Consider the following 244404-nt stretch of genomic DNA (forward strand, 5'->3'; position numbering starts at 1 on the left):
GATTTTTATGATATCCAAACTCTAGCCTGTTGTTAATTCATTATTTCCTGCTTGTTAATTACGAGACACCGACCGTAATTTGATCCTTATGAGAATCGTGGGATGGGGGTGGAAAGATTTGTAAGGATTTTGTTTGGGGTAGAGTTTTGTAAGGGTTGTGTTCGTGGTGGAGTTTTGTAAGGATTGTGTTTGGGGTAGAGTTTTGTAAGGGTTGTGTTCGTGGTGGAGTTTTGTAAGGATTGTGTTTGGGGTGAAGTTTTATAAGGATTGTGTATTTGGGGTGGAGTTTTGTAAGGATTGTGTTTGGGGTGCAGTTTTGTAAATTTTGTAAAGGTTGTATTGTATTGGGGAGGGGATTGTGCTTTATAAAGGATTTTTGTGTTTGAGGTGGAGTTTTATGAAAGTTGTGTTGGGCTTTGTGTTTTAGGGTGGAGTTTTGTAAAGGTTGTGTTGTATTGGGGGAGGGGATTGTGCTTCATAAAGGATTTTTGTGTTTTAGGGTGGAGTTTTGTAAAGGTTGTACAGGGTGGGGTAGAGTTTAATAAAGTTTATGTTGGTTGGGGGTTGAACTTTGTTGGACTGGGATGAAATTTTGAGTTTTGTATTTGGGGGCGGAGATTTGTAAGGGTTTTGTTGTCAGGTGGAGTTATGAAACTTGTGTTTGATGGGGGATGAATTTTGTAAGGGTTGTGTTTGGAGTTGAATTTTAAAAGAGGTTGGGTGTGGGGATTGTGTTTTTATAAGTATTTTGTTCTGCTTGGGGGTGGAATTTTGTAAGAGTTTTGTCATGTATGGGGGTGGAGATTTGTAAGAGTTATGTGGGGAGGGTGGAGTTTGAGAAAGGTTGATGGGGGATGAGCTTTGTAAGGGTTGTGTTGTATTTGAGGAAGGGGCGGAGTGTGCGTGGGGATGGTACGTTGGGGGAAAAACAAAGTTGTAGCCACCAGCCCATTGGACAACAGGCTGGCGGGGGGCTGATCTTGAACTGAGCCAATGAGAGATCCAAGATGTACAAGAGGGAAGAGGAAGAACTCATTCAGAAACTTACACGCCTGGCCAGTGACTCAACGCGTTGAAGAGGAAGAGCCGCAGAACAGGCGGTATGCCTTTTTGTTCCTCTTTTAACACAAACTGATCTCCAAAGATTGGGAATTTATTTTAGCTGTAGTTCAATATTCCTATTTAAAACGGCTATTGAAACTGATAATTTGCCATTCAATAAGTATATCGTTGAATTATAAACGACTATTTAACTTGGTTCCTGCATTTGATTTAAAACGGTGGTGATTCTTCACTTAAATGGATGTCTTTGAGGGATGTCTTATTATGAACCGTTGGAGTATCAAGAGTTACAAGTTTCATTCATGCTCACACTAGTTGTAAATATTTCAAATCGCTGTTTAGATTTCAGATTTCTTCGACAGTGACAGTGTTGTAACAGCTCTTTCCAAATCACCAGACCCACAGAATTCAGTCAGAACAGACCAGCAAAAATCCAATATGAGATAAATAAATCTCAGTTGCCTAGTGTTTCGGGATCACGCTAACAGGAGCAAGGGGACCGCGGTTTGGTGACTTGGAAATGAAAGTGTACATTGTCATCATTAACCGTGCTCCAGCATATAACATGTTACTAATTTCCTTGTTTGAACCCAGTTTGAGTAATCGCTTTCATCAAATTGGCTGAGTGCTGTAAATGACCTCCAGGCAGCCTCAGGTTTTACTGGAGTTGATTGTTTACCGGTAGTATTGACACCATTAGTGCTTTTTTTTGACCATTATCTCGACAGAGCCATCAATTGCTGCTTGCTGAAAATAATGAAAGCCTTTTTATGGTGAATAAATACCCACACGATGAGCGAAAGGCATTAAAAATGTATGTCTGGTGCACTCCAAGCAAGAATTAAGAACTGAGCAGAAACCTCTGATATTTAGAACCATTATTAATTCAAATATTATTGATATTCTGTGCATATAGAATGTGATGTATGCTATAAATTTGCAATTTAAGGTGAGATTGCTTTGATGTGGGATGGGAGAAACAAAATGGTTAAAGAAGTGTAGAGTTACCAATGAGATATGAGTTGTTACTTAAATGCATTACAGAGTAGGGTATGAGCTAATGGTCCATGGGGAAAATTGATAGATGTTGAGGATAGCGTGTTTTCCTGTTAGTTATAATGCAATTAAAATAACACAGACTTGCCTTTGTACAGCACTTTCAAAATAATAAATCATCTCCAAGCACTTTACATATGAGTAAATACAATAAGTAGTAGTAGAAATTAAGATGGAAGCAAAAATACTGCGGGTGATGAATCTGAAACAAAAACAGAAAATGCTGGAAATCTCAGCAGGTCTGACAGCATCTGTGGAGAGAAAATAGGGCCAATGTTTCAAGTCAGGATGACCCTTCGTCAGAGTAGAAATGGGGAGTTGACAAAGAGCCTGCTCATAAAGCTAGGTTTTTAGGAGGCTTTTGAAAGGAAGGGAGGGTGGCAGCAATGCAAAGAGGATCAAGGAATAAATTGCAGAGGGCAGGATCTGTGTGTTTGGAAGATCCATCACAAAATGAGAAGCAGGAGGGTGTGGGGTGGGTAACAAGAGGCTGACATGCGTTGCAGAAGTAGAGTGAGAAAGTTGTAAATAAGGACAGTTACTTTTTAAAGGTAAGTGTGGGTTTTTACAACAACCGATAATAGTTTCATCAATGCAGGTGAAGGTAGTCAAGAAGGCATACGACATGCTTGCCTTCATCGGCTGGGGCACTGAGTTTAAAAATTGGCTAGTCATGTTGCAGCTTTATAGAACCTTAGTTAGGCCGCACTTGGAATATAGTGTTCAATTCTGGTCACCACACTATCAGAAGGATGTGGAGGCTTTGGCGAGGGTACAGAAAAGATTTACCAGGATGTTGCCTGGTATGGAGGGCATTAGCTATGAGGAGAGGTTGGAGAAACTTGGTTTGTTCTCACTGGAGCGACGGAGGTTGAGGGGCGACCTGATAGAAGTCTACAAGATTGAGAGGCATAGACGGAGTGGATAGTCAGAAGCTTTTTACCAGGGTGGAAGAGTGAATTATTAGAGGGCATAGGTTGAAGATGCGAGGGGCAAGGTTTAAAGGAGATGTACGAGGCAGATTTTTTACAGAGTAGTGGGTGCCTGGAACTCGTTGCCGGGGGAGGTAGTGGAAGTGGATACGGTAGTGACTTTTAATGGGCGTCTTGACAAGTACATGAATAGGATGGGAATGGAGGGATATAGTCCCCGGAAGGTTAGGAGGTTTTAGTTAAGTCGGGCAGCATGGCCGGTGCAGGCTTGGAGAGCCGAAGGGCCTGTTCCTGTGCTGTAATTTTCTTTGTTCTATCACCGTAGCATAAGAACTAGGAGTAGGAGTAGGCCATCTGGCCCCTCGAGCCTGCTCCGACATTCAATAAGATCATGGCTGATCTTTTTGTGGACTCGGCTCCACTGACCCGCCCGCTCACCATAACCCTTAATTCCTTTACTGTTCAAAAATTTATCTATCCTTGCCTTAAAAACATTCAATGAGGTAGCCTCAATTGCTTCACTGGGCAGGAAATTCCACAGATTCACAATCCTTTGTGTGAAGAAGTTCCTCCTCAACTCAGTCCTAAATCTGCTTCCCCTTATTTTGAGGCTATGCCCCCTAGTTCTAGTTTCACTCGCCAGTGGAAACAACTTCCCTGCTTCTATCTTATCTATTCCCTTCATAATCTTATATGTTTCTATAAGATCTCCCCATATTCTTCTGAATTCCAATGAGTATAGCCCCAGTCTACTCAGTCTCTCCTCATAAGCCAACCCTCTCAACACCGGAATCAACCTAGTGAATTTCCTCTGCACCCCCTCCAGTGCCAGTATATCCTTTCTCAAGTAAGGAGACCAAAACTGTACACAGTACTCCAGGTGTGGCCTCACCAGCACCTTGTGCAGCTGCAGCATAATCTTGCTGTTTTTAAACTCCATCCCTTTTAGCAATGAAGGACAAAATTCCATTTGCTTTCTTAATTACCTGCTGCACCTGCAAACCAACTCCTTGAGATTCCTGCACAAAGACATCCAGGTCCCTCTGCACAGCAGCATGCTGCAATTTTTTACCATTTAAATAATAGTCCATTTTGCTGTTATTCCTACCAAAATGGATGACCTCACATTTACCAACATTGTACTCCATCTGCCAGACCCTCACCCACTCACTTAGATTTTCTATATCCCTTTGCAGACTTTCAGCGTCCTCTGCACACTTTGCTCTTCCACCCATCTTAGTGTCATCTGCGAATTTTGACACACTACACTTGGTCCCCAAATCCAAATCATCTATGTAAATCATGAACAATTGCGGTCCCAACACTGATCCCTGAGGCACACCACTAGTCACTGATCGCCAACCAGAAAAACACCCATTTACTCCCCCTCTTTGCTTTCTGTTTGTTAACCAATCCTCTATCCATGCCAGTACATTACCTGTAACACTGTGCACCTTTATCTTATGTAGCAGTCTTTAGTGCGGCACCTTGTCAAATGCCTTCTGGAAATCCAGATACACTACATCCACAGGTTCCCCATTGTCCACTGCACATGTAATGTTCTCAAAGAATGCCACCAAATTAGTCAAACATGACCTGCCCTTCATGAACCCATGCTGCGTCTTACCAATGGGACAATTTATATCCAGATGTCTCGCTATTTCTTCTTTGATAGATTCAAGCATTTTCCCTACAGAAGTTAAGCTAACCGGCCTATAGTTACCTGCCTTTTGTCTACCTCCTTTTTTAAACAGTGGCGTCACATTTGCTGTTTTCCAATCTGCGGGAACCACCCCAGAGTCCAGCGAATTTTGATAAATTACCACCAGTGCATTTGCTATTTCTCCCGCCATCTCTTTTAGTACCCTGGGATGCATTCCATCAGGATCAGGAGACTTGTCTACCTTTAGCCCTATTAACAACTTGTTACTGAGAACAGCTTTACCTTCCAGATTTATTAATTGAATTTAAATTCCACCAGTAGCTGTAATGGGATTTGAACCCATGTCCCCAAAACCTGGTTGTCTTGGGTTAATATCCTAGTGAAGTTACCTCTGTTGCTATCATCCCATGATTTTGGACTCAGTGCATTGGGCGAAACAGAGCTGACGGAAAATAAAAAGGACAAGGGTGAGGGGTAAATTTAATTTGTTCAGTTTTATGTATAATAAACAAACATGGTTGCAGTTTTCCTAAAATATGGGAAGTTTAAGTCTAATTTTGGGAATATTTAAATGAAAAAGCATAGTTTAATAAAGACATGATAGAGGTGTTCAAACTTCTAAGAGGTTTCGATAGAGTAGAGGGAGGGAGAAACTTTTTTTTTGGCAAAAGGATCTAGAATTAAAGGACACAGATTTAAGTTTGGCAAAAGAACCAAAGGCATTATGAGAAAAAACAGTTTGTGCAAGAAGTGGTTATGATCTTGAATGTGCTGCCTGGAAGGATGGCGGAAGTAAATTCAAATTTCAAAAGTGAGTTAGATCAGTGCTAAAAAAATTGCAAGGGTGGGAAAAATGGTGGGGAAGTGGGACTAATTTGTTTGCTGTTGCCAAGAGCTGGCATAGACTTGACGGCGGAATGGCCTCCTCCCTACTGCAACCAATCTCTGATACTGGAACAAAAGTGATTGGAATCTACAGAACAAGTTAAAATAGAGGGCTGAGGTTCTGAAGCTTGGGAAACATGAGAAGAGAAAGCCACTGCATTGCATTACATCTTCTGTAATGTAATAGTTTAATGTTAGATTTTAGACTTCATTACTTCCATTAAAGCAAGTTGTTAGATGTGTGGTGTGTGTGGTCACATACCTTGTTTGTCCTTTTATGAAATAATTTTGCTTAATTTAAATTTAACCTGAGTCTGTTGGTGTGATCATTTTTCAGTTTCTCACCGGAGAAAGATCTTATGGAGTCAGTGACTGAAATTATATTAACTGGAAGATTGGCTGGCTTGTATTACTGGGCTATTTGGAAAGTTACCACTAGCAGTTACCGTTTGCCTATGAGAACCTAAGATAGGAGTGCTGAATGCTCTAGAATAGTAAGGGTAGGAAGAATCAAAAATGTAACATGGGATTTGAAGCTTGGTTCTGGGCCTTGGTCAAGCTTGAGACGGGTGGAGTCAATAGCAGAGGTATGCATTTTTGGTGCAAAGTAAGATGGCTTTGGTTTTTCCTGTATTTGGCTGTAGAAGTTTCACTTAATGTCAGACAGTCAAATGGTTGTGGAAGGTGATTTGGGGGGGTGGGGGGGGGGGGGTTTAAAAGTTGAAAATCATTAACATGCATGTGACATTAATCCCATGTTAGCATATAATATCTTAAAAGGGCAGCATCTGAATGAAGAGGGGGTAAGGATAGAACTTTTATCGTTTGTGGTTTGGAATAGTATGCAAATAGTTAAAACCTAGAAATTAATGGTGCCAATATTAGCAGATGAATCCAAACAGTGTTGGAATGATGTTTCCTTATTCACTGTAATGTAGGTGTTAATACCTTCATTTTAAATTATTTATTGTCTCTTCTGAACGGCTATAACCGTGTTAAGAATGTGGCTCCAAGCATGGCCAACGTTGACTTTTCGGCTTCAGTGTTTTAAACAAACCAAAATCCTTGTAAGTTAAATTTACTTTCTGCTCCAGGCATCTTTGGTGCTATCGAACACTTGGACTCGCTGCAGGAGTGCTCACAGTAACTGCATTCAGTTACTAAACTGCTCAGACTTGCACACTACACACTTTGTGTTATTAATGCTCTTTTATGGGTTGAATTGTTCCTTTGTCCTGATGAAAAGCTAGCGTAATGATGTACTGGGAATTATTTTATAATATCTGAAACTGTCGATAGATTTGCTTATCAGTGGTGCCTTGGTTAGATAAATGTGCCAAGTAAACCTAAACCTGAGGACATGATCAAATGAAGCAGTGCGTTGCATCCACAGGAACTGCAGCAGCTGCCAGAGTACAATTCTATTGGTGCTACACCATGCATGGAACTGTGCTCGTCACGTTGCCTCACGCAGGATTTCCAAATCCTGTTTTGATGACTGTTAACCTCAACAACGATCAGGTCATGAATCACAACTCATTTTCCTGAGCTGGTTTGAAGAAGTAAAGATACATGCAAAGCTAAATTGACTGCCACAGAGGTGTTATCACTTTTTCAGCTAAAAATGCTTTTGTTCACAATGCATTTATAGATTGTTCAAAGTTGTATTATTAGTCCCATGTCTCAGATTGCGCAGCATATATTCCATTTGGCGTGCAGTACTGTGGATTCAGTAATGCGGAGAGGAGTCTCCTTACTTGAAAAAGGATATACTGGCACTGGAGGGGGTGCAGAGGAGATTCACCAGGTTGATTCCGGAGTTGAGAGGATTGGCTTATGAGGAGAGACTGAGTAGACTGGGGCTATACTCATTGGAATTCGGAAGAATGAGGGGAGATCTTATAAAAACACATAAGATTATGAAGGGAATAGATAAGATAGAAGCAGGGAAGTTGTTTCCACTGGCGTGTGAAACTGGAACTAGGGGGCATAGCCTCAAAATAAAGGGAAGCAGATTTGGGACTGAGTTGAGGAGGAACTTCTTCACACACACTGTTGTGAATCTGTGGAATTCCCTGCCCGGTGAAGCAGTTGAGGCTACCTCATTGAATGTTTTTAAGGCAAGGATAGATAAATTTTTGAACAGTGAAGGAATTGAGGGTTATGGTGAGCGGGTGGGTAAGTGGAGCTGAGTCCACAAAAAGATCAGCCATGATCTTATTGAATGGCGGGGCAGGCTCGAGGGGCCAGATGGCCAACTCCTGCTCCTAGTTATGAGTATAACTCCTGTTCTGAATGGTGACTTGAATTATTCTAAATCATTTGGTTATTCTGCTGCAAATGGCGAGCAAGATTAGAAGAAATTGTGACTAGTTTACCACCCTAGACAACCTGGATCATAAACCCTGCATATTTCTTTGTCACAGGTAATAAAAAAGAGCTCTTCAAAATGAATCAATTGGTAACAAACTTTCTGTCATGACTGGTACACCTTTACTGCAAATCATCATTTTAAAACCCCTAACCCACCCCAATCCCCCCATCTCTCCCACCCTCGCTGTGAGGAGCTCACAGAAACCTTTGTCCAAACATTACCTGATTTTCCACTAAGATTGAAATCATCCTATTAGCTGCCTCTGCCACTTCCCTTCCTTCCCCTAGATCACCAGGCTCAAATTTCCCTAAAGCTCTCCCCATCCTAATCTTGAACTTGCATCATTCTCTAGTAGCTTTGTTATGTCCCCTTGTGCAATCTCCAAGCTCAGGTTGCCCGCGAGTCATGCCTCCTATTCCCTTGATCCCTTGCCACTAAGCTACTGATCTTCCCGCTTCCTTTTCTGATTCCCACAACTGATATCAATGATTCTCTCTCTTCAGGTACCATCCCTCAGGCCTTCAAATCTTTTGTCATCACCCCTCTCCTCAAAATCAGCCCTTGACCCCACTGTCCTTGTACACCACTGATGGATCTGCAATCTCTCTTTCCTCTCTAAGTTCTAGAACATGTTGTCACCTCCTAATTCTGTGCCCATTCTTTTTGAAGGGATTCAAAACACTGAGTTCCAATCAGATTTTCATCCTTGCCAGAGTACCAAAATGGCTCTTACCAGAGTCACAAATAGCATCCTATGTGACTGACGAAGGTAAACTATTGCTCCTGTCCTTCGTGACATGTCTGCAGTCTTTGACATAATTGACCACATCATTCTCCTCCGATACTTCACCATTCTCGTCCAGCTGAATGGGACTGCTCTCACCTAGTTTGCATTCTTAATTATTGAGTATGTGACCCGAATTGGCTCTCTTCCCACTCCGATAGGATAACTGTGGCTCCCTCTCCCATTTCTCATTGGCATGTTATCCCTAGGTCAGATCATCCGAAAGCAGCATGTTTGTTTTTACACGCATGTTGAAGACACCTAGCTCCACTTCACCACCACCACTCATGACTCCAGCATCGTTGCTAAATTATCAGACTGCTTGTCCTATGAGCAGAAATTTCTTCCCATTAAATATTAAGACAAACTGTTGTCTTCAGTTCCCACAACAAACTCTCTTTCCTGTTCATCTCTCTCCTTGGCAAGTGCCTGAGGCTGAAACAGACTGCTCGCAATCTTGGTGTCATACTTGACCCTGAGATGAGGATTTGACCACACATCTTTGGCATCACTAAGGCTGTCTAACACCACCTCCACAACATCACTGAGTCAGACCCCTGCCTCAGCTCAACTGTTGCTGAAATTCTCATCTATGCCTTTATTATCTTTAGACTTGACTGTTCTAACACATACCTTGCCGGCCTCCCAAATTCAACCCTCTGTAAATTTGAGGGTCATCTAAAGCTCTGCTGCCCTTGTTCTTTCTGCTACCAAGTTCACCCATCGCTCTGTGCTTACTGATCCACAATGCTTCCTGGTTAAGCAGCGTCTCAATTTTTCAAATCCCTCCGTGGCTTTGCCCCTCCCTATGTCTGTAATCTGCACTAGCTTCTAATTCTCTGAGGTATGTGTTCCTCTTGAGCGTCCCTGATTTTTAATTGCTTTACCATGGATCTCTGTGCCTTTAATTGCCTGGCCCTAGCTTTAGAATCCCTCCCTAAATTACTCTGCCTTGCTTTTCATCTTTAAGACCCTTCCTACAAATGACCTCTTTGACCAAGCTTTTGGCTGTCTGCCTGACTATTGCCTAACTTGGCTCGGTATCAAATTTTGATTCAGAATACTCTGTGAAGCAGCTTGGGATGATTTATTACATTTAAAGTATTATATCAATAAAGTTGTAAAATATCCAGGCGTGGTATTGAGCAAAGCGAGTGTGTTTACTGAAAAAGTCCTTTTGCAGCAACATTCACAAACTCTGCCACTGCAGCTCCAATTGGAAATAGCAAAGTGAGCTTGTCAGCTAGCTAATTCATTCACGTTCCTGTCTGTTCTTTCCCAAACTCCTTGGCCTGGGCCTCGGCTCCCCCTCTGCGACTGGATCCTGAGCTTCCTAACTCTCAGACCACAATCAGTAAGGATAAGCAACAACACCTCCTCCACCATCATCCTTAATACCGGTGCCCCACAAGGCTGTATACTCATATACCTATGATTGTGTGGCCAAATTCCCCTCCAACTCGATTTTCAAGTTTGCTGATGTCACCACCGTAGTGGGTCAGATCTCAAACAATGACGAGACAGAGTCCAGGAATGAGATAGAGAATCTGGTGAACTGGTGCGGTGACAACAATAATCTCTCGCTCAATGTCAACAAAATGAAGGTAGCGTAAAGGAGAACATACCCCGATCTACATCAATGGGGACAAAGTAGAAAGGATCGAGACAGATCACCATCAACCTGTCCTGGTTTTCTCCTCTTCTTCTCTCTCTCTCTCTCTCTCTTCCCCCCCCCCCGCCTCCATGCCAACACTATAGGTAAGAAAGCCCACCAATGCCTCTACTTTCTCAGAAGGCTAAGGAAATTTGGCATGTCAGCTACTACTCTCCAACTTTTACAGGTGCACCATAAAAAGCATTCTTTCTGGTTGTATCACAGCTTGGTATGGCTCCTGCTTTGCCCAAGACCACAAGAAACTACAAAAGATTGTGAATGTAGCCCAGTCCATCACGCAAACCAGTCTCCTATCCATTGACACTCTATACTTTCCGCTGCCTTGGCCAGTATAATTAAGGACCCCACATACCCCGGACATTCTCTCTTCCATCTTCTTCCTTCGGGAAAAAGATAGAAAGGTCTGAGATCATGTACCAACTGACTCAAGAACAGCTTCTTCCCTGCTGCTGTCAGACTTTTGAATGGACTTGCCTTGCATTAAGTTGATCTTTCTGTACACTTTGGCTATGACTGTAACACCTCATTCTGCACTCTCTCGTTTCCTTCTCTATGAACGGTATGCTTTGTCTGTATAGTACGCAAGAAACAATACTTTTCACTGTATACTAATACATGTGACGATAATAAATCAAATCAAAGAGCAAGGAAGATAGAGGTAGAAATACAAAGACAATAAGGGTGAGCATGTTGGACTTCTAGAGCGAGACAAAAAGGCAAACTACAAAATGAAATGTGAGAGGGTGCAGAAAATAAGTTTCTGAGAAGTTGCAGGAAGAGAAACATGCTGCTTTTTGTCAAAACTGGTGTAGAAGAGCAATGTGCCAGGAGATCCATTAGTGCTAATGTTCCAGTCAGAAAGTAAGCCAACACAATAATGAAAATGTGGCTGTTGATGAATCTGATTTTATGCAACTTCATTATTTGGGTGGGGCATTGATGGAGGAACAGAGCAGAATCAAAATAATGTAGGATTTTCTCAGTGTAAAGTCTGTGATGTCACAAGGGACTGGGGATTGTGATGGTGGGGGTGGGGAGTTCACTCAGTTCAACAACTCGCACAGATGTCCAAATGCAAAATGTTTATTTAAAATGTCTTCAGATACTCAGCCAAACAGAAAAGAAAGGAAAAATAACCATCTAGCTCCTCTTTGAGCCTAACTTTACACACAATGTACCCCTATTTAAACTTGGACGGCGAATCCAAGTGTATGGGAAAAGTACCGCCCTTCTAACACACAGCCCTGAGTGATTCCATAAGTTTGATTAACGTCACCTATTAAAATTTTATTATATACCTTATTATATTATGCTTAATATGTATTGATCTGGGTTTTTGTAGAAGTGGAATTAATCCTCCAATGTAATATCAGTAATATCTACAAAAATGCTACCATTGAAAATAGTAGACAATGAATATGGAAGCACTGAGTGGGAGGCAATGGCCTAGTGGTATTATCGCTAGACTGTTAATCCAGAAACTCTGCTAATGTTCTGGGGACCTGTCTTTGAATCCCAGCACAGCAGATGGTGGAATTTGAATTCAAATAAAAATAAATAAATCTGGAATAAAGAATTTACTGATGACCATGAAACCATTGTCGATTGTTGTAAAAACCCATCTGTTTCACCGACCTCCTTTTAGGAAAGGAAATCTGCTGTCCTTGCCTGGTCTGGCCTACATGTGACTCCAGAGCCACAGCAATGTGATTGACTCTCGGCTGCCCTTGGGCAAATATGGATGAGCAATAAGTGCTGGTCAGCCAGCGACACCCATATCCTACAAATTAAAAAATGAGTATGTCCTGTAGCAGAAGATGAATTGCGCTGATTTGAGAATTAAAATGTTGTTTTGGATAAATATTATGTATGATCTGCTATACAATGCTTTTCCCTCCAGTGTTTTAAAAAATATTGTAAAGCTGGGCTTACTGATGTGGATGTCTTCAGAAGGTGCAGAGTGATGTTAAATACTGTTAGATTCATGGCTTACTGGAAATTGATACCACTCTTGTAGTTACAATACAAATTGCATTATTTTAATGGGCTAATGTTATTCCTGAGAACTGTAACACGCTTTGCAATTGCTTTTTATTGCATTTCCTTTCCAATTGTTCATTATGTTGCTGTTTTGTGTCTGAATTGCAGATCCATTTGCAAGCATCATCCAAGAACATATAGTCCATAGCTCTTTGTAGAGATGGCGTATATGATTGTCGAGGAACGAACAGATTCAATCCTTCACCTGAAGAGATCTCCAGGTGTTCGGTCCTGGTCCGTGTTGGTTGGTGAGTCCATAATAATTATAGCACCTTGAATTCGTTGGTAACATATTCATTTCTGGTTCCTAAAAGTGCAGGTTCACATCCCGCAACAAGATGTCAGTGAAGTACTAAGTCAATTCTGCCTTGTTGTGCTGTCTTTTGACTAATGCATTTAAATCAGAGTTTGATTTAACTCTTCTAGTGGTTCTGGTGAATGTTATGGATTCCATGGGATTACTCAAAGAAGAGGAGGGAGTTTTCTGGATGTCTTGATCAACGTTCCATCCTTGACTATCTGCAGCGATTCAAGAAGGTGGCTCACTGCTACCTTCTCAAGGGCAACTAGGGATGGGCAATAAATGCTGGTTAGCCAGTGATGCCTATGTCCCACGAATGAATTAAAAATTAACTTTTCAAAAAAAAAAATTAACTCTTCATTTGTCTTAATATTGGTACACTGCAAGCACCACATTTTCTTATGCACGTTATAATTATGTGGAATGTTTTTGAGATAGTTTGATCTAAAGCATTTAACAATTATATTTAACGTTGCTCTGTATGGAGGAAAAGATGATGGGTAATTTTAAATGTAAATTGCTGAAGGACATCACTACCAAAGCTTTAGAAGTTCACAACAAAGAGTTAACAGTGAAATTATTTTTTCTCTTCTGTAGGAATTGGTTCTATTGGTCTAGCTGCTGCTTACTACAGTGCAGGTAAGAAAAGTTAAAGTATAATGGTTTAATATCCTTCTGATTCTTGGATCTCCTTTACTAATTTAAAAAAAAGAATATGTATTTTCAACTATTCACAGAGATGATGGTAGTATTGTCACTGGACTAGTCATCCTGAGATCCAGGGTAATGCCATGGAGACCCATGTTTGAATCTCTCCATGGCGGATGGTGAAATTTGAATTCAATAAAAAAAGAAATCTGGAACTAAGAGTCTAATGATGACCACAAAACCATTGATTGTCATAAAAAAAAAACTCTCATCTGGTTCACGAATGTCTTTAGGGAAGACAATCTGCCGTCCTTACCTGGTCTGGCCTACATGTGACTCCAGATCCACAGCAATGTGGTTGACTTTTAAATGGCCTAGCAAGCCACTCAGTTCAATGGCAGTTGGGAATTGGCAACAAATGCTGGCCTAGCCAGCAACGCCCACATCCCATGAAAGAATAAAGGGGAGAAAAAAAAGCAATCATAAACCTGGTTTAGGTCAATGTGCAGAAGTGACGGATGGAATTCAGAGTATTGAGTGTGAAGCCATGAGATTAAGTGAAACAAGCAAGAATTCAGAAATATAAATGATTGAAGAATATGAAGCGGGGAGAGATGTGAAACTTTTGGTAGCTTGGTAAAATCACTCATTTGGTATTTGCAAGTGGTGAAGGAACTAAACAAAATGTTGGGACGAGTAATTCCAAGGAGATAATATTGAAGGTTTTTCGAGATTTAGTGGTCTAAACCCACTTGAATTTCCTTCAACTAAATTAAATGGAGGAACATCAGGAAGGTTCTTTTGCATGCACTTGGGCTCACCTGCTTTTCTGATATTCATTGTACCCCGGTGTCTGGTGTGCCCGAGTACAGGTTTAGATACTCAAATTAATCATAAAAGTGATAAACTACATGCATATGAGATAAATCAGTTGGTCTCTGCTGGAGAAATGCAGAATTTGAACTTTAGTCTCTCCCTCTAGCTTGAGAATTATGAGGCATGGTAGGGTATGATTGTCCAGCTATGAATGGGTGAAAAATCTAGTCCATTAACTTTACAATCAGTTACCATTTGGCAGCACAGTTTGAAGATTACAGTTGTCAAAATTAACTATGTACAAACTTGTTTGATGTGAAATTAAGTTTTTTTTCAATGCTAAGATTGTTAGAGATTTATAAAAATTCATCCTGCTTTACAACTTAAATTGGAATTACAAGGGATAAATTTTCATCCTCACTGGGGGCACAATTCAGCAAAACGAATTACGAGCAAGTTGCAGAACACACCTGATTTTCATTTTCATAGAATCCCTGCAGTGCAGGTGGCCATTTGATCCATTGAGTCTGCACCAACGCTCTGGAAAAAGCATCTCATCCAGGCCCTCCCCTCCGCCCTTTCCCCATAACCCTGTGCATTCACCATGGCTAACCCACCTAACCGAGGCATTGAAATGAATGTGCTCAAGATGGCAATTTTCTCCATTTGTGTTGTGGAACAAATCGGCTAAGCTCAGTAATGGTACAAAGAAAGATGCAGCAGTAAATGAGGTAACAGCTGTACCATGCACTGCAGCTTTAATTTGTACATAAACTTTAGCTTTAGTATAAATATCTAAGTGCAAATGATCACTCGACGACAATTGATTTATTGATGGTTACAGCAGCACAGGAAGTTTTGAGTTTCTGATCTTGGTTAGACTTTTTGAATGAAGTTATAAACTAGAAGTTGTACAATTTCTATAGCGGGAAAGTAGGAAACAGAAATAGACGGACTCTCCAAATGGTTACAGAATGGTATAAATTTAACCCTGGGAGCAGGACCTCTGCTAAGAATGTTGGCCTACATCGTTTAGTTTTCATTTATTGGGGGCACAAGTAGGCTTATGTTAACACTGCAATGAAGTTACTGTGAAAATTCCCATGTCGCCACAATAAGGTGCCTGTTCGGGTACACTGAGGGAGAATTTGGCATGGCTAATGCACCTAACTAGCATGCCTTTCGGACTGTGGGAGGAAACCCACGGGGAGAACATGCAGACACCACACAGACAGTGACCCAAACCAGGAATCGAACCCGGGTCTCTGGTGCTGTGAGGCAGCAGTGCTAACCACTGTGCCACGCATCAGAGAGAGAGTTACTGAGTAAAACACAGAAGAGTGTCTGATTTTGTGGTTTTAAAAAAAAGATATATTAGCCTGCATACCAAACTGTGAAATTATACCAGATGATAGGGTGTTGTGACTGTACATTTGACTGAAGTGTTTTCATTATGTACAGGGCAGATATGAGAGACTGAATAAAATGTATCTGTATTTGTTTGCAGACAGTTGGGCATGGAAGTTATTCTACGTAGTGGGCTGCTTATTTGTGGCTGTACAAAACTTGGAAGACTGGGAGGTAGGATGGTATTTAAAACTTGCCTTCAGTAGTAGGGGTATTACAGCGACGTGAATCCATAGTTGTAAATAATTTATTCAGATACTTGTGAATTATATATAATGTGACCAGGTATCTAGTGTTCATTTTGAAACTTAAAGAAATGCTACACCAAAGGAGTCTAAAATGGTGCCAAACTCGCTTCTTAACTTCTGCAATATTTCTCTTACTTGTTCCTGCCCTCCCACGTTGCGGGTTTCACCAACAGCTGTTCCCCTGGCAGTCACTCCACTGCTGAGTTCAAATGAATCGAGCTGTTCCAGATGACATTTTCTGAATGCTGACTGGAAAGTCTTAACTATTAGGTCTCCATAACCAGGGTCTGATTGTGAAGTGACTATTATTACTGGATTAATAATCCAGAACCTGGGTTACAAATCTAGAGAGTGAGAGTTTGAATTAAAAGTTCAAGTTTATTTATTAGTGTCACAAGTAGTCTTACATTAACACTGCAATGAAGTAACTGAAAATCCCCTAGCCGCCACACTCTGGCGCCTGTTTGGGTACACTGAGGGAGAATTTAGCATGGCCAATACACCGAACCAGCACAGTCTTTCGGACTGTGGGAGGAAACCGGAGCACCCGGAGGAAACCCATGGGGAGAATGTGCAGACTCCGCACAGACAGTGACCCAAGCCAGGAATCGAACCTGGGTCCCTGGCGCTGAGGCAGCAGTGCTAACCACTGTGCCACACAGCTTGAGAAACTGGATTCAACTTAAATGCTTTGGATCGTTGTTTTTAAAAAATAATTTCAAGTGATTCACTAAGTTCCTTCAGGGAAGGAAAACCTGTCTTTATCCATTCTGGCCTATAATTTGTAATTTCAGTTTCCAACCAATAAAATGGTTTGTGAGCTGAGCTCAGAAGTCACCTATCTTCCCTGTACCCAGGGAAGGACAATCAATGCTGGCCTTGTCAGCAATCACCACATCCTGGGAATGAATCAAAGTGTCAAGATTATCTGCTACTGGAGAGATATAATCTTGGTCATGTTCTTTGTCAGATCTAATCCCTACCTCCAGAAGCTTGTATGCTTTGCAATTTTAACCTCTTATTACCCAGATTTAACAAGATAAATGTTCCTATGAAGTGGCTCAAAATAAGAAATCTCAATGTGTTTTCAAATCTTTGCGAACCTGCCTCCTCGTGTAATGTTTGCCGCTGACAACTCCCAACCTACATTTTTGAGGTTCTGTTTGTCAAGTTAATATTTAGCAATGAATTGGTAAAAGCTACCTGAATATTGGCAATGGACAAAAATTTAAATGGAAAAGCGCTGATGCTTTAGAAATTCTGGAACACCGGGAAACCAATATTACATCAAATAATCCACAAGGATTAAATGTTTGCATGATGTCGAACACTGATCCATTGGTAGGAAGTAAGATTGTAATGTGAAATTTTTTGTCTTTCGATTCATTTAATAGTTTCTTTTTATCTGCCTTTCAGGAAGTCATTTTTGACCAGACTAAAGGTGTTGCAGTTCTTAAAAATTTTAATCTTTATACGAGGATATTGACCATGTGGAGAAATAGTCAAGATCACGGTAAGGTGAAAATTTATTTTTCCAAACATTAACCTTAAACTTTAGAGCCATGGTGACAAATTGAGTGTGATGGTAGAAACCTTACAACAAAGTATGTTGAGGTGGGGTGAATAACTATTCATTTTGTCCTGAACATGAATTCAGCGTTAATTCCTCCTCCTCTGCTAATTGTTAATTCCTTCTCAGTGCCACCTCGCATGGCTTGCTTTTGATCAACCAATTAATGTTTTCAACCTCGTCTCTAGGTTCAGGTTAGATATAACAAGACAAAGATTTGGCCTTTAATGGCAGGGCTAGCTTCTCAAGGTGCACCTTTTACACTAAAGTAATAATCTGACTACAACATGAAAGTGGGTGGCACAGTGGTTAGCACTGCTGTCTCGCAGCATCAGGGACCCGGGTTCAATTCCAGCCTTGGTCACTGTCCGCATGGAGTTTGCACGTTCTCCCTGTGTCTGCGTGAGATTGCTCCAGTTTCCTTCCACAGTCCAAAGGTGTATGGGTTTGGTTGATTGGTCATGCTAAATTGACCCTAGTGTCAAGGGGATTAGCAGGGTCAATATGTGGGGTTACGGGATAGAGCCTGGGTGGGATTGTGGTAGGTGCAGACTTGATGGGCCGAATGGCATCCTTCTGCACTGTAGGGATTCTATGTTAAAGCAGTTGCTTGGTAGTACAGAACTTGGATATTGCTGAAAAGAGAGACATGTTGCCGAAGTTTTTTGTCTTGCACTCAACAGAACAAATGCAAGAATACCCAAAATTCTAACCATTCATACTACAGTAAAGTGTGGTTAGCAAGTCAACTGATTGTTCTCGGCATTGCCGTGGTGAAAGACAATCAAAGGGTTCACCAAGGTAATTGAGGAGAGGCGCAAGGCTTGAACATGTTCCTTTTGTTTGCAGAGATTGGTTCCTTTTGTGTGGCGTATCAATCATTTGTGAATGAGTCACGTTGCGAGTTTGACTGATTTATTTTAAATTGGTTGTTAGTGTAGCCAATGGAACACCCAGGATTATTCAGGTAGTGCTGTCCAATTGCAGAATCGCATCAGTGTAGATGTTTTATTTTGGGTTTGGCAAGCCTGGTTTGATGAGTGCAGTCTGCATTATTATGGACAATTGAAGGAACATGCTGTTAAATAATTCAGCCAATCGCTCGGCCTATGTATCTGACATCGCATTAGCACTGAAATTGACACTTTGTGAAATGGGCAGAACACCTTTTGGACTGATGGCAGCATTCCATTAATAGAAAATACTACTTGCATAGTTGCAGCATGAAACTGCTTCCTTAACCTGTTGTTCAAATTTTGAGAAACTTTGTCTTTCCAGAGTAATTTGAGATATACTGGGTACTTTGCACGTCCAAAAGTGGCTGCTTTTTGGCCCATTTTGTGAGGTGGTGTAAAGAGTGATCTGAACCGGATAGCCATTAGGATAACTTTGTGCTCTATTTCTCTGTCACTACCACTGTGCAGACTCACAACGCCAAACACAGATCGTGGTACTTTCTAGTTTTGTAATGTGTGATATTAATTTGTACAATTTCATGCAATATTTTATTAGCTCAATTTCAGTGACTGACCGTGTTCTGTTTCTAGTGGTGGCACAGCTTCAGCATATCCGTGCTGTTACAGTAGAGGAGGAGAGGGTCCGCTATTTGGGGAAAGGTTACCTGGTCGTACTGCGGTTTGCAACTGGCTTTTCACACCCGCTGACCCAAAGCGCAGTGCTAAGTAATCGGAGGTAAGTAACTCGACTCTTTGGCCAATTTGTGCTTTACCAAAAAATTGATGATGTGTATTAACCCAATTTACGCTTACTTTGTGGAGCTGCAGAATCAACTATTTTGTTGTTTAAGCAATTGTTTATATCAGTATTATAATTATACACGAGAATAAATCTGTCCTTTTTAATTTGGATAAGTTCATGTTGCTTAATTGTATTTTTGTGTTTTGAACCCCATTATCTCCAGCAGTACAATTGTTGAACATTTATGCTGCACATGGTCCACAGAGGCAAATATATCTCTCATTTTATGAACCCTGTCAACTGGAGACTTTACCCTATTTACAATGAAATTCTGGTTTGGTTGCATACATGGGCATATTGTTCCCCATTATAAAATTCAAGTCACCAGTGTAGAAATGTAACCTTGTATCTTTTGAAAGGATGTCGCTGTAAAGTGTGAAAAAGAAATTAACAATGATGATTGCCTGACAAACTTGGGAGCAAGCCACAAACTCCCCTTTCTCTTTGGTAAAATATAAAACCAAGAGGCAAAGATGACACTTTGTAAAGATAATTTTAAAAGAGGAAAATGAACTTTGAGTGGTCCAGTAACGGGAAGAAGAACACACACTTTTTTAACAAAAGCGCGTACAATGAATTATTTTGAAGTGTAGTTTCTACGTAAGTGAAAGTAAACTGGAGATAATAAAGAATTTTCCACACCACCAGATAAATATGAATTCAAGTCTGAGGGATGCCCATCATGGGTCTGTCTGCAACATTTCTGATATCCAGCTGATACATAATGATGTGATTTTTTTTGGGAGTGATGGGGGGGAAAAGGAGGAAAATGGGCCAGTTCATGTGCATTGCTGATCAGTGTACTTTTTGATACTAGGACACAGATCATGCAGTCTTTGGATTGTTGGAGACATGATCAAAGATGTATGCTAGAACCCCGGAAGTCCTGATGCACTGACTTGGTGGGGAATTGCATTGGAATTTTTGGACTGTTCCGACTTAGTTACCTAAATAGTTACCCAGGAAATGTTAGACTGAATAATCGGTCTAAATTGCCCCTTAGTTTCAGGGGGACTAGCTAGGGTAAATGCATGGGGTTGTGGGATAGGGCCGAGGTGGGATTGTGGTCGATGCAGACTTGATGGGCCGAATGACCTCCTTCTGCACTGTAGGATTCTACAGTGCAGAAAGAGGCCATTCAGTCCATTAAGTCTGCACCTATTTTACCTAGGCCCACCCTATTGCTGTAATTCTATGCATTTGGCCTGCAATCCTCCTAACTTCACATCTTTGGACACTAAGGAGCAATTTAGTATGGCATATCTTTGGACTGTGGGAGGAAACCGGAGCACCCGGAAGAAACCCACGCGGACCTGAGGAGAAGGTACAAATTCGCCCAAAGCTGAAATTGAACCTGGGTCTCTGGCTCTGTGCTAACCACTCTGCTGCCTCGTCTATATCCTGGATGAATATGGAACTGACCCCCCTCCCCCCGCCCCCCACACCATTCACACTGGCTCCCCCATGACACACCTATCCACCTGCCTGGCCCAACTCCTTCATTCACTGACATAGAGAAAGCTTGGAGCCTTTGAATACTTATCAGAATATGGCAGCTGGTGCCCTGAAGAGGGGGAGCTTGGCTTCTGCGCAGATTCCCTTTGCTGCTGCTCTCTGTGGATTCCTGTGCTGAGTGAGGGAGCGCGGATGGATCCTCCATTGGAAATGTGGAGAGAAAAATCTCACCCCAGTAAGTGGGTAGCTCTCCGTCTGACCAGCATCAGCAACAAGGGTCGGCGCTGACTGTAAGATTTGGGCCGAGACCTGCATTTCTAACTTTGTCTTGTGTTTTTCTTTCCTTTGCGCAGTGACGTTGATGCCGTAGCAAATCTTATAACTAACTTTCTAAAGCTGAACGAACCGTCTCTTGATGACAAGCTGGGATTGTCTGCAGACAGCAGTGATGGCACCAGCAGTGAAAATGAAAAAAACTGAGGATTATTAACCAGAATCATTTCACTATCATTAAGGACGCAGCCCCAATAAATCCATGGCTTTTTAACATCTGAACAGTTCTGGAAAACTAGTTGTGAAGCTGCACACTGCATGGTGAACATTTTTGCTGGAGAAATAACACAACTATAACTTGCACATTCCAGTGTTACTAACGTGAACACCTTGCTTTGACAGAATGCAACTTTTATTGTATATTTGATCAATATTATAAGCTGTAAGGAATAATAGCTAGTTACTTAGGAAATACTGAACGGAGAACCTTGTTTTGGTTGTGACTTTGCTCTTACAACTGCATACTTTGTTTATAGTCCATTTCATAGAATCCTACAATGCAGAAGGAGGTCATTCGGCCCATCAAGTCTGCACCGACCACAATCCCACCCAGACCCTATCCCACAACCCCATGCATTTACCCTAGCTAGTCACCCTGACACTAAGGGGCAATTTAGCATAGCCAATCCACCTAGCCCGCACATCTTTCAGACTGTGGGAGGAAACCGGAGCACCTGGAGGAAACCCACGCAGCCATGGGGAGATCGTGCAAACTCCACACAGACAGTGACCCAAGCCAAGAATCGAACCCAGGTCCCTGGTGCTGTGAGGCAGCAGTGCTAACCACTGTGCCACCCCATTTCAATTCACTTTGTTTTCTCTTTGGGGGTTTCTTGTAAAAATAATATTCATACAATTGTTTTCCTGTAAGGCGAATAATACAGTGGAATAGTAGAAATGATCTGTGTATTTAAGTACAAGTAAGGAAGAGGAATAGTTAGTGGTTGGATGCTGAGACCGTTTGCAGTATTTCTGAATGAGGATGGTTGACTAAATACATTTTGTGCACCAGTTGCCTTATGGGTTTACTTTCTAGTAGAGCGAGAAGACTATTTGAAAGCAGTTCAATGCTGAACATCCTGTAAAGAATGTTAATGTTGCAAAGGGGATAGAAATGTGATGCTGGTAGATTGAGATTCTAGGGATTGGCCTGCTGAAGAGGCTGGGCATTTTGTGAGGTGTAACTCCCCGTCTCCCCAAAGCCTGTCCACCAACTACAAAGCACAAGTCAGAAGTGTAATGGAATACTTGCATGGATGAGTGCATCTCCACCAACACAAGAAGCTTGGCACTATCTAGGATAAGGCAGCTTGCTTGATTGCCACCCCATCCACAAGATTAAACAAGCATTCCCTCCCCTGATGCAGTGGCAGTAGTGTGCAGCACCTACAAGGTGCAGCGCAACAACTCATCAAGCTTCCACTGGACTGTCCAAATCTGCAATCTCTTGAAGGACGAGGGCAGCAGATATGTGGGAACACCACCACCTGCAGGTTCCCCTCCAAACCCCACACCATCCTAAATTGGAACGTTATCACCACTCCTTCACAGTCACTGGATCCAAAAACCGGAATTTCCTTCCTAACAGCACTTTGGATGTATCTCCGTGGACTGCAGCAGATGAAAAAGGTGGCTCATTACCACACTCAAGGGCAATCTGTGATGGGCAACAAATGCTGACTTTGCCAGTGACACCCACATTCTGTGTATGTTTTTTTTAACAGGTGTACTGTAAATTATTACCACTTCCTCTTAAGAAGTGGGGAGAATAAAACTCTGGCTTGTTGGATGTTTTGTTTCGTCAGTAATGGCCTAATCTATCCCTTTGGCAGAGATGTGAAAAATATTTATGATCTTTAAATAGGTAGTTACAGATTCGCATTTGACACATACTGGTTATGTTCATGCAGGAATTTGGCAGTTAGGAGACTGGGTCACTAGTTTTGATGTTATAAAAGCCTTGAGTCAATAGGATTGAGGAACGGAGCAGCTGATTCCTAAACTCAAGCGTTCACATGCTGGTAGTAACTGAATCTGGGTAGTCAGGGCTGCTGGAAGATTGAACTGCAAATCTGAGTTGATTGTGAGACTCTGCTCAAACCCCAGCATTTCAATCAAATGTGAAATGTGATTGTCCCGTTTAATTCAAAATGCTTCATACTCTGTCAATGTCAGAATGCCACCAAAGAGGTTGCTTCATTCAAATGTTCCTACTGTTATTTGGACTAAGTAATTTGTATAGCTGCCCATTTTAAAAATAATACTAAAACTGCCTTTACAAAAATTAATATTTTAGAGCCAATGCAAAGAAGTTGTTTTTAATTTATAAAAAGCATTATCCATTTGAGGTACACTCCTTGCAAAAAAAAAAAGTATTTAAACTGTTAAGCAGGTTGCATCTTTCTTTAATTGTTGCTCGACTGCTTGTTGGATCTAGCTTTGGTGTGTAGGATATATAAACATAGGCCATTCAGCAATTTGAGCCTGCTCCGCCATTCATTATAAACATGGGTGATCATCCCAACTTAGTAGCCTGGACCCACTCCGCCCCTTATCCTTTGATCCCCTTTGCCTCAAGTGCTATATTTAACTCCTTATTGAAAACATGTTTTGGCCTCAAATGCTTCCTGTGGTAGCAAATTCCATAGGTTTACCATTCCTTGGATGAAGAAATTTCTGCTCATCTCAGTCCCAAAAGGTTTACCCTGTATCCGTAGACTGTGATTCCTAGTTCTGGACACTCCCACCATCTGGAACATCCTTCCTTCCTGTATCTACTATCCAGTCTTGTTTGAATTTTATAGGTTTCTATGAGATCATCTCCTCTTTTCCCCCCCAAAAAATGTTCTTCTAAACATTAGGAAATATAATCCTAACCAACTCAATCTTTCCTCATGCATCAACCCTGTCATTCCAGGAATTAATCTGCACTCTCTCTGTAACAAGAACATCCTTCCTCAGAGATGAGGTGACCAAAACTGCGCACACTATTCTTGGTGTGGCCTCACCTAGGTCCGGTATAATTGCAAGACATCCCTGTTCCTGTTCTTAAATCCTCTCTCTATGAAGGCCAACATACCATTTGCCTTCTTTACCGCCTGCGGCACTTGCATGCTTACCTTCAGCGAGGACACTCGGGTCTTGTTGCATGTTCTGTTCTCTTTTAATTTATAGTCATTCAGATAATCTGTCTTCCTATTTTTGCTACCAAAGTGGATAACCTCACATTTATCCACATTCTACAGCACTTTCCCACTCACTCAGCTTGTCCAAATCATATTGGAGCACCTCTGCATCCTCCTCGTAACTCACCCTCCCACCCAGCTTTTGTGTTATCTATCTGAGTTTGTTTATTTGGTTTGACCTAAAAAGAGGGCAAATTTGGAGATATTACATTTGGTTCCCTCATCTAAATCATTTATATTGTGAATTGCTGGGGTCTTAGCACCAATCCCTGCAGCACCCCGCTAGTCACTGCCTGCATTTGGAAAATGACCCATTTATTCCTACTTTGTTTTCTGTCTGCCAACCAGTTTTCTATCCATCACAATATACTACCCCCAATCCTGGGTTTTAAATTTACACGCTAATCTCTTATGTGGGACTTTGTCGAAAGGCCAAATAAACCGCATCCACTGGCTCCCTCTCATCTAGTTACATCTTTAAAGTGTTCCAGTAGATTTGTCGAGCATGATTTCCCTTTCGTAAATCCATGCTGACTCTGTCTGCTGCTACCACTGTTTACCAAGTGCTTTGCTAAAAAATAGCACTGATTTCAGTATATAATGGGCTGGATTCTCTGCCCTTGCCTGCAGTTGGGAATCTCTGGTCCCAGTGCAGTGAACAGAGTTTTGGCTGAGTGTCAAGTTATCCGTTCTTGCTGACCGTAGCAGCAGGGTGTGAATGGCCAGAGAATTCTGGCCAATATGTACTGAAATCAGTGTGTGGGGCACTAATTTTCATTTTATGGAAGCTGCTTGTTCTGTTAATGGCCAACATTATGTCCCCAACCCAACCCACTGTTTATCTCATCCATCTCCACACACAATTCCCAGTCCTTCTCCCATCCTTTCTCCTCTCTGCTTCCTTTTGTTGGGACCAGTTAAGCGCTTCCCACAATTGACTCAATATTATATTTCATCTTGACTCCCTATTTGCGATGACATGAAAGATTGTTCATTTTAAAGCAATAATCCAACATAATTAGGTTATCTATATGTACAATAAGTCTCAACACCAAGTTAAAGTCCAACAGGTTTATTTGGAATCACGAGCTTTCTGAGCGCTACTCCACTCCATCTGAGGAAGGAGCAGCGCTCCGAAAGCTCATGATTCCAAATAAACCTGTTGGACTTTAACCTGGAGCTGAGACTTATTACTGCGCCCATCCCAGTCCAATGTCGGCATCTCCACATATCTATATGTAGGTTATGTTACTGGTTAGCATAGTGCAGAATAGTGGCTGCACAGTTTAATCTGTACCTTTTACTCTGCATCCATCAATCACTATTCATCTTCAGAATCAGGCTTGTTCTCCGGCATATAATTCAAATGACAAGCCAATTACAATTGTCATTTAAAGCAAATTATGTTTAATGACACAATTTTTCAAGCCTAGATGAGATTCCAGTTTTAGAAACAGTGTGCATGAAATCAATGAGAATTTAGAATCCTGGAATTGCCTATTCAACATCAACAATCATAAGGACTGCAGTGGTTTGAGATGGTTCCACCAGGAGCACTACCTTCCCAGGGCAACAACAGCAGCCTCTGCATCATCACCCATATACAGCCAACAATTAAAAAATACATTGTGGCGGAATACAGGATGGAGACATAGGTACACACTTGTGGCACCTCATGCCAGGTTCCAAAACTGCTCTGTATGACTTTGCAGAGGAGTCCAGGTGTCTTATTCTAGGAAAAACATTTCTTATGCACCTCCCACCAGCCATTTTCACAATGAAAAATGCCTTGTCAGAACATCTACGTGTGCATTTGGCAACAAAATGGGACCTGGGTTCGGTTCCTGGCTTGGGTCACTGTCCGTGTGGAGTGTGCATGTTCTCCTTGTGTCTGCGTGGGTTTCCCTCCGGGTGCTCCGGTTTCCCCCCTCAGTCCGAAAGATGTGCTGGTTAGGTGCATCGGCTATGCTACATTTTCCCTCAGTGTACCTGAACAGGCGCCAGGGTGTGGCGACTAGGGGATTTTCACAGTAACTGCATTGCAGTGTTAAGATAAGCTGACTTGTGACACTAATAAATAAACCCCCAAAAAATGTAACATACAGAAATGACCTGATGAAAGATGGGACAATACTGGAAGCATACATCAGGATAATAAATTAGGTTTTTGATTTAGTATAAGAATAAATGATGATCTGTGAATGTTAAGTGTATATTTAGTATCCCCGGCTATCACCATTTTGCTTCTGCCAGCCTTTTAGGCAAATGCCTTTGAGGCATATCCACTCTATACTGCTATAACTTTATAATCCCAGAAAATTCCTTTGATCTTTTATCTGTCATTTTCACACAAAATACAAACTTTTCAGATATCCCAATATTTGAATTACTGTACTTGTGCAAAATAATTTGTACTGTTGAAAATGGTCACCCTTCAGATGACAAGAATGATTTGCGGTGATGAAATAGAATTTCATTGTTGAGGCAGGCGATGGAAATGTAAGGAAACTATTTAGTCCAATAAACTGCATTCGACCAATTTATTCGTTCACATTTGGTTTTCACCATTAACGTTTTGTTTTGAATATCCGGAGGAAACCAACACAGACAGTGACCCAAGCTGGGAATTGAACCTGGGTCCCTGGTGCCGTAAGATAGCAGTGCTAACCACTGTACCTCCACCATTTGTTATGGAAGGGTGGAGCATGCTTGAAAAGCCAAATGGACCACTACTGCTTTTTTTAAATGTTCTTTGAGACAACCAATTTGCTCCAAGCACACAACAGTCTGTGATGCTGGGAGCAGCTGCTGCTGTATCAGAATCAAATTGTGGAGCGGCAGTGATCATAGTATTAACCATTATAGAGTCATAGAGTTTTACAGCATGGAAACAGGCCTTTCGGCCCAACTTGTCCATGCCACCCTTTTTTTAAAAACCCCTAAGCTAGTCCCAATTGCCCGCATTTGGCCCATATCCCTCTATACCCATCTTACCCATGTAACTGTCTAAACGCTTTTTAAAAGATAAAATTGTACCCGCCTCTACTACTACTTCTGGCAGCTTATTCCAGACACCACCCTGAGTGTGAAAACATCGTCCCTCTGGACACTTGTATCTCTCCCCTCTCACCTTATGCAGGAACCCCCACTACAGGAGATGAAATAGCTAGAGTAAACTGAACACAGAGGGCGGGATTCTCCAATCTCGTCCGTGGTGGGACCCGTGGCGAGGAAAATCTAGCATCCAGCCAAAACTACAGTTACTGTTAGTGGCACCAGCCACTTCCGAGGACGGAAGATTTTGACCAGTGTATCTGGATGGATTGGGCTTGATGAACTAAATGCCTCGCCCTCAATTCATGCTAAATCTCTCTCTCTCTCTCATTAATTACCATGTAGCTGGATTTACCTTGAATGAAGCTATCATAAATTAGCAAGGTCATGTTTTCAAATTAAACACTTCAACATTAGGTTCTTAAAAAGCACTTCATTTAATTGTGTTTTTATTTGAAGTCCCCTGATGCCAAAGCTTCATCCATATCTTGTACAAAGTGTTGCAACCTTGTCAAGGTTGGGTTGACGTGTTCTTCTCTCCACTCTTCCACAGTATCTGGATCGTAGATTTTTTCCAGTGCTGTACTCAGCTCAAATACAGCGGCCTCCCAGTTTGCATGGACACTGAAAGAGGGTCATTAGCCATTATTACTCAATCATAGTAATCGTCTTAATATCAGATAGTCAATTGATTTTAGATCCAGTCTAAATAGTCAACATTCGAGCTTTTTGGTGCATATGGATGATACAAATATAGTGCCAACGTACCTTCTGACCTCTCCTTCAAAATGTCGAAGCATAATTGGGTGAACAAACTTCCTTTTTCTGTGGTAGTTACTGAACCATCCTTTTATGTACCTAATTAGGAAGAAGTGAGAAGATTGAATGGTATTTTGTACGTTTTATTAAGTTTCACCGCAGTATTACATTTTCTAAAACAAAAGAACTTGCAATTTTACACCATGTTCACATCGTGAAGTGGTTTCAGAGTGTTTCATAGACAATGAGATATTTTTGATGTGTTGTCATCATTGTTAAGTGGACCGCAGTGGTAGCTGCATTGTGCAAAGCGGTTTCCACAAACAGAAATGAGCTAAATGACTGGATAATCTGTTAAATGTTATCAGGAGACCTGATCCGGTCCACTATGTCTTCAGGTAGTTCAGGAGATTTTACATTTATCTAAACAGGCACAGGGGGCCTCAGCTCAGTGTCTGATCCAAAAGACAATGTAGCACGCCTTCAGTTCTGCTCAGATGCACTCGCACTGATAGAGGTCCCATTGAAGCACATCCAAAGAACAAAGAAAATTACAGCACAGGAACAGGCCCTTCGGCCCTCCAAGCCTGCACCGACCATGCTATCCGACTGAACTAAAACCCTCTACCCTTCCAGCAATCATATCCCTCTATTCCCATCCTATTCATGTGTTTGTCCAGACGCCCCTTAAAACTCACTATCGTATCTGCTTCCACTACCTCCCCCAGCATCCACCACCCTCTGTGTAAAAAACTTGCCTCGTACATCTCCTTTAAACCTTGCCCCTCACACCTTAAACCTATGCCCCCTAGTAATTGACTCTTCCACCGAGAAAAAGCTTCTGACTATCCACTCCGTCCATGCCTCTCAGAATCTTGTAGACTTCTATCAGGTAGCTCCTCAACCTCCGTTGTTCCAGTGAGAACAAACCAAGTTTCTCCAACCTCTCCTCATAGCTAATGCCCTCCATACCAGGCAACATTCTGGTAAATCTTTTCTGTACCCTCTTCAAAGCCTCCACATCCTTCTGGTAGTATGGCGACCAGAATTGAACACTATATTCCAAATGCGGCCTAACTAAGGTTCTACAAAACTGCAACATGACTTGCCAATTTTTAAACTCAATGCCCCGGCCGATGTAGGCAAGCATGCCGTATGCCTTCTTGACTACCTTCTCCATTTGCACTGCCACTTTCAGTGACCTGTGTACTTGTACAGCCAGATCCCTCTGCCTATCAATACTCTAAAGGGTTCTGCCATTTACTGTATTTTTCCTATCTGTATTAGACCTTCCAAAATGCATTACCTCACATTTGTCTGGATTACACTCCATCTGCCATCTCCACCCAAGCCTCCAACCGATCTCTATCCCGCTGTACCCTCTGATGGTTCTCATCGCTATCCGCAAATCCACCAACATTTGTGTCGTCTGCAATCTTACTAATCAATCCAGTTACATTTTCCTCCAAATCATTTATATAGATTATAAACAGCAATGGTCCCAGCACTGATCCCTGAGGAATGCCACTTGTCACAGCCCTCCATTCAGAAACACACCCTTCCACTGCTGCCCTCTGTCTTCTATGACCAAGTAAGAAGTCTTACAACACCAGGTTAAAGTCCAACAGGTTTATTTGGTAGCAAAAGCCACTAGCTTTCGGAACAGGCTGTTCCTTCATAAGGTGGGTGGGAGATCTATGACCAAGTCAGTTCTGTATCCACCTTGCCAGCTCACCTCTGATCCCATGTGACTTCACCTTTTGCACCAGTCTGCCATGAGGGACCTTGTCAAGGCCTTACTGAAGTCCATGTAGACAATGTCCACAGCCCTACCCTCATCAATCATCTTTGTCACTTCCTTGAACAACTTGATCAAGTTAGTGAGACATGATTTCCCCTTCACAAAAGCATGTTGTCTCTCGCTAATACGTCCACTTATTTCCAAGTGGGAGTAAATCCTGTCTCACAGAATCCTCTCCGATAATTTCCCTACCACTGACGTAAGGCTCACCGGCCTGTAATTACCTGGATTATTCTTACTACCCTTCCTAAACATTGACTATTCTCCAATCCTCTGGGATTTCCCCTGTATGTGGAGATGCCGGCGTTGGACTGAGGTAAACACAGTAAGAAGTTTAACAACACCAGGTTAAAGTCCAACAGGTTTATTTGGTAGCAAAAGCCACAAGCTTTCGGAGCCTTAAACTCCTTCTTCAGGTGAGTGGGAATTCTGTTCACAAACAGGGCATATAAAGACACAAACTCAATTTACAGAATAATGGTTGGAATGCAAATACTTACAGCTAATCAAGTCTTAAAGGTACAAACAATGTGAGTGGAGAGAACATTACGACAGGTTAAAGACATGTGTATTGTCTCCAGACAGGACAGCCTGAGACTCTGCAAGTCCAGGCAAGCTGTGGGGATTACAATATCCCGGTTGAGGCTGTCCTCATGTGTGCGGAACTTGGCTATCTCTGCGCCGTTGTGTGTCGTGAAGGCCGCCTTGGAGAACGCTTACCCGAATATCAGAGGCCGAATGCCCGTGACCGCTGAAGTGCTCCCCAACAGGAAGAGAACAGTCTTGCCTGGTGATTGTCGAGCGGTGTTCATTCATCCGTTGTCGCAGCGTCTGCATGGTTTCCCCAATGTACCATGCCTCGGGACATCCTTTCCTGCAGCGTACCAGGTAGAAAATGTTGGCCAACGTTGTCTACCTGATACGCTGCAGGAAAGGATGTCCCGAGGCATGGTACATTGGGGAAACCATGCAGACGCTGCGACAACGGATGAATGAACACCGCTCGACAATCACCAGGCAAGACTGTTCTCTTCCTGTTGGGGAGCACTTCAGCGGTCACGGTGATTCGGCCTCTGATATTTGGGTAAGCGTTCTCCAAGGCGGCCTTCACGACACACGACGGCGCAGAGTCGCTGAGCAGAAACTGATAGCCAAGTTCCGCACACATGAGGAAGGCCTCAACCGGGATATTGGGTTCATGTCACACTATCTGTAATCCCCACAGCTTGCCTGGACTTGCAGAGTCTCACTGGTTGTCCTGTCTGGAGACAATACACATCTCTTTAACCTGTCTTAATGCTCTCTCCACTCACATTGTTTGTACCTTTAAGATTTGATTAGCTGTAAGTATACGCATTCCAACCATTATTCTGTAAATTGAGTTTGTGTCTTTATATGCCCTGTTTGTGAACAGAATTCCCACTCACCTGAAGAAGGAGCTTAAGGCTCCGAAAGCTTGTGGCTTTTGCTACCAAATAAACCTGTTGGACTTTAACCTGGTGTTGTTAAACTTCTTACTGTGATCTCCCCTGTAGCCAGTGAGGATACAAATATTTCTCTCAAGGCCCCAACAGTTTCCACCCTTGCCTCTCTCAGTGTTTTGGGATATATCCCATCAGGCCCTGGGGACTTGTCTACCTTAATGTTTCTCAAGAACCCCAATACCTCCACCTTTTTGATCTCAAACTATCTACACACCCTTTCCCAGATTCATCATCCACCAACTCCTCTTTGGTGAATATTGACGCAAAGTATTAATTTAATACCTCGCTCATTTCCTCTGGCTCCATGCATAGATTCCCTCCCCTGTCCTTGAGTGGGCCAACCCTCTCCCTGGCTACCCTCTTGCTCTTTAAAAGCCTTGGGATTTTCCTTAATCCTGCTGGCTATTGGTAATATCTGGGTATTATTTCCATGTTCACTGGTGTCACAATTTTTCAAATTGTTACCAACTGATATCAAGATAAAATGGCTGAAATTGTCCAATGATGAATATGTGCCTTTAACTGTGTACACTACTTGAAACGTCTGCCTTATAGCTCAGCGATAATGTTTGGTATGGTTAATGCCTGGCAATTGGTGATTAATGAAAGCAATAAACTTAACGTTATGCAAAAATATAGGCCACGCTGAAGTCATTATTAAAGTTACATTATTAAATAGAATCATAGAATCCCTACAGTGCAGAAGGCGGCCGATCAGCCCATCGAGCTTGCATCAACAACAATCCCCCCCAGGCCCTATCCCTGCAACCCCATGTATTTTACCCTGCTAATCCCTCCGACACGAAGGGGCAATTCGCCATGGCCAATCCACCTAACCTGCACATCTTTGGATTGAGAGGGGAAACCAGAGCACCCGGAGGAAACCCACGCAGACATGGGGAGAATGTGCAAACTCCACATACACAGCCACCCGAGGCAGGAATTGAACCTTGGTCCCTGGTGCTGTGAGACAGCAGTGCTAACCATTGTAGCCCTGCAATTCATATTTAGGGTATAATAACCATAACATCAAATTTTCAAAAGGCAAATTGTGAAATGAAGTGGAAAGAACTGCAGAAATAAAAGAACAGGCTTTCTCACTGTAGTTAACTTAATACTCTTCAGTAGATTAATTTCTGTGTTAAAATAATGCCAACTGGAAAATATGACTATAAAAGACTACCATGTACGCAGAGATGGCATTGCATTGTTGAGCAAAGTAACAGGAGCTTTAAATAGGTTCATGCTTTCATAGAACCAGTAGAAAGGGGAATTTCACGTTATGTATTAACATGTTTATTTTAGTGTCACAAATATGTTGCACCTTTTTGCTGTCACACGTCACTTGGAGGAGCACAAACTGTCATCACAAATACATAGGCCGGATTTTGCACTTGCCAGACGTGGATGGGTACACGTAATTAAATGTTGTGGTTCCGCTGTATTTCATATGGCTTATCCAGACTGAATGCTCAGCAGTTGGGTCATCGTTCAGACTCCAGCCTCCACTACTGTACGGTCAGTCACAGAAGACCTTGGGAAACATTTTGCAAGCAGGATCTGTGATAATTGCTCTTGGAGCGAAGCTACACCTAAACTGTGGGAACAGCTTTCAATATTTCTTTTCTTTAAAAAATGGCAGATTCTTAAGGCAGCTTGATGGCTACGTTTTCCCGATACCTGCCGCCACAAGTCTGATGCAATGCACCAGGAGAGGTTTCAGACCCCATCTTTCGTAAGCACACAATCCCTGGGCCAGGAACCTGGTTTGGGTCAGGGACAAAGATGTGTGGGTTAGGTGGATTGGTCATGCTAAATTGCCCCATAGTGTCAGGGGGACTAGTTTGGGTAAATATTTGGAGTTATGGGGATAGGGTCTGGGTGGGATTGTGGTCGGTGCAGACTCGATGGGCCGAATAACCTCCTTCAGCACTGCAGGGATTCTATGATTCAATGACAGTGGATAGAAGTTCCACCTCCTCAAATAGGCCTGAAAACCCAAGCCTTAAAGTGTGCAGGGAAATAGAATTCAAATAGAGTCCAAAGATGTGCAGGTCGGGTGGATCGGCCATGCTAAATTGCCCCTTAGTGTGCCTAGATGTGTAGGTTAGGGGGATTAGTATGGTAAATATATAGGGTTACGGATCTGGGTGAGATACTGTATCGGAGAGAGTCGGTGCCGGTTCGATGGGCCGAATGGCCTGTTTCTGCACTGTAGGGATTCTATGATTGAACACTTTGCACTTTTTCTGTCAATGTGTTATCTGCCAACATGTATGAAATTTAATAAAACAATCAAAAAGGTACAGCTCTTACATGTTTTCTTCGAGAAGTTTATCAGCAGACTCCTGAAAGGTGATTATCTGAGTTACACGGTTGAATATATCACTGCCTGGAAAATTGCCAGCATCTTCACTGCTGAAAAAGAAATACATTACCTTCCACTTAATTTAACCTTTTAACTGTCATCTCATTTTTTCCAAGTCCTAATTCTTTCCAATAAACCTGTCCTCATTTTATGATTTTATTTAACATTACATTTTATTGACATGATGTAGCAAGATAATTACCAAAGATTTTGACAGTTTAATGGTCAGTTATTGCAAGGCGGTCAGTTATAAAAATGCTGAAAGAAATCGATCAACCTCATTGGAGTGAAAGCTATTATTGCATCTTTGTTCATTGGTAAACTGCAGCATTAAATGTCCTTTATATTTTAGGCTGAATTTCATGCAGTGCAAATGGTCCCTGCAGCCCCTGGCTAAAAGGTCAGTGGGGGGGGGGGGGGGGGGGAGGGGGAGCGTGGGGTAGACCACCCAGCAGAAGAACAGCTGTTCTGCAGATGTTTAATGGCTGACTGGCCATTAGTAGATTTGAGGTGGCACATCCACCCGTCAGGGACAGGACGCCCCATCTCAGAGAGCTGTCAGTCCATCAGAGGCTGTTAGCTCTCCAGTAGTGGCAGGGTCAGTGTTCCTGGTGGCATGCTGGTACTGTTTCAATGCTGGAGGAGCACTGTGCTTGTTTGCAAATTCCTGAGGGTTATTGGGGGTTAAGGCGGGTATATGAACGGCCATGGGGGCGCGCGGGGGGGGGGGCAGCCAGGGAATGGTACACCTTGTGGGAGGGGCCTCTGATGATCCCAGGGAACCCGTTAAGGAGGAACCCTCAACTCTTGCCCACTCTAACCCGGGAAATCAGCTAGGCTGGCCACCTGGTATGGGCCACTCTAGTTGCTGGTTCAATCCTAGCGGGCGACGCAGTGGCATAATGGTTAGCACTGCTGCCTCACACCAGGTTTGATTCCCAGCTTGGGTCACTATCTGTGCAGAGTCTGCACGTTCTCCCCGTGTCTGCATGGGTTTCCTCCCACAGTGCATCCAAATATCTTTAGCTGTGTGATAGTTCTGAACCGGAGTTTTGCTGAAAAAAAAGAGACATGCCATCAAAGCTTTTTGCCTTGCACTCATCAACACGGCTCATAAGAAATTATCAACAGTAATGGGAAAACAACAATTTATACTGCATAAGAGAGTGCTGATTGGTGGAAGCATTGCCGTGGGAATGCAGCATGGGACAGTTAACTGCCCAGACCTGTTCAAATTAAAACCGGGCAGTTCAACTCTGGTCAAGGCAATTCCCTGAGGAATGAACCAGGGAATCTCTGTTCTCTCTAAGCTTTAGCTTAATGAAAAAGGTGCAACGTGTGGGCATGTTCCTTCTGTTTGCAAAGTACAGAAGCTATTGCGTGAATTTTCTTACATGTCGTTCCTGTAACAGATGCCTGAACACAAACAAATCCAAACAGACCAGAGCAACAATAAACTCTTGCGGATTTAATTGGAAACACAAAGTGGAAGAAATTCAGATAGATCTTCAATGAATCATAGTTTCCTCTAACAATTTAATTTTTCAAATTTTTTTGTGCATTTGAAATGCAAGAAGGCAGATAATATCCCAATGAAATCTGTTAACCAGTTACCTTGGAAAGTTAATCTTGAATGCTTTAAATCCAAGACAGTTTTTCACAAAGTTCTCTTCCTTTTCAGAAAACATACCTAATTGGAAACATGCAAAATATCATTTATTAAAAGCTGGAGTAACAACAATTCTTGTCCTAAAACTTTGAAATTTGAGTCTGCCTTTATTCCATAAATATTGGATTCTCTTAAAGCTCATTTTAGTCGAACAATTAGGGTATATCAAAAAACTTCCATATGTATCCACTCAAAAGCAAGAGCAGAGAATTTTTAATTTTGTCCATAATTGGTTCTAGTTCTGCACGGACTTCATTTTGGGCTCAAGCTCATAAGTGCATTTATATATTATATTCCTCCCACACTTGATGAACTTTAAACTTTAAAGTGGTACACAAAAATCAAACAACCCTGCTTTTGGATAGGAGAGAATGTGATATATGGGGTGATCTCACCAAAAATATTCTAAGTGCCAAACGAGTGTGGAAACGGGAGAGTTTCAGATCCATTTTCCTGGCGTGAGAAAAAAAATAAAATCTTATGACATTTAGAAAAAAAAGAGGTGAGGTATGATTCTCACTTGTAGGGGGAGTGGACAGAGTCTATTCATGCCGGGATGCCGGCTGCTGACTACTAAAGGGTACTACTGCGCATGCACCCTGATCTCCCATTGCACGACTTACAAGAGAACATAGTGCATTGGGAGGTTGTCACTCCCCCGCACATCGCCCCCCCCCAATATCGGGGCCCCCCCTCAGCTAATCACCACCCTCGTTCACCACCCACCCAACGAGCTGGTAAGATCACCCCCATGAATGCTATGACAAATGCTATTTGTTTGGATATTAAAATGGTTGATCATCAACTGTGTGGATGCTGACAGTCAGGGGCTTTCAGTCCTTGCACTTTTCCCCCCAATTAGCCTATATTCAAACTCTGTAGCAGCACTCACAGACTGGAGCAATGCAGTTTATTTTTCGTTCATCTAATTATACTCCAAATATTGTCAGTTAATTGTTACTTTAAAACTAAAGGCAAAAGTTTAGGGGCATCTTCCCACAGTGTGGATAAAGTCCAAATAAATGGTTAGAAATCATGGGATAAGCTTAGCATCACTCATTGTAAGCAGCCTGAATTTTAAATTCCATCAGGGCTGGAAAATAGCTTCTGCAACATTCCCCTGCGCACAGACATTCATCTATGTTCACTGGCAAATTGCAACCATCATTTATAATTTCTAGCACTTTACTGAAAAGTCCTTTGTTCTTCTTTAAACTTTAAAGAAGTTTAGTAATGGGAGCATTAAAACACATGTCAGTAGCTTTGGATTTGTGTCTGCACATGTTAGTTATCTGCTTTAGTTTGAATTCTCAAGCAGAGTCGAAGCAAACTTAAAAAAAGCACTTCTAAAATAGCGGATTTAATTGGGATATATGTATGTTTATCATGCTAGGAAGAGAAAACCTGGACTCTGGTAAGAAGAGAGGTTGTTTAAAATGGAAGTTATTCATTAAAAAGGAGTAAAAATCATTTAACATTGGTAGTTGATTGCCATTTATTGTATAAGTGGGCAATACTAATTGAGTAAATAGCCAAAGGGATCTTAATAGGAAGGAAAAGTTGTGGAACTTAAATCGTTGCTCAGATATAATTTAATACATTCTCTTCCTTGTGATAAATTCTTCCCACCCTCACTGCTGCTATACATATCCACCTAAAACTTGAGAAGGTGAGGAAGTCCTACCAGTGCTAAGTTATAAATGCCTAGTTTATGGTGATGACTTCTGTATGAATTATTTCCACTTGCAAAGTGGCCACGATAGAGGAAATGGCATTTGCGATTAGTAAGACTGGCGTTGCTTATAACTCTATATTTAAATGTGTATTGAATGCCAAGAACATGCAGTAGACAGGATCCACAGCCCATGCCCAGAACACAGAGAATGTAGCCCAAAGATTTTGAGGTTTATTTATTAGTGTCACAAATAAGCTTACATTAACACTGTAATGAAGTTACAGTGAAAATCCCCTCGTCACCGCACTTCGGCGGTGCCTGTTCGGGTACACTGAGGGAGAATGCAGAATGGCTAATGCATCTAACCAGCACATCTTTCAGACTGTGGGAAGAAACCGGAGCACCCGGAGGAAACCCACGCAGACGCGGGGAGAACGTGCAGACTCTGCACAGACAGTGACCCAAGGCCGGAATTGAACTCGGGTCCCTGACGCCGTGAGGCAGCATTGCTAACCACTGTGCTACCCGTGAACAGTGCTTTACAAGAATGGTACGCACCCAAGTAGTTAATTCTAAACCAAGAACAAGGGATTAAATCAGATAGAATAGAGAACATAGAACATTACAGCGCAGTACAGGCCCTTCGGCCCTCGATGTTGCGCCGACCAGTGAAACCAATCTAAAGCCCCTCTAATCTACACGATTCCAATATCATCCATATGTTTATCCAATAACCATTTGAATGTTCTTAATGTTGACGAGTCCACTACTGCTGCAGGCAGGGCATTCCAGGCCCTTACTACTCTCTGAGTAAAGAACCTACCTCTAACATCTGTCCTATATCTCTCACCCCTCAATTTAAAGCTATGTCCCCTCGTGTTAGCCATCACCATCCGAGGAAAAAGACTCTCACTATCCACCCTATCTAATCCTCTGATCATCTTGTATGCCTCTATTAAGTCACCTCTTAACCTCCTTCTCTCCAACAAAAACAACCCCAAGTCCCTCAGCCTTTCCTCATACGATCTTCCCACCATACCAGGCAACATCCTTGTAAATCTCTTCTGCACCCTTTCCAACACTTCCACATCTTTCCGATAATGCAGCGACCAGAACTGTACGCAATACTCCAAGTGTGGCCGCACCAGAGTTCTGTACAGTTGCAGCATGACCTCATGGCTCCGAAACTCAATCCCTCTCCCAATAAAAGCTAACACACCAACAAATGGAGCACATCTCATTCCTAATGACCCATATTTGAAAATTTACCCTTGGTAAGCAACTCACGTCCAAGACAACTGCAAATCAGATACCAAAGTCATCACAATGTCATTGCGCAGAAAGCCAATGAAGTCCAAAACATCTTTAAGCACTTCAAATATAATATACCTTACCATTTTTCAGAGTTTGCAAACAGACTGCCAAGGATGGAATCCCCACAGGAAGAAGTTCACACAAAACGGAGAAATGATCATATCTTGCAAAACAAAACAACAAATAAAATGTTGACATAATTACTACCTAGATTATTGGTCTTCAATTTGTATGCACAGCTAGGGCTGAATGTAATCGCTCCATCCATCAGTTGGAGAGTTGGTGGCAGCACAGCTGTGGCCATACCTGGGGACCCCGAGGAGGTTAAATCCCAGTCAGCCACTTGTCTGCCGTTGAGGCTTTCATGATAAGGATCCCACCTCTGGCAGCTCTTCAGACCCTGCAAAGGTCACTGGGAATAGTGGCCACTGCTGGGACTGACCCAGGAAGGAGAACAAGGACGGATGCCCCCATTGTGTCCCCTAACATAATTTGGAAAGTTATAATCAATTTAAATGATGTATTTATTGGTCAACAGTACACTAATTTCATTAGCACCACATCCACAAACATCCACTCCCTCCACCACCGACGCTCAGTAGCAGCAGTGTATATTATCTACAAGTTGCATTGCAGAAATTCACCAAAGTTCCTTAGACAGCACCTTCCAAACCCACGACCACTTCCATCTAGAAGAACAAGGGCAGCAGATACATGGGAACACCACCACCTGCAAGTTCCCCTCCAAGTCACTCATTATTCTGACCTGGAAATATATCGCCGTTCCTTCACAGTCGCTTGGTCAAAATCTTGGAATTCCCTCCCTAACGGCATTGTGAGTCAACCCACAGCACGTGGACTGCAGCGATTCAAGAAGGCAGCTCAGCACCACCTTCTCAAGAGCAACTTGGGATGGGCAATAAATGCTGGCCAGCCAGCGACGTCCTTGTCCCATGAATGAATAAAAAAAAAACAGCTAATGAACCAATAAAAGAAAAGATGCAGAAAGACTGTGGTGTAAACATGGCAGTAACAGCGTATTTCTGAATGTTTCCCCTTCCTCACGTACCTTTGCCAACCAGTGAGTGCTATCCCGTGTAACTGGACGGAGTCCCTTGGCAGAGCTTCCGCTACCTTCAGCCACTGCAGGTGATTAGCTAAGTGATAGCTAATGGGTGTTAGAGACTGAGCCACCCCCGTGGCTCCTTTGAAAGCACTTGCAAACCAAAGATGGGAGAATCCAGTGCGCTGGTACTTTTGTATTAGAAGCACTAAATGAATAGAATCAGATTGACACATCATTTAGCATATATGGAAAAAATACTTTTCAAAATCTTTGTGTATCAATGTTACTGCTCAGCAATAGAGGCGAGGCTGTTCTCAGCCTATTGACAGGTAGTGTGAAAGACATCAATTTCAGATGCTGCTGAGCGACTGTCATTTTTAATTACAAATTAATTGTCATTAATAGGCATGCCGCCCGAAACCACGGGCAGGATTCTCCGATCTCGTTTACCCCATCTCCGCTGCCAGTGAGAACGGAGAATTTAGCGCTCAGCCAAAACTCCATTCACTGCAGCGGCACCAGAGAATCCCAGCCGTGGGCGAGGGCGGAGGTTTCCGTTTTTAAAGTCAATAACCGTGCACTGTTAAAATACATAAAATGTTAAAATATATGAAGCAACATGAAATCATTTTAGAAGCACACAATGAAAAAGTGTGTGAGAGGAGTAACACCAGAAAATATTTGAAATACTCAGCAGGTCCTGCAATATGGAGGATGTTCCCGATGGTGGGGGAGTTCAGAACCAGGGCTCAAAGTCTGAGGATACAGGGTAGGCCATTTAGGACGGAGGTAAAGAGACATTTCTTCACCCAAAGAGTGGTGAACTTGTGGAATTAGGGCGGCACGGTAGCACAGTGGTTAGCACTGCTGCTTCACAGCTCCAGGGTCCCGGGTTCGCTTCCCGGCTCGGGTCACTGTCTGTGTGGAGTTTGCACATTCTCCTCGTGTCTGCGTGGGTTTCCTCCGGGTGCTCCGGTTTCCTCCCACAGTCCAAAGATGTGCGGGTTAGGTTGATTGGCCAGGTTAAAAATTGCCCCTTAGAGTTCTGAGATGCGTAGGTTAGAGGGATTAGCGGGTAAATATGCGGGTGTAGGGCCTGGGTGGGATTGTGGTCGGTGCAGACTCGATGGGCCGAATGGCCTCCTTCTGCACTGTAGGGTTTCTATGGTTTCTATGGAATTCATTATCACAGGAAGTAGTTGATGCCAAAACATTGAATGTATTCAAGAGGTGGCTAGATATAGCACTTGGGCGAATGGGATCAAAAGTGGTGGGGAAAAAGCAGGATTAGGCTATTGAGTTGGACAATCAGCCATGATCATGATGAATGGTGGAGCAGGCTCGAAGGGCCAAATGGCCTCCTCCTGCTCCTATCTTCTATGTTTCTACATCTATAGAGAAAAAAAACAATTTCAGGCGCATTACCTTTCTTTGGAAGAGGGAAAGGCTAAAGATGGAACAGGTTTTAGGCAAGTACAGAGGTGGAGTTGGGAGCGAGTGAAGGAGGAACATTCTGTAATGGAAAGTAAGACAGATAAATGGGATTAAAAGGGACTATATCATTAACTCTGTTTTTCTCTCCAAAGATGCTGCTAAATATTTTTGGCATTTTCTGCTTTAATTCCAGCATCTGCTATACTTTGCTTATGAAAAGAGTGATTGCAGGAATATGCTGTAGAAATGGTTTGTAATCCTGGTGCAAAAACCCTGTGCAATATCTTTGTGAAGGCCTTTTTTCGAATGAATAATAAAATATATTCAAAAACACAAATAAATCTAACTATCCTAAATGAGTTCTGTTTTGATAAATTGTCATGACACACATTCTTACAAGAAATAATATTAAAAGAATGTCCTGTCTTACCTGATGCCTGACTTTGTCCAATTATAAATACAATTTACCAAGCTTATCTTTACCAAATTTTATATTCCCATTTTGATTGGCAGAATAGCTAATAATTCACTCATTACTCTCACCAATTTTTACTGATGCACCATAGAAAGCATCTTTTCCAGATGCATCACAACTTGGTATGGCTCCTGCTCTGAAAGACTGTAAGAAATTACAAAGGGTTGTGAATGTAGCCCAGTCCATCACACAAACCAGCCTCCTATCCATTGACTCTATCTACACTTATCGCTGCTTCAAAAAAGCAGTCAGCATAATCATGCACCCCGGACATTCTCTCTTCCACCTTCTTCCATTAGGAAAAAGATACAAAAGTCTGAGATCATGTACCAACCAACTCAAGAACAGCTTCTTCCCTGTTGCCATTACACTTTTGAATGGACCTACCTTATATTAAGCTGATCTTTCTCTACATCCTAGCTGTGATTGTAACACTACATTCTGCACCTTCTCCCCTATGTACTGTATGAACGGTATGCTTTGTTTGTATAGTGCGCAAGAAACAATGGGTGGGATTTTACAGTCTCGTTTGTCCCGAAACCGTAGAATCCTGCTCGAGGTCAATGGACCTTCCCATGCTCCGCCCCTCGCCTGTTCCGATTCCCGTGGCGGGCAGGGCGGTAAAATTCCAGCCAATATTTGTCACTGTATCCCAATACATGTGACAATAATAAATCAAATCAAATTCGCTTGAACTTAGAATTCAAATGTACAAATTTCCAAATTTTGAACTACTTCTGCCAAAATAAACATAACAATCTGCAAAAATGCAGAGTGCATGCCGCTCTGTTTAGTTGCTCGACACAAAAGGCCGAGAAATATTTGGTTAATTTTAAAATTGCTCTTACTACTTTATGGAGATTGAAAATAAAGCAAATGAACTTACTCATGTTATGCGTGTCAAGATTGGAATTATAATCCCAGATCATTGGTTGAACAAACTGACTCAACATGGATTCTAAAGGGAAATAAAAGGAAAAATGCTTCAATAAGATTTGCATCAGAAGACAAATGTAAAATAGTTTCCTAAAATGAAGTTCAAGTAAAAACAGATTTTCCTGCTTGTTTAAGAGGTTCGGATTAAACATGTCTCAGAACATAGAATTCCTACAGTGCAGAAGGAGGCCATTTGGCCCATTGAGTCCGCACCGACTCTCTGACAGAGCATCTTACCTAGGCCTATGCACCCCCCCCCTCGCCCTATCCCTGCAGCCCCACGCATTTACCATGGCTAATCCATCTAACCTACACATCTTGGAGACACTAATGGGCAATTTAGCATGGCAAATCTACCAAGTCTGCACATGTTTGGACTGTCGGAGGAAACCCACGCAGACACAGGCAGAACGTGCAAACTCCACACAGACACCCAAGGCTAGAATCAAACCTGGGTCCATGGCGCTGTGAGACATCGGTGCTAACCACTGTGCCATCGTGCCACATACAAGTAGAAATTTCATAAAATGTTGTTTACAAATTCTGAATTAACCCAATTTAAACAGCAGAATACGATTTTGACACTTTGATGATTCTGGCACACTAAATTTCTAAAGGAGGCCGGTTAGCTCAATAACAAGATGGTAGCGTGTGATTCAGAATGATGAGGTAGACCTGCGATCTGCTTCTTCGCCCTGCCCCAAGAGGGGATGGCAAAGGCAAACTTCCACACACAAACAGCTCAGGATGAAGCTTCGACAGACAATGAGCCATTGATCTGCCTTTGGGCAGTGTACAACTGACATGACATCTGGTAAAATGACATGAGATAGAGTACTTTGAGTACAATCAGAAAATTGTGCCCAAAGTTTATTTATTCATGTCACAAGTAGGCTTAATTAACACTGTAATGAAGTTACTGTGAAAATCCCCTACTCTTCACACTCCGTATCCTGTTCGGGTACACTGAGGGAGAATTTAGCATGACCAATGCACCTAACCAGCACGTCTTTCGGAATGTGGGAGGAAACCGGAGCAACCGGAGGAAACCCACGCAGACATGGGGAGGACGTGCAAACTCCACACAGACAGTAACCCAAGATTGGAATCAAACCCAAGTCATTGGCGCTGTGAGGCAGCTGTGCTAACCACTGAGCTGTGCAGGTTAGGCCTCAACTTCTGCCAAAAGTAATTTGCATAAGCACAACTGTAAAATGTCCCAAGAATCATCACAACTAAATGCAATTATTTATTTTGTTTCTTTCCATTTACAAAGCAACCCTTGATGTATTTAAGTATGGAATTGTGGGGTCATTTTATTATTGCAGTTGAAAATTGGTTTATCAGCAAAAAAATAAGCACTTTTAATAAGAGTAAGCAGTCCTACACGAGTGCAGTAACCTAAAATCACTGGAAAAAGCCACGTGGAACCCATTTAAAGGTTTAAATGGTGTACACTAGCCGTAAGACCATAAGATACAGGAGCAGAATTAGGCTATTGGCCCATCGAGTCTGCTCTGCCATTCAATCATGGCTGACATGATTCTCATCCCCATTCTCCTGCCTTCTCCTTGTAACTCTTGATCCCCTTATTGATGATCAAGAACTTATCTATCTCTGCCTTAAAGACACTCAATGACCTGGCCTCCACAGCCCTCTGTGACAATGAGTTCCACAGATTCACCACCCTCCGGCTGAAGAAATTCCTCCTCATCTCAATTTTAAAGGAGCATCCCGACACTCTGAGGTTGTGTCGAGTTCTAGTCTCTCCCACTAGTGGAAACACCCTCTCCACATCCGCTTTATCCAGGCCTCTCAGTATTCTGTAAGTTTCAATTAGATCCCCCCTCATCCTTCTAAACTCCATCGAGTATAGACCCAGACTCCTCAACCGCTCCTCATGTGACCAACCCTTCATAGCCAGTTTCTTCATAAATGAAATATTGTTTGATATGAAAAATTTGTGCCTACTTATTATTTATTGGTACTATTTGAATCTGTTTAATCAAAAGGATATAAAATTGGGATAGGTGAAATAATTTAGAAACTTGCAAAGCATGTATGTTCAGGAAAGGAAAGTTTTAACAAGTCGGGAGGTGGTGACTACACCCCAAAACTGGCTGGAAAACTATTGGGATACCCTGGGCCCAACTTTACCATCGTGTTGCGCCCGTTTTCAGGTGTGAAAACTTGATAAAGTCAGGCGTGAGGCGAGTAGTCATTTGCATGCGTTTAAATTGACTTAATGGGCTGCACACCCAACCTTACCGGCACTGCCCCCTTTACCACCGCGTTCGCCCATCCAGAATCGGCGTGAATCAGCCATGCTCTACAAAAGTCCGATTCAGGCGCTGCAGCTAGTGAGGAGGCAAGTGCTGAGAGTTGGGTGGCGGGTGGATGAGGGGATAAGGGGGTCAGTAATGTTGTGGGGGTGGGGCAATGTCCGTGGGGGCCAGGGGGAGGCATTTTCTGGCCCGGGAGCGATGAGGCAAGGGAACCACATTCTATCATTTTTTTTCTCTGCGCATGCGCATTTGGAGGCGCCGATCGGAGCTGCAGGATTTTGGGTGCATTTAGCCCCATCCACAGGTTTGTGCAGCGCGATTCGGACTCGCTGATATTTTTGCAGGCAGAGTGTGTATGGGGGCGCCTGAGAATGGGTCTAAAAGTCGGATCTGAAACAAGTTTCAAGTCCGCCCAGCACTTAGAATCAAAATGGTAAATATCAGCATCCCCTGAGGTGTGAAAGGTGCTGTCAGAGTACAAATCTATTTTTGCAGTAGAAACCTGCGCAAACATTGGTTTTGAATAAAAATAGACATTTCCCTGAAATTAAAAATACAGGAATGCAATTTCAGTTTGACTCTAAGCAGCTCAAACAAAGATTATCTAAGCACTGGGTTGGCTCCAAGTGCGTGTGTGTGAATTCTGATGGTATAAAAATATAAATCAGGCAGAGAACCAAATAGAAATAGCTCACAAAATATCCCAGATTGAAGATGCGAAAGTGATCCGGGCAAAAAATAGATATCACAGAAATACAGCACAACCTGTCAGTTAAAAGGCAATGGAAATCCTTCCAAAATAAAGAACGAGGAATGCTGTGGATCAGAGGCACTGTTTGGGTGGCACAGTGGTACAGTGGTCAGCACTACTGCCCCACAGCGCCAGGGACCTGAGTTCAATTCTGGCCTCAGTCACTGTCTGTGTGGAGTTTTCACATTCTCCCCTTCTCTGCGTGGGTTTCCTCCGGGTGCTCCGGTTTCCCCCCACAGTCCAAAGATGTGCGGGTTAAGTGGATTGGCCATGCTAAATTGGGGGATTAGCAGGGTAAATATGTGGGGTTGTGGGAATAGGGCCTGGGTGGGATTGTTGTTGGTACAGACTCGCAGGGCCAAATGGCTTCCTTCTGCACTGTAGGAATTCTATCAGACAAAGGTCAGCAGATACCCCAGGATATGAGAAAGTATTTCGCGACTGAAGATGCTCGCCGGAACTCTACCACATCGCCCGCCACAGAATTGGAGCGGGCGAGGGTCCGACAACGGAAATCTCCGTTGACCTCAGGCGGGAATTTCTGGTCTCACTTGAGTGAGGCCGTAAAATCCCACCCTACAATGTTAGGTTATGAAGACATTCACATGTATTTACATCCGTGTTATATTATAGTAGCAACGCATAGAACACCTCTGCAACACTTTTCATAGATTCATAGAAACCCTACAGTGCAGAAGGAGGCCATTCGGCCCATCGAGTCTGCACTGACCACAATCCCACCCAGGCCCTACCCCCACATATTTACCCGCTAATCCCTCTAACCTACGCATCTCAGGACTCTAAGGGGCAATTTTTAACCTGGCCAATCAACCTAACCCGCACATCTTTGGACTGTGGGAGGAAACCGGGGCACCCGGAGGAAACCCACGCAGACACGAGGAGAATGTGCAAACTCCACACAGACAGTGACCCGAGCCAGGAATCGAACCCGGGACCCTGGAGCTGTGAAGCAGCAGTGCTAACCACTGTGCTACCGTGCCGCCCCTTACTCAGACAAACTTACTCAGACAAAAGTTATGGCGTCAGAAATGATTGCTTGAAAGGTGTCAATTGCGACACACTGGTATCTGAGTCAGAAGTTTGTGGTTTTGAGTTTCCAGGGACTTGAACACAAAAGTCTGGCTGGCGCTGCAGTGGAATATTGAGAGGGTGCTGCACAGTCAGAGGTGCCATCATTTGGATGAAACATTAAAACTGAGGCTCCACCTGCCCCTTCAGGTGGATGATGTTATTCTGGAGAAGAGCAGGGCAGTTATGCCTGGTGTTCTGGCCAATATTAATCCCAGTAAGAAGTTTAACAACACCAGGTTAAAGTCCAACAGGTTTATTTGGTAGCAAAAGCCACACAAGCTTTCGAGGCTCTAAGCCCCTTCTTCAGGTGAGTGGGAATTCTGTTCACAAACAGAACTTATAAAGACACAGACTCAATTTACATGAATAATGGTTGGAATGCGAATACTTACAACTAATCCAGTCTTTAAGAAACAAAACAATGGGAGTGGAGAGAGCATCAAGACAGGCTAAAAAGATGTGTATTGTCTCCAGACAAGACAGCCAGTGAAACTCTGCAGGTCCACGCAACTGTGGGAGTTACAAATAGTGTGACATAAACCCAATATCCCGGTTGAGGCCGTCCTTGTGTGTGCGGAACTTGGCTATCAGTTTCTGCTCAGCGACTCTGCGCTGTCGTGTGTCGCGAAGGCCGCCTTGGAGAACGCTTACCCGAATATCAGAGGCCGAATGCCCGTGACCGCTGAAGTGCTCCCCAACAGGAAGAGAACAGTCTTGCCTGGTGATTGTTGAGCGGTGTTCATTCATCCGTTGTCGCAGCGTCTGCATAGTTTCCCCAATGTACCATGCCTCGGGACATCCTTTCTTGCAGCGTATCAGGTAGACAACGTTGGCCGAGTTGCAAGAGTATGTACCGTGTACCTGGTGGATGGTGTTCTCACGTGAGATGATGGCATCTGTGTCGATGATCCGGCACGTCTTGCAGAGGTTGCTGTGGCAGGGTTGTGTGGTGTCTTGGTCACTGTTCTCCTGAAGGCTGGGTAGTTTGCTGCGGACAATGGTCTGTTTGAGGTTGTGCGGTTGTTTGAAGGCAAGAAGTGGGGGTGTGGGGATGGCCTTGGCGAGATGTTCGTCTTCATCAATGACATGTTGAAGGCTCCGGAGGAGATGCCGTAGCTTCTCCGCTCCGGGGAAGTACTGGACAACGAAGGGTACTCTGTCCACTGTGTCCCGTGTTTGTCTTCTGAGGAGGTTGGTGCGGTTTTTCGCTGTGGCGCGTTGGAACTGTTGATCAATGAGTCTAGCGCCATATCCTGTTCTTATGAGGGCATCTTTCAGCGTCTGGAGGTGTCTGTTGCGATCCTCCTCATCCGAGCAGATCCTGTGTATTCGGAGGGCTTGTCCGTAGGGGATGGCTTCTTTAACGTGTTTAGGGTGGAAGCTGGAGAAGTGGAGCATCGTGAGGTTATCCGTGGGCTTGCGGTACAGTGAGGTGCTGAGGTGACCGTCCTTAATGGAGATGCGTGTGTCCAAGAATGCAACCGATTCCGGAGAGTAGTCTATGGTGAGCCTGATGGTGGGATGGAACTTGTTGATGTCATCATAGAGTTGTTTCAGTGATTGTTCACCATGAGTCCAAAGGAAGAAAATGTCATCGATGTATCTAGTGTATAGCATCGGTTGAAGGTCCCGTGCGGTGAAGAAGTCTTCTTCGAACCTGTGCATGAAGATGTTGGCATATTGAGGTGCAAATTTGGTCCCCATGGCTGTTCCGTGTGTCTGGATGAAGAACTGGTTGTTGAAGGTGAAGATATTGTGGTCCAGGATGAAGCGGATGAGATGTAAAATTGCATCTGGAAACTGGCAGTTGTTGGCGCTGAGCACTGAGGCTGTTGCAGCAATGCCATCGTCATGGGGGATGCTGGTGTAGAGTGCTGAGACATCCATTGTGACGAGGAGCGCTCCTGGTTCAACTGCTCCATGTGTGCCGAGTTTCTGTAGGAAGTCCGTCGTGTCGCGACAAACGCTGGGGGTTCTTTGTACAATGGGTTTCAGGATGCCCTCGACATAGCCGGAGAGGTTCTCGCACAGGGTCCCATTGCCCGATACGATGGGACGGCCGGGTGTGTTTGCCTTGTGTCCCATCGTATCGGGCAATGGGACCCTGTGCGAGAACCTCTCCGGCTATGTCGAGGGCATCCTGAAACCCATTGTACAAAGAACCCCCAGCTTTTGTCGCGACACGACGGACTTCCTACAGAAACTCGGCACACATGGAGCAGTTGAACCAGGAGCGCTCCTCGTCACAATGGATGTCTCAGCACTCTACACCAGCATCCCCCATGACGATGGCATTGCTGCAACGGCCTCAGTGCTCAGCGCCAACAACTGCCAGTTTCCAGATGCAATTTTACATCTCATCCGCTTCATCCTGGACCACAATATCTTCACCTTCAACAACCAGTTCTTCATCCAGACACACGGAACAGCCATGGGGACCAAATTTGCACCTCAATATGCCAACATCTTCATGCACAGGTTCGAAGAAGACTTCTTCACTGCACGGGACCTTCAACCGATGCTATACACTAGATACATCGATGACATTTTCTTCCTTTGGACTCATGGTGAACAATCACTGAAACAACTCTATGATGACATCAACAAGTTCCATCCCACCATCAGGCTCACCATAGACTACTCTCCGGAATCGGTTGCATTCTTGGACACGCGCATCTCCATTAAGGACGGTCACCTCAGCACCTCACTGTACCGCAAGCCCACGGATAACCTCACGATGCTCCACTTCTCCAGCTTCCACCCTAAACACGTTAAAGAAGCCATCCCCTACGGACAAGCCCTCCGAATACACAGGATCTGCTCGGATGAGGAGGATCGCAACAGACACCTCCAGACGCTGAAAGATGCCCTCATAAGAACAGGATATGGCGCTAGACTCATTGATCAACAGTTCCAACGCGCCACAGCGAAAAACCGCACCGACCTCCTCAGAAGACAAACACGGGACACAGTGGACAGAGTACCCTTCGTTGTCCAGTACTTCCCCGGAGCGGAGAAGCTACGGCATCTCCTCCGGAGCCTTCAACATGTCATTGATGAAGACGAACATCTCGCCAAGGCCATCCCCACACCCCCACTTCTTGCCTTCAAACAACCGCACAACCTCAAACAGACCATTGTCCGCAGCAAACTACCCAGCCTTCAGGAGAACAGTGACCAAGACACCACACAACCCTGCCACAGCAACCTCTGCAAGACGTGCCGGATCATCGACACAGATGCCATCATCTCACGTGAGAACACCATCCACCAGGTACACGGTACATACTCTTGCAACTCGGCCAACGTTGTCTACCTGATACGCTGCAAGAAAGGATGTCCCGAGGCATGGTACATTGGGGAAACTATGCAGACGCTGCGACAACGGATGAATGAACACCGCTCAACAATCACCAGGCAAGACTGTTCTCTTCCTGTTGGGGAGCACTTCAGCGGTCACGGGCATTCGGCCTCTGATATTCGGGTAAGCGTTCTCCAAGGCGGCCTTCGCGACACACGACAGCGCAGAGTCGCTGAGCAGAAACTGATAGCCAAGTTCCGCACACACAAGGACGGCCTCAACCGGGATATTGGGTTTATGTCACACTATTTGTAACTCCCACAGTTGCGTGGACCTGCAGAGTTTCACTGGCTGTCTTGTCTGGAGACAATACACATCTTTTTAGCCTGTCTTGATGCTCTCTCCACTCCCATTGTTTTGTTTCTTAAAGACTGGATTAGTTGTAAGTATTCGCATTCCAACCATTATTCATGTAAATTGAGTCTGTGTCTTTATAAGTTCTGTTTGTGAACAGAATTCCCACTCACCTGAAGAAGGGGCTTAGAGCCTCGAAAGCTTGTGTGGCTTTTGCTACCAAATAAACCTGTTGGACTTTAACCTGGTGTTGTTAAACTTCTTACTGTGTTTACCCCAGTCCAACGCCGGCATCTCCACATCAATATTAATCCCTCAGCTAACATCACAAACACATCTTGGTGTTCGTGGGAGTTTGTTGTGCACAATTTCACTGCCACACTTACAACAATGATTACACTTCAAAAATAAATAATTGGCTGTGAAGTGATTTGGGACATCCTGGGGTTGAGAAAGATACTATAGAAAGGCAAAGTCTTTCTCCTTTAAAGTTTTGAATGCGTGCAAAGCTGCAGCAAACATGCTCAAATGGTAATGACGGCGTATGGTTTGCACCTTGACAGTCAACTCAGTATTAAACGTCACCTGGGAGTTCGATTTAGCTCAGTTGGCTGGACAGCTGGTTAACGATGCAAAGTGACATCAACAGCGTGGGTTCAATTCCCATACCGGCTAAAGTTATTCACTGAATATCATAGAATCCGTACAGTGCAGAAAGAGGCCATTCAGCCCATCAAGACTGCACCAACAGCAATCCAATCCAGGCTCTATCCCCCTGGTCCCCCTGACACTAAGAGGCAATTTAGCATGGCCAATCAACCTAACCCGTACATCTTTGAAGTGTAGGAGAAACCCGGAGGAAACCCACGCAGACACAAGGAAAACGTGCAAACGCCACACAAGCAGTCAGCCGAGGCCAGAATTGAACCACGGTCCTAGCGCTGTGAGGCAGCAGCCCTGCCTTCTCAACCTTGCCCCTCGCCTGAGGTGTGGTGACCCTCAGGTTAAATCACCACCAGTCAGCTCTTCCCCTCAAAGAGGAGAAAAAGCAGATGGTCATCTGAGACTATGGCGACTTTAAACATCACTGGTATATCTCAGGAGGCCCACTCTGCATGGCACCTGCTGCAGGTGAAGACAGTGGGCTGAGAGGGTGTAGAATTGGCTGGCTCCTATTTTGTCTGGGCCCTCCTCTCAACCAGCTGTCTCTTCCAATGCCCCCTCACACAATCAGTCACTAAAGGTCCTGTCCTGAATCATTGTCTCCAGTTATCTGGGTCAATGTCTTCATATCTCACTTGCAATAGAGCTGGTGGTGTAAGTGCTAATGTCACTGGACGAGTAATGTTCTGGAGGCCTGGGTTCAAATCCCAACATGGCAGGTAGTGGAATTTGCACTCAATAGAAATCTGGATTAAAAGTCTAATGATGAACCATGAAATCATTGTCAAAAAAATCCACCTGGTTCATTAATGTTCTTTGGGTTGGGAAATCTACTGGCCTACATGTGGCTCTGGATCCACTGCAAAGTGGTTGACTCTTAACTGTTCTCTGAAATGGCCTAGCAAGCCACTCCATTGCATCAAACTGCTAAGAAGTCTCAGAGGAAGAAAACTGGGCGGACAACTGGGCATCAACCGGAAATAATAATGGCAACCTGTCGTCCCTGCAAGGTCCCATTACTAATATCTGGGGGTTTGCGCCAAAGTTGGGATAGCTGACTTACAGCAACAGTCTGATACTCATGGAATCATACCTTACAATGTCCCAGGTATGGCCTGTCCCACCAGCAGAGGTGGCAGTGGCACAATGGTGTAGAGTTGTGAACATCAAATCTGGACCCCATGAAGTCTCATGACGTCAAGTCAAACATGGGCAGGAAACCTCCTGCTGATTACCATGTACCCCCCCCCCCCCCAAACCACACGCTTCCACTGATGCATCAGTGCTCCTCCATGTTGAACATGCCAGGCCTAGCACCAGGCATACCGGGTGCCAACCTGGTGAGGCTGCAGCACAGAACAACTTGCATGCCAAACAGCATAAGCAGCAAGTGACAGACAGAACTAAACGATTACACAGCCAATGGATCAGATCTAAACTCTGCAGTCCTGCCACATCCAGCCATGAATGGTGGTGGTTGTCAATTAAATAGCTCACTGGAGAAGCAGGTTCCACAAATATCCCCATCCTCAATGATGGGGCAGCCCATCACATCAGCGCAAAAGATAAGGCTGAAGCATTTGCACAATTTTCGGTACTTTTTGCATCTCCTCAGATACTAAGTGCAGCAAGGCCTGGACAATATCCAGGCTTGGGCTGACAAGTGGCAAGCAACATTTGCACCACAGAAGTGCCAGGCAATGACCAACAAGACTGAATCTAACCATTGGCCCTTGACATTCAATGGGAATATCATTGCTGAAACCCCCACTATTAACATTCTGGGGGTTACAATTGACCAGAAACTGGACCAGCTATATAAATACTGTGGTTACGACAGCAGGTCAAGAGGCTAGGAAACCTGCAGTGAGTAACTTACCTCCTAACTCCCCAAAGCCTATCCACCATCTACAAGGCACAAGTCAGGAGTGTGAAAGTAAGTTTTCCCCTTGCCTGGATGAGTGCAACTCCAAAAGCGTTCAAGAAGCTTGACACGATCCAGGACAAGACAGCCCACTTGATTGGCACCCCAAACACAAACATTCACTTCCTCCACCGTCGACATACAATAGCAGCAATATGCTCCATCTACATCTACAAGATGCACTGCAGGATCTCACGAAGGCTTCTTCCAAACCCACAACCACTACCATCTAGAAGGACAATAACAGCAGATGCATGATAACATCACTCCCTGGAAGTTCCTGTCCAAATCCCTCACCACCTTGACTTGGAACAATATTGCATTTCCTTTACTGTTGCTGGGTCAAAATCCTGAAACTCCTTCCCTAACACCCCTGTGGATGTATCTACATCACAAGGACTGCAGTGGTTCAAGAAGGCAGTTCACCAATACGTACTCAAGGGCAACTAGGGATGGGTAATAGATGCTGGCCCACCCAGCAGAGCCCACATCCCTTGAATGAATGAAACAAAAGGTAGATACATTCAGCTGGTTTTGATCCAGTGGCCAGTCTACCAGATAGAAGGTACTTGGTTATAAGGCCATCATCCATTCAATTGAATACGGTTGAGCCATTACTGACATCATTGCTTAGTAATGAGTGTATGTTGACAGAATTAGCATGATCCAGTTGGTGACCTTGATGTACCAAGTGATGTTGAGAATATATCTGAGACAGTAAAGGGGGAAACTGTTCACCTTTTTCTTGTGTAGCATACATTTGTCCAGGTCTCACTGCTGTCGAGCAGTGCACTCAGGGCACAGGTTTGGTAAGCTGTCAGTTTGGTGTTCTTGCTCAAGTTGCTTGACAATCTCTTCCTCAGCTTGGATATGACACCTGCCATGTGCTTGTTGACTTCAGCATCAAATGACAGATTGCTGGTGATGGCAGAGCTATCAACAACTTCCAGAGATAAAGTTTATTTATTAGTGTCACGAGTAGGCTTACATTAACACTGCAATGAAGTTACTGTGAAAATCCCCCAGTCACCACACTCCAGCGCCTGTTCGGGTACACTGAGGGAGAATTTAGAATGGCCAATGCACCTAACCAGCATGTCTTTCGGACTGTGGGAGGAAACCGGAGCACCCGGAGGAAACCCACGCAGACACGGAGAGAATGTACAAACTCCACACAGACAGTGACCCAAGCCGGGAATCGAACCAATTCCCCGGCGCTGTGAGGCAGCAGTGCTAACCACTGTGCCACCACATTATCAGTGCTGATGACAGTATGGCAAAGTTCTGGACTATGGCATTGGTCTTCCCCATGTTGGTCAAACCAGACTCTTTGCCGTCTATTTGCCATTGGACGTGTCCCTCAGTATGGAATGCGAGTGCAGCACTGTGATGCACCTGGTGCAGTTTTGTTCTGGGTCTCAGCCAGACAAGCCTGAACAACTTTCTGTTGGTTCTGGTATGTAAGTACACACCCTCTGGAGAGCTACGACAGCAGCAAAGAGAAGAATCTGGAAAATGGCATCGATGCCAGAGCTGATTGACCTCACTGCGCATCTTAAAGGGTTCTGGCATTTCCTTGTTCCGGTTTGGCTACACCACATGCACAGAGTGCTGGAAAGCAGCCAGCTGAAAAACTGAACTGAGAGCCAAGTGCTTATTTTGCTTTCATAATTTTAGTTCAAATGGAGTCACTGACAAGATAATAATGCAAAGAACAATATAGCACCAGAACAGGCCCTTCGGCCCACCCAGCCTGCACTGATTCCTAATCCTTATTTAGACTCACTACTTATTGCCCATATGTGGTTTCTATCTCTCTGTTTGCCTCCCATTCATGTGTATATCAAGATACACCTTGAATGTTGCTAACGTGCCTGCTTCCATCGCCACCACTGGCAGTGTGTTCCAGGCACCCATCACCCTCTGTGTGAAAAACCTTCCCCGCATGGTCTCTCCTAAACTTTCCCTCTCTCGCCCTGAACCTGTGCCCTCTTGTAGTTGACCTTTTCACCCTGGGAAAAGGCCTCTGACTATCCACTCAATCTATGCCTCTCACAATGTTGTGGATCTCTATCAGGTCGCCCCTCAGCCTCCACCTTTCTAGTGAAAACAATCCAAATTTATCCAACCTTTCCGCATGCCTAAAACCCTCCAGACCAGGCAACATCCTGGTAAACCTTTACTGCACCCTCTCCAAAGCATCCATATCTTTCTGATGATGTGGCGACCAGAACTGCACGCAATATTCCAAATACGTCCGAACTAAAGTTTTGTACCTTGAAGTTTCTCTTCACTGATGTTCCGAAGCATGTCATCCCAAAGGATTGGTTTCACATCTGGGTGGGTAGTGAGGACGTAACTTGCAACAGCTTTCACATGAGACAGGAACAGACTATCTGCATTTGTTTGGCTTGTCTCAAACAACTTCTTGGATTCTTCACCTTCACCGAGGTAATACACCTAAATATATAGAAGAACAAATTTCATTTTCCAAAAGAAAAGTAGTTAACGTGAAACGTTATAAGATTAAGCAAACGGCTCCCAAGGACAAACAATATTTTTTGTGAAGTGTGAATCAAAGCTTCCACATAATTTTTGCAGTACCTCATCTGATCCAATGTGCAGCCATTTCAGGTCTTTGTGCATTGCCGTGATCTGGTCAATCATGGATTTTACTAATTCCATGGACTCCTTTTTATGAGGATTGAGGCTGTTAGGGAAGTATTTCACTTCACGGAGATGAGAAAAGGTTTTATGTTTAAGCACAAACTGTAGGAACAAGGTTCAAAAATAAAGCATCAGTCAGGGCAACTTATCAAAGGGAACCACACATTCTGGATCTGCTCTGCAGAAATCTCTCACTGGTTTCTCAGTATTGAATGAGATATGCATCCCAGAGGAATGACAGAGGAATAACCCCATGCTAATACATAATGGCCAATCAGGATTTAGTATATGGGGTATAATAATCCCATACTAATAGGAATCACTACTGTACTATATTTAAAACACTAACAAATGTGAGAAAATTGTGCAGAGTTTTAGATCCTGTTATCTAAACTCTATGGTAGTCATGATGTGGAGATGCCGGCGTTGGACTGGGGTAAACACAGTAAGAAGTTTAACAACACCAGGTTAAAGTCCAACAGGTTTATTTGGTAGCAAAAGCCACACAAGCTTTCGGAGCTGCAAGCCCCTTCTTCAGGTGAGTGGGAATTCTGTTCACAAACAGAGCATATAAAGACACAAACTCAATTTACATGAATAATGGTTGGAATGCGAATACTTACAACTAATCAAGTCTTTAAGAAACACCACACCTCTCTCCACTCATGTTGTTTTGTTTCTTAAAGACTTGATTAGTTGTAAGTATTCGCATTCCAACCATTATTCATGTAAATTGAGTTTGTGTCTTTATATGCTCTGTTTGTGAACAGAATTCCCACTCACCTGAAGAAGGGGCTTGCAGCTCTGAAAGCTTGTGTGGCTTTTGCTACCAAATAAACCTGTTGGACTTTAACCTGGTGTTGTTAAACTTCTATCTAAACTCTAAGCAAACGGACTCAAGTCAATACTGCAGTTTCTAATGAGTTCTGTTTCAAGACACCAGGGGCTGAATCTTCTGAGGAGCAGCAATCACTGGCGGACTGCCACCCCACTCCTGTTTCTCCACACTAAGATGAATCTCCGCATTTCTTCAGAAATACAGGGCGTACCTGTCTAGGAGACCTCCTTCACGCTGCAAGATGATCGAGGGAAGCCAAGTTACACTCCCTTTTTCTGGCACTAGCTGCTGTAGTTTGGTAAGTCTTCTTTTGTGAACACACTGAGCAGCTTTGGGATGTTTGTATAGCTTTTCAGCATGTTTGGACATGAGTGTGAATGAGGTAAGAGGCTAGTGTGGGTAGTGTGGCAGGGTGCCAGCTGGGTAAAGGTGGCATAGTGGGTAGGGTGATGAGGTCGGGTCAGGTCAGGGGTAGGGAAGTCAGAAGGTTTGGAGTAGAGTCGGAGGGTTGGTTTAGGTTGGAGGGTCGAGGGTGAGTCAGAGGGTCAGGAGGAAGAGGACAGGCAAGGGGTCAGTGAAAAGTTGTGGGTGGGTGTTAGGGGGGAGTTGGTTCAGGGAGGATGGTTTTTTTCATAGAATCCCTACAGTGCAGAAGGTGACCATTCGGCCCATCGAGTCTGCACCAATCACAATCCCACCCAGGCCCTACCCCCGTAACCCCACATATTTATCCTGGTAATCCCCCTGACACTAGGGTCAATTTAGCACGGCCAATCCGCCTAACCCACACATCTTTGGACTGTGGGAGGAAATAGGAGCACCCGGAGGAAACCCACGCAGACACAGGGAGAACGTGCAAACTCCAGACAGACCCCCGAGGCTGGAATTCACAGGGAGAACATGCAAACTCCAGACGGTGACCCGAGGCTGGAATTGAACCCGGATCCCTGGCACTATGAGGCAGCAGTGCTAACCACTGTGCCACCGTGCTGCCCACCTGTCTAATTTCCTGTCTAACGTTTCATGGTTAGCTGTGCAGGTAAGTAAATCAGAACCCTCCAAAGTGTCCAACTCTAACTCAACAGTTGGAGACTTTCTTGGAGAGTTCCAAATGCAGAGAAGTTGCCCACCGGAAGTTGAAACTTCCCAGGCAATTCCTGTGGAGTCCTTGCATTGGGATTTCAAAGAGGTCCCATAGTTCATCCTCCAGGGTACATCCGATCTCTGACCATCCAGAGAATGGGATATCCGGGTCCACTAGTTACAGTAAAGTTCATCAATCTTTATTATAGATTTCATGATATTTAGCCCAACGTGGTCTTTCAGCTTTATTTTGTTTCTAAACTCACCTCCATGTGGCCAATGGTCTGCACCAATGGAATTATTTCAAAATTAAGCATTCTGGCAAGGTTTATAAGTTCTCTGATGTCTGCCGCACTGCAATGCAAAACGTACATCATTAGTAGGTATTAGCATAAACTGCACTTTTCCATATACCCCCAATTCCTGGCTACGACACAGGTGAACTTTGTCAGATGTCAAGTTAAATGTCACGGGATAGCTTGGCATTCTGTCTCCCGGGAGGGGAAAGGAGTTAAGGTAACCATCAACGTTTGACACGCAGTCAAGGCGTTCTGACTTGTCTCTGTTTTTGCTGAAATCATTGATGCCCATGCTGCCCTCTTAAGCCACTTCTTCTCAATTTGCAAGCCTGAGCACATCTAAAGCTTGTCCAAGCACATGGTTCATCACTCACAGGGCACAAGATGGTGGAGAACAAAGCCAATAGCGACTGTTCATGTTGACATCTTCAGCAATATGTAATTTTAAACTATCGACAGTTTAAAGTCCAATAAAATCCAAGTGCAGTCAGTACTCCTGATTCTTTACACATACAGCTATTTCATGCAAACAGACACAGCAGCTTGGAGTATTTGTTCCCCTGAAGTCAGATGTCACTACCATTTAACCTGCAGAACCAATGATTCACACAGACTGGATTAGATAACTAATCAATTTCTTCTAAACGGATTTTTAAAAAAAAGCCAGTTAATAAAGAACCAAAAATATTGAGTGTACACCAGATCTTAAGGTGGATTTGGGCTCAGCTTGGAATATAGGACTAAAAACATACTAGCCCACTTTGGAATTGAACCCGTGTCCCTGGCGCTGTGAGGCAGCAGTGCTAACCACTGTGCCACCGTGCCACCCACTATGTTCAGCAAGTGCTGTCCAATTACAGAATCACATCCAGCAGCAGATGTTGTGTTTTGGGTTTTGCAAACTCCACAAAGACAGTCACCCAAAGCTGGAATTGAACCCGGGTCCCTGGCGCTGAGAAAAATAAACAAGGACATTATTTTCAATATTCTCCATACCATTTTAATGATAAAATAATGATGTTTTACCAAAGGACTTCATGGTTAAGAAAAAAAATCAAAGTAACTGATGGTAAATCATACATTAGCCCATTTATGGTTGAGTATGGTCTGTACTCTGCCTATTATGAACAATTAGAGGAACATGCCGTTTGGTTCGATCAGCCACGCACTGGGACGGACAGCCTACATAGCTGGTGTCACACTAGCGCTGAAATGTATGCATGATTTTGTTCAATTGAGTAGTAGGCAGAATATCATCCAAGCTAGCTGTTTCACCCTACTACTCTGAAGTGGTATTTTCCACTAACAGGATGTTACAGAGAGACTCAAAGAGAATCAGTCAAGCTCAGTGGCTGATTTACACTTGCTCGGAGCCATATACATTCGTACAGAGGGACCAGCTTTCTGCCAACAAAAGGAATATGCCCAAGCCTGGCTCCATTTTTGAATTTCCCGAGAGCTCTCGGAGCCCATAGTTCCCTGTTGCTTTCTCCATGGCAATGCCTCAGCCAGAGTTGACTTGCCAACCTTTTCTCCTGCAGTACAAATTGTTGTGATTGTTTCGGATTTGGAATTCTTGTGTTTGTCCGGAGTTTTAGAACTATATTTGCTGCTGCTTTCCACAATTAGGGCACAGGGATCACAGTGCACAAGTAATTAAATGAATATTTACGAAATGGGATTCCACAGGCTTCACTGTTAATGCTGTAAATAAAAATCTACAATATTGCTCATCGCCAATGAAACTAAAAGTGACAAAACTGGGAGCAAATTTTAAATGAGTGAGATGATCGTCCAAGCGCGGGATAACAAGCAGCAATGCAGTGAGGCAAGACATTGTGAAATAATTCCAATTCCATAGCAACATGACCAACGAAAGAGTTGAGAAAAGTGCTCTCACGTTATTGACTGTAACTACAAATAATAATTAATTGGAATGATGACAACTAAGCAGATTATCGTCTAGCTTTAGGATGATGAAATAGGGCTTCTGCACTAAAATAACATGACATTTTATAGAATCCCTACAGTGCAGAAGGCCATTCGGCCCATCGAGTCTGCATTGACAACAATCCCACCCAGGCTATGTCACCATATTTACCTTGCTAATCCTCCTTGCACTAAGGCCAAAACCCTACAACCTTGCCCTCCCTGATTCCGGGACGATTCCCAGAATGGAAATCTCCTTTGGCCTCGGGTGGGATTTTGCGACCTCGCCCGAGCAAGGCTGTAAAGTCCCTGGCGCTGAGAGGCAGCAGTGCTAACCACTGTGCCGATACTTCCAGATTTAAAAGAAAAATAAACAAGGGCATTATTTTCAATATTCTCCATGACATTTTAATGGTAAAATAATGATGTTTTACCAAAGGGTTTCATGGTTAAGAAAAAAAAAATCAAAGTAACTTATGGTGAATCATACATTAGTCCATTTATAAAACCTTTTACCTGTAAGCATTTGGAGACCTCAACACTTGCAGATTTCCCTCGTACGGAAACATGTCTTCGTATTCCAGTATAATCCCATTTGCGCCAAGGTGTGAAAGCAGAGGAAAGATCTACAGGAGAAAAATCTGCAATGGAGCCGTTTCAAATCAAACATCGGGAAGTCATGGAGTGATTCTATGCACAGAAGGATCAAGCCTCTTAACCCCTGTGCTTGTGGTGTTCCTTTAAAGGTGGGTCATATCAGGCTATAGTTTTATTGAACAAAGCCTTCCAGTAACTGAAGCTGAGCTTTATTAAGGTGAGAAAGGGAAATTGGGACAAGCAACAGACTTTCTGGAATTTCAATCGCAAATATATATGTTATTTTAAATCAGAAATTGAAAATCTATAACGAGCTATAAAGTTCACAGATTATTGCAGTATTATTCTAGAACCAAATGTGTGCACAAATTAATTTAGTCTCTGTTTTATCCACCGTGGTTAAGACTTAAATTGCAACGATTGGAATTTAACAGTACAAGATATACAAAAATAGATGTAACTCTGGTCTTCGCTGATAACTTACATATCTTGATATTTCCTGACTAAGGTTAAGAGTTAACAGTTTGTAAGGCAATTAGAGCTCACAAAAGCTATTAGGCTTTTGAATAGTGAGTCATATTCATAGAATAGAATCATAGAATCTCTACAGTGCAGAAGGAGGCCATTCAGCCCATCAAGCCTGCACCGACAGCAATCCCACCCAGGCCTTATCCCTGTAACCCCATATTTTTATCTTGCTAATCCCCCTGACACTAATGAATGATTTATCATGGCCAATCCACCTAACTCGCACATTTTTAGACTGGGAGGAAACCCACGCAGACATGGGGAGAACATGCAAACTCCACACAGACAGTGACCCAGGCTGGGAATTGAACCCAGGTCCCTGGTGCTGTGAAGCAGCAGTGCTAACCACTGTGTTACTGCGCCGTCCAAATTAGCACAAGAATTCTGCTCCTGCAACACAAAGGAAGTTAGTGGAACGTGTTTGTTTGTTTGTAACTTCTAACATATTTACTATTGGTTAACATATAACTAACTGTTTCCTTTATCATTACTTATTCCTAAATTATAGCAGTGACTGCACTTTGAATGTACTTCAGTGACTGTAATTTCATTGCAGTGTGAATAGAAGCCTACTTGTGACTAATAAATAAACTTCAACTTTACTTTTAAAGTGCTTTGGGTGTTATGTGTTTGTGTACGGTGCTATATAAATGCAAGTCTTTATTTTCTTCTACATATGTTGACTTACAACCATGTAAATGACATAGGAAAATGATTACAGCGTGCTCTAACAATTTTCAAGTTGGCTAAGTTAATCACTAGAATCATAGAATTGTACAAGAATGAAGGATGTTTACAAGTCCAGTATGTCCATGTCAACTCTATAAAGAGCTATTCAATTCGTCCCATTTCTCTGCCCTTTTGCTTGGCTTTTTAAAACACCAACTTGTATTTTTAAAGCTAAGATAGATTCTATTCCTACCACTTTCCAAGAGCTTTTCGCTTCCAAATGTCTTTCTGCATGAAACCAATTTCCAAAACTCTCCCATCATTATTTTCATATCTTAAACTTCTGCCCTGAGTTACTGAGTCACTAGCCAGTGGAAATAGTTTCCCCTGATCTACGATAACAAAACTTCATAAATTTAAACACTTCTTTCAAATTTTCTCTTCCTGACCTTTGTCCAAATGAACAGAGACCCATTTCCGCTCATCTATCCTCATGTGAAGGGTAGGTTGTGCCTCACAAATCTTATTGAGTTCTTTGAGAAGGTGACCAAAGAGGTGGATGCGGGTAAAGCGGTTGATGTGGTGTATATGGATTTCAGCAAAGCGTTTGATAAGGTTCCCCATGGTAAGCTTTTGCAGAAAATACGGACACATGGGATTGAGGGTGATTTCGTGGTTTGGATCAGAAATTGTCTAGCTGTAAGTAAACAAAGGGTGGTGGTTGATGGGAAATATTCATCCTGGAGTTCAGTTACTGGTGGTGTGTCGCAGGGATCTGTTTTGGGGCCACTGCTGTTTGTCATTTTTATTAATGACTTGGATGAGGGCGTGGAAGGATGGATTAGTAAATTTACGGATGACACTAAAGTCGGTGGAGTTGTAGACAGTGCGGAGGGAAGTGGCAGGTTACAGAGGGACATAGATAGGCTGCAGAGCTGGGCTGAGAGGTGGCAAATGGAGTTTAATGCGGAAAAATGTGAGGTGATTCACTTTGGAAGGAGTAACAGGAATACAGAGTACTGGGCTAATGGTAAGATACTTGGTAGTGTGAATGAACAGAGGGATCTGGGTGTCCATTTGCATAGATCCCTGAAAGTTGGCACCCAGGTTGATAGGGTTGTTAAGAAGGCGTACAGAGTGTTAGCTTTTATTGGCAGAGGGATTGAGTTTTGGAGCCAGGAGGTCATGCTGCAACTGTACAAAACTCTGGTGCGGCCGCATTTGGAGTATTGCGTACAGTTCTGGTCGCCGTATTATAGGGAAGATGTGGGAGTATTGGAAAGGGTGCAGAGGAGATTTACCAGGATGTTGCCTGGTATGGTGGGAAGATCGTATGAGGAAAGGCTGAGGGGCTTGAGGTTGTTTTCGTTAGAGAGAAGAAGGTTAAGAGGTGACTTAATAGAGGCATACAAGATGATCAGAGGATTAGTTAGGGTGGATAGTGAGAGCCTTTTTCCTCGGATGGTGTTGGCTAGCACGAGGGGACATAGCTTTAAATTGAGGGGTGAGAGATATAGGACAGATGTTAGAGGTAGGTTCTTTACTCAGAGAGTAGTAAGGGCGTGGAATGCCCTGCCTGCAGCAGTAGTGGACTCGTCAACATTAAGAGCATTCAAATGGTTATTGGATAAACATATGGATGATATTGGAATAGTGTAGATTAGAGGGGCTTTAGATTGGTTCTACTGGTCGGCACAACATCGAGGGCCGAAGGGCCTGTACTGCGCTGTAATGTTCTATGATCTATAACTAAAGCTTCTCAGTCTAGTTGCTCATCTCTTCTGCATTGTCTCTAATGACCATGACATACTCCTAAGCACACCCAAAGTTGGATAATATATTCTAATTGCAGACTAACCAGTGATATATTAACATCCTTTTGTACTGCAAGCATCGTTATTTATAGTAAGAAATCTCACAACACCAGGTTAAAGTCCATGAGGTTTATTTGGAATCACAAGCTTTTGGAGCGCTGCTTACCTGATGAAGGAGCAGTGCTCCGAAAGCTCGTGATTCCAAATAAACCTTTGGACTTTAACCTGGCGTTGTGAGACTTCTTACTGTGCCCACCCCGTCCAATGCCGGTATCTCCACCTCATTGTTATTTATAGTTAAGGTTTCTGGGTAATTGTTGTTTTAAAAAATATAGAGGCCTGAAAATTCAAAGTCAATATTTTGTTACTGAAACTATCGTGGTGGTTAGAGTGACATTTATTTTGCTGGAAAGTATAATCACTGAGAAGAAATATAAAGATTCCATTATTGTGATGAATAAATCACCTGTGTTAAATAGGAGATCTTGGGTGGGGCACCTTTCAAATCCAGATGCACCAATTTCAAACCCATCTGTGGGGGTTTAAGTATGTTAGTATCTGCTTCCATTGGCTTGTCTCCATGATCATCAGCCATTCTTCAAACACACCAAGTCCAGGGCTGTGTGACACCTAGGGAGGGAGGGGCAAGAAAATATTGACAGTGTAAAGTTAAATTAATTTACCACAATCACGCGACATTTTTTACATCCACCCAAATTGTAAAATATCCCAATATGCCTTGAGCCCCCAATGTAGCAAAACCCTTCAACAACTTTGCTCATTGTCGTTACTACCAAGAAATATGCATCTATACAACATTGCACAATCACAGCAAATTATCTTTTTGTTACTGTGATAGTAACACCCTCATTTGTTGCACTCAGAATTAAGGTGCCTTTGAACGGTGCGATGCTGATCGGATGCAGCACACAATCAGTCCCGACAAAGGTTCTTCATCCAAAACACTGGGGCCTATTTTCAACTGATGCCCACATCGGCAGCGCATTCCTGGCACCCGCCTCAATCTGGCAATATGAAGCACCAACCAATTTGGGAATTTTGGCCCTTATTACCGTAGGGAGAAATGTCAGAAACAATTTGTGCCCGTCATTGGTGGCTCACCCACAGAGGTGCCAGGAAATTGAGCAGCTCCTACGCTGGGTTGAGGCAGACGTCGTGTGAAGGTGGCAGCAGGTGGCAAAGATTTTGTGCAGTCAGGAACTTCACTCATGCTGGTACCACAAAAATCTACGAGAAAAGATTTAACACAGTGTATAAAAACATGACTTGCGGCTGTCCCTTTAAGGTCGGCTAGTTAGGTCTCTCAATGCGCCTTTGAGGTCAGCTAGTTAGGTCTATCAATGCCCCTTTAAGGTCAGCGAGTTAGGTCTCTCAATGCCCTTTTAAGGTTGGCTAGTTGGCTCTCTCAATGCCAGACGGCAGTGGTTGGAAGGAGGTGGGACACCACACTACCATTGCCATCTGTAATTTTTTTCCGTCTTCAGGATCACCACGTCTGTAGCTCAGAATTCAGTATGGATGCTGGCAGAATATGGTTGTTAGTCTGTGATGACAACACAACCAGGGCAGAAGATGAAGCAGAAATTGCCTTTACAATCATACAGCACAGAAGAGGCCCTTAGGCCCATCAAATCTGTACCAACACGTGAGAAACACCTGAAACTCCCAGCTAATCCCGTTTACTAGCATTTGGCCTATAGCCTTGGTTCCTCCTACTCCATCAGGAGTCACTGGCCTACCATTTGCAGGCCTCTCTCTCAAAGTTCCCTGAGCCAGTCAAGAGGTGGGTGACTTTATTGCCCGCCCCAGCAGGGTAAAGAGGGCTGGCAGCATTGAGAAATCACCGCTCTCTCCTGGCTGGCAGAAATAGCAGTGCCAGCATTCCTTGCTGCTTTTGTTTTTGATCTGAGCAGGGGCACCAATAAACAGAGAGCAGGATTTGGGATTGGCAAGACTCAAGGAGCAGCAGCTTTGCAAAGGAGAGGGAGGGAGGGAGGGAAGGAGAGGGAGGGAGGGAGGGAGAGGGAGAGGGCTGCACTGACTGGATGCAAATGCAGCTGAGGTTTGCCTTGCCTTGAGTTCCCGTTAAGCTGCTCGATTGCTTGCGCCTGCAGTCAGTGTGGGCAGTCTGAGCACTCAGGTCCAGGACTGGGAACCGAAGCGCAATGTCGGCCCTGAAGAGAGCAAGCTCCAGGAAGGCGGAAGAGAGCAGCAGCGGCCCCGACAAGAGTCAGATCCGCCCGAGGTAGGAGGCAGCCCGGGCAATGCAGCAGGGAGAGAGGCTCAGGGACAAGAGGCTTGAGAGAGGCAGTGTAGCCAAGAGAGAGGCGACCCGCTGGCTGGCTCCCTGCTACACAGCAGCGCTGCAAATTGCTACACCCGCAGCTCAGCGCAGCGCAGCATGTGGGACACAGCACTGCCAACACAGGATAGACAGTGACTGAGACACACACACTGATCACACTGCACACCCAGCTGCAGAGATGGGGCATGAGAGTGAGAAAATGAAAATTCGAATTCATATAGCGCCTTTCATGACCACAAATGTCCAAAAGGGGCTTTTTTTTAACAGCCAATGGAATCCTTCTGATGGCCTCTATTGTAATAGAAAATGCAGTTTTGAATTTGCACACACACAAACATAGATAGAAGCAGGAGGAGGCCATTTGGCCCTTCGAGCCTGCCCCGCCATTCATCACGATCGTGGCTGATCGTCCAACTCACTAGCCTAATCCTGCTTTTTCCCCATCAACTTTGATCTCATTCGCCTCAAGTGCTATATCCAGCCGCCTCTTGAATACATTGTGTTTTGGCATCAACTACTTCCTGTGGTAATGAATTCCGCAGGCTCACCACTCTTTGGGTGAAGAAATGTCTCCTCATCTCCGTCCTAAATGGTCTACCCTGAATCCTCTGACTGTGACCCCTGGTTCTGGACTCCCCCACCATTGGGAATTTCCTCCCTGCATCTATCCTGTGTAGTGCTGTTAGAATTTTATAAGTCTTTATGAGATCCCCCCTCATTCGTCTGAACTCCAGCGAAAACAATCCTAACCTAGTCAATCCTCCTACATCAGTCCCGCCGTCCCCAGAATCAGCCTGGTAAACCTTCGCTGCACTCCCTCGGGAGCAAGAACATTCTTCGTCAAAAAAGGAGAACAAAACTGCATACAATACTCTAGTATGGCCTCACCAAGGCCCTGTATAATTGCAACAACACATCCCTGCTCCTGTACACGAAACCTCTCGCAATGAAGGCCAACATGCCATTTACCTTTTTACCCTCTGCTGCATCTGCATGCTTACCTTCAGTGACTGGTGCACAAGGACACCCGGGTCCTGCTGCACACTCCCCTCTCCTAATTTACCTTGTTTTTGCTTCCAAAGTGACTCACCTCACATTTATCCAAATTATACTGCATCTGCCATTGATTTGCCCACTCACCCGACCTGTCCAGATCATTCTGAAGGATCTCTGCATCCTCGTCACAGTTCACCCTCCCACCCAACTTGGTATCATCTGCAAACTTTGAGATGTTACATTTTGTTCCCTCATCCAAATCATCAATATATATTGTGAATAGCTGGGGGCCGCAGCACCGATTTTCCCCAGCTATTCACAATATATATTAATGATTTGGACCCCACTGGTTACTGCCTGCGAATTTGAAAAGCACACATAAATTCCTACTCTTTGTTTCCTCTCTGCCAACTAGTTTCCAATCCATCTCAATATGCTTCCCCCAATCCCATGCGCTTTAATCTTGCATCTCTTATGTGGGACTTTGTCAAACGCCAAATATACCACATTGACTGGCTCCCCTTGTCAACTCTACACACAAAAGGCTCCCACAAACAGCAATGTGATAATGATCAGATGACATGTTTTATGATGTGAATTGGGAGATGAATATTAACCAGGATACTGAGGATTACTCCTCTCTGCCTTTGATGTAGAAATTTGCCTTGGAGCCTCTGTTTAATATTTCAACCAAAAGGAAGCTCCTCTGACAGCGCAGCAAACCCTTGGTTGTTTTGTGATTAAGTCCTGGAGTAACAATTAAATATATTGCCTTCTAACTCTGAGATACGAAGAACAATACAGCACAGGAACAGGCCCTTCGGCCCTCCAAGCCTGCACCGATCATGTGTTCCTAACTAGACCATCCGTTTGTATCCCTCTATTCCCATAGATAGGAGTGCTACTAATCGAGAGACAGCTGAAATGGGCATTGCATCTGTGGTGGTGTACAAGGGGGTTATGCTCACCGGCCAGCAAGGCAGAGAGAGGGGTGGCACGAGTGGCAGAGACATTGCAACAAATTTTAGTCTGAGAGATGTGCGTTAAACACAGCATATACATTGCAAAACTCATAAATGATTAGCTTATGTGGAAACAAATGAAATTGGCAACTTGGTCCTCCATCAGAGGATACATACATTTCCAATATTTTGCAGATAACCGCAGGTTGAGTGGTGTAGTTAACACAGAGGAAGACTGCAATAAGATGCAAGCAGATATTAATAAACTTTCAGAACAGCTGTGTAAGTGACAAATGAATTCCTTTGAGATGATGCACGTCTGTCAGAAGAATATGGGGGGCACACACTCTGAGAAATAAGAGTTTAAATGAGATAGAGGGGAACAGTGACCTGGGGTACAGGGACACAAATAATTAAAAGTAGCGATGCAGGTTGACAAGTTCAGCAGAATGTGAAGAAGCTCCAGGAAATATGGAACAGGATGGGACTCTTTTCTCCAGAAAGAAAAGGCTTAACGGGTGGCCTGATGGAAGTCTTTCAGATCAAAGGGTTGATAGGGTAGATGTAGATACTGGCCTAGATTTTACAGTTGTAATCACAGCAAAACTGTCAGCATTCTTCCTTATTACCCTGTGAAACTGACAGCAATTTCTGATATCATAGGATCATAGAAACCCTACAGCACAGAAAGAGGCAACTTGGCCCATCGAGTCTGCACCGACCACAATCCCACCCAGGCCCTATCCCCATATCCCTACATATTTACCCACTAATCTGCGCACCTAAGGGCAATTTTAGCATGGCCAATCAACCTAACCCGCATATCTTTGGACTGTGGGAGGAAACCGGAGCACCCGGAGGAAACCCACGCAGACACAGGGAGAATGTGCAAACTCCACACAGACAGTGACCGAAGCCGGGAATCGAACCCAAGTCCCTGGTGCTGTGAGGCAGCAGTGCTAACCACTGTGCTACTGTGCCGCCCTAAATCTGAACATGCACAATTCAATGTGAAAATTAGGTATACTCTGTCCTTGCAGACAATCATTAATCAGATGATAATTCCTCATTTAGGCCATTAGTCTACTACTAAACATATTGAAAATAGTTATATCTCATTAATGAGGTGTAATTATTTTGAATGGCACACCAAGTCATAATTGCTGCTAAACAACATCTCTGGCCCTGAAACATTATTGTATATTTGTGCAATATCAATTTTTTCTATTCTAATAAAATGCTCCATAGATTTTTTAATAGAATTGTTACAATCCCAGTTGAAGTTACTACTCGATGGGTAAGGGTGCCATGTTGGTGGCACAGTGGTTAGCACTTACTCATTTGTCCATGGGAAGTGGATATCGCGGGCTAAGCCAGCATTTATTGCCCATCCCTAATTGACCACCACAGCAACTCCACTCAGACTGCCCCAGTGACTGCTCACCTCCCAGTTGCTCATTCTCCTCTGAGACTACATTTCACTGAATTGGGAAGGCTGCACTCCAGCATCTAATCACTGGCATAATTCCAGCTCTGTAGCAGACAACTGCTGCATAAAGGCTCTTCTTTTCCCCAACTGACAGCTTCATGAATCTTTCAACAAATCTTTGACATGACCCCAACACTCTAGCTGTACGGAGCAGAACACCATTGCCCACGGACCCAACTCTCAGCAGCATGGAGCTGCCAATGGCCCCCAGGGCTTTAATGTGCTCCATCTTTTCAGTAGCACAAAGTTAACAGCACTACTTAAGCTGTGTGGAGTCAACCTCCTTTTTCATCTGCTCCTGACTAACTGACCTGTTCTGTTCATATCCCCCACCTCTGAGGTATGGTTGAGTGTATCAATCCTTGGTACATTCTGTCCCTGAAATGTTACAATCTCCAGTCAACCAGGAAGCACTCCCCACGGCTACAAAATTACCCTAACTCTGCACCAAAAATACACACAGTCAGAAAGGATGAGATATTAAACAGAGGCTCCATGGCAAAATAGAGATTTCATTGAAACACAGAGCCTAACATACCTGTTTGCTGATGGTACAGAACTAAGTGAAAAGGGAAGCTGTGGGGAGGGCACAGAGAGGCTGCAAAGCAAGATAGACAGGTTAAGTGAATGGGCAACATGTTAGCAGATGGATTATAATGTAGGGAAGTGTGAAGTTGTTCACTTTGGTCATAAGAACAGAAAAGCAGAATATTTAAAAAATATTACAAACTTTTAAATATTGAGACTTGGGCATGATCAGACAAGGAACACAGAATGTACTCAGCCTCGCATCATAGGAAAGCCCCCTCATCCCAGGGACCCATCTAGTGAACCTTTGCTGTACCGCCTCCAATGCAAGTACATAACATCGATATAGCAGTAATGTCACTGGACTAGCAATCCGGAGGCCCAGGCTACTGCTCTGGAGACATGGGTTCAAATCCCACCACGGGAGCTGGTGGAATTTAAATTCAATTAAAATAACAGAACACAGGTACAGGAAGCAATTAGGAAAGTAAATGACATGTTGGCTTTTATTACAAGGAAATTGGAGTACAGGAAGAAAGAGGTCTGGCTGCAATTGTGCAGGGCATTGGCAAGACGTTGGCAAAAAGCTCCAACCTCGTCCACGGCTGGGATTCTCCAGTGCTGCTGCGGTGAATGGAGTTTGGGCTGAGTGCCAAATTCTCCATTCTCGCTGGCAGCAGAGTGGCCGCAGACGAGATTGGAGAATCTGCCCCATGTCTGGAACACCATGTGCAGTTTTGGTCTTCATATTTAAAGTAAGGATTTTTGTTCTTTATTCTTTCATGGGATGTGGGTGTCACTGTCAAGGTCAGCATTTGTTGCCCATCCCTAATTGCCCTTGAACTGAATGACTTGCTCACACATTTCAGAGGGCTGCTAAAAGTCAACCACATTGCTGTGCTTCTGGCGTCAAATGTTGTCCAGACCAGGTAAGGACGGCAGATTTTCTTCCCTAAGGGACATTGGTGGACCAGACAGGCTTTTTCAACAATTGATGATAGTTTCGTGGTCACCATTACTGAGACTAGATTTATATTCCAGATTTTTTAATTGAATTAAATTCCACCAGCTCCTGTGGTGGGATTTGAACCCATGTCCCCAGAGCAGTAGCCTGGGTCTCTGGATTGCTAGTCCAGTGACAAGACCACTATATCGATGTCATGTACTTGCATTGGAGGCGGTACAGCAAAGGTTCACTAGATTGATCCCTGGGATGAGGGGGTTGTCCTATGATGTGAGGCTGAGTAAATTAGGTTTATATTCTCTGGAATTTAGAAGATTGAGAGGTGATCTCATTTAAACCTACAAAATTCTGAAATGGCTTGATAGCGGAGATACTGCATGGTAGTTTCCCAGAGCTGGGAGTCTAAAACACGGGACACAGTCTCAGGTTAAGTGTCTCATCACTTGGGATTGAGATGAAGAGAAATTACTTCACACAAAGGGTTGTGAATATTTTGAACTCTCTACCCAGTGGGTCATGGTTGCTCAATCATTGAATTCATGTAAGGCTGGAATAGACATGTTTTTGATCTCTCGGAGAATAAAGGGGAAGCAGATACATAGTGACTTTTAAGGGGTGTCTTGACCAATACATGAATAGGATGGGAATAGAGTGATATGGTCCCCGGAAGGGTAGGGGGTTTTAGTTCAGTCGGGCAGCATGATCAGTGCAGGCTTGGAGGGTCGAAGGGCCTGTTCCTGTGCTGTAATTTTCTTTGTTCCTTGTTTCTTTGGAAGGTGGGGAATGATACTCCAAAAGTCCGGAATTAGTTTTCAGGGCTAGAGAGGTTATTCAGCAGTAATTGTGACTAAGCATGCTGGTCAAAATTCAGTTGCATCTCATTCAGTGGTTTTTGCAGTAAGAACATTAACAACTTGAAGTTCACATCAAATCACCACTGATTGTATGCCGATTGTCTCTGCAAAGGCTGCAGCAGTGCAGCCTGTGGAGGAGCAGGGTATGATGGACAGTAGCTTCTGAATTCCCACGTTTAACTGCTCAAGAAGTTGCTGCCACTTTGACTCACAAATGATTTGAGCACTGACAGTTTTGCTGTCCTTAAAAAGCGCCAATTCCAGGCTGATATAATTCTATGTCCGCACAGGGGAGCGACAGCGCTAAGTATGGACACATGCGTGCAAATTCCCTGTCTCCCTTCACAAAATCAGTATTGCATACCAACTGACCCACAAAAATAACACGTGTCCACCCATCAAATGAGAAAAGCTGTCAGCATTTAAAACAAAAGCGTTGATATACGTACATGATGTGAAAACGATTACACTGAAATACATCAAAAATTAATAAGTGCAAAAAAATGTCAATAACCGTTCAAAGCACCAGTCTAACCTTCTGGTGAAGGTGGTGCTGACATGCCTTCCCCTGAACATCTGGCATGTGGGAGGCTTTCAAGTGCAAGTTGATAGGGATTCAGGACCGGCACATTCCTGTAAGGATGAAGGATAAGTATGGCAAGTTTTGGGAACCTTGGATAACGAGAGATATTGTGAGCCTAGTCGAAGAGAAAAAGGAAGCATTTGTCAAAGCTAGGAGGCTGGGAACACACAAAGCAAGTGTGGAATACAAGGAAAGTTGAAAGAAACTTAAGCAAGGAGTAAGAAGGGCTAAAAGGGGTCATGAAAAAGCATTGGCCAGCAGGATTAAGGAAAATCCCAAGGCTTTTTATACATATATAAAGAGCAAGAGGGTAGCCAGGGAGAGGGTTGGCCCACTCAAGGACAAGGGAGGGAATCTATGCGTGGAGCCAGAGGAAATGGGCGAGGTATTAAATGAGTACTTTGCGTCAGTATTCACCAAAGAGAAGGACTTGGTGGATGATGAGTCTGGGAAAGGATGTGTAGATAGTTTGAGTCATGTTGAGATCAAAAAGGAGGAGGTATTGGGGTTCTTGAGAAACATTAAGGTAGACAAGTCCCTGATGGGATATACCCCAGAATACTGAGAGAGGCAAGGGAGGAAATTGCTGGGGCCTTGAGAGAAACCTTTGTATCCTCACTGGCTACAGGGGAGGTCCCAGAGGATTGGAGAATAGCCAATGTTGTTCCTTTGTTTAAGAAGGGTAGCAAGAATAACCCAGGTAATTACAGGCCGGTGAGGCTTACTTCAGTGGTAGGGAAATTATTGGAGAGGGTTCTTTGAGACAGGATTTATTCCCACTTGGAAATAAGTGGACGTATTAGTGAGAGGCAACATGGTTTTGTGAAGGGGAGGTCATGTCTCACGAACTTGATCGAGTTTTTCGAGGAAGTGACGAAGATGATTGATGAGGGTAGGGCAGTGGATGTTGTCTGCATGGACTTCAGTAAGGCTTTTGACAAGCTTCCTCATGGCAGACTAGTGCAGAAGGTGAAGTCGTATGGGATCAGAGGTGAGCTGGCAAGGTGGATACAAAACTGGCTCGGTCAAAGAAGACAGAAGGTAGCAGTGGAAGGGTGCGTTTCTGAATGGAGGGCTGTGACAAGTGGTGTTCCTCAGGGATCAGTGCTGGGACCTTTGCTGTTTGTAATATATATAAATGATTTGGAGGAAAATGTAACTGGATTGATAAATAAGTTTGCGGACGACACAAAGGTTGGTGGATTTGCGGATAGCAATGAGGACCATCAGAGGATACAGCAGGATATAAACCAGTTGGAGACTTGGGCGGAGAGATGGCAGATGGGAGTTTAATCCGGACAAATGTGAGGTAATGCATTTTGGAAGGTCTAATACAGATAGGAAATATAAGGGCAGAACCCTTAAGATTATTGTTAGGCAAAGGGATCTGGGTGTACAGGTACACAGGTCACTGAAAGTGACAATGCAGGTGGAGAAGGTAGTCAAGAAGGCATACAGCATGCTTGCCTTCATCGGCCGGGGCATTGAGTTTAAAAATTGGCAAGTCATGTTGCAGCTTTATAAAACCTTAGTGAGGCCGCACTTGGAATATAGTGTTCAATTCTGGTCGCCACACTACCAGAAGGATATGGAGGCTTTGGAGAGGGTACAGAAACGATTTACCAGGATGTTGCCCGGTATGGATGGCATTAGCTATGAGGAGAGGTTGGAGAAACTTGGTTTGTTCTCACTTGAGCGACGGAAGTTGAGGGGAGACCTGATAGAAGCCTACAAGATTATGAGAGGCATGGATAGAGTGGATAGTCAGAAGCTTCTTCCCAGGGTGGAAGAGCCAATTACTAGAGGGCATAGGTTTAAGGTGCGAGGGGCAAGGTTTAAAGGAGATGTACGAGGCAGATTTTTTACACAGAGGGTGGTGGGTGCCTGGAACTTGTTGCCGGGGGAGGTAGTGGAAGCGGATACAGTAGTGACTTTTAAGGGGCGTCTTGACAAGTACATGAATAGGATGGGAATAGAGGGATATGGTCCCCGGAAGAGTGGCGGGTTTTAGTTATGGCAGCATGGTCGGTGCAGGCTTGGAGGGCCGAAGGGCCTGTTCCTGTGCTGTAATTTTCTTTGTTCCTTGAAATTGATGTTCATGTTCTGCAGTGAACCTGGGAATTGTTGCTTAATCACGTAATTGTGGATTGTTGGCAAGTCTCCCCTGTTAACCATTGGGAATTAGCAGTGGTCGTATATTTTAAACCCATTTCTCCTGCAACATTGGGAGAAAAGCCTTTTCATCCAGTTCTTTAAAAATTGTGAACAACAGATGGATTCAAATCTACTCTTACTGACTGTGATTGAATTCAGTTCACAATCACCACCAGATGTTTTCTTTAAAATAGAGAAACATTTTTCAGCCCAATTGGAGATGTTCCATTGTATTGTTAGTCCAATGATCTCACAAACATTTATCGTTAAGTCACCAGGCCCTGGGACGCCATTAGTGGCAATTCTGCCTTTAGGATTATCTGGTTCTCGCTGAAGGATCTGAAGATAGCCTTTGAGCTGGGAGATTACAAAAATGAACACTTTTCTGCTGTCCCTGAATGTCTTTTAATCATTCGATGTTTTCTTCAAACCTCGGTTACTTCAGGTGAACCCTCTAATTTGTTGCCCAATAGGCCATTATTAAGGGAATTGTAGTGGGAGGTTGGCAATCATAAAATTATAGAATCCCTACAGTGCAGAAGGAGGACATTCGACCCACCAAGTCGGCACCGACTCTCCTGCCCTATCCCCGTAGCCCTACACACCTATCCTGCCAATCCCCCTAACCTACACTTCTTTGGACATTAAGGGGCAATTTAGCATGGCCAATCTACCTAACCCGCACATCTTTGCACTGTGGGAGGAAACCGGAGCACCCGGAGGAAACCCACGCAGCCACAGGGAGAATGTGCAAACTCCACACAGACAGTGACCCAAGCCGGGAATCGAACCCAGGTCCCTGGCACTGTGAGGCAGCAGTGCTGACCACTGTGTCGCCCACCTCTTCCCTCACTTATGAAGTAAATGGAACCATGCTAACTGATGCAGAGATGCTCAGTTTGAATATATTATGTTACTCTGAAGTTCATGCAAGTTTTCCCAAATAGTTTAGAAATTGGTATTGAACATGAATTTTGACGTTTTGCAATGGCATTAGCTATTTGAACTGGCAAATGGAACAATAATTATTCTAAAAAGGAAAGCTACACAGATGATAAATACACACGATGAATTTAAAATTGCTGACTGCATGGTTGATGACTGTCTAGGAACTGACAAGTCAAAAATTAGGCAACAGAAACTTATTGATGCATTCACATTTTTATTTTCCTTCCAGTATGAGAAAGAACAAATCCAAGTTCGCGACTTGGTGGAAGTGGTTAACAATTCTGACATTGACCACCTTTACTGTTTTTTGCGTGGTCCTGCTTTGGGATTATCTGCATGAGGATGACTTTAAAGAAGTGCTTGTACGCCAGGCTGAGGTGGTGGAAGGAAGGTTTTTTGAAGTACCTTGCTCCAAAGATTATGAAAATTACAAGCGATTTGCAGGTACAACATTATCCTATAACAAATTGACTTTTCAATTCGGTTGCAGAATCATGTACGTTCTTCATGTGGCCTGCCTTGCTCGCGTATTTGCAATAGTTAATGTTGTTTGTATTTGGTTATTAAATATTTCACAGTGTGCAAATATACAGTATCAGGACAGAAATTTGGCCTTGGCTATAATAAGATACTTGCAGGCTAGCCATTTAATTTTATTTATTAATGTCACATGTAGGCTTACATTAACACTGCAATGAAGTTACTGTGGAGGTCCCCTGGTCACCACACTCCGGTGCCTGTTTGGGTACACTGAGAGAGAATTTAGCACGGCCAATGTACTGAACCAGCACGTCTTTCGGAGTGTGGAAGGAAACTGGAGCACCCGGAGGAAACCCACGCAGACACGTGGAGAACGTGCAGACTCCGCACAGTCATCCAAGCTGGGAATTGAACCCGGGTCCCTGGTGCTGTGAGGCGGCAGTGCTAACCACTGTGCCACCGTGCCGCCCAAATAGTGTTGTTGCAGCTGGCTGCACAGTATAATCAGAATCTCTTCGATTATCAATTCAAATAGTGCATTCACAGCCTTAACAGATTACAATGCGTGAGGAAAATGGAATCTGAAAGTTTAAGAGATTTGACTACATTGTGACATTATAAACTACATTTTCAGCATATCCTTAATTCACCCAAGTTAAAAGTCAAGGGCACAGATTCAAGGTCTTTGGCAACAGAAACAGCAGTGACGTGAGGGAGTTTTTTTAAATGCAGTGAGTGGTTAGGATCTGGAATGCGCTGCCTGGGAGTGTGGTTGAGGCAGATTCAATTGTGGCTTTCAAACAAAGAATTGAATCATCTGAAGAGAAAAAAAATTACAGAGCTACAGGGAAAAATTGGGGAGTGGAATGAAGTGAGTTGCTCTTGCAGAGGACGAGTATGGGCATGTCGGGCTGAATGGTCCCTTTCTGTGCTTTCACCACTCTATGACTGAGAGTTTACATATCCCATCTCGAAAGTATTGGATGAAAGAAGTTATAGGTTTTGCAATTCATAATTTGAAGTCATTGTTTCTTGCAATATTGATTTCATTGACCAGTGGACCCACTGTGGAGATACAGTGGGCATAATTTCCCCCTCCTGCCTGCCATGGGAATCGTAGCAGGCGGGACACGGACCATGCAAAGGTCCTCAGGTGGGATTTTCCGAACTTGGGGCGCGCATGGCTGGAAAATCCCGCCCAGTGAGTCAGACAATGTTTTTAAAACAACAATAAGGATGCTTGTGTCATTGAAGAATAACACCAGCGCCGTTGCTGTACAGCAATTTGATACAAAAGTTTACTTTTTATTCAATAACATTCTGGAACTTCTGTTGGTGCTTTGGGTTAAATTCCAGAACTCTGTCCATTGCTGTGTGAAAATGATCTTCCTTTTATAACGTACAGTCCCTTGTCTATATCTTTGTTGTTATCCCTTACCCAAGTTTGCGATTGAAAAATACAGCAGAGGTTTGTTTCTGATATTTAGTATGTTTGGGAAAGTGGGGATTAGCTAAATTGGGAATATTCCTGTGCTTTAATAAGCCTGAGAATGGTCTTGGATCCTATTAAGTAGTTTGTGGGTGGACGAGGGGAGGGCATGGTGGGTGGTGGGGGGTGAGGTGTGTTAATGAAATTTTGCCGCACTTTGGTGATGCTGAAGGGGTTTACGAGGAGGGAGAAATTATTTGGCTTTGCATCACATTGGAGTTAGAATCTGTATTTGGAAGATTGGAGTGGAATGTGGGGTCTTGCTCAGTGATGGTTTCCTGGTAGCTGTCGGTGCAGCAATTCACATGTCCTCAGTCCAGAGACAAGTTTCACTGCCCTGGAGCTAGAATCATAGAATCCCTACAGTGAGGAGGAGGCCATTTGGCCCATCGAGCCTGCAGCAACAACAATCCCACTCTGGCCCTATTCCCGTGACCCCAGTATTTAACCTGCTAATGCCTCTGCCTCTGACACTAAGGGTCAATTTAGCATGGCCAATCAACCAAACCTGCACATCTTCGGACTGTGAGAGGAAACCGGAGCACCCGGAGGAAACCCACACAGACACAGGGAGAACGTGCAAACTCCACACAGACGGTCACCCAAGGCTGGAATTGGACCCAGATCCTTAGTGCTGTGAGGCAGCACTGCTAACCACTGTGCCACTGTGTCACCCACTTTCTGCCACTGTGTCGCCCACTTTCTCGCACTTTGTCCCAAAGTTTGAAGAGGAAGATGTGGAGACTTTATAGCTTTCGAGAAGCTGGCAACACCGTTACGTTGGCCAATGGAATTTTGGACACTCCTATTACAGGATCAGCTGGTAGGAAAAGCTCATGAGGTCACCCTTATGTTGTCTGTGGGAATGTCTGCCAGTTACGAACAGACAAAGTCTGCTATTCTCAGTGCCTACGAACTAGTACCAGAGGTGAACCCCCAGCAATTCCGGAATCCCTGTTAAAAAAAAACACAAATTTATTTGGGATTTGAAAGACTAAAACAAATAGCTTTTAACTGGTAAGGCAGCAGCTTAAAAATACAGGGGTTAAAGGAACTGGTACAATTAGAGGAGCTTAAAACCACCTTTTCTACAGCCTCAACACCCACATACAGGAACAGAGTTTCCACAGTTAGAGCTATAATCCCAACCATAGGCATAGGGAACTCAGGAAGTGTCTTCGCAAATCAACCCCGAAAGGGGGAATCTGATGATGTGGGGCGGCCACGAAAAAAGTAAAAATTATGGGGGGGGGGGGGGGGAGGGGGGGGGGGCGGCGGTGGTGGTGGTGGTGGTGGTGTGCGGGGGAGGGAGAGAAGGAGAGAAATCCTCTCCAAGCATGAGAAGGAGACACAGGGAGCCAAAATGACATGTGGAGGCCCATGAGTCCCCAGTGTAATGAAATTGAACATTCCAGACCTGAATGCTGGCAGCTCAAGAGGAAGCCTGTGGGTCTTTTTGGAGTAGACAGGATTAATCCCAAGGAAGGTGCCCTGTCAATGGCGCAGCAGATCAGATACTGAACCTAACTGCAGAAATTAACCCTTCGAATAGCACTGCCCAATGCAGGGCAGAACCTGACAAAATGCCTGAGAGCTACCAGAGTTTTGACCTTCAAGGAACATTGTCTTTGGACCCCTCCCTGGAAGCGAGTAACTCCAGGCTGCTCAGGGATACAGGGGCCACACAATCGCTGGTGCTGGGAAAAAAATCTGACCTTCCCCCAGAATCTTCCACGAAAGCCTGAAGCTAATTAAGGGAGTGACTTAGTCTTGGCTCCAGTCACTGTAGGAATACAGAGTGAGCTAGTCTTGGCTCCAGTCACTGTAGGGATACAGAGTGAGCTAGTCTTGGCTCCAGTCACTGTAGGAATACAGAGTGAGCTAGTCTTGGCTCCAGTCACTGTAGGAATACAGAGTGACCTAATCTTGGCACCAGTCACTGTAGAGATACAGAGTGACCTCGTCTTGGCTCCAGTCACTGTAGGGGTATAGGGTGACCTAGTCTTGGCACCAGTCACTGTAGGGATACAGAGTGATCTAGTCTTGGCTCCAGTCACTGTAGGGATACAGAGTGACCTAGTCTTGGCTCCAGTCACTGTAGAGATATAGAGTGACCTCGTCTTGGCTCCAATCACTGTCGGGGTATAGGGTGACCTAGTCTTGGCACCAGTCACTGTAGGGATACAGAGTGATCTAGTCTTGGCTCCAGTCACTGTAGGGATACAGAGTGACTTAGTCTTGGCACCAGTCACTGTAGGGGTATAGAGTGACCTAGTCTTGGCACCAGTCGCTGTAGGGATACAGAGTGATCTAGTCTTGGCTCCAGTCACTGTAGGGATACAGAGTGATCTAGTCTTGGCTCCAGTCACTGTAGGGATACAGAGTGACCTAGTCTTGGCACCAGTCACTGTAGGAATACAGAGTGACCTAGTATTGGCACCAGTCACTGTAGGGATAGAGTGACCTAGTCTTGGCTCCAGTCACTGTAGGGATACAGAGTGACCTAGTCTTGGCTCCAGTCACTGTAGGGATACAGAGTGACCGAGTCTTGGCTCCAGTCACTGTAGGGATACAGAGTGACCTAGTCTTGGCTCCAGTCACTGTAGGGATGATCCCTGAGCTGCCGGCGGCAGGGATAGGTTTGTGACTTGGGAATGACTTACCTGACAGTAAGGTAGCAACATCCCCCATAATCCTCGACCAACCAAGAGAGAACAGGAAACCGAGCAGCCACAGGAAGAAGTCCTGGGGATTTTTCCTGATTGTGTAGTGACTCGGTTCCAAGCCAGGCACATTGAAACGAGAAGGAGCCAGCACCTCAGCTGGAGGAGCCAGAGGTCTGGCTATCTGAAACTTATTAAAAAAGTGTTTTCAAAAGGGAGGGCGCAGAGCAAGCCTCCTTAATTAAAGCACAGCAGGCAATCCTGAATTAAAGCACCTAGCACACACTTGCGGTGAATGTTGTTCACACTGCTGTTGCGGTGAATGTTGTTCACACTGCTGTTGCAGTGAATGTTGTTCAGGTTCCCATGTGCTATTACTTGTGAGTTGGGATAGTTATTCAATAATGGAGATTCCCTGGGAGATCTGCAGCTGAAGAGTGGATGGTGCTCCATCCAGTTTGTTGCATCCCTAGGATATCCTATGACATAAGAAAATCTGATGAATTGCCTGTGCTGTTCCGATGGCTGGACACGTGTGTACCTGAGAAACTCAAGCCTGCACCAGCAAGTATTTTTACTGACTTCACCTCTGGCCACCTAGTGCAAAATCTGCCATGTTTGCAGGAAAACCCCAGGCCACGGCTGAACCTGCCCCTTTCAAACCCTGGTGAACCCTTTGACCGAATCTCGATAGACTGCGTAAGGCAAACTGTGTAACCCAGGACAAGCTATCAGTACCTCCTTACCAAAATGGACCTGGCCACCCACTTCCCCAAGACCATTCCGCTCAAAAGGATCATGCATGTAATAATCAGAGATTATTAATTATTTCAGTTTACCTTTAAAATTCAATATATTGATTTGAAAAAAAAAACCCTTAAATTGGGATGACAGATCGGTGGCAGTTTTAGCAGACCCTCGCCATAATTTATGTGGAAATCCACTGGAACTGCTCCAAACTCAGCCTGGATCCAGATGTGACACGGATAGTAGTTGTTTGGATAAGAACATAACTAGGGGCAGGAGTAGGCAATTTGGCCCCTTGACCTGCTCCGCCATTCAATATGATCATGGCTGATCTTTTCGTGGACTCAGCTCCACTTACCCACCCGCTCACCATAACTGTTAATTCCTTTAATGTTCAAAAATCTATCTATCTTTGCCTTAAAAATATTTAACGAGGTAGCCTCAACTACTTCACTGGGCAGGGAATTCCACAGATTCACAACCCTGTGTGTGAAGAAGTTCCTCCTCAACTCAGTCCTAAATCTGCTTTCCCTTATTTTGAGGCTATGCCCCCTAGTTCTGGTTTCACCCGCCAGTGGAAACAACCTCCCTGCTTCTATCTTATCTATTCACTTCATAATTGTATATGTTTCTATAAGATTCCCTTTCATTCTTCTAAATTTCAATGAGTATAGTCTCAGCTGACTCAGTCTCTCCTCATGAGCCAACTCTTTCAACTCCGAAATCAACCTAGTGAATCTCCTCTGCACCCCTTTCAGCATATCTTTTGACTAATTTAATTAATCTGTAATTATTGTTGGAGGGTGGAGTCAGTGGAAATGGTTCCACAGGCTCATTTTGATGCTGTTGGGAGGGGAATGGGAGGGAGGAGTCTTGGCATAGGTGAATGAAGAAATGGTGCACCACCTGAGCTTTACCTGCTTGGTGGGCGAAGTGGGAGGAAAGGATGCACATTGTGGATGGAGTGGGTTTGATTAACCAGGGTCGAAATGCATATGGAGGCAGGAACGCCATTCTGTTGTGGGAGGAATGTGTGTCACGGTTCTGCTCATTGGAGGGTCACTGTTGAAATGCTGTTTATGTGGGAAACAGAAATAGAAAAATGTTAAATTATGTTGAATTGGGGAGGGGATGTTCATGATGCTGTCAAGAAAACTGATATTTTTAAGGGATTTATATTTGTATTGTTAAACATTAGAAATAAGGTATAGGTATAAGGCAGCACGGTGGCACAGTGGTTAGCACTGCTGCCCCTCAGCGCCACAGACCTGGGTTTGATTCCCAGCTTGGGTCACTGTGTGGAGTCTGCATGTTCTTTCTGTGTCTGCGTGGGTTTCCTCTAGGTGCTCTGGTTTCCTCCCACAGTCCGAAAGACATGCTGGTTAGGTGCATTGGCCATGTTAAATTCTCCCTCAGTGTACCCGAACAGACTGGAGTGTGGTGACTGGGGGATTTTCTCAGTAACTTCATTGCAGTGTCAAGGTAAGCCAACTTGTGACACTAATAAATAAACTAAACTAAAATTGATTTAAGTGGGGTTAATTTAGGGTTTCTGCATAAGGAAGAATACACTTCTCATTAGATTCATGCTAGACAAAGGTGTTTGTATATGTGTGGATTTGGTCAGCTCAAACTGCACTTCTGTTGTACTTAGAGAAGTTTATAGCATGAAAAGTAAACAAGCAGAGGAGACGTAGTTGCTTAGCAACCGGGGGCACCTTAGGTAGGATGTTTTTTGTGTTTGGTTTTAGCTGGATAAAATAGATAATGAGAAAGATGACTCACAATTCTGTTTGATGCAGTTGGTTATAGAAGGCTAGAGAGGGAACATCTCTCAGCTTTGCTGGAAAAAAAGCCATACCATGGAATAACGGTTAAGACAACAAGTATGGAGGTCGAAAGAGCAGCTAGTTAAGGAAACTAGAGAAGTGGAGAAAAATTTCCCAAAAGTCCAAAGTTACAGGAACCAAAGAGGAACTACCTTTTTAGAGCAGGATACTGCTTGTGAAAGTCAAAGTCAGACCTGGGAAGAGAGCAGCTGATGAAGTTGCCTACAGCCAAGCCACACATCTGAAGCAATTGGAAGGTTTCATTCCATTTGTGAATCTTCCGTCCAGCACCATCTGGGATTGTAACAAAGTGGAAAGTAGGCTGAAGTGACTTTGGGGTGAGGGGAGGTGCAAATCCAAGATGTGCATGTTAGGTGGATTGGCCATGCTAAATTGCCCCTTAGTGTCAGGGGGATTAGCAAGGGTAAATGCATGGGGTTTTAGGGATAGGGTCTGGGTGGGATTGTTGTCGGTGCAGACTCGATGGGCCGAATGGCCTCCTTCTGTACTGTATGATTCTAAATGCTAATTGATGGATCCTTTGGATTGGAGGAAAGTTTGGAACCGTAACAATCTGAATACAATGAAGCTCAGTGGGGTGAGAATGGCGAGTGCCAATTGTATTAATTGAAGTTAAGTGCATACAGGTGGAAGGCATTAAAATAAAAGCAAAATACTGCTGATTCTGGAAATCTGAAATAAATACAGAAATTGCTGGAAAATTCAGCATGTTTGGCAGTGCCTATGGAGAGAGAAACAGAAGCAACATTTTGAGCCTAATATGACTCTCCATGACTCCTTGGAACTGAAGAGAGGTAGAAATGATGGGTTTATTGACCTTATTGTGACATATGGCATTCTCAGGGGACTTGACAGGTTCGAATGCTGAAAGGTTGTTTCCCCCTGTGGGAGAGTCTATGTAAGAAGTTTAACAACACCAGGTTAAAGTCCAACAGGTTTATTTGGTAGCAAAAGCCACACAAGCTTTCGGAGCTGCAAGCCCCTTCTTCAGGTGAGTGGGAATTCTGTTCACAAACAGGGAAACAGGGCATATAAAGACACAAACTCAATTTACATGAATAATGGTTGGAATGCGAATACTTACAACTAATCAAGTCTTTAAGAAACAAAACAACGTGAGTGGAGAGAGCATCAAGACAGGCCCTTTTCTCCACTCACGTTGTTTTGTTTCTTAAAGACTTGATTAGTTGTAAGTATTCGCATTCCAACCATTATTCATGTAAATTGAGTTTGTGTCTTTATATGCTCTGTTTGTGAACAGAATTCCCACTCACCTGAAGAAGGGGCTTGGAGCTCCGAGCTCCGAAAGCTTGTGTGGCTTTTGCTACCAAATAAACCTGTTGGACTTTAACCTGGTGTTGTTAAACTTCTTACTGTGTTTACCCCAGTCCAACGCCGGTATCTCCACATCAGGAGAGTCTAGGACCAGAGGATGTAACCCCAGAGTAAGGGGGTCACTCATTTACGACAGAGATGAGGAGGACTTTCTTCTTTCAGAGTGTAATGAATGTGTGGAATTCTTTACCTTAGAGGGCTGTAGAGGCTAGATCTCTAAGTATGTTCAAGGCTGTGAGAGACTGGTTTTTAATCAGTAAGGGAATCGAGGGTTACAGGGATATGGCAGGAAAATGGAGTTGAGGATTATCAGATCAGTCATGATCTTATTGGAAGGTGGAGCAGACTCAATGGGCCGAATGGCCTACTTCTATTCCAATGTCTTACGGTCTTATGGTTTAATGTTGCTGAAAAAGCGGGGGAAGGATCAGGTAGAACAAACGTGCGGGTCGTGGCTAGTTTCAAGGGTGGGAGCAATTAAATAACAAACATGTGGTGTAATGAAAGCAAAAGGGAGTGGTACTGGTGGCAATAAAGTAACGAAACATTGGTCCAGAATAAGTATTAATGACACAGTTCAGGATAGCTCTATCTAAAAGCAAAAACGTGAATACAATATGCAGTCTGACACTCGGCAAAAAGAAGTGTCACAATTGAGCGCAGAGTTCATGGTTTGAAGTTGTTGAACTCAAAGTTAAAGTTAAAGTTTATCTTTTAGTCACAAGTAAGGCTTACGTTAACACTGCAATGAAGTTACTGTGAAAATCCCCTAGTTGCCACAGTCCAGCGCCTGTTCAGGTCAATGCACCTAACCAGCACGTCTTTCAGACTGTGGGAGGAAACCGGAGCACCCGGAGAAAACCCACACAGACACGGGGAGAACATGCAAACTCCACACAGACAGTGATCCAAGCCGGGAATCGAACCCCTGTCCCTGGTGCTGTGACGCAGCAGTGCTAACATGTGCCACCGTGCCGCCCCCAATGTTGAATCTAGAAGGTTGCAGAATCCATAGAATCCCTACAGTACAGAAGGAGGCCATTCAGCCCATCGAGCCTGCACCGACAACAACCCCATCCAGGCCCTATCCCCATAACCCCATACATTTACCCTGCTAATCCCCCTGACACTAAGGGACAATTTTAGCATGGCCAATCAACCTAACCCTCACATCTTTAGACTGTGGGAGAATGTGCAAACTCCACACAGACAGTGACCCGAGGCCGGAATTGAACCTGGGTCCCTGGCGCTGTGAGACAGCAGTGCTAACCACTGTGCCACCGTGCTGTTGTAAAGTGGAAGATGAGGTGCTGTTCCGCAAGCCCGCAATGGGCTTTACTGGAACATTGCAGCAGGTCGAAGACAGAAATGTGAGCATGGTCCACGTCCGACACTTCCCTTCTTTGATTACTCTGTCTCCATTTCTTCAATTAGGCTGTCTAATAATATTCAGCATAAACCGACCGAGTCCCACAGCTACCTCAACTGCACTTCCTCACACCCTGCTCCCTGTAAGAATCCCATCGCGTCTGTTCTCATGATGCAATTATCCACAACGGTGTTTCTGATACGTCTTTGTTTCGCCACAATTGAGGATTCTCTCCCCACTGAGGCTGAGGCCTCAGCAGTGGCCTCTTCCACACTGGGGAGACTAAACTCAGACTGAGTGACCACTTTGAGGAACACCTCTGTTCAGCCCATGAGCATGACCCAGACTTTCCTGTTGCTTGCCATTTGAATTTACCACCTTGCTCTCACGCTCACACTTCTTTCCCTGATCTGTGCATTGTTCAAGTGAAGCCCAGTGCAAGGAACATCACCTCATCTTCCGATTTAGCACCTTGCAGCCTTCTGGACTCAACATTGAGTTCAACATCTGTCGACTGTGAGCCCTGCCCTCACTTCTGATTTATTTTTGTCAAAATGCCAGTCTGTATCTTGTTTCTCATCCCCTTTGGGACAGAGCTGTCCTTTACTTTGCAATTAACACTCAGCAATTTACACCGCTTTGCCTTTTACTCCCATTTTCAAAACTATCCATAATCTCCACGTTTGTTCTACCTGACTCTTCCCCCGCCTTTTCAGCAGCAGTAAACCATAAGACCGTACGACACTGGAACAGAAGCAGGCCATTTGGCCCATTGAGTCTGCTCCACCTTCCAATGAGATCATGATTGATCTGATAATCCTCAACTCCACTTTTCTGCCATATTCCCGTAACCCTCGATTCCCTTACTGATTAAAAATCAGAAACAAAATTAATCTCTCCCACCCTCTAACCTTGAGGTGGAGATGCCGGCATTGGACTGGGGTGGGCACAGTAAGAAGTCTCTCATCACCAGGTTAAAGTCCAACAGGTTTATTTGGAATCATGAGCTTCATCAGTGGGACACCCACCTGATAAAGAAGCAGCGCTCTGAAAGCTCGTGATTCCAAATAAACCTGTTGGACTTTAACCTGGTGTTGTGAGACTTCTTACTGTGCTCTCTAACCTATCCTTGACCTTTCCTTTTGTTTCACCTGACCCTCCCTCTGCTTTTCGTAAAACCAATCATATCTACCTCTCCTCTGACCTGAAGGAGAGTCATATTGGACTTGAAGCGTTAACTTTGTTTCCCTCCCCACAGATGCTATCAGACGTGCTGAGTTTTTCCAGTGGCTTCTGTTTCTTTATTTCAGTCGGAGAGCATTGGTAGCAAGGTTACTTGAGCACATATGAGGACACAGGGACGGCAAGGTGACACAGTGGTCAGCTCTGCTGCCTCACAGCGCCAGAGACCAGGGTTCGATTCCCGGCTTGAGTTACTGTCTGTGTGGAGTTTGCATGTTCTCCCCGTGTCTGCGTGGGTTTCCTCCCACCGTCTGAAAGGCGTGCTGGTTAGGTGCATTGACCCGAACAGGCACCAAAGTGTGGCAACTAGGGGAATTTCACAGTAACTTCATTGCAGTGTTAATGTAAGCCTTACTTGTAACTAATAAATAAACTTTAACTTTAAACATAAAGAGATACTTACTGATACGAGTGTGGAATGGAGTGAGGATATTTACATGTGTAACTTTTCACTCAAGGAATCAATTTATTCCAAATGAAGACTGGCTTTGAATTCTTCCTTCACCAGCTGTGGGTGAGGGGGGGAGCATGTCCTAGCCAGTGACCTGGAGACTGGTGGGGGCAGTAGAAAGAGCTTCTAGCTGACCTTGAGAGTTTGGAAGGTGGACAAGCCCATTAGGCCACAGGGGAGGTTCAGCAGGTCAGACTTGGGGGTTTGGATGTCCCATTATAGGGGAGAGCTCTGCTGGATGGATTGATGGCCCAGCAGACTATGGGATGTTGACAGAGGTATTGGCGGTTAGACGTTCAAACGGTGTGGCAGTGAGAATGGGGGAGATTGGGCTGGGAGTTAGTCAACATTTCTCATAGGGCTGTGATGAATAGTCTGCCAGTGGAGGTGGGAAATATGCTGGGGGTACTATTATAAATGAACATTTTTGTTTAAAATGAATTACTTGTCTCTTTTAGACAACAGTGAAACTCTCGCCCTCGAGACAGTTGTGAGTTTAAATCTCAATCCAGGATTTGAGTACATAATCTGGGCTGTTACTTCAATGTATTGTCAGAGGTGCTATCTTTCAGATGAGACCTTAAATCAAGGCCCCATCCTCCTGATTGTATGGACATGAAAAAACTCTTGGTCTTATTTAAAGAAGTTAAGGACAGTCTGGTCACCATTGATCCCGCATCCAAAACCACTGAAGCACGCAAAAGTAGTCCTTTATCTCATTTGCTGTTTCTGGGACCTTGATGCAGACAAATTGGCTGTTGGATAACAGCAATAACAATATTTCAAAAGTAATTAATTGGCTGTGAAGCACATTTGGACGTCCTTGGTACGTGGAAGTCACATTATAAAATGAAAAGTTTGTCCTTTGTTGATGGAACCTCAACAGTGACATCATGTGTCTAGAGTCTGCATCTGCACTCAGACTGAAAAAAAAACCTGCTGTCGATCAACATAGTCCCTCAGGCAGCAGTTGTTATAGCAACTAAATGTTGTACAATATCTAGTGTTTAAAAAATTGATCGCTTGTAAGTAAAACAAAGTTGGCAGTTTAATACTGCGCCCAATTGACTTAATCTTCAAAGAATGTCGCAGATGCCTCAGTGATTTTAATGGAGAATAGATAGAGGGAGGAAGCTGATAAAAGAATCACAGAGTAGTTACAGCACAGAAGATCATTCAGCCTGTTGTTTCTGTGCTGGCTATCTCTAGGAATGATTTACTTTGCTTCAGTCCCCGGCTTTCTCTCCTAGGCCTGCACATTTTCCCCCTTCTGATTAAACGCCTCAATTGAATCTGCCTCCACCACCCTCTCAGGCAGTGCATTCAACCATTCACTGCATGAAAATGTTTTTCCTTATGTCGTCCCCATTGCTTTTTCTTTTGCCAATTATCTTAAACCTGTGTTCTCTCGATCGGTCCAGCAATCTACTCTGTCTATGATTTTGTACACCTCTATCAAATCTCCTCTCAATTTTCTCGAATAAAAGTAGTCCAGTCTCACTGTATGACTGAAGTTTCTAATCTTTTCTGTTCTCTGTCTTCATATCTGTCGGAAAGCGTGGCGTCCAGAACGGGACACAATGCTCTAGTTGAGGCTGAACCAGTGTTCTCCACAAGTTTAACATTACCTCCTTGCTCTTGTACCCTGTGCCCGATTAATGAAGCCTAGGATACTGTCTGTTTTATTAACTGTGTCCTCAGCCTGTTCTGTCACCTTCAATGACTCATATACATAAACAACCAGGTCCCTCTGCTCCTGCACCCCCTTTTGGATTGTGCTCTTTAGTTTATATTGTCTCTCCGCATTTTTCCCATCACTTCACACTTCTCAACGCGCTAAAATTCATCTGCCACTTGTCCACCTGTTCCATGTCCTTTTGAAGTTCTGCATTATACCCCTCACTGTCCACGATGCTTCCGAGTTTCCGATCATCTGCAAATTTTGAAATTGTACATGTGGGCAATCTTTCCTGAAATGTTTCTAATTCCCAAATATGAAAAAAACTCACCATCTTAGCTTTCTTAATCGCTGAATTAAAACTCTTTGAAAGCACGGTGCCCTGCATCTACCTCATCCATGTCCTTCCTCAACTCATTAACTCCTTTTGACCAAACAGATTGATTTCAAGATCTTTAGGTTGGGATTTTACAGCCTCGCTCGACCCGAGACTGGAAAATCCTGCCCAAGGTCAACGGACATGTCCATAAGAACATGAGAACATAAGAAATAGGAGCAGGAGTAGGCCATCTAGCCCCTCGAGCCTGCCCCGCCATTCAATAAGATCATGGCTGATCTGAAGTGGATCAGTTCCACTTACCCGCCTGATCCCTATAACCCCTAATTCCCTTACCGATCAGGGATCCATCTATCCGTGATTTAAACATATTCAACGAGGTAGCCTCCATCACTTCAGTGGGCAGAGAATTCCAGAGATTCACCACCCTCTGAGAGAAGAAGTTCCTCCTCAACTCTGTCCTAAACTGACCCCCCTTTATTTTGAGGCTGTGCCCTCTAGTTCTAGTTTCCTTTCTAAGTGGAAAGAATCTCTCCATCTCTACCCTATCCAGCCCCTTCATTATCTTATAGGTCTCTATAAGATCCCCCCTCAGCCTTCTAAATTCCAACGAATACAAACCCAATCTGCTCAGTCTCTCATAATCAACACCCCTCATCTCTGGTATCAACCTGGTGAACCTTCTCTGCACTCCCTCCAAGGCCAATATATCCTTCCGCAAATAAGGGGACCAGTACTGCACACAGTATTCCAGCTGCGGCCTCACCAATGCCCTGTACAGATGCAGCAAGACATCTCTGCTTTTATATTCTATCCCCCTTGCGATATAGGCCAACATCCCATTTGCCTTCTTGATCACCTGTTGCACCTGCAGACTGGGTTTTTGCGTCTCATGCACAAGGACCCCCAGGTCCCTCTGCACAGCAGCATGTTGTAATTTCTTTCCATTTAGATAATAATCCAATTTGCTATTATTTCTTCCAAAGTGAATAACGTCGCATTTGTTATACTCCATCTGCCAGATCCTTGCCCACTCACTCAGCCTGTCCAAATCTCTCTGCAGACCTTCTACGCCCTCCACACGATTCACTTTTCCACTTATCTTTGTGTCGTCTGCAAACTTTGTTACCCTACTCTCATTGTAGGGTAACTTCCATTGTCCGTCCCTCGCCTGCTCCGATTCCATGGCAGTCGAGGTGGTAGAATTCCCGCGTTAATCGTTTCTTGTCCCTCGTAACTCAGTGAACTCCTTCTGCCTAAATGTCTCTCTACATATCTTCTCTTCGTTTGACTGAGGCTTAGTCCCTGCTTCCTCCGCTCCATTATTATCAGCTTCTTTTTCAGCCATTGTGCTCTTATTTTAAACACCTCTCTTGCCATCTCCCTCCCTTCTTCAAAAACGCCTCTTTAAAAGCTGTTCATTAATTTTGCTTTTAACACCTTTCTGATCTCCCGGTTTCTTTGCTCTCCTCAGTGTCCATTATTGCCCTTTACCCTACCTGAGCAGCCTGAGACAACTTTTTCAGACAAATGTAGATGGTTTTTGATGATCGGAACATCTGGAAGAGGACTTTCTTCAGAGGCAAGTAGATAAAATTGGGAAAGGAGTTGACTGGGTCTCATCATTGTCTTCACTCCGTGGTTGATCAAAGTGATTAAAACTGCTTCTAGTTGTTCTGCAACAAATATGTCTTTTTCTGCAATGGAATCACCTACAGTCATGGAAGAGTTGCGCTCTGCCTCTCTTCCCCCTACTGCAGTATGTTTCTCAGTAAGCTGTATTGATGTCAAAAGTTAACTGTTGCTTAAACCTCAAAATGCTGCAGCAGTAAATATCAAGACCTGGAACTTGATTGAATCAACAGAAAAAAATGACCATAATTCAAGAAATCAGCTGTTTTCCTCATCATTTGCAGGAATTATGGCCAGTCAGTCTTTGTGGCTCTTTTGAGGGTGAAGCGTACTCTGTAAACCAGCGATGAGCAATCTAGGCTAGTGAGTGAGCTGCATGAGTGGCCCTCCTTCATCTCAGTGGGCTGCAAGATTGAAATGGGGCTTGTTCACGAACCATGACCCCTTGAATAAGATTAAATACATTTAATACATGCCGAATATTTCATCACAAATTATAGAAAATGCTAAACATTTATATATTAATAGAACTATCATCAACTTCAAATGCTAAAAATAAAAGAGATATTTACAGTTTGGACACAGAGGGAGCGTATGGCTCTCACGGTCAATGTTCTGAGCAATCAGCACGCACCTCACTTAGCCCCTTCCTTTATGTGCATATCACTTCACTTACACCGGTAGGAAAATAACTACAGTAAGAAGCTGTGTTTACTTCTTACTGTGTTTACCCCAGTCCAACGCCGGCATCTCCACATCAGGAAAATAACTACGCAGATGGAAATCAGCGGAGTGTGGCAACGGTCAACGAAATGAGCGGGCCGCGCTCAGAACTCAGATGGGCTGCATGTGGTCCCTGGCCCAGAGGTTGCCCACCGTGGCACTGATAACTTCTCAGTACGCAAAGTATAGTGCTGTCGTTTCAAATGTTTCATGCATTTGAACAGCTGTGTTTTGTAGTATGACACCAGAACCTAGAAATACCTTTACAGATAAACATTGTGATATTCTGTTTGATGAGCCTGGTACAGGAGCATTCATTTATGTAAGTCGTTATCTCAGCTTCAGATCAGGTTGCAACAGGCTCTTTCCCCCCCACCCCCTCGTTTGATCTCCGATGTTGGGAAGTTAGCAAAGTGGCAGATCAGCAAATGCCCATGTGGTGGTGCTACTGTACTGTATTTCCTTCCACAATAATACTTGCTTAGCTATAGATTTGAAAGATATATCCAATAATAAAATGTACCTATTGAAAGAAAAAGCATACAAAAGATCTGGGCAAGAGAAATAGTGTATTACTCTTGCATAGATATTTAGAGATAGGGGTTTTGTCCCTGTGTACATAGGTTATGAAGAACAGTTGTTATTGGTGGTGAAGAATGATGACCAATACCTGTGACAAATACCTGATGTGGAGATGCCGGCGTTGGACTGGGGTGAACACAGTAAGAAGTCTCACATCACCAGGTTAAAGTCCAACAGGTTTATTTGGTAGCAAATACCATAAGCTTTCGGAGCACTGCTCCTTCGTCAGATGGAGTGGAAATGTGCTCTCGAACAGTGCAAACAGGTCTGTTTGCACTGTTTGAGAGCACATTTCCACTCCATCTGACGAAGGAGCAGTGCTCCGAAAGCTTATGGTATTTGCTACCAAATAAACCTGTTGGACTTTAACCTGGTGTTGTGAAACTTCTTACAAATACCTGAAGCATGCATAGATGTTTATAACAAGAAGCTATTGCAGCATTATTCCAAATATCAATTATGAGAAACTCCAGGACTTCATTGCTGCTAAGATTGGTATCATGTGTTTAGCTGCCTATGCTCTTTGCCTATCAAGCCTAATCTTTCTCCTGTATATGCCCCCAGTCCGTATGTCTTTCCAGTTTTTTTCCCCCATCTTTCCTCATGTACCCTACAAGCTCATCTCAGCTGTGTGATTCAGCCCCTGCAGCCTTGACTTCATTCACATTAAGTGGTCTGACTGCTCAGCTTTCCCCATACTTACTGATATTAGCACTTCCTTCACCTCACCTTCTGTTCCCCTCCATTACAAAGCCCCATTTCCTCAAAAAACAGAACCTCAGCTCCTCTGGCCTTGCTGGTGTCACAAGTCTCACAACACCAGGTTAAAGTCCACTGCCCCATCTCATTTTCTCCTTCTAAAACGTATTATCACTTGCCAAACCCATGTCCATCTTTCCCAGAACTCCTGTTTGTATCTCCCCAATCAGGGTTTTGCTTCTACTGTAGGATTGAAACTTACCTTCCTTGTTCCATGTCACAAATGACATTGTCTGTTACTTTCACCATGGTGCACTGTGTTTCTTCATTGTCCTCATTCTCTTTGTTGCCTTCAACATGGTGGATCTTACCATCTTCTTTTACCAGCTGTTCTCTACTGTCTAGTTTGATGGCTCTCTCTTGCTTGGTTTCACTTTTATCTATAGAGTCATAACCACAGCATCTCCAGCCAAAGTTTTGCTTTGTTCACCACCTCCCACTCCCATATTATTTTTCCAGTGTCCCCACCCCTGAAGCACCTATGTTTGCTCCTCTCCTTTTCCTTACCCTACATAGAGTCACAGAGGTTTACAGCATGGAAACAAGCCCTTTGGCCCAACTTGCCCATGCCGCCCAGTTTTCACCATTAAGCTAGTCCCAATTGCCCGCATTTAGGCCATATCCCTCTATAGCCATCTTACCCATGTAACTGTCTAAATGCTTTTTAAAAGACAAAATTGTACCTGCCTCTACTACTGCCTCTGGCAGCTCGTTCCAGACACTCACCACCCTTGGTGTGAAAAAATTGCCCCTCTGGACACTTTTGTATCTCTCACCTTAAACCTATGCCCACTAGTTTTAGACTCCCCTACCTTTGGGAAAAGATGTTGACTATCTACATTCTACATTAAGATTTTTGGGATTCAGATTGTTTGCAATAACTCCTTTGTTATAAATCACATCAGATTCTATACACTTTAGCTTTTTTTTAAACAAGAATGAACGCTTTAAATGGTGAACTCAGGAGGTTTATTAACCATGAAGAAGGTAACAAATCAGAAAGATAAAAAGCAAAGTGTCAATTAACAGTAAATAGTAGTGATTAGGAGGAAGCTTAACTTTAACAACTGACCAGACTTCTTGCCACCCTCCCCAGATCACGACGTGAAGGGAAGGCTCCAAAAAGTTGGATAACATGTTAGCCCAAGAAAGCTTCTCGAGACCTTTAGTTCACACCTCATAGTCATAGATGTTGCAAGCCCACCTTTGTCAATTGCTGGAAAATAGCCAATGGACTATAATTTGTCAATAATGAAATAAGAGCTAGCCTGTTGATTTTTAGCTAATTACACACATTGGGCGGGATTTTCTGGCTGCGCTCGTTCCAAAACCGGAAAATCCTGCCTGAGGTCAATCGAGCCTTGCATGGTCCATCCCCCGCCCGCTACGACTCCCATAGCAGGTGGGACGGGAAAAGTCCCCCCATTGTCTTAACCTTAAGGCAATGGGTGTGATCTTCTGGACCCGCCGACGATGCAGTCTGCTGTGTGTTTCCTGGTGGTATGGGCTGGAATCAATGGGAAATCCCATTGATAATGGCGGGACCAGAAGATCACACCGCTGGCTAACGGCATGCTGTTTCCTGCTGAATAGAAAAACGCCTCAGGGAGGCCAGAGAATCCCAGCGAATGGCATCTCCTCAGCTATATCTCATCATGAGTTAGCTTTAGTGTCAAACAATAATTGGTTAACATAATTCTCTGTCGTTTATAATTGAGACATCTTGAATAAAGGCCTATTCATTTCTTCAGTCAAGGTGAACAAGAGGTCTAGAGTGCAGGAATTCATGTTATCTTCCAGTCTATCTGAGAAGGCAGCATGTTGCAATTCTCATTATGTTCTTAAAGTCAAGTATTAACTGTTTGAATGATAAAAGTTATAATTTTTTTGTGTTGCAAGCTGCATTACCAGCCTTACTAATACATCTGTTGATTAATTGCTTATTCTTTAATTGTCTCACAATCAAGCCTGTCTATTTCACTGATCTGTCTGGTTTCCAATAATACAATAACGAAAGTAGAGTAGTTTTTAAAATGCCTCCTTAGCTTCTGACTATGCTAATATTTACAATGCATTTAAACATGGTTAAAAACAAAGCCATCCTAGAATCCCTACAGTGCAGGAAGAGGTCATTCAGCCCATTGAGTCTGCACCAACAACAGCAATCCCACCGAGGTCCTATCCCCGTAACCCCACGTATTTACCCTGCTGAGCTCCCTGACGCTAAGCGGCAATTTAGCATGCCCAATCAACCTAACCCGCACATCTTTGGACTGTGGGAGGAAACCGGAGCACCCGGAGGAAATCTATACAGACGTGGGGAGAATGTGCAAACTCCACACACAGTCACCCCAGTCCAGAATTGAACCTGGGTCCCTGGCGCTGTGAGACAGCAGTGCTAACCACTGTGCCCCAGACCTCTGTCATAAACCCTGCCACCAATTACACCCCTCCCCTCCAGATATTGGCCAGAATTTTCTGGCCGTTCTTGCTGGCATGATCTTCTGCTCCAGCCTACGGTGAACCACTGCCGTGAGTTTTGCGGTATAAATCAACAAATAATAGGAGCGTGTGAAAGTAATAGAGCAATGATTATGGGTGACTTTAACCTTCATATTGATTGGGTCAATCAAGTTGGAAAGGGTAGCTATGACAACGAATTCATAGAGTGCATTAGGGATAGTTTTCTAGAGCAATATGCCATGAAGCCAACCAGGAGCAGGCTACCTTGGATTTGGTAATGAGGCTAGTTTAATAAATGCCCTCAGGGTGAAAGATCCCCTAGGAAATGGTGATCATAAAATGATAGAATTTAATAGAGTGAGAAATTTGGGTCGGAAATAATTGTGTTCAACTTAACCAATGTAACGAGGATAGAGTTAGCTAAAGTGGACCGGGCTGAGAGATTCGCAGGAAAGACAGTAAGCAAGTCGTGGCAGACATTTAAGGAGGTAATTCACGACTCTCAGCAAAAATATATCCCAGTAAGGAAGGAAGATTCTGAGAGAGGGATAAACCAACTATGGCTAACCAAGGAAGTTAAGGAAAGTATTAAGTTGAAAGAAAAAGCATCTAAGCAACCAAAAGTCAGTGACAGCCCTGAAGACTGGTATAAATTCAGAATCCAGCAAGGAGGACTAAAAAGACAGAAAGAGAGAAAATAAACTATGAGGGCAAACTAGAGAGGAATATAAAATCTGACAAAAGAGCATCTTTAAATATATAAAAAAGAAGAGAGAGGTCAAAGTGAACATCGGCCCCTTAGAAAATTAATCTGGGGAGATAGTTATGGAGAACAAAGAAATGACAGAGGAGTTAAACAGATATTTTGCATCAGCCTTTATAGTGGAAGATATTTTGAACATCCCATTAATATTAAAGAATATAGGGGAGGAACTAAGTACCATCATCATCACTGGAAAAGTAGCATTAGACAAACTAATGGGACTAAAATAAGTCCCTTGGCCCTGATGGCTTGTTTCCTAGATTCTAAAAGAAGTAGCTACAGAAATAGTGGATGCATGGTTGTAATTTTCCAAAAAGATTTTGGATCCTGTAGAAGTGCCGGAAGATTGGAAAACTGCCAATGTGATACCCTTATTCAAAAAGGGAGTGAGGCAAAAAGCGGGTAACTACAGGTCAATTAGCCTAACATCTATTGTTGGAAAAATGTTGGATTCAATTATTAATGAAGTAATAGCAGCCCATTATAAAATCATAATCGAATCAAGCAGAGTCAGCATGGCGTCATGAAAGGGAAATCATGTCTGACTAATTCATTTGAGTTTTTCGAGGAAGTGTCAACCAGAGTGGATAGAGGGGAACCAGTAGATGTGTTGTATTTGGACTTCCATAAGGTGTTCGACAAGATACCTCACAAAGGTTAAGTCATAAGATGGTGTTGGAGGTAGTATATTGGAGTGGATAGAGAATTGGCTAATTGGCAACCTGTAACCAGTGGGATTCCACAGGGATCAGTGCTGGGAACACAACTGTTTACCATATATATTAATGACTTGGAGGAAGGAAGTGAATGTACTGCAGCCAAATTTGCAGGTGACACAAAAATAAGTGGAAAGACAAATTATGAGAGGGATAAAAACAGTTTACAAAGAGATATTGCTTGGTTATGTGGGTAAAAGGTTGGCAAATGGAGTAGAGTGTGGGAAAATGTGAAGTCGTTCATTTTGGAAGGAAGAACAAAAGAACAGAGTTTTATTTAAATGGAGAAAAACTGCAGAAAGCTGCAACACAGAGGGACTTGGAGTACTTGTGCACGAAACACAGAAAACTAAAGTTTTAAAGTTTATTTATTAGTCACAAGTGAGGCTTACATTAACACTGCAATGAAGTTACTCTGAAATTCCCCTAGTCGTCACAGTCCAGCGCCTGTTCGGGTCAATGCACCTAACCAGCATGTCTTTCAGAATGTGGGAGGAAACCGGAGCACCCGGAGGAAACCCACGCAGACACGAGGAGAACATGCAAACTCCCCAGTGACCCAAGCCGGGAATCGAACCCGGGTCCCTGGCGCTGTGAGGCAGCAGTGCTAACCACTGTGCTACCGTGTCGCCCCTACACAGGTGCAGCAGTAAATCAGGAAGGCCAATGGAATGTTGGCTCTTATCTCAAGTATAAGAGTGGGGAAATCTTGCTGCAACTGTGCAAGGTACTAGTGCGACCACATCTGGAGTACTGTGAGCCGTTTTGGTCTCCTTATTTAAGGAAATGTATTATTTTACTGGAGGCAGTTCAGAGAAGGTTCACTAGGATGATCCCCAGTATGGAGGGATTGTCTTAAGAGGGAAGGTCAAACAGGTTGGGAGTCTACTGATTGGAATTGAGAAGAATGAGAGGTGTTCTCATTGAAACATATAGGATTCTTAAGGGGCTTAACAAGGTAAATACTGAGAAGATGTTTCCCCTCATGGGAGAGTCCAGGACCAGAGGACATAGTCTCAGAATAATGGGGCGCCAATTTAAAACTGAGATGAGGAGGAATTTCTTCTCTGAGGGTTGTGAGTGTTTGGAAGTCCTTGCCACAGAGAGCTGTGAAGGCAGAGTCCTTGTGTATATTTAAGATAGAGATAGGTAGATTTTTCATCAGGAAGGGAATCAAGAGTTACGGGGAAAGGGTAGGAAAGTGGACATGAGGAATGTCGGATCAGCCATGATCCTGTTGCATGACAGAGTCGGCTCGAGGGGCTGAACAGCCTACCTCCTGTTCCTATTTCTGATAGTCTTAAGTGTGCATAGAATGGGAAACCCCGTTGACAGTGGTGGGACCCTCTGTCCTGTGACCTCTGTCTTGGTAATATCATTGGTGGCCCACATTCAGCCACTCAAACCCAACAGTTTGAAATTCTTTGCCTAAGGCTCTCCAATGGTTTCACTTATCTACTTCCATCTCCTCCTTTAAGACCACCTTTAAAACCTGCCTCTCTGACCAGGCTTTTGACGGACCCTCCAGGTATCTCCTTTGGCACTGTGTCCAATTTTCATCACCACATTGTGAAGAGCTTTGGGACGTACCTGATATTAAAACAATAACTGTGATAATTTTGGGTTTCTGTATTAGTATTAGCAAATAAGGCTTTATATCAAACAATGTGCCAGTGGATTTTCAACTAAACAATTTCCTGATATCTAGAACCCTATCAGATTGTACACAATGTGAGATATGTGGCTTGGTTTGACTTGCGTTTTGTCCTAATGTGAGGCAGCCTAACAACTTGTAGAAAAACAAATACATTACTGGGAACTATGATTCCAAGACAACCAGAAAGAGCGCAAGCATTGTGTTTGCTGACGTCAAGGTGAATTCTGCTTTTGAGGACACTCTATAGATAGAAGTTGTGGCACTAAAGCAAATATAGATTCCTGTTGTTTTCAATTGAGAAGCTTAAGAAATCCAGGGCCCCAACCGCAGACCACAACTGACGTGGAAAATGTCGTAGAGAAGCAGAGTTCAATCAAGAAGCACAGCTTAGGTAACACAAAGCTTGGGTTTTAAAAGCCTTTCAGTTAGTGAAGGAAGAGGAGACTAATCGATAGAAGGAGGGATTTTAGGCAGGATTCTGACTTGGAGGTGTTCAGTCATAATCCCACAGATGGTAGCTTCGCACTATTGGCTCCTCAGCCAAGCACATAGACCAAATGTCCGAACCTGCGGTTCCTCTCGTACTGAGCAGGATTACTATTGCAACAACACTTTGTAATCATCAGTAGGGTAAAACTAACCTATCTCACTACGGTCTAATCCCAGCTCACGTCTTGAGATCCTCAGAAAGGAAAATTGAATTTCAGTAGAGAACAATGGATAGTTTATTTTAAGACAATATCGATGAACTGTGTATCTTTTGATTTTGAGGATGAACACCAGTCGTGTTCAAAGGAAATTTAAGATAGGATGCTTTTAATAGTGTTTTGTTCTGGACTGATTAGATTTAAGGTGTAACATTCTGGAAGAAAGCTAACAATGCCACGTTATGTTAACATTTAGTATATTAGAATATACGTTTACATTCTTAATCTGCTGCTAAAATTGCTCATTTTGTATTTGTGCTTGGAAAACATTTGGGGTTGTGAGAAGTAACATGTAATTAAATATATACAAGGTACCTGCAGTTTCTGGTTTATAGTTTTTTGTTATTCATTTGTGGGACTTGGGCGTCGATGGCTGGCCGCATTTATTGCCCTATCCCTGGTTGCCCAAGGGGTGTTGAGAGTCAACCACATTGCTTGGATTCTGGAGTCACATGTAGCCCAGACTGGGTAAAGACGGCAGATTTCCTTCCCTAAAGGACATTAGTGAACCAGATGGGTTTTTCTGACAATCGCCAATGGTTTTATAGTCATCAGTAGATTCTTAATTCCAGATATCTTTTATTGAATTCAAATTCCACCATCTGGCATGGCGAGATTCGAACTTACGTCCCCAAAACATTAGCTAAGTTTCTGGATGAATAACCATGCAATAATACCACTCAGCCATCGCCTTCCCATATGGAACATGAAGATATTAGATCCTTCTTTATGATTGCAATGTTTTTCCATGGATCCTATTTTCCTGCAATATTTAGATTTTCTTTTCATATTTTTGTATTTAACTATTTCTTGGGATGCCTCCATTAAATCAAGATTAACTTTGAAGGAGTTTTATTGTTCTTGATTTTATTGTTCTTGGTTACCCCTTGGGGGAAAGTGCCTCAGAGGATTTACATTCTGTTATATTTAAGCTATTTTCTTTGAGTTAGTCATTCTAATTGAAAAAACAAATGCAAAAAAATGGCAACATTATCCACTGGGCAGTAAAATAAAGTGGAATAAAGTGAAGTCAACATGAAATTTTACTTCCTTTTGAGAGCAAGTAGGGCATCAGTTTTCATCGATTCCCTACAGTGCAGAAGGAGGCCATCGGATCTACACCAACTCCGATAGAGCACCTTACCCAAGCTCACCACCCCCCCCTCCCCTGCACCATTCCCTTAACCCCCTGCATTTACCCTGCTAATCCCCCTAACCTACATATCTTTGGACACTAAGGGGCAATTCAGCACGGCCAATCCATCTAACCTTCACATCTTTGGACTGTGGAAGGAAACCGGAGCACCCAGGGGTAACCCACGCAGACATGGGGCGAACATGAAAACTCCACACTGACAGTGACCCAAGGCTGGAATCGAACCCGGGTCCCTGGCGCTGTGAGGCAGCACTGTGCCACCGTGCTGTAAGTTGACATCTCTGACAGTGCAGCACGACAGTGCAGATTTTTCTGTTCAAAGTCACTGTCGCAGGACTTAAACCCACAACCATCTGTCTATCAACTGACACGTTTGGGCAATAATTACAGTTTCTTGCACAGTAGTTCTGGTGGAAATGTATCGCTAGATTATCGATTAAAAACAAAACAGAAACATACTTTGCAAATTAGGAAAAGATATATTATTATCTCTTCTCGGATGTGATGGCTTACTCATACTCACAGTATCAGTGTCCTAGTTAAGCATAGTTACTTCCATAATGTAACCTTTGCCCAAGAGGTAGAATTATTAAGCAGGAAGGAGATAATCTTAGGGACACAAAAAAGAAGCTTGAAGGTTTGTAAAGGCCCAGTTACTTCTGTGTAGAGTAAAGGTGTGTGTTTTACACAGCTACATTCTCACAGTTTACTTTTGATTCATATGGAATTGGAAAAAGGAAAGTCAATTTGTATTATCGGAGAGCTTGGCATCAATACCAAGCTTAATTTAAAACTCGTCTGCAGAGGAAATGAGTGTTGGTTTCGGCTTACTGTCAGATATTGCAATTTAAGCTGAGTCGGTGTACTTAACCTTCAAATTACCTTCCTCCGTTCAATATTTCAGTCACTGGGCTGCAGAATACCATAGGCCCAGTTCTTCTGGGATCAAAATTAATGACATCTGTGGAAGGTCCCTGGCCAGGGTGGAAGATAGTAGTCACCTGCATTGGTTCTTCTTTTATAGCCTACATTTACTGAAGAGAAACAATTGCATCATTAGAAGTAAATTTTATTTATTCGTCGCAAGTAAGGTTTACATTAACACTGCAATGAAGTTACTGTGAAATTCCCCTAGTCACCACACTCCAGTGCCTGTTCGGATCAATGCACCTAATCAGCACGTTAGGAAGGAATGGGTTTGCTAATATTGCATACTTTTATTTTTATTTATTGATTAGTCACAAGTAAGGCTTACATTAACACTGCATTGAAATTACTGTGAAATTCCCCTAGACGCCGCGGTCCGGCGCCTGTTCCGGCCAATGCACCTAACCAGCATGTCTTCAGAATGTGGGAGGAAATCGGAGGAAACCCACACAGACACGAGGAGAACATGCAAACTCCACACAGACAGTGACCCAAGCTGGGAATCGAACCCGGGTCCCTGGCGCTGTGAGGCAGCAGTGCTAACCACTGGAATGGTCAGCACGTCAAAGCTAATGTGACAAGATTATGGTAGAATTGGTTTTTATCTGGATCATTTTTGCGGTTATTTATTTATAAATTGTAAATTTAAAAATATATATTAAGTGAAGAACCGGCATAAAGAAATCTTGACTCTCAGGATTTCAGATATGCTGGGGGAGGTAGTGGAAGTGGATACAATAGTGACTTTAAAGGGGCGTCTTGACAAATACATGAATATGATGGAAATAGAGGGATACGGTCCCCGGAAGGGGAGAGGGTTTTAGTTCAGTCGGGCAGCATGGTCGGTGCAGGCTTGAAGAGCTGAAGGGTCTGTTCCTGTGCTGTAACTTTCTTTGTTCTTTGTTTGCTTGACCACTGAACGCTCATGTTACTCCATCTCCTGCTGTTATGAAAACCAATTTTAATTCTTAAGCATGATCCATTGAAGTGTTATCCTTGGCTCAGTTGTAGCAATGAGACTTCTGAATAGGAAGGGCAACACTTCAGATACTTGATCGCATAATCTAGGCTGATACTTCTGTGCAGCACTGAGAGGTTCAAAAGGTAACTTGTCTGCTCTTCCAGGTGGGGACAGAAGTAGGCCATTTATCCTCTCGAGCCTTTTATTTTACTCAGTCAAACCGTGGCTGAACTTTAGCTTAACTCTTTCTAGCTGCTGTGATTCCGTATCCCTTAATATCTGAACCTAACAATTCCAGCTTTTAAATTTTAAACAGATGCAGCCTCAACTGGGGTTGCATTGAAGGGGGTTAGGGGGAGATCCAGATATCCACTACCGTTCATGTGGTGAGGTATTTCCAGTTAGAACTCGTAAGTGGCCGAGCTCTCATTTTAAAGTTATATTTCCAGCTCCTCTGGGGACATTTCCATTCTGTTTACTCCATATTACGACCAAGTAAGATATTTATTCGTCTGGTGCTTGCTTCTGAAAACCTGTGCCAATCATTGAATGGTTAATGTCATTTTAGATTGTTAGGGCGGAAGTTAACGAGAATGGTTCTAAGTGTCCAGCTAGCGTGAAAATGGGCGAGTTTCTGACCCTTCTTTTGGGCGCGTTTTCCCCAGCCGGGAGACATAAGCTGGGAGATTCATCCTCCCTGCCCCCCTCCAAGATGTTTTCCTCACCGGAGAGAACCTCTCCCGGTGATGCGCGATATAACTCACGAGGCTAGAGATGCTCGAGGAAATAAAGGCTTTTATTGACTACTACAATAGAGCTACCATATATAATACACGATCCCAGACTGAGGGCTCCAAGGAGGCGGAGCCCGACTGGGATGTACCATAATAACTATAATACAGGTAGAACAGCCCAACCCTAACCCCAACAGTAACATGTAGAACAACCCAACCCTAACCCCAACAGTAACATGTAGAACAACCCAACCCTAACCCCAACAGCAACATATATGCAGACTCATAGTACTGGCCAGACCCTGGCTCAGTACTACCTGGTGGGAACCAACGATGGTTCACCACACCCGGCGAGGCCACAAAGGCAAGTGAGCCTGGACGATTGAGCGCCGGGTTCACGAAACACATGCAAATGAGCATTACAGTATATTTAAATAAATCATTCTGCCTCGCACCCATTTCCGGCGAGAGGCTCTCGTAAAATCGTGAGAGCCGAGAAATCGGGCGCCATCCTGATTTTTGGCTCTCGAACGATTTTACCGACTGTCTCCGCCCTTCGATGGGCAAGCCGGTAAAATTTCACCCTTAATGTCCAAGGGCATCCATCTCACTGGAAAGTTTATTTTGCGGGGGGGGGGTGGTTAGTGAGCTGTGTACGATGTTAGCTTTGATTTAATGCTACCCCAGAGTTCAGTTGCACCAGTTCTCACACACATTGGCTCTGGAAGTACCTCAGAGTATGGGATGGTATCAAGCATCCACATCGTTTTGGGAAAGTTGGCACTGAACTTCCGAGTGGCCAGACTATGAAGTCCCAATAACATCACTTGGGAGCATGAGGCAAGATCAGCGGCGTAAACTGGTGATGGGAGGGTGGAAGTAAATGGGAGGGCTGGAGGGAAAGAGCTTGCTGGCTCGGACAGCTGGTTAGGTGCATTGACCTGAACAGGCGCTGTAGTGTGACGATTAAAGGAATTTCACAGTAACTTCATTGCAGTGTTAATGTAAGCCTTACTTGTGACTAATAAATAAACTTAAAAAAAGAATTGCTACAGCACATTTGGAGGCCATTTGTCCTATCTTGTCTGTGCTTGCCCTTGGTCGGAACATATTTATCTCCCCTCATTCCCCTATCTTCTACCCGTAACTTCGTGCATTCTTCCTTTTCAGGTAATAATCCAATTCTTTTTTGAGATCCTTGATTGACCCAGTTTCCACCACACTCTCCAGATCTTAACCTCAATGGGCGGGATTTTTCGGCTCTCTCACCCCAAAGCTGGAAAATCCCACCTGAGGGATTTGAATGGTCCGTGTCCCGCCCGTTACAATTCCCGTGGTGAGTGGGGCAGGAAGATCCTGCACGTTATGTGAAATGTCTGATCGGTCTGCTTTGTCCTCTCCCCACCCACTGCTTTCATGATTTTTCAAATATTCTTGGCTATTGGTGTTTATTTGCCACTTGCTGCATTCCTATTTCCTCAGCCCTCGATTCATGTCCTTTCCTCAGGTGGCTCCACTTGCGGAACTAATAGCTGCTCAGACTTTGCCCATTGTGAACAGAGAGAGAGACACATCAAACCCCCATGACACCGATGCCAACTGGAGGAGGTGGTGCCACTCCCATTGTGTGGGCAGGCCTCTGTTTGCCTTGCTAGGATAACCCCCATTGGAGGCGATGGCCTAGTGGTATTATCGCTAGACTATTAATCCAGAAACTCAGCTCATGATCTGGGGACCTGGATTCAAGTCCCACCACGGCAGATGGTGGAATTTGAATTCAATAAAAAATATCTGGAATTAAGAATTTACTGATGACCATGAAACCATTGTTGATTGTCAGAAAAATCCATCTGGTTCACTAATGTCCTTTAGGGAAGGAAATCTGCTGACTTGGTCTGGTCTACATGTGACTCCAGAGCCACAGCAATGTGGTTGACTCTCAGTTGCCCTCTGAAATGGCCTAGCAAGCCACTCAGTTCAAGGGCAACTAGGGATGGGCAATAAATGCTGGCCCAGCCAGCGATGTCCATGTTCCACGAATGAATTTAAAAAACCCACCCCCGAACCCTCTCATCATGGGATAGAAAGTGGAGTGGAAAAGACTGGGATTAAAAAGTGGGAATCTAAGCCTAAGGAGCAGAGACAGAGTGCACAGGACTGGGAGAGAGAAGACAGGAGGTGAAGTTTTGATAAATGTGTCTGGGAGAGTGAGAATGGGAAGCCTTAAATCCCGAAACTCTGAGTAGAGCAGTGCAGATGGTGTTTGATGAATTGCAGTAACCAATAAGAGGAGGTAATAAGCAAAATATGAGAAATGCTGGAAATCTGGAATAAATAAAATACTGGAAAAGCTCAGTAAAACAGGCATCACCTATGAAGAGATAAATATAAGTTTAACGTATCAGGTTGATAACTTTTCATCCAAACACTGACTGACTTGAGTGTTCCCAGCATTTTGTATCTTCATTCCCAGAAGAGGTTCCCTGTGACCAGTCACAATGCAGATTTAGTGAACACGTGGTTGCTACTGTGATGATACTGTGCCTTTAAGAAATGTATTTATATCATGTTTCTTATGAAGGGTATGTTTAAAATTCAGCTCTGGTTTACACGGTGCTGCTTTGTCTGCAAACCAGGCAGCTCCATGGGAGTGCAGGAGAATAATTCATCCTAGGTAATGGAGTGTTTGTTTTAATCTGAGCTAATGCATTCTTTGTTTATTTTTGGTTTTTCCTCTGGGGTTTCAGAGTAGGGTTTGATTGGGTTGATTGACAAGAGGCAGAGTCATGTGACTGGACAGAGCTAAGATTGCAGTTTAGTTTAGTTTTTCTGAGTGTTTTTTTCTCTCCCTCTCTCTCTGGAGGCTGGTGTTTGAATGTCAAAGACAGGTATTTCCCTGTATCTCTCTCCAGAAGTGTTCAAAGACACTAGGACTGTTAGCAAGTAAAAACACGTAAGCCTGTGCTGTTTGCTAACTGATTCCGAAGAGGAGTTTAAGTCTATGAGGAATATTGCTTAAATTTGAACTAATAGAGATAGGTTAGCAGTTAAGAATTGCATCTTGTTATGTTTAAATATTTCAGTTAGTAAAAGGTAAGCTAATTCATTTTGTTATTCGTTATCAGGGCAGGCCGGAGGGAGGTTGGTTAGGGCTGGCCCGGGAATGGTTAGGGGGCCAGCGGTCGGGCCGTGAGTGGGCGGAGGGCTGGCGATGCAGGTATTGCGGGGTTGGCTAGCGATCGAACTGGTCAGCAATCGGGAGGCTGGCAGACGGGGGCCACTGTTGCCCTTTTTTCCAGGGCAGAAATGCCAATTAAAGGGGGGCACAAGTTCAAGGTAAGGGGGGAAGGTTCAGTGGAGATGTGCAGGGGAAGATTTTTACACAGAGGGTGGTGGTGGCCTGGAATGCACTGCCAAGTGAGGTGGTTGAGGCAGATACATTGGTGACATTTAAGACTTATCTGGATAGACACCCGAACAGACGGGGAATAGAGGGATGCAAGCGGTGAGTCTAGATAGGACAACGCGATTGGCGCAGGGCCTGTTCCTGTGCTGTACTGTTCTGTTCTTTGTTCTTGTTCTTTGTTATAGTTAAACTGTATTATTGAAATAAAGTTTGTTTTGTGCCAAAATTAAAAATAATAGTTGCGGTCTCATCTAACTTCATAAAAAACCTTGGGGTTTCTGATTTGGTCCCTAACACTATAGACCAAATGGTGTTCTGAAAAGAAATGAATGCAAAAGGAAATCAGACTGCAGACAAACATACCTTTTAAAAGAATATATAAATACAGGAATATGGAAAGTAAATCTAGATTGTTATTTTAAAACAAGGCAGGAAGACTAAGAGAATATAAAGGAAACATTGTGAAAATAACTTACGATGGTGTGGGAGAGAGCTTATTTAAAAAAAATTTGAAATAATCTGTCAGAGTAGTAGAGGAGTTGTTTAAAATGGCAACCATGGATACGATGATGGAAGAGTTCCCATGTTAGGGGAATGACCTTTGATAAATTGGATGACCAATCTTGTCCTTGAACATTCATATTACCTGTTAAAATGTTTATTCTGCTGGGGAGACAGTGTGACCTGATACTCGGCTTTATTTATTTACATAAGTGGAAAACAGGGATGATACTACTATGCCAGCGTGCTAATGATTTTACAAGGCCATGGGCCCGGTCTTTGTCCCTTCAATTAGCAATATTTTGTTTCTATGACACTTTGACTTTTGCCATTCTTGATTTTCTATTCTTGAAATAAATACTCTGAACAGTAAACGTGTGACGGCCAGCAAGACAAATAAGGGCCATGAATCGCTATAAATCTGAAGCTAACAATCTGGTCAACAAATGGAGAACTCGCAATTTTTAAGAGCTAAGTCAAAATTATTGGATATGTTGCCAGTTATCTTTAGTGCTAGGAATTTAATCTTGTACTTCCAATAAAAATGTCATGCACATTGAGAGAGACTTGTGTTGCAGCAGATGGTGTTTGATAGGGAAGGGACTTCTTGCTGTGAAGTTTAGATGGGTTAGTGGAACAGGCTGGCTGTTCTGGGAAATGGACTGACCCCAGATTACGGTGTCACCAGTCCTTCAGGAACTCGTGTTGGTTTGACATGAGAGAAAAAAATAATTGTGGATTTGTGGTCTGGGTTATGCTATTTTGTTTATGTACTCTTAGCTTGCAGCCAATGTTCCTTTGTGTCTTGAAGTTCCTCACTGTGTCTACAATGCAACTTTTTCAGAAGTGATACTGGGATTCGGAAAATAACAAGCAGACCAACACAAATAGGCCAAACAGGACTAACTAAGAATCATAGAATCCCTACAGTGCAGAAGCAGGCCATTCGGCCCATCAAGTCTGCATCGACTCTCCAAACAAAATCTTACCCAGACCGTATCCCTGTAATCTCAGGTATTAAACCTGCTAATCTGCCTAATTTACAGATTTTAGGATACTAAGGGACAATCTAGCATGGCTAATCAACCTAACCCGCACATCTTTGGACTGTGGGAGGAAATCAGAGCACCTGGAGGAAACCAGCGCAGTCACGGGGAGTACGTGCAGACTCCACACATGCAGTCACCTAGGCCGGAATTGAATTCGGGTCCTTGGCGCTGTGAGGCAGCAGTGCTAACTACTGTGCCACCGTGCCGCCTTGAGAACTGCCTGGATAAGTAATAACTAATTACTGTTGATCATGGCATGTGATTTGAACCTTGAAGCCACCAAAAATAGTTCCAAATCTGGAATCAACTTAGACGCTGAGTATAAAATGTGAACCACTGGTGTCGGTGGTTACCACTTTGAAATCTGAAAACAAACAACATTAGGTAATTTAATGCGCTATGGTTTATTAAATCAGTTGATTCAAAGATGCTCCAATCAAAGTGTGTTAAAACTGTCAAATATAGCGTCATCGGCATCTGATGCAAAGAGTTCATTGAGTTCATTCTGAGTCACTGTGGTGATGGAAACTTCGTAAGGACCTTAACCCAAGAAGTGCTTGGAAATGAAAATTCCAGACAGCGCGTTGATGGTATAGCGAGTCGATTAGCACTATCCGGCTCAACATCTCGTAGAAAAAGAGCAAAGTATGAAAATACGGGAGCAGGCTGTGTTTAAAAAAAAAGCAAGTTTACTTTCCGAAGCTGGGGAGTCTTCTCCAGCTGTGCATCTTCACATGTGGCGGACTGCAGCATCGGGTCCTCAAACTCAGTGAGAAAGAGAGAGAGAACCCGCATTTGGAAAAGCAACTGCTCTTTAAAAAAAACAGGATAGTAATCAAGATTGAGCAGAATTAAAACTGAAATCTCCTGTGTTTAAAACAAATTGGTGTCTGCAAAAAAGGACCTTTTTTCTTAAAGCTGTAGTCCAAGTTTTTTTTTAAAGGAACAGCAAAGGAAATAATACAAATTAAACTGGGAGAGAAAATAAATTAGAGGGGAGGAAATGTTAACGAAAGTATTGAAACTTAAGAACAGGTAACTACGATGGAGGCAAAAGGTAGCATTATGGAACCATTCGATGAGAGTGCGGAATGATGGAGTACTTATGAAGAGAGATTTCAATATTACCTTGCAGGATATCGGATAAAATTAGAAACTTCCTGCAGTGTAACAGGACAAAGTCTTGTCCATTGTGCTAAGCTTGGTGAAAAACATGTGAGGAATTGACTAAGACCCTTGAAGAACTTCTCGCCAAAACCTTTAGTCATTGTGGAGAGATTCAGATTTCATTGATGGAGCCATGAAGAGAGTGAAAGTATTCCATGGTTTGTAGCCGTACTATGGAAACTCGCAAGGAATTGTGAGTTTGGTCCGACCTGCGAAGACACTGTGCGAGATAGACTTGTTTGTGGCCTTCAAAATGAATCAATTCAAAGATGGTTGCTCACTGAAAGCTCTTTAACATTAAAACTTGCTGTTGAGATCGCAGTGTCCATGGAATTGGCCGCTAAAGAAGCTTCCCAAGTTGGAGCTGGTGCCAAAATGCGCCAGATGGATACTCAGAAAAGAAAATTTCTCAAAATGCAAACATGCCATTAGTGTGCCCAGGTAGGGCATTCTCCACAGGAATATTGGTGTTGAGAAAACAAATGTCACAATTGTGGTAAGAAGGTCTCATAACAAGGCGTGCTGGAGTAGACAGAACTCTCAAATCTTGAAGATGGGTAAAGACCATAAGATATAGGAGCAGAATTAGGCCATTTGGCCCATTGAGTCCACTCTGTCATTCAATCATGGCTGATATGATTCTCATCCCCTTCTCCCCGTAACCCTTGATCCCCATGTTGATCAAGAACCTATCTATCTTATGTCTTAAAGACACTCAATGACCTGGCCTCCACAGCCCTCTGTGGCAATGAGTTCCACAGATTCACCACCTTCTGGTTGAAGAAATTCCTCCTCATCTCAGTTTTAAAGGAGCGTCCCTTCACTCTGAGGTTGTGCTGTCGAGGTCTAGTCTCTCCCACTGGTGGAAACATCCTATCCATGTCCGCTCTTTCTAGGACTCTCCATGTTCTGTAAGTTTCAATTAGATCCTCGCTCATCCTTCTAAACTCCATCTAGTATAGACCCAAACTCCTCAACCGCTCGTCATATGACAAATCCTTCATTCTTGGGATCATTCTTGTGAACCTCCTCTGGACTCCTTCCAAGGCCAGCACATCCTTCCTTAGGTATGGGGCTCAAAACAGCTCTCAATATTCCAAATGGGGTCTGACCAGAGCATTAGACAGCCTCAACAGTACATCACTGCTCTTGAATTCTAGCCCTCTAGAAATGAATGCGAACATTGAATTTGCCTTCCTAACTGCCAACTGCATGTTAACTGAACCAGGACTCCCAAGTCCGTTTGTGCTTCAGATTTCCAAAGCCTTTCCCCATTTAGAAAACAGTCTACGCCTCTATTCTACCAAAGTGCATAATCTCACACTTTCCCAAGTTGTATTCCATCTGCCACTTCTTTGCCCACTCTCCTAGCCTGTCCAAGTCATTCTGCACCCTCCCCACTTCCTCAACACTACCTTTCCCTCTACATATCTTTGTATCATCCACAAATTTAGCAACAGTGCCCTCAGTTCCATCTTCCAGATCATTAATGTGTATAGTGAAAAGTTGTGATCCTAACACTGACCCCTGTGGAACATCACTAGTCACCGGTTGCCATCCTGAAAAGGACCCCCTTATCCCCAATCTCTACCTTCTGTCTGTCAGCCAATCTTCTATCCATGCCAGTACCTTGCCTCCAACACTATTGGCTCTTAGCTTATTTAGCAGCGTCCTGTAAGGCACCTTGTCAAAGGCTTTCTGGAAACCCAAACAAATCGCGTCCACTGGCTCTCCTTTGTCGAACTTCTTCGTTGCCTCCTCAAAGAATTCAAACAGATTTGTCAGACATGACCTTCCTTTGATGAAGCTGTGCTGACTCAGCCCTATTTTACCTTGCATTTCCAAGTACTCTGCAATTTCACCCTTAATAATGGACTCCAATATCTTACGTAGGACCGAGGTCAGGCTAATTGGCCTGTAAATGCAAGAATGCACCCCAATCCACACAAAATGTCTATAGAATAACTGAAGCCAATGAAGATTCCTAGGAAGACACAGTATCTACGGAGCTTGAATGACTAAAATTCGGTGCAAGGCGATGCATGGAGATTTTGGGTCTATCCGAAACAGAATGGGAAAGAAATTAAAATGGAAATAGATACAGGAGCTGCTGTATCTTTTATCGCTGAAAATGTATATCAACAAAAGCTCAAGAACATACCTTATTATCATCTGATATCCTGAGAACTGGAATGGAAGAGGTGATTCCAGTGAAGGGTTATGTCAAGGTGCAAGTTGAAGCAGATGGTCAGCCTAAAAAATTGCCATTGCATGTTGTGAAAGACAATTTTCCTGCAGTTTTCTGGCGGAGCATAGTTAAACCAAATCAAACTAAGTTGGCAAGCAGTTAACCAATAGATTGCTGGAAAGCACACATTACAGAAACTCTTGGGAAAGTCCAAGAAGGTATTTGAAAATACTTCAGAGGAAATGACCAGAGTTGAGGCACAACTTATGATAAAACCTGATACCACCTTAAAATGCTTAGTGGCAAAAAACTGTGCCGAATGTAATTAAACTAAAAGTTGAAGTGCACCTTGAAAAATTAATCGAAGGTGGAGAGATCGAGTCCGTGACGTCAAGCGATTGGGCAACTCCAATCATTTCTGTTATTAAATTAGATGTTTCTGTCTGAGTTTGCAGTGACTTCAAAACAGTGATAAACCCAGTGCTGTGTTTTGACCAGTACCCCTTACCATTAATTGAGGACCTATTTGCTGGATTGCCTGGGGAAGTGCAAAGACGCACAAGGTCAAATCCAGTGATGGGAATGGTCATGGACGTGATCTTAAAGGGAATACCCCAGGATAAACAGAGGAGCAATCCGGAATTCAAACCGTACCTTACAAGGGAACTTGAATTAATAGGATGAAATGGGGTATTGTTATGGGTGATCAGAGTGATCATTCCTCCATGCTTGCAAAGTTGTATACTGGATCAACTCCATGAAGGACATCCAGGAGCTGTATATATGAAAGAACTAGCAAGGAGCTATTTCTGATGGCCAGCACGAGACTCGGATTGAAGAAAGAGTAGGACAGTGTCTGTCTTGTGCTAGGATACAAAACACTCCCCCTCTTCAATCACTTCACCCATAGGATTGGCCGAGACAATCTTGGCAAAGACTTCATGTTGACTTTGCAGGACCAATTGAAAGCTCCTCCTAGTGGACGCACATTCCAAATGGCCCGAAATTATGATGATGAAGTTGAAGACGACTAAAAAGACAATTGAGCAACTAGATGAAGTATTTGCACCATTTGGCAAACCGGAGCAATTAGTTAGCGATAATGGGACTCAGTTCACATCAAGGGAATGAATTCACTACCTCAGAAACCATGGTGTACAGCATATCAAAGCCTTATCAATCAATGAATTTTCAGAGAGGTTGGGACAGTCACTGAAGAATGCCATGAAGGCATCGAAGGATGAAGGAACGTTAGCCAAAAGAGTAAACAACTTTCTCAAGTCCTACAGAAACACAGCCCATGTGACAACCCAAAACTCACCGGCAATATTGTTTTTAAAGAGAAAGTTGAGAACCAAGTTTGATTTGCTCTTACCACCTGACACTTCTCCCATAGCAGAGCAACAACAACAAAACCAGGTTACTGGCCATGAATGGACATCGAAAGCACGGAGTTTTGATCAAGGAGAAAGAGTTTTAGTGAGGAACTACTTTTCAAGTGAGAATGGGTACCTGCCGCAATACTTGCAAAGACGGGGTCTATTTCTTATAGATGCTAACCGATGACGAGAGAGTTTAGAGGAGGCACACAGATTAAATCCTCGCTTCAAAAAGAGAATTTGCAGATTTGGTATCTGAAAGGCCAACATCTAACATTTGTGGTTTGGAAATCCTCGAAACTATGACTACGATTGAGTCAAATTCAGATACTACACCAGTTGAACCAACGACATCTGTAGAAGCTGAAGAAGAACCAACTCTATCAGATGATGTGCCTGAACCAAGTGGCGAATAGACTACTGAGAGCATGAAAGCAAAGACTCGTGAACAATGGATTTTGCCTCAGTGGAACTGATGTCCACCTAAAATACTCTCATACTGATTGTCTGTGTGTGTGTGTGTGTGTGTATATATATATATATATATATATGTATAAAAACTGTACATAATGATACTTGGTAAAATTATTGTTCATAGAGAGTAAGAGTTAAAGTTAATGTTAGTTGTCGTACTACTGGAGTAAAGGGGGAGGGATGTTATGTGTTGTAAACTTGATTTGATTTCTTATTGTCACATGTATTAGTGTACAGTGAAAAGTATTGTTTCTTGCGCGCTATACAGACAAAGCATACTGTTCATAGAGAAGGAAAGGAGAGAGTGCAGTTGTAGTGTTACAGTCATAGCTAGGGTGCAGAGAAAGATCAACTTAATGCGAGGTAGGCCCATTCAAAAGTCTGATGGCAGCAGGGAAGAAGCTGTTCTTGAGTCAGTTGGCAACCAATGCAAACCAACGGTAAACCAGTGCATCTCTAATGTGTAATGTGTCACACGAGGTGACATCATCAGAGACATTTGGGAAATTTTCCCTCAGGAATGATGGTCTGTTTAAAACGGGTGCAGTAACAGAGGGATGATGTTGCCAGATTAGCAATCCAGGGGCCTGCACTAATAATGATACGAGTTCAAATCCCACCATGGGAATTGGAGAACTTAAATTCAGTTAATTTAATAAATCCTAAGTAAAAAGCTAATGTCAGGAATCAGGGTACTGCAACCTCCAGATTGTCATTAAAAAGTAACTGGTTCGCTAATGTCCTCCAAGGAGGGGAATTTGCTGTCCTTACCCAGACTGTTCTGTAAAACGACTCCAGATTCAAAGCAATGTGTGTAATTTTTAATCGCCGTAAAAATGGTCCAGCAAATCACACAGTTATATCAAAGCTGTTTGGACGGACACATATCCCATGAATGAATATAAAAAAAGTTCCTGTTGTTTCCAAGCCGGTGATATTCTGCCATATGCCTGAAGTAACTACAGTTAAACAATTGATGTTATTACTTTCGTAACTTGTTCTCACTGAAGACAGCCAAAGCCCAGAAAGCAAAATCAAAATTTTTATGGTATGTTAAGAACAGAGGAGATTGGGTGTTGTTTGACAATTTGGAACGGAACTTTTCTTGGCAGGTTTAGCGAGCCCCACCAACTGATTTGATTTTGATTTGATTTATTATTGTCACATGTATTAGTATACAGTGAAAAGCATTATTTCTTGCGTGTTATACAGACAAAGCATACCGTTCATAGAGAAGGAAAGAAGAGAGCGCAGAATGTAGTGTTAACTGGAAAACATTATCTTGGCGACATAGATGCAAGTAAAAATAGCCACCTGAAGTGACTTCTTTTTGTCTTTGTCCCCTTAATTATTTGGCAAAAGCACTTGACATTTTGTAAAATTGCACTCTGTGAATCAAAACAATCTAACCTTATTTAAGTTTTTTTTCAGAAATGCCATGCCAATCCAATGTTCAGTCTGTTCCCCTTTAATTATGTACAGCAATTAATTAGAATTTATGAATCTCACCCTGAGGGAAATTAAAACATTAATTAAGAAATTGAATCATGGCTTGTTGTGGAGCGCTGGTTCTCTAATCTGGAGACCAGGATGGATTTGATAATGGTCCTTTTGTCTTGATAGTGAGCTCGTTAGACAATCCCTGTACCTGCAGCATTCGTGATCCAATTTAAAATGTTGAGGGTTTGAAGGGGGGGACCTACTGTGTTTGTTCAATCACTGTTCTGGTCATCTTTGATAGTTGTGGAGAACTCTTCCTGTTGAAAAGAGAGAATAGGGGCGGCACGGTGGCGCAGTGGTTAGCACTGTTGCCTCACAGCGCCAGGGTTCAATTCCAGCCTGGGTGACTGTGTGGAGTTTGCATGTTCTCTCCGCCTCCGCGTCGTTTTCCTCTGGGTGCTTTGGTTTCCTCCCATGAAGACATGCAGGTTAGGTGGATTGGACATGGTACATTACCCCTTACTTGTGTGTGTGTGTTGGTGTGTGTGTGTTATGGTCTTATGTCCCTCATGCTATAAGCTCCTGGTGGCAGACTGGTGACCTGTTCCAGGAATCATTATTTATGTTTGTCAATGCACTTGCATACATCTGGTGCCTTATTATTATTGAAATATCTCAATGCCTTTTTGCAGTCTTTTATCCAAGTTCATTGTTGGTTCGCACATATGGAGGGGTTTTATTATGGTCGCAAGATTTGGAGTAAATTTTCCAAAGTAATTGATGAGTCCAAGAAAAGATGTCAGTTGGGATATATTCCATGGTCTAGGCCCATCTAAAATGGCCGTCATTTTCTGAGGTTCCTTGTGGATCCCCTCCTTCTCAATTACATGGCCAAGATAGCTTATTGATTAGAAAATCACCTGTTTCTTTCTTCACATGAAAGTGCAAAGTGTTTCACTCAAGGTATGTTGAAGTGCAGTGACTGTTGTGATGAAGAGAAACATGCTAACGTTATCTTCAGTAATTCAGTAGGAACAATGGAGGGGGGGGGGGGGGGGGGGAGTTTTACCGCCATGGGAATTGGAGCGGGTGAGGGGGGCGGATCCTGGAAAGGTCCGTTGACCTCGGGCAGGATTTTCCAGTTTCAGGGCAAAAATTCCGCCCAATGAGTTCAACACCCTGGCTTTCTAAGAATAGTGCACTGGGATCCTGAACGATCCAAACAGACCACCTTGGTCTCATCCAAAAGGAAACACTGTTGGAATTTTACATCTTTGCGCCCTCTTTTTTTACTCGAGACACGTTTTAGTTTCCTCCATTGCAGTTGACTTTCGTAGATGAACTTCACTCCCTTCTGAGAGTGTTTTATCTTGACAGTGAAATAATATGGGCAGCGTGTGCAGGAAAGCAAATAGAAAGCCCAGCTTCAGATTTTCTCGGGCTACTGGAACAGTTCTGTGTCTCAGGAGTATGTTGTAATGATGTGGAGATGCCGGCGTTAGACTGGGGTAAACACAGTAAGAAGTTTAACAACACCAGGTTAAAGTCCAACAGGTTTATTTGGTAGCAAAAGCCACACAAGCTTTCGGAGCTCTTAGCGGCTAAGAGCTCCGAAAGCTTGTGTGGCTTTTGCTACCAAATAAACCTGTTGGACTTTAACCTGGTGTTGTTAAACTTCTTACTGTATGTTGTAATGCCAGAGCATATTTTCCTTCTTTGCTGCCAAAGTAAGGTGGGCCAATTGATGAGCTAGTGAATAAAAAAGCATCCATACATTTATAGTAGGTGTTTATCTATTTCCTTAAGTAAGGGAAGTAATAAATATTTTGCAATTTCTGTACTAATCTAGATTTTACAATGAATTTTATTAAGAAATCTTGTGTGGCATTCCTCACATGTGAATCAGTGGATTCAGTGTTTTATAACAATAGGATTAGTATCAGAGTCGATGATTTGTATTGAATGAATGAAGCAAATACCATTTTTATTAAGTAATATTTTTTTTCCTGGTTCAGGTTCCACAACTATGTCCATTAAGCTGTTGGCACAGTCCTTGACTCTGTGTATATATTATCTTCCTGTACCTATGGTTAATTTGCAAATAGGTGAGGAATGATGAACTGGCTCCCCTTTATTCGGTCTCCTCAGTTATGGATCATAGAATCATTGAATCTACAGTGCAGAAGGAGGCCATTTGGCCCATCGAGCCTGCACTGACAACAACCCCACCCAGATCCTATCCCTGTAACGCCACATATTTACCCTCCTAATCCCCCTGACACTGAGGGGCAATTTATCATGACCAATCAAGCACCTTTTGGAGCGTGGGAGGAAACCGGAGCATCTGGAGAAAACCCACACAGACATGGGGAGAATGTGCAAACTCCAAACAGACACTGAGCCAAGGCCGGAATTAAACCCAGTTGTGAGGCAGCAGTACTGACCACTGTGCCACCGTAGCTGTCTTTCCCAATCCAGATGAATTTTGTGCAGGAGCCAATCCAACTGGGTTTGGAGTCAAAAAGATCATGTTTATTAGCTACTAAACCTGAGGAAAAATAATAAAGAAAGTGATGACGTATGCACACAAATAGCCAAAGTAAGAAAAGTTAGAGTCCAAATGAAAGTTGAAACAATATGTAGTTAAGTCCTTTGCTTGCCCTTAAGGTGTAGATTGTTGAACTTTGTGGCTGCTTGAAGTTAGCTGGTTTCCTTTCAAATCCTGGAGTCCAGGTAACTGCACTTTGCTGGAGATAATTTCCTTCCTTTAAACTGTGTATCCATCTCCCGGAAATCGATGGGTTTCTCCCGAGATTTTTTCTGATGGACAATCACTGTCTCTTGGGTTGGATTTTTATTCAGTAGAGATGGGGCTTTCCTTAACCAGAGAGAGGGAGAAATTCCTTGCTGATCTGTTTGATTCAGATGACTTTGATGACTTCTCTCCGTGTCAGGCTTGGGAAAACTTGGGGAAAAAAGAGTTCTTAATATTCAGCATTTTGCATTATTAATTTCTTCCTTAGTTAGAATCTTGGGTTTTGATGTCTGTGCATTTGCTTTGAAACGTCCCCCTCTTTACACTATCTTTTGGTGGGGGTTCTTGTTTATTTTTCCAAGCTTCACCTTGGAAGGTGGCCTCGGATTGTAAAGCGGTTTGCTGTCTTAATTTCTTAAAATACTGAATTTCCAGTCCATGAGAATCTATAGAATCCCTACAGTGCAGAAGGAGGCCATTCGGCCCATCGAGCCTGCACCGACAGCAATCCTACCCAGGCCTTATCCCCTTAACCCTGTATTACCTTGCTAATCCCCCTGACATTAAGGGGCAATTTAGCATGGCCTATCAACATTTTGGACTGTGGGGAGAAACCGGAGGAAACCCATGCAGACATGGGGAGAATGTGCAAATTCCACACAGACAGTGACCCGGGCCCCTAGCGCTGTGAGGCAGCTGTGCTAACCACTGTGCCACCGTGCCGCCATGTCAGTCAGTTGAAAGTTTTGGGAAAAATAATTTTGCAAAAATAAAGACGCATTTTCGTGACGTTATGAACCTTATGTTCTGCCCTTGGCTGTTTCTTAAATCAGGTGCAAGCCATAAGAAGCTTGTCAACATCCAGGACAACACAGCTCACTTGATTGGCACTCCATTAATAAACTTAAACATTCACTCCTTCCACTATTGACACAGAATGGGAGCAGTTTACCATCTAAAAGAAGCAGCAACTCACCAAGGCTACTTCGACTTGTTTGGTACCTCACAAACCTCCGAGCTCTATCATTTAGAAGGACAAGGGCAGCAGATGCAAGGGAGCACAGTTACAAGTTTCCTGCAAGTTTATTAATATACTTTCATTCACCATAGGTAGGACTTTCTGCCCGTGCTTGCCCCGAAACCAGAAAATCCCGCCCAAGGTCAACGGACCTTTCCATGGTCCGCCCCTCGCTTGCTACGATTCCCATGGTGGCGGAATGGGAAAATCCACCCCCTAGTGTCTTATGTTGAAATATCTCCTGTTTCACACACTTTTTTTTTAAATTGAGCCTCCAAGGAGGGGGAAATATGATTGAGTTAGGAGGGAGTGGAAATTTTGATTTTTCAACTTCAGATTGAGATGCAGAAGTTGGCATTTCCTAAAAACAGTAAGATTAGGGATAGAGTATTTACAGAGTGGATATGAATGATTTGGATAGTGAAGAGGGATTGGACCTTCTGTTCCAGTCTTTGTATAAATTCTCCAAAAACGATAGCATATTGGAAGTATATGAAGCTTAGTAAGCCTTTGATAGATTTAGGAAAATGGATGCTCAGTCCATGGAGGAATATATCATGGACTTTGACAGATAGTACAAGAGACTGAAGAGATTTAAACTTGGCATTTAAGTTATTTGATTGTGGACATGTTTATACGTTTATTTATTATTATCACAAGTAGGCTTACATGAACACTGCAATGAAGTCACTGTGAAAATCATCTAGTCACCAAACTCAATTACACTGAGGAAGAATTTAGCATGGCCAATGCCCCTAACCAGCTTGTCTTTTGGACTGTGGGAGGAAACTGGAGCACCCGGAGAAAACTCACAAAAACACGGGGAGAATGCGCAAACTCCACAAAGACAGTGACCCGAGGCTGGAATTGAACCTGGGTTCCTGGCCCTGTGAGGCAGCAGTGCTAATTACTGTGCCACTGTGCTGCCCTTATGCAAAATTATTGCAAAAAATATTAAGCAAAAAATTGAATGACAGTCACCGGTATTAACCAATAAATAAGCAAATTTATATCTTCTTCAATATTCTATTATTGGTTATTAATCGTGACATTGTAAAAGAGTTCTTTATGCACATGCCTGTGATTTCATTGCAGGTGGCAAATTTGAGAATTCTGCTTCATTGAATTCCTGGTTTCTGTTCCTTATTCTTCACGATGGTTCACTGTACTTGTCTTTTATTTCATTCCACCAGTGCAGACCTTCATTCCCTCATCCTTTGTAAGTGGGGACCATTGTGTTATTTGCATGTTTTTGGAACCCAGAAAACGACATTTGTTCAAGTTCACGGAGTTTAGGCTCACAAAGGAACAGCAAGTCCCCAGTTGGAAAATGTATCGCAGCAGCAGCTGGGATTAATGTGTAGTTGCTGAGCGCTGCGGTTTAAAAAAAAGGCGAGAACTGGTTGATCAACACTCAAAGTAATTTGACAGGACAGAAGGGCAAGGCAGTGAAAGCAATTACTGCATCAACTGGCCTTTAAGGATGAAACATCGATTTTTTTCAGAAAATGTAGCTTAAGTGGCTTGCAATTAAAGGAATCACGAAGCTCACTATTTGCAGCATACTTTTCGAGATCCTTGGTACCCTTACAAATGTAATTTATACAACAGTGGAGTAAATGTCACTAATCCATTCCACCGGGGCAGCTCAGATAATGAACTTCCAACTGTAGCTTTCTCTCTCAGGTTATTTGTATATTTGTGGATTTCTTTTCCAGACGAAGCAAAAGGCCCATTTTCCATTTGAGTTTATTTTTATTAGTGGCACAAGTAGGCTTACATTAACGCTGCAATGAAGTTACTGTGAAAATCCCCAAGTCGCCACATTCCGGCGCCTGTTCGCGTACACTGAGGGAGAATTTAGCATGGTCAATGCATCTAACCAGCACGTCTTTTGGACTGTGGGAGGAAACCGGAGCACCCGGAGGAAACCCACGCAGACACAGGGGAGAATGTGCAAACTCCACACAGACAGTGACCCAAGCCGGGGATCGAACCCTAGTCCCTGGCGCTGCGAGGCTAACCACTGTGCCGCCCCGACACAGGAAATTGGAAAAGCAAGCATACATATAGCGCCATGCCACCCATTATGGATTGCGGGAGAATAGCTGCTTCCGAATGCAACTAATGACCTGCTCATGGAATTGCAGAAACTGTGACCAACAAATGCACATTATTTTGATAATTCTGTTTTGTTTGACCCCTAGTTATCAAGAAATGGCAGCATGCAATAGTTTCTCATCAGAGGAATTATACCCTATTAGTTAATGGTATAGTTGTTGGATGTGGTCCCTGAATTAGGTGGTGAAGGAACCAAGAAGAGGGAGTAAATTATCTGACCTTGTTCTCACATCCTACCTGTTACTGACATGTAGCCCTCCAATTGCGTTAGTACGAATGATTGCTGCCTAATCCTTGTGGAAATAAAGTCTCATCTTCATATTGAGGCTACCTCTAATGCAGTGTTACAGCCAGGCTAATTGGATAGATTAAGCTTCGCTCTAGCAGTCTAAACCTGGGCGTTTATCAGGTGTTGTGAGCCACAAATGTCACCAGCAGTTTTGGTCATCTCCCCAATATGTAACCTTTGAAAAACATGCCTTCATCTCCCATCACCATAAAGAGGGGAGATCGAACCTGATTCAATAGGGAGCATAGGGAAAGGAAAAGGAAACTTGAGTTTATGTAGTGCCTTCAGAACCACAGGACATGCCCAAATTGCTGCAGTTTAAAGTTTATTTATTAGTGTCACAAGTAGGCTTACATTAACACTGCAATGAAGTTACTGTGAAACTCCCCTAGTCGCCACACTCTGACACTAGTTCAGATGCACTGAGGGAGAATTTAGCAAGGCCAATGCACCCAACCAGCATGTCTTTTGGACTGTGGGAGGAAACCGGAGCACCCGGAGGAAACCCACGCAGACACGGGGAGAACATGCAGATTCCACACAGACAATGACCCAAGCTGGGAATCGAACCCATGTCCCTGGCACTGAGAGGCAGCAGTGCTAACCACTGTGCCACCTTGCCGCCCAGCTAGTGAAGGAAAGTACTTCCTTTTCACAAGGAAGCTTGGAAAATGTAAATTGTAACATTAGACAACAGCTAACCTTTCCCAAGGACATTTTTTTGAGGATGGTAAATAGTATTTCAAAGCTTTATTTGGACATTAAGGACACAAACCCCTCTCAGACACCAACTGTTCATCTTCTAAACATTTCTACCTTAAGTTAATGTGCAACTAATAATTGATTGGTTGGAGTTTAGAATGTAGATTCCTAGAATCCTGACAGTGCAAAAGGAGGCCATTTGGCCCATCAAGTCTATACCGACCACAATCCCACCCAGGCCCTATCCGGGATCACCTGCTAGTTCACCTGACACTAAGCGGCAATTGAGCATGGCCTATCAACCTAACCTGCACATCTTTGGACTGTGGGAAGAAACTGGAGCACCCGGAGGAAACCCACGCAGACACAGGGAGAACATGCAGACACCACACAGACAGTGACCCGAGGCTGGAATTGAACCAGGGTCCCTGGCGCTGTGAGGCCGCAGTGCTAACCACTGTGCCACTCATGGTGTCAGGCGTGATCAGTCATACTTTGCACCTGATGGAACTGGTTGATGACTAACTCCAATCTCAGTTATTTCCTTTGTGAGATGGTAACGGGTATGAAAGCAGTGATGCTTCAACGTCAATGACAAATCCCTCCGAATTAATCAGTTAGCACTGGCGTATCTTGTTGCAATGAGTAGCAGTGCCAGCAGTTGAGAATTTCTGTTGTAATTCAATTACAAAACTGAGAAAATGGCTAATCCCTGACAATCTGCCACTTAAACCGTTTTGATTTGAGACTTTCTGTTTTGAGTGCGTGCCATTTTATTTTTTCACAGGTTGTACTCCAACAAAGTGCGGAAGGGCAGTGAAAGATACATTGGTGAATCGAGAAGAGGCAGAGAGGATGTTACGGTAATGGATTTCAATTTTAAAAATCACTGAAAAATAATCGGTCAAATTTAAGGTTGTAAAATTGGTGAAGTGTGTAGAGTACTGAATAAACAGAGGGAAATTTGTAAGTAACTTTAAAGGAGGCAAAAAAGAATCATCGAATCCTTACGAGGCACTTTTGGCCCATCGAGCCTGCACCGATAATAAACCCACCCAGGCCCTATTCCCATAGCCCCACACATTTACCCCGCTGATCCCCCTGACACTAAGAGACAATTTAGCACAGCCAATCCACCTAACCTACACATCTTTGGAGTGTGGGAGGAAACCCACACAGACACGGGGAGAATGTGCAAACTCCACACAGACAATCACCCGAGGCCGGAATCGAACCCGGATCCCTGGTGCTGTGAGGCAGCAGTGCTAACCACCGTGCCACCGGGAGGGATATGAAGGTAAGAAATGTCGGAGATTTATACATGGATGGCTGACATAGGAGCAGGAGTCAGCCATTTAGCTCCTTGAATGTCTTCCATCATTCAGTGAAATTATGGGTGATTTGTGACCTCATTCACTGTACCCACCTTTTCCAGTATCCCTTAACACCTTCGATTAACAAAGTCCATCCGTCGCAGATTTTAAACTAACTAACTGAGCATCAGTTTCAACTATCTTTCTGTGTAAAAGTGTTTTCCAACTTCACTCCTGAAAGGTTTACCTCATAATTTAGATCCCTGAGTCCTCAACTTCTCAACCTGCAGAAATACTTCCCCTCAAACTACCTTGTCAGCTCCCCTCATTATATTTAAAACATCAGTCAAATCACCACTTACTAATCTCAAGGGTCATCCAGACTCGAAACATTGGCTCTACTCTCTCTCCACAAATGTTGTCGGACCTGCTGAGTTTATCCAGCACTTTCTGTTTTTGTTTCAGATTCCAACATCCGCAGTATTTTGTTTTTATCACTGGCTTCTGTAACCTCTCATCATACCTGGATTCCAAGAGTTAAGTTATCATTCTGGGAAATCCATGCCTTCAGTCCATCCAAGGTCAAAAAATTCTTCCTGAAGGGTGGTGTTCAGAACTGCTCACAGTACCTCAGGTGTGGCCTAACCAGGATTTTGGGTAGCTGTAGCAAAGCTTTTACCCAGTTGTTTTCTAGTCTTCTCGATATAAAGGCCAGCGTTCCAGGCTTTTTTATTATTTTCCATCGTTTGTCATGATATTTCAAAGATTTTTGTGCCTGGACCTGTGGGGCGGCACGGTAGCACAGTGGTTAGCACTGCTGCCTCACAGCGCCAGGGACACAGGTTCAATTCCGGCCTCGGGTCACTGTCTGTGTGGAGTTGGCACTTTCTCCCTGTGTCTGTGTGGGTTTCTTCTGGGTGCTCCGGTTTCCTCCCACAGTCCAAAGATGTGTGGGTTAGGGTGATTGGTCATGCTGAATTGACCCTACTATCAGGGAGACTAGCAGGGTCAATGTGCGGGGTTATGGGAATAGAGCCTGGGTGGGAGTGTGGTCTGTGCAGACTCGAAGGGCTGAATGGCCTCCTTCTGTGCTGTAGGGATTCTATGATTATAAGTCTCTTTGGGCCGCCACAGTTTCTCATTTTTAACTATTTAAAAAGTGCCCTGTTCTGTACCTTTTAGGTCCTAAGTGGATGACATTGCATTTTCTGCATTGAAATTCATTTGCTGCGGTTTTGTCGACTCATTCAACCTATTGGTGTTTCTTTGTGCTTCCATATATGCTGCCATCAGTGAAGCATATTTTAGTGTCATTGATAAACCTGGATATATGGCTTTCTATCCCATCACCTAAGTTATGAATAAATACGATGAATAGTTGAGGCCGCGACACATGCTTGCAGGAGACCACTGGTCACTTTGTGCCAATTTTAGCATCTTCACATTATCCCTCCTCACTGTCTTCTTCTGCCCAGTTTCCTATCTAGGTCAGTAACTTGCCTTGACTTCCATGAACTTCGACTTTAGCTAACAGCCTCTTGTCATGTCCAGGAGACAGGAAGGAAAATATGAAATCATAGAATAGAACCCCTACAGTGCAAAAGGAGACCATTTGGCCCATCGAGTCTGCACTGGCTCTCTGACAGAGTATCTTACCCAGGCCCTCTCTCCGCCTTATCCCCGTAACCCCACACATTCCCCAGAGCTAATCCACCTAACCTACACATCTTGTCACAATAAGGGGCAATTTTACCCTAGCCAATCCACCTAACCTGCACATCTTTGGACTGTGGGAGAAAACCAGGGCACCCGGAGGAGAACGTGCAAACTCCACACAGACAGTTACCCAAGGCAGGAATTGTACCCTGGTCCCTGGCGCAGTGAGGCAGCAGTGCTAACCACTGGCACTGCTGCCTCACTGCACCAGGGACCGGGGTACGATTCCAGCCTCGGGCAACTGTATATATCAACCAGGCTACTTTATCAAATTATTATTCTAATTTTAAGATGTACAAATTTCAAAATGGCATACTTGACAAACCGTGACTCGTACCAGAGGGATTTCTAACCTTCAGAAACCTGGAGGGACCCCGTTACCCTTTAAGAGGCACAAATGCCCCCTGCGGCTGCAGAAAATTAAAATTCCAAAGAAATACACCGACGCCCTTTACATTTCTAAGGCAGAGATCTGACAACGGGGACTGTGTGTTTGCAGGGGCAAAAGAGACATGGACTCCTCGGTTAAACCGCTCAAAATTCCATACCTGCAAAAATATATCTTTTATCCAACATCCAGGAGATGAGTGAGGTATGTCACATGACCTCCCCCAAGCTGCTAAAGCCTGTAATATTGCTGTGTGGAACTGAACCCAGGCAGTCTACCATTTTACCACCCAACAGGTAGCAGCGGAAATAGTTCCATCCAAGTAAATTGTCTGGCTGCCACCAACACTGTATTATTGGAACATTGGAACTCTTGTATCGGTACCTATGAGATTGTTCATCTCTGTGTGCCCTCTTCCATCATAGCGTCCTCACTTCTCAAACAACCTTGTAACAGTTTCAGCCTACTAATAACTGGGGAATAAGCCACTGAGCATTTGATTCTGGGCTCTGGACTCACATGAAACCATAACTCTTATTTTTATTGTGCCCTTGCCCCTTTACCGCTTTCATTCCCTTACCCTCTGAGTGCATAAAGGGCGGACATTGCGGAATCCCTTCCCACATTTTGGGTGGGATTTTCCAGCTGTGCTCACGGCAAGGCTGGAAAATTCCGCCCGAGGTCAACGGAACTTTGCATGGTCCGTGTCCCGCCCGCTCCGATTCCCGTGGTGGGTGGAATGGGAAAATTCTGTCTTTTGTGTGTGTGTGAAATAACCCTCTTATTTTAGCTTAATAGAGGATCAGATCACTCCAAGCTGAAGAGTTGTGGAAAATGTGCCGCCGCTTATAAAAAGGGGCAAATCAATAATGAAAAACACCTTTTTGTTTAAAACGGGAAGTTAGAGGAGGAATCAGGCTTGTTAGAATGAATCCCCCTCCTCCTTGGAACACTCTTTTGAGGAACTTTTATAACATATCTTCTGGAGGTTCTTATAGTTAATAACCTAAACAATTCCCTGCCCACTGCTTTAACCACCTCTTCAAAACATTTGAAGCATGTTCATCAGGCATTACAGATCTGTTCTGGCTCCCTCTGACCAACTGAAAAAATCTAAGGTCTTGAATCACTCTATCCTTAATTGTAAACTTCAGCAATTTTCTGACAACAGATGAACAACTGGTCTATAATTCCCTCATTTCCTTCTCACATCTTTTTTAAATAGCGCAGTGCTGCACGCAATTGTGCAATTATCCGATCTAAAGTAGCAGTTCCCCAAGCAAGAGCGCTTTGGAAGATTACAGTTAAGACATTTGTAATTTCCTACTCTCCTTTCTTTAAGACCCAGGGATAGAAACCGAACAATAAGGGGATGTCTCACCCTTTAGTGCCGGTATTTTCTTCAATAACTTTATTTTGCTTATGTTAATTTTAGGAACATAGTAACTAGGAGCGGGTGTAGGCAATTCAGCCCTTTGAACCCACTCCATTTATTAGATGATCGTGGCTACTCTTATCCTGGTCTCAACTCCACTTTCCTGCTACTTCCCATAGCCCTTCATCCCACTTTTCAGCAGAAACATATCTAATCTTTCTTGAATCTGTTTATTTATTCTGCCTCCGCTGCACCCTGGGTGAGTTCCCATCCCTGATTCAGTATTAGTTCCCTTGTTCAGCACGCTATCCTCTTAATGGGGACTGCCTAATGGAGATCCAACATTGTGAATTTGAAAAGTACTGGAATTAGGCTTTGTTCTAAATTTATTTTACCAAGTCTCTCCATCAGACTCATTGTCCCTTACTTAATGATAGGATTATTATATATTCCCAAATCTCTGCCAATATCAGGTACATGAACATGAGCAACAGTTGTAGGTACTTATTGTGCCTTTTACCTTTTGTTATTTGAGTACAATGAAGGATGAGCACACATCCTCACTTAACCACTCTGCCTTTAAGGGCCAGTGAAAAGTCTGGAAGGTGATGGCCTAATGGTATTATCGCCAGACGATTAATCCAGAAACTCAGCTAATGTTTTGGGGACCCGGGTTCGAATCCCGCTACGGCAGATGGTGGAATTTGAATTCAATAAAGAAAATCTGGAATTAAGAATCTACGGATGACCATGAAACCATTGTCGATTGTCGGAAAGACTCCTCTGATTCACTCATGCCCTTTAGGGAAGAAAATCTGCCGTCCTCACCTGGTCTGGCCTACCTGTGTCTCCAGACCCACAGCAATGTAATTTGATTCTCAACTACCCTCGGGCAACTAAGGATGGACAATAAATGCTGGCAGCCAGCGACACCCATGTCCCATGAAAAATAAAAAAAATAAAAATCCAGTTATGCATTCATAAAATAGAAGCAATATGAACACGTCATCCAAAGGTTGAACAAATGTAACTAATGTTTTCACTGGGCCCTTGGGACTACAGGCCATCAGAAGAGTGCATTCCAGCAGTGCTAATGGCTGTATTTCTTTCTTTATATTTGGGCTTTAACGGGTTTTTCAGTGGCACAGTGGTTAGCACTGCTGCCTCACAGTCCCATGGACCCTTGGGTGTCTGTCCTTGGGCGTCTGTGTGGAGTTTGCACGTTCTCCCCGTATCTGCGTGGGTGTCTTTCGGGTGCTCCAGTTTCCTCTCGCAGTCCTAAAAATGTGCTGGTTAAGTGGATTAGCCATGGTAGAGTTGCCCCTTCGTGTCTCAAGATTTGTAGGTTAGGGGGATTAGTGGGGTAAATGTGTGGGGATTTCGGGGATAGGGCAGGGGGTGTGATGGGTCTGGGTAAGATGTTCTGTTGGAGAGTCGGTGCAGACTCGATGGGCCAAATGGCCTCCTTTTGCACTGTCGGGATTCTATGACTATACGATAAAATTGCCACATCACAAGTCCCACAGCCCCTCTGTCGATTCTGACTTTTACGTTGTTTTGTATGAGGATAGTCCTACTCTCTTCCAAAAGCTACAGCAGAGCAAGATTTCTTCGTGCAGCAGAGGAGTTTGTCGACATTAGGTATCAATTGAAAACAGTTTGGGTTGCCTGTGTTAAAAGTCTTAAATAGTGGAACAAAAATATGTTCACAGTTATGAGACCTGATTTGAATTATGTTTGCCTACATTGTGGGATTTACAGTGTGGTTTATTTGTTGTCAGGATAGAATATTTGCCCTTTATCAAATGAATAGAGTTGAATCTCAGCCTTGAATAGCATTTGTTTGTCATTACCCTCAGCATATTTGAGGAGGGAGGTATAAAGAGTGGATCTGAAGTATAAAGTACGTGCTTTTTTTGTGATTGGTTTTCCAGAATGTGCATTGTAAAAAAACTTGAAAATGGCATTGAAAAATTAATTTTGCATCATGCGCCTCTGGATGAAGGAGGCCCCTCATTGCTTTCATCCTATCCAGAATGCTAACAACTTCCTTAACTTCTTTCTTAACTGAGGCCAGTCTTCACCTTTCCGAGCGTTTGTCAATTATTCTCCAAGTGAAGAAACATTCTTGAACCCTGTCCTAAATTTGACCAATGAGGTCCGGAATCTTTGATGTCTTGTTGTGCTTCCTTGGATTGACTGGAATTATTAATTTGGGTTTCCTTATATCCTGAGTGGTGCTACATGAGTGAATTTGGGCTAATCTTTTCAGGACCATTTTGCTGCTTTCGGAACTGGATTTGATCAAGTTTGTCATTTTTGTTCGTTGAGCATCCTGTGTGACACCAGGTTCTGAAACGGCATCAGAGTATGCCGTATGGGCAGCACGGTAGCACAGCAGTTAGCACTGCTGTCTCACAGCGCCAGGAGTTCAGTTCCGGCCTTGGGTCACTGTCTGTGTGGAGTTTGCACACTCTTCCTGTGTCTGTGGGTTTTCTCCGGGTGCTCCGGTTTCCTCCCACAGTCCAAAGATGTGTGGGTTAGGTTGATTGGCCATGCTAAATTGCCTCTTAGTGTTCCAAGGTTCAGGGGATTAGCGCGGTAAATACGTGGGGTCATGGAGTAAGTTTGGATAAGATTTGGTGCAATCTTGATGGGCTGAATGGCCTCCTTCTGCATTGTAGGGATTCTTCTATGAACAGCTTATTAATGAGTTTGTCCTTTTAAACAGAGCACTCCACTTTGTGAAGGAAATGTGTTTTGTTTTTGAACCTAAGAGTGATACGGTAGCGCAGTGGCTAGCACTGTTACCTCACAGCACCAAGGACCCGGTTTCAATTCCAGCCTCGGGTTACTGTGTGGAGTTTGCACATTCTCCCTGTGTCTGCGTGGGTTTCCTCCTGGTGCTCTGGTTTCCTCCCACAATCCAAAGATGTGCAGGTTAGACGGATGGCCATGCTAAATTGACCCCTAGTGTTAGAGGGACTCGCAGCGGAAATACGAGCCATTACAGGGATAGAGCCTGTGTGGAATTGTTGTCGATGCAGGCTTGATGGGCTGAATGGTCTTCTTCTGCACTGTCGGGATTCTATGATTCTATTCCATGTTTCTAAATAAGTTGACTTTGTTTCGGAAACATTACAGTGACCAAGCTCTGACACTTGGCTTTTGGGGATGTTCTTGAAATTGTGTCATAACACTGAGGAAAGCTCCCACATCAAGGCTTTCCAACTGTTTCATATATTTCAGAGTTTGTGAAGTTTGAATTGGGTAACAGCCCAAACAAACCCATTTTGTAAACACACTGGGCTCTTTATAGTTCATTTGCTCAAATTGCTTTTTAATTCAAACCCATATTGACTCTATTCAACCATTGTAAGGACTAATTACGGAATATTTGCTTCATGGTTTTAATAATCAAAATTTATCGCCTCCCTTTATCTTGAACACATTTCAGTTTTTAGGCTGTAACGGCTACGTACTGTACATGAAGATCTGATCTTGCGTTTCCACTTAGATTGATAATGGTCAGAGCATCGTTCCTCTGTATAGTTGCTAACCAGAGCAGACAGTTTGCTTTTTTGACCCCTTGTTCCATTCATGTCACGGCTTCTAAGATAGTGTTTCTGCCACTGGCTGATTCCTGCTGCATTAATCACTGTGAATCGTGGAGTAAGTGCCGGCACATAGGAACTGAATGACTGCACTTCATGGATTGAGACTCAGCCAGAGGCAAAAATACAGTTTCAGGAGTCACTTACGCAGAGTGAATGGGAGTCGGCAGTCTCTATACCAGTGCAGTGTGAGGACCTGCTGCGAATGGAAAGGATGTGAAATTCCAGCAGTGGGGGTTGTTTTCAGGTTTTTATAGGATTTTGATCCCACATCCCTCTTCCCTCTTGCGGAGGTGTGAGAGGATGTTGCCGTACAAATTTGAGATGGAATTTTCTATTCCGGAGAATAGCAGGCAGGAATGTCAGTGAGATTTCGCTGGGGCAGATGAATAAATGCAATCTTTCACTCTTCATAGAATCATAGAATCCTGACAAAAGGAGGCCATTTGGCCCATTGAGGCTGCGTCAACTCTCTGACAGATTATCTTACCCAGGCCCATTCCCCTGCCCTATCTCCGTAACCTCACGTATTCGCCCCGCTAATCTATCTAACCTATAAATCTTTGGATGCTTAAAGGGTGATTTAGCATGGCCAATTCACCTAACCTGCACATCTTTGGAGTGTGGGAGGAAACCGGAGCACCCAGAGGAAAGCCACACGGGGAGAACGTGCAAACTCCACATAGACAGTGACCCAAAGTCAGAATCAAACCCAGGTCCCTGGTGCTGAGAGGCAGCAGTGCTAACCACTGTGCCGCTAATTTATTTATGCATCAGTGAGGAGCTCGTGAATCTTGTGGGAGGATGGGAAGGAAGTCACACACCCTGCTGTTTACTCATGGCGGTCAAAGGTCCTGTGGCCATATTCGATGGGTGCCCGGACAGACATTCAATCATCACAGGCCAGGAGCTCCACACCACTCCCCCAGAGTCCTCGCAGCCGTATCTCATACTGTAGAAGCTGGCAGATGTGAGCAATCACATCCAAGGATAGACAACAGCGTGTCTCGCATTGTAGTTCACTCATCTCTAGATAAGAACATCACTGGCAGTACACCCAGGATTGGGCCAATGCTCACCTTATCAATGGTCCACGTTCATCACCCTCTTCACCTTCTAGAGGTCCTACTGCCTCTTGCAGCTCAGGCCCTTTCTCCTCTTGGCCCTGTGCCAAATGGCGTTGGACCACCCTCCTCCTCATCTGGGCGAGAGCTATTACCAAGGCCAGCAGGCTGCATCATCAACACCGCAGTGGATGTGTGAACAAATTGAATTGATACATCATGTAAGCATGAACTTTACAGATTTCCCTCCATCTCACAGTCAGCAGGCAAGTTCTTCACCTTTCCTCCATTTAAACATGGCATCCCCACCCCACCCCTTCCAGATGCAGCACATCCTGGAGGATCAGAGATGGTTGTTCCTCCTGTTCATCCATGACTGTGAATGGAGACATTGCTTTTTGACCAGGGTGATGAGAGCCATGTGCAAGAAGCCTCTCACGGACACTTTTCCGCTTGTCTCCACCACCCTCAAGGTTCTATAGAGAGACCATTGCCTTGGCAGCATAGAAACACTAGCCACATGATTGCTTGTCAACCATAACCATTCACCCGGGAGGATGGAGGGTTGGAGTTGCCAGTTGGCTGCCCTCCTCCAGCCGTGCCCTTTGGAGACATTCACATCCCTTTATCCCAGCCTCCGACTGCAGCCAATGACAAATGGTCAGTTCCATATCTTACTGGGACCTTGATGCTATGAGACCCATAAGTCTGGATCAAACCTGTGGCAATGCAGCCTTCACCATGGAAAGAGGATCACAAGTGAGCATCATCGACATCCAGTTGCCTCAGAATTCTTTGGGTCTCCCTTTGGTTGACCATTTGCGCTGACCTTGAACTCCACCCACTTGAAAAGACCATCCTCCCTCATTGAGGGATCTCGCTGACTGACGAACTGGGTGGTTAAGGTCAGTATGGAAAAATAGTTCACGCCATCTTTCAAACTCACTCTACCACCACTGCCCTCCCCCTGCCACCTACCATCATCCCCATCAACGTAGACCCACCCAATATCACCATTCCTCTTCCCTTTGACACCCTGGAATCCTTTCCCCTGTTATCTTGGACCCTATCACGATCCACCTCCATAAGTCTTTTCTCTGCTCAGAGCCAACACCCATTACCATCCCCAGGGCTACACTGACCCTGCCTCTTCCAATTATCGGAGCCACTTGCCTTGTCCCCATCCATGACTCCCCCGATAAGACCTTCACCCACCAAACTCTCACCATGGACCAGCCACCCTCCCGCATCCCACTCCCATTCTGTATGTGCCTGTTCACCAGTACCCTGACTACCCACTGGACCCCACCATTGAAACCACTGACCCTACTCACTGAGACAATTTCCCACCTGTTCTCCCTTCTCCCAATGGATTCAACTCCCTCTTCTCCTGACAGTCTGGGCTCTCTCGCTTGAATGGACACTGTTTCCCTCCCCATTAGACCCAGGGCATTCCTCCTCCATTCCCCCACCCAATCACTTCCCTGGACACTCCCCACCCTTCCTCCCCCATAAGCCTGCTTCTCCTGCCCAGCCCTTTTCCGCCCTTTTATCCGAGTCCCCTTACCCTCCTTCCAGCCATTGCCTGCCTCCCTTGTGCGACCTTGGTGCAGTGTTTGCTAATGGGACTCGAGTGAAGTTATGCAAGGTCCCCAAGAAGGAGAAAGCAACGTCTGAGCTTGAAAGTCATGGAAGAGATGAAGCTCGCCAGGTGGATGCCACTTGTATGCAGTCGGAAAACTGAACGTGCTAAGTTCTTGTTGGCGGGGAATTTAATTTTATCGTGCCTTTGGGAAACAGATTTTCTTGTCTCCTGCCAAATTAAGTGCTCCCACCTGCCACAATTCCCATTGCTGACGGGAGCATAACATTTAATCCCAGGATGAGGAAACATGGAGAAGGCAGGTTTTTTATTCATCACATTAATGGTTCAACAGAATCCTTTACTTACAATGCATGTAAGTTTGGCACAGATTGTAACAGGTATGCAAAGCAATCATCATCAGGAAGTCACAAAACTATCATCTTGACTGCTTACTCTAGCACGGTGACACAGTGGTCAGCACTGCTGCCTCACAGCATCAGGGACCCGGGTTTGATTCCCAGCTTGGGTCACAGTCTGTGCGGAGTCTGCACATTCTCCCTGTGTCTGCGTGGGTTTCCTCCGGGTGCTCTGGTTTCCTCCCAGAGTCTGAAAGATGTGCTGGTTAGGCGCATTGGCCATGCTAAATTCTCTCCCTCGGTGTACCCGAACAGGCGCCAGAGTGTGGCGACTGGGGTATTTTCACAGTAACTTTATTGCGGTGTTAATGTAAGCCTACTTGTGACACTAATAAATAAATTTAATAGCTTCAGTACAACTAGGTCAAAATCCTTAAGGAGTGGATGTTGTATCTTTTATAAATGTGACAAACGTGGCAACGATAATGTGTTCTATGTGAATGCTGTTGATACATAAGCAATTATCTTGGTTGCACCTTTGGGTATGGTTCATTTCTTTGGGTCCCTGCCTGATTAAGGCTGAGCTGTTGCACACTTCAAGATACATCATTAGAAAGCATGCCATCAGATCCACGAGGAAATCCATTTTGCAGCATTGAGCTATAGAGTTGCAGTTTCTCATTTTGCCACTTTCTGCCAAAAGATGCAGTTTTGTGTGCAGTATGCTATAATTCAGTATTCTATCGGTGGAATATTGGATATAGTTTCATGTCCCGTGTATTCCCATTGTATTTCCTTGTAGTGTGTCATATGTCAAACTAAGCTACTGAATGTGATGCCAAAACATTCATCATCTTTGTAAGATTGACAGTAATAAATAGAATTGAATTCACTTCATCACCTTGAAGCAACTATCTTGACCTTTATTCAGTACCTTTCTTCATTTGTATATTGCTCTGTGTCCGTTCTTTAAAGTCTTTTTCCACTTTTGGAGGTTGATATTTTTGTAAGTGGACATGAGGTCTGGGGAAAAAAAATCTGCACCCTTTCCCATATATTTAGATCGTTGACTGGTTTGACTAATAATTGACATAAGTATTTTAAATTTTATTTATAATGCACAGAGCTTGATAATTTGTCATTTTTTAGTAAATAAAAAATTTATATTATAAAATAATCTTCCAATTTTAATGAGACTTGATTGAGGTATTTAAGATCCTGAGGAATATGGACAAGTTAAATAGTGAGAAATTGTTCCCTCTATAACACCCTTAATATAATATTAAGGGTAAGACGCTTGGCAGTGTGGAAGATCAGAAGGATCTTGGGGTTCGAGTTCATAGGACGCTCAAAGCAGCGTCGCAGGTAGAGGCTGTGGTTAAGAAGGCGTATGGAATACTGGCCTTCATCAATAGAGGAATTGAGTTTAGAAATCGGGAGATAATGCTGCAGCTGTATAGGACCCTGGTCAGACCCCACCTAGAGTACTGTGCCCAGTTCTGGTCGCCTCATTACAGAAAGGATGTGGAAGCCATAGAAAGGGTGCAGAAGAGATTTACAAGGATGTTGCCTGGATTAGGTGGCATGCCTTATGAGGATAGGTTGAGAGAGCTAGGTCTTTTCTCCTTGGAGAGGCGAAGGATGAGAGGTGACCTGATAGAGGTGTATAAGATGTTGAGGGGTATTGACAGAGTGGATTCTCAGAGGCTTTTACCCAGGGCTGAAATGGTTGTCACAAGAGGTCACAGGTTTAGGGCGCTGGGGAGTAGGTACAGAGGAGATGTTACGGGTAAGCTTTTCACTCAGAGGGTAGTGGGTGCGTGGAATCGGCTGCCGGTAGTGGTGGTGGAGGCGGATTCGATAGGGTCTTTTAAGAGACTTTTGGATAAGTTCATGGAAGTTAGTAAGATAGAGGGTTATAGGTAGGCCTAGTAGGTAGGGACATGTTCGGCGCAACTTGTGGGCCGAAGGGCCTGTTTGTGCTGTAGCTTTTCTATGTTCTCAAGAGAGCATCAAGAACTTAGAGGGCACAGAGTCAAAATAATTGGCAAAAGGAGTAAATATGATGTGAGAAAAAAATTCACCCAGAGGATAGTTGGAGCTTGGAACAAACTTCCTGAGAGGATGGTGGAGAAACATTTGATCGAGGTATTCAAAAGGAGATTGCATTGCTATCTGAAAATAAGGAATGTGCAGGGTTATGGGATAAGGCAGGGGAGTGGGATTAGGTAGAATGCTCTTTTAGAGAGCTCGTGCAGTCTCAATGGGCCGAATGATCTCCTTGTACAGATCCTGTAATTCTGAGCTAAGAGCAATTGTATTCGGTGGAAGATACACTCTTCCCCACATTTTGTACAGTTATTCTATCTCCTTCATTCAAGTAACTGATCTTGATAAATGTATGTTAGTCCATCTTCTGTGGTGTTGCATATGGGGTGTCAAGCAAAGATGTAGTCCTTGGATGAATTGATATTAGGTGGGGAGTAATTGAATCAGTGCAGTGAATTCAATCCCCATTTTGAATTTGTACATTCTGACCTTTCGTTTAGACTTTTGGGATACCATAGTCATGTTACTAGTATCCCAGAGACACAAGGTAAGGTCTAGGGATCCGGGTCCAAATCCCACCATAGCAGATGGAGAAATTTGAATTCACTAAAAATCTGGTATTAAAAAGCCCAATGATGACCATGAAACCATTGTTGTAAAACCCCATCTGGTTCACTAATGTTCTTTTGGGAAGGAAATCTGCTGTCCTTACCTGATCTGGCCTGCATGTAACTCCAGACCTATACTCTTAAAAGCCGAAGGGAAATTAGAGATGGGCAATAAATGCTGGCCTAGCCAGCGATGCCCACATCCCATGAACAAATAAAATAAAATCCTATACTAATAATCCAGAGAGTTTGAGTTCAAACCTCAGCAAGGCCATTAAATAAAATAAAATGTTCCTATCAGTAAATTGACTGTGAAACTGTTGGAAGGTCACAAAGCCCAACACTTAACTCATGTCCTTTAGGCAGAGAAACCAGTTGCTTCTACCTAGCCTATATGGCATGGTAGAATTTGAATTGGTCTCTGAAGTGGCCTTTCCAGTTCAATTAGCTGCATAAAAATTCACTGCCATCTTCTCGGAGCACAAAATGAGGTAATTATGTCACCACATCGTCACGTAACATCGAAGAAAATAGCTGAGAAGAGATTGAAATCATTTGTTGCGGAGAGACAGAAAGAGAGAGGAAATGTTCTGATGGAATGATGGAGATGAGAGAGAAAAGAGGAAGGCCTGAGACTAGATGGAAGGAAGTGGTCGTAAAAGACTTAAGTGCAGTGGGATTGAAAGAGGAATGGGTGACTGACAGGCAGTGATGAGAAGAGGATTAACCAACATTGTAACGACCCTTAATAATATGGGAGAAGCTGAAAGAAGAAAGTCTTCAAAACTTTGCTGAATGATTACTTAATGAAAAATCTGGATAGGCTATGATCTTGTGAAATAAAATAGCCTCACAATAACTCCAGAACCTTTTATAAAATACTTTTGGGTAGAGATTTGTCTTGGAGAGTGGTGTTGAATGAGCGGCAACCAACACTTCTACTTTCTCAGGATGCTAAGGAAATTTGGCATGTCAGCTACGACTTTCACCACCTTTTACAGATGCACCATAGAAAGCATCCTTTCTGATTGTATCACAGCTTGCCATGGCTCCTGCTCTGACCAAGACCACAAGAAACTACAAAGGGTTGTGGACGTAGCCCCCCATCACGCAAACAATCCTCCCATCCGTTGACTCTGTCTACACTTCCCGCTGCCTGGAAAAGCAGCCAGCATAATCAAGGACCCCATGCACCCCAGACATTCTCTCTTCCACCTCTTCCATTGGGAAAAAGATACAAAAGTCTGAGGTCAAGTACGAACCTACTCAAAAACAGCTTCTTCCCTGCTGCCTTCAGACTTTTGAATGGACCTACCTTCACTTAAGTTGATCTTTCTCTACACCCTAGTTATGGCTGTAACACTACATTATGCACCCTCTCCTTTCCTTCTCCCCTATGTACTCTATGAATTGTATACTTTGTATAGCGTGCAAGAAACAATACTGTATACCAGTACATGTGATAATAAATCAAATCATTGTATCGGCCGCTTGATAGATCTAGCAATGTAATTCCATTGACCGAGGCAAATTTTTCCTCCTCCTGTCTATATCTATTAGTATGAATCTAAAGTTTTCCTGACTTTTAATTCAGTGTGCTAACCTCGCACTATGGTGAGTTACATGGTTCGTACAGACCAATTCATTCTTACAATCATATTCCAGGGAAAAAATCCTCAGTTACACTTACACATCAACTAAAGACTTAGGTAAATTCAAATAATTGTAACCGATAAAAGGGAAGTAATTAAAATATTAGCCAGTGGTCTTTGGAGATTGCAGTTACCCAACTTACGAACAAGCTAAGCCAGAGGGGTCAGCTGCCAAAATCTACAAAATTCCAATTACTTTTAATTTTGTCCTTGAGCTATATTCGGTGAGATAACTAAAGTAATGTAAAACATACCAGATATTGGAAAGAGAAGTTTCCAGTATCTCAGACAGTTATCTCATCTCAGGCTTTGAATGAATATTGAAAGGGGTTTCGATTCTGCTGTTGTGAATTATGACATAATCTGGATAAGACTGCTACCCGCTACGACCTCTCTCGAAGGCCTTGAAATTGTGTGGGGAAAGTCCACCAGTGGGATTTTGGCAGTGCCGAACTCCCATCCAACTCAACCGGATGCCATTGATCTGCAATCCAGACTTTGGGAATGTGATCACTTCAGGCTAGGATAAGCGCATCCTGCCTGCAAAGCCATTTCACAGCAGTGAATTCCAATGGAACTAGTTTCCACACCAAATCCTTAACTCCGTGGCAAAACCCTTCATTTCCACCCCTGGACTTTTAGAGTCTTTTTATTCTCATCTTGTGTTTTTCTTATTGTTTAGTAGAACCATTTCGTGAGGGAATATTTTTAGTGTTAGTATTTTCTACAAGTTTGTTATGGACATGTGATGGATTGTAGCACTTACGTATGTTTGTTGTTGAGTTGTCAAAGAAACATGAGCCTTAACTAGTATCAAGTGCTAACGTTGACTCAGTTGCTTGTGAATGAACAAAATGAACTGAAGAAAGTCAAATATATATATGTATATACACATACAGCCGGCACTCATGTGGTTAAGAGTATTTTGTGGACTCAAAACGTACTTTTTATTTACAGTATAGCAAAGAAAGGGCTGTCCTTTGGAGGATCTGATGGTGGGGTAAGTCATCCAATTTTATTACTTTCCATATTTAAGTAACCAATTAGAAACTACATCCCTGCTGTATTCTGAGGTTTTCTGTGATCCCTCCTTGTTACCTGGTTGCAAAATTCAAGGTTGTTCTGCATGCACACACAAAGACATATATGCACACACATGTACATACACAAACATGCACACACACACACATATATATATATATATATATATACATATACATACAGGTGCATATGCACATATGTACCCACATATATACACATGCACATACACACCACACAGATACAAATGCACATACATATATACATGCACACACATGCACGCGTGCGCATACACGCACACTTATACACATAAGGGAACCTGGTCACCTACCTGCAGGTCCTGTGTGTGGAATAAGAATGAGAGACACAGTAGCCCAGGATTTGTTGGAACGGGACATTTTGTGCCGTGCCCCTTTTCCTTCAGCCCGAGCAATTTATAACCTGAAGGAATGAGACTCCATTCTTCCACTCATTCCATTACTGGGCCAGTCAGGCTGGCCGACATTGCAGCAACATAACTCTCCTTGTTAAAATTGTCCTTATGCTGTTAACTCCATTCACGGGCTCGATCCACGAATAATGTGCACGTGCAGCAATATTCTTGAAACTCATGAGAGATTGTGGCCCTGATTTTACCAGCACAGCCGTCCCGAAATTGGGGTGGGCGAGGCTCGCAGAACGGCATTCCCCGTTGACCACGGACACGATCTTACGAGCCTCGGGCGGCCGTGCCAGCAAAATCAGGGCCTGAGTGTGAGTTGCCGTTTTCACAAATCTGATGGCAAATTGTCCAGTAACTCTTCCTCACTACAAATTGCTGAATAGCTCACAGATTGAAAGGCAGATGCATTGAACTCTGTTATTTTGCCAACAAATTAGAACATAGAATCAGAGAATTCCTACAGTGCAGAAGGAGGCCATTTGGCCCATCTTTACCCAGTCCCAAAACCTCGCCCTATCCCTGTAACTCCATGATTTCCCCAGGCTAATTCCCCCTAACCTACACATCTTGGGACACCAAGGTGCAATTTAGCATGGCTAATCCATCTAACCTGCACTTCTTTGCTCTGTGGGAGGAAACCGGAGCACCCGGAGGAAACCCATGCAGACACGGGGAAAACATACAAACTCCACACAGTCACCCAAGGTTGGAATCGAACCTGGGGTCCCTGGTGCTGTGAGGCAGCAGCGCTATACACTGTGCTGCCACTGTCAGTAAATGTCCTGCTGTTCCAATTCCATAAGAAGGAGTGTCTCCGCGCCATTCACTTTGACCATAACGTTCCTGTCATGGAACGGAAATGGGACGGCAAGAAAGAGTGGCTGTTGCCTGCTTGCTGCCTCTGTCCCTGATTCTGATCATTTTCCCAAGGACAGAGGAGGGTGGGAGGGGACTGCAGGTGGAGAAATTAAATTTCCTGCATTGTTAATTGGGTGGCTTGATCTTATTTAGGAGCTCGTTAGGAGCTCACCTCTGGACTTTCCAAGATTTTCATGGGGCTGTTAGTGGCTCACTGAAGATGGCCAGCTGCATTATCTTATTGCCATTAACAGTACCTAGATATTCATCCCACAGTCAAAGGATGTGCAGTTACGTTGATTGGCCATGCTCAATTGCCCCTTAGTGTCCCAATATGTGTGGGGGGATTAACGGGGTAAATACATGGGGTTACAGGGATAGGGCCTGGGTAAAATGCTCTGCCAGAGAACTGGTGCAGACCCGATGGGCTGAATGGCCTCCTTCTGCACTGTTGGATTCTATGATATTCATTGATCTTAAGGACCAAGTAAAGAATCTGGTCGTGAGGTCCAAATAGGCACTCCCTACTATTAGACAAAAAGTAGTATCACTTAGCACCAGTCTCCTGGAATGAGCCCCAAATGTGCTGCCTGGCAGTGGTCTCAGACTGGTACTGCGCGACACTGTTGCTCTGCTGATCACAATAGATGGCAAAGACTTGTTGAGGCTCTGGGCCTTTCTCTTTCTCTCACGTGTCTTCGAGCTTCTGCTTCTGATTTTCATCCCCCTGGCAATTCCCAAACTGCAGGTTCTTTCCAGTTTTCTGCTCCACTCAATGCTAACTTCCAGCTAACTCCCCATGCAGTCCCATGCTCAAATTCCAAGATGTGTCTGCTGCATCCTTCTCCTATTCCCTTGTCATTCATCATGACCATTCTGATCTTTGTCACTGGAGTATATTAGCATTCTGGCCCTGATGGAAACCTAGCTTGTGTTGAGAATCTTTCTCTCTGTGCTGATGGCTCTTGTTCTCAAATCCCATTTCATTTATTCCCCATTATTCTGCCAATTTAAAAACTTCACTCTCTCTTAACCTACCTGCCTCTCATTTAAAGCTCTTTTCACCTTCTGTTACCATAGTAACTTCCTTGCTAGGATCATTTCCCATCCCTTTTTGCTGAACCTCTACGTGCAATGGCAATGTCATTGATTTTGATCTAAATTCCTCTTTCGCTCTTTGACCTCTCTGGCACAGACTTCTCATTCACCCTCACTCTCCAAATTAATTCCCCTAACCACATGCTGTACTCTCGTTCTCATCACCTTGCCGTCTCAAGCAGTTTTGTGCCAGTTGCCCTCTTTAAGGGGGAGATGATGAGGGCAATACTGGAGAAATGATAAGCGTAAGAGAGAGTAAATGGGGGCACGAGCATCGAAGGTAGAGGAGACAGACTAGTTAAATAAATCTATGACTCCAGGTGCTAGGGCCCTGGAACAGAATCCCAAATTACATTAGGAAGCCAGCCTAGACCCCAACAACTTTTCTATTTTGGTATAAATGTGAGGATAGGATGCTTCATTCCAGGAGTAATTCCGATGACAAATTAGGGATCTTTTAGAGTAAAAACAAACTTAATTAAATAATACAGTTTAAGTATAACTTTAACAAAATGAAGCGGCTTAACTCTTAAGAGTTCAACAATAGTTAAAAAAGAAATGAAACCACTTTAATTTCTAGCTTATCACTGTTTCAATTCCAAATAAGCAACATTCTTTTACAGATTTAAAATTCCATGTTAAATACAGTTAGCAACCATAAATATACTTGCTGTAAGGGGTGTGGTTAATGTCAAAGCTTTCAGAGCCATTTAGTGTTTCAGAGCAGCTTGCCGACCTCTGTCTTTAAATAAACTGCAGTCAGAACTGAAAGCTGTTTCTCTGCTACAAATGTAGCTCCTCATATTAACCACATCATCACATGACCCTGTCAATCAACCTAATCAAAAACCCCAGGGGGAAACCTTCATCTATAAACTAAAATCTATTAGCTCTCTTCAAAGTAAATACTACATGCTAAAATAAGTAATTATCCTGCTCTTTTCCCAGCATCTGAACTGCATTCCCCCCAGACATACCAACTGCCTGTAGAAAAAAACTGAACTTTAAAACAGTCCCTTTAAACATAAAAACATATATATGATATCTACAGCAATAGCACACCATCATCATACCAGGAGTATCATGGTGAACAGAGTGTCAAAGCTAGGAGTTTGAAAATGCAGCTGTAAGTGATTTGGGAGAGATTTCTTTGGGGGGGCAGGAGCAAGAAGAAGTGAATTTGGACGGAGTGGAAGTTTGGATGTTGAGAGAAGGAGATGCTCGGAAATGGTCTTGTCAGTGACTGGATAATGGCAGTGTCGTGGCAATGGCTACGAAAATGGAGTATATATGCAGATTTATTTTGTTGAGTGCAGGTACTGAAAATATAATGATTGAGAGTATGTTGCAACTATTAAGTAACAGTGCACAAATTGACACTGAGTCGAGAATGGGATATCTGATCTATTTTAATTTCTACCCTAAACATTTCCCAATTCAGTCATGGTGCAAGATAGTTTGCTGAGAACGGAAATCAGATCAGAATATGTAAGAAGTCTATTCAGCGCAAATTTAATCTGTCAGTATCACTGATAGCTCTAACAACCTTGTTCAAATCTAGTTTACAAAACAAAATATACTTACCAGCTTTGACCTTGATAATGCCGATGTCACCGCAGTCTGTATGCCTTGTTCATTGCAATCTTGTGTCAGGCTTTGTACCAGAGCACATCAGGGGCATTGTGATTATATTATACCCCACTATTTCACGGAGAATTTTAAGATGGGTGAGCGGGTTAATTATGTTCAAGGCTGAGATAGACAGATTTTTAATCAGTAAGGGAATTAAGGGTTATGGCAGTGCCAGGATGCCTGGATGGCAGTGCCCCATGGGCATTGCCCATCATGCCCTCGACCACCCAGGGGCTTCAATGGCCTCAGCCTCCCCCCAACATGGCCATGGTGTCTGGTATTTAATTATTTATGAGTGTCACAAGTAGGCTTACATTAACACTGCAATGAAGTTACTGTGAAAATCCCCTTGTCGCCACACTCTGGCGCCTGCTCGGGTACACTGAGGGAGAATTTAGCATGGCCAATGTAACCTAACCAGCACGTCTTTTGACTGTGGGAGGAAACCAGAGCACCCGGAGGAAACCCACGCAGGCGCGGGGAGAACGTGCAGACAGTAACCTAAGCCGGGAATGGGACCTGAGTCCCTGGCGCTGTGAGGCAGCAGTGCCAACCACTGTGCCGCCATGCAATGATGTTTACTTGGCATTGTGCGCCACTCACTCAACAGCTACTGGGGGGCGTCTCCTGCACATGCACTCATCCCCCCCCAGCGCCCCACCCCACTATCCTCTCAAAGAGATCTAGGAGTACATGTTCATAGCTCCTTGAAAGTGGAGTCACAGGTGAACAGAGTGGTGAAGAAGGCATTTGGCATGCTTGGTTTCATCGGTCAGAACATTGAATACAGGAGTTGGGACGTCTTGTTGTACCAGACATTGGTAAGGCCACACTTGGAATACTGTGTACAGTTCTGGTCATCCTATTATTGAAAGATATTATTAAACTGTAAAGAGTGCAGAAAAGATTTACTAGGATGCTACCGGGACTTGATGGTTTGAGTTATAAGGAGAGGCTGGATAGACTGGGACTTTTTTCTCTGGAGCATAGAAGGCTGAGGGGATGATCTTATAAAGGTCTATAAAATCATGAGGGGCACAGATCAGCTAGAAAGTCAATATCTTTTCCCAAAGATAGGGGAGTCTAAAACTAGAGGGCATAGGTTTAAGGTGGGAGGGGAGAGATACAAAAGTGTCCAGAGGGGCAATTTCTTCACACAGAGGGTGGTGAGTGTCTGGAATAAGCTGCCAGAGGTAGTAGTAGAGGCGGGTACAATTTTGTCTTTTATAAAGCATTTAGATAGTTATATGGGTAAGATGAGTATAGAGGGATATGGGCCAAATGCAGGCAAATGGGATTAGCTTAGGGGTTTTAAAAAAAAGGGCGGTGTGGACAAGTTGGGCCAAAGGGCCTGTTTCCATGCTGTAAATCTCTGTGACTCTATAAATTAAGACCAGACACTCGATGCAGCAGGAATGAAGCCATGGCTTACACCACCTTGACTGTCAAAATGGGTAAATCCAAATTTTCTTTGGTTCTTGGGATGGTCAGTGGGAAATCAACGCAAAATTCATGCTGTAACCCGGGCGACTTCAATGGCATGTTGTTTTTTAAGATTTGTGCCAGAAAATTTTAACACATTGCCAATAAGCTGGAATTTTAAACAGCGGATTGCCTTCCACGGTATAAACACTCTTTTGATTCCCTGCTAACATATCCTGGAAAGATCATCTTTACATCAGAACAACCCTATGCCTTGTGCTGGAAACAAGCTATTTTTCGAGAAAATCGTTTGTCCCGATTTCTGGTATTAAAAATGTCACATGTAAACAGACAATTCATCTGAGGGGCATTTCAATAAACTTCAGATATAACTCAGATGTTCAAATATGTGAGTTCATCAAGGGACTGAATTAATCTCTTGATTGTTCTGTTGACTTTATTTTTTATATATTGGATATAACTGTTCAATTATTTGTCTTGGTGCTTTTCCGTGAAGGGAGTGGGGTTACAAAAGCTTGTAATTTTAAGTATAACAAATAAAAAGGGCCATTGTTGCAGCCTTGGAGAATGTTGTCAAGCTCAAATCCTTGACGATCTCCCTCATAAAACTCCACACGAGCAGCTTTGGTTCGGCTGTGCGGGGTGAAAGCGAGTGCACTGTTGAATGTTTTCTGCACTATCCAGCTTTTTGACCTGAACTATTATTCAAACTCTTCGACACTGCGCTAGACATGATTAGTGAACAAACATGATTGTAGTCTGTATAATTTATTATGATTTTATAGCTCAATCTTTACCGACTGATGGCCTGGAAATTGGAAAATTTGTTTTCCTTACGTTGACATATTTTGCAATTCACTTATCCTCCCTTATTCGACAATTCAAGTCAAAGCACGCCAAGTCTTGTTTTTTTTTGTCATTCTTGTTTTATTACATTGCATGGGTCAGTGTAACTAGATTGACTTTTGTTATATGATTCCAGCAGACAGTTCTTCATCTGATTGGAAGATATATGGTCATTAACGTTGTGGATGGCTAATAGTATAATTAAACATTTAATCATTGTTTCACATCTCTCAGTTCAGCCATTCTTGTTTTTTTAAAACCTGCGATCGTGGCAAATTGAAAATTATTATAGATGAGTTTTCCTCTTTCGCTTCCTTCTCCTCATCCATATTATCTCTCTTGAAGATTTGAAGATGGTGGTACAATGCACAGCTTGAACTACTGTTGTCATTCTATTATTTTCTAGATAGACTTCAGTGATGTAGAAAGGACTGTTTGAGGAAGTAATTTATACGTTTATGTATTATAACAGAGACTGCAAATCATTGGCCATTTTATTGCGCAAATTGGCATTTAAAACATTATCGGCTCGGTAGCACAGTGGTTAGCACTGCTGCTTCACAGCTCCAGGGTCCCGGGTTCGATTCCCAGCTCGGGTCACTGTCTGTGTGGAGTTTGCACATTCTCCTCGTGTTTGCGTGGGTTTCCTCCGGGTGCTCCGGTTTCCTCCCACAGTCCAAAGATGTGCGGGTTAGGTTGATTGGTCAGGTTAAAATTGCCCCTGAGATGCGTAGGTTAGAGGGATTAGCGGGTAAATATGTGGGGGTAGGGCCTGGGTGGGATTGTGGTCGGTGCAGACTCGATGGGCCGAATGGCCTCCTTCTGCACTGTAGGGTTTCTATGATTCTATGATTAAGTTTCCCCAATTCTCTACAGCATTGCTACAGGTGGGAACTTCTTTTCTGAACACATTGAATAAAATTGAATATTTAAGCAACAACAAAACAGTCCCAACAAAAGTGGAGACATTGGTGCACGCTGCTCTCCCCCATTATTTTAGAGGCTTAAATTCTTAAGTTTAACTTCTAACTAATTTCAAACACTTTCCATGAAAGAGGTCCACTATAGAGATCCATGTATAGAGATCCATCGTTACAGAATGAAACTACGGCAACCCTGTTTGGATTGGGGGAGGCGCTGGTCTACTGGAATTATCGCTAGACTATTAATCCAGAAGCTCAGCTCATGTTCTGGGGACTCGGGTTCAAATCCCGCCATGGCAGATAGTGGAATTTGAATTCAATAAAAAATACCACAAATTAAGTATCTACTGATGACCATGAAACCAGTATCGATTGTCAGAAAAACCCATCTGGTTCACTAATGCCCTTTAGGGAAGGAAATCTGCCATCCTTACCTGGTCTGGACTACATGTGACTCCAGAGCCACAGCAATGTGGTTGACTCTCAACTGTCCTCCAAGGACAACTAGGCATGGGCAATAAATGCTGGCCAGCCAGCGACCCCCATGTCCCACGAATGTATGAATAAAAAAACTGTTAAAGTGGGCCACCACTGCTGCCATTCTGTCCCTTGTAGGGACTGCTCAGCTGGCTAATAATGAAGAGTTATTAGTGTCTCAAAGGAAGACAGCAGAGCAATGTTACCTTATTAACATTCATTGCTTTTCTAGTATCTATGTGAGTATGCCACTTCAGTTTTAATGGTACCACATTCAACAAGGTACTCCAATTTCTTCAAAAACATGAAGAACTATTACACATCCTAGCACACAGGTATTTTTTTTAATGAATGTTTTTATTGAGTGGTTTCCATTTTACCACAAGACGCAACAAATCCCCAAAATCTAGTGCAGTACAGAGTGATCATTATTCCGCATATACAGAAAAGACCAGCAAACACTCATATAAACGGTTCAGATTATCAGTCATTGTAATCGTTGTAGTCGGCATCTGCTCTCGTACGGATAATGAGAGGATACCGGAAAGAGTGAGGATAAAGCCCTCAGCACATGGCCCTATGATGCACACCCTCTTCCAAAGGATAACAAAGGCAGAGCTACGCAATTTATAGCATTCCTTGTGTGGTAAAATACCACCAATTGGGAACTAACTCAGCATTCCTGACATTGAATGTTTTTAAGGCAAGGATAGATAAATTTTTGAACAGTAAAGGAATTAAGGGTTATGGTGAATGGGCAGGTAAGTGGAGCGGAGTCTACAAAAAGATCAGCTATGATCTCATTGAATGGCGGAGCAGGCTCGAGGGGCCAGATGGCCTACTCCTGCTCCTAGTTCTTATGTTCTTATCCCAAGACCTCCAAGCAATGAAAGGTCCAGAAAAAAGGGAACATCAGAATACTGCCATTGGTACATTGCGTGGCAGTATACACTATCATATGGGAGCCAGTAAGCCAAGGATTCTCACACCACGCCAAGACTCAACACAACACACTTCACTCCCCTCCAGCCATATCAGAGGCACCATTCAGACCCTACCATCACTAGAAAACTTAAACCAATTCCCACCAAGGAAACCCTACCGACAAGGAGAAGAAAAACCGTCAAGACACCCATAGACAGATTACCTCAGGGAGAGATGCAATTCTTCTCCTTCTGCCAAGATAAGAGAAACCCTCTCAAATTAAATATGCGTCACTGCAAGAAGTGATCAGGCCTCCTATCAGATTTTGTGTTAGTTTCCTGAGTAAAACTGGGATCAATACAACAATCATTTTACTCACAGGGCGGAATTTTACCAGCACGTCCACCCGAGGTTCGTACGATCCCACCCTGAGGACATCGGAGAATCGGCCACGGTCTCCACTGCTTTTGTAGTGTTTTGATAGGAGATGAGGAATCTACGCCACGGCTTCAGTGACTTTGTTACAGATGTTGTGTGGCTTTTGATTTAGCTTTTCTTTATAGCTTCAGGAGTAATGCACGAAGGATTTTTAAAAACTACATTCTGTCGAGATTTTACAACGCGAATAGTTGACCGATAATTTGATAAATGTGCCTCCAACTTTCTAATTCTTTGTGGAAGCTAAAGGCACTTATAATATTTCCATAGTAAATGATTGTGTGGTTAATACACCAGATCTCTCTAAATCCAACTTGATCCCTTTTTAAAATGGTGCTTTGTAAAATATTGTTATACTCTGGTGAAACAATAATGGACCCATCCACTTGACCTAATTGTTTTGTTGTTTGAAGCAGCTGGAAACAAATAATTAACGTTGAAATTTTCATGCCACGTTGCAAATGATGCAGCTTTCGGAGAATGGGCTTAATTAAGGAAAACCAATTACATGAACAGCTCTGCTCTATAACTACACGATACTCGGTTTGAGATATTCTTTGAATATTTTTAAGGCAGAACTAGATAGATTCTTGATTAACAAGTGGATGAAAAGTTATCGGGGGGTGTGCAGGAATGTGGGATTGAGATTACAGTCAGGCACGGTGGCACAGTGGCTAGCACTGCTGCCTCACGGCGCCAGCGACCCAGGTTCAACTCCAGCCTTGAGTGACTGTCTGTATGGAGTTTGCACATCTCCCCGTGTCTGTGCGGGTTTCCTCCGGGTGCTCTGGTTGCCTCCCAAAGATGTGCAGATTAGGTGGATTGGCCATGCTAAATTGACCCTTGGTGTCCCAGGATGTGTGGGTTCGGGGTAGTAGCGGGGTAAATATGTGGGTTCACGGGGATAGGGCCTGGGTGGGATGCTCTGTCAGTGGGCTGAATGGCCTCCTTCTGCACTGTAGGGTTTCTATGATTAGCCATGATCTTACTGAATGGCGGAGCAGGTTTTGCGTCCGAGTGGCCTGTTCCTGTTCCTATGTTTGTATGTAAAGGACATTTTTTTTAAGTGACAGGAAAATAGTACTTAATACTCTTGCCAATAACTACAATAGCATTGAAAAAATAACGATTAATTATTTTGACGTATGAAGATCCCCTCAGCTACCGATGTTTCGCCTCTGTCTAATGATTCTGCGATAGCAGAGATCAGTCACTCTATGAACAAAAGATAACAGTCAGTCTTCTTATGGTCTTGCAAACTCCTGGTGTTGAACTCTGACCTTCTGGACATATGTTTACAGCTGGCGAGGTTTTAGAGTGTTTACATACTGTTGAGACACAGCCCCGACAAAATAAAATGTTCAATGTGTCAACAACTCAAACAAATTATACCAGACTGTGTAATCCGATGGGTAACCAATTTCACTGTGGAACCAGAAGCCCGGTAGGAGGCTTTCAGCTAATTACCTTCCATAGATGACCTTTCAAAATAATTGCACTCAATCTAAGGCTTGCCTGCCACCCACCTGAATAGGTTGAGATTCCCCCAGCACCAAAGCAGCAAATATGAAATAAAGGCTGGGACTTGCGAGCACAATGATCCAACTCCTGAAGGGGAAGAATGAGAATCGGGCAGGTTCTGCGGTGAGTGGGCGATTTGTTTTCCGCTCTCCCTCCTCTGTGGGCACTGACTCATGCCACTTGCGTCAACAGACCTTCACACGCAGGGCCGTTCAAAAGCAACAGCAGCCACATTTATATAGCAACCCTGAAGTAGACAGATGCGCTGAGGGCTTTCGTAGAAATGTGATCAGGCACTCCTATCAATTGGATGTTTAGCAAGAGAGTCCAAAGCTGTGCAGGTTAGGTGGATTGGCCATGCTAAATTGCCCCTTAGTGTCCCAAGATGTGTAGGTTAGGGGGATTAGCGGGGTAAATACTTGGGAGTTACGGGGAACAGACCTGGATGGGATTGCCCCTTTAGTATCAGGGGGATTACGTGGGGTTACAAGGATAGGGCCTGGGTGGGATTGTTGTCGATGGGCTGAAGGGCCTCCTTCTGCACTGTAGGGATTCTATGAATGCAGCAGCCAGCTCCAGCATAGACCACAAAACAATCATGAGATGAATGACTGATTCGTTGATTTTAATTAGTACTTGTCGAGGGAAGAACATTGTTTCGTGTCTCAGCCTGGAGACCAATGAGCTAATTTTCACTAACTTGGTGTAGCGGACTGCCTACCTGTTGTTGAATCAGCCTGATTTCCATTCTGTTGTAATCGATCACCATGGGTTGGGAAGGGGAGAAAAGCAAGTCTGTCAGCTTGAAGTAAAAACAAGGGCCGGAATTCTCCCCGCCCCCAAAATTCTAAGGGTCGCATTTGTGTGAAAACTGGAATAATTCACACTTTCAGTGGGAGTTCAGAGAAGAATCTCCCACACTCTGTGCAATGCAGACGACACCAATGTGAATATCATTAAATTTCATGGGGCGGGGCCTATTCCCGCTGGAGAGGCTGAAATCAACGTGCTGAGCGGGTCACTGCACATGTATCGATCTGTCAGTGCCGTGATCAGCGCATGCGCAGTGGCCCCGCACTGATGGGCTCCCGATTGCTGGCCAGCTCGATTACTGGCCAGTCCCGTGACCTCTGCAATGTCTGCTCTCCGCCCCCTCCCACAGCCTGATCGCTTGGCCCCCCCGACCACTCCTGGGCCCAGTCCCGATCTCCAGTCCCCTTCCCCCACTGGCGCAGTCCTGACTCCCCTTCCACACAGAGCAGACGCCCCCCCCCCCCAAAAACAGGCTGACTGCCTCCCCCTAGACTTACCCCCCCATGCCCGATGGGCAGTGCCAAGGTGCCCTCTAGGCACCTTGCCAGGGGCCCCAGGCTGGCACTGCCAGGGTGCCAATGCCCAGGGGGCACCCCCCACACGGGGGCCCCCTTCTGGGGGACCCCAATTGCCCCCCTTTCACTCCAGCTGGGTCAGGCCACTCGTTCCCCACAAGTGGACAGCTACTGTAATCCCTACTGGAGTGAACCAATCTGTCAGGGTGGGGAAACTTCAATCCCAGGCCCGTTAATTGTATTTAAATTACGTTCAAATGATCATTTAAATGGTCTTTGTGCCTCCCCGCCGATATCCAGCGCAGAGCAGATGCTGCCAGAAATCTGGCACTGGGAGACGCTAGCGCGGTGTGAACATGCGTTAAACCTTGTGAATCGCCCGCCGCGGGATTCTCCCGATCCATTGTATTAATTTCTTAGCACAGCGGGATGGGAGAATAGCCTCTAAGATGCTGGAAAAACTCAGCAGGTCTGGCAGCATCAATGGAGAGAGAAACAGAGTTGATGCTTAGAATACAATATGATTCTTCTTCAGAGCCATTCTTTAGAGCTCTGAAGAGTCAAACGGGACTCAAAACATTAGCGCTGTTTTTCTCTCCACAGATGCTGCCAGGCTGCTGAGTTTTTCCAGCATCTTCTGTTTATACTTATGATTTCCAGCATTCGCAGTGTTGTTTTGCCTATAGTTGGTTGGCTTGATTGGTAATGAAAATGTCCATTTTTACAAGGGCTTCAGGTTTACGTTGGCCTGTGACTTACACCGAAGTTAAATTGCACATAGACCTGGGCCTGGGTAAGATGCTCTTTCAGAGAATCAGTACAGACTCGATCAGCCAAATGGCCTCGTTGTGCACTGTTCTAATGTCTAATGGTCTGTCTCTAGCTTGAAATGGAGACCAAGAACATTTTCAAAAGCCCTTGTAGCAGTTAATGCTGCTTTCCTTACCGCTGCATATCTCTGTTCAATCTGTTAGTGAATGAGATTGTGTAGTAAACTGGTCCCCAGTTTCTATCTGTCTCTATCTGAAAGAATACAGTTCCCAATCCTATAGAAGACGTACCTACACCAATGATTCTGGGCAGCTCTGTGTCATAGTGAGCTAAAATATCAAGTGGCGTCAGTATTTCTTTGATTTTCCCTGAAGACTTCAGCAGTGCTCCCTCCCAACACCAGGTATTGTCCTGTCATAACAGCTGATGTAGTGGCTCATTGACGACTGCTAGGTTGGGCAGGAACTTTCCGACTTGATTTACCATACCCGTGAATCTCTGGAGCTCAGTCATGTTCCAAGGAGCTGGATGCTCCTTAATTGCTCTTGTCTTCTATAGGTCAATTCCTGAAATCAGATTCATTCAAGGAACTTGACAGTCGGCTCTAAGAATTTGCATTTGTTGTTGAGTGAAAGTCCTGCTTCATGTAGGCGTTGTAACACATGAGAACATAAGAACTAGGAGCAGGAGTAGGCCATCTGGCTCCTTGAGCCTGCTCCGCCATTCAATAAGATCATGGCTGATTTTTTTGTGGACTCAGCTCCACTTACCCGCCCGCTCACCATAACCCTTAATTCCTTTACTGTTCAAACATTTACCTATCCTTGCCTTAAAAACATTTAATGAGGTAGCCTCAACTGCTTCACTGGGCAGGGAATTCCACAGATTCACAACCCTTTGTGTGAAGAGGTTCCTCCTCAACTCAGTCCCAAATCTACGTCCCCTTATTTTGAGGCTATGCCCCCTAGTTCTAGTTTCACCCGCCAGTGGAAACAATTTCCCTGCATCTATCTTATCTATTCCCTTCATAATCTTATATGTTTCCATAAGATCTCCCCTCATTCTTCTGAATTCCAATGAGTATAGCCCCAGTCTACTCAGTCTCTCCTCATAAGCCAACCCTCTCAACTCTGGAATCAACCGAGTGAATCTCCTCTGCACTTCCTCCAGTGCCAGTATATCCTTTCTCAAGTAAGGCGACCAAAACTGTACACAGTACTCCAGGTGTGGCCTCACCAGCACCTTATACAGCTGCAACATAATCTTGCTGTTTTTAAACTCCATCCCTCTAGCAATGAAGGACAAAATTCCATTTGCCTTCTTAATTACCTGCTGCACCTGCAAACCAACTCCTTGAGATTCCTGCACAAGGACACAATTTTTTACCATTTAAATAATAGTCCATTTTGCTGTTATTCTTACCAAAATGGATGACCTCACATTTACCAACATTGTACTCCATCTGCCAAACCCTCACCCACTCACTTAGATTATCTATATCCCTTTGCAGACTTTCAGCGTCCTCTGCACACTTTGCTCTTCCACCCATCTTAGTGTCATCTGCGAATTTTGACACACTACACTTGGTCCCCAAATCCAAATCATCAATGTAAATCGTAAACAATTGCGGTCCCAACACTGATCCCTGAGACACACCACTAGTCACTGATCGCCAACCAGAAAAACACCCATTTACTCCCACTCTTTGTTTTCTGTTAGTTAACCAATCCTCTATCCATGCTAATACATTACCCGTATCACTGTGCACCTTTATTTTATGTAGCAGTCTTTGGTGCAGCACCTTGTCAAATGCCTTCTGGAAATCCAGATACACCACATCCACAGGTTCCCCATTGTCCACTGCACATGTAATGCTCTCAAAGAATTCCTCCAAATTAGTCAAACATGACCTGCCCTTTATGAACCCATGCTGCATCTTACCAATGGGACAATTTGTATCCAGATGTCTCGCTGTTTCTTCCTTGATGATAGATTCAAGCATTTTCCCTACTACAGAAGTTAAGCTAACCGGCCTATAGTTACCTGCCTTTTGTCTACCTCCTTTTTTAAACAGTGGCGTCACATTTGCTGTTTTCCAATCTGCGGGAACCATCCCAGAGTCCAGTGAATTTTGGTAAATTACCACTAGTGCATTTGCTATTTCTTCCGCCATCTCTTTGAGTACCCTGGGATGCACTCCATCAGGACCAGGAGACTTGTCTACCTTTAGCCCCATTAACTTGCCCAACACTACCTCTTTCGTGATAATGATAGTTTCTAGGTTCTCACCTGCCATAGCCTTCCTGTCATCAATTTTTGGCATGTTATTTGTGTCTTCCACTGTGAAGACCGACACAAAATACCTGTTCAATGCCTCAGCCATTTTCTCATTTCCAGTTATTACATCCCCTTCTCGTCCTCTAAAGAACCAATGTTTACTTTTGCCACTCTTTTTCATTTTCTATATTTGTCAAAACTTTTGCTATCTGTTTTTATATTCTGAGCTAGTTTACTCTCATAATCCATCTTACTTTTCTTTATAGCTTTTTTCGTGGCTTTCTGCTGACTTTTAAAGATTTCCCAATCCTCTAGGTTCCCACTAATCTTTGCCACTTTGTCTACATTTTCTTTCAATTTGATACCCTCCTTTATTTCCTTAGATATCCATGGCTGATTATCTTCATTATTCATTATCTTCATTCTTCATTATCTTCATGATTAACACAGTTCGCACTCTTGTGTCCTGTTCTGCCTGAGTGGATCCATGGATCAGGACAATATCCACATGATATTGGGCTCCATATCGTCCTTCTGGATGCTTAACATTGTTCCTTGGAAGCTTGCTGTTTTGCCGAAGAGTAACTTGTTTAAATAAAATCTCCCAAACGATGTAATGAAGGTTGTGAGCAACTTAGAATCTTCATCAAGGACTGGTTACCAAGAAGCAGTATTTGCATCTAGCTAGAAGAGGAGGCGAAAAGAGCCAACAACATCCAGAAGCGAAGTAAGATTCTGCAGCTTCAGCAGCTTTTGCTCAGAGTTGTTGAGCGGGAATTCAGGCTACACAGATTGTGGTGCATCAGGAAGGGGGGAAAGTCACTTGGACACTTTGTACTAGGAGGTGGGCACACGCTTTAGGATAGGGTCTTCTGATGTGGTCAGGGATGGGAGGGTGTGACTGTGAGTGAGGCAGCAATGGGTACCTAGAAGGTACAAGTGGAAGTCCCTCAGCATTTGTCCAACAGGTTTGAGGTTCCTGGATGAAAGTGGGGGCTGCAGGATGGATGAGCGAACTGGCCATGGCACCATGGTACAGGAAGCCATTCAAGTGGGGGGAGTTAGTAGGAAAGCAGTGGTCGTAAGGGACAATACAGTCAGGGCGATAGACACAGTTCTCTGCAGTTGAAAGCAGGACGGCTATGATGCCTGCTCGGTGCCAGGGTTCAGTATACCTACTCTGGGCTGGAGAGCTCGCAATGGGGATCCAGAGGTTGCGGGCTACATAAGCACCAATGACATAGGTAAAACTACGGAAGAGGTTCTGCTGACCAGGAATGAGCAGGTAGTGGCTAAATTAAAAAGCAGAACCTCAAAGGTAATACCTTCAGATTACTATCTGAGCCACGAGAAAATTGGCATAGAGTATACCAGATGAGAGAATTAAATGCATGACCCAGAGATCGGTGTGGGAGAAATGGATTTTGATTCATAGAGCACCATCACCAGTACTAGGGAAAAGTAAGAACTGTACCATTGTGAAGGTTTTCACTTGAACCGTGCTGGGACCAGTCTTTCGACCAGTTTTATAATTAGAACAGGAGCGGGAGTAGGCCATTCCGCCCCTTGAGCCTGCTCTGCCATTCAATAACATGATGGCTGATCGTAACCTCAAATCTGCATCCTGCCGATCCAGGATAACCTATCCAGGAACTCCCTTGCTTACCAAGTATCTATCCACGTCTGCCTTAAAAATATTCAAACACTCTGCTTCTGCCACCTTTTCAGGAAGAGACTCATAACCCTCTGAGTGAAAACATTTAGCCTCACCTCCGTTTTAAATGGAGGACACCTTACTTTTAAACAGTGACCCCTAGTTCTGTATTCTCCCACAAGAGGAAACATCCTCTCCACATTCACTCTGTCAAGATTCCTCAGGATCTTGAACAGAAACAGAAAATGCTGGAAAATCTCAGCAGGTCTGACAGCGTCTGTGGAGAGAGAATAGAGCCAACATTTCAAGTCAGGATAACCCTTTGTCAGAGATCTGATATGACCCCTCTGGATCTTATATGTTTCAATCACGACTCTCTTACACTTTGAAACTCCAGCAGATATCAGTCTAACCTGTACAACCTTTCCTCATAAGACGACCCACCCATCCAGGTATTCGGCTATTTCACCTTCTCTGAACTGCTTCCATTGCATTTACATCTTTCCTTAAATAAGGAAACCAATACTGTACATAGTACTCTAAATATGGTCTCACTAGCACCCTGTACAAAGAACAAAGAAAATTACAGCGCAGGAACAGGCCCTTCGGTCCTCCAAGCCTGCACCGACCATGCTGCCCCACTTAACTAAAACCCCCTACCCTTCCGGAGACCATATCCCTCTATTCCCATCCTATTCATGTATTTGTCAAGACGTCCCTTAAAAGTCACTATCGTATCCGCTTCCACTACCTTGCCCGGCAACGAGTTCCAGGAACCCACCACCCTCTGTGTAAAAAAATCTGCCTCGTACATCTCCTTTAAACCTGTGCCCCCTAGTAATTGACTCTTCCACCCTGGGAAAAAGCTTCTGACTATCCGGTCTGTCCATGCCTCTCATAATCTTGTAGACTTCTATCAGGTCACCCCTCAATCTCCATCGTTCCAGTGGGAACAAACCAAGTTTCTCCAACCTCTTCTCATAGCTGATGTCCTCCATACCAGGCAACATCCTGGTAAATCTTTTCTGTACCCTCTCTAAAGCCTCCACATCCTTCTGGTAGTGTGGCGACCAGAAGTGAACACTATATTCTAAGTGCAGCCTAACTAAGGTTCTATAAAGCGTCAACATGACTTGCCAATTTTTAAACTCAGTGCCCCAGCCGATGAAGGCAAGCAAACCTTCTTGACTACGTTCTCCATCTGCTTTGCCACTTTCAGTGACCTGTGTACCTGTACACCCAGGTCCCTTTGCCTATCAATACTCTTAGGTTTCTGTCATTTACTGTATATTTCCTATCTGTATTAGACTTTCCAAAATGCATTACCTCACATTTGTCCGGATTAAACTCCATCTGCCACCTCTCCACCCAAGTCTCCAACTGACCTATATCCTGCTGTATCCTCTGATGGTCCTCATCGCTATCTGCAAATCCACCAACCTTGTGCCGTCTGCAAACTTACTAATCAAGCCAGTTACATTTTCCTCCAAATCATTTATATATATTACAAACAGCAAAGGTCCCAGCACTGACCCCTGAGGGACGCCACTTGTCACAGCCCTCCATTCAGAAACGCACCCTTCCACTGCTGCCCTCTGTCTTCTTTGACTGAGCCAGTTTTGTATCCACGTAGCCAGCTCACCTCTGATCCCATGCGACTTCACCTTCTGCACCAGTCTGCCATGAGGGACCTTGTCAAAGGCCTTACTGAAGTCCATGTAGATAACATCCACATCAATCATCTTCGTCACTTCCTCGAAAAACTCAATCAAGTTCGTGAGACACGACCTCCCCTTCGCAAAACCATGTTGCCTCTCACTAATACGTCCACTTATTTCCAAGTGGGAATAAATGCTGTCTCGAAGAATCCTCTCCAATAATTTCACTAATGTAAGGCTCACCGGCCTGTAATTACCTGGGTTATTCTTGCTACCCTTCTTAAACAAAGGAACAACATTGGCTATTCTCCAATCCTCTAGGACCTCCCCTGTGGCCAGGACTGTATACAACTGAAGTATAATCTCTCTACTTTTGTATAGGATAGATGAGCGATAGCAATAAATGATAATATTCTATTAAAATAAAAGCAAACTATTGCGGATGCTAGAATCTGAAACCAAAGAGAAAACGCTGTAAAATCTCATCAGGTCTGGCAGCATCTGTAAGGAGAGAAAAATACTATTCTAATATTATAATATGCTAATGTCATAATATTCTATTAGCTTTCTTAATTACTTGCTGTACCTCCATACTACCCTTTTGCAATTCATGCACTACGACACCCAGATCCCTCTGCACCTCAGAACCATGCAGTCTCTCACTATTTAGATAGTATGCTTTTTTATTCTTCCTGCCAAAATGGACAATTACATGTTTTCCTATATCATATTCCATTTGTCAGATCTTTGCCCACTCAGTTAACCTATCTAATCCCGTTGTGGTCCCCTTACATCCTCTTCACAACTTACTTTCTTTCCTACCTTTGCGTCATCAGCAAATTTAGTAACCATCCCTTCAATTCCTTCATGCAAGTCATTTATATAAATTGTTGCGCTACCAGTACTGATCCCAATGGCACATTGCTCATTACATCTTGCCAACCCAAAACGTCGGTAAGGGTTGTTCAGTGAGTTTTAAGCTCAAGAGTGGTGGTGAGAGATCATGTTGCGAAGATGTGATAAATTAAATAGAGACGGCAAGGCAAGGGAGCAAGGTAGGAGTAAGGGAGATGATTTTTAAAATAATTTTTGTGTGGGATGTGGGTGTTGTTGGCAAGACCAGCATTTGTTGCCTATCCCTAATTGCTTTCAAACTGAGCGACCTGCTTAGTGGCAGTTAAGAGTCAAACACGCTGTTATGGACCTGGAGTCACAGAGTGCACAAACCTAAGAGTACACTAGCAGATAAGGCCAGAGTTACAAAAGTAGCAAAAAGATAGAAATAAAGGCTTTATATTTGAATGGAGGTCACATTCATAATAAAACAGATGAATTGACACCTCAAATAGGAATGATGTGATGGACACTATGGAGACATGCACCGGAATCTTGCTGCTGTTATTGCTGCCGAGATCTTGTGTTCCCAATGATGGTGCATCCCCGCCTTGGGTTTCCCGGTGTCGAGGGGTGCGTTCAATGGGAAACCCCGTTGATAACGGTGGAACCATAAGATCTCTCCGCGAGCGAGCGCCATGCTGCCTCCCGCTACCGCGAAATACACCACTGGGGGGGGAGGAAAATCCCACCGAGGGCTATGAAATGACATAGACTGAGACCTGAATATTCAAGGGTGCATGGCATTTAGGAAGGACAGGAAGCGAGAAAAAAAGTGGAGGGGTAGCTCTGTTAATTCGGAATGGCATTGGTACAATGGAGAAAGATGACCTTAGTTCTGGAAAACATGATGTGGAATCGATTTGGGTAGGGATGAGAAATAGTAAAGTTAAGAGCCGAGACCCTTCCACTTCACCCGCCCCGGAATCAGGGTGGGTGAAGTTCCCAGAACGGAAACCTCGGTTGGCCTCGGGGTGGGATCTTACGATCTTGCCCGAGTGAGGCCATACAATCCCGCCCAAGAAGTCATTTGTGGAAGTGGTTTACAGATCCCCAACAGCAACCATGCTGGAAGGCAGGAAGAAATAATGGTATCATGTAAAAAAGGTTCTGCAATCATCATCGATAATTTAAATCTACGTAAAGATTGGACAAATCCGATTGGCAAAGGTAGCCTGGATGATGAGTTCATCGACTGACTGTTTTTGGGACAATTTCGTAGAGCAGCACATTCCAGCACCAGCCAGAGAGCAGGCTACACTGGTAATGTGCAATCAGACAGGAATAATTCATAGTAAAGGCTACCCCATAGATAGCAATGATCATAATGTGATCGAATTTCACTTTTAGTTTGAGGGAGAGAGCAGTGGATCTAAAATGAGGACCTGCAGACAGGACTGGCTAAAGTGAACTGGGAAATTAGGTTAAGGGATGGGTCGATAAAGATGCAGTAGCATTCATTTAAGGATATATTTAAGAATACTCAGAAAAGATACATTCCAGTGAGAAAGAAAGACATTAAGGGAAGGACACATTATCTGTGACTAACTAAAGCGGTTAAAGATAGTAATATTCTGAAAAGGTGAGTCAGAAGATTGGACAGAATATGAAGATAAGCAAGGAATGACTAAAAGATTAATAATGAGGGGGGATTTAGAATATGAGACAATACTAGCTAAAACAGATAGTAAAAGTTTCTACAGATGTTTAAAAAGGAAACTTGAGGCCGGAATTCTCCCGCCCCACCGGTCGCTGCAGTTGTAGCAGGTGCGTTGCTGATAATGTGAAGGCGGGCAGGAGTTTCCGGCTTTTAGACCAACACAGCCAGAGAATTCCGTCCTGAGTCTCGGTCCTCTGGAGAGTGAATCTGGAGAATTAATAATGGGAAATGAAGAAATGGCAAATAAATTGAACAGATATTTTGAGTTTGTCTTCACTGTAGAGGATACAAGCAACATCGCAGAAATAATTGTGAATCTGGAAGCTAAAGGAAGGAGGAACTTAAAACAATTACAATCACCAGGGGGACAGGATACTGAGGCGGACACACACACATACACACACGCAGTCTCAGAATAAGAAGTAGGCCATTTAGGACCGGGATGAGAAGGAATTTCTTTTGAGGGTGGTGAATCATTGGAATTCTGTACCCGAAGGGCTGTGGAGACGTAGTCATTGAGTATGTTCAAAGCAGAGGTCGATAGATTTCTACATTAAAGGACACGGGGATAGTATGGGAAAATGGTGTTAAGGTAGAAGATAGTTAAATGGTGGAGCAGGCTCGAGGGGCCTACTGCTGCTCCTATGTTCCTATGTTCTCTACTTGGCATTGTACGCCCTCCTTTCCTGCTATTAAAGTGAGAATTGTAGCGATGATGATTCTATTCTGCAATAGTTCGTTCACACACATTGTAAATGTGAACTCTATCGGCAGTCCACTTTTCTCAATGTTCTCAGCCATCAGGTCTGGTCCCACCTTTCCCCATCCCCTCATAATCCCTGGTGCCATGCAGAGTGCCTCACACACTTGGGCAACACGCAAGACAATCCTGTACTGGAACCAACCTCTTATTTATGTCCATCTCCTGATTGGTGACGCACTCGCCCTTGTCAGGAAGTCAATGAGATGTTTGCGGCACTGAAGCCAGGTTCCCTAGGCTGCTCGTCTCTGCTGCGACCTCCTTCCGGGCTGTTTTGGTCAGGCTAGGAGGTCTACTCTTCCCAACAGCAGGACCGTCTGCCGATCACAAGCAGCCTGGAGGAGGGCTTGCTGTGTGTCATCATTAAACCTCGGGGCCATCCTTGATTTTTTTTTTGCCCTCCCTATCTGCTGGCTCCCTTCTCTCAGCCACCTGTGGAGAGACTCAGAGACGTAACAGCCTGATGTTCAGTATTTCTCCCTAAAACCTTGATATTCAGTAGGGTTGTGGGCCAGTTGCATTCCAGTGCTATTTCTTCCTTGGCAAAGGTCTTGAATGCTTCTGAGCTGAAATAATAGTCTGCGCTTATACAAACTTAAAATTAATTACTTAGCTACTGCAGTGGTTCAAACAAAGCAAGGTTCACCAACAGGACGTTCTGATTTACCCAAGCAATATTTCCTATTGCAGTCACGGAGCAGGGATCCCTTTAAATGACCTTGTTCTGGGTTGTGGTCTGCCATGGGCGGCCTTGTGGCACAGTGGTTAGCACTGTTGTCTCATAGCGCCAGGGACCCGGGTTCAATTCCAGTCTTGGGTGACTATCTGTGTGGAGTTTGCACGTTCTCCCCTGTGTGGGTTTGCACGTTCTCCCCGTGTCCGTGAGAGTTTCCTCCAGGTGCTCAGGTTTACTCCCACTCTTCAGTGATGTGTGGGTTATGTTGATTGGCCATGATAAATTGCCCCTTCTGGTAAGAGAGACTAGCTGGGTAAATATGTGCGGTTGCGGGGATAGGGCCTGGGTAGGATTATGGTCAGTGCAGACTCGATGGGCCAAATGGTCTCCTTCTGCACTTAGGGATCCTATGATTCTAAGTCTGTGCCCAGACCTTTCACCTTTATTTAGCCAATTGGTCACGCAGCCCACCCACTCCTGAAGCTGTTAACCAGCTCCCCCCTTTGAATGATCCGACCTCTTTCAAATGAGGGAGCGGGAACTGGCAATCCACTGACATCCGGAATTGACTCCTGCCCACTGCCGAGGTACGGAAAATTTGGTCCTACTTGTTTCTTCCATTGATTTCGGTGGAATGGAAACTGAGCAAGTTCTTCAGCGAGTGGGCAGTCCACTTTTCTAGTTGCCCGCTCAGGCGATGAAATTTTCAGTGACACCCCCTCTTTTTCTGGCTGATACATGATGAAAGATTAATGATGTAATTTGTGCAAGAGGAGAGGTGATGGCCCAGTGGTATTATCACTAGACTATTAATCCAGAAACTCAGCTAATGTTCTGGGGACCTGAGTTCAAATCCCGCCACGGCAGGTGGTGGAATTTTAATTCAATAAAGAAGGTAGATGAGGGCAGTGCAGTTGATGTTTTCTACATGGACTTTAGCAAGGCCTTTGACAAGGTACCACATGGTAGGTTGTTGCACAAGGTTAAATCTCACAGGATCCAGGGTGAGGTATCTAAATGGATACAAAATTGGCTTCTTGATAGAAGCCAGAGGATGGTTGTAGAGGGTTGTTTTTCAAACTGGAGGCCTGTGACCAGCGGTGTGCCTCAGGGATCAGTGCTGGGCCCACTGTTATTTGTCATTTATATTAATGATTTGGATGCGAATATAGGAGACATGGTTAGTAAGTTTGCAGATGACACCAAGATTGGTGGCATAGTGGACAGTGAAGAAAGTTATCTCCAATTGCAATGGGATCTTGATCAATTGGGCCAGTGGGCTGACGAGTGGCAGATGGAGTTTAATTTAGACAAATGCGAGGTGATGCATTTTGATAGATTGAACCAGGGCAGGACTTACTCAGTCAATGGTGGGGCATTGGGGAAAGTTACAGAACAAAGAAGTCTAGGGGTACATATTCATAGCTCCTTGAAAGTGGAGTCACAGGTGGACAGAGTGGTGAAGAAGGCATTCGGCATGCTTGGTTTCGTCGGTCAGAACATTGAATACAGGAGTTGGAATGTCTTGTTGAAGTTGTACAAGACATTGGTAAGGCCACACTTGGAATACTGTGTGCAATTCTGGTCACCCTGTTATAGAAAGGATATTATTAAACTAGAAAGAGTGCAGAAAGGATTTACTCGGATGCTACCGGGACTTGATGGATTGAGTTATAAGGAGAGACTGGATAGACTGGGACTTTTTTCTCTGGAGCGTAGGAGGCTCAGGGGTGACCTTATAGAGGTCTATAAAATAATGAGGGGCATGGATCAGCTAGATAGTCAATATCTTTTCCCAAAGGTAGGGGAGTCTAAAACTAGAGGGCATAGGTTTAAGGTGAGAGGGGAGAGATACAAAAGTGTCCAGAGGGGCAATTTTTTCACACAGAGGGTGGTGAATGTCTGGAACAAGTTGCCAGAGGTGGTAGTAGAGGCAGGTACAATTTTGTCTTTTAAAAAGCATTTAGATAGTTACATGGGTAAGTTGGGTATAGAGGGATATGGGCCAAGTGCGGGTAATTGGGATTAGTTTAGGGGTTTTAAAAAAAAAGAGTGGCATGGACAAGTTGGGCCGAAGGGCCTGTTTCCATGCTGTAAACCTCTATGACTCTATGACTTTATATATGGAATTAAGAATCTACTGATGACCATGGAACCATTGTCAATTGTCGGAAAACCCCATCTGGTTCACTCATGTCCTTTAGGGAAGGAAATCTGCCGTCCTTACCTGGTCTGGCCTACATGTGACTTCAGGGTCACAGCAATGTGGTTGACTCTCAACTGCCCTTGGGCAACTAGGGATGGGGCAATAAATGCTGGCCAGCCAGTGACGCCTATGTTCCACAAATGAATTAAAAAAAGAGGAAACTGAAAGCTGCGCTAATACCTGCAGTCACGTGTTTGCACTCTGTGAGAAGTAAAAGTGAAAAAAGATGATTATTTTAGACTATTTTGTATTGGATGTCTCTTCGGGTGAAATGAAGGAACGAGAATGTCAATATCATGATGGAATAAAATCAAAAGTAACCTGTTGGTCGAGGCTTATTATTTTAAAATGGACAACAAATAAAATAATACAGAATGGGAAATAAACAGAAGTCATTTCAGATTAGCCAAGTGTAGGTTTCAGAAGAAAGTTCATTGATCTGAAACATGGCTTCTCTTACTCTCACTGCAGATGCTGCCTAACTTGCTAAATATTTCATACATTTTTTACTTTCATTCATGTTTTAAAGTATTGTTTGGGCTAAAAGAAGCCCAAAAGCAGAAGAGATCAGAAGTATTTTTTTGATGATGAAGACTGCAATGTTAAAATTAGATTTAAAATTGTATACTCTTGCGATGTATTATGGGGGCATGGAAAAGAAACATGTCTTATGTGGCATCCCTAGTGTCGTGTTCTACTTGTGGCACTCTCTCGCTATCTAGCCTCTGGCCTTCAAATTTAACAGCAGTGTTCCAGAATCCTAACATTTTGAAGTCAGAACCCAATAATAATGCATTGTTTGATTTGCAAATGAACTTAGAATCTTAGAAACCCTACAGCACAGAGAGAGGCCATTCGGCCCATCGAGTCTGCACCGACCACAATCCCACCCAGGCCCTACCCCCATATCCCTACATATTTACCCACTAATCCCTCTAACCTACGCATCCCAGGACACTAAGGGCAATTTTAGCATGGCCAATCAACCTAACCCGCACATCTTTGGACTGTGGGAGGAAACTGGAGCACCCGGAGGAAACCCACGCAGACACGAAGAGAATGTGCAAACTCCACACAGACAGTGACCCAAGCCGGGAATCGAACCCAGGTCCCTGGAGCTGTGAAGCAGCAGTGCTAACCACTGTGCTACCGTGCCGCCCTAGAATAGAATAGAATCACTACAGTGCAGAAGGAGGCCCTTTGGACCATTGAGCCAGCACCAATACAAATCCCACCCAGGCCCTGTCTCCCTAATCCCACGTATTTATTCTGCTAATTCCCCCTGACATTAAGGGACAATTTAGCATGGCCAATCAACCTAACCCGTACATCGTTGCACTGCAGGTGGAAACTGGAGCACCCAGAGGAAACCCACGCAGACACGGGGAGAATGTGCAGAATGACCTTTGGATACGTTCTGGTCTCTCAGTTCCTTCGTGTGGTTCTGATTGCTATTTACAATTTCGACCTGTCAGTGGAAGGTAACTTGTGGAGTTTTAGATAAACTAGAGACAAAATGATAACCGAGAGAGTCAGAGAATGCTGAGACACTCGAGCGGTGGAAGAAACCAACAGGAACACTTCACCAAGCTGAAATGCCAATTTCTGTGTCCTCTCCTGATCAGGGAAGTCATGATTGGATTTTATGGTCAACAGGCAATCAGTTGCTTGATGTTGTGGCTTTCACTCCCGTATGGGAGGATGCCCCGCCTCCAAGAGCTGCCAGACATCCATCTTTAGTCCCCGCAGCACCACCAAGAGTGCAGGCCAGTGCTGGGACTGCAGTCAGTCCCTGAAGAGGAGCCATGGAGGAGACTGGTCTGGGAAGTAAATGGAATAGCCTCTCTGGGACCAATCAGGCAGACCCCAGTATGGGGGTGGAGGTTGGTAATATGGAGGGGGATGGGGGCAAGGCCCTTTCCTTGGGCATTCGGTGCCTGAACAAGTGGGAACTACCCGCTGAGCTGGCAGCCAGATGCCAGGTACCTCAAGGAGCTTTATGACCTTGTCACATTGTATGGGCACCCACCCCACCCCAAAAATGGGCCCAAGGGCTTCCCGGACACCTCCCCCTCTGCTGGTAAAATACCATTCCTGCACACTCCCCACTCCTCCCATTCCCCTCCCCCGCCCCCCCCCCCCCCCCCCCCCCCTCCAATCCCATCCATTTATATGCCCCTACTCCTGTACAGCTGCCTGCCATTCACTCCTTGCTGGGGGCCAGGAGGCATCAAATTCTGGCAGCAAAAGCAGTTTTCTTTTGCATTTTGTGGATATTAGAGAAAATGCTTTTTCTCACACGGAGCCTTAATTTTGTGTTTATGAACTAATTCTTTTATGATGTCATTGGAACCATTAAAAGAACTGATTTTTTTCATATTTAAATCCATGTTTGGAAATTAAGAACGATCTAACAGGGATTTTCGTGATGCATTTGACAGCATCGATTGAAATATTCAGGTAATACATGAAAGTACATGAAAGTATTAGTCAGAGTTTCACTGACTGCAAAATATTTTTCAGTACATATCACGTAAATGACTCAACAATGACTGGGGACAATTATTCTGCTGCCTCATGGCATCCTTTGACTGTTGTCAAATTGTTTTATTTTTAGGCTTCCATTCTGGATTTGCACTCTGGAGCTCTCTCAATGGGGAAACAATTTGTTAATATCTACAGGTAAGATCTGCCCTTTACACTTTTTTCAATTCTTCATGTGTGCCCCTCGATAGTGAGTGTTAGCAAACTAAACGACTAAAGCTAAACATGATCAAGTTGTGACCAGGCGTCTATACTCAGATGTATTTGCAGCAGGTCTGGTTGGATAGCATGTCAGGACCAGAAATCTGAGTTATTTTATCCTCCCCCCACCAACAAACCCAGGAGTGCAGAATAGTTATAAAGTGATCCTTCCTTTTTTGTGTTAAAGGAAGATATTGACATCATGGAATCCCTACAGTGCAGGAGGAGGTCATTTGGCTCATCGGGTCCGCTCCGACTCTCTGACAGAGCATCTTACTCGGGTCCAATCCCTCCCGTAACTCCACGTGCTTATCCCACTAATCCCCCTAACCTACACATCTTGGGACACTAAGGGGCAATTTAGCATGGCCAATCCATCCAACCCGCACACCTTTGGACTGTGGAAGGGAATTGGAGCACCTGGAGGAAACCCACACAGACATGGGGAGAACGTGCAAACTCCACACAGACAGTGACCAGAGGTTGGAATCGAACCCGGGTCCCTAGCGCTGTGAGGCAGCAGTGCTAACCACTGTGCCGCCGTGCCACCTGAGACATGCCCATAGTCAGTCCTGATATAACTAACCCACTCATGAGCAAAATCATTCAGTCACAAACAGGCTGCATTCCAAACTGAAGGTTTGTTTTTAAAGCAATGAACCTATAGGAAATTCATAGGGTGATTAACAGTAACTTTAATCATTAACTTAGGAGGAGGGGTTGGGGAGAATTTGGCGCTATGAGGCCTCCTAAACAGCAACAATGCACATGAACAGTCCCAGTTGAAGAGAGCTTGTGGATTGGGTTAGGCTCAAATGCAGATTAGATCAAGTACGTTGCACATTGTTAATTTAAAATTATATTGGCAGGTACTTCGGTGAGCAAATAAAAGAGATATTTGATGAAGAAGACTTCACATTCTACAGGTAAGATAGCACTAAGATATTCTGATTATTTATGAATGTAGCAAAAATATATAGAACACATATAGATGTCCATTAATGAATTTCTGTGTCTGTCTCTCTCCCCCTCTCTCTCTTTCCCCCTCTTTCTCTCTCTCTCTCCCCTTTCTCCCACTTGTCTCTCGATCTCTTTGTGACTGTGCGGGTGGATCACTTTTGTTCTATCAGTGGGCCTGTTGCTTTTTATCATTGTGTCTCTTTAGGGCCAGTGGGTTGTGAGGCCTATTGCATTGCCGCACACAATCTAGATGATAGTTGTGGCAGCAGTAACTTCAGATTTTCAATATCTGTTAGAGCTATCCTGATCCATTCACTGAGCCTTATTGATTCTTCCCGACTTCCACATCTTAGACGTAGAAAAATTGAATGGCTTTAAATGTTGATGTATCACGGCTGTCAGACGGCATGAGACACACGGAGGTGGTTGATTAACAATCTTCTCCCAGTTCTAACCCTCATTATATTTTCCATCACCACATTTATTTTTGGACTCTTTTATTGATATTACTGTGGACAGTGTTGTTCCACATTTTGCTTTCCTGTTTCTCCTATGCTCCCAACACACCATTCGACCTGTAGTTGCTCCTTTCTGCCTCACAGTTGTATGAAATCAGTGCGATTGTGCGGGATCCACTTGGCTTATTCCCTGTTAGAGAACTGAAAACCATGGAAGACTTCACCTCCCATAGTTTATTTTTCAATAATCACTGAGCCAGGTAACAGCTTCCAAAGTGACCAGATGGAGCTCTGCTGAATTTCGTCAGGGGACAGCCTTCAATGTTGTGAGTCATTGATTGGGGAGCACCAGAGCTGCAGCCCGGGTTTTGTGCAAGACCCCACTTAGAGTCATAGAGATATACAGCACGGAAACGGTGGCACAGTGGTTAGCACTGCTGCCTCACAGCTCCAGGGATCTGGGTTCGATTCCTGACTTGGGTCAATGTCTGTGTGGAGTTTGCACATTCTCCCCATGTCTGTGTGGGTTTCCTCCGGGTTCTCCTGTTTCCTCCCACAGTCCAACGATCTGCAGGTCAGGTTGATCGGCCGTGCTAAATTGCCCCGAGTTTCCTGGGATGCATAGGTTAGAGGGATTAGTGGGGTAAATATGTGGAGTTACTGGGTGGGCTTGCTCTCGGTGCAGATTGAAGGGCCAAACAGCCTCCTTCTGCATGGATTTCTATGGTTTCTATGGAAACAGGCCCTTTGGCCCAACTCATCCATGCCAACCAGGTTTCCTAAACTGAACTAGTCCCATTTGCCTGCATTTGGCCCATATCCCTCTAAACCTTTTCTATCCATGTACCTGTCCAAATGTCTTTTAAATTTTGTAATTGTACCCACCTCTACCACCTCCTCCGGCAGCTCATTCCATATACACACCATCCTCTGTGTGGAAATAGTTTCTCCTCAGGTCCCTTTCAAATTCTTCTCTTGCCTTAAACCTATGCCCTTTTAGATAACCCTACCCTGGGAAAAGACCTTGGTTATTCATGTTATCTATGCCTCTTATGGTTTTATAAACCTCTATAAGGTCACCCCTCATCCTGCTATGCTCCAGGCAAAAACGTCCCAGCCTATCCAGCCTCTCGTTATAATTCAAATCTCCCAGTTTTGGTAGCATACTTCTAAATCTTAATTAACAGCCTTCCTATAGCAGGGAAACCAGAATTGTACGCAGTACTCCAAATGTGGTCTTATCAATGTCTTGTACTGTTGTAACTTGTGGCAATTTGCTGCACAAAGGCCTTGGCCAGAGCAGAAATGGTTGGCGTGGCAGGTTGAAGTTGGGTGGGCCGGCTGTGGTTTTAAATCATGGCCAGTTGGTTCCATTCCTGCTGCCATTGCGTCTCTGCTGTTATTCTTTGGTATGGTGGTCTTAGCCATACAGACTGGTGTGATGGGAGGTGAGCAGCAGGTGGATTGGTAAGGTCCTACTGTAGTGACAGGCTTGGTTGATGCAAACCATTTCCTGGAACTGTTTTGTTGCAATCTCCCTCCTTATGTGAGGAGGCAGGATATTGCCTACGACTGGGAGACAGCGGATTTGATTTGATCAGCGGATACCCGAGATGATACCCATTGTTGCATGGAGCTGGGTATCTACAAGACTGGTGTGGGCTGATTGTACCATGTTGATACACAGTACTCTGCAGTGGAGTAGGTGACGGCAAGAGCTGAGGTTCTTAAGGGCCAGCAAGTTTGCTGAGCAGATTATCTTAATGTTTTGATCTTGCTGCCATCTTGCTCAGATGGGGGGGCACAGTGGTTAGCACGGCTGTCTTACAGTGCCAGGGACCCGGGTTCGATTCCCGGCTTGGGTCACTGTCTGTGTGAAGTCACATTCTCCTCATGTCTGCGTGGGTTTCCTTTGGGTGCTCCGGTTTCCTCCCACAGCCCGAAGATGTGCTGGTTAGATGGATTGGCCATGCTAAATTCTCCCTCAGTGTATCTGAACAGGCGCTGGAGTGTGGCGACTCGGGGATTTTCACAGTAACTTCATTGCAGTGTTAATGTAAGCCTACCTGTGACACTAATGAACTTTAAACTTTAACTTTATGTTTTTTTGTATGTCAGTATTCAGTCAAGGGGAACACCAAGATAAATGGGCTGTTGTTTGTGATTCAGTCTCTTGCCAGTCAAGGAGATATTGAGTTCCCTCTTGGTGCTGCCATTGTGGAGGTGGAATATTCCTGAGACTGTTTGTTGCTGCTGCACTGAAGGCGCCATGTCATATAGTCGTTGGCCAGTTTGCAACATCATTGTTTAGTGTTGCCTCTGGTTTAGAAAATGTTTGAACCTGGCAGGCACAACAAATATCATCAGCATAGATTAACTTCTGAGACAGGGTTGGAGACAGATCGTTGATATAGAGATTGAAAAGGGTTGGGGCTGGAACAGATCCCAGTCCAACAGCCCATTGGACTGTTTCCTCCAGTCGCTTATCTCACCACCCACTTGCACCCTGAACTGTCGGCCTCAGGGTAATAGTTTGATGGCATCAGTAGCACACAGCGGGAGGACTCTTGAGATTTTGACAAGGGGACAGTGTGCCAGACCGAGTTGGAAACTGTAGTGAGATCGAGGAAGATGGTGCCTGTTTTGAGGTTATTTTCAAAGCCATTTTCAATGATCTGGCCATATGTGCTTCCTCCTCACCGCTTGTTTAGCTTTCAAGATTTCCTCCACCCCTGGCTCTATCCACTGTAAGATGAGATGCTGTCAGACATTGCAGTACACAGAAAGCAGAGATATTGGTTGGGCAGCTTGAAGGTAAGTTTAGCTCTTTGCCTGGTTTAGGGAGGCTGATGAGTTTGGATGTGCACCAGGGTTGAGGAAATCTTCCTCCCCAGATAGCCCTTGAGGAATTAAGCAAACCATCAGCGTTTACATAGGCCAAGGTGTTTAAGGAACTTGGGAAGAATGTTGTCATAGCTGGCAGTTACGCTGGGATTGATTTTTTTGTAGCATGTTGTCCGATTCAACTGCAGTGAAGGGTTCAGGGGATGATCTGAAATTGCAATGGCTTCGAAAGGCTCTCCACACAGTCTTTTATTTGTTTTTTTTTCACTTTTCTTTAAGAGTGCCTTTCACATATGGAGGAGATGGTTGCTACTTTCTTGTCATTTATAGATGGTCAGCTTGGTGTTAGTGGTTGCTGGGCTGCTCCAAGGTGGTGGGGGGGGGCCTCCAACATTTGTGGCTGGAACGGGTGAAATTCAGGTTTCTGGTGGTCTCTTCCCATCTAGCTCAGCGGGCAGAGTCCCAGGACCCCAACAAGTGATCAGCTACATCTGGATCACCAGTTTCCTTGTAGAGTTGAAGGAAAGAAGCACATTCCTCTTCAAGGCAGGAGGTGTATGCTAGGCAGTATCCTGTGGGATTTGGTGGCCACTTGGCAGAACTGGCTGTATGGAAACACTATGGATATATGGCAGGGTGGTATCGTTACCACACTTTGTTCCATTGTCTTGTAGTATTTCTCCCTGTTGGCTTTGTGGAGGTTCTGCTGCTTCTTTGAGCTGGTGATGATAGGTAGTTTAAGGCTGATGTGGGTCTGAATTGGTCTGTGCTGGTGTCTGGGAAACAGTGCAAGACTTGGCATGATGTTGGGAGTAGGTTGCCATGTGTTGAGCTGACCCAGCAACGGTCAGGTGAGTAGTTGTACCTCCATCTTGCAGAGTGGGAAGTTCCCGGCTGTTTGGGGTCATGGATAAGATTGAGGTCATTTTGTGCAACCCAGTTCGCAAGTTTTGTGCCATCAGCATCAACTTCATTGTCACCCCAGTCTGTGCGATGGGTGTTGACGTCACCATTATAGACAGCTGGATGTGATGGGACAGGGAGAATATGTTTGCCCCAGCTGGCACTGGGGGGGATTTGTAAACATTCGCTAGCTTGCAGGCCTGAATCTTGATGATATCTCTCTGTTCAGTGGAAGAGAAGTGACTACGTCTGTCATGGTTGATTGGACATATAGGATCGTGGATCAGTGTTCATGTTGTGCCATCTGTCAGTACCTGGTAAAACCTGGGGAAGCTGATGATCCTTTGAACCGAATTCAGCAAGCTCGGGCTTCAAGAATTCAGGTATCACCACACCTAAAACTGCCAGCAGTATGAATTCCCGCAGTTCCTCACAATTGGACCTGCACTCCACATCCTGAGGCTCAACATAGAGGGGCTAACTGCCACCAAGAGACAACTAATCAGCACTCTCACCCGGCAACTAACATGATCTGTATCCAAGTAACACACATCCCATCCTATCAATCTGGGAGATATTGGATTGATGGCTTTGACCTGATGCCATGCTGCCCACCTCTCACAGTAAACTTTGAGAACTCACGACTAGCACAACCCAATCACTACTTGATGCCTCATATTCTCGATTAAACTTCTGTGTTCTACTTTATTGATCATTTACTGAGGTATATACTTGGGGTTGTGGGGATAAGACTTAGGTAAGATGCTCTATCAGAGAGTTGGTGCAGACTTAATGGGCTGAATGTCCTCCTCCTACACAGTGGGAATTCTACAGTTCTATGAATTATTCTAAAACATTCTACTCAATGTTGAGTGGCCAGATCAACTTCATAATAATAAATATGAAAATTCTTATTTAATGGCAGAAGGAGGTTACTGTGGATTGTGGCATAAAAGTCGACCTTTGGAGCCTCAAAGTCATTCCAAAACCGAGGGTTGACTTATACGGCAAATACGAGCTGCTAGTGTTGGTACAAGTGGTTGCCATTTTGAAATGTGAAGGAAAAAAGCATATCACCAGTAATTCAAATTGATTCAACGTGTCAGGTTTTATTGAATGAATGAATTCTAGAAGGATTCCTTTGACCCCAATCAAAAGGTTTTTAAAAACTGTCAAATTCCCCACCTTTGACATCTGGTGCAAAGAGTTTGTTGAATTCATTCAGAGTCACTTTGGCTATGGACCCACTCTGGATCAAATTTGGCACTTTTAATTTCAGAATCATCCCTCGACAGCAAATAATTCTCCCCTCCATCCTTTGAACTGGATATTCTGTATTATTTGAACCATATGATGAGGGCTTGTGCATTCATAATATCCCATGATTTGATGATGAAATGTGTGCATGGGCAGCACACATCTTTCCACTCTTGGTGAAGGCTTTTTCTGTGTCGACCATTCATCTATTCCATTTAGTGTGAACATGATCCATGAATGGTTTGATGGGGTATGCATCCGGCAGATGGCCTGTAGTACCCTGTTTTCTCTTTCTCTCCTTTCTTGAATAGCAGTGTCACATTTGTTAATTACCAAGCCGCTGGGATCGTTGTAGAAACGTGAGCCTTTTGGAAAATTATGGCCTCTGCAGCTATCTCTTTTAGAACACCAGGATGTAGGCCATTAACTCCTGGGTATTTGTTGGCTTTTAGCCTCCTAAGTTTCTCAAGTACTTTGAACAAAGAACAAAGGAAATTACAGTACAGGAACAGGCCCTTCGTCCCTCCAAGCTTGCACCGACCATGCTGCCCGACTGAACTAAAACCCCCTACCCTTCCGGGGACCATAATCCCTCTATTTTCATACCGATTCATGTATTTGTCCAGACACCCCTTAAAAGTCACTATCGTATCTGCTTCCACTACCACCCCCGGTAGCGAGTTCCAGGCACCCATCTCCCCCTGTGTAAAAAAACTTGCCTCGTATATCACCTTTAAACCTTGCCCCTCGCACCTTAAACCTATGCTCCCTAGTAATTGACTCTTCCACCCTGGGAAAAAGCTTGTTTCTGCTGATATTAGTTGTTTTAAGTTCCTCATTCTTATTAACCCCCAGTTATTCCCTATTTCTGATGTTTAATTTGTGAGGCATTATAGTCAAAAAGCTGTAAGATATTCTTATTAAACTAGGGAAACACAATATTGTGAGTTCGGTAAGATCTTTGGTCTGTGTGTACCAATCTGAAAAAGTGGTGCTGAATCTATCACTGATAAATGGAATGTGAGACAGAGAATGTTGCTGTTCTCTTGGATTCTGCCTTGTAGTGGAAAGTTTATATCAGGTTTATTGGCAATGCCAGAAATTTGCCACAATATTTTGTAACGCTTTACGAATCTGGTTAGCATCAAGCACAACTCCAAAGATTTGTTGCTTAGCCGCTGGTGTCGCATTCCAACTGAACTTCATCCATAGAAAATCCTGCTAGCTGGGTTCTGCTATTCTTCGAATTTTAACTGCTTGCGTCAGGTTTTTACGGTGCCTCTGTATGTTTTAAAAATGGATTGAAAAAAATAAAACTTTGTAGGCTTTTGCAAATCTTTCTTTTTCACAACTTCATAAGAAAATTTGCCAATGTTGGAAACGTATACAAAAGTCGGATTATGGCACTTAACAGAATACCCTTCAGGGATGAAGCTTGTCAAAGTCTTTAAAACATAAATTGTGTTGTAGGCTGTGCAAGTCGTGTGAACCAATGTAGTGTAAATCTTGAGGCTAGAAAACCACTTTTTCATATGCCTGCGTTTCAGAAGAACATAGGAACGGGAATAAGCCACCCTCGAGGCTTTGACGAAGGGTCATCTGGACTCAAAATGTCAGCTCTTTTCTCTCCTTCCAGAAGCTGCCAGACCTGCTGAGATTTTCCAGCATTTTCTCTTTTGGTTTCAGATTCCAGCATCAGCGGTAATTTGCTTTTATTCCTGAGTCTTTCCCACCATTCGCTGCTGCTTGGCACCTCAACTCCAACCTTTCGTTCATACCACTTACGTAATAAAAAGCTGTCCATCTTAGTCATGAAAACATTTAATTGGTCAGCACCCGCAACTTTTTGGGGGCAATTTCCACCACAATCTGTAACGTGTTAATATTTGAAGTATTTACTCCCAATTTTCCTTACTGATCTGCAAAGTTTGCAATGAGAAATACTGATGAACTTTCAACTAAGTACCAAAGTAATTAAGTTTAAATTTTATTTATTCGTGTCACAAGTAGGCTTACATTAACACCGCAATGAAGTTTCTGTGAAAATCCCCTAGTCACCACACTCTGGCACCTGTTTAGGTACACTGAGGTAGAATTTAAAGTTTAAAGTTTATTTACTGGTCACAGGTAAGGCTTACATTAACACTGCAATTAAGTCACTGTGAAATTCCCCCAGTCGCCACACTCCGGCGCCTGTTCGGGTCAATGCACCTAACCAGCACATCTTTCAGACTGTGAGAGGTTAACCAGAGCAACCGGAGGAAACTCATGCATTCTCCCTGAGAAGAATGTGCAAACTCCACACAGTGACCCAAGCCGGGAATCGAACCCGGGCCCCTGATGCTGTGAGGCAGCAGTGCAAACCACTGTGCCGCCCACCGACCGTGCCCCCGCCCATTTTAGCATGGCCAGCACATCTTTCGGACTGTGGGAGGAAACTGGAGCAAACTCACGCAAACACGGGGAGAACGTGCAGAGTCCGCACAGAGAGTGACCCTAGGCTTGAATTGAACCCGGGTCCCTGGTGCTGTGAAGTAGCAGTGCTAACCACTGTGCCACCGTGAATGAGATTAAAGACCATGGGTCGAATTTTCCTGTCCAGCCGGCCATGGGAATCGTAGCGGGCAGGACACAGACCATGGAAAGGTCTGTTGACCTCTGGCGGGATTTTCCACTCTTGGGACGAGCGCAGCCGGAAAATCCCGCCCAATGTGTTTTATTTTCATGGGGGGCAAATCAGAGTACTAAGCATAAGGATGTTGCGATTTTAAGGACACCTGCCGAACTAAAAAATATCTATCCGGCATTATAATTATAATTGTTTTGGAAGCGAAATTTCATTGAATTCTAATATTCTGCACCATAAAACCTACGGGGCAGGATATTTCGGATGACAGGGTTTCCTGCCCCACCACGCAAGCCCACCGATTGGCTGGAGGTGAAATCTCTGTCCCTCGGACAGAAGTCCTGCCTTAGGAAGCTATTGGCCAATCCGGTTAGCCAGCAGTTCTGTAGTCCCGGCAACGCCGGTGGCAGCAGTGGTCAGGCAGTCCCCAGATTCTAAATCTCAGAGTCCAGGACACGGTAATTGCAGGGCGGGGAGTGACGGGGTAAGGTAGTAGGGAGGTGGGGAGAAGGGGTTGGCAGTCGTGACAGAGCGAAATGTGGGGGGCTGAACTTCAGGCACGGGGGAGAGGCGGGAGGGGGGTCCTCATTGGAGGTGTCCCCCCCTCCATCTGAGGTTTGAAGAAGGTGCCCAACTGGGCTTCCTCCCTGCCCCTGAACTCCTCTCTTAAAATTGAGGCTGGGCAGAAAGTGACTCTGTGGCCAATAATTGTCAGTTAAGGGCCTTAATTGGGGTGTGGCAGGCAGGCTAACCTGGGCCATGTCAGCATCCCTGGTAAAATTGCAGGCACGTAAGGCAGGCCACCTGGGGAATTTTACAGAACATGGCTACCAGTGGGAGACCATAAAGCTCTACCCGTAGATTTCTTTTCACAAAATGACTTTTCAAAACTCATTTCCTTTATACTTACTAATAACATACACTGCCAAAATTGTACACCAAGTAAAATTAATTTGTTTCATCCTTCTAATCTCTATGTATTTATAGAAAGAATGAAAATGACTTTTTTTTGAAGCCTTTTGCATCTTTTAACTCCTTCCATCTAATAATTGGCCACTTCAATACTTATGAATTAGAACAATCTTTTGAAGTCAGAAGCTTTGCTACATTACATAAAGCCCCAAACTGCATATTATTTCTGAATAGGGGTTAGTTTTTAATGGAATTTAATTTTAAAGCTTCACGTGTTCAATGAGTTTAAATTCATTCTAAAGTGATTTTTTTTTACAGTGATGTGCGATGGCGCATTCAACAAGTAATAGCTGAAACCTTTGGGATTGACTCAACTCGCCTGCACCTCACAAAGCCCACCTTTTTCTCAAGGATGAATAGTACTGATGCCAAGACTATGCATGATGAATATTGGCATCCTCACATTGATAAGGTTTGAATAATCCCTTGATACATCATGGAAAGCTTAGCAATTGGAACTTACTCACATGTTATGTGTTGAAGAAAGAGAAAATCTCTCTCTCATACTTCGGGCTCCGTGAAATGTGCTGCGCAGTCCATTTTGTTCTTTTAGTTGCGGTCTTGTGATGGAAGAATGCGTGATAGCACTTCTGTAGAAATGGCAAAGTAATTTTCTGTTTCATTGCATTTACACCACAGGAAACTCATTAAAAAAAGATACCAGAAATATCTCAAATTTGGATATTAGCTAGAAATTTGTTATTTTTTTTAAGATGTGGAGATGCCGGCATTGGACTGGGTTGGGCATGGTAAGAAGTCTCACAACACCAGGTTAAAGTCCAACAGTTTCATTTAAAATCACGAGCTTTCGGAGCGCTGCTCCTTCATCAGGTGAGTCCGATGGATTTGCTCATTTGCTTCATTGGACTCACCTGACGAAGGAGCAGTGCTCTGAAAGCTCGTGATTCCAAATGAACCTGTTGGACTTTGACCTGGTGTTGCGATGCTTCTTACTTGTTTTTTTAATAGATGAAAGCTAAACTAAGAAAAGCTTATTGATGCTCCATGTTCCCTTTAAAACATAGCTGTTGTGCGTAGCCCTTTTTTCTTCAGTGGCAGGTCTGTTGAAACTCTTTGCACAGAGCTACATACACGTTATGTATCACAGAACAAGCCCTGTGCAGCACTAGGGCGGCAAGGTGGCACAGTGGCTGGCACTGATGCCTCACAGCACCAGGGACTCGGGTTCAATTCTGGATTTGGGTGACTCTCTATGTGGAGTCTGCATGTTCTCCCCATGTCTGCATGGATTTCCTCTGGTTTCCTCCCACACTCCAAAGATGTGTGGCTTAGGTTGATTGGTCCTTTAGTGTCAGGGGGATTAGCAGGGTAAATACACGGGGATAGGGTGTGATTGTTGTGGGTGCAGGAGCGATGGGCTGAATGGCCTTCTTCTGCACTGTAGGGATCTTAGGATTCTATGATACCGGTCATACACTGACACAGCTTAGCAGAAGCATTACTGATGCCAAAATATTGTGCTTGATGTATGGTGGTTGGAGAATTGTTAATAAATAGTATTCTTTTGCAGATGACAGGAGCCCTGTTTAATGGCCCATTGTAGTTTTGCTATAATGGACATGTTGGATGTTAAAATTCATGTTTCTTACAGTTACTCATTATAATGAGTTTTTAAATTGAATAATATGGTTTCACAAGTACAAAATTCGACTCACTTCATTAAAACAGTGGATTCTATTTCGGGAATGTAGAAGCTGCATTTGTGGCTCGGATTCAATAATCTAAATACAGTGGGTAAATACAGTAGTTACTAAGCTGAGCAAAATCAATGGAATTGAAAGGGGAAATGAACAATAATTACAAGATGGTTAGTGCCATGCCTGTGGTTAAAAACTTTGGGTACATAACCTGCATTCATTATACCTTAATTTACTGTCAAAAAACATACATCACAGTGATGCTACAGTGCAGTTCTCAATTGTGCTGATGGTCAAAGGGTTCCAGGTTAAAGGGCTCATAAATGTTTAATCTAGGGAAGGTCCATTATTTTCATATATTCCACCATAGACGATAACGGATGCCTCCAAATGCGAGAAAGGATTTAACATTTTTCTAGTGGAAAGGCAGTTTGTTCGCGACTTTGATCTTATTTTCTAGATCAATCTCTTTTTGATTTTATACAGCAGACCTTTCACTTTGAGGGCCTTTTGTGGTTTCAGGAATGCATGAAATCTATGAGCGCATCTGAGAGCCAGAGATCCAAGGAATTTCCATTTGTCCACTATAGAATGTTGTCTTTCCTTGAAAAGGTGCAACCCACTTAGTTAAGATGAGAGGGTGGAGGCACAAGTTGGCAGGAGCTTTTTGAAGCAGAACATGCAGTTATTCAAGCCCTCGGTGCTTCCAGTGCACAGCCAATGAATTACTTTGGAAGTGAGTTGGCTATTGTTTTACAGACTACTGCAGCTGCCCGTTTGTAATATTTTGCAGCAAGATGTTATAAACAGCAGGGTAACCAGTTGATCAATTTTGGAAACTATTTTCATTTCATGGGACGCAGGCGCCGCTGGCTGAGCCAGCATTTATTGTCCATCCTTAATTGCCCTTCAGAAGTCAGTGTTGAACCACAGTCCACTTGCTGTAGGTACACCCACAGTGCTATTAGGAAGGGAGGGCCATGATTTTGACCCAGCAGCAATGAAGGAACGGTGATATATTTCCAAGTCAGGATAGTACGTGGATTGGAGGGAAATCTGCAAGTCACCTGTCCTCAGACTTTTGTACCTTTTTCCCGACGGAAGAAGGTGGAAGAGAGTGTGTCCAGGGTGCGTGAGGTCCTTAATTATGCTGGCTGCTTTTCATAGAAACCATAGAAACCCTACAGTGCAGAAGGAGGTCATTCGGCCCATCAAGTCTGCACTGACCACAATCCCACCCAGGCCCTACCCCCACATATTTTACCCACTAATCCCTCTAACCTACGCATCTCAGGACTCTAAGGGGCAATTTTTAACCTGGCCAATCAACCTAACCTGCACATCTTTGGACTGTGGGAGGAAACCGGAGCACCCCGGAGGAAACCCACGCAGACACGAGGAGAATGTGCAAACTCCACACAGACAGTGACCCGAGCCGGGAATCGAACCCAGGACCCTGGAGCTGTGAAGCAGCAGTGCTAACCACTGTGCTACCGTGCCGCCCTTTCCGAGGCAGCGGGAAGTGTAGACAAAGTCAGTGGATGGGAGGCTGGTTTGCCGTGATGGACTGGGCTTCATTCATGACCCTTTGTAGTTTTTTTTGGTCTTGGGCAGAACAGGAGCCATACCAAGCTGTGATACATCCAGGAAGAATACTTTCGATAATGCATCTGTAAAAGTTGGTGAGAGTCCTAGCTGACATGCCAAATTTCCTTAGTCTTCTGAGAAAGTAGGTGGGCTTTCTTAACTATAGTGTTAGTTTGGGGGAAGCAGGTTGCTTCGCCCATGAGACTAAGAGGCCTTCAAACAATTCTAGGAGCCATGCTGTTGCCACTGAGAACTGAAGTGGGCCCTCTCACCAGCACCCCTCCTGCACTGGTTTGTGATTCCCAAACTGCATTTCAAACCTGAATACTGCGGGAATAGACAGAAATCACAGGCAAATTTTCACATCAGTCATGAGTGTGATTAGTGAGCAGCGAAATGGCCTGATTCGCAGAATGTGCTGTCAAGAGGAAATTCCAGCCCTTTTTTGTTGATTCTCCCAAAAATATTCTGAGTGTCGAATTCGCGTAAAAACTGGAGGAAATCCTGCTGTTTTTTTCAGCGCGATTTTCAAAATGGATCTCCCAAACTGCAAAGGGCACTAGCGTAAATCACTCCAAAAAGCTGAGGGCGGGGCCTATTTCTGCTGGAGAGGCCGGCAGCATAGCGCAGAGCGGGTCACTGCACATGCACCGATCTGTCAGCATGCAGTGCCCTGCACTGCCAGCATCCTGATCGCTGGCCAGCCCTGCAACGCCTCACTGCTACTCCTCCGAGTCCCCCATGGCCCAATTACTAGCATCGTGAACATGTCCGGGCCAGCCTCGACCCTCCCCGCCCCCGGCCCGTCCTGATCTCTGCCGCCCCGCCACTGGCAATCCCAACTCCCCTCCACCGGCAGCCCCGACTTCCACCCCCTCCCGTTTCCTCCCCCCCCACCCAGCGCAGTCAGCTGGGGGAATTGCCCTCTTGGTCTATAGCAGCAGTCAACCTGCATACGTGACAGTTTTGAATGGCACTGCTAAGGCTGAGGTAGCACGATGCTTACAACTGAGGCTGAAACATAATCAGAGTAATGTCAGTGAAGTTGAGAAGTGGGAAGCAGTCGTGTTAAATTTAAGGCAGAGAGCAGACAGCAAGTGAAACCCGGCATGTCCAAGAATGAGGGAGAAACTCTAGGGTCCGGGGCCATATGCTGTCCTCTGGGAAATGTAGTCTTGTCACTTGATGCTGTTGCATCAGCTTCATGTCATGATGGAGGCTTAGACATGTTAATTGCCATGCGTCCTATGGGCTGAGAATTCACCCTATGGGCTGAGAATTCACCCTATGTACCGGGCCTTGAAGCATTCATAATGACCACAGCTATCCTACCAGAGTACTCTCTAAGATAGAAAGAACAGAGAGTGCTCATTTGCATTGGCTGACAGGACATCTGATATTTTTTCACTGTATTTTGGTACTTTCTCCATCGCAAAAGTACTGTAATGAGGGTATACTTACTTTTAAAGGACAGATTGAGCCTTAGTGAGGTAAATAGAAATATTTCTCAGAACTATTGATATTGGCCAGTTGAACTTTGTCTTTCACTAAAATGTGTGTCTTTTGGTTTATGTTACAGGAGAAATATGTTATAGGGCTAGCACGGGGTACAGTGGTTAGCACTGCTGCCTCACAGCGCCAAGGACCCGGGTTCAATTCCGGCTTGGGTCACTGTGTGGGGTCTGCATGTTCTCCCCGTGTCTGCGTAGGTTTCCTCTGGGTGCTCCTGTTCCCTCCCACAGTCTGAAAGATGTGCTGGTTAGGTGCATTGGCCATGCTAAATTCTCCTTCTGTACCCGACAGGTGCTGGAGTGTGGCGACTAGGGCATTTTCACAGTAACTTCATTGCAGTGTTAATATAAACCTACTTGTGACACTAATAAATAAACTTGAAACTTTTTGGCAGTATTAATTCTGAATGTTGACTTTCTGATAGTATAACGTTGTCGGCTTCTCCAGTTCTCAGTGTACTTGCCTGGGGGAGATAACCCTTAAGTGCATTGGAAATCACTATTGATGTATATTAAATGCAGAGACCCAACCATAAATTTAAAGGTCTCTCATGATAGTTTTATATTGTCCTTCTGGCAAAAGTTTCATTCAGTAAGCAATGTTTTCACACACATTTTAGCAAAGCAATTCATGACTTCTAACATTTATTTCATAGCCTTATTTGGACATTGTGGATTCACATATATAATCCAAGCATTCAGTTTGTTTTACATTTATTAATTTTTGACTGCGGTGGATAATTTTCCCTGGAAACTTAGGTGTTGACAGGAAAATGAAATGCAGGGTTTCCTTTCTCAGTGCTACACTAAAGAGTACATTAAAAATTGTTCAGCCAATAAGTACATCAATTGCTACTCTGAAGGACTAATCAAACAAAAGACACTGTTGTTGAAATTTTGCCATATTTTTTGTTTAATCTAACTTATGATCACAGTTCCTCTATAATCCTGTAAAGTTCTGCTGTGACCTCAGTCCTACATGAAATAAAAATTGATGCTATTGACTATTGGACAGCAGTGCCAGGTCTAAGAGTGTATCATACTCCCACATCCTGTATGTTGTTGGAGAGTAGAAATGTACATCTATCATGCTCCCACATCTTGTATGTGATTGGAGAGTAGAAATGTACATGCCTGCTAAGCCTCTCCAAAAGGAATCTTTAGTTATACATTGAACTAGAAGAGTAACTTGTTGGCACAGTCAATTCCATTATTTTTTCAATGCCCGTGTTTGCATTTTGAATTCCAATTTACAACATGCCTAACAAAATCCATGTTTGCGAGCAGTACCATGTTTAACGGATATCTGCTGAATCCACGTGCCACATATGCCAAAGGATGCATCATGAAACAAAGGCCTTGGCCTCTGACTCTGTTTGTGTTCTTTAACTCCCTTTTTCTTTCTCAGCCCCCCCGCTGTAAGTTAGTCCTCAGTAAAGAGGTTAGAACTCCAAATTTTTGAGGCAAATGTGGCACTCTTCTTTTTTAGAACACCATTTCCGAGCTGTTAAGATCCCATGTTTCTCTGGGTAAAACATTTATATTGATGTGTAGCAGTAAGTATAGAGGGGACTTGAGGAAGACCTTTCTAACGCAGAGGGTGGTGGGCGTCTGGAATACGCTTCCCAAGTTGGTGGTGGAGGCAGAGACCTTAAACCCTTTTAAAAAGTACCTGGATCTCCACCTTACAGGGCTATGGGCTTGGTGCAGGAAGGTGGGATTAGAAAGGGCACATGGGTGCCATTGGGCTGGCATAGACAAGATGGGCTGAATGGCCTTCTTCTGTGCTGTAACCTTTCTGTGGTTCTGTGTAAAATTTGCTTACGAGAGAAGTTGACTTACTGCAAAGTGATGAGAACAAATTATCAGCGTCAAAAATGTATTCTTGAATATTTACCAAACTCTTAAAATGAGTAAATACTTTAATAAAGGCAGCCAAACTACAAAAGCTGGCATCGTGTGGTTAAACAGTCTTTGCACTTTTCAGATTTAAAATGTGAAATAATATTAGATACAGATATCAGCATTTGAAGACCTTTGAAAAGATTGACGTATATTAAGATACCTACTATTGCAAATTTGGCAATTATGTTTTTGAACTGATCGCCTTCATATTGCATCAAAGGGGAGGCGATGGCCTAGTGGTATTATCGCTAGACTATCAATCTAGAAACTCAACTAATGTTCTAGGGACCTGGGTTTGAATCCCACCACGGCAGATGGTCGGAATTTGAATTCAATAAAAAATATCTGGAATTAAGAATCTACTGATTGTAGTAAAAGGCCATCAAATTCACTAATGTCCTTTAGCGGAGGAAGTCTGCCGTCCTTACCTGGTCTGCCCTACATGTGACTCCAGAGCCACAGCAATGTGGTTGACTCTCAACTGCCCTTGGGCAACTAGGGATGGACAATAAATGCTGGCCAGCCAGCGGCACCCATGTCCCACGAATGATAGTGTAGGAGTTGGAGAAACTATTGGGAGAAATGTTCAGCAATATGTGGCAATCGATATCTGTGGATTTTCTTTTGCAATACATAATTCAGAACAAGAAAGAGATACTGACCTTTAAGAGTTATATGGAAATATTCCTGTCAAGGATAACTGGGATCCCTAGAAATGTGATTGCTTTTCAGTAACTGCGTCTCCCGCATGATCATAGAAATCATAGAAACCCTACAGTGCAGAAGGAGGCCATTCGGCCCATCGAGTCTGCACCGACCACAATCCCACCCAGGTCATTTTTGAGCTAAACAGAATGTGGAGGCTTGGCTTGGCTTTGCCAATGAGTAGCATTAGCTCCTGAATCTCTGAATCAGAGGAATTCAAATGGTTAAATATTCAGCCTTATAATTTAATCTATCATTGCTGCAGACAGAAATTCCAAATTTTACAGCAATTTCAGAGTCCCTTTATCACACTGCTCTGGCTTGATTGCATTCCACAGCAGTCTCATTTGTATATCACTGTCAGAGCTATAATTATGAATTATTGTTACCACTTTATCAAACCCCACCATTTACCATTATTCTAATTGCTAAGTATTGCCCTGAAAGAGTAACGCATAATTATAATTTCCGGAACATTTTGTGCGCTGTTAGCAATTATTCTTTCTTTATCATTCACATTGTTCCGTTGTTAGTCCTGGTTCAATTTATATGTAAATCCCCAGGATGTGCAATCTGATTTCATGTTCAGCTTTTGAACTGTCTTTCATTCTGAGTTGTCCTTGAGTTGTGTTCAATCTGGCTGTAGAGATATATATGCCGAAATTTGGCTGCCGTTTGCGCCAGCAGGATCCTATGGTCCCTGCCGACGGCACACCCCTGCTGCATGTTTCCCAGCGTTCAGTGGCAAACCCCCGTTGACTTCGCCGAGACCGTAAGATCCTGCCACCAGCAAGCGGCGCGCCCCCTCCCACACTGCGAGACACGCAGACAATAGACTCGTAAGATTGCTGATCGGTCTGTGCTCTTTGCGGATATTCTCTTGGATTTTAATAGGGGTGCTAAAAACTAACCTGAGCGACTTTGGGTCAGTGAGATGAAAATGGACTATAATTCTTTATGAAGGTGGTCATTGTTAGCATTATTGAAAATTTGGTTTTTTTTAGTTTTTAAAAAATTTATTTATTAGTGGTACAAGTAGGCTTACATTAACACCGCAATGAAGTTACTGTGAAAATCCCCTATGTAATATTGCGTAAGAGGGCGAGAGGGATGAAGAGAGGAAACAAGTGAGGCTGAGGGAAATGTAGGGAGGTTCAGGAACAACTCACTGTGATGGAACATGCAGTTTGCAGACATGCTCTGTCAAAGCTCACATTGGAACATTTGGGGGAATCATTTGATCGTGTCAATCAAAATATAAGAGCCACTAAAATTGGTAGAAATACAGATTAGGAATGCTAAACCAGATTAATCCCCTGCTAAATAAAGTATATCTTTTTCGTAGAAGGAAAATAAAGTTCTCCCCCGCTAGATAAAGTAAATATTCCTGATTTTTTTGCATACAGCAGTTTTCCCAGTATGAAATTCATTTGCTTTTACCACTGGCCCATTCTCATCTCTAATGGTTCTGATGCTTGTCTTTCTCTGTTCCTCCTTCTGAGAATAAAAGAAACCCTGCTTCACTGGTTGCAAAGGCCATTGAAAGTGATTGTCTGAAACAGTTCCCAGATTTCAGGGAAGTAAGTTAGTGCTCCATGCTCAGCAGCGTCTGAATCAGGAGGTTCTTCCTAGTCAAAGGAATGTATCGTTTACCGAGGCATCGTTGAGCTCGCAAAAGTGATGTATTGATTCTGAATGTGGGCCAAAAAGATAGGTCAAGTTTGGCTTTAAAAATGAGCAATGCATGCTAAGCGTGGGAAAAGTCTTTTCATTGGACTGGGGTTTTATTCTACACACTTTTAGCTTGTTTTTGCTATTTATTCACTGGATGTTGCTGGCCAGCATTATTTGCCTTTGAGAAAGTAGTAGTGAGCAGCCTTTTTGAACCACTGCAACCCAGTGTGTTGTAAGAACGTAAGAACTAGAAGCAGGAGTAGGCCATCTGGCTCCTCGAGCCTGCTCCGCCATTCAATAAGATCATGGCTGATCTTTTCTTGGATTCAGCTCCACTTACCCGCCCGCTCACCGTAACCCTTAATTCCTTTACTGTTCAAAAATTTATCTATCTGTATTGTAGGTACACAAGTACTGCTGTTGGAGAGGGAATTTCAGGATTTTGACCCAGCAATGATGAAGTAGTGATGATATAGTTTAGAAGAGTGAGGGTTAACTTAATTGATGTATAAAAAGTCTTGAACTGTCTTGGTAAGGTAGATGTGGAAAGGATGTTTCCTCTTGTGGGTGAGCCCAGGACTAGGGGGCACTGTTTTCAAATTAGGGGTAGCCCTTTAGAAATTATTTCTGTCAGAAGGATGTCTGACTTTGGAACTCTCTGCATCAGAAGGCAGTGGAGGCGGGGTCATTGAATATTTCTAAGGTGGAGGTAGATAGATTCCCAAGGGCAAAGGAATAAAAAGTTATCAGAGGTAGATGGGAATGTAGAATTACAAACACAAACAGATCAACCAGGATCTTAATGAATGGCGGAGCAGGATTGAGTAGTTCCAAGTCAAGATGGTGTGTGACTTGGAGGGGAACTTACAGTCAGTGGTGTTTGCATTGTGCCAGCTGCACTTGTGTTCTAGGTGGCAGAGAACACAGGCTTGGAACTTGAAGGAGGGTTGGCAAGTTGCTGCATATAGTACCTTGTATGTAGTACAAATTGCTGCCACTATGTGTCGGTGGTGGAGGGAGTAATTGTTTAGGTTGATGGAAAGTGTGCTGACACATCTGGATAATGTGAAACTTTGCGTGTTAGAGCCACATTCATCCAGGCAAGTGGAGAGTATTCCATAACACAATCAATTACTGCCCCATTGGTCTACCCTCAATCATCAGTAAAGCAATGGCTGTCGACAGTGCTGAGGTAAACCACTGTTAGCTGTTATCTGTTGTGGTTAACCACTGTTAGTTAGTATCTGTTATTATCTATATATGTGGCATATCCCTGCCGGCTCCGCCCAAGACTCCTCCCCCTGGTCCGGGTATAAAGGCGATGGCTCCTCCCCCTAGCCTTTAGTACGGACCAGATCTCTGACAGGGATGGCTCCAAGTTCTTGTTAATAAAAGCCTATTTGTTCTGGCATACAAACTAGTCTTTGCTTGATTGATGGTGCATCAAGTGCTATCAAGTGGCACTTGCTTGGCAATAACTTGCTCACTGATGCTCAGTTTGGGTTACACTTGGATCGTTCAGCTGATAGCCTCAATACAACTTGGTTCAAACTTGGACAAAACAGCTGAATTCCAGAAGTGATGTGAGAATGACTGCCCTTGACATCAAAGCAGCATTTTCCCGTGTGTGGCATCAAGGAGCCCGGGCAAAACTGGAGTCAGTGGGAATCGGGGGAAAACTCTGCTGGTTGGAGTCATCCCTAGCACAAGAGAAAGCAGTTGTGATTGTTGGAAGTCAATCATCTCAGTCCCAGGACATCTCTGCAGGATACTGTCCTGGGCCTAACCATCTTAAGCTGCTTCTTCATCAGTAACCTTACTACCATTATTAGGTTAGAGCTGGGTATGTTCATTGATGATTGCACAATGTTCAGCACCATTCCCGACTCCTCAGATACTGAAGCAGCCCATGTCCATATGCTGCAAGAACTGGGTAATATCCAAATCTGGGCTGACAAGTGACAAGCAGCATTTCTGCCATGCAAATGCCAGGCCATGACCATGTTCAACAAGACAGAATTTAACATAGGTCATTGATATTCAATGGCATTACCATTATTGTTTTCCCCACTATCAGCATCCTGGGAGTCACCATTGATCAGAAATTGAACCGGACTAGCCACATAAATACTGTGGCTACCAGAGCAGGTCCAACGCTAGGAATCCTGCGGCAAGTAACTCACCCCCTGACTCCCCAAAGCCTTTCCACTTACAAATATGATGGAATACTCTCCATTTACCTGGATGAGTGCAGCTCCAGCAACACTTCAGAAGCTTGACACCATCCAAGATGAATGTCAGCCTGCTTGATTGGCACCCCATCCACAAACATTCACTCTCCCCACCACTAACACACAATGGCAGTAGTGTGTATAATCTACAAGATGCATAGCAGGAACTCACCAAGGCTCCTTAGAAAACAACTTCCAAACCCACGTCTAATACCATCTAGAAGGACAAAGACAGCAGGTACATGGGAATGCCACTGCCTAGAAGTTCCCTTCCAAGTCACACACCATCCTGACTTGGAAATATATCGCTGTTCCTTCATAGTCACTGGGTCAAAATCCTGGAACTCCTGCCCTAACAGCACCATGTGTGTACCTGCAACACACAGACTGCAGCAGTGGTTCAAAAAGGGCAGCTCACCAAATTCTCAAGGCCAGTTAGGGATGGGCAATTAATGGTGGCCTTGCTAGCAATGCCAACATCCCATGAATACATTTTTTAAAAATTCATGACTTGTGCATTGTAGATGGTGGAAAGACTTTGGGAGTCGGGGGTTACTTGCCTCAGAATCCCCAGCTCCTGACCTGCTCTTGTATTTATGTGGCTGGTGCATTTATGTTTCTAATCAATGGTAAACTCTTAGGATGTTGATGGTTAGGGATTCAGCAATGGTGATGCTGTTGAGTGTCAAAGGGAAATGGTTAGACTCTCCCTTGTTGGAGATGGACATTGCCTGGCACTTATGCGACTTGAATGTTACTTGCCACTGATGAACACAAGCCTGAATGTTATTCAGGTCCTGCTGCACATGGATACAGACTGCTTCAGTATCCAAGAGATGCAGATGGTGCTGAACATTGTGTAATCGTCAGCAAAATTTCCCACTTCTGACCGTATGATGTTGGGAAGGTCATTGTCGAACCAGCCAAAGATGCCTGGGCCTAGAACACCACCCTGAGGAATTCCTGGAGCAGTGCCCTGAGGCTGAAATGGTTGGCCTCCAACAATCACACCCATCATTCTTTGTGCTACGTATGAAAACAGCCAGTGTAGAAATTTCCCCCTCACTCCCATTGACTTCAGTTTCCTTAGGGCTTCATGATGCCAGATGATTTGACGCTTCCTCGATGTTAAGGGCAATCAGTGTCACTTCACCCCTGGAACTTAGCTCTTTTTTCCATATTTGGATCAAGGCTGTCATGTAGTCTGTAGCTGAGTGGTCCTGGCAGACTCAAACTCATTATCAGTGGGCCGGTTATTGGTGAATAGCACTGCCGACAACATCTTCCATCGCTTAGCTGATGCCCTTTTCTCTTCTGCAAGTTTCTTTGGTTCCACAGTTGCCTTATGTAGAGCATTGCTGATTTGAGTGGTGTCATTGTCTTACTGCTGAGTGATCAATGTGAGGATATAACCTCATTGTAAAAAAAAATCACCTTTTCCTTCATAAAAAAGCAAACTGAAAGAGGGCATTAAAATGAATGATTTAATGCCTATGTCAGAAAAAACAGACAGAGGAATTTGACAAGAATGCATCAGCAACTCAAATAATTCACAAGCATCTTTTTCCAGGCTGATTTTTTTTTTATAGTGTGCAATATTTGATGCACAAATGGTAAGGAAATATTGAATTTTTTTTTTGTTCTGATATTGCCTGGACCTCTTACACTAATAGATTGAAAATGTTGTTACCCGATCACAAAAGCTCTGCAAGTGTCGAAACTATAGGCTGAGACATGTAATGTGTAAAGAAAATCTTGTATTGATTTGACATTTCATTGACTCTCCAGAAACTGGAAGCCATAAATGCTCCGAAATGCGTCACAGTAACTGTTGTAATGTGGACAAATGCAGAAGCCAGATTTCACTCGGTAGAATCCTACAAATTGCGATGAGATGATGACTGACTGGTTAATTTATAACCAGACAGTTTTGAAAATTATTATGTAGGAACATTTTACCACTTATTTGGATGTATGCCCACGGTGTTAGGAATATCAGGTTGTGAGTGATGAACAATTATGCTATCGCACTCCGTTTGTTGACAGTTTGACAAATGAGCTCAAAACATTATCAACTCATTACCGCGGATAATGTTAAATGGTGCTTCTTCTCCCTGGAGCTCAAACAGGAACTAAATCTGACCTGTTACTCTGATGTTTATCACAGGTGACATACGGATCATTTGACTATACCTCACTGCTGTATCTCTCTGACTATCGGACTGATTTTGGTGGTGGGCGATTCGTGTTTGTTGATGAACTTGCCAACAGAACCGTGGAGCCTCGGATAGGTATGAGTTTTTTTATTCCACCCTCCTTGCATTTTCTCAATCTTCAAGTAAAATGCTTGAAACTCCTTGGAGGTGTTTTGGGACCTTGTTTTCTTCAAATTTCCCTCCCGGGCGGAGGAGTATTTGCTACTCACTCAATATCAATATCAGGATCTCTCAGCTCAGGTACATGACCTACTGTGGTAACCTCAGTAGGAACATTTTATCTTACTAAGCTAACGCTTAAATAAATTCAAGGAAATATTCTTGTTACGTTAAATTCTCCCTCAGTGTACTTGAACAGGCGCCGGAGTGTGGCGACGAGGGGATTTTCACAGTAACTTCATTGCAGTGTTAATGTAAGCCTACTTGTGACTAATAAATAAAAAAATAATGTCCATTGTTACATTTTCTGCGCTAATGCATCTTGTTATCTTTATGAATAAGGCAGAATTGTTGTTTTATGATGTGGCACATGTTTAATTGAAAGTGGGTTCGAACTGATTAAGATTACTTCATCCTGTCCGGTGGATTGGGTTTTTATTCCATGGTTCGGAGTCATTCTCTCCTAAGTGGCCTCCTCATATGACCCAAGATGGCAACTTTGACAAGCTATTTTGTTCCATAACCAGACAAGTTGGTCACAAAATGACCCTGCTTTGGAGCTTTGCTCTAGGTGATTGCTGCACACTGCAGCCTATTCCAAGCCACCCATATGCTGTTTCTGGATAAAAAGGGTGCACACAGGGCACCATCAGCGTGCATAGGAAGACTTTCACTCTTTTGTCATGTGTTCATTGTCCAGGTATGGTTCTTTGAGGTTTTCCTAAGTGAGCTACTCAATGCTGTAGTTTGTTAAAAGAATTATTATTTATGTTCCACTCCATGTACACCTAAGAAGCTCTGCACGAGGTTGGGCACCTCCTCCTCCTGATCTCTGTTATTTAGTCTTGGGTGATTAAATTATAGTTACATCAACATGAAGTGCTTCTGATAATCCTTTAATCTATATCTCTCCCTAGTCTATATCCTAACTGTATACTTCCTCCTATATCTCCACCCAATGTCTCAGACTTCATTAGATTCATCTCAGAGGTCCTTGACCAGTCTCCCTGATCTTGTTCTCTTGAATTCTTCCTGAGGTTAAGGACATTCTACACTCTCCATTCGATGTGCGTGTCCTTCTCCTAGGTGGTTGTAAAACTTTGCCTTGTTTCCTGTTCATTGTCTCCATCTGGATCTGAATTGTAAGCCCAAGTTTCTATTGGCTTTCTTCCCAAGGAATTTAAGACTTTGACGTTTCACCTAATATTTCCCTGGCCCATCTCAATCCTGTAAGATCTCAGTCATTGAGCTCTTCCTATTATTGTGCCTTCCTTCCGTTAGTTGCATATCCCTACTCTCTCCCTGAGCTGCATCACTGATAAGACTCATATCCCTACTCTCTCTCTGAGCTGCAACACTGATAAGACTCGTATTCCTACTCTCTGTCTGGGCTGCATCACTGATGAGACTCGTATCCCTACTCTCCCTGGGTTGCAGCACTAATGAGACTCGTACTCTGTGCCTGAGGTTGAAGTTAGAAGTTTGTTTGCTCCCAATGCTATTTAACTCTCTCATGGCCAGACAAGGTGAGATTTTGTTCTAGATTCTGTTGCAGTGCTGGAAGTTGTGGTCACAGCCAATGTCCCATTAACTCTGATGGTGGGAGCTTATTTTCTCGCAGTGAGGTTTGATAACTAAGAATAGCTAAGTTGAGATCTCCATTCATTCTTTGATGGTTTGAACATTTCTTTCAGCTTCTCCACCTGCTGGAGAATGCTGAGGTGAGCTAATCACATGAATGAATCCTTATTCCTTCACAAACTCTGTCTGTGTGGAGTTTGTGCATTCTCCTCGTGTCTGTGTGGATTTCCTCTGGGTGCTCTGGTTTCCTCCCACACTCCAAAGATGTGTAGGTTAAGTTGATTGGCTATGCTAAATTGACCCTAGTGTCAAGGGGGTAAATATGTGAGGTTACGGGAATAAGACCTGGGTGGGATTGAGGTCAGTGCAGACTCATGGGCCAAATGGCCTCTTTCTGCATTGTCGAGATTCTGTGATTCTATGATTCTATGTAAGTCATGGAATTATTCTTTAGCAAATTGTGGACCAGTGTCTGACACTACAATGTTCAGGATGCCATGCACTGTATCGATTCTCTTCAGTGAGTGACTGCTTCCACCATGAAGCTGTGCCATCTGTTCACTTCAATCCATTTAGAGTAATAATAAATGATAGTATGAAATATCTTCCCTTTAAATCAAATAAATTCATTTCTGGGCAGTCCCATAGCTTTGATGGAAAAGTGGACTGTGATAGTGGTTGTCTTTTCTCTTGCCTGTTCACTGCACAGCAAGGCAATTGGAAATTAGTTCTTGACAAGTCTCCCTGATCTTGTTCTCTTGGACTCTTCCTGAGGTTAAGGAAATAACAAGTAATGCCTGACCTCCAGACTGGTTGTTGGGCTCCTGCTTGACGTTTTGCTATCCCTAAGTAGCCTTGATGAATTTTTTGAAGAATATCAAGCTGTAATGTTCTCAGAATAACTATTCTGTCACTAAAAGCCAGGAGATCACCAATGATTGTGATGTGCTTTCTCTGTTCAGAGTACTGGGTCGTTGGGAGTATAATCTGGCCATCCTTCCAGACATTGTTCCTGTATCTGGACACATTCATCATCTTGCTTTGGGCTTGATTTGTCCCTTTTAGCTTCCTTGCAGTAGCTGGTAGATGTTGTTTCTATAGGGACCAAGGAATATGGGGGAAGGGGGGCATCAGGATATTGAATTTGATGATCAACCATGATCATAATGAATGGCGCAGCAGGCTTGAAGAGCCGTATGGCCTACTCCTGCTTCTAGTTTCTGTGTTTGGTAATGAGTGATGTATATGCTTCCACTTCCTCGATGAAACTCATTCCCAGAACATACTCAGTTACTGAATCATATCTCCTTAGTCTCAGTTGGAATTGTTGAATTCTAAGCAACATCTTTGTACTCTCCTTCATGTTCAAAAGAATGACAAAGGTTGATGGTCGGTTTCAATTTTAAACCCCGAACCCATCACGTATGTGAGAATTTATTCTGTTTTGCTGCCAGTGCTCCCTTGTCAACTGTAGCTTATCTTTTTTCTGTGTCTGTGAGTGATCTTGAGGCGTAATAAACTAGTCTACTTTTAGCATCATTTAACGTCATTGCTAAAGCTCATCCCTCCATTGGGAAACTGATTTTTGACTTTGCACCAAATTAAGTTTCTCTGCCCGCCCAGCTACCTTCTGCTGACAGGACTGGAAAATTCTGCCCAGATCAGTTTAATCCATATCGGGTGCAGGCCTGATTATTTTTGAAGTCAAAGTGTTGCATTGTGTGAAGTGACGGTCTTGAGGTTGTGGAGTTGTCTCTGCAGCTGCGATGACTTCCACTGTTGAATTGCCAGATATTGCCTTAACAGGTGAGCATAGTAGATGGAATGGTGGTTTACGGAGAGGAGAGAAGGTTCCTTCCTTCTGGTTCTGCAGGAATGGCACTTTTAAACTACCAAGTTACATAGAACAGAATGTTTCTAGATGCCTTTCTCTGTCTATTCCTGGGTCGAAGTTTCTTCAAGGTGGTTCTCTGTGGATCAAGATGGCTACCATTATGATGTGACCTTTACCAGAACATTGAGTCACTTTCTGTACAAAGCAAGTGGTAATATCCAAAGTCTCCTTAACCCCTGTAGCATTCAAGAGGGTCAAAGTTGTTCGCACATTACAGTGACTTCTCAGTTAGTGCCTTTGTGATTGGAGGAAAAACCATCAAGTCAGTGGCGTGGGGTTTTACGGCCTCGCTCGTCCCGAAACCGTACAATCCCGCCCGCGGTCAATGGATCTTCCCATGACAGGGAGGCAATGGCCTAGTGGTATTATCGCTAGACTATTAATCCAGAAGCACAGCTAATGTTCTGAGGACTGGGTCCGAATCCCACAGGTGGTGGAATTTGAATTAAAAAATATATATCTGGAGCTAAGAATCTACTGATGCCCATGGAACCATTGTTGATTGTCGGAAAAACCCATCTGGTTCACTAATGTCCTTTCGGGGAGGAAATCTGCCATCCTTACCCGGCCTGGCCTACATGTGACTCCAGAGTCACGACATTGTGACTCTCAACTACCCTCCAAGGGCACTAGGGATGGGCAATAAATACTGGCCAGCCAGCGATGCCCATGTCCCACGAATGAATAAAAAAACTGTTCATCCCTCGCCCACTCCAATACCTGTGGCGGGCGAGCCGGTAAAATTTTGGCCAATGAGTTTCTGTTTACACTTTTGGAACTGTCATTGAATTTTAAATGTGCTTGTCTGAGAAATACCCTTGTCTCCTCAGGAAATAAGAGGAAGATTATGGAAATCCACAATTCTGTCTCGAGCCGGGAGCCATTTTGAGAACAGCCTTTGAACTCTGTCCAACGTTTTTAAAAATATGAACTTCACAATCACTTTTCCAAAATTTGTAACATGATAACTGCACCGTAACTCAAATACGAACAATAAGATCTGCTATTCTTAGTTACTTTTCATACATCCAGATGAATGGTAAAATGGGTTTTAATTCGTAATATGCTTAAGAACAAAAGCTTTGATATCACTGTTCTATTTCAACTTCACGGCACGGTGGCACAGTGGTTAGCACTGCTGCCTCACAGCTCCAGGGACCTGGGTTCGATTCCCGGCTTGTGTCACTGTCTGCGTGGAGTTTGCACATTCTCCCCGTGTCTGTGTGGGTTTCCTCCCACAGTCCAGAGATGTGCGGGTTAGGTTGATTGGCCATGTTAGATTGTCCCTTAGTGTCCTGGGATGTGTAGGGGGGTTAGAGCGATTAGCAGGGTAAATGTGTGTGGTTGTGGGGATATATAGAACCTAGGTGGGATTGTGATTGGTACAGACTCGATGGGCCAAATGGCCTCCATCTGCACTGTAGGGTTTCTATGATTTCATGATTTTCCACTTACACTGTGTGTTTGACAAAAACCTCCTTGTCTTGAACAATATATTGCTTCTCTCCATTCATTTTTGTTAATTAATTAGATTTAATTTCGATGTGGATTTCACTGATACCCATCTCCTCCCAACATAAGTAAAAGTGAATGAATAGTCAGTACACTCGCTGTATTTGTGGCTGACTGAGTAGTTTCTCATCATCATTTTGTCAAATAATTATTCCTGTGTTTTAGGTATAGAGTGAATTAATCATTCGATGGTTGAAGATTTGAATTTTTGATATTTTTATCGCGGCATTTTACGAAAATGCTGGCCCAAGCATAACGTTTCCTGTCACGTTAGCTCTGTGCTTGCTGGGGTACCACAACAATAAATCAAATATCATTATTAGATCAGGAGCAGGGAACATTTTGAATACAAAAATGCAAATCGGAGCCTGTCTTCAATGTATTCTTGAACATAAAGAACAATTTTAACCCTTGTACATCTGGCGGAGACAGGGTAGGTGGGCAATTAAAATGCTACGGGGAACTTGACCAGTAACGTTCTGTTTGGCCATCAATGTCAACGCACTCTGGAAGAAACATCTGCCAGAAACTAGTAGGATGAGGATGTGGAGGCAAGGTAGGAGGATGGGCGTGGGGAAGGTCATCCTTTCATTAATATGCAAATTGGACCCTGATGATATAATCTGGGCCCTATTTCTAACTAGCAAAAGATATTGTGAGAGTTAAGATATGCTTTATACTGTGTACAGTGGACAATAAAAGAAGGCACTCGGCAGAGCTTCGAACATACGAACAAGGTGCAGGGGTAGGCCATTCAGCCCTTCTAGCTTGAGTAACCTCAAATCTGCATCTCACTTACCCCCGATATCCTATCACCCCCTTGCTAACCAAGAATCTATCCCAACTCTGTATTATAAATGTTCAAAGCTTCTGCTTCTGCCACCTTTTCAAAGACTCACGACCGTCTAAGAGAAAAAAATGGCTCATCTCCGTTTTAAATGGGTAACCTCTCATAACCCTTAGATCTAGATTCTTCCACAAGAGGAAACATCCTCTCCACATCCATCTTGTCAACACCCCTCAGGATCTTGCATGTTTCAATCAAGTTGCCTCTTACTCTTCTAAACTCCAGCAGATACAAGCCTAGCCTGTCCAACCTTTCCTCATAAGGCAACCCACTCATTTCCGGTATTAGTCTGCTAAACCTTCCCTGAACTGCTTCCAATGCATTTACATCCTTCCTTACATAAGATGACCAATATAGTAAACAGGACTCCAAATGAGGTCTCACCAGTGCCCTATACAACTGAAGCATAACTGTCCTATTTTTGCATTCAGTTCTCCTCACAACAGTAAATGATGACATTCTATTAACTTTCCTAATTACTTGTTGCATCTGCATACTAGCCTTTTATGAGTACCACACTATGTTAACTCAATGTTAATTCAATTACACAAGGAGTTCTTCCTTGAGACTTTAACATTCCTGGTCGATGTTCTGTACCTGCAAAGCCGTAAAAATATATTTTTATTGAGACCTTCCATCTCAGTGAGGAGGCTTCAAATTAACCCACATCCAAAAACCTGCTCTGAAAACTCTGCTCACATATTGACAGCTGTGACAAGTTCCACCACAGCAGCTGAGACAATCCACAATAGGGGACCAAAACTACACACAATACTTCAGATGCGATCCAACCAATATACACATGATTAAAGTAAGACATCTTTACTCCTGTAGTCAAATCCTCTTATGATGAAGGCTAACACCTATTTGCCTTCCTAATTGCTTGCTGTACCTACGTGATGGCTTTCAGTTACTTATGAATAAAGATACCCAGATCCCATTGGGCATCAACGCTTCCCAATCTCTCACTCTTTAAGAAATATTCTGAACCTCTGTTCCTCCTATCAAAGTGGATAACCTCACACTTATCCACATTATATCTCATCTGCCATGTTCTTGCCCACTAAGCTTGTCCAAATCCCCTTCAAGCCTGTTTGCAACATCCTCACACATTTCCACCTAGTTTTGCGTGATCTGCAAATTTGGAAATATTACATTTTGTCCCCACATCCAAATTATTGATATATATTGTGAACAGCTGGGGCCCAAGTACTAATCATTGCGGTACGCCACTAGTCACAGCATGCCAACGTGAGTGTGACTCATTTATTCCTACTCTCTGTTTTCTGTCTGTTGAAACCTGTTGGACTTTAACCTGGTGTTGTTAAACTTCTTACTGTGTTTACCCCAGTCCAACGCCGGCATCTCCACATCATGATCAATACTCAACCCATGCCTATTACCAGTATGATGTGGAGATGGTATTACCAGTGGTATTACCACGTATTACCATGGTATTACCAGTATGCCATGGGCACTAATTTTGTTAACTAACATTCTGTGTGGGACTTTATCGAAAGCCTTCTGAAAGTCCAAACAATCTGGTCCGCTGTTTCCCCCTCATCCATAATGCAAGTAACATCCTCAAAAACTCCAATAGATTTGGCAAACCTATTTTCCCTTTCTTAAATTAATTTTGATTCTGTCCAATCAGCTCATTATTTTTCTAAGCGTCATTTCCTTTAGATATCGCCGTCTTTTCACTGTCACTGGGTCAAAATCTGGAACTTCCTCCCGAACAGCACTGTTGGTGCACCTACATCTTGGGGATTTTTTTTCAATTCATTTGTGGGCTAGATCAGCATTTATTACCCATCCCTAGTTTTCCTCGAGAAGGTGGTGGTGAGCTACCACCTTGAACCGCTGCAGTCCATGTGGTGTAAGTACAGCCACAGTGCTGTCAGGGAGGGAGTACCAGGATTTTGACCCAGCCACGGTGAAGGAATGGCGATATATTTCCAAGTCAGGATGGTGAATGACTTGGAGGGGAACCTCTAGATGGCGGTCTTCCGAGCTATCTGCTGCTCTTGTCCTTCTGGATGATAGTAGTCGTGGGTTTGGGAGGTGCTGCTTCCGGAACCTAAGGACTGCAGCGGTTCAAGAAGACAGTTTTGTCTGCCAGCTGCAGAAGGTGCCTTCCTGCCATCTTTTTAAGAGCAAACTAGGGACTGGCAATGAATGTTGGCCGAGCCAACGACACCCACATCCGATAAAAATGAATAAGAAAAAATAGACAGATTATCTCAGGCTGGTAAAGTTTGGCTTGACCATCCTCATTAAGAAGACAAATGACATGGTCCAGGATGTTGTCAAACTGCCATCCATCAGCATTAATCATGTGATGGTCTGTGCATTACATCCATTCCATCAAATTTCTCTTTCTGTTGCAACTTTAAAGAATTTGCTAATTTTGGTCAAGCATGGCCTTTTTTGAAATCCATGCTGATTGTTCTTTACTATATCTTTAGGAGTCTGTTTACTACATCTTTTGAGTAAAGATACCAATATATTTGCCACTGTGTGCACACTTGCTCAACAATGGTTCCCTGAAATACACAGAACATTTGTTTAAACAAATGAATCTGCATCATCTTATTTTCTGGGGCTTTATAAAACGTATCACATTGCACATCTTGACATTTAGCTGCAAAGCCAAAGACATCCGTGGGGATTCGAAACTATTGACTAAACAGGAACTTCGGGATGAAGAAGAATTAATGAGTAACTTCTACCCGCAGAAATTGGAGAAACTTAATCTTCAAGAGTACGTTTTGACTAATATATGAAGTTAATAAAGTTGCTGTTAAGATGTTGACAAATTAAGTTTAAACCTTTTTTATGAACTAAATCGCCTAAATAAATATAGCAAGTACCGTCATAATCCCACTTCTCCTTCACATTAAAATGCATTTTGTCAGGATGGAATTTATGAAATCATGACATTTACTGGAGATGCATGATTAAGAGATCTGTTCTTCATAACTTATAGGTACGAACATGATTGAATGGCATTAAATTGTGAATATAAAATAGTTACATACTAATTAGGAGCAGGAGTAGGCCATTTGCTGCCTCGAGCCTGTTAAGCTATTCAATAAGACCATGGCTGATCTAATTGTGATCTCAACCCCACGTTCCTACCCCTGATAACCTTTCATCGCCCCCCCCCCCGCTCCCCCCATTAATCAAGAATCTATGTATCTCTGCCTTAAAAATATTTTTAAAAAGAGACTACTTCCACTGCCTTTTGAGGAAGAGAATTCCAGAGACTCATGACCCCTGAGAAAAAAACGTTCTCCTCATCGCTGTCTTAAATGAGTGACCCCTTATTTTTCTCCAACCTTTCTTCATGAGACAAGTCTCCCATTCCTGGTTTGAGTTTAGCAGACCTTATCTGAACTGCTTCTAATGCATTTACATATTTCCTTAAATAAGGTCACCAATACTGTGCACAATACTCCAGATGTGGTCTCACCAGTGCCCTGTACAACTGAAGCATAACCTCCACACTTTTGAAATCAGCTCTCCACACAATACATTGTAACATTCTATTAGTTTTCTTAATTACCTGCTGTACCTGTATACTAGCCTTTTGCGATTCATGCACGAAGGCACCCAGATCCCTCTGCATCTCAGAGCTTTACAATCTCTCACCATTGAGACAATGAGCTTCTTTTTATTCTTCTTGCCAAAATGGACAGTTTCATCATTGCCCACATTATGCTCCATTTGCCAGAGTTTTGCCCACTCACTTAACCTATCCGTGTCCTTTTATAGCCGCCTTACATGCACTTCACAATTTACTTTCCCATCAAGTTTTTTTGTCATCAGCAAATTTAGCAACCATACCTTAAATCCCTTCACCCAAGTCATTTATATAAATTGTAAGATTTGAGGCCCCAGTACTGTTCCTTGTGGCACATCACTCATCCCATCCTGCCAACCAGAAAGACCCATTTATGCCAACTCTGTTTCCTGTTAGCTAGCTGGATTTCAATCCACATCAATATGTTGCCCCCTTCACCGTGAACTTTTATTTTCTGCAGTAACCTTTGACGTGATACCTTCTAGAAATCTAAGTACAGTATATCTATCATTTTCCCTTTATCTACAGCATGTAACTTGCTGCCCTCACTGGTCCAAGCTAAGTTTATGGGCGGGATTTTCCGGCCACACTCGTCCCAAAACCGGAAAATCACGCTTGAGGTCAACGGACCTTTGCATGCCCCCCCCCCCCCCCCCCTCCCGTGGGGAGCGGGGTGGGAAAATTCCCCCAATATTTCTAACTAATCCTAAATTGTTACCTCTGACTGCAATAGGATACTGATGGCCCGCGATCACAGATTGGCTAGCTTTTAAAAGTAGTTCTGAGTCTCTCGCAGTAAAGGTTTCATCAGAAACATGTATTACTTTAAAATTACTTTATAGTCAGAATGTAAAAGAATGCATACTGCTTCTAAAAGCTGAACTGTAACATGTTAAGCTACCTATTTTAGTGTTTAAGTACAATAATGTGTTTTCTCTCGTTTTTTTTAACCACCAGACCTTTGCATTATCTATAGAATGAAAATTGGCCAGGTCTGCAAACATATTCTTTGATTATGGTTCAGTACGAATAGATATTCCCCAGGCCAGCATCAGGTTGATGGTATCACAAGACAGCAGTGAAGCAGTTAGTTTGAGTAATCTACAATGCAATCATCACACACTTAGATCTGCAGAGGTGTTGAGGGAATGGTTTACCCATTCAGAGAATGCTGCAATTTCTGTGCAGGGCACCACTGTGGGACAGATGGTTATGGCACAGGGAATACAATAAATAGAGAAAAAAAAACTAGACTTCTAATTTTGTTGTATGACGTTGTACATTCTGGAAGATTCCATGGCCTGCCAGTATTCTGGTGCAGTCATCCTGATTTTTAACCGGGGTCATTTTGGTTTGTAATCTGGCGAATGCATTTAATTTTAGTTGGTTCACTCATAAGTAAGAATTTACGTTATGTTTGCAACAACAGCAGCACTGGTGATTGTAAGACTTCAGAAACAGAGCTTTTAATTTCGCTTGTCGGAAGCGAGCAATTTGCCACCTCTTCAGAGAACTCATCTTTTTACATTTCCTGTGAGCTGAGTTCCTTTGGGTGTGGAGGAAGATCGCTTTTGAGAAGACATGTCTGAATACAAATGTTTTTAACACACTTGCTCTGATAGTCACGTGTATACCTTGTCTGAATATTTGATTAGTCAATCCAGGGCGGCACGGTGTCACAGTGGTTAGCGCTGCTGCCTCACAGCGCCAGGGACCCGGGTTCGATTCCTGGCTTGGGTCACTGTGAGTCTGGAATTCTGGTTCTCCCCGTGTCTGCGTTGGTTTCCTCTGGGTGCTCCAATTCTCCCTCAGTGTAACCGAACAGGCACCAAGTGTGGCGACTAGGGGATTTTCACAGTAACTTCATTGCAGTGTTAATGTAAGCCTACTTGTGACACTAATAAATAAACTTTAAAAAACTTAAACTCCAGTGGCATTGCTCCAAAGAGGCAAATATTTGTTGCTTTATAACAGGAGGACTGATTTATGTAGATCATAATGTAAGGTCTGCTAATTCACAATGATTGAACACAATGTTCTGTTGTGTGGCTGGGCTTTTTCAGCATTGTTTATTTTCCCAAAGTATGTTGCTCCAGCTCGCCATTTCTTTAAACCATTACTATTTATTTACAGCTAGTCTTTAATAAATGTGGATCTCCACGTGAGGTTGGAGCTTCTGCCCCTTCCAGATCTCGTTTTTCTCTGGCATGTGATCTGATATCATTATTATATCATGTATGTATGCTTCGGATTTTAACCCTTTGCTCCACACACGGCAAATTCCATTTTTATTAAATGGTTTTTTGTAATAACTTGGCTCCACCAGTTATTATTGAACAAAGAACATTTATTAACAGTAACAACTATATCCAGATCAATGTAGATTTGATGCTTTCAGTCACGCCTCCAGGATCTAACTGCTGGGACAAGCCCCAGACATGTTGAAGTGAATCCCCAACTCGGTTTCTGATTGGTCAGCCTGGGTCATGTGACCCTTTCAGAAGCTTGCCCCTTAGAGGGGCCAGACACCAGTTTTCATGAACCATTTATACTTTGGGAATAAGTTACATGACTTGATGCATGATTCTGTGTAAACTGTAAATGTGTCATCATTTTATCTATGCTTTCCTTATATAATTCAGTTTTACCCAGTGACATTGTTGCCTTCCCAGCTGATAATATTGGACAGTCAGATCCCAGAGTGGAACTCTGGCTCATTAGATTGTAACTTTTATTTTTTGTTTGGAGACGTGGATGGACAGAGTCACAGGACTGCCGATTAACTTTTAACAAAAGAGTAAAACATTTACTCAACGAGAAAATATTAATGATAGCACACTACCCTTTCACCCCACCTTTATAGATACATGGAGATTTATAAGGATAAAGCAAGTTACAAAATCTTATACTCTGATATTCTCAGTAAGTACACAGTCCATATAAACCAATAGGAAAATTGTAGTCAGACACACCACACCCGTAAACTAAGCGACAGATGCCACCCAAAACAGATTCTGTGGATTTCTGATCAAATACCTCCAGATGCTGATCACACTGTGAGCCAAATGATGTCACTGGAACTCTGGCTTCCACACAAGGGTTTCCAAACTCCACTCTCAAATGACACACTTTGAAATCTTCTCCCACTCAAGTCTTTCTCGAAGTGCCTTCATCGAGGATCCACATCCAGGGTTTCAGCCTCCCCTTTTGGTATTCCTCTGCCCTGGATTACAACGTGCACTCAAGCTTCCACGTAATCTCTTGGGTACCCAGTCATGCCAACAGAACACTGCTGCTTCACAAGTCACCAACCTTAGGATTACTTTGGATGTCTGGCTTCTCGCTAGCCGAAGTCTCCAGATCTGCACCTTGCAACTCTGTCTTTCACAGGGAGCTCCTCTCTGCTCCTTTAACCTCAGTGAGAAGTAGCTTGTTCAGATTCTGGTTCCCTGCTCTTTTTACTTCAGTCTTCCTGGGACTCCTCTTTTCGTTCCCTTGTTTCTGACTCTTCTTTCGCTTCTGGGATTTGCTTTCAGCCTCTTTGTTTCTTGTCCTGCCTGGCAGTTTCTGTGAAAGGTGCCTTGCTTCTGGGTGACCTGGTACAAAACTGAAAGCAACTGTTTCTGCTCTGCAGTGTGAACCTCTGGTTGCTAAACAATAACATAGTTTTTTTTTTTAAAAGCCTATCATTGATTTTGCACCATAAACCATGAATTAGAATGCAGGCAAACTTTAAAGTGAAACTAAATTATAGGCATGCAGGCACCTTTGGATAACATGAAGCTAATTGAAGTTCTAACCCTTAGCACACAGATGCAGAAACACAAATTCAGCTTAGACTTAAACCTTGTTTCTAATACACACAATACAACTAAAAATTATTTAAACTACCTCTATTTCCTAACAGCATTTCAAAGCTGAGAATAAACAAGCTGGCTTGAAAATTGAGCTAACAGAAGTTAGATACCTGGCAGTACTGATGAAGTGGGGCCAGCATTGGGTGGCTAGCTACAATTTGAAAGAGTCACAGACTTTCACAGCATTGCAGGTTGAGGATGGTCCTGGGCTTTGCCAGAACAGTGGGCCTTGGAGTTTTATGGTACCACAACGGTTCAGCCTGGGTTTGACAGCACTGGACAAAGTGAAGTGCTCAGGTCAAGCAGAGTGAGAGGGCACAGGATAAATCGAGCATTGCTGATGGAAGATTGCAATGCACCTGGAGAAAGGTGTTTTGATGCAGCAGAGAGGGGAAAGGAGGAATTGAGAACATGATGGGGAGTGGCTGAAAGAAGTTTAGAGTCCAGGAAGTTATTACACACTATCAGAGTGAGGGTGAAGGTACAACCGTTCTAAGAGATCGGGGAGCTGGATTATGCATTGCAGGGTGGTAGGGCCATTGTAATGGGACTGGAGTCTGGAAGAAGCAACTACAGTGGTGTAAACAGTGACACTGGTATATTCAACCCATTCAGAGCAGAGCTTCGAGGAAGAGTGGGTAGGAGGGAAAGAAAGACGAGAGGGAGAATTTGGAAACAGTGAGCCACTTAACTTTATGTCCATGCAAAACCATGTGCGACCCACTGTTTGATAATGTTTAAAAGCTTTGAAATCCCTGGTATTATAGTCGGTAAAATAAATAATTGTCACTGCTTGTTTGATCAAATGGTGTGATGTTACTGCTTATGAAATCACTGCTGTATTGTGAGAATCTGATCTGTTCTCGCTCCACAAAACAACGAAACATAAACCGTTTGTGGATTCTGTTTGCTTAAGTCCCCTGGTTTTATGGAGATTTTCGATCTGTGTGGTGGATTCCGAGGCTCCAGTGCATCTTTCTGAGTTGAGATGATGGCCGTTTTTTTTCAAGGTTTATTGTCACGATTTACAACATTTCTTCAACCCGGGGCAAGTTATTGCATTTTAACTCAACCCAGATTTTCTGTTGTCCTATATTCGATCAGTTTGGAAACCTCAGTTCTAAGCTCGTAATGAAACAATGAACTACGGTAGCAGTTTGCAGCCCACACCTTTTGCCATTTTAATTTATCTTCCCTGGGTTTCTGTGCTCAGTTTACTTTGCAGTTGCCAGTTTTTAACAATTCTGTTTTCATTTCTCTTGTTTTCCCTCTATTCTCGTCTTAGTCTTATTTTATATTTCTCCCGTTTCTTTTTGTTATTTTCTATTTCTTTCCATTTTCATGGGGTTATTTTGCCCTAAGATTCTTTTGGTTTGGATTTTTTTTCTCCTTTCTGAGCCTCTGGGCTGGATTTTGATTTGGCCACTTGCTGGGATGATGGTGGGACCTCTAGTCTGGGAAAGCGGGCGTCATTACAGTGCGTGTATTGGTGGCCTTTTAACCCAACCACTGTGTTACCGGAAGGCCTCTGGGTTTCTTGACTGATTGGCAATTGCAGGCATGATGACAACCCACACAGCGCCATTTCAACTCCAGCGCCTAAAGTTCTACTCCACACATGCAATTTAAAGGGATTTGGAGTTGGGGGAGCCAATGAGAGGGAAGTGGGAGAATGGAGTCAAAACAGTCAAAGGTGTGACTTGATCCAGTGACACCTCCCAGGGCCTATGAGACCCGGGTGGATACACCTTTCCTTCGCGATGGGAGGAAGAAGCCAGGTGGGGATCCCGAGGAAACGTTGTTGGAGTTGACACAAGAGATCAGCAGCAGGAACTTTGTGCCACACTCACGGATATAATGGAGGAAGTGTTTCAATGACACAAAATGCTGGAAAATCTCAGCAGGTCTGACGGCATCTGTGGGGAGAGAATAGAAAGAAGTCTCACAGCATCAGGTTAAAGTCCAACAGGTTTATTTGGTAGCACAAGCTTTAGGAGTCTCGTTCCTTCTTCACGTGAGTGAGGAGTTGTGTTCACAAACAGGGCATATACAGACACAAACTCAATTTACAAGATAATGGTTGGAATGCGAGTCTTTACAGGTAATCAAGTCTTAAAGGTACAGACAATGTGAGTGGAGAGAGGGATGAGCACAGGTTAAAGGGATGTGTATTGTCTCCAGCCAGGACAGTTAAGGAGCGAGACTCTGAAAACTTGTGCTGCCAAATAAATCTGTTGGACTTTAACCTGGTGTTGTGAGACTTCTCACTGTGCTTACCCCAGTCCAACGCCGGCATCTCCACATCAGTGAGAGAATAGAGCCAACATTTCGTGTCTGGATGGCCCTTTGTTCAAGCTGTGACTTTGTTCAGTGACACCTCCCTGGATTCCAGCATCGGCAGTATATTACTTTTATCGAAGTATTTCAATGACCCAGGCAGCGCAGGAAAGATGAAATAAAAACAGAAGATGCTGGAAAAAACCATCAGTTCTGGCAGCATCTGTGGAGAAAGATTTTCCAGCCGCGCTCGCCCCAAAACCGGAAAATCTTGCCCAAGGTCAACGGACCTTTGCACGCTCCACCCCCGGCCCGCTACAATTCCTGTGGTGGGCGGGATGGGAAAATTCCAGGCACAGTATTAACATTTCATGTTTGTATTACTACTTCAAAGCAGGTGCTACATTAATTTATATCCTGATGTGCATATCACCCCAACCCCACTAACTCTGCCTTCTCAGCCAATGTTCAGAACTGCTGGTTATAACACCAGAGTTAAACGACTGCTTATGTTCTTTGCTACACCTACACTTGACTAATTGGTGGCAACAACTTCCAAAGAAATCCCAAACGTTGAAACATAATACCTGATATAGTTTGAGGCAGTCTGGATTTGGCTAGAATTATAGAGACCTATCTCCTGTGATGCATACTTGCTACCAAATAAACCTGTTGGACTTTAACCTGGTGTTGTTAAAACTCTTACTGTGTTCACCCCAGTCCAACGCCGGCATCTCCACATCATTCTCAAGCCTATACCAGCACATCAACGTCACAGTAATTTATGCTTCAGGCACACCCATCCCCTCTCGCTGTTGTCTGTCCATCCATTGACCACATACCAAAACTCTCACTCATTGATCTCTCCTTTTCCTCCTTCCAGCAGAGAGCACAGAACACAAAGGAGAGACAGAGAACCAGAATGTCCCCTTCACTGTCCTCATAGTTAACAAGTGCAGAGGAGGAAGCAGTGGAATCTCGGTGTGTCTGGTGATCAGAATTACCGAGTGACAGAATTAAATATCAGGTAGCCGCAACGTGCAGCATTCAGTCATGTTGACTTGATGACAGCAGTGAGTCCAGTTTGATCATGTGCAGAATGATAACATCAAGCATTCTGACTCACAATAAACATAGAAAATAGAAGATAGAAGCAGAAGTAGGCCATTCAGCCCTTCGAGCCTGCTCCACCATTCATTTTGATCATGGCTGATCATTAAAACCAATATCCTGATTTCTCCTTCCCCCATATCCCTTGATCCCTTTACCCCAAGAGCTATATCTAATTTCTTCCTGAAATCACATTGTTTTGGCCTCAACTACTTTCTGCGGTAGTGAATTCCAGATTCACCACTCTCTGGGTGAAGGAATTTCTCCTCATCTCAGTCCTATAAGGTTTACCACTTATCCTCAAACTATGAATAGAAACATAGAAAATAGAACAGTATCAACTGGTAGCGTTTCATCTCCTACGAGACCTTCACATGTCCCACAAGAGGTTGTCCAGCTGCTCAACAATGAGGATGAGGACTCCTCAGAAAAGGTAATTCTCTCTCAACATGCAGCATCACAGGACTCATGCAGATGTACCAGCCGGTAAGACTCTTAGTGAAATTTCACATGGTCACTGAAACATCAGCGGTGAACACGAGTGGATGGTGGAGAGGCTGCATGGGAGGGTGCGTTTCACTCCGAGTTCTGTTAGGCTTTATCTGGGGTGTAGGAATGGTGGGGGTTGGGGGTGTCAATGAACAGAATACTTACTGACCGCAGCAGAGAATGTGAGATATTCCAGCCAGACTCTTCGTGCTTGCAGAGCGATTGGAAAAATCCACCTTTACCGCAAACTCAACTGCCCGCTGAGGTCGTCAAATGGAAAGCTGAACAAGTTGACAGCCCAGTAAAGAAACCGTCGGTCACCTGTCTTACACAGTTGGGTGCTGTTGACAGTGAGAATCTGAAAATGTCTCTGGATGAGTTCTGGAAAGGTCAGGAGGCAAAAAAGTTGAGGGCAGTGGTTACTTTTGACAGTTGCTGACAAATCATGGACACCCAGTCCAGTTGGCACTCACGGGTCATTATTGAGAAGACTGCAAACGTCTGCCACCACCTGAACCAACGCCATGAGCCTCCACATTGAGGACATTTATCTTCTGTAAATCCTCTGTGCCGGATATGGCCTCCAATGAAATGTATCTCTCTGCTGTTTTCGTCTCTTGGACAGTGGCAGCTGTGAGCAGCGGACTGTAGCTAGTGAAGCTGTTGATGCTGATGCTGTGTGACTGATGGTCATTTATCTGAAGTCCTGAGTGACAGCTCTGTTGATAGGATGGATGAGAGCTCCAAGGTGCACAGCAGACTTCCGAAGCACCATAATAACTTACGCCTGGAAAGTGTGCCATCTCTCAGCACATGCACTTTGAACAAAGCCTTTCACACAACGAGGCAAGAAAAGAGCAGTGTACTGGCATATATCCTATCATGATTTCAATCCCCTGAATTTTCACTGTGTCTTCAACTTACTTCCACTGGTGAGTTCCAGGATGGCCTGGAACCCCAAGGAGCCAGCATTAAACTCCAAAACCAATGTTAATATCATGATAATGATGTGTAGGTTTGGCCAGCAGAAATGTAGGCGAGGGGAATTATCAGGGTAAATATGTGAAGTTACGGGGATAGAACCTGGGCCAGATGCTCTTTCAGAGAGTCGGTGCAGATTCAATGGGCCGAATGGCCACCTTCTGCACTGTATGATTCCATGATAATTGTGTAATTGATATATTGAAATTAACAACCCTCTTATTTGCATGTAGCCAAATGTGCTGCAGTTAAATCACTTCAGGTCATGACACTACAGTTTCCAAGCACTGATTTCTTCAGTTTTGAATGCATTATAGAACTTTTCCAAATGGATAAAGTATTCAAATGTATCTTAGCACTTACAAAATGCTGATCAATGTAATGGTCAACTTAACTTTGTGGACAGAGGCCTATGATCCAGCCCTGCAGTAAAAACACATCTTACTTATATAACGTTTGACTATTGAAACTGAATAAACAGATTTTTTTGTTTTGTATTTCAAAGCAAATGACCGGTCAATCAAAGAATTGATCGAGCAGGTGGCTGTTCTTTTCCTTTGGTTCTCCACTTGGCACTGGGTGCACCCCATGGTTCATGAGTCCTCTGAGGTGCCGTGAGCCGCATGTGGTTATGGAAGGGGCTAGACTCCTCAAAAATCGCACGGGGGTCTCAACTGTCCATCCCCACAGTGGGGCTGACAAGGGCTGGCTACTCGCACCCTTTTCAAGTGCCAGCAAAAGTGGCCAGAAATGGGAATTGGGACGGGAATCGGGTCCCACCACCCCCTTTACAGGTGCTCCTTCATTGGCCCAACTCAGCAGAAACCTGTGCCATTATTTCAACTTGCGGAAAAAATGATATCGAACAAAGTTTCAAATATATGAATGTTACAAAGGCAGATTTAATTGAATTGGATGATAAAGGAGCTATGTCCATGAGATCCATATTCCATGAAGTAAATACATTAGTGCTGCAGTTTTGTAATCTACAGCAAGGAGCTGGAAGCTGAAATCGTCCTCCGGGAGGCAGCAGAGAGCTGGTGTGAACTGTGTGGACCAGTGGTGTCCTATCTGTCCCCGGTCATCACATTTGCTTTTGGATGGGGCGGCATGGTGGACCAGTGGTTAGCACTGCTGCCTCACAGCTCCAGGGACCTGGATTCGATTCCTGGCTTGGGTCACTGTCTGTGTGGAGTTTGCACATTCTCCTCGTGTCTGCGTGGGTTTCCCCTGGGTGCTCTGGTTTCCTCCCAAAGTCCAAAGATGTGTGAGTTAGGTTGATTGGCCATGCTAAATTTCCCCTTAGTGTCCCGGGCTGCGTAGCTTAGAGGGATTAGCAGGATGAATAAGTGGAGGTTACGGGGATAGGGTCTGGTGGGACTGTTGTTGGTGCAGACTCGATGGGCCGAATGGCCTTCTTCTGCACTGTAGGGATCCTATGATTCTGTGGGAAGGAAGAAGTGACATTTTATGGAGCAGACTTGTGTAGCTTGAGATTTCTTTGTATCTTCAAACTACTTGGTGATGTTGCGCCAGGGTAGCAGTGGCGTAATGGTATTGTCACTGGACTAGTAAGCCACAGAGCCAGGATAAAGCTCTGGGGACTCAAGTTTGAATCCCACCATGGCAGATGGTTAAATTTGAATTCAATGAAAATCTCAAATTAAAAGTCTAATGATGACCATTGTCATCAAACCTTTGTTGTAAAAAAAATCCATCAAGTTCACTAATGTCCTTTAGGGATGGCAATCTACCAACCTGATCTGGTCTGCATGTGACTCCAGATCCACAGCAATGTGGTTCATTTGTAAATGCCCACAGGGATGGGCAATAAATGCTGGCCCAGCCAGTGACGCCCACATCGCATGAACAAATTAATATATACATATTAAATCAACACAAAACTTTGAAGTATGTTGCTTTCATTCCTTTGGGAATTTCCTGATTTTTACCAGATGGGAATGGAAAAATTGCACTTTATTTGTTGAACTTGTAATTCTGTTGAACTTGTGGCTTGTATTGTTTAACATCTGTGAAATTACATTTTAGTCTTGGTTATCATCAAAGTATTTCTGGTAATAAATGGTCACAACTTATTGTAATTCAGTATTCCCTCACTTCCCCAAATAGATTTGAACTATAGTTTACTGTTTAGAAGAAATGCCTTTGCGTTCATTAAGTGATGATGGAGACCATTTAATGGGGAAGGGTTTTTTTTACATGTTGGCCAGACTGGGTGAGGTGGATGGATATCCTTTCCGAAGAGGCATTAATAAACTCGATGGGTTTTTACAATGAGCTGGTAGTTTCATGGTCATTACTGATACTAGCTTTTTATTCCAGATGTTATTTAATTAATTGAATTTCCCCAGCTCCTGTAGTGGTGATTTGAACTCGTGTTTCCAGATCATTAATCCAGGCTGCTAGTCCAGCAATATCATCACTATGCTACCATATCCATTACTGTCAACTAGATTAAGACTGCAGAATTAATCTAACTTGGAACCTGGAACAGGGATAAGTGAGGAAAGATTGATTTCTTGTTTTGTATAACAGATTAGAATGTAATTTTAAAAGGTAAAGAGAACTCAGTAACAATGCTGATTTAAAAACACCATTTACTTTTACTTTCATGGACTTGAAAAGATCTTTGCTCTTTGTCTTTCTCTGTCTCTCTCTGTCTCTGTCTCTCTCTTGTCTCTCTCTGTCTCTCTCTCTGTGTCTCTCTCTCTCTTTCTCTGTCTGTGTGTCTCTCTGTCTGTGTCTCTGTCTCTCTCTCTCTCTTTCTCTGTCTGTGTGTCTCTCTGTCTGTGTCTCTCTCTCTGTCTCTGTCTGTCTGTCTCTCTCTCTGTCTGTCTGTCTGTCTCTGTTTGTCTCTCTGCCTCTCTCTCTCTGTCTCTCACTCTCTCTCGCTGTCTCTCGCTGCCTCTCGCTGTCTCTTTTTCGCTGTCTCTTTCTCGCTGTCTCTTTCTCGCTGTCTCTTTCTCGCTGTCTCTTTCTCGCTGTCTCTTTCTCGCTGTCTCTCTCTCTCTCTGTCTCTCTCTGTCTCTCTGTCTCTCTGTCTCTCTCTCTCTCTCTGTCTCTCTCTGTCTCTCTCTCTGTCTCTCTCTCTATCTGTCTCTCTCTCTATCTGTCTCTCTCTCTCTGTCTCTTTCACTGTCTCTCTCTCTGTCTCTTTGTTTCTCTCTCTCTCTGTCTCTCTCTCTCTTTCTCTCTGTCTCTGTCTCTCTGTCTCTGTCTCTCTCTGTCTCTGTCTCTGTCTCTTTCTGTCTCTGTCTCTTTCTGTCTCTCTCCCTGTCTCCCTATCTCTCCCCACCGACCCTTACGTCGCCGCCCAGTCACTTTCTCCCCCAATTTTCCATTCTCCATCTTTCATCCATGCCAACTCTCATTATCTTCTCATTCTCCCTGCTCTGCCTCTCATTCCCGCATGATCCGTGGTTTACAGGTTCCTTTTAAGAAATAAAGACTGGCATTTGTTGAGTGAGTTATTGTGTCCCTTAGATATTTCAAAGTGCTTCACATGCAGTTAATTATTTTGAAATGAAAACAATCCACGAAACATCACTGAAGTGGATAGTCAGTTAATTTGTGTTTGGCAGCAACTGGTTGAGGGAAATGTCAGCCAGAATACCAGGAGAATTCCCTGCTCTTTTTTTTAAAAGAGATTCTTGGGACATTTAACACCCATCTGAACCACCGCAACAGGAAGACTGACACTGTGTATTAACGTTCAGCCAAAGGACAGCAAGAGTGCTGCATTCTCTCCACTGGTATTTCAGCTAAGATTATATCCTCACATCTTGGAGTGAAGGTTCATGCCCTAATTCCTGATTTAGAGACAAGAATGCCATGCATTTTTTTTAAGCCACCAGCGAGATCAATTTTAAAACTTTAAATGAAAAAGCATTAAGGAGAGTTTTCTTCTGTTCCAAAATGGCGCAGTGAAGAGGGGGCGGCACAGTGGTTAGCACTGCTGCCTCACAGCGCCAGGGACCCGAGTTTGATTCCCGGCTTGGGTCACTGTCACTGTGGAGTTTGCACATTCTCCCCGTGTCTGCATGGGTTTCCTCCGGGTGCACCGGTTTCCTCCCACAGTCCAAAGATGTACGGGCAAGGTGAATTGTGTCATGCTAAATTGCCCCTTAGTGTCAGGGGGACTAGCTAGGGTAAATACATGGGGTTGTGCGGATAGGGACTGGGTGGGATTGTGGTCGGTGCAGACTCGATGGGCCAAATGGCCTCCTTCTGATGCCTTCTTTATGATTCTATGAACTGTTTTTTAGTATTGAAAGACCCCATCCTTCTGTGTGCTTTTATCTTTGAGGGTGGGGGTTGTGGAGGGGGGGGGGGGAAGAATTGGGGGCATGAAACAACTGGAGCGGAAAAGAAAAATAACAAATAATGGATGAATGCCTACAAAACATAGTAAGAAGTTTAACACCACCAGGTTAAAGTCCAACAGGTTTATTTGGTAGCAAAAGCCACACAAGCTTTCGGAGCTCCAAGCCCCTTCTTCAGGTGAGTGGGAATTCTGTTCACAAACAGAGCATATAAAGACACAAACTCAATTTACATGAATAATGGTTGGAATGCGAATACTTACAACTAATCAAGTCTTTAAGAAACAAAACAACGTGAGTGGAGAGAGCATCAAGACAGGCTAAAAAGATGTGTATTGTCTCCAGACAAGACAGCCAGTGAAACTCTGTGGGGGTTACAAATAGTGGGACATGAACCCAATATCCCGGTTGAGGCCGTCCTTGTGTGTGCGGAACTTGGCTATCAGTTTCTGCTCAGCGACTCTGCGCCGTCGTGTGTCGCGAAGGCCGCCTTGGACAGGCAAGACTGTTCTCTTCCTGTTGGGGAGCACTTCAGCGGTCACGGGCATTCGGCCTCTGATATTCGGGTAAGCGTTCTCCAAGGCAACCTTCGCGACACACGACAGCGCAGAGTCGCTGAGCAGAAACTGATAGCCAAGTTCCGCACACACGAGGACGGCCTCAGGAGGCTAATGCTGTCATCGGACCTCCCCCCTCTCACCTCTTCCCCCCCCCGCAACATTATCATCAGGGCTTTTCCCTCTCATCTCCACGCCCACCGCCCCCCCCCCCTTCCCCCTCCCCCCGGCCCATGCTGTCATCAGGGCTTTTCCTTCTCTCCCCACACCACACATAAGGGCAACCCCCTCCCAACAGAGGAGGGTTACCCTGCTACCAGAGCCCCCTTGGCACTGCCAGGATGCAAAGGGGCAATGCTCAGTCTGTCCTTCAAGCCCCAGGACCTCTGTGCCTCACTCCCCTTTCCCCCAGCGTGATCATCATGATTGGTTTTTGCTTTTGAAAACTAGTAATGATTCTAACCTCAAACTGGTATGACATCACTTTGAGGGTGGGGGGGACGTGGGTGGAGTGGGGTGTGTGGAGGATACATCGTGGGCGGACGCTACGGGATAAAGCCATTTCATTATATTCAAATATATTCAAATTCATGGAAACCATGTTACCGACTGGGAGGTTGGAGAGATCTCAAAATGAGATTTCGCTGAACCAAATCCGGTTTTTAAAAATTTGTTAGTGGGACATGGGTGTCGCTGGCTGGCCAGCATTTATTGCCCATACCTAGTTGCCCTTGAGAAGATGGTAGTGAGCTGCCTTCTTCAACTGTCCATGTTCTGTGTGTTGACCCACAATGCCATTAGGGAGGGAATTCCAAGATTTTGACCCAGCGACTGGGAAGGAACGGCGATATATTTCCAAGTCAGGATGGTGAGTGGCTTGGAGGGGAACTTGCAGATGGTGGTGTTCCCATGCATCTGCTGCCCTTGTCCTTCTAGATGGAAGTGTTCGTGGGTTTGGAAGATGCTGTCTAAGGATCTTTGGTGAATTGCTGCAGCGTATCTTGTAGATAGTACACACTGCTGCTACTGAGTGTCGGTGGTGGAGGGATTGATAGTTTGTAGATGTGGTGCCAATCAAGCGGGCTGCTTTGACATGTATTGTGTCAAGCTTCTTGAGTGTTTTTGGAGCTGCCCCCATCCAGGCAAGTGGGGAGCATTCCTTCACACTCCTGACTTGTGCCTTGTAGATGGTGGATAGGCTCTGGGGAGTCAGGAGGTGAGTTACTCGCCGCAGTATTCCTAGCCTCTGACCTGCTCTTGTAGCCACTGTGTTTATGTGATGAGTCCAGTTGAGTTTCTGGTCAATGGTAACCCCAGGATGTTGACAGTGGGGGATTCAATGATGGTAATGCCATTGAATGTCATGGGGCAGTGGCAAGAGTGTCTCTTATTGGTGATGGTCATTGCCTGGCATTTGTGTGGTGCGAATGTTACTTACCACTTGTCACCCAAGCCTGGATATTGTCCAGATCTTGTTGCATTTGAACATGGACTGCTTCAGTACTTGAGGAGTCGCGAATGGCGCTGAACATTGTGCAATCATCGGTGAACATCCCCACTTCTGACCTTATGACGGAGGGAAGGTCATTGATGAAGCAGCTGAAGATTATTGGACCAAGGACACTACCCTGAGGGACTCCTGCAGAGATGTCCTGGAACTGAGATGACTGACCCTCCTCAACCACAACTATCTTCCTAAGTGCCAGATATATTGATTCCAGTTTTGCTGGGGCTCCTTGATGCCACACTCGGACATACCTGGGCAATTTTCCACATTGTCGAGTAGATGCCAGTGTTTTAACTATACTGGAAGAACTTGGCTAGGGGAGTGGCAAGTTCTGGAGCACTAGTGTTCAGTACTATTGCCGGAATATTATCAGGGCCCATTGCCCTTGCAGTATCCAGTGCCTCCAACCATTTCTCGATATCACGGGGAATGAATCGAATAGGCTGGAGACTGGCATCTGAGATGCTGGGGATCACTGGAGGAGGCCGAGATGGATCATCCACTCGGCGTTTCTGGCTGAAGATTGCTGCGAATACTTCAGCCTTATCTTTTGCACTGATGTGCTGGGCTCCTCCATCATTGAGGATGTGGATATTTGTGGAGCCTCCTCCTCCAGTGAGTTATTTAATTGTCCACCACCATTGATGACTGGATGTGGAAGGACTGCAGAGCTGTGTCTATCACTTGCTGTTTTTGCCGTTTGGCATGCAAGTAGTCCTGTTTGGTAGCTTCACCAAGTTGACACCTCATTTTTAGGTATGCCTGGTGCTGCTCCTGGCATGTGCGCCTGCACTCTCCATTGAACCAGGTTTATCTCCTGGCTTGATGGTACTGGTTGAATGGGGGATGCGCAGGCCATGAGGTTGCAGATTGTGCTGGAGTACAGTTCCGCTGCTATTAATGGCCCACAGCACCTCATGGATGCCTAGTCTTGAGTTAGATTGGTTCGAAGTCTATCCCATTTAGCACGCTAAATGGTGCCTGGACAGATTATGCGCCATCCAGGCCTGCCCTGCCACTAAATACGGCGTGAAACCCCAGGTGCATTATTAATGGAACATTTGACATGTTTTCCCATCAGCCTCCGCAGCGGAAAACACTGCATCTTCCCACCCCGGCCACAGGATTTGGTCTGAAAATGGGAGAATTCCACCCATATTCTATACCTCTCAGATCCCCTCAGCTGTAATGATTTCAGAATTGGATGCTCATTGGAAGCCAGCATTGTTTCCTCTTTGGGATTGCATTGACTGGAAGCATTCTTGCTCCACCACTTTTCTTTATTAGTAGCGAATCACCATCTTGGTGAACTTGCAAATCTGTTTACTTGTCTGCAAAGTCACAAAGCCAACACAACCTCGATATTTACACTTCATCCAAATAGAATGGCGTGTGGATGCAATGAATTAATTCTAACCATATTGGAGTGGGACAGCCACCATGAGCATCATTTCCCAACTTTCAATCTTCACAGAGCGTGGGCAATGCACATAATCCTGAATAACTGGAAAAATTTGAAATTTGTACTGAATTGTTTGCATTTTGCTCCGTATTAAAGCTGCACCTGTCTTTCTTCCATTCTTGAAATCCAAGCTAAGACTGCTTATGAATAATTTTGTATAAGAAAAGAAACTTATTTGACATTGAAATGTTGTAACTGGACCTCATCTGTTCAATTATAGTGGTTTGATGGCCATTTTGACAGTAAACTATTGCTTTCTTTTTTGAAGTGCCTTTAACTAACTCTCCAACACATCATTAACATAGAATAGAATCCCTACAATGTAGAAGGAGACCATTTGTCCCATTGAGCCTGCACCAACTACAATCCCACCCAGGCCCTATCCCCGTAACCCCTCGTATTTACCCTGCTAATCCCCTTAACATAAAGGGGCAATTTAGCATGGCCAATCTGCCTAACCTGTACATCTTTTTATTTATTGTTTTTTAAAAATAATATTGTACTAACTGTGGCTATGAAAAGACACTACTTAAGGTTTAATTTGAAATGGACTTGTTTGGCTGCTGGAGTGCTATTAGATATGGTAATTCCACCTCAATCTCCTAGTGTTTGACCCTTTTCAATTGTAAAGCACTTTTTGGATCAGCACAGATGTTCCAGCAGCGATAAACTGACAGAATAGAAAATGATCATGGAGCACCTATTGCGAACTGAGGACTGGGGCAAGCAATTTGATGGTAGTGCGGCCAAGAATCACAATTGTAACAGCTGTGAAAAGTGCCTTTTACATAAAGACTTGAACCCCACAAGCCTCCAGAAACATTTGTTTAAAAAAAATGCTGCCCCATGTGTGTGTGTGGGGGTGCCTCATAGACCTGCTCCTTTCTCTCTTTTGCAGGGCAGAGCAGATTCTGTAGAGTCATCAAATCCCATGTTCCATTTCTACACCTGGTTGCCCAAGGAGGCGATTAAAATGTTTCAAATTCTAAGTGTTGGTTTATATGTTCTCTAATTTAAATAATGCTCTGTTCAAAACAGTTCCACGTATTGCAAATGCAGACTGCAATCAAAGCTAAAAGTTGTTGTTTAGAAGCTGTGTGCAAAATTACATTATTCTCTTTGGCAATCCAGTTGAACAGAATAATCATGATGCCACATTGCCAAAATGTACAATACAATGGATGCCTTTGGAAACATGCGGAAAGAAACATTATCTTTCTAAATTCACTATTTTAAAAATAATCACCCTTTGTAAGGAAAATGAATAAGTAGTTAAATAAGAATGTGGCACGGTTAGCACTGTTGTCTCACAGCGCCAGGGATCCGGGTTCAATTCCGGCCTTGGGTGACTGAGTGGAGTTTGCACCTTCTCCCCATGTCTGCATGGGTTTGATCCGGGTGCTCCGGTTTCCTCCCACAGTCCAAGCATGTGCAGGTTAGGTGGATTAGCCATGCTTAATTGCCCCTTAGTGTCCCAAAATGTTTAGGTTAGGGGGATTGGGGGGTAAATGTGTGGGGTTACAGGGATAGGACCTGGTTGGGATTGTTGTTGGAGAGTTGGCACAGACTGTTTGGGCCAATGGCCTCCTTTTGCACTGTAGGGATTCTATGAACGCATTACAGTGATATAGGAAAAGAGCGGGGGGTGCAGTAGGACCAAATGTAGATTGCTCCTGGAAAGATCCACCGCAAATCTGGTGAACCAAATGACTACTTTTGAGCTCTGATTGTGTACCAAACTGAACAGAGAATGATGGTCTATTTAGAATCCTGTTGTTGTATTTCTGTAGTAAGGAGTCTAACAACGCCAGGTTAAAGTCCAACAGGTTTATTTGGTAGCAAACGCCACGAGCTTTCGAAGCACTGCTCCTTCGTCAGATGGAGTGGAAATCTGCTCTCAAACAGGGCAGATTTCCACTCCATCGGACGAAGGAGCAGCGCTCCGAAAGCTAGTGGCGTTTGCTACCAAATAAACCTGTTGGACTTTAACCTGGTGTTGTTAGACTCCTTACTGTGTTTACCCCAGTCCAACGCTTGTACTTCTGTGACAAGTATTACTATCCACAATGATACATTGTTGTCATTCATATATATATTTACATTATTTTACATAAATTAATGGTGTCTCCTATTTAAATTATCCTATGAGCTTTTGCTCAGAAAACCAAGATCAATTAGCAAACTTAATTATATCGTAACACTAGGTGGCAGTGAAGGATTTATGAGGAACTCCTATGAGCGATTGAAATCTATCTTCTCACGTCTACGTTGATTTTATTCATTTGTGGGACATGGGCATCGCTGGCTGGCCAGCATTCATTGCCCATTCCTAGTTGCCCAAGGGCAGCTGAGAGTCATGGAAGTAAATAAACACATGTTCAGGATTTTAACTACATATTATGCTATCACATTATGATGCTGATGGAGATTATATTTGGGAACTTGAGATCATTGAATAAAGTTTGAAATGACTGAAGTAGATTAATAAGAAAGAAGATTTCAGTTTCTTTCAAAAATGTCTCTCACCATTATGTTGGGGGCACGGCAATGGGGATGGGGTTGTGCCTGTGCTGCAGTGGGGGAGGGAAGCGGGCTCTAATGCCCATGCCAGTGAAGATGGGGTTGTTGGGTCACCCTGATCCCTACAAGGTGTATGTGTGTGTGTGTGTGTGTGTGTGGCCGATGCGGGGGGGGGGGGGGGGGAGATTGCCCTCTGTGGTAGATGGTTGGGGGTGTTCCCCATGTCTCCCGGGGGTCTCGATGTCCATTAAAGGGCAAGGGGGGCCTATAACTTTAATTTGAGATTTGGATGCTCTTTAAAAAGTGTGCCCTGATCTCTGTGGAGCTGGTTTTGCTGGTATCTTTTAGCAAACCCCCCTCTCAAGAATGATGGTGCAAAACACACCCCTCCCTACTTTTTTGACAAAGTGTCAGAAGATCTGGAGCGGAAAGCTGGCTGTGTTTCTGGAGAGAAACACATTGGCCTTCAGTGAGAACCTGACACTCTGCCATTTATTAGGAAAAGTCTGCGCAATACATTTGTTCAATGTCTCTGCCATTTCCTCATTCTCCATGATAATTTCTCTTGCCTCTGTTTCTAAGGGAACAATGTTTACTTTAGCTACTCGCTTCCTTTTCATATACTTATACATAGAAACTAAATGCAGGAGTAGGCCCTTCGAGCCTGCTCTGCCATTCATTTTGATCATGACTGATCATCGAATTCAATATCCTGATCCCCCTTCCCCCCATATCCTTGATCCCTTTCGCCCCAAGAGCTATATCTAATTTCTTCTTGAAATCAGACAACATTTTGGCCTCAACACATTCTGTGGGAGTGAATTCCACACATGCAACACCCTCTGGGTGAAGAAATTTCTCCTCACCTCAGTCCTAAAAGGTTTACCCCTTATCCTTAAACTATGACCCCTAGTTCTGGACTCCCCCACCGTTGAGAACATTCTTTCTGAATCTACCCTGTCTAACTCTGTTAGAATTTTAAAAGTTTCTATGAGATCCCCTCTCACTCTTCTAAACTCCAGTGAATATAATCCCAATTGACTTAGTCTCTCCTCACATGACAGACATGCCATCCCAGGAATCAGCCTGGTAAACCTTCGCTGTACTCTTTCTATAGCAGGGACATCCTTCCTCAGATAAGGAAACCAAAACTGCACACAATACACCAGGTGTGGCCTCACCAACACCCTATACTATTGCAGCAAAATATCCCTATCCTTGTATTCAAATCATCTCGCCATGAAAGCTTATAAAAGCTCTTGCAACCTGTTTTTATCTCCTGGGCTAGTCTACTCTCATTTTCCCCTTTTTTATCAACCTTTTGATGGCCCTTTGTTGGTTTTGAAAACACTCCCAATGCTCAGACTCGCAACTGTATTTTTTTGTAACATTATAACACTTTTTAAAAATCTAATGCTATCCTGAACTTCCTTGGTGAGCCACAGATGAGTCTTTCTTGGTGAGTTTTTGTTTTCAGTGGAATGTATTTTTGTTTTGTTTTAATTGTTTCTTTAAATGTTTCCCACTGTTTATTCACCTCCATGCCTTTTAGTCTATTTACCCAATTAACTTTAGCCAGTTCTCCCCTCATATCTATATAATTGGTTTTGATTAAGATTCTGGTTTGTGATCGGAATATGTCACTTTCAAGCTTAACATGGAATCGAATGGTATTATGATCGCTATTTCCCAGTGGATTTTTTATTACGACATTGCTGATTAACTCTGCCTCATTATACAATGCTAAATCTAAAATAGTTTTATCACGAGTCAGCGCTACCATGTATTGCTCCAAGAAGCTGTCAGAAAAACATTTTTAAAATTCCATCCACTACACCACTCTTGCCAATTTGATTGTCCCAGTCTAATCTATGAAGATTAAAGTCCCCCACCCCAATTATTACATTTCCTTTGTTACAAGCTGCAATAATTTCTTGTTTAATGCTCCGCCCAATGATATAACTAACGCTCGGGGGTCTGTAAAGCATTCCCACCAGTGCTTTCTGGCCCTTGCCATTCCTAGTTTCCATCCATTCTGATTCAACTTCATGGTCTTCTGTGGTCAGATCATTTCTCACTAATGTCTCTATGTCATCCTTTCTTATCAGGGCTATCCCTCCTCCTTTGACATTCTGTCTGCCTTGTGTACCCTGGAATATGTATTTCCTAACTTTGGGTTACCTTGTAACTAAGTCTCTGTAATGGTGAGTAGATTTAAATCATTTGCTTATATTTGTGCCAGTAATTCATTTATTTAATTGCAGGTGCTTTGTGCTTTCAGATAAAGAACCTTTAATTTCATTCTTTTGCTTTTATTCTCCGCAGTGATCTTATTGCAGATGTACAAATTTTGTTCAACACATTGTCCCTCCCTGTCTCATTCTACCTGTCTTTACCCACATCACTGTATTGTTCGTATGGATTTCTAATTCTCCCTTCATTGGAACCAATACTCTTCCACCCCCCCACCCCCATACACAGTTAGTGCAAAGTCTTGCCAATCGCCCTAGTTATACAGTTGGCAAGAACATTGGTACCTGCCTGGTTCAGGTGGGGCCCATCTCAGCAGAATAGGTCACTCTTCCAAGAACTGATGCCACTGTCCCATGAATCAAACCCCCTTCTTCCCACACCACTCTTCGAGGCACATGTTTAACCCTTTAATCTGTTGGCCCTTGCGCAATTGGCACGAGGCTCAGCTAACAATCCAAAGATTATTACCTTTGATGTTTTGCATTTTAATTTGGACTCTATCTCCTTAAATTCTCTCAAATTAACTGATTTTCATATAAACGTTTGGTGTTATCATTTGTCTAGCTTTCTTACGCGTCACATATTCTACCATGAGCAAGAAATCAAATATATGGAATGCTTTATCCTTTAAGAGATTCTTTGCCTTCTCTTCATTTCCATTCTTCTTGGCAGGAATTGTATTTCAATTGTATTCCAATTTCCTCCCCAAATGAGGTAAGCATTTTTTTTGGGGGGGACAGGCGTTAGGAACCCAGGAATTAATCTTAATAAAGAAAATGTGAGTTCTGGTGTGGCGTGATGAAGGTTTTCTGTTTACATCCAGTCAAAGCCCTTGATGACAAGGTGACCTTTATTCTAATCCTTTCCAAGAAAGTAGAAATCTTATCAAATATTCAAGAAAGGTTGGGAAATGCGAGGCTGCAACTAGACATTAAGGATTTTGTGTAATTTGCATTAGGAGTGATCGTGTGCAGCCTTAGACAATAACTTACCATCCAATACGAAAGATGGCATAGTAGTTAGCACTGCTGCCTCACAGTGCCAGGGACCCAAGTTTAATTCCCTTGGGTGCCTCGGGTCACTGTCTGTGGTTGATGGGAAGGTTCAATAGGGGATGATGATGGGCAGACCATGACAGCTCAGGATGTTTGCTCTGGTTTCTTCCCACAGTCCAAAGGTGCACAGGTTAGATTGATTGGCCATGATAAATTGGCCTTTAGTGTCAGTGGGATTAGCAGGGTAAATATGTGGGGTTAGGGGGATAGGGCCTTGGTGCGATTGTAAATAAAAATGTACAAGATTATGAGGAGCATGGACAGAGTGCATAGAGAGCAGCAGTTTCCCTTAGATGACGAGTTAGTCACAAGGGTACATAGGTTCAAGGTGAGGGGCAGGATTGTTCAGGGGGATCTGAGGAAAAACAATTTTACCCAGAAGGTGGTGACGATCTGGAATACGCTGTCTGGGAGTGTGATAGAGACAAGTTGCCTCACATCCTCTAAAAAGTACCTGGATGAGCACCTGGCACGTCATAACATTTAAGGTTATGTGCCAATTGCTGGTAAATGGGATTAGGTGGGAGTTCAGGTGTTTCTCACGTACCGGTGAAGACTCGATGGGCTGAAGAGCCTCTTCTGCACTGTGCAATTCTATGGTTCAATGAGTATCTGAATTATTGACTTAGTTGAAAGGTGGAAAAATCTGTCTGTGTCATTGTTGTGCACCTGTTAGTTATTAGCAGGGAACAATTTGCATGCATTTCCTCTGGGGGCGAGAGTGATGATGTGGAGGACACTTGAAGTATTCACTTTTTAATTTCCTCACAAAACGTTCTATTAATTTGATTGCATTGACTACATTTCATGGATGGGCTTGGAATGATTTTGGCCTTAGCCAGGGGAAATCTTGTGTGGGATAAATATTTCTGAAAGGGATAGGGAACTGCCTTGTGAATGAACTTGGATTAGACTAAAAGAGCATGTCAGACAGTGCACAATTAACTGCTCTGCTGTGTACACTTGTGACAATTAGTCTTCTAATATCAGGTCAGCTTTCTGTAAGTACATATAAGTGATAAACAAAGTGGACAATTTGTGCATAAATTGCATGAGGATTTTTACAACACCTACTTGGTTGAAAATAATAATTTAAAATTATATTCTGGCTCCATGGTCATCATAAGCAGAAAAGTAACCCAAAGCACATTTAAGATTCATCATCAGAAATACCCACATCTGTTTACTTGAAATTATTTCAGGGCAATGCACTAAACAGTTCCCCAGAAGAAACTCCGCCATTTCCATTCAACGTTAAATCAATACAATAGCCGTGCCTTCCCAGGTCATGTCAGAGTTTAATGCTGGAGAAATGAGTGAGAAACATAGCAGTTTAAAAATAAAAAATTTTGCACGTTCAACTAAGTAAACAGACTGTATGTACTGTGGAATGTATTTTATTCTGAAAACGCCACATGCAGTGTATCACCAGCAATATGTCTGAAGAATAAAGCACATAGATCTGGCATCTGAAACTGGTTGATGGGGGGTTCAGTAGGGATGATGATAGGCAGACCATGACAGCTCAGGACTGACCCATTGGATCAGCTGATCTTCTTCGGGCTTTCCTTCTCAAATGTCCATCCAGGAAGTGCTGTCAAAATAGATCGTCATGCCTTTCCTTCTCAAAACTGCCTTTGGTGACTTTATTGTCAAAAAGCTTAGATTATTTAGACTGCCATGTATTTCAAACAAGGTTTCAAACAAGGAGCTTCACAGCTCCAGGGACCTGGGTTCGATTCCCGGCTTGGGTCACTGTCTGTGTGGAGTTTGCACGTTCTCCTCGTGTCTGCGTGGGTTTCCTCCGGGTGCTCCGGTTTCCTCCCACAGTCCAAAGATGTGCGGGTTAGGTTGATTGGCCATGCTAAAAATTGCCCTTAGTGTCCTGAGATGCGTAGGTTAGAGGGATTAGTTGGGTAAATATGTAGGGATATGGGAGTAGGGCCTGGGTGGGATTGTGGTCGGTGCAGACTCGATGGGCCGAATGGCCTCTTTCTGTACTGTAGGGTTTCTATTTCTATTTCTTAACTAACAGGTATTAATAGAAGATCCATTTGAGCAATTCACTATCCCTGTTTAGCGGTTTCACTGTTAAAGAAAAAAAGATCGAATAAACATTTTTCATCAAGGTACCTCATGATGTCTCAACTGTTTGAGACATGGTGCACATTAATATTGATATGAAGTTTTATGCTATGGATATCAATTACTTTTACAATTAAAGTTTGCTGATCAGTAAATAACTTTGTTTAGTATTTAGTATTGTGCTTTGAGAAAATTCTGCATTCAGTCTAAATTCTTGCCATTTTCAAAAGTCAGGATCGTTCTGCCAACTAAAAAATGCACAGCAGAGTTCTGGAGATTTGAACTCGATTCTCATTAATATTAATTCAGATTTTAACTGTCAAGGTGTCAACTTTTAATTAAAATTTAGTCAGGCTTTCTGAATATATTTCCCACTTTATCTCAGCATTGCAGACCAGATCTAACTTGAGAATTTGTATGATTATGTTAAATATGAGCTCGTGGAAATTTTAGGATTACCTTTTCCCTCTGGTTAGTTAAAGTAAACAGTATTCGTACTGCCAGTTTTTTGTTAGCTGTTCATGTCGGCAGTGAGATTATTGTTATAAATTCCAGCACTGGCCGCATCTCTTTTATTGGCCTAATCTTCTGTCATCTATAAAATTATTAGTCAGAAAGCATCATCTGTAAACATTTAGCAACAAATTCCTAAAGGAAACAGAAATGTTCTAATGGTAAAATTAGCATAATTATTTTGGTGAGGAAGACCATCAGTGTATTTGGGTATGTGTGAATGCTCCACTACAAAGCGGCTGATGTGAGATGCAGAATGGAAGTTTTTAAATGTTTTCAACCACTTGATGATACTCTGGAGCTAGAAACAAAAGACATAATTTCCTACGTTAGTCTCCGGATAATTATTCCTACAATTTAACTAAAAATGCACAGGTCACTTCCATAAAACCACAGTGACTTTCAACTGACAATAACTTTACAGTTACTAGACTGAACTGTGCATTGGAAAGGGAAGGGATCTTTCACAACGATCTGCGGTCAGTGAAGTCCATTTGAAGTATAATTGCTGCATTAAAGGAGAGAAATGTGGAAGCCAATTTGCGTGTAGCATAGTTCCATAACCAGCAATGGGAATCGTGGCCAGATATTTTGTTTTTTTCGTGATGTTTGTAAAGGGGTAGATATTGGCCAGGTTACTTGGACAACTCTCCGTTTCTTTACCTAGTGCCATGGGATCTTTTACATTGGCCACCAGAGAGCAGTAGGTGGGGTTGTGGAGAGGGTTAACCATCTTATCGTCGGTGCAGCAGCATTTCAGTACTGAAATGTCAACTGGGATTATGTTCTTAAGAATCTGGAGTTTGGTTTGGAGCCTAAGCCTTCTGACTAAGTGCTGCCACTGAACTAATGTTAATATTCTACCATTGGGGACTGAGGTGTCCTAAGTTCACCATTCTCAGATGCTGGGTTGATATTCTGCAATAACCAGAATATCTATAGGCAGTACAAAAGTTCCTTGTTAAGGAGCTACGTTGTTATATTTTTGGGTGATTTTTCACTGCATTTTAAATCTGTATTAAAATTTATTGTGATCAAACCACTGATGATCAATACTCATCTTCCTCCAAAGATGATGGAGGGGCAAATTGTCTGTGCATTATCCTTCTGCTCTATAATCATTATCAGTGCAAATGCCACTTTCTGTATGCGTGGCCAGTTACAACAATGAGAAACCTTCTGCATCATTATAGGTGCATGGCTGCTATAAACCAACGGGTTTACTTGAATGGACACATTGGAGTTTGGTTAACATGAACTTAATCATATTCTAAAAGGGTTTATATGGGTGGCACAGTGGTTAGCACTGCTGCCTCACAGCGCCATGGACCCGGGTTCAATTCCAGCCTTGGATGACTGTCTGTGTGGAGTTTGCACGTTGTCCCAGTGTCTGCTTGGGTGTCCTCCGGGTGCTCCTGTTTCCTCCCACACTCCAAAGATTTGCAGGTTAGGTGGATTGACCATGCTAAATTGCCCCTTAGTGCCAGGGGGATTAGCAGGGAAAATACATAGGCCTGGGTGGGACTGTTGTCGATGCAGGTTCTTTGGGCTTCCATGATAAAGAATGGCAGCTTCTTAAGAGATTTTCAGTTTCCAGCCTCCTTTGAATGTGTGCCTTAGGAAATAAATGAACAATTAAACATATTTTCACCTATTATTAAATAGTTCAAGCTGACGTGATCCAGTAGTATTTTGCAAAATCTGACAATTTAAACGTATTCTGGATAATACACTGATGTTTGAACTTTTATAGCAGGATTTCAATGTAAACAAACGTCTGAGAACTTCATCAGAGTTAATTGTTGCTTTTTTTTATGCCCCCAGGTCGTGTTTCGTTCTTCACATCGGGCTCGGAAAATCTTCATTATGTGGAAAAAGTCGAGTGGGGCACTCGATATGCCATCACAGTCTCATTCAGCTGTGACCCTGCCCATGCCATTGAAGACCCTTCTCTACCTTAGATCAGTTGGGTGCCATGAAGAACAGAAATATCTTGGCCCTAGAAATAAACCAATTAAAACCAACACAGTAAATCAGTTGTACACACAAAAAGGCAATTTTTAAGTTAGATTGAAAATCATACATAGAGGTAACACTACAGTATTGGAAAGCAACTTGGCTCCATTGCCACAGACTCTTATCTGTGTTTCAATAATGGGTTCTGCTTAATTACTATTTATATTGTAGTCCCGAGTCATAGTGTTAAAGTGTGTTATTGAATATCTTTATGCAATTACGATTTATCTGAAAAACATGACGGCCAACCCTGTTGTGATATCGATATTCACCAGTTTATTGAAAGTGTTAACTGGCTAAGTATTGAAACTGTGAACTAACTGGTCATTATCTTTAGTGTCACAGATTGGACTTCTGTTTGACCATTAAGTCTTTGATCAGAATCCGCAGGTATTAGGTGTTTGTTCTTTCACACTAAGTATGGTCACCTTTCAGATGTTTATTCACTGGAAATGATATCAAGTTGTCTCTACTTTAAAGAGACACAGTTCTAACCCAAAGCTTTCAGGGCAGCTACAGCTCCTGTAATAAATGCCACTAATGACCTCACGCATTGTGTGTGCCACAGTAGATTTGCTGAAAGAATCTATAAGAATAATTGACGGATGTTTAGTATTTAATATTTGATGCTCTATTTAGCTGATTCAAGTTTTCCTATATTAAACAAACCTGCATAACGTAAATCTTTTCAAACATGTCGACCATGCCAACAGGCCGAATACATTGCATCATTGTTGAAAACCATTTAACTGTTAATTTGCCACAGAGAACAGTCGTCTTCCTTCATATTGTTTTATATCTCGAATTCCGTGTATGTAAAAATATCAATAAAATAACAACGGTGACAGAATCTTGCTTTCAGAACATTTATGCACAAGTTGGCTTTACAAGTGTGGATGGCACGATGGATGGGCAGCACGGTGGCACAGTGGTTAGCACTGCTGCCTCACAGCGCCAGGGACCCGGGTTCGATTCCCGGCTTGGGTCACTGTCTGTGCGGAGTTTGCACGTTCTCCCCGTGTCTGCATGGGTTTCCTCCCACAGTCCAAAGACATGCTGGTTAGGTGCATTGGCCATGCTAAATTCTCCCTCAGCGTACCCGAACAGGCGCCAGAGTGTGGCGACTAGGGGATTTTCACAGTAACTTCATTGCAGTGTTAATGTAAGCCTACTTGTGATACTAATAAATAAACTTTAAACTGAAAGTTTTAACTGCAGTTGTGGCTATAACTGAGATAGTCTACAATCCTTTTGGTTCCAGAAATGACTGCATCTTGAAAGTAAATTCTCCAAATAGTGGCTTTTGTTTGAGTTCATCAATGAGTGATATTCAGGAGCAATATTTCTTTCAAGGTGTGAAATAATTCCACTTTGAGGCTCAGGCATTTCTAAGCCAGGTATTTCTAGAGCAGAACCTCTTTAATGTGACATCCCAGACCACAGAACACATCCATTGCGGTTAATATCTTACACTCCCATTGTCAGCTCAACCCAAGGAGCATGTATTCCAGTTACATGCGAACAAGGGGCAGTACTCAAAACAAGGGGCTGACAAAATTTGTTTCATACTTGCCCTTTAAAAGCAACAGAGAAGACTTTCATCTAAAGATGAAACACAGAAAGAAATCCCCTGCGTAAACCCATTCAAGATATTCATATATTAATCAGCAACACCTGCCCCTCAGTCCGGCGATAACTCACAATGGCCTTTTAGGAACAATATCAGAAAATGCTGGAAATCTGCAATGTTTGCTTTTACTTTGACCTTTTAAGAATGTCTTTCTCAAGGAACTCCTGATTATTGGTGTCAGCTGTGGTTAAATATTTCACATTCACCCAGCCTGCACACATACTGAACCGTTCAGATGTTCTTGATAACACGAAGCAATGGGCATCGTGAAGCATCACTAATTCCACAGGTTGGAAATGCTGGGAAAACTCAGCAGCTCTGGCAGCATCTGTGGAGAGTGAAACAGAGGGCGGAATTTTCCCAAACAATGGCATTGTGTCAGGGTCTGACTAAAAACTGGCGTGTTTCTCTTACACCATCACTGGCGAGGCCTGGTAGAGCCTGCAAGATGGGCTCCACAGAAATTGGGGTGTCAACTTTAAAGGGTACCCCGATTTGCATTTAAAATAAGTTTCCCCCAAACTCCCTCACAGACAGAGAGGACCACCCCCCACAAGCTTCGGGGTGAATTAAGACAGAGATAGATTGGTTCTTGATTGGTAAGGGGATCAAAGGTTACGGGGAAAAGGCGGCAGAATGGGGTTGAGAGATATATCAGCCATGATCGAATCGTGAAGCAGACGCAATGGGCCGAATGGCCTAATTTCTGCTCCTTAATCTTATTGTTTGAATTTACCCCCCATCACAGAAGTATCCCCCCCCCCCCCCCCCCCCAACTCCCCCCCTGCTGTCATCAGGGCACTCCTCTCTCCCCCCATGTCCCACTACACATAAGGAAAACACCCCCACAATGGAGAAGGGTTACCCCACCCACTGTGTCCCCTGGCAGCGCCCCCTGCCCCAGGTCTCCAAGCACCTCCGCACCCCCGGAGTGGTCATCATGCCCGGTTTTCGCTTTTGAAAAACAGTAATGATTCGCACTGGCGTGACATCATGTTGCTGGAGTGGGGTGGGGCGGTTGATCCATTGTGGATGGTCACTGCAGCATAAATTAAAGCTATTAAAATTGATGGATATCAGGTTCACACCCTTGCTCAAAACAAGATCAAAACCACAGGGGTAAACCCTGTTACGGCTCTCGCACAAGGTTGAGTGGCTGTAACAGGATTGGCAGCCACAGTAAATGGGCCCACTAAAGTCCACTCAGAGTTAATGTTTCAACCCCAATCTGACTGATCTTCAGAACTCAGACCAGTTCAAAGAGAAACTGTTCGAGGAATGAACAAGTTTGGTCAGGCAGAGGAGAATGGTGGTGGATGGGAATTGTTCGGGCTTCTATTCAATGAAGAAGGGGAGAGTTCTCATGACCATCCTGAAGGGAGTGAAGGTGCCGAGGGATTGGGCATCCACAATGAAGAGGAGATGGTCAGTGCCAGAAAACGCGGAATTATTGAATGACATAGCGCATCAGAAGAATGACAAATAGGTGGGCCGAGACTGGATAAGGGAAGAAAAGATTGAGTCAAGAGAAGAGGAAATAGGTGTAGTGAGTCAGGAATAGGCCAAAGCGAAGGCTGTAATTTTCTGGCCATTCTCGCTGGTAGGATCTTCCGCTACCACCAACAGTGAACATTCGCTGCGGGTTTCCTGGCAACAGGAGGGAGGATGGTGCATAGAACTGGAAAGCCCGTTGACAGTGGTGGGATCAGAAGATCCCTTCACCAGCCAATGGAGGGTTGCCTCCACCGACACCAAACACGCCAAGGTGGTTTTCGGAAAATCCCAGTCACAGGGTCTAACAGACAGGCCTGGTGTGGATGTTGGGAAGGGACTAGAAGCAACATGTTTAGGTTGGGGGACTATGACATGGGAAGATGTGGAGAGAAGACCTCCAGGGGAAAGGAGGTCAGTAATGGCCCTGGAAATAATGGCTTGATGTTTGGTGGTGAGGTCGTTGCCCAGGCGGAGGTAGGAAGAAGTGTCTGAGAGTTGACGCTCAGTCTCTACAGGGTAGATCTTGGTGCACTGAGACAATGGCATGCCGAACGTTCAGAGAGAAACAGGTTAGAGTGGGTGAGAGGAACAGAAAAATTAAGATGTCCAAAGTCACACTGACAGTTCTCAATGAAAAGCTCAACAATGGGTGACTCTAGAGGGAGGGGTGCAGAGGATGGAGAATATTGCAGATGTGAGAAAGGGTTCATTGGTCCGGGGGTGGGGGGGGGGCGGTAGGGGGGGCTCCTGGCCAAAGGAGTGAGCACAGATGCAAAGGCAACAGAAGGAGAGTTCAATGCCATTCCAAGCCCTCAATCCATTGAGGTGAGGGCGTAAGGGAACAACACTGAATCCTTTGCTGAGGATAGATCATTGATCATAATGCAGACACAGGACATTTGACTCATCAAATATGCACTGACTCTCCGAAACAGCATCTTACCTAAATCCACCTCCCTTTGCATTATTTTACAAGAAGATATTGTGAAGTCAAACGAACATTGACCAGCTAAGAATATTTCCATTTCCTTGAGTCTAGAAGTTCTTCACGAAATTAAGTTTGTTGATTCTGAATATTAGAATATTCTCAAACAGTCACTTCTGTTTGAGATCAAATCAAATGTCAGATATGACATTAAATTTACTTGTTGGTTCTTGCAGTGACTTTATTGCATGACTTTGTGTAGTCCTTCAATGTCTTCAACAATTAGGAAGCACTTCATGCTCCAAGTGTTTGCGCAGTAAGTGAAGTATAACCTTCACGTTGGGTCACTGTCTGTGTGGAGTCTGCACGTTCTCCCTGTGTCTGCGTGGGTTTCCTCCAGGTGCTCCAGTTTCCTCCCACACCCCAAAGATGTGCAGGTTAGGTGGATTGGCCATGCTAAATTGCCCCTTTGTGTCCCAAGATGTGTAGGTTAGGTGGATTAGCCATGGTAAATGTGTGCAGTACGAGGATGGGGTGGGCCTGGGTAATATGCCCTTTCAGAGAGTCGATGCAGACTTGATGGGCCAAATGGCCTCCTTCGGCATTGTATGGATTCTATGTAAGCTCCTGGTGATATGTAAAGGTCCTTAAAGTAAAATAAAAATTTGGAGTAGTCACCTCATCCAGTTGTAACCTGGACTGATTCCAGAGTCAAGATAGTTTGCCCTTAAAACTGAAGACAAGTTTCATTTTGGTCGTAAGAATTTTGCTTTTAAAGGTTGTGGAAAGCAGATTAACTAATTATTTATAAAGATGAGATTTGGTAAAAATCAAATGTATTTGCAATACCTGTGATAGTTCATTAAACACATACAATAGTCAAAATATCACTTCTTCCCACTGGCATCATAGAAAGCAATTACCCTGTCAAAAATGTACCTGTTTGATTGGGACATTGAAATATTCAGTGACGTGAATGCAAATGCTTCTATATAGTGACGAAAACTTATTTGAGATAAAAATGAACCTGCCACTCAAAAGTATTTTCAAAAATGCTGTACTATTCTCAGTGACAGTTTAACAAATTTTCTATTCCTAAATTGGGGCCGGTTAAAAGCTCAGTTTCAAAATGAGAACAGAAGGAACTCATGGAAGTGTGATAATCCCCTGAGATAAGAACATAAGAACGAAGAGCAGGAGTAGGCCATTTGTCTCCTCGAGCCTACTCCGCCATTCAATAAGATCAAGGCTGATCTCTTCGTGGACTCAGCTCCACTTACCTGCTGCTCACCATAACCCTTAATTCCTTTACTGTTCAAAAATTTATCTATCTTTGTCTTAAAAACATTCAATGAGGTAACCTCAACTGCTTTACTGGGCAAGGAATACCACAGATTCACAAACAACCCTTTGGGTGAAGAAGTTTCTCCTCAACTCAGTCCTAAATATGCTCCCCCTCATTTTGAGGCTATGCCCCCTTATTCTGGTTTCACTCACCAGTGGAAACAACCTCCCTGCTTCTATCTTATCTATTCCCTTCATAATTTTATATATTTCTTTAAGATCCCCCTTTATTCTTCTAAATTCCAATGAGTATAGTCCTAGTCTACTCAGTCTCTCCTCATAAGCCAACCCTTTCAATTCCGAAATCAACCTAGTGAATCTCCTCTGCACCCTCTTCAGTGCCAGTATATCCTTTATAAAGTAAGGGGACCAAAACTGTACACATTACTCCAGATGTGGCCTCACCAGCACCTTATACAGCTGCAACATAATCTCGCTGTTTTTAAACTCCATCCCTCTAGCAATGGAGGACAAAATTCCATTTGCCTTCTTAATTACCTGCTGCACCTGCAAACCAACTTTTTATGATTCATGCACAAGGACACCCAGGTCCCTCTGCACAGCAGCATGCTGCAATTTTTTACCATTTAAATAATAGTCCATTTTGCTGTTATTCCTACCAAAATGGATTACCTCACATTTACCGACATTGTATTCCACCTGCCAGACCCTTGCCCACTCACTTAAACTATCTTTATCCCTTTGCAGACGTTCAATGTCCTGTGCACACTTTGCTCTGCCACTCATCTTAGTGTCATCAGTGAACTTTGACACATTATACTTGGTCCCCAACTCCAAGCTGGATACAAACTGGCTCAGTCAAAGAAGTCATGATGTGGAGATGCCGGCGTTGGACTGGGGTAAACACAGTAAGAAGTTTAACAACACCAGGTTAAAGTCCAACAGGTTTATTTGGTAGCGCATTTTTGCTACCAAATAAACCTGTTGGACTTTAACCTGGTGTTGTTAAACTTCTTACTCAGTCAAATAAGACAGAGGGTAGCAGTGGAAGGGTGCGTTTCTGAATGGAGGGCTGTGACAAGTGGTGTTCCTCAGGGATCAGTGCTGGGACCTTTGCTGTTTGTAATATATATAAATGATTTGGAGGAAAATGTAACTGGTTTGATTAGTAAGTTTGCAGACGAGACAAAGGTTGGTGGATTTGGTGGATACAGCAGGATATAGATCGGTTGGAGACTTGGGCGGAAAGAAGGCAGATGGAGTTTAATCTGGACAAATGTGAGGTAATGCATTTTGGAAGATCTAATACAGATGGGAAATATACAGTAAATGGCAGAACCCTTAAGAGTATTGATAGGCAAAGGAATCTGGGTGTACAGGTACACAGGTCACTGAAAGTGGCAATGCAGGTGGAGAAGGGAGTCAAGAAGGCATACGGCATGCTTGCCTTCATCGGCCGGAGTATTGAGTTTAAAAATTGGCAAGTCATGTTGCAGCTTTATAGAACCTTAGGTAGACCGCACTTGGAATATACGTTCAATTCTGGTCGCCACACTACCAGAAGGATGTGGAAGTTTTGGAGAGAATACAGAAAAGATTTACCAGGAAGTTGCCTGGTATGGAGAGCATTAGCTATAGGAGAGGTTGGAGAAACTTGGTTTGTTCTCACTGCAACGACAGAGGTTGAGGGGAGACCTGACAGAAGTCTATAAGATTATGAGAGGCATGGACAGAGTGGATAGTCAGAAGCTTTTTCTCAGGGTGGAAGAGTCAATTACTAGGGGGCATAGGTTTAAGGTGCGAGGGGCAAGGTTTAAAGGAGATGTACAAGGCAGATCTTTTACACAGAGGATGGTGGGTGCCTGGAACTCATTGCCGGGGAGGTAGTGGAAGTGGATACAGTAGTGACTTTTAAGGGGCGTCTTGACATATACATGAATAGGATGGGAATAGAGGGGTATGGTACCCGGAAGGGTCGGGGGTTTTAGTTCAGTCGGGCAGCATGGTCGGTGCAGACTTGGAGGGCCGAAAGGCCTGTTCCTGTGCTGTAGATTTCTATGTTCTTTGTTCTCTTTGTTCAAATCATCTATGTAAATTGTAAACAATTGCGGTCCCAACACTGATCCCTGAGGCACACCACTAGTCACTGATCGCCAACCAGAAAAACACCCATTTATCCCCACTTTTTGCTTTCTGTTAGTTAACCAATCCTCTATCCATGCTAATACATTACCCGTAACACTGTGCACCTTTATCTTATGTAGCAGCTTTTTGTGCAGCACCTTATCGAATACCTTCTGGAAATCCAGCTGCACCATATCCACCAGTTATCCACTGCGCATGTAATGTCCTCAAAGAATTCCACTAAATTAGTCAAACGTGCCTTTCATGAACCCATGCTGTGTCTTCCCAATGGGACAACTTCTATCCCGATGTCTCACAATTTCTTCCTTGATGATAGATTCAAGCATTTGCCCCACTACACAAGTTAAGCTAACCGGCCTATAGTTACCTGCCTTTTGTCTACCTCCTTTTTTAAACAGTGGCGCCACATTTGTTGTTTTCCAATCTGCTCGGACCGCCCCAGAGTCCAGCGAATTTTGGTAAATTACCACGAGTACATTTGTTATTTCTCTCTCCATCTCTTTTAGTATCCTGAGATGCATTCCATTAGGGCCAGGAGACTTGTGTACCTTTAGTCCCATTATCTTACCTAACACTGCTTCTTTAGTGATAATGATTGTTTCTAGGTCTTCACCTACCATAGCCTTCTTGTCATCAATTTTTGGCATGTTATTTGTGTCTTTCACATTGAAGACCGACACTAAATACCTGTTCAATGCCTCGGCCATTTCCTCATTTCCCGTTATTAAATCCCCTTTCTCATCCTCGAAAGGACCAATGTTTACCATAGCCACTCTTTTTCTTTTTCTATATGTGTAGAAAACTTTGCTATGTGTTTTTATATTCTGAGTTAGATTATGAGAGTAAACTATCTTACTTTTCTTTATGGTTTTTATCGTGGCTTTCTGTTGACCTTTAAAGATTTCCCAATCCTCTAGTTTCCCACTAATCTTTGCCACTTTGTATGCATTTTCTTTCAATTTGATACCCTCCTTTATTTTCTTAGATATCCATGGCTGATTGGCTGATGATCTCCTTTTCTATAGTTCTTCTTTATCACTGGTAGATACTTTTGCTGAGCCCTGTGAAAATGTTTCTTTGAAAGTCCTCCACTGTTCCTCAATTGTCCCACCATAAAGTTTTTGCTCCCAGTCTACCTTGGCCAACTCCTCCCTCATCCCATTGTAGTCTCCTTTGTTTAGACACAAGACACTGGTATTGGATTTTACCTTCTCACGCTCCATCTGTATTTTGAATTCAACCATACTGTGATCACTCCTTCCGCGAGGATCCCTAACTATGAGATCATTAATTATTCCTGTCTCACTACACAGGACCAGATCTAGGGTAGCTTGCTCCTTCGTAAGTTCCATTATATACTGTTCAAGGAAGCTATTGCTGATACATTCTATGAACTCCTCCTCAAGGCTGCCTTGACCGACCTGGTTTGACCAATCGACATGTAGATTAAAGTCCGCCATGATAACTGCCGTACCATTTTAAATGCATCAGTTATTTCCTTGTTTATTGCTCACCCCACCATGATGTTATTATTTGATGGCCTATAGACTATGTCTATCAAGTACTTTCTTTCCTTACTGTTTCTAATTTCCACCCAAATGGATTCAACGCTTTTCTCCACAGAACCTGTATCATCTCTCACTACCGCCCTGATGTTATTCTTAAATATCAGAGCTACACCACCTCCCTTACCTTCCTGTCTGTCCTTCCGAATAGTCTGATACCCCTGGATATTTAATTCCCAATCGTGACCACCCTGCAACAATATCTCTGTGATGGCCGCCAAATCATTCTCATTTGCGATGATTTGTGCCATCAACTCATTTACCGTATTTCGAATGCTACGAGCATTGAGGTAAAATGCCTTTATGTTAGTTTTTATACCTTCTTTTTGAATCCTAACACCTCGATCAATAACATCTTCTGAGTTCTTCTCCCTTTTAACTTTTTTTGTAATTTTCATAGAATCGCTACAGTGCAGAAGGAAGCCATCCAACCCACCGAGTCTGCACTGACCACAATCCCTATCTCCATAACCCCACCTATTTACCCAGCTCATCCCCCTGACACTAAGGGGCAATTTAGCATGGCCAATCCACCTAACCCACACATCTTTGAACTGTGGGAGGAAACCGGAGCGCCCGGAGGAAACCCACACAGAAACGGGGAGAATGAACAAACTCCACACAGACAGTGACCCAAGGCTGGAATTGAACCCGGGTCCCTGGCGCTGTGAAGCAGCAGTGCTAACCACTGTGCCACCATGCCGCCCAGGTAGTTGAAATCTTCTCCCCACATGCTAACCTGAGATAAACGGCAGAATAAGCATAGAGTTATGGAAGGGAAAGAAAGTGATATTTGTCGTCTCCAAACTGAAATATATTTCAAAAATCAATAAAATTTCACTCTCACTCAGCAGCAATCAAAATTCACCTCCGCTGCAAGTGGCATATTAGCTTTTATTGATTGAGGATTTGAATGTAAGATTAAGGAAGTCTTGCTGCAATTATATAAGCTTTGCTAAGACCGCAGCTGGAGCACTGCATATAGTTTTGGTCTCCTTAACTAAGAGAGGAAGTACTTGCCTCATAGGGGGTGCAATTAAGGTTGACTAAATTGATTAGAGACGGTAGCACTATGAGGGGAAGTGGCAGAGAATGGTCCCTCCTATACTGTCTGGAGTTTAGAAGAATGAAAGGTAATCTCAGAAATACATAAAACGATGAAAGGACTGGCCAGAGAAGATGTTGTGAGGTCGCTTCCCATGGCAGGGGAGTCTAAATCTGGGGGTCCGATTCTCAGGATAAGGGGTCAACCATTTAGGACTGAGGTGGTGATGCTGGCGTTGGATTGGGGTGGGCAAGTTTCACAATGTAAGAAGTTTAACAACACCAGGTTAAAGTCCAACAGGTTTATTTGGTAGCAAAAGCCACACAAGCTTTCGAGGCTCTGAGCCCCTTCTTCAGGTGAGTGGGAATTCTGTTCACAAACAGAACTTATAAAGACACAGACTCAATTTACATGAATAATGGTTGGAATGCGAATACTTACAACTTTCACAAGTTTCACAATGCCAGGCTAAAGTCCAATAGATTTATTTGGAATCACGAGCTTTTGGAGCATTGCTCCTTCATCAGGTGACTCACCTGACGAAGGAGCGAGACTCCGAAAGCTTGTGGTTCCAAATAAACCTGTTGGACTTTAACCTGATATTGTGAGACTTCTTATATAGGACTGAGAGGAGGAGGTCATTTTCTATTTCGGATTGTGAGGAGATGGAATTCTCTACCTCAGAAGGATCAGTTGCTGAGTGTATTTCAGACTGCAATTGATAGGTGTTCAGACACTAAGGCCTGAATTTTCAAGATGGTGAGTGCTTGGCGCCCGTTATCTGCAGTGTTAGTGGGGACTGCGACAGGCCCACTGCCATTCCACACTCACGCGAGGGAAAAGGTCTCTAGCTAAACAGAGGCATCTTGCAGCCATATAAAAATTCCAGGATACTGATACTGACATGGCCAGGGGCGAGGAAGAATCACCAGGACAGATATTGCTGCTGGTGGTGGATTGAAGAAACTCTCCATAAACTGAGCAAAATGCCTGGTGACAATCACTTGAAGTTATCCTGTGGCAAAACGGGAAGAAAGGAACCCACTGGGAGTAACTGTGGACTCTTTTCTATAAGTACGCTAATCCCATGGAGAGTGTGATGTATGATATGGACAAAAGAGGAATCTTCACCTCTGTAGTTTAAAGAAAAGCTACCTACAAAGAAAATAGTGTTTAGTCAATAATGTTTCTGGTCATTTGACACAATAAAAGGTTTACAATGTATGCTTAGATACCGAAGCAGTTGTCTATATGCAGCAAGACCAGGACAACATTCAACCTGGTTTATGGCAAGTGCAATTCGTGACACTACAAGTGGCAGGCAATGACTATCACCAAAAGAGAAAATCTAACCATCCCCTGATGACATTCAGTGGCATTGGCATTGCTGAAACCCTCTCAACATCCTGGGGTTACCATTGACCAGAGGCTGAATTAGGCTAGCCATTTGCGGCTGCAGGAATAGATCAAAGGTTGGGAATGTGCGGTGAGTAACTCACCTCCTGATCCCCAAAGCCTGTCCACCATCTACAAGGCACAAGTAGGAAGTGTGATGGAATACTCTCCAATTGCCTGCTTGAGTGCAGCTCCAGTAACTCCCCAGAAGCTTAACACCGTCCAGTCCAAGGCAGCCTTTTTGGTCAACACCCCATCCACCACCTTCAACATTCACTCCCTCCACTACTGACACAGTGGCAGCAGTGTGTACCTTTCACAAAATACACCATAGCACTAAAACTTCTTAGATAGCACCTTCCCATCCCAGGACCTCTACCATCTAGAAGGTCAAGGGCAGTGGACACATGGGAACACCACCACCTGCAAGTACCCCTCCAAGGTACATACCACCCTGATTTGGACTGTATCTCCGTTCCTTCACTGTTGCTGGGTCAAAATCCTGGCACTCCCTCCCTTAACCACACCGTGGGTCTACCCACACAACATGGACTGCAGCGGTTCAAGAATGCGGCTCATCACCACCTTCATAAGAGCAATTAGGGATGGGCAATGAATGTTGTCCTGGACACTGATGCCCGCATCCCATGCAATAATAAAAAAGAGAAACCATGGGGGAGATTCTCCGACCTCGCCGCGCCGTTATTAGGTCACACTGATCCCGGAGAATAGTGTACGAGGCTAAAAATCCATATGGGCCTGGTGCAAAACAGTTTGTAATTCTCCCGGCCCCTTTTTACTGGCATAAACTGTTTTGCACCCATTAAGGGCACAAGGGTGATTAGCATGAGATAGACTTCGGTTCAATCTCATTAGCAAAATCAGCACGTGATCCACCCCCTCCCAGAATGCACCCATCTCTCCGGCGTGATGCACCACAGGCACGAACACTATTGCTCCTATAAAGTGTAGTTCAGACGCAGCAGGGAGAGTGAGGAGGTGAGTACCGTTCTGCACCAACCTCCAGGGTGCAAGAGGATGGTTCAGCCACTACCTTGGTGCGGGGTGGAGGCCGCAAGGGCACAGGGGCTTGGGTGGGACCTGGGCTGGGCCGGGGTTCCTCAGGTTAGGGAGCGCCCCGGGGTTGGGGTTGTGTGGCTCTGCCTGCTGAAAGACCCCCCAAGGGATTCCAGAGGTCGAGGTCAAATCCCACTAATGTCGCAGCCTCCACTGTGCCACCTCTCACCTGGGAGGGCACCGTGGTTCAGCACAGACATCCCATCCCAGGCCCCGCTACAGTCACAGGCACCGGGCAGCTGTCACCCCCAACCGCAAGGGGGCTCGGCGGGTGTTAACACAGTTCTGCACACTCATGAACTCTGCAGCGCTCTCTACAATGGTCACCCATGGCATGAAAGTTAGGAGGGCACCTCTCTACTGTCTGTCTGACCAGGGCACCATGTTCGGAAGCCACTTTGTTTGTACCACATGTCCAGGTGGATACATGCAGGTTTATACTGCAAGGGTTCCTCAATGATGACCTTCTCACAGCCACTAATAATGCTCAATGTGAGTGCCAGTGCGCTGAGCCCACTCTTATCAGGGTCCATATCCGGGGAGGTGGGATAGAAGGGGGGTGGGGGGGGGGGCGTTGTGTAGGTAGCAGTCAGCCATTTGGGTGGCCAGCTCAGCGCCACACACTAGCAAGCACGCAACTGCACCAGGGGGTGCAGATGGCATTGTGCCACATAATGTGAAGGGAAGGTCCAGCCATGTGGGATACAGTTGGTGACCATTAGGGGGCAGTGTCCGTGGCCTCTGAGGCAATGAGGTGGTGATGATTGGCAGTGAATTAAGGTGGTGCATGGCACCAGGGATGGTGTTGGGTTGTCAGGGTTCAGATGTACGTGGAAATGGGGTGCTAGGAGGGATTGAAGGGCCCGAGATGGTTAAAGATATAAAATTTATTTCACTGTGTCTGTCCTTTTCTATGGTAGTCATGATGTGGAGATGCCGGCGTTGGACTGGGGTAAACACAGTAAGAAGTTTAACAACACCAGGTCAACAGTTCCAACGCGCCACAGCGAAAAACCGCACCGACCTCCTCAGAAGACAAACACGGGACACAGTGGACAGAGTACCCTTCGTTGTCCAGTACTTCCCCGGAGCGGAGAAGCTACGGCATCTCCTCCGGAGCCTTCAACATGTCATTGATGAAGACGAACATCTCGCCAAGGCCATCCCCACACCCCCACTTCTTGCCTTCAAACAACCGCACAACCTCAAACAGACCATTGTCCGCAGCAAACTACCCAGCCTTCAGGAGAACAGTGACCAAGACACCACACAACCCTGCCACAGCAACCTCTGCAAGACGTGCCGGATCATCGACACAGATGCCATCATCTCACGTGAGAACACCATCCACCAGGTACACGGTACATACTCTTGCAACTCGGCCAACGTTGTCTACCTGATACGCTGCAAGAAAGGATGTCCCGAGGCATGGTACATTGGGGAAACTATGCAGACGCTGCGACAACGGATGAATGAACACCGCTCGACAATCACCAGGCAAGACTGTTCTCTTCCTGTTGGGGAGCACTTCAGCGGTCACGGGCATTCGGCCTCTGATATTCGGGTAAGCGTTCTCCAAGGCGGCCTTCGCGACACACGACAGCGCAGAGTCGCGGAGCAGAAACTGATAGCCAGGTTCCGCACACACAAGGACGGCCTCAACCGGGATATTGGGTTTATGTCACACTATTTCACATAAATATTTCTGCTTTTTTCCTCCTGAGTCTTTATCATGCGATCCTAGAATCAGAATTTATGTCACACTATTTGTAACTCCCACAGTTGCGTGGACCTGCAGAGTTTCACTGGCTGTCTTGTCTGGAGACAATACACATCTTTTTAGCCTGTCTTGATGCTCTCTCCACTCCCATTGTTTTGTTTCTTAAAGACTGGATTAGTTGTAAGTATTCGCATTCCAACCATTATTCATGTAAATTGAGTCTGTGTCTTATAAGTTCTGTTTGTGAACAGAATTCCCACTCACCTGAAGAAGGGGCTCAGAGCCTCGAAAGCTTGTGTGGCTTTTGCTACCAAATAAACCTGTTGGACTTTAACCTGGTGTTGTTAAACTTCTTACTCTGTCCTTTTCCACACACCCAGCCCCCAGGGCAATCAGGAATATGGGATTAGAGACAGCACAGCTGGAGTGATCTTTGGCACTGCCGTGGAGGTCAACAGATGTCATCACCCACGGCACAGCCAATCAGGGCAGGAGGCTGCACCAGGCTAACAGGGGGTTGCTGGTCCGGGTCAGGACCCGGTTGAGGATTGACCAGAGGGGGAGCCCGAGGGGATGGGCAAATGATGGCGGAGGAGGAGCAGATCCCGGCTGTATAGGACATGCATGCCCTGCAATGAGCTGCCAGATGCCGCTGAAGGCACAGAGACAGAGTGAAACCTGTGCCATGACCTTGTGAACCTGGCAGCCCATGGCAAGTGGGGAGTATTCCATCACACTCCTGACATGTACCTTGTAGATGGTGGACAAGCCACCGGTCTCCTCCCGCTCTCCTCGGTTATGCACCATCTTCCCCTGTGGAGACCTGAGAGGCTGATTGGTGGGCCTGGGGCGTGGTGGGGGGGGGGGGGGGGGGGGGGGCGGTTGCTGGTTATAGGTTGCGTAGCTTGGCAACGTGCCTCGCCAAGCAATGGTTGTGATGGGGGGTGCCAGAGGGAATTGAGGAGGAGGGGTGTTGGCTGCTGGGGGCGGTGGGGGGGAGGGGTCACAGGGTGTCCAGGAGTGGTTTGAGGCAGGCATTCCAGGTGAGATGGACGGGACTGATGCCAGGACAAGACAAATGGATAAAACGAGGTTGTTTATCTTTTTCCGGCATTGGACACCGGTTCTGGTGGGAGACCACCGGCACTGACTGGCACGACCACCGCTTCCCAGGCAGAATTGTACTCCCAGCCTCTGGCTCGTCTTCACTCCCGTGGGGAACAGGATGGCCCGCCTTGCCTCCACGGTGTCCAGGAGTCATTCGAGTTCTCCCTCGATGAACCGTGGGGCTGGTCTGCGCGGTGCCATGCTCCTGGCATGATTGGCTGTGGGTGCAGCAAGAGTGTTTAAATACTCCTCCCCTTGTCAACGGCGCACAGCTATGGCTACCTCGGGATGGCTCCTTCAGTGTGCTAAGCGTTGGTGAACTGCGGTGCGGAGTATGCTGATTAGACCAAAGCGAATCACTCCTGTTTTCTCACCATCATGACACTGAAATTTTTGGGGTGAATTCGGTCCCTTGTTATGTTACTCTTTCAGCTATAGCTATATTAAAGCTACAGTCCCTATGGATTTGTAAAAACAAATGCACCACCAATTTTCAGTCTTCTACCCTTTGGATTTCTCCGTTCAGTCTTTAATTAGCATGTTTTCATGTTCAGGTGTAACCAAAAGGATGTGTTCCTCAGACTCAATACACACAACCTGTGTAATTATTTGGTCAAGAGGTTCATGCTCCAGGTTATCTTTAGTTGTCAGCTATTTTTTTGAAGCTGACACGTACTTACTCATTTAACTAAAAATAGCAGCACTGAGGTGAGCTTACATTGAGTCTACATTTTATTTATACAAAAGCGAAGTGCAAAATGGAGAACCTGGAATTGACAGCAGAACTTTCCAACCTACTGCAAATTGTAATTAAGAAGATCTCTTTCCACACTCCTTTCTTGCTGCCTGAATGCTCTTTCTTCAGGGTTGAGGAACACGTGACCAGCTTTCCAGACCATGATTAATGCCACTAACAGCTTGTCACAGGAGAAAACAAATGGTGATGTTCAGACAACCACAGGTTTCACAGAAATCAGCCTGACATCGCATGCTTCCATCTTTATAGATTAGAGCAAATAATGCAGAACACGACACACACTCCACATCTCATGATTCATCATCCCCTCAGCTGTGTCTTGTCATTTGCTTCCTGTTATCGATGGATTCTGTAATAACAGAATTGAAGCTAGTTTTGATGAAATGGAAGGGCACTTGAGGAAGAATATACACTGCATGTTTCACATTTGATAACCATGAATCAAGCCTAATCTGCAAGCTTTACACTGGCCAACAACATTGTGCTCCATTTTAATAAAGAAATCTGGTTTATCATAGAATCCCAACAGTGTAGAAGGAGGCCATTCAGCCCATCGAGCCTGAACTGACGACAACAATCCCACCCAAGCCCTATCCCCGTCACCCCAGGTATTTACCCTGCCAACCCCTCTGATGATGTGGAGATGCCGGCGTTGGACTGGGGTAAACACAGTAAGAAGTCTCACAACACCAGGTTAAAGTCCAACAGGTTTATTTGGTAGCAAAATCCACGAGCTTTCGGAGCGCTGCCCCTTCGTCAGGTGACGAACGGGCAGCGCTCCGAAAGCTAGTGGATTTTGCTACCAAATAAACCTGTTGGACTTTAACCTGGTGTTGTGAGACGTCTTACTGTGTTTACCCCTCTGATACTCAGGGGCAATTGAGCATGGCCAATCCACGCATCTTTGGAGTGTGTGAGGAAACCAGAACACCCGGAGGAAATCCACACAGACACAGGGAGGACGTGCAAACTCCACACAGACAGTCACCCGAGGTCGGAATCGAACCCAGGTCCCTGGCGCTGTGAGGCGGCAGTGCTAACCACTGTGCCATCATGCCGCCCCAATTGATCAAAGAGAAGTATTTTAAAAAAAATATTCTTGGATTTTAATTTATTGTAAGGTCACATTCTCCAAAAGCTACTGGAAGTGTTTTGTTTGGCAGATCGAGGGAAATGTGATGGGGGTCAAAGAAACCTAAACATCTGTTATTGGCTTAAAAGTTGCACAACAGGCTTTGTACCTGATTGTTACATAAAAGGACTAAATGAGTTTTAAATAACCGTGGGTGAAAGGTAATTGGAATGTTTTTTTGGTGCAAGCCATCAGCAGGTCCAAGTTGATCAACTCCAAATTGTGTCTCATGTGTTGAGCTTTTGAAGCTTTAAGGAAATTGCCTGATGGATGTGATACCCTATTGGTGCGTGGGATCTGTGAATCGGACAAAATCAGCATCTTTGTCTGAGGGCAATTGGAGCCATTTAATTCAAAACACGGCATTTAAGCTGGGCAGTTATATTGTTTGATAGTCTACAGACTGTTTAATCCGACTAGAAGTTAAGTGTTCTCCAAAACTGGTTATCTTTATGTTATGTTATCTTTATGTTATGTTATCTTTATCCTTATATTACCTAGCTTTTGCTCTGAATATTCTTTTGATTTGTGAACTACAACTTTGGTGCAATCTATTGGGACTTCTTACTCTTCCTGAAACAGTGCGATAAAGGAGTATCTTTTCAGTAATTAAGTTTTTTTTCTGTAAAGAAAAGCCATTCTGATGTAGGATTTCCATGTGTTCCTCCTTGCCTCATTTATCTCCCAATGAACTAGAAATAGAAATAGAAATAGAAACCCTACAGTACAGAAAGAGGCCATTCGGCCCATCGAGTCTGCACCCAGGCCCTACCCCCATATCCCTACATATCTTACCCGCTAATCCCTCTAATCTACACATCCCAGGACACTAAGGGGAAATTTTAGCATGGCCAATCAACCTAACCCGCACATCTTTGGACTGTGGGAGGAAACCAGAGCACCCGGAGGAAACCCACGCAGACACGGAGGAATGTGCAAACTCCACACAGACAGTGACCCAAGCCGGGAATCGAACCCAGGTCCTGGAGCTGTGAAGCAGCAGTGCTAACCACTGTGCTACCGTGCTCCCACGCACCAAAGTTTCTCTCATGAGTTGTAGTACCATGCAGGCCACCATGTCCCAGGTTCAGTTCCCCAGTGAGCCGATCTCAGGTGGGGAGGGGAGGAGGGGTAGGACTATTACAGTTGGTAGATAGGTCAGGGAGCTGCAATGAGCCATGGTTCCTGCGCCTCATCACTATCTTGGAATCTTGGCTGGAAGTGAACATCTGCAACTCGCACTGGGGGGGGGGGGGGGGTAAGGTAAAAGAGCTCCACTGGCTGATGGGCTGGCTCCATTCCCCCCATTGGGCCATTTTTGTGGTGTTGAGATCACAGCGGAGGGTTGGGGGGGGGGGGGGGGGGGGGGGTGGGGTGGTTGTTCAGGGCCATTTGGCTCATCAAGAGTCACTTAAGTCCAATTAAAATTGGCCTCCAGATTTGAGCATGTGGTGGGGGCTGGTTTCAGGTAGGCAGCCTCTTGGCGGGAGGATGAAGGGGTGGGGGAAGGGGAGGCAACACCCCTAAGAAAACCTCCTGCTCACTTGAGTGCAAGACCTATCCACAGGCCACCCTGCAAAGGAGATTCCCTCACCAGTGGTGGCCTGGCTGCAAACTTTTACATTTACATTTGAAGTGGCGTGAGAGAGGGCGCTCCATCTCAAAGTGACCTCTCTCTTTCCCTTCTTTGTCGCTTCTTTCAGACTGGAAGCCTTTCAGCTCGGAAAGCCAAGCCCATCTCAAACCAAATATGGAGCCCCCTGAAAATTGCAATAAGAGATTTATTTTACCCGGGGTGAGTGTGGAATGCTGCTGACAATGCTGCTGACCTTTGTTCCCCCCCCCACCCCCCCACCCCCCAACCCCCACCCCCCCTCCCCCCCCCCCCCCCACCCCCCCACCCCCCCCCTCCCCTCCCCCCCACCCCCCCCCCCTCCCCTCCCCCCACCCCCCCCCCTCCCTCCCCCCACCCCCCCCCCCCCCCCCCCCCCCCACCCCCCCACCCCCCCCCCACCCACCCCCCCCACCCACCCCCCCCACCCACCCCCCCCCCCCCCCCCCCACCCCCCCCCCCCCACCCCCCCCCACACCCCACCCCCCCACCCCACCCCACCCCCACCCCCCCCCCCCACCCCCACCCCCCACCCCCACCCCACACCCCCCCCCTCCCCACCCCCCCCACCCCCACCCCCCCCCCACCCCCACCCCCCCCCCACCCCCCCCCCACCCGCCACCCCCCCACACCCCACCCCCCCCCACCACCACCTCCCCC

General features: G+C 43.9%; 3 protein-coding genes across 10 annotated transcripts; 2 read left to right on the forward strand and 1 right to left on the reverse strand.

Annotated features, from left to right (window-relative positions):
* Positions 1-846: 846 nt before the first annotated feature.
* On the forward strand, positions 847-22795 carry cybc1 (cytochrome b-245 chaperone 1). Its single transcript, XM_078225484.1, has 7 exons — positions 847-1100; positions 12580-12719; positions 13370-13411; positions 15744-15817; positions 17308-17404; positions 19009-19153; positions 21028-22795. Exons 2-7 carry the CDS (start codon positions 12632-12634, stop codon positions 21152-21154), a joined length of 573 nt encoding a protein of 190 aa, XP_078081610.1. The 5' UTR covers positions 847-1100; positions 12580-12631; the 3' UTR covers positions 21155-22795.
* A 2791-nt stretch (positions 22796-25586) lies between these two features.
* Positions 25587-65398, reverse strand: LOC144501608 (hexosaminidase D-like). 7 transcript variants are annotated; one of them, XM_078225481.1, is made up of 14 exons: positions 65116-65252; positions 64144-64269; positions 63488-63651; positions 59930-60039; positions 57452-57539; positions 55202-55366; positions 54874-55057; positions 42178-42249; positions 39386-39587; positions 38397-38479; positions 35273-35348; positions 33607-33705; positions 28015-28104; positions 27634-27870 (listed from the first exon to the last, which is right to left on the reverse strand). In XM_078225481.1, the coding sequence occupies exons 3-14, from the start codon at positions 63614-63616 to the stop codon at positions 27696-27698; spliced, it is 1473 nt and encodes a 490-aa protein (XP_078081607.1). In that variant the 5' UTR covers positions 63617-63651; positions 64144-64269; positions 65116-65252; the 3' UTR covers positions 27634-27695. The 7 variants fall into 7 exon arrangements, with proteins under 7 accessions (XP_078081606.1, XP_078081608.1, XP_078081607.1 ...); XM_078225476.1 differs by having other exon boundaries at positions 27641-27870; positions 33607-33708; XM_078225478.1 differs by lacking the exon at positions 65116-65252 and adding an exon at positions 64887-65006 and having other exon boundaries at positions 27641-27870; positions 33607-33708.
* ogfod3 (2-oxoglutarate and iron dependent oxygenase domain containing 3) lies at positions 65160-225685 on the forward strand. Of its 2 annotated transcripts, XR_013499159.1 has the most exons (10): positions 65160-65287; positions 75055-75269; positions 121523-121598; positions 137413-137455; positions 164597-164661; positions 165594-165650; positions 175003-175156; positions 188183-188306; positions 219022-219117; positions 224644-225685. XR_013499159.1 is itself a non-coding variant. In XM_078225483.1 (9 exons), the coding sequence occupies exons 1-9, from the start codon at positions 65208-65210 to the stop codon at positions 224778-224780; spliced, it is 951 nt and encodes a 316-aa protein (XP_078081609.1). In that variant the 5' UTR covers positions 65160-65207; the 3' UTR covers positions 224781-225685. The 2 variants fall into 2 exon arrangements, 1 of the variants encoding a protein (XP_078081609.1); XM_078225483.1 differs by lacking the exon at positions 219022-219117.
* Positions 225686-244404: the final 18719 nt, after the last annotated feature.

This window comes from Mustelus asterias, chromosome 12 (assembly GCF_964213995.1).
Source record: "Mustelus asterias chromosome 12, sMusAst1.hap1.1, whole genome shotgun sequence".
Classification (NCBI taxonomy): domain Eukaryota; kingdom Metazoa; phylum Chordata; class Chondrichthyes; order Carcharhiniformes; family Triakidae; genus Mustelus; species Mustelus asterias.

Coding starts and splice junctions, on each gene's coding strand:
- cybc1 (XM_078225484.1), top strand. CDS start 12,632: ATGGCGTATATGATTGTCGAGGAACGAACAGATTCAATCCTTCACCTG. Junction 12,720..13,369: donor GTCCTGGTCCGTGTTGGTTG/GTGAGTCCATAA, acceptor TCTCTTCTGTAG/GAATTGGTTCTATTGGTCTA. Junction 15,818..17,307: donor AAAACTTGGAAGACTGGGAG/GTAGGATGGTAT, acceptor TCTGCCTTTCAG/GAAGTCATTTTTGACCAGAC.
- LOC144501608 (XM_078225480.1), bottom strand. CDS start 63,616: ATGGCTGATGATCATGGAGACAAGCCAATGGAAGCAGATACTAACATA. Junction 60,040..63,487: donor AGATCTCCTATTTAACACAG/GTGATTTATTCA, acceptor TTTCTCCTGTAG/ATCTTTCCTCTGCTTTCACA. Junction 28,105..33,606: donor AAACTTCTCGAAGAAAACAT/GTAAGAGCTGTA, acceptor CTTCCTAATTAG/GTACATAAAAGGATGGTTCA.
- ogfod3 (XM_078225483.1), top strand. CDS start 65,208: ATGTCGGCCCTGAAGAGAGCAAGCTCCAGGAAGGCGGAAGAGAGCAGC. Junction 137,456..164,596: donor TTGGAGGATCTGATGGTGGG/GTAAGTCATCCA, acceptor TTTTATTTTTAG/GCTTCCATTCTGGATTTGCA. Junction 165,651..175,002: donor GAAGACTTCACATTCTACAG/GTAAGATAGCAC, acceptor TTTTTTTTACAG/TGATGTGCGATGGCGCATTC.